This window comes from Apodemus sylvaticus, chromosome 7 (assembly GCF_947179515.1).
Source record: "Apodemus sylvaticus chromosome 7, mApoSyl1.1, whole genome shotgun sequence".
Classification (NCBI taxonomy): domain Eukaryota; kingdom Metazoa; phylum Chordata; class Mammalia; order Rodentia; family Muridae; genus Apodemus; species Apodemus sylvaticus.
In genome coordinates, this window is record NC_067478.1 from 66027107 (window position 1) to 66249677 (window position 222571).

At 43.8% G+C, this 222571-nt stretch overlaps 4 protein-coding genes across 10 annotated transcripts; 2 read left to right on the plus strand and 2 right to left on the minus strand.

Moving 5' to 3' along the window:
- The first annotated feature begins 18265 nt into the window (after positions 1 to 18265).
- On the plus strand, positions 18266 to 134037 carry Pias1 (protein inhibitor of activated STAT 1). Of its 4 annotated transcripts, none has more exons than XM_052188086.1 (14): positions 18266 to 18437; positions 57970 to 58414; positions 93135 to 93219; positions 93597 to 93644; positions 96425 to 96515; positions 97230 to 97364; positions 104015 to 104120; positions 113231 to 113304; positions 119196 to 119356; positions 122004 to 122134; positions 123121 to 123301; positions 126219 to 126361; positions 129172 to 129209; positions 131838 to 132370. In XM_052188086.1, the coding sequence occupies exons 2-14, from the start codon at positions 57973 to 57975 to the stop codon at positions 132129 to 132131; spliced, it is 1929 nt and encodes a 642-aa protein (XP_052044046.1). In that variant the 5' UTR covers positions 18266 to 18437; positions 57970 to 57972; the 3' UTR covers positions 132132 to 132370. The 4 variants fall into 4 exon arrangements, with proteins under 4 accessions (XP_052044046.1, XP_052044047.1, XP_052044048.1 ...); XM_052188087.1 differs by lacking the exon at positions 18266 to 18437 and adding an exon at positions 21089 to 21110; XM_052188088.1 differs by lacking the exons at positions 18266 to 18437; positions 131838 to 132370 and adding exons at positions 28966 to 29042; positions 132863 to 134037.
- A 5091-nt stretch (positions 134038 to 139128) lies between these two features.
- Positions 139129 to 151429, minus strand: Calml4 (calmodulin like 4). 3 transcript variants are annotated; one of them, XM_052188089.1, is made up of 6 exons: positions 151287 to 151429; positions 150742 to 150915; positions 150632 to 150662; positions 146317 to 146457; positions 143922 to 144110; positions 139129 to 139599 (listed from the first exon to the last, which is right to left on the minus strand). In XM_052188089.1, the coding sequence occupies exons 1-6, from the start codon at positions 151326 to 151328 to the stop codon at positions 139502 to 139504; spliced, it is 675 nt and encodes a 224-aa protein (XP_052044049.1). In that variant the 5' UTR covers positions 151329 to 151429; the 3' UTR covers positions 139129 to 139501. The 3 variants fall into 3 exon arrangements, with proteins under 3 accessions (XP_052044049.1, XP_052044051.1, XP_052044050.1); XM_052188091.1 differs by lacking the exon at positions 150632 to 150662 and having other exon boundaries at positions 151287 to 151385; XM_052188090.1 differs by lacking the exon at positions 150632 to 150662 and having other exon boundaries at positions 150742 to 151417.
- Positions 151430 to 156106: 4677 nt separating this feature from the next.
- Cln6 (CLN6 transmembrane ER protein) lies at positions 156107 to 170267 on the minus strand. 2 transcript variants are annotated; one of them, XR_007978790.1, is made up of 8 exons: positions 170042 to 170267; positions 164326 to 164440; positions 163006 to 163104; positions 161895 to 162083; positions 161317 to 161372; positions 159863 to 159985; positions 157297 to 157649; positions 156107 to 157233 (listed from the first exon to the last, which is right to left on the minus strand). XR_007978790.1 is itself a non-coding variant. In XM_052188092.1 (7 exons), exons 1-7 carry the CDS (start codon positions 170113 to 170115, stop codon positions 157379 to 157381), a joined length of 927 nt encoding a protein of 308 aa, XP_052044052.1. In that variant the 5' UTR covers positions 170116 to 170267; the 3' UTR covers positions 156107 to 157378. The 2 variants fall into 2 exon arrangements, 1 of the variants encoding a protein (XP_052044052.1); XM_052188092.1 differs by having other exon boundaries at positions 156107 to 157649.
- Positions 170268 to 197088: 26821 nt separating this feature from the next.
- On the plus strand, positions 197089 to 215944 carry Fem1b (fem-1 homolog B). The gene is made up of 2 exons (XM_052188093.1): positions 197089 to 197497; positions 210113 to 215944. The coding sequence occupies exons 1-2, from the start codon at positions 197250 to 197252 to the stop codon at positions 211746 to 211748; spliced, it is 1884 nt and encodes a 627-aa protein (XP_052044053.1). The 5' UTR covers positions 197089 to 197249; the 3' UTR covers positions 211749 to 215944.
- Positions 215945 to 222571: the final 6627 nt, after the last annotated feature.

Genomic DNA, 222571 nt, shown 5'->3' on the forward strand with positions numbered 1-222571 from the left:
GGATATACAACACATAGCAATAGAAACCATTAGCCCACAAAGCCTTTAAGGAGAGACCACTGCTTCTTGTGAACCCATGACAAGTCCTGAAGACAGCAATGGGAGAAGTAACATTATTTTTAAATTTATCTCACTTTATGTGTTTATTTTCTTTATTCATTAGGAGTGCCATAGATCAAACCCAGGGCTTCACAGATTCCAGGCAAGTGCTCTACCACTGAGCTATGTTCCCAATCCAAAGTGACAACTTTCTAAAGGGGTAGGGTAGAGTTAAATGTCAGCCTTGGCTCTCTTATCTACACAGTGAAAACATTGTTGTAGCATTGTTCTTGGTTTCTATCTTGACCTTTTCCCTCTCTGCTTTCAGTAGAACATCTCTGCTCTGCTCTCATTGGTTTATGTTGGGTGTCCATAGAAGATGCCACCTGAGGGGGACAAATGGCAGAAGTAAAAAGAGATTAAGAAAAAAAAAAGCCTATTGGGTTTCATACCTACCACCCCTCAGAATCCAAAAACTCTAGAATCCCATTTAACACCGTCCTGAGTTGTTTTCATTGTCTTTTAAAGAGAGTATCATATGATCTAGGGTTGGCCTCAGACTCACTAGGTATCCAAGGCTGCCCCTGAGCTCCTGATCCTCCTGCCCTCATCTCTCAAGTGCTAGGGTAACAGGTCAGCACACCAGGCATGTACAGAGCTTATAAAAACACTCAAGGATGCAAAACCACATTTCCTACTCATAAAATCACCAGCATGGGATAAGCATGTTGTTGCATGTGGGGTGGGAGGAAGATGAGCCTACACAGATGAAAGTCACTGCTAGCACGGTGGTGGATGATCAAACATTCGGACAGAGGACCTTGGAGGTTGTTTGGAGAAAATGCTGTCACAGTAAGTGGAAGGAGGCAGAGGAAACACTGGGGCAGAAGGAATGGTGTGAGCATCCTTATGGAGGCCTTATGAGGAGCAGAGAGAAGTGTGGTCCTGCTTATGCACATACAGGGGAGTAGCTACAGGAGGACAAGAGGGATGCTGAGGGAAGGACAAACTGAATTGACCAGAAGAGCACCCTCCAAACCCCGGCTCCTCTGAACACTGGGTTAATGAAAGAGTTTTCAAATATGTAACTAAAGGAACAATAGCTTGTTTAATCATTGGCCAGTATGCCTTCCTTCTATTATTTTGTAACTGTAGAGGGTCAAGTGAAGGACAAATGTATTGATAAGACAGCAGACAGGGCCTCACTGGAGTCTACAAATGCCAGTTAGTGCTCACTGGCTTTACCCAATTTGAGGGAAACTGGCCCAGGACTTTTACTTGCTCAGGCCAAGCCAGGGCTAGGACTCTCCTCTGGGCCTAGAGAACTGCTTTATGCTGCCCGCCCAGGCACCCAGCAGCAATAGGGCTTTCTGCTGACCTCTAAGGCTGGCTCCTCTAGGAGAAGGAAGTCATCCTGTCTTGTCACCAAGACAGCGAAGGGACATAGTGGGTCTGGAGTGATGGATTCCTGGGCAAGCAATGGCTCACACTCTCCCAGACTAAAGGTAGCCAAGAAATACTGGACCTCAAAATGAGTGTCAAAGACATATAAAAGGTGATCATGTCCTGTTGGGATTGGAGGAACTGAGTATCTCAGCGATAACCAACATGAATCCATATGTTCCGAATTTTAGATTCCATTTTTAAAATTACATTTATTTATTTATTTATTTATTTATTATATATAGTGACTACACATGTGTATGGCATGTGGAGGTTAAAGGTCAATTGTGGGAGTTAGTCTCTCCTTCTGCTATATAGGTCCCAGGAATCAAACTTAGATTGTCAGGCTTGGCAGCAAGAGTCTTTACCCACTGACCCATCTTGCTGGCCCATAGAACTTTTAACCTAGATTTCCTATATGATTCCAGTATCAAGCCACTCTCCTGGAAAATGCATGCTGGAAGTCAATCTATCTTGCCCTGCAGAGATAATGAGACTTGATATACTTTGTGTCTAAATACTGCGGAACAAATGCTTGTTGCTATGATGACTTAAGAGTGGGTGTAGAACATGATCAGACCTGCATTTGGAAAAGACCGCTTTGGTTGTTGAAGTAGGATGTGAGAGGAGAGGCTGACTTGGGGGAGACTGAACCAGACACCATTATGGTACTCTAGGAGGTGGAAAAGGACAGTAGATACCCAGACGTACAGTGGTCTGGGAGGCAGAATCAGCTGATCTTGGCAGACAATGGAAAACAACAACTGGTTGTGTGGTACAGGCCAGCAGAATATACTGAACAGATGGAGGCAGGAGGATTAAGAGTTCAAGGCCAGCTTGGGCTGAAACTTTGTAGCTCTGCTGCCAGGCAAAGTCAGAGAAACTCCAAGAGCCATACAGTTCTTGGTGAACTATCCAGCCCAATCACAGATCCAGGCATCCCAACGTGAGTCCCCCATGTTAGCACCCAAAGATCTGACTGTCTGGACTCATTCCTCCCTTTTATGAGGTGTGTTTGTGTCAGAGCTTTGGAGATAGACAATGAGGGATGCTTTTCTTTGCCTTTTTTTTTTTTTTTAATTTCAAAAAATAGGCAAGCCAGGCACAGTGGCATATGCTTTTAATCCCAGCACTCAGGAAGCAGAAGCAGGCAACTCTCTGTGAGTTCCAGGACATCCTGGTCTATAGAGAGAGTTCCAGAACTACATAGAGAAACCTTGTCTTGGAAAAGAAAAACAGGGCTGGCGAGATGGCTCAGTGGTCAAGAGCACTGACTGCCCTTCTGAAGGTCCCAAGTTCAAATCTCAGTAACCACATGGTGGCCCACAAGCATCCATAATGAGACCTGACTCCTTCTTCTGGTGTGTCTGAAGACAGCTACAATGTACTTACATATAATAATAAATAAATCGTATGAAAAAAAGAAAGACAGACAAACAGACAAAGGCACAGGAGAAATGGCTCACTGGTTAGGAGCCTTTGTTCTTGTTTGGTTCCCAGCATTCATATAAGGCAGCTCCAAATGGCCTGTAACTCAAGATCCAGACCCTCGATTCCCTCTTCTGGCCTCAAGCACCTACACACACATGATGCACACTATCCAGGCACATATACAGATACATTAAAAAAAAAAAATAGGGCTGGAGAGATGGCTCAGAGGTTAAGAGTACTGATTGCTCTTCCAGAGGTCCTGAGTTCGATTCCCAGCAACCACATGGTGGCTGACAACCATCTGTAATGGGATCAGATGCACTTTTCTAGTGTGTGTCTGAAGACAGATACGCCAGGGGGTGGCACACGCCTTTAATCCCAGCACTTGGGAGGCAGAGGCAGGCTGATTTCTGAGTTTGAGGCCAGCCTGGTCTACAGAGTGAGTTCCAGGACAGCCAGGGCTACACAGAGAAACCCTGTCTCGGAAAAAACAAAAACAAAAACAAACAAACAAACAAAAAAAAAACCACACACACACAATTTTTTTTGAGACAGGGTCTCTCTCTCTACGTAGTCCTGGAACTTGGCACATAGGCCAAGCTGCCCTAAACTCACAGAGACCTGTCTGCCTCTGCCTCCTGAGTGCTGAGAGTAAAAGAGCGTGATGCCACAGCCAGCTCTATTTTTTCCAAAAGGGAAAACAATAATAAATCTCGGGCACTGAAGATAGATCAGAGGGAGAACACCTGGCTTGCATCCACAGGGAGCTAATCTCCAGCGTCCACACTGCTGCTAATGACAAGAGTAAATGTTCAGAGGGAACATGAAAGGACTGCATAAAGACAGGTTTGTATCTTCAAAGTCCACTAGAAGGACTTCACAGTCCACTGGAAGGCTGTTTTTGTTTTCGGTTTGGTTTGGTTTGGTGTTTAGCTCTTTCTCCCACCCTGCCATGGTCCAGGCTATATCTCTTGCCAATCATGTCTGTGGTATCTAGCTTTGTGTTTTGTGAAGGTAGCCGAGGTGGAGAGCCACTGCACTAATAGTTTACAGTGGGTAAACAGAGGGAGGGATAGCATCAATAGCAGTAGGGAACAAACAGTTCTTTGTGGTTAGGGTGTGAAATCGGGAGAGGCTGGAGGAAGAGCAAGTTCAGGCAGAAACAATGAGTTCGGTTTGGAAGATGCTGGCTGTTCTGTAAGGGTCTGATGTCCTAGAGCTGATGGCTGAGAGTGGGAGCCCAGGGGCACTAAGAAGTGGGCATGGGGAAAAGCAGCTGCTCTTTGAGAGAGGAAATCTTTGGAACAGATGTCACAGGGAATGAAATGGCCAGTCTCTTCTTGTTGTGACAGGATGTTGTCATCTACAATGTTTATACTTGGGAACTCCACAATCAAAAAAAAAAAAAAATTCTCATGATGACTTATGTAAGTTGGTGATTTTCTGTTGGGGGGCACTCATACCTGTCCCAGGCTCCGTTCAGACTGTGTGTTAGAGGTTGGATGAGCCTGGATCTAAGCATTATAACAAAGAATTGGTGTTTCAAGAGCTAGCAACAGTGGAGGGTTAGATGAGAATGCTCTGTATCATCTATAATACAAACCCTGGATTTATATTTGAATTTGACTAGCAAACACTCATTTTAGTTGGTGGCATGCTATCACATATCAGTTTACCAAAGCAGATGGTGAGGTTTATAGGAATTTTGCCAGCAACAGTTTTTATTAAAATTAAATTATACAGGGCTGGCAAGATGGCTCAGCAAGGCAGACAACTCCCAGAACCCTCAGGATAGAAGGAGAGAATCAATTCTAACAGGTTGCCTTCTGATCTCTATACACAGACTATGGCATGTATACGTGCATAAATAAATGTAAAAAAAAAAGTGTGCAAAATTAAATATGCTAAATGTATTATATTTAAAATAATGGTAATAAGTACTTATCTATTATCTTGTCCCACTTGAGTGCTGGGGATTGAATTGACAGCCTTGGGCATGCCAACTACATACCTTAACATACTTCCTTTTTTCCTGAGTTCTAGCATTGCTGCCCAGAAACCATCACTTCCAAGTTCTTGAGTTCCTATGTCCTGAACACAAACTACTTACAGTGAAACTAGTATTTCTCACTGTGAGTTCAGAGTTACAGTCTGGGCTTGCTCACATACCCACTCTGGATTTAGCAAAAGATTTTTTTAAATATATAAATGCAGATTAGAGTCTTGAGAAGCAGAACAAAGAAAAGAAACCAGAAGGCTACATACCTTATTTTTATTTGTGCTTAGAGTTTAGTCATTATTCTACCAAAAAAAAACATTTTTAAGGGGCTGGAAATTTAGCTCAGTTGATAAGAGTGATGGTCTAGCTTGCCCAAAGACTTGGATTTGATCCTCAGGGAACAATAAATGGTGTGGTGGCTCATGTCTGTAATTTCTTGGGACATAAAGGCAGGAGGATCAGGAGTTCTGGGTTATCCCCAACTATGCAGGAAATTTGAAACCAGCTTAGACTACATGAAACTCTACCTCAAAATAATACTCTATGTGTATGTTATATTATATGTGTGTGTGGATATGCATGTGGCTATCTCTTGACACCAGTCTTCTAAAGCATTATGGGAGACCTTGGTGATCTGACTTTAGCATATAACAAAACTTGGATTACCACATATCTGTGTCATCTCTGCAAAGAGATGAAAGGCTCTTGGGGGTGTCAGGCAAACAAAATTCATTAGCCTTAAGTGGTGATCTGTAGTTTTTAATGGCCTATCTGCTTGTCATGTCAAGGTGAGATAGATCTAACCAAAGACTGTTTGCTGTGAATAACTGTGTCTCTTCTATCATTTTCCATAAGTATCTACAACAGATGCAGTTGGTTCAGAGTCTGGGTGACTTCTAAAGTCATTAATTTCTTGCTGGTGGGGCTGGAGAGATTGTTCAGTGGTTAAGAGCACTGACTGCTCTTCCAGAGGTTCTGAGTTCAGTTCCCAGCAATCACATGGGCTCACAACCATCTGTAATGGGATCCGATGCCCTCTTCTGGTGTGTCTGAAGACAGCTACAGTGTACTCATATAAATAAAATTAATAAATCTTTAACAAAAAAAAAAAAACATATTTCTCACTGGTCTGCCCAAGCTAAGAAGAGAGAGAGTTTAGGACACATCTATCGACTTGAGAAAGAGCTAGGAGTGATTTGAGGACTATTGACTATTTTCTATTAGGAGCTGTGAACAATTAAGGGCAGTGCTGTAGAGAATTCAGATTCCAGATGTTCTTGACCATCCCAAAGCTCTGACGTCAAGCCTCATAGACCATCCTTGATGTGCTTCTAAATGGAAAATCCTTTTGTAGTTCCTACCCCACTGTAGGAAACAGTGAAGCTAAGAAGAGAGAGAGTTTAGGACACATCTATCGACTTGAGAAACCCACTCATGGGTTTCAAGTCTCAATGGCCAGCATTAAGACTTTATACAGCATAAGCTGTGCCATGCTCCCCACCCACTCAGGAAATGTTTTAAGGTTGATCTTACCTATTACATGTTATTTGTTTATGTGTAGCTGTGCCTATATGTGAAGATGGCAGAAGACAGACAACTTGTGAAAGTTGGTGCTTTCCTTCCATCACGTAATCCCCAGGGATTGAATTCAAAATGCCAGGACTGGTGGCAAAGCCCTTATTCCTACTAAGTTATCTTAATGGCCTAGGAAATATTTTCTAAGAACTTTCTTAGGCACAAGGAAGGACTGTCAAAGGAACTATAAGACTTGTTCCTTGCTTAGGATCTAATTCCTGGAGGCTGGTGACTAGCTCTGTTTGACTTAAGTCAAATATATTACTAATTTTAGGAAAAAAATTGCTCTGAGGCCATTAAGGTCATAAGTGAACCTTTGATGAATCAAAAGGCATATTTGAAGCTTTTTTCATTTAGAAGATTTTCATATTTGGCGTCATAATATATACCTGTAATCCTTACATGGGGGAGGTTTAAACAGAAGGGCATCATAATTTCTACCAGCCTAAACGTATATCATGTGACTCTGGCTTCTAAAACCTAAACAAACCAACCAGATAGACAAATACAAGTATCCTTCTACATACAATAGGGTTAAGTCTTGATAAACCCATCATAAGTTGAAAACATGATGTCAAAAATATATTGCTGGCTGGGGGTGAAGGAAGAGGAGTTGGAAAGATGGCTCAGTAGTTAAGAGCACTGGCTCCTCTTCCAAAGGACATGGGTTCAATTCTCTGCACCCACATGGCAGCTCACAGCTGTCTGTGGCTCCAGTTCCAGGAGATCTGACACTGCCATACAGACATACATGCAGGCAAAACATCAATGCACATAAAGTAAAATATGCATTTAAGAGCGTGGAGACGTGGCTCAGAGGTTAAGAGTGTTTGTTGCTCTTCCAGAGAACCTATCTTCAATCTCAAGCATCCTCCAGATGGGTGGCAGCTTCAGGGGATCTGATGCCTTTTTTGGCCTCTGTGGGCTCCTGCACTCTAGTGCACAGTATCTACACACACACATACATAAATGAAAAAGAAATCCTCGTCTTTGTGTTTTCCTTGCTGAGAAGAGACCTCAGGACCAAGGCAATTCCTATAATGGACAACATTTAATTGGGGCTGGCTTACAGGTTCAGAGGTTCAATCCGTTATCTTCATGGCAGGAAGCACGGCAGTGTCCAGGCAGACATGATGCTAGAGAAGGAACCAAGAGTTCTACATCTTGATCCAAAGCCAGTCAGAAAAAGACTGACTTCCAGGCAGCTAAGAGGAGGGTCTCAAAACCCACCCCAACGTGTATATCCTTCCTCCCAATGAGGTCACACCTACTCCAGCAAGGCCATAGCTCCTAATAGTGCCACTCCTTGGTCCTAGCATATTCAAACCACTACAGTCTTAAAAGAGAAGCTTTTAACACACCCAGCCTACCAAGCATCATACTTAGCCTTATCCTTCTAAAATATGCTCAGAACATGTTAGCCTCCAGCTGGGCAAATCATTTAACACAAGGCTTATTTTTAAATGAGCATGTCTTATTTCTTATTAATTACTGTACTGAAAGTGAGAGATAAGGAACAGGCTGGATGGGTACATTTTGAACCACTATAAATTAAAAAAAAAAATTAAATCAAACCACAAAAACCTGTGAGGAGGTGGGTGGCTCCACTAGCAAAGCCTTGCCTTGCAAGTTGAAAACCTGAGTTTGAGTCCTAGAACCTATGTAAAAATGCCAGGAGGTAAAAGTATCCCTGAGATCTGCTGGTCTGACAGTCAAACATAATGAAATTCCTTGTCTCAGAGGTGAAAGCATTTGGGGAATGACATTTGAGGTTTTCCATTACCTACCACATACATGCATATACATGTACATAACCAATACGTGCACACACACACACACACACACACACACACACACACACATACAGAGTTTCTTCATTCCATGGGCTAGCTAATAATGCTAGCATCTTTAAATAATGCTTTTATTAATTCTTTGAGAATTATATACAATGCATTTGAAGCATATTCACTCCCAACCTCCTCCTATAACCACTCTTTCTACCCTCCCATCCCTTCCCATCCAAGTTTGAGATTATTTTCCTTCCTTCCCCCCTCCTCCTCCTGTTCTTCCTCCTCCTCCCTCCTCCTCCTTCTTCTCCTCCTCCTCCTCTTTCTCCTTCTCTCCTTCTTCCTCCTCCAGTTTCTGTTTCCTCGACTAATTAGGGAGTGTGCCTTGGTGTGTATCAGACATAGGAGTCACATAATTAAAGAAAATTGACTCCTCTTCCAGCAGCGAAGGAATACCAAGAGTCCCTCAGCCATCTTCTCCCTCTATTCTAGGATTTTGTCTGGCTTGAGTTGCATCAATCTTTGGCATGTTATCACGATCACTGTGAGTTCATATGTACAACTTCCCCCACATCGTGTCTGGGAAACACTGTTTCCTTAATGTTATTGACAGCCCATTACTTTTAGACTCTTTCCAGATTCTCTTCCACAAAGATCCCTGTGCCTGGGAGGGGCAGATGGGCATGTCCCATTGTATTAGTTAGGGTTCTCTAGAGTCATAGAATTTATGGGTAGTCTCTATATAGTAAGGGAATTTGTTGATGACTTACAGTCTGCAGTCCAACTCCCAACAATGGTCAGCAGCTATTGTGAATAGAAGTCCAAGGATCTAGCAGCTGGTCAGTCCCACAAGGCAAGCAGGCGAAGAAGAGAGAGTCTTCATTCTTCCAATGACCTTATGTAGGTCTCCATTACTACACCTGGATCTGGGACTTGCTTTGTCTCAGATGACTTTGATCTGGGATTCATAGCCACTATGGCAGATCCAGGTCAGAAACTTGTATCTCCCAGGGATCACAGGTGAGCCTTCCAATTCTGGATTGTAGTTCATTCCTGATACAGTCAAGCTGACAACCAGGAATAGCCACTACACCCATTTAGGGCTGAGCACTCTAGGGTCTCTCATTCTCAGCGTGTTGACCAGCTGAGGGTCTCTGTGTTGATAGCCACCTACAGCAAGGAGAAGTTTCTCTGATGAGAGTTGAGAGATGCTCTGATCTCTGGGTTGAAACATGGTCTCACTCTGTTGTACAGACTGGCCTTGAACTTGGGGTAGCTCCCTTGCCTCTGACTCCCAGAGTTCTAAGATTACAGATATAAGCTACACTGCCTGGCTGATTGAGGAAACTGAAAGTGGGGGGATGGGGTGCAGGGGGAGGGGGCTAAGCACTAGGAGATCTCAATGCTAATATAAACTGGTGTGATTACCTAGAGAAGGAATTTGTCACCTAGATGCTTAAGGTAGGGTGCGGTCGGAAGAGCTGGGTATGGCTGAACATGCCTTTGATCCCCTATACTCAAGAGGCAGAGACAGTTACATCTCTTCTAACTCCAGGCCAGCCTGGTTTACATTGGGAGTTCTAGGCCAGCCAGGGTAACATAGTAAGACCTGACCAGAGTAGAGTTGGAAAGGGAGGCAGAGAGGGAGGAAGGGGCCAAAGGAGGAAGGGAAAGAGACAGTGTGTGTGTGTGTGTGTGTGTGTGTGTGTGTGTGTGAGAGAGAGAGAGAGAGAGAGAGAGAGAGAGAGAGAGAGAGAGAGAGGAGAGAGACAGACAGAGACAGAGGGGAGAGAAAGAGAGAGAGAGAGAGAGAGAGAGAGAGAGAGAGAGAGAGAGAGAGAGAACAATATGAAAGTGGAAAGAACAAAGAGAGAGGTGGGACAAGGTGTTCCTGAGAAGGGGAGCCAGCAGAGCTCATCCTCCCAGAACTGACTGTCCTCTGTCCTCTAAGGCTCAGCAGGGCCTGGTGTGGTGGTTAAAGTGCTACTGTTCATATGCTTATTGATATTATTCCCGAATGCAGACATTTTCTGTACAGCACAATTCACATCATCGCTAATATCTTCTCTAAGACTTTTTAGGGATTTCTGAGGTAGAGAGGTATTGTGTCTCCAGCTCACAGAAGGGAGATCAGAAGCATTGTCATGTATGTGGCTCTGTGAAGCTGGAGGAGACCCGTGGAGTTAGAGCCCTGCTCATAAGAACAGAGCCCTGGGGGTGGGCTGGGGTGGGTGGAGAGATGGCTCAGCAGTTAAGAGCCATCTGCTGCTCTTCCAGAGGTCTTGAGTTTAATTCCCAGCAACCACATGGTGGCTCACAACCATCTGTAATGGGATCGATGCACACTCTTCTGGTGTGTGTCTGAAGACAGCTATGGTACACTCATATGCATAAAAATAAATTAATAATAATAATCATCATCATCATCATCACAGCCCCCACCCCCACCCCACCCCCAGTAAACTACATCTACTCAAGGGCTCAGGGTACAGCTTCATACTTTGGGAACCAAAGAATGCCATTTTCTACTTGAAAACTGGCAGAGCTCCCAAGGTCCAGAACTTCTGCAGTCCTGCAGAGACCTTGTTAGCAGCGGTGTGATCTTGGCCAGGTGGTTGCTGGGCCGCTGAGGCTCAGGGGTGCCCCATCCTGCAGACTTTACTCCAGTTGGCTCTGTTTCACCAGCGGAACTCCAGGGTCTCACCCCCTGGAGGACAGAACTGGAGGGTGACATGTTGTTGTGTTACTCCCGCAGCTACTGATCCCTGCCTGCATGATTCCTCCCAGCCCCGCAATGTTGTTACCGGCAATTGTATTATTATTACATCAGGAGATCAGGCCGTCTCTTCGAATATGTTGGTACTCAGCCTGGACCAGCCAGAAGCCACCCCTTCCTAGGGACTTTCCTTGCTGATCTGGGGTCCCTCAGGCCTCCCCCTACCTTTTGCCTTCACTAAGATGCTCTGTGTCTGCTATAAACACTATCTGTACCTGTAATAACTTCCGATCCTCTTCCAACCCCTTAATTTCCCTCCCAGCTCCTTGGCTTTGCTTGCTGCCTTCTGCGTTCTGCACTGTCCCAGACGTCCTATGATTATAGTCCTGAGCTAAGCTAACTGCCTGTTTGAAGGAGAGGAACAGAGAGAAGCCGAAGGAAAGGGCAGCCTACTAAAAATCTCAAAATGCAGAATCCCATTACACAAGTAAGCGGTGACCAAGGCTCTCAAAACTTAGAAGTGGGAGAGGAGTAGAGGGGCTGGACCTGAGTCACGTGAAGAACTGTGGATAATACCAACCCAACCGCAGTGTGTGTGAGAACCACAGGACAGAGTCTGAGGCAGCCCTGCGACCATGGGAGTTCAATCCTGGGTTTGTACAAATGAACATGTATGTAAACATAGGATAACTAAAATTACCGGAAAACCCAAAGGACATGAGGCCCACTGCTAGACACAGCCCTTAACCATGAGTGCTCACAAAGTATTTAAGAACAAATTAGTCTTGGGTCAATGACTTGCTTATGAATAGCAAGTTGTAGAATTAGAATTTAAATTCAAGTTTCTGGACCCTGAGTTCAGGGTGCTTCCTCATCCCTCCTGCTTGCTCTACCACCCCTGGAGTGAGAGGTTTTGTGCTACACCTCATTCAGTCTCTCATCAGCACTTTCGTCTTTCTTGGCCTTCTCAGCTAGAAGCAATCCACGAAGCTTGGATCTGGACCCGAGGCACATCAGAGCAAGTGGTATCTCTGAAGCCCTTCCATGGCCCAGCAATACAGTGACAAGCTGAAAAGTATTTTGTCTTGCTATTTGATTGACACTGTATTCTAGGGCACCATATCCGTGGGTTCAACTGAATTTTTTAGGATTTTTTTTTTTTCAGAGAGAGGATCTCACTACATAGCTCTGGGTGGTTTGGAACTTGCTATGTAGACCAAGCTGGCTTGGAATTCACTCAGGAGTCTGCTTCTACCTCCTGAGCAATGGGATTAAAGGGATGGGCCAACCTGGGGGGCTGAAGGTATTTCTTTGTTCTCTGATATATTACATCCCATTGCAGGTTCCCCTTCCTGCTCTCATCCCAGTGCCCCCTCAATCCCTCCATCCCCCACTTCCCAATCTACTTCTCCTCCACTTCCCTTCAGGAAAGGATAGAGCTCCCCGGGGTATCAACTAAACATGGCGTATCGTATCGAGTTGCAATAAGACTAGGCCCCTCCCTCATGTTAAGGCTGGATGAGGCAAAGGAAGAAAGAAAAGGGCCCTAAGAGCAGGCAAAAGACTCAGAGATCCTTGCTGACCCTGTTAGGATCCCACAGAAAACTAATTTTTTTTCATTATGTATATATGAGTCTGTGTGTCAGTATATACGCATGAGTGCAGGCTCCTACACAGGCCAGAAGAGGGTATAGGATCCCCTGCAAATTGTGAGTTGTCTTATGTGGGTGCAGGGAATTGAACTTGGGGCCTCTGCAAGAAGAGTGCATACTTTTGACTTGCTGAGCTATGGTTCCAGCTAAGTTTTGTTTCTGTTTTTTATAAAATTTGAAGACAATTATGTTGTAGTGACATGTACATACTTTGTCATTATTCCTTAGGAAATACAGTTTAACAGAGCATGTACACTGTGTTAGCATCATAGCCTATAGGAGGGCACACATAGGTGTAGATATGACACCGTGTATATGAGGTGTGTGAGAGTCCTGAAGTTTGGGTGTCTCTGTTGGGCTCTTAGAACAGCTTCTCCATGAATACTGAGAAAAAACAGAACTCCTAAAATCAGTTGAGGTAACCTCAAATTGTTTACCTCCTGTCCAATCACAGAGAGCCTCAGGATCATCTACTGCCAGGTGGGGGGCTGGGCGGCTGGGCATCTGCCTGATGTCTTTTTTCTGTGCATCTGCTTGGAGTCTTTGTTGTTATCTGGTTGGTTGGTCTTTGTTCTTCCTGCATACTGACGGTGACCCTCAAACCACTTGACTGGGACAGTCTGTTCACATTCATCAGCCTCTTCCTTTGATGAACTGATCAGTGCTTTCGAAACGGCTCCTGGCTTCAGTCTTGCTCCTGATAAACTGATGGCTCAGAACAAAGGCGCCTGCAGCTTGTCTGCACAGGAGCACTAGGCGTCCTTCTGCGCCCCGCCTAGGCCTGCTGCCTGAGCCCTGGGGCTAGTCTGACGGTGGGGTCATTTTCTCTAGCGCCATTCCCTTGGGCTCTTGGCCCTTCCCTCCCCATTAACCTGTAAGCCTACAGGTTCACCTCAGCTTGGGCAACACGGGGCACAACTGGCCTTTCCCCATCTAGACTTTAAGTTCACCTCTAAGAGAGTACAGACATAACTGATTATAATTTGTATCCCATCAACATCATCCCCACACCCAGCCCAGCCATTTCTTACTCTCTTGGTATTCTCTCATTCTTCATCAAGAAACAAATTTAAGAACTCCTAGATAGCAGCTGGAGAGGAGGCTCATCATGTAAAAGTACTTGCTGCTCTTGAGGAAGACTCAGATTCTGTTCCCAGCACCTCCAGTTCTAGGGGATCCGATGTCTTTAGACCTCCATAGGGAGCAGATATGTTTATCTTGATGGCAAAACACTCATACACATAAAATAAATCTGAAAATTAAAAAGAAGAAATCCTCAGATCAGGACTAATTTTTAAATTTTTATTTTTAAGGGTGTGTGCTTGTGCCCTATTACCTACAGAGTCCAGAAGAAGGCATGAACAAGCCCAGGGAGTTACAAGTAGTTCTGAGGCACCATGTAGGTACTGGGAACACAATTTATGTCCTCTGTAAGAGCAGCATGTTCTTACACATTGGACCTGCTCCCTAACCAGAACTGAGTATTTGAGATAGAGGTATAGTTCAGTGAGAGACCATTTTCTTAGCCCTGGGCCCCATCCCCAGCTCTGCAAAACAAAACAAAACAAAAAAAAGCAAAACCAAAAACAAAACCTAAGAATTAGAGAGAACATCCAAACTTAAAGATAAAAAATTCCTTTGAGCATGGTGGCATATACCTGTAATCTCAGCACTTAGGAGGATGGGTAGTTCAAAGTCATCCTTGGATACAGAGTGAGATTGGAGCTAGTCTTGGACAGACAAAATCCTGTCTCAAAAAAATTAGTAAATAGAGGAATGCTGGGATTATAGGTATACATTAATATGTCCAGCTGTTATGCAATATTTTAAACACACAGATAGAGCCGGGGGGGGGGGGGGTGGCGCACACCTTTAACTTAGGAGGCAGAGGCAGGTGGATTTCTGAGTTCGAAGCCAGACTGGTCTACAGAGTGAGTTCTAGGACAGCCAGGACTACACAGAGAAACCCTGTCTTGAAAAAAACAAAACAAAACAAAACAAAACACACAGATAGATTCATGTATAGCTCTTTGAATCCAGCATCCAGCCCAGTACACACACACACACACACACACACACACACACACACACACCACACTAGCTGGGCACATTCCTATATTTGGGAAGCTAAGAAGGATTGCCATGAGTTTAAGGCCAGGCTACATAGTGAGTTCTAGGCCAGCCTGGGTTAGAAAAAATATAATACACTTATTTATTATTTTATCTTATTATTGTGTGTGTATAGGGTTGCCCATGTTCTGCGGTGCATAAGTGGAAATCTAAAGTCCCATGAACCAATTTTTTTCTTCTGCTGTAAGGGAAGAATGGATGTGCACATGTGTTTTGGGCATGTTAAGGCCAGGGTGGTGTCAGACATCTTCTTCCGTTGCTTTCCATCTTCTCATTATTTTTAAAGGATTTATTTCTATTTTAAGTGCACACATGTGCACCAGTATGAGTTTTTGTGCATCATATGCATGCAGGAACTCTTTGAGGTGGTTATGATCCCCTGTGTGTGTTCCAGAAATCAAATCAGTGTCTTCCACAAGAGCAGTATCCACTCATAACAGTTTCTTTCCAGGCTCTTCCATCTTGCTTTTTAAGGTAGGTTCTGTCACTTAACCCAGAGCTGAACTAGGCTAGCTTACCAGGGTGCTGCAGGGAACTCCCTGTTTCTAGCCGCTGACACTGGATTACAGTTATACGCCATCTGGCCTTTTATGGGGTCTGGGATTAAACTCGTGTTCACATTTGCACAGCAGGCACTTTTCTGACTAAGCCATGTCCCCAAGTCCTGGGGCTCATGTCTTTGCAAAGTAAGTTTGTTGGAGATGACTGGGTATCTCCAGTCATCAATACCTCCAAAGGCGTTGCACATCTTTAGTCTGAGCAGCTGGGAGGCACAGGCAGGCAGATTTCTGTGAGCTCAAGGTCATCCTGGCCTACAGAGTAAGTTCTAGGACAGTCAAGGCTTTTACATAGAAAATCCCTGTTTGGGGAAGCAGGAAGAAGAATGTTTTAGTAGATCATCTTAATCAATTAAAATTGTTGTCAACCATGTGCCAGGCTTTGGGTCTCACTTCCCAGCTGGGCAAAGCAAACTCCAAAGCACAAACAGAACAAAAAGCAGAAAAATTGTCACACTTTCAGAAACAAAAGTCCAAGCTAATAATTTTACTAGTACCAGAATATTTGATGATATTGAAAGCACCCATAGAGAAATGCAGGATGAGCGACCTCCTGAGACACTAAGACATTCAACCTCCCCCAATTTTTTTTCCCAAAATGCCAGAGACCTCAGAACAACCATACCTTGGTAATCTTTAAAACTGTTTAAGTGTTTACTCTCAGCTTTTGAACTCCTTAGAAATGTAACTGGTCTGAGTTTAAAGAGTAGTGAGCACATTCCACACTCTTATTTAAACAAGCCACAGTGATTACACAGTTACCTTTCCTCCCACCCTCTCCAACCCTTAGTGATTTTATCACAATTTTATCTTAGGACCAAGCATCCTTACCTCTGAACTGTTCCTTATTGGAATGGACTTTCAAGGGTTGGAGGCCAGATCTTGAGGGTGCTATAGAGCCATAATGGCAATTCAGGCAGGTCTAGTGGAAGGTGCTAGTTGAACCTGGTATCACCTTAATCAAATGTCTACTCTACCTAGAGCAGAATGTTGTGGGAGGAGAGAAAGGGGGTCTTTAGGTAGAGTATTTGACTTGTCATTGCAGACAGTGTAGACAATGTTTCTGCAGTTGGGAACATCTTCATCATCATCAATGGAGTATAAGAGACATGGAGGTAAGGAGCAGAAGATTAGAATGTACTCTACATTAGAATGTAGAGTATTTGTTTTGTTGGGTATTCAATAAACAAACATAACACATAAAAGTACTTACTGTGGATTAGAACATGATGATATATACACATTCTCTCTCATTCACACTCAGAGACAGACAGACAGAAACACACACACACACACACACACACACCTATCTTAGTGTAAGACCTGAAACTTTAGAGGAAAACATAGGAAGAACACTAAGATATAGGCATAAGAGGGCAAGAACTTTCTGGAAGGGACTCCAATAGCACAGTAAATAGTGCTAGGGATTAATAAATGGGACTGTGTGAACTTAAGATGCTTCTGCACAGCAAAGGAAATAATCAGCAGAACAAAGAAACAAGCTACAGAATGGGGAGCACCTACATAGCAAGAGCATCTACATAGCAGATGGGATTAGTACCCAGAATATATGAAGAGCTACTAAGGTTATCCCCTAACCAACCTGTCTAATCAAGGCTGTTAAAACAAGAAATGCAAATGGTTATTAAACAGTTGAAAATAGTGTTCAACACTCTTTTCCAATTCTGAGACTATCTCACTGGGATTAGAAGAGCTACTGTAAGGAAAGCAAGGAACAGGAATAAGGAATAAGGAAAACCAATGGAGACCTCACAGGATGGGTGCACCAACTGTGGGAGCCAGTGTTGCTGCTCCTAAAATGACAGAACTACATCATGTTGTGGCCACCCAGCCCCTGAGTGTATGCTCCTGAAGGATTCTAAGCCTACCAAAGGTATTTGCACACTCATGTTTATTTGTACACAATAGCTAAGAAATGAAACCAGCCTAAATGCCCATCAGCAAAAGAACGGAGAAAGAAAATGTGGTGCATCGTACACACTGGAATTTTATTTAGGCATAAAGAAAAAAAATGAAACCATGGGATCTGTGGGAGATGGATGGAACTGGAAATCATTCTGTTAAGCAAAAGACAGAATGACAAAAAAAGGTGAATACGGCATGTTTTCTCTCATATAGAGAGCCTGATTTCAGTGTGTGTGTGTGTGTGTGTGTGTTTAGTATGTGTCTGGGGTGTGTGTCTGGAGTGTGGGGTCACTCAGTGGGTAAAATCACTAGTTGTGAAAGCAAGAAGACCTGAGTTCAAATCCCCGGAACCTATATAAAAGCTGACCATGGCCACAAAGGCTTGCAACCTTGGCATTGGATGACAGAGACAAATGGATCCCAGAAGCTTGCTGGCCAGTCTAGATGAAATAATGAAATCGAGAGCCAGTGAGAGACTCTAGCTCAAAAATAAGGTGGAGGGCTGTTGAGACGGCTCACTGGGTAAAGAAAGTTGCCACTAGACCTGGTGAGCTGAGTTTGATCCCTGAGATCCACAAGGTGAATAGAGAAGACCGATTCCCATGAGCTGTCCTCTGGCTTCCACACAATATAATTACAATATAAATTATTGTAATAAAATAAAATATATAAATGAAATAAAAAATGATAAAATCCAATGTCCTCCTTTGTTGTCTACATGTGCTTAAATGGGACATATACGATACATATACACATTCACTATACATTCGTACATATACCATATATTTATATACTTATAAATATACACACTATACACACATACTACAGATATACACACTATACATATACACAGTAATGAGCATAGTAAAAAAAAAAAAGGGCCTTTTAGATATGTAAAATTTGCTTAGTTCAGATCCCACTACACTCAAGGCTGCACCTGATAACTAGAACCCAGTGATAACCAGACACAGGACTAGAACTTGGCCACACCCACTTGGCAGTGCATAAGCAGATGAAGAGCAATACAGTGCTCTGCAGATCTTCAGGTCTTCTGGGGCCACTGGAGAGACATCACTTTGATCTGCCCTGGGACTGGAGGATCTTCTCTCAGATTCTGACCCTTGAATTGGAAACTACTATTAAGAGACTGAACCTGACCTCCAGCTTAGACACATCACACAGGTGAGCAGCCTTGGAGTCATAGGCTTAGGAACATAGTTTGAAATTTAGCCTGAGAACTTTGTGTGATAACCCTCAGTATAAGAAAGTATAATTTTTGCTATACCAACTACATGTACCTTTTTGTTCACAACACAGACATGCACACATACACACACCATGCACAATGAGACATCCAGATAATTTCATTCTTCTCCCTGTGGAAATCCAGTTTTCCTTTTTTTTTTTTTCTGGTGTTTTTCGAGACCGGGTTTCTCTGTATAGCCCTGGCTGTCCTGGAACTCACTCTGTAGACCAGGCTAGCCTTGAACTCAGAGATCCATCTGCCTCTGCCTCCCAAGTGCTGGGATTAAAGGCATGAGCCACCACCGCCAGGCCAGAAAATCCAGTTTTCCAAGCACCACTTTTGAAGAGACTGTCTTTCATCTAAGGTGTACTTTTGACACCTTTGCCAAAAAACTTAGGTGATTGTGGCTGTACAGCCTCATTTCTGAGTGCTGTAGTCAGTCGGTCTGTGTGTGCTGTTTTGGGCACACACAGCACTTTGCTGTTTTTGTCACTATGGCTCTGTAGTATAATGTGAGACCAGCCATTGCTCTTTTAGACTAGGGTTTAGGGGAAGATTAGGGAAGTATTTTAGCTCTTTGGGACCCTTTGTGCTTCCATGTGATTTTACGATTGTTTCACTAGTTATGAAAAATGTCGTTGGAGGTTTGATGGGGATTGTGTTGAATCTTTACGTGGATTTCCAGAATATAGTAACTTCATAGAATCAATCCAACAATCCAGGAGCATGAACAGTGTGGTGGCTATTCCTGGTCATCGCCTTGACTACATCTGGAATGAACTACAGTCCAGAATTGGAGGGCTCACCTGTGATCCAGATCTTGAGGCTGGAAAACACAAGCTTCTGACATGTAGATCTTGAGGCTTAGTATGACAGCGCCTGTGCTGCCATGGTACCAAGTATTGGGTGTAGGCCTGGGGGATGACAGAAAACACAGACACGGATCATTCAGTAAGGAGAATGCCAAAGCTTTACTGAGGAGCCAGCAATTTATACTTGAGGCTGGGTGAAAAACAATAGGAAAAAACAATCATAGCCATAGGTCAGGTACCTGGGAAGTCCTTACCACACAGGGCAGGAAAACAGGATGTTTTCACAGGATGAGCTGTGCAAGCAGCTCAGCTGGGGATGTTGAGCTAAGCACACCGGTGTCCAACATTAGTGGCTATGAAAAATTTAGGCCCAGGTAAGGTAGGACACGCCTCTAATCCCAGGAGACTAAGGTACAGAAATCTCTGAGTTCAAGGCCAGCCTGGGACAAAATAAGTCCCAAATCCAGGCTTGGTGGTAGACACCTTAATCTGGATCACACCTTCTGCTGGAAGCCTACATAAGGACATTGAAAGAAGGAAGATTCATTTTTCTTCGACTGCTTGCACTTACTTGCCAGCACATCTGTTGGAACCTACTTCTACAGAAAACCAGCTGAAACAACTGGCATTGTGGGACTGAGCAATTGCTAGATTCTTGGACTTCCCATCCACAGCTCCCTATTGTTGAGTTAGTTGGATTACAGACTGTAAATCATTACAATAAATTCCCTTAATATATAGAGACATTCCATGAGTTCTGTAACTCTAGAGAATCCTAATACCGATGGTTTTCCATCTTCTAGAGTCCTCCTCAACTTCTTCCTTCAGTGTCTTAAAGTTTACATTGTAGAATGTGTGTGTGTGTGTGTGTGTGTGTTGTCTAGAGATCATATTGAAGGTATCCTAGGCAAGCACTCTACTAATGAATAATAATCCATCCTTACCCTTATATTTTCCTTTCTATTACTTTTTTATCGATTTATTCAGTTCTTTTGCTTTAACATCTAATACGTACTTTGAGTAAAAGTCCTGCCCCAGGCTTGGACTGCTGAGCACAGGCTGAATACACAAGAAGCATTGTATGCCATCCACGTGCCTGGAGGGGAGGAGTGTTCACTCTGGTGGTGCTTCTGCTGGTCCACATTATATTTTGAGTTGATCCTAATGTTACTTACCTTTAAGACCAATTTGAATGACTTGTGACATGTCATATTCTACTCTGACCCCATCTAGAGCTAATGTATGGTCACAGTTACCCAGGACACAGGCCTGGGGATGTGAGAAGGGCAGCTCCCAGAGAGAAACTAGGGGTTGGTTGTCTTTGCAGGGGGAGTAAAAGCAGTGCAGGAGAAGCAAGCACCAACACCCATGCCAGCTTCCTCAGAGGCTCGCTTTTACGGTGGGTCAGCTTTTGCTGGCATTTGTTCATAGCTATGTTTATAGATAATGTTGGCCCTTTATACATATGTATGAGAGAGGCATTGGTGAGCTACCTGACGTGAGAGCTGAAAATTGAATTCAGGTCTTTTGCAAGAGCAATAAGCACTTTCAATAGCTAGGCCTTCTCTGGAGGCTCAGGAGTCATGGAAGAGAGGTCAGAATGTCAGAGCCAGAGGTTGGAGAAGACCCAAGTGACACTGTCCTCTGGATGCCACAGGACTGCTGTGCTCATGGACTCCAAGCAACTGTGGTTTCTGCCCATCTTCGTTATTGGTCTATTACTGGGAAAAGACACCATGATCAATGTAACTTAGAAAAGAAAGCATTGAATTGGTGGCTTGCTTGCAGTTTCAGCAGGTGAGTCCATGACTATCAGAGTGGAGAACATGGCAGCAGGCTGGAGCTCACGTCTGATCCACAAGGTGGAGGCAGAGACAGAGATTGTATCTGGTGTGGGCGTCCCTCCCCCAACACCAGTGACCTATCTCCTCCCACAAGGTCATACTTTCTAATCTCTCCCCCTACTCCCCTATCCCCCCATCCCCCCACCCCTGCAAACAGTTCCACCAACTACGGACTAGGAATTCAATACATGAACCTATGGGGGCCATTCTCATTCAAACTATCACACATACCCCCAATATATAATTTTAAATATGCTTCATTAATTCAGAAGTACATACCTGTTTACTTCCCCCAGTTCTCCCCCTAACTCCTTCCAGGCCTACCCCTGAACTGCAGCTCCCTTCCAACTTCAAGTTCTCTCACTCTTTCTCTTTAAAAAAAAACAAAAAACAAAACTCTGGAGTCCAGTTTGTGTGCCCATATACTCATGGGTGTGAGGTCACCTACTGCAGGATGGTCAACGTATCAGGGCCACACCCCTGAAAGAAAAACTGGTTCTCCCTCCCCCATCAGCCATCAACTGTCAATAGCTCCTCAGCCAGGGTGGGGCTCATGAACCCTTCCTCCAGGCTGGCATGTAGATTGGTTTCATCTTATGCAGGTCTTATGCTTGGAGTTCCAGAGTACTGTGTCCCTGTTGTACTTCACTCAGGCCTTCTCGAATCTCTGGCTACTACAATCTTTCTGTCTCTTCTTCCATGGTGCTCTCTGAGCCTTAGGAGAAGTAGGGTCTAATTGCTTTATAGATAGCATCTTTCATTGTATAAAATGTAAAATTTGTGGCTGGGGAATTGACTCAATAGCTAACCGTGCTTACTACTTGTGGTGGTTTGGATAGGAATGGCTCCCATGGTCTCATATATTTGAGTGCTTAGTCACCAGCGAGTGGCCCTATTTGAAAGGATTAGAAGGATTCAGAGGTATGGACTTGATGGAGGAAGCATGTCACTGTGGCTTTGAGGTTTCAAAAGCCCATGCCAAGCCCCAGAGACACCCCCCCACACACACACTCTCTGCCCGTGGATCAGGATGTGGTTCTCAGCTGCTGCCCTAGAATCTGCCTGCATGTCACCGTGCTTCCTGCTATGATGATAATGAACTAAACCACTGAAACAGTATGAGAGCTCCAATTAAATGCTTCCCCTTATAAGACTTGCTGTGGTCACTCGTGTCTTTATAACAGCAACAGAACAATGACTAAGACACTGATTTTGCAGAGGACCTGAATTTGATATTCAGCTCTCACATCTGGCAGCTCACAACCTAAAACCCTTGTTCCAGGAGGATTCAACACCTCTGGACCCAGTGGGGGACATGCACTTAGGTGTGCATACCCACATATAGGCACACATGCATACACTTAGTTAAACAATAAATAATCAGCCTGGCAGTGGTGGCACATGCCTGTAATCCCAGCACTCTGGGAGGCAGAGGCAGGCGGATTTCTGAGTTCAAGGCCAGCCTGGTCTCCAGAGTGAGTTCCAGGACAGCCAGGGCTACACAGAGAAACCCTGTCTCCAAAAAACCAAATCCAAAAAACCAAAATAAATAAATAAATAACCAAATAGCACATGCCTTTCTTTAATCCTAGTATTGAGGAAACAGAAGTAGATGATTCTCTCTCAGTTTGAGGTCTACATAGTGAGTTCTAGAACAGCCAGAACTATATAGTAAGACCCTGTCTCCAAACAATAACAAGCAAGGATAAAATAAAAATAAATCTAGTTAAAACAAACTAACAAACAAACAAACAAACCTGGGATGGAGAGATGGCTCAGTGGTTAAGAGCACTGGCTATTCATCCAGAGGTCCTGAGTTCAATTCCCAGCAACCATTGTGGCTCATAACCATATGTGATGGGATCTGATGCTACAGTATATTCATATAAATAAATAAATCTTTAAAAAAATTTTATCTATAGATTGATGCAACTTCTTTTGTTTTGTAGCGTGTTGATTTCTTTCCTGACTAATAATGTTTTTTTCCCAAAAGGGTTAATCATATGTGCACACAAACTATCTGCAGCTGGCAAAATCACACCCCTGCTAGAGCATGAGGCAAATCATAATCAGCTGCTGTGGACAATCGGAAGCAGCTCCATATCCCACACCTGGGATTAAAATGAAAACACAATCCCCCTCCCCCCCCCCCACACACAGCGTTTCTCTATGTAGCCCTAGCTGTCCTGGAACTCACTCTGTAGACTAGGCTGACCTCGAACTCAGAAATCCGCCTGCCTCTGCCTCCCAAGTGCTGGGATTACAGGCGTGGACCACCACCGCCTGGCTCACATTCTTACAATATGTGTTTTTCAAAAAAAACAAAATTCTCACAGTAATACTGGGAGTAGCTTGACCATAGACCTCAAAGCCTGTTCCCACTGTGACACACTTCCTCCAACAAGGCCATACCTACTCCAAAAAGGCCACATTTAATATTGCCACTTCCGGTGGGCCAAACATTCAAATACATTGACAACGCCTGTGCTGCCACGGTACCAAGTATTGGGTGTAGGCCTGGGGGATTGACAGAAGACACAGATATGGGTCATTCAGTAGGGAGAATGCCAAAGCTTTACTGATGGACCAGCAATATATACTAGAAGCCAGGGAAAACAACAGGGAAAAACAATTATAGCCATAGGTTAGGCACCAGGGAGGTCCCTACCACACTGGGCGGGAAAACAGGAATCAAATTAAGCCGCAGGATGTTCAACAGGATGTTCTGCAGGATATTTCCTGTGCAAACAGCTCAGCTGGGGGAGTTGAGCTAAGCTCACCGATGCCCAACAATACATGACTCTATGGGGGTCATACATATTCAAACCACCACAGGGAGTCTTTATTCTGTGCTATTGTGTTCTGGAGTAAATAGCTTATTTTAAAAAGTTTTTTATTGGCACATATGTGTGTGTGTGTGATAATAAGTTTCATACTTGTATATATTTTGATTGTATTCATCTCCCACCCATAGTGCTCTCTTTCATCTTCCTTGTACTCCTGCTAATCTTCTTTTTCCAAGCTACTTCTGCTTCCACTTTCATGTCTTTTAAAAATAATTATTTTCATGGTGCATCAATGAAATTAGTTAGGGTTCTTTACAAGAACAGTGCTGAGCACTTACTTACAGTAACATGGGCAACTTGCTGTGACTACACCCCTGAAGAAAATAACTTCTCTTCTCCAAGGAGCCATTAACTACCCATAGACCTTGGCTCACAAGGCCCTGCCCCCTCATCCTTATTGGAATGTTATTGGGCTCAGTGTTGTGTAGGCCTTCTGTAGGTAATTATGGCTGCTAAGAGGTCAGGAATGCCTCAGCCCTGTCCTGCCTGGAAGGCGATGTTCCATAGCACTCTACCGCTTGCCTGGGCTCTTAGCCTCACTGCCCTTCTTCTACAGTGGGTGACTTGCTTTTTTACTTTGCAGGATATTACAGTGAGGAGATTGCTGTGAAATTCAGATGAGAATTTGTGGTCAGATGTGATAGAGGGTACCTTTGAAAGGTAGATGGATCTTTGAGTTCCAGGCCAGTTAGGGTTATGTGGTAAGACCTTAGAGAGACAGACAGAGACACAGGGACAGAGAGATAGACAGAGAGACAGAGAGAGCCAATAGTCACTAATGGATGCTTCCTGACTTTGATACATGGCACCAGGTGTCTTGTGCTCTGTCACACCTAGAACGGCCCTTGCTGCTATGGCTTTCTAACCAATGTGGACCATACTCTCAAACTGGGACCCAGAGTAACTCTTGTTTCTGTAAAGTTGCTTTCCTCAGACAGTTTGCCATAGCATCTAGAAAAATAATTGATCTAGGGAATCTGGAAAAAGACTGGGAACATGATCTAGATCCTTGTGAGAGATGTGGGCTGGATCTCAGAATCCACTAAGCAGGCTGTGGGGCAGGAAGCTCAGCTTTCCAGGTCTCTGCCCTGTGACCCTATAGTTCAGCAAAGAGTCTGGAGGCTTTGCTCATTGAGCAGAACAAGTCCCTTAGTGCCTGTGGGGAGGTGGGTGTGTGTGGGTTGACTTCTCATCTACCCTCTCATCCCAAAACAGAAAGAAGACTACTTCTGTTGGGGGGGGGGTGGATTTATCAGGATTTTTATTTTAACTTCCTGGTGTTAAGACATTGTAATCAGTACTCAGGACATGGAGGCAGTAGGATCAGGAGTGCACAAACCAATAAAACAATAAGAACAAGGGCTTTAACTTAGGGTCAACCAGTGAGAAATGAGGGGTACATAGAGGAAAGAAGGGAGCAGGGCTTGTGTGTGTGTGTGTGTGTGTGTGTGTGCGCGCGCACAGAGCTTCCTTGGGCTTCACCTGAGGACTTCCATATGCTCACAACCCCAAACCTCTTTGGGGCCTTTGTGAAGAGTTGCATTTTTATGATCCATTTCTTCTCACTTAGGATCCCTTCTTTCCCCAGAGGCGGGGGCTAGGAAAGCTGAAATTATCTGTCCTCTAAGAATTTCTTTGGGGCCACTTACACACCTCAGCTGATAATGGCTCCTGATGCCAGGCCTAACAATCCTATGTTCAATCTTGGGATCCACATGGTAGAAAGTGAGAACCAACTCATACCTTAAAAGCTTCCAATACACACACACACACACACACACACACACACACACACACACACACTCACATACATATCACCCAAATGCAAATTTTTAAAAGACTTGGGGAATAAAATAAAATAATCTTTATGGACCCCCTATTGTGCTCTTGAGGCAGCTTGGCCTGAACCACCTGATCAACATTTTCAGCAGAAATAGGGAAGGACTCAATAGGAATAACAACAAGACAAAGCTATTAGGAAATTGCTGGGAGGTTTAGGTGTTTTGTGCCTGGAAGTAGGAGCAAAGGCTGAATTATGTTTTAAATGTTTAGTTTTGAATTGAGGCCTCCTGCAGAGCAAACTGGTTACAAATGTGTGTGGCTCAGGTTGCCTTTGAACCCCGGACTCCCTTGCCTCCACCTCCCAAGTGCTAGGACATCTGGGCCATCGCATCTGTTTGCTTGTTTGTAGACAGATTCTGGCTATATAGCTCAAGTTGTCCTAGAACTCACTATGTAGCCCAGGCTGGCCTTGAACTATTGAAACACTTCTTGCTTTGCCCACCCCACCCCAAAGTGTTGGGATCTTGTCTTTGTATTGCACACTAAGTGAGTGTAGTCTGAGATCTAGGATTACTGGCCTTCACTATCTAGGCCAGTTCCAAATATAGGGTTCAAGAAGACAGAAGCAGCTGGGGCAGGGGTGGGGTGGTGGTGGTGGTCAGGGAAGCCAGAGTCAGTCTGGACTCTGTCAGTCAGGTAGTCCTCCCAGTAGTCTGGAAGAGAGTGAAGCTCATGAGGACTGAACAAAATAGACTATCTTGGATATATTTCAATAGCTGGACTCATGGGCGCTCTGGACACTGGAAATAAATTAAAAGAGAGGGGTAAAAATGCTTCCCTGTCTTTCATTTTGAAAATACTGGATATACATATATACACACACTGGATAACAGTGAGACTCTTGGGAAAGGAGCAAGACTGGTGGTCAAGGATGAATGTGAGGTGACAAAGAGATGTGGAGTTGATACTAGGTAGCTAGGAATATTAGGGATCAACCTCCTTTTAATAATTAAGTAATTAATTAATTAAATTCGAGACAGGGCCTTACTTGTAGCCCTAGTTGACCTAGAACTTACTAGGTAGATTAGCCTGACCTCAATCTCCCAAGAGATCTGCCTGTGTCTGCCTGGAATGCTGGAATTAAAGGCCTGTACTACCACACACAGTTTCTTCTCTAAAGCAAAATAAATAAATTAACTAATAACAATAAATTAAATTATTTATTTTTGGATAGGATCTCATGTAGCTCAGGCTTGCCTGGAACTAGAACCTGGATCTTTCACCTCTCAACTACTGGGATTTTTATTCTTGTATCACCATTTCCACTTTTATGCATTGTCAGAGATCAAACACAGGGCTTCTTGTATGTTAGGCAGTTAAACAGTCTTCAAGTGGAGCTGAGTCCCTAGGCCTGCCTGGATTTGAATTTGGCGATGCAGTCTAGGCTGCAGATATTTGAAAATCATTATAGGCCAAAAGTCAAGAGTTGAAAGATAGCTCTGGGTGGTTGAATAAAGGTCACAGACGAAGCCTTAGCATCTCCTTCTTCCCTCTTAGATCTCCCCCCCCCCTCTTTCTTTTTTCCTTTCTTGTCCCCCTACCCCTACCCAAGGTCTGTTTGTGTAGCCTTGGCTGTCTTAGTTCTGTAGACCAGGCTAACCTCAAACTCACAAAGATCCACCTAGTCCATATAGCAAATTCCAGGGCTGCATAGTGAGACCCAAGAGAGAAAAGGGGTGGAGGGAGGGAAGGAGGTAGAGAGAAAAAGAGAGAGGGGTGGGGGCGGGGAGCTACCTAGTGAAGAGACAGGAATGGAATGTTGGGACAGTGACAGTAATGTGGAGGAAAGGTCAAGAACTCTGTTTCCAGAGAAAGCAAGCACAGCAACTGTTAGCAGTTCCCTCTAGCCAACTGTGGTAAGCCTTGAGAACTGAGAGTGGGCTTCGTAAAGGTGTAGATAAGAGATCAAGATAGGGCAGTTAGCTGCCTCAGGACAAGTCGAGAGGTAATGCGTGTACTTGTAGAAAAATGAAGTCCTGTTTCGAATTTATTCAGTGAAGAAAGCAGAGAAATAGAGTACCCACTGAAGGTAATTTTGGATCCAGAAAGTGTAAATTTAAGTAAGGAATTTTGGTATGTTTATATGCTGATGAAAATGATTCTGAGAGGAAAAGGGATTGGAGCTATAAAGATACTGGAGATGTGGGCATGTGGGAGTGAAGTAATCCAGGTCACTAGTCAGGACTTGGCCTTCTTGAATTCAGAGTAACCCAAATGTTAAGCGGATTTTGAGAGTAAAAAGTTGAACAGTTAAAAAAGGCTGGGGTTTTGAAGGAAGGAAGCTTTCAGTAGTAAGGAGTAGGTATGAAATAGTCTTTTTTCAAGTCTAAATATCAATGTAGTTGGAGAAAACCCTTCTGGGATTAAGCACACCTCCCCCTAATCCATTTTTCTCTTAGTGAGCCTGTTGATCTCAATACTGTTCATCACATCAGTAATTATATCTTTATTAGTTCACAGATCTGTACCCCATGAGTGACAGGCCAGGGATCGTCCCTAATTTCTAACTACCCAGGGTGACATGATGAATGGATGACTCCATAAATTTGTCTTAGCCACCCCTGTTAAATGCTGTTTAGGAAAGTCCCTTAGTACCTTTTCCCCTCAGAGCTTTTATTTCGGAAAAGATACCACGGGAATGTGTGTGTGTGTAAATTTTATTTATTTATTTATTTATTTATTTATTTATTTATTTATTTATTTATTTATTTATTTTTGGCCTTACTGCATCATCATGAGGATCTGCGTAAACCCAGAAACTCTTCATCAAAGCCGGGTACGGTACAGGTGCAGAACGCGTCTTGCTGATAGGGGACCGTTGTGGCTTCTGTCAACAGGGACTCAGAGGGCAGTGGAAGGACGAAACTGAGGCCAACACCACCCCAGATGTGGCCTCTTCCCTGGGCGCTCCTGGCCCGGCCCATGTGGGGGCGGGGAGGCCGAAGGGGTAGTAACTGTCAAATTCCCGCTTGGCGCCATTATTTAAATAGTACGTATGGGTCTCGCAGCTGTGCGTGCCCGGGGCGGGGCAGCGAGCTCCTGGAGTGGGGCGGAGGCCGTGGGCGGAGCGGGAAGGCTGAGGGGCGGGGCTGGGGCGGAGTCAAGTCCGCTAGAGGGGAGGGTCCAGCGCGGCCCCCGGCGAGCTTCACTGCGCTTGCGCTGACAGACGCAAGATGGCGGACAGTGCGGAACTAAAGGTAAAGCGCAGCTCGAATTCACTTCTAATATTCGGCCGCGGAGACGGCGCCGCTGGTGCCGGGGGGGATGGGTCGGACCCTGGGGGACCCGCTCGGGCCCGGCTCCACCCGGGTCTAGAGTTGTAGGCCGGAGAGGCGCTCCGGGCCTCAGTGGAGGGGGCCTGGCTGCGGCCGGCCGTGGGCCCCGGGTGCCTCGGGGGCGCTGACGGGTCGTCCCCGGCGTGTTATTGTTGTGGGCGCCTCTGGCGGGGGTGGCGGGGCGAAGAGAGAGTGAGTCGGGACGTGGCGGCAGCGGCGGTCCCCTGGGCCTGGGTGCCTTACCTTGCAGCCCGCCTCCCCGCCCTCCCCCCACGGGCAGCCAGGGGGTGGGGGGTGTAGGTTGCTCTTGGAAGAGGGGGATTGGGAAAACTGCCCCGCTGCCGCTTCCTCTTCCTCTTTCGCCGTCCCGGGCTCCTGTCAGGCGCTGCGCTCGGACCCCCGGGAACTTGGCTCCGGCCGCCCCGCCCCTCCGCGGCGCCCAGGCGCCCCCGCCCCGCTTGCCGCCGCTGCCCGCCTGTCAGTGGGTGCCCGGCCAGTGGGAATGCGCGGTCCTGAGGCGATCGGCTAGGGAATACGAGGGAGAAGCTCTTGGAAAGTTTAGCGAGCCCGGAGCCGGCGTTGGGGGTTCGGCTAAAGCGTTGCAGGGGGAGTCTGCCCGGGCGGGACGTTACTGTTTCTCTCTTGATTCCGGTGATTCCGGGCCACCGGGGTGTGTATGTGTGTGTGTGTGGGGGGGGGGGCAACCCATTGGAAGAGTGTGCATTTGGGAGCGGTGGTGAGGATGCAGCCACCACTCTCTCCACTCTTGCTGTCTCTGGTGTGGCGGATGAGAGCAGCCTTGGGGGTCTCTACACACACCATGATGGCGATGCTATAGCTGATGGAGGTGAATGGTTCGTGTTTATATCCCCCGTTGCCTTTTGTTTGTTAGGGACATCTTGCTGGCCATGTTGATTTAAACGAAATTCTCCTCCCACCCCCCCCCATCCCACCCCAACCTCCAATAAATAGAACGTTCCATCGTTCCTCTCAACTGTACCAATTACTCATGCCTCGCGAAATTAGATGAAAGGGTGCCCCCTTTTCCCCCGCTTTTTTTCCCACCCCAATCTTTACCTGATGATGGCTCCTTTACTGAAGCATATATACCACCACACAAGCAGTTGGGGGAGGGCTGGTGGAATCCTTATGATTGGATTGTGACAAATGGGGCTCTGCTTGAATAATTCTGGTTTAGTAGCAGACAGGCAGTTCTTAACTAACGCATATTATTTAGAGGCTCTCAACACGGTATTCCCTTCTCTGGCTTCTTGTGTGCGAACCAAACAGCTGGATATAGCGCAGCAGAGAACTAATATCTCTGTCAGAGTGGAGATTGGGCTATGCAATTATAAATCATCAGGGAGATTTAGAAATTCTTTTTATAATCAATAAAAATTATTTTTTCTCCATTATAATGAAATAACTTCTAGAACAAACAGACTATTATCTTTGTTTCTGGACACTTTTCTGTGTGTGTGTGTGTGTGTGTGTGTGTAAAAGCCTCACTGAAAGATCTTTTTTTTCCTGGTAACTTTGGAGTGTTAACATATCAAGATTTTTGTACAAGATTTGAGTATTTGTTCTTTTAAGTTTAACCCTCTTTTCTAAGACAAGGGTTCACTGTGTTGACTGAGGTTGGCCTGGAACTCACTGTGTAGACAGACCATACAGGCTTTGAACTTCAGCGATCCTCCAGCCTCCTTAGTGATGGATTAAAGGCATTCACCACCATACCCATCTTGGATAGTTTCTTTTATCCCAGTTTCAGACTATTGAAAGCCTCAGAAATTTGACATTTCGAGATAACCAACTTGCATAAAAACAAACAAAAAGCTAGAGCTCAAGTATGTGTGTTTTATGTAATTATTTACTGTCACTGTGTTACTGTCATCTTTTTTGGTTTTGTTTTTGATTTTGTTTTGAGGCAGGGTTACTCTCTGTAGCCCTGACTGTCCTGGAATTCACTTTATAGAACAGGCTGGCCTCAAACTCAAACCTCAGAGACCTGCCTGCCTCCTGCTTCCCAAGTGCTGGGATTAAAGACATGTGCCACCCCACCCTCCAATTTTCTTTGGGGTTGTTGCTGTCATCTTTGCTTCCTAATATTTTTTAGGAGTCCATTTGAAAAATATCTGACCAGGTTTTTTATGCATGGCCTGTATAGTAAGGCTTGAAGACCTTATGGGAAAAGTACCTGCAAAGAATAATGTTCTTTCTGTTTGAAAAGAGTGCCTTTGGGGCCAGGCCTTAAATCTCAGCCCTTGGCTGGCAGAGGCAGGCAGATTTCTTTTTGAGGGTCAGCTGGTCCACCCAGTGAGTTCCAGGATAGGCAGAGCTACTTAGTAAGATCATGTCTTGATAAAACAAACAAAAAGAAAAAGTGCCTTTGGGGATAGATGAGATTCCTGGTGTGAGTCTTATTAGGTAAAGTTACTCTTTATAAAATGAGCCAGTATCACACAGACACTGAACCCTTAATGGGAAATGGTATTTTTCTAAAACTGGTCTCCATTTTTTCACCCTCTCTAAAAGCTACTTGAGAGTTTCCAGAGGGCTTGTTTTCCACTCTTATGTTTCTGTTGTATAATTTTTCAGATTATAATAAGTGTTTTGACACATTGGTGTATCATCGTGTGTGCCTGAGACTTAGAGGAACTGTGATAGATTACTTAGCTGGTGATAGCTGTGTTAAAAGTTCTGTTAAGGCTTCATTGTGGTTAAATTTGCTGTTTTGGAGAGTAGGGGAGATGATAACAGAAATGCTTTTTTTTTTTTTTTTTGTGCAGTGAAGTTTGGAATATATTCCTTTCAGAAATATTTTCTTTAGGGTCTGCGTGTTTTTGTGAGTGATGTGTGAGAGATATTGATTATATATCCTAATAAAATAGGGGAAGTCTAAATAATTAGGGGGAACCCTAGGTTTTTTATTTTTATTTTTTATAAATATTTATTTATTTATTATATGTAAGTACACTGTTGCTGTCTTCAAACATTTTTTTTCCTTCTCACTCTGGCCCCGGTGGCTCAACAACAGAAGAGGGCATCACATCTTATTATGGATGGTTGTGAGCCATCGTGTGGTTGCTGGGATTTGAACTCACGACTTCAGAAGAGCAGTTGGCACTCTTAACCACTGAGCCATCTCTCCAGCCTGATGTTTTTATTTTTAAGTTTTAAATGAAAATACAGTATTCTAATGGGAACTGCTGAGGAAATACTAATTTTTTTCCTTATCCCAATTCACAGCCCACATTTGACTGTGCTGTGGATTGTATTTATAATTATTTTCCTAATGGCCCTTTTAGTGAATTCTTCTAAATCTATAGTGATTCTGCTAAGATCAGATGGGAAAAACAAATCCAAAGCCCCCATAGGGATAGTGTAAGCTTGAAGATATTGCCAATACAAAGCAGATTGAGTCATACATATCAAAATGAGTTCTCTGTGCACTTCTGCTTATGAAGAGTTGAATTTTTCATTAGGGGAATACCCACAAATGATTTCTGGGAGGCTGTGAAGGTGAAGGCACTTCATGCAGGGAGGGTGTGCAACCCAAGTGAGCTTGGTAGTGATAACCTAACTACTCTGATCTTTTTTTTTAAAGACAGTCTCTCTCTCTCTCTCTCTCTCTCTCTCTCTCTCTCTCTCTCTCTCTCTCTCTGTGATGAGCTCTGGCTGGCCTGAAACTTGCTATGTAGACCAGGCTGACCTCCAGCTCACAAAGATCTGAGATGGTTCAGCGGTTTAAGAGCACTGACTGCTCTTCTGAAGGTCCTGAGTTCAAATCCCAACAATCACATAGTGGCTCACAACCATCTGTAATGAGATCTGATGCCCTCTTCTGGTGTGTCTAAAGACAGCTACAGCGTACTTACATATACTAATAAGTAAATCTTTAAAATTTCTTTTTAAAAAGGGAAAAATACTTTATTTTTATTTTTTACACAGCTCCCTTGCCTTTAATCCTAGTAACTTAGAAGGTTAAGGTTTGAATAATGTGAGTTCTAGGCCAGCCTGGGCTTACATAGCAAGACTAGATCTATCTAGAAATAAACGAGGTTAAAACTAAAGGGGAAAAAAAAAAACCTCAGATGACAACAACAAAACACCCTAGAACCGTGGTTCTCAGCCTTCCTAATGCTTTAGTACACTTCCTTATGTTGGACTCCAACCATAAAGTTATTTTGTTGCTACTTCATAACTGTAATTTTACTACTTGTTATAAATTGTAATTTAAATATTTCATGTTTGGCATATCTGAAAAGCCACTCCTGTGAAAGGGTTTTCTACATCCAAAGGGGTCGATACTCACAGGTTAAGAACCTCTGGCCTATATGAAGAAGAAAACCCAATGAAAACAAAAATAAACACTTTTCTTTTAGAGTCAGGATTCACTTTGTAGTTCATGATGGCCTGGAGTTGAGAGCCTTTCTGCCTCAGTCTCCAGAATGCTGGGAGCTCAGTGTGAGCTACCATGCTCAGCTTCCAAAGTCATTATTTTTTTCTTAAGTGTCTTTTGCATCAAAACTCAAGTAAGTTATATTGCTATTTTAACTCCTAGAAGGAGCAGTAGCCGGGCAGTGGTGGCACACGCCAGTAATCCCAGCACTCTGGGAGGCAGAGGCAGGCGGATTTCTGAGTTTGAGGCCATCCTGGTCTACAGAGTGAGTTCCAGGATGGCCAGAGAAACCCTGTCTCGACAAAAAAAAACCAAATCCAAAAAAAAAAAAAAAAAAAAGGAGCAGTGGGAGGGAAGGGCTCATCACTTTCAAGGAGTAAATAATGGGATCCAATGAGCAGGGAAGCCTGCTTTTAAAGTATCTGCTGTGTAAGCGTATCAGTAAATTTTGTTGTCATATCTGTCTCTTTATTTTCAACAAATAACCACTTAGTTTTGATCTCTGTGGTGTAATTTGTCTGCTTTTACTTTACATAGAAGCAAGTAAATCTGACATTTTATTCATGGATTTGATTTTAATCTCTCTGACTTGCTTTTATGAAGTGCTGCATTTAGATGGCTTTTGTTTTATGCCACTTCTTGGGAACTGTATTCTAAAACAATTTGAAAAACACTTAAGTTTTTAAGTAGTTCATGTAATTGTTTTGAAATATTGCCGCCTTTCCCTTGCTGGTTTTCTCTGGGTGACTGCATTGTCTTTCTCTTCCAGGAGTGTCTCCTAATCCCCCTTTGATTGCAGTAGCTGATTAACCTTGGGTTTCTCCTGGTGAACTCCATCAGCATGTTGTTCCAGGGTTCATGCTGAGACTTTTGATTTCAGTGTAATTTGTATGCTTTCATGCTGGTAACTAGGGGTCAGAAAATAAAGTGGGCTGTGGTTGTAGTGGGATCTAGGAAGAAGTATCTGCCTCAGAAAGTGGGATTTTATAAGCTGTAGTGAACTAAAAACTGAACAAGAACTTAGTTCATTACTTCACAGAATTGATGGTACTGTTTTCGTAAGTGTTCAGCTCTATCACTAAGCATTTATTTTTTGGGATAGTGGTGTTGTGTAGTAAGGCTGGCCTTAAATTCACTGTGTAACTAATGACAATCTTGAACTCCTGACGTTGCTTCTATCTCTCAAGTGTTGGGATGATGGGCATAAAGCTACCATGCTTTACCACCACCACCACCACCACCACCATCATCGTCTTCTTCTTTGTCTCTTCCTCCTCCTCCTTTTCCTTCTTTTTATTTATTTTGTGAGTACACTGTAGCTGTCTTCAGATCTCATTACAGATGGTCATGAGCCACCATGTGGTTGCTGGGAATTGAACTCAGGACCTCTGGAAGAGCAGCCAGTGCTCTTAACCTGCTGAGCCATTTCTCCATCTCTATCTTCTTTTACTGTTTGAAGAATACTTGATATCTTAGTTTTGTAATGCTATTCAGTTTATAATGTATCACATAACATTTTCTTTGAAGTAGGGAAGAAATGAAAGAGGTAAGGAAGCCTAGAAAGGGTGACTTTGACCAACCACAATGGCAAGAATTTGTGTTTGAGTTTTTTTTTTCAAAAACTCGTCTCAGTAGGCCTCCCTAAAGATGCCGGAGCAGTCCTGGAATTGTTTAAGATGTCTAGCTCACAAAATATTGTAATGTTGCTAAGACATTCCCTTTAGTTCTGTGCCTGAGTATTTTGTGGGGACATTATGCATTTTCACTATACAGTCCTGGCTGGTCTGTATTTTACTATGTAGACCAAACTGGCCTTGAACTCACAAAAAAAACTTACTTCAGAGGGCTGGGATTAAGGTGAGTGCCAACATGCCTGGTTTTGCGAATCTCTCTTTAAAATTATTTGGAGTTTGTTAATTGGAATCCTACAAATTAATTTTCTTTCTTTTAATTTGTTTTTTTGAGATGGGATCTTTTATTTTATTTTTATTTTTTTCGGAGAGAGGATTTCTCTGTGCAGCCCTGGCTGTTCTGGAACTCACTCTGTAGACCAGGCTGGCCTCAAACTCAGAGATGCCCCCTGCCTCTGCCTTCTGAGTGCTGGGTTTAAAGGCATGCACCACTACTGCCCAGCTAGTTTTCTTTTTTTTTTCTTCCCTTTTTTTTTCTCTTTTAATTTTGAGGGTTTATTTTTATTTTATGCCTTAGAGTGTTTGCCTAAATGTATGTCTATGTATAATTTCCATGCAGTGTCCACAGGGGCCAGGAGAGGGCATTGAATCCCCTGGAATTGGAGTTACAGATTGTTGTCTCTGCCTTGTGGGTGCTAGGGATCAAACCCTGGCTTCTGAAGCAGCCAGCTTTTAGTTAGCCACTGAGTCATCTCTCCAAGCCCTCACCGGTTTGCTTTTTGAGACAGTCTCACTCGTACTAAGACTAACCTCCAACTAACTAAACATGGCAATTTTTGCAGTTACTATTTGGCTTGGAAAATTTTTTATAAAAAGAAGATAGAAAAATAGCACTTATAATTCTAGCTCTCAGAAATTCTATGGTTAACATCTGGGGATCTATATGTAGACTTTCAGTGACTATATATATATATATATATATATATATATATATATATATTATGTAGGTCTGGCTGGCCTGGAACTTGCTATGTAGATCAGACTGACCTCAGACTCCTAGAGATCTACCTGTTTTTACCTCCCCAGTTCTGGGATTAAAGTTGTACAACACCATGCCCTGCATGCATGCAGACAGACATACATATACATATACACACAAATATATATGCATATATATATATATATATATATACACACACATGTATATACACATACATACATACACACATACATGCCCAGTATACATACAGTATACATATATTAATAATGTCACATAATAGCCCAGGTTGTCTTTAAATTCCTTGTGTAATGTAGGATGTGAATTCCTCCTGATCCTCTTCTCCACCTCCCGACTTGGGGTTATAGGCATGTGTGTCATGCTAGGAATTGAACTCAAGAATGTTATAAGCAAGCAGTTTATCATCTGAACTTTATCCACAGCTGATACTTTTTGTAATCTGTTATTTTTGTGACAAGCCTTTCAAGTTTATAGATATAGATCCAGGTGCTTGCTTAGAATTTTATTGTTCTAGTAGCTAAACATTATACAATTGGTTCCCTTTGGGGAGGGGCCTGGTATTGAACCCTTCTTGTGATGTTCATGCTTTGGCAGATAGCCTTGTGTAAAGCTTTGCAAATGATTTTTAACACCTCAGACCTTAGAGCTGTGTAGAGAGCAGTGCAGCTGTTTTTCTGATTCAGGTGCTCTAGGTGGAGTAGTAGCTTTTAGCTTATTTCTTGTTTCACCTTCATTGTTCCTATTTCTTTTATGTGTCAGGTGAGATTACATTAATAAGGTATGAACTCCATGATGATATAGTGTGTTTAATTGATTTCAAGTATGTTTGATTTTGGAAATTATATTAAAGTAATCAAATATTGTGAGTTTTGTGCACTAGGTGCTTGTCAGTTTTAAATGGCATGTTGAAACTGTATTGAACATTAATATAAAGAAAGCGGAAATGAGAACAACTTTTTATTTTTTTAATGTGAAATCAGTGTTGCCATGGTTTTAAATTGGTAGGTAATGCTGTTTGGAGGAGCTAGTTATGGAAAGGTTACATAGACTGTGAAAATATTTTTCTATTTTAAGAAGAAACCTTTTTGGGTTATGGTAATTAATAAGTGCACATGTAAGTTAAGAATGCTTTTTTCTTTTCGAGGCTCTGTCATTGTGCAGTGCTAGCTAGTCTCAATCTCAGGGGTTTCTTTTCCTCAGCTTCCTGAATGCTGAGATTGCAGGTGTGTGCTATCACACCTGGAGAGAGCACTGCTGTGTCTGGAAAGTCGTGAGCCTTAGAAGGACCGAGTGATAAAGTTAAGCTGTGGAATAGATTGTGTTCTAAATTTGTTGTAAATTTGCTCATTAGTGTTCTTTCTGAGTAGGTGGCAGAAGTTTTTAAAGTACTTAGTTGTTTTGTCCTGCAAGTGTGGATGATCCAGAATTTATGCTTTGGCTTTACATAGTTACATAGTGACTCTCAGAAGACCCCTGGGGTGGGCCAAGGCACAGAGCCTTAGATTCTGTGTAGTCACAGCTGACTCTAAGGGCAGCCGCTACAGTGCACGGTGTGGCCCACTTGAGGCCTTACCTGGGTATAGCTCCCTCCTGCACAGCGCTAGCATGGTTGCCCTGTGCTTTGCTAATCCTCATGACCTAGGCTTCGGTCCTGTAGTAAGGCTTCTGAGCCCTCCGATTTTGGTTTCAGTAATCTCATGTGAAAAGGCAGAAAAGCCTTTCCCTCAGACTTTGGTGAAGAAACCACTTTTTATTTTTATTTTTATTTTTATTTTTTTTTTATTTTTTTATTTATTTTTTTTTTGTTGTTGTTGTTGTTGTTTTTCAAGACAGGGTTTCTCTGTGCAGTCCTGGCTGTCCTAGAACTCACTCTGTAGACCAGGCTGGCTTCGAACTCTCAGAAATCCGCCTGCCTCTGCCTCCCAAGTGCTGGGATTACAGGCATGCGCCATCAGGCCCGGCATTTTTATTTTTTCTTAAACCAAGAAAATGAAACAAGTGTGAACATTTTGAACAGGAACCAGTTCTGGACTGGTGCAAATGCTCCAGTATTTGCAAACATCACTTCCTTACCTTTTCTGCTGTTCTTGCTTTCAGTTTCTCTTTTTGGTTGCTATGTTAATTTCACATAAAGAGTTCCTTCACCTTGTGATATCTATCTATAAACACATTCAGTGGAGCTAGGCCTGGTGGTGCACACCTTTAATCCCAGCACTTGGGAGGCAGAGGCTTGCAGATCTCTGAGTTTGAGGCCAGCCTGGTCTACAGAACAAGTTCCAGAACAGCCAGAGTTATATAGAGAAACACTGTCTCACCCACCCTTTGCCATCCCCACCACCCCAAAAAAATCCCACAAAAAGTTCAGTAAACAAACAAAAAATAAAAAAACTTCAGTGGCTTTTTCCTTTAACAGTCAGTAGTCTTAGCCTGTTCTGTACTTGGGACTTTCTCCAGTTTGACTGCAGTCCATTTTGTGTTTGTTGTACTTTCTTGGCTGTAGCAGAAAGTCTGTGACTTGAAGAGCAGAGTTCCTTGTTTGCTCTGTTACTGACTAGTGTTCTGTCCTAGTAGATGCTCACTATCTTTCAGCTTAACCAATTGTGTTACTGTTTGTTCTTGTTGGAACCAGGCTGATGCACATGTCTGCTATGGCAGTCTAAATTGGAAGCATTTCTGGACAGTGTCGTGTTTTTAGTCTTTTCATGCTCGCTCTTTCTTTCTTTCTTTGGTTTTTGTTTTTGTTTATGTTTTTTGTTTTTTTTTTTGGATTTGGTTTTTTTCGAGACAGGGTTTCTCTGTATAGCCCTGACTGTCCTGGAACTCACTCTGTAGACCAGGCTGGCCTCCAACTCAGAAATCCGCCTGCCTCTGTCTTCCAGAGTGCTGGGTTTACAGGCGTACGCCAACACTGCCCGGCTCCATGCTGTTTCTTAGATTAACTTGCATAGTGGGTCCAGGATGATTATTATTATTATTTTTTTTGGATGTGGGCCATGTGTGTACCTGTTGGATATCTTGGAACTGGGGTGGTGGATGGTTGTTAAGCACCATGTTTAGCATTTGAGTTACTCATTGACTTCAGCCCTGACTACTGAAAAGGAAAACAAAAAGTTGTTAAGTACTTGTTTTGGTATCTTGAAACTGTGTTTTGCTCTGTATCCCAGGCTGCCTGTGAACTGATGGTAATCTTGCCTCAGTTTCCCACATACTGAGACTACAAAACTGGAGTGTTTGTTTGATACTTTGTTATGCTGTTGTTGAAAGTAATTATCACCCTCCCTCCCTCCTCTCTTCATTCTGAGATCAGATCCAGGGTCTTGTGCATGCTTAAGCACGTGTTCCACCATTGAGCTCTTTGTCTAGCTGTACCATATGTCATGGAACTAGTCCAGTATTAGTGTTGGGAGTGGATTTAAAGCTAGATGGGACAGGGCTGGGCAGTGGAGATGTGCATACCATTAATCCCTCTGGAGGCAGAGGCAGGAGGATCTCTTGAATTTAAGGTAGCCTGATCTACAGAGTGAGTTCCAGCATGACCAGAGTTATACACAGAGAAATTCTGTCTTGAAAAACAAAATAAAAAAGTAGATATGATGAATGTAACAGGTAAGGGTGTTGGTGTTGGCTTAAGGAGAAATGGACTGTGGCTTTATGAGGTTTCTGGTAGTGCACAACAAAGCACTTCTGCATTTGAGTTTCTGAATGTGAGCAAGTTTGTTTCTAGTTTCATGACACAGTGCTTAAAATAGAACTTAGCATGCTAACTTGTACTTATATGGTGAATTTAAGGTGTTTTCCTAAAAAAATTGTCACATGGGTCTTATTAAGGATCAGAAAAGTTTCAGAGTAAATATGTAGTATTTGCTTTTAAAATTTTAAAGTATCTCTCCAAGTCTTTTTTTTGTTTTATTTTTTCGAGACAGGGTTTCTCTGTGTAGCCCTGGCTGTCCTGGAACTCACTCTGTAGACCAAGCTGGCCTCAAGCTCAGAAATCCGCCTGCCTCTGCCTCCCAAGAGCAGGGATTAAAGGCGTGTGCAACCACTGCCTGACACTCTCCAAATCTTTTAAATTAACATGTACTTGCACATATGTATGGGGTAAATGTTTTTTCGGTATTTTGAAATCATTGTGGCTGGGATGGTGACTCCTTTGATCACCAGTACTCAGATGACTGTGGCAGCTGGAGGCCAGTCTGGTTTACATTTGTAGTAACTTTCAGACCAGCCAGGAGTACATAATGAGAATATGTACTTGAGAATAAATAGAGAGAGAGAGAGAGAGAGAGAGAGAGAGAGAGAGAGAGAGAGAGAGAGAGAGAGAGAAGACAAAATCATTGTTGTAGATTCCAGGCTTCTGCAAGTTACCCAAAAAAGGAATGAGGAGTTGTCAGACTTCTTGACACTAGGCCTGAAGGAAAAGGAGGGTTACTTTGGCTCCTGATTTCAGAGGTTTTAGCCCATGGTTGCTCTATTACTTTGGGCCTGTGGTGGAGCAAAAAACATCATGGTGGCAGGAGCTTTGGAGAGCCACCAGAGAGAGGAGGGGACCAGGGACAAGGCACCCTTCAAAAGCACTCCCTGGTGACTGACTTCCTCCATCAGGATTGCACTCTTAAGATTTCTTCCACTGGTTTCTAAAATAGTACTGTCACTGTGGACTGAGCTTCTGAACCACACGAGCCTGGGAGACACTCATATTCAAACCATGATGTTTCATGCTTAGAACTTGGATTATAGTGTGGTAGCTAGGATTTGTGTATTATATACAAAGTGTCTCACATTCTTCCATTCATTTATGTCTTTTGAATGTAAGGTAGTAGACTATTGGCTTGAGCATATACATGTTACTTAAGCAGAAAATGTATGTGTTTTATGAATATAAGTGCAGTGCATCAACTATTACCATCTCAGGGTTTTTTTCTCAGACTCCTGGTGTTTCCCTGGGTATCTCTAGGTCAAAACCATTTTTCTAGTACCAGTAGGACATTGTTTGGTATGCTGACAATTATAACATCAGTAGTGAATAAAGCCATTGTGATTTGCAAGATCCCTGCTGTGGTGTGACTGAATTATACCAGTGGTGTATTCTCCATCATCAGACTTTTGGAATTGTAATAGATATATGCTTTAAAAATAAAACAAACTGGACAAGTTATGTGGCTGGTAGTAGAGTGCTTGCCTAGTTTGCTTGAGGTCCTCAATATGATTATCGCGCGCGCGTGCACACACACACACACACACACACACACACACACACACACAGGCTTTCCCTCCCCCCTTTTCATTCTCTTAAGCAAGTAAGTGCACACACATGGTGTGGAAAGGCAGGAAGACTTGCTGGTTACATTTAATGCCCTTGATGAAGGAATAAAAGTTACTGATTTGTCACTGAGTTCATCTTCGCTTACCTTTCCAAGCATGTTGTTTGAAGTGCTTCTCCTGATAGCAGGCCTATCTGATTAGCTCAGAAAAGAGCTTTGTGCAGTTGTTGAACAGCAAACTAAACTAGCTGCCTTTCTAAGTAGAACACTATTTTTACTTGAAATAATTGCTTGGCAAAGTATGGTTATACAGAACGGGTGGTATTTGGCATACATTTTCTTGAAAATAAAGTGAGCCTGTCACTACAAGGAAAACAACTGACAGTATTCATTGCTAATGATAAAATTTAAGCTTTCAAGAGGAAATTGAATTTTGGAAAACTATTGCACTTGCCACTAAGAGTTTGACAGATTCCACACTTGACTCCTTTGATGCAGTTGGTGTGATATGAGTAAGTGAGCCATGCTGCAGATACTAGTGAGCTGCATTACTGTTTGAAGTGTGGAGCTTGGCGACTTCTCAGTTGTTTTGATATGAGATTTCATGTATCCTGGGCTGGTTTTGGACTGTGGATGTAGCTCAGCGTGACCCTCCTGCCTTTTTCAAGTGCTAGGATTTTAGGTGTGAAACCACCATGCTGGGTTGGAGAGATGGCTCAGTAGTTAAGAGCAATGACTGCTCTTTCAAAGATCCTGAGTTCAAATCCCAGCAACCACATGATGGCTCACAATCATTCTGACTCCCTCTTCTGGAGTGTCTGAAGACAGCTACAGTGTACTTATATAATAAATACAGTGTACTTATATAATAAATAAATAAATCTTAAAAAAAGAAAGAAAGAAACCACCATGCTCAGCTGAACTCAACTTTTTTTTTTAAAAAAATAACCAGTGCATGGTTTTATAAAGTCATGTATAAGTAAGAAGAGCAATTGGAATGGAGATTAGACCAATGAATTTTGTTGTTGAGTTAGGATTTCATGTAGTCCTAGCTGGTTTTAAATTTGGTTTTGTTGTTTTGAGAAAGGGTCTCAGGGATCCTAGGCTAGCCTCAAGTTCTCTGTGTACCTAAGATGACCTTGAATTTGTGATCTTTCTGTGTTCACTTTTAAGGTGCTAGGATTATAGATGTGTACCACACTGTTTGTTTTTTTTTTTTTTGTAGTGCTAGAAATCGAACTCAGGGCTTCCCAGGGTTTCATACTAGGCAAACACTCTACTAAATGGAGCTATAGTCCATGCACTGACCTTCAACCTCTTCTCTTCTTTGCACCTACCAAGTGCTGGTATTACAAATGTGTACCACCATGCTTTGAAATGACTTTGGTTTTTTGAGACAGTTTCTCTGTATAGCCCTGGCTGTCCTGGTTCTTGCCTTGTAGACCAGGTTGGCCTCAAACTCAAAGATCTATCTGCCTCTGTCTGCCATGTCCTGGGATTAAAGGTGTTCACTATCACACCTGACTTTCAAAATGACTTTTAATAAATAATGAATGTTGATTGTTAGGATTTCAGATCTTATATTAGAACAGTCTTTAAGAAATTGCTACTTAGGGACTGGAGAGATGGCTCAGAAGTTAGTAGCACTGGCTGTTCTTCCAGAAAACCTGGGTTTTATTCCCAGCTAAGCCATCTCTCAATTGTACTCATTACTGTTGTTATTGTTGCTGTTATTATATTATTAGTTTGTTTGCTTGTTTTGAAACAGAGTCTCACTATGTAGTCCTGGGACTTGCTGTGTAGTCCAGGCTGGCCTTGAAATCTGAGATAGGTCTACCCCGTATTGGGATTAAAAGCATGTCTCACTGCACTTGGCTCATTACAGTTTTGAATGATAAACTTAATTTTAAAAAATTGCTGGTTTTGGTGGTGTGTGAGTTCAAGACTAGCCTAAACTACATATACATAGTAAGACTCTTGTGTCAAACAAAGAAATATACAAATGAATGTAAGTCTGTGCTGTCACCTTGACAGAAGCCTAGAGACTTTTTAGAAGAGCAAACCTCAGATGAGAAATGCTATCACTAGGTTTGCTTGTAGAGACAAGCTGGAAGTGCATTTTCTTGATTGATGACTGATGTGAGAGGCCCCTGCTCACTGTGGGTGGTGCCAACCTTTCATCATGGGTACTATGGTACTATAAGAAATAAGCCAGTAAGCAGCACTCCCCCATAGTCTCTCCATCAGTTCCTACCGCCTGTTCATGCTTTGCTAAAGCTGACTTCATGGACTGTTACCGCAGGGTATACTACAATGACATAAGAAGCCCTTTCTTCCTGGAGTTGCTTTTTGGTCATGGTGTTTATCACAGCAATAGAGCCCCTAATTAACACAAGATCGAATGTTTTCTATTTTGATTTGTAATACAGTAGGTTTTTTTTTTCTTCTTTGTAGTCCTGGTTGTCCTGTAGAAGAGGTTGGGTTCAAACCTCTTCTATGACAGGCAAAGAGTTCTACCTTTGAGCTTCAGCTCCAACCCTAGTAACACAGTTTCGACAGATTCGACACAAAGGGGGATATAAAAACTGTGATAATGTAAATATTTTTTGAAAAAATGTGAGGAGTTATACTACAGGAGTTTCTAGTTTCAAATGAGACTGTCCCTTTTACACTATTTCTGACATTTTTTATAGTTTAAAAGACAAAAAACCGTTTTCTTATAGAAAAAGCATTCACTAACAAGTTAGCCAACCCATAGCTTTTAGTGATGTCCTGTGTCTCTGCAGACAGTGTGCTAAATGAGTGTGCTGGAAGTGCTGTGGACCGTACACGGTATGAGGAATATTTATGTTTTTGTAGTTTATTTTGTTTATTTTTTGAGGTTATGTCTCAACCCTGTATTGTGTTTTTTCAGTGTTTATGGATGAGAATTGTATGGACAAATAAATGAACAGTCTATGAGATGTGTTCTAACCCAATTGTAGCTAATAATTTCCTCTCTAGCAGAGTTTAGCTCTTACAAATATATCTGTGATTGATTTATAATTTACATGTTTGTTTTCTCTTTCTCCCTTTTGGGATGAAAGCCAAACAGCTGTACAATTGAATGCTTTTACATTTTTATCTACACTTTTTCCCCCATTCTTTGACAACTTCATATGATAATGTATATAATATACTCAGGACACACACACACATACACACACGTCTTCTGGTCACCCGATCTTCCCTATCCTCTGTCTGCACTAGGATTCTGGTCATCCCAGGCCATCTTTACCTCTCAGGATGGATGGGGTCTGAAGAACTGGCTTCTCCTTTCCTCCAGTGTTTTTGTAGGATTTTAAGACTGGAAGAAAACCAGATGAGGTGCATTTTAAGACTGGAAGAAAACCAGATGAGGTGCATTTCTGTAACCCTAGCACTTGAGTGGATGAGGCAAAAGGATTGCTGTAAGTTTGAGGTCAACATAGGTTCCATAGGGAGGCTAAGGCTAGCCTGGGAAAGACTGGAACAGAAACACTGCCCTAGAAGTCCTTCTAATGAGATTTCACAATATTGTAGCTTCTTAAAGGTAAAAGACCCCTTAGAGTTGTACAATGGCTGGAGTGATGATTCAGCTGTTAAGAACACTAGCTGCTCTTCTTGTAGAGGATCCAGGATTGATTCCCAGCACCCATATGGTGACTCCCAGGGGATCTGATAACTTCTTCTGACCTTCTTAGGCACACAGGTAGTGCACAGACACATGGGCAGACAAAATAACTACTTATAAAAATTAAATTTAAAAGGGGGAGGTTAGAGGCACTTTTGGAGATGGTTTGGTGCTAAAAAGTGCTTGCTATGCAAGCATTGGGGCCTGAGTCTAAGTCCCTAAAACCCAAGTTAAAAGCTGGATGTGGCCATGGGCCTATGACTCCTGTACTGTGGAGAGCAGTGGTATAAATAAAACCATTTCTTCGAGATTGAAATATTCCATCCTGTAGGAAAGCTCATTAATTAGGAAGGTAAACAATTCAAACAACTTCAGGAAGTCCATGAAACTCATATTCACTAGGGCCATCTCTATCAGAGTAAAGGCTGAGATTCCTTTTGAGACTAGCTGAACAGAGCTGCAAAGAAAATCAGACAAGCTGAGCTGCAAAGAAGACTCTGAGCCCCGAACAACTGCCTGGGAGAAACAAAAATCAGTTGAGATGCCTACAAGTTGTTTAGACCAACGTCACCTGGAAAAGACACACACTAACTTGTTGATCTTCCTGAAAGCTGTGCCATATACTACAGATTTCCCAATTTTTGTGTGCTGTCAATCATAAGGGGGTGGTCTTGGTGATGCAGCTGTTTTTTAATCATTTCTGCTCTTGTAGGTACAACCACTCACCCATACTTTACCATACCAGTAGGATTTACTAAGTTGAACTGTCCGTATTTTGGTCTGTCTTGAGATCTCTATCTGGATTAAATAGACGTGTGTGTTGTGTTTTCCCAAGGAAAGGTTTATCATACAAAGGCTGGAGACTAGAGGATCGCTAGGCCTTAATGGTTGGCATTCTAGCTCTAGATTCAGTGAGAGACCCTGTCTCAAGGGAACAAGACAGATCGGTAGAGCAGGGTACTCAGCAGCAGCATCTGGCCTCTGAGTACTGGTTATGTACATGATACACATGTACATATGCATATACCTCCCACATAATCACACGTATACCACACACGCATGCACGCGCGCGCACACACACACACAAAATACATAGTGCTTTGCATTTAACTGAACCATGAATAGAGAAAAGAACATGAAGTTAGTGTAATTAAAGACTGAATTGATTTTTTGATTTGATTTGATTTTGTATAACGAAATCCTGTTTGATGATGACATTTTCATGCATGTATAACATGTACTTTGTTTATATAACCCTCCCCGTCCTGCCTTTAGTTCTACTCTTCTCAGATACTCCCTTATACTCAAATCGCTGCACACTCTGGATTCACATTCAAAAGAAAAGGCATTTGGGTTTTGTTTTGTTTTGAGTTTGACTTAACATGGTGCTTTCCAGGTCCATCCATTTCTTGCTCATGCCATCATTTCTTCTTCTTTATGAGAGAATAAAACTTCATTGTGTGTATACACAACATTTTCTTTACCTCCTCATCCATGATTGGATGGCTAGGTGATCCAGTGCTGGCTGCTGTGACTAATGCCATAAACACAGCTGTGTACATACATACACCTCTGCCTTATGCTGACTTAATTTCCTTTGGGTATATGGATCCTGTAGTGGTTTAGTTGGGTGACATGGTAATATTGTTTTTAGGTTTCTTTTTGTTACTCCTGAACTTAGATAGTCTCAGGAATAATGCAGACTAATGGGAGCGGTGCTAACTAAGAATCCTTGATTCCAGTCTATTTTTTTAGAAAGTTAATTCTTGCTGTATGTAGCAACTTTTATAATAAAAATTTGTCTTGACTCTTCTGTACCCATTGTAAGGAAAAATAACATCTGGTTTTAATTAGCAGCATCACGTGCATATAAACAATGTCAGTGGTGAAGGATTGGGCAGTTCTTTTGGGTTAAATTCTGTTGCATATTCAGTGGTCAATTTATTCAGTACATTTTTTTTTTTTTTGGTAAGTAAACAACACCTCATCCTGAATTGGGTAGTGTTTTCTAAAATTGACTGAAAGTAACAAGTTCAGAGGGCCATGCTGAGCATTTGTTCTAGAAACAGATTTGCTTCTGATTCTCAGTTTAGTGAAATAGCTTACTTTTTATGCGAACATTTGTTTGCATATCTGAAGGAATGAGGTGTGTTTGTGTGTGAACTGTGGTGAGGACTCAGTGCTGGGAGGTTTATGGCAAATGCTTAGATTTTGGGATTCCTCTTCTCTTCTAGCCTCTTGCCTCCCTCATCATTGGCTTGTTTTGTTTTGTTTTATTTTTTAAATATCATTTATTTTTAAACTAGTGTTTGCTAAGGTACATTAACTACAATCTATTAATAGCAGAAGAAACTTGAATAACATTGACTTTCTTTTAGTTGTATGTTGTAAGTATCATTGTGTTGTCCAGGCTGGCCCCTGACTCTTGATTTTCCCTCCTCTGCTGTGATTATACATGTGATATTGTGTTATACCTGGCTGACCATTGAACTAGCATGAATGAGGGGGGATGGATTGTGTGAGTGCATGAGTGTGTGTGTGTGTTAGTATCATATGAATGTGGATGGGTAGGTGTGCTTGCCTATGTGGAGACTGGAAGTTGGTGTTGGGCATCTTCTCCTTACTTGTTAGATGGTCTCTCTGAAGCTGGAGCTTGCTATTTCAGCAGTATCAGCATGTTGCCTGGGTGGATCTTGAACTCCTGATTTCAAGTGGGCCTTCCCAGCCTCTACATTGTAACAGGTTAAATGTAGGACTTGGGATCTGACTTTGGAGTCTAAGTTCATACTCCTCTAGCTCTGTAAACTCAAGTAAATTCTCGTGTACTCTGAAGTAGTTCTGATACAGGCTCCTCAGGCTTTTCCTCCATCTGTGTTCTGGGATCCAGAATTTGAGAGACCTTGTGTAATTATAGAATAAGTTCTCTCTCTCTCTCTCTCTCTCTCTCTCTCTCTCTCTCTCTCTCTGTGTGTGTGTGTGTGTGTGTGTGTGTGAAAAGTTCATCTCTGTTTAGGCTTCTTAATATGTCTCCATGTATGTTTGTGCACTTCATGTCTGCCTGGTGTCCTTGGAGTCCAGAAGAGGGCATCAGATCCCCTGGAACTGTAGTCAGAGACAGCTGTGAGCCACCATGTAGGTACTTACATGGCAAATTGACCCCAGGGCATTGCTCTTTTTTTTTTTTTTTTAAGATTTATTTTTATATGAGCACACTGTAGCTGTCTTTAGACATACCAGAAGAGGGCGTCGGATCCCATTACAGATGGTTATGAGCCACCATGCAGTTGCTGGGAATTGAACTCAGAGGACCTCTGGAAGAGCAGTCAGTGCTCTTAACCACTAAGCCATCTCTCTAGCCCATGACAGTTCTGATTTTTCAAAGACCCACCTATAGCCTGAATACAGAACACAACTTTAGAGTTTTTCTTAGACGTCCCACTTCCTTTGTCACACTTCCTTCTTACCTTTCGTGCAGATAAACTGCTCCTGTTGGTGGGTATGACTTTAGCTAGAAGCCTTGTTGTTTAAGCTTACCCTACTAAAGGTTACTTCATTAACGTCCCAGGGCCTGCTTTGATAACATTCCTGAGCCACCCATATTCTTATCCCACTGCTTCCCTACTTTGTTATCTCATTGTTGTAGCTCCCCTTCAGTATTCCACCCTACCGTTCCTGAGTCCAGCCTGGGTGACACTGCCCTCTGTTTTGGCTAAGCTTTGTGCTAAGTAAGACCCTGGCGTTGGTTAGTGGTAAGGAGCTCTGGAGTCAGGAGGCTTGGGGGTCAGGCATCAGCATTTTACAGTCAGACCTCAAATTGAGTGTCAGTTTCCTTATACATAGGGTAGGAATTACTAGGAGTTTGTGTTGTGGGTTCAAATTTGTGCTAAGAAAAGAAATCATGTTTACTAGAAACGTATGTTGCAGGTACATTTAGACACTTAACATATATATATTACTACTATTATTAGTATTTTAAAGATTTATTAACTTTTATATGTATTGATACTCTGCTTACATGTCGGTGTGAAGGTCTCAGATCCTCTGGAACTGGAGTTACACATAGTTGTAAGCTCCCACATGGGGGCTGGGAATTGAACTTGGGTCCTCTGGAAGTGCAGCTAGTCTTCCCAACCACTGAGCCACCTCTCCAGCACAAAACTATAATTGAAAATGTTTCTAAAATTAAGATTGTACTGATTGTATGAACTATTCCCCAAGAGCTTAATATAGCAGTATAGAGTTTTGCCTTTATGGAACCTTTGAGAACTTGTATGTTATTCCCCTCTTCCTTGTTTTGTTTTGTTTTCTTTCTTTAAAGATTTTTGAGACAGTCTTGCTTTGTCTTGCTTTGTGGTCTAGGCTAGTTTTGAACTAGTAATCCTGTCCTAGTCTCTCAAGTGCTAGAATTATAGATGTGTGCCACTATTCCTGGCAATCCTGTGTGTGTGTGTGTGTGTGTGTGTGTGTGTGTGTGTGTAATTACCCATAGCCAGTGTGTGGAGGTTAGAGGACAACTATAGATACTTAGTGAGTTCCAGAGATTAAACAGGTAGTTAGGCTTGGCAGCAAGAGCTTTTATCCACTGGGTCATCTCAGCAGCAGTCCACAGTTTCCCCCCCACCCCCCTTTTAAAAGTGGAAGTGTACCTCCCAAATTATAATTTGATAGATTAGTGTCCAAATAGTATGCATGAATGCACGGGGATTAACATAGTATATCCCCGTGCTCATCTCTTGCTCCTTTCCAAGCTCCCTCTGTGTGTAGTAGGTGCCTGACCATCCATGGAAGAAGCGTTTGTAGCACATCTACATGCAGAGCAGCCTTCTCTTAAATAAGAACCATATTTTCTTGTCTCTGCACATGAAGTTGGTCAATGTGTTAGTGTTTTAAATTCTAGAATTTTAAATTAAATTAAACTAAACTTAATACTGTGTCCAAATTTTTAAAACAGTCTGACTGAGACTTGTTATTTTTAGTATTCTTGTTAACAAGAAGGAGCTTTTTGAAGCCTATAGCCATATGTGTCATGGAACGTGGTAGGACATAGATGGGATGACGCGTAAATCATCTATCAAAAGGGGAAACCATGGCAACCCTTTCACAATGTTAAGTTTATACACTGCTTGAAGGAAAATGGCATCTCTGTTTACATATAATCACAATATTTTGTCATCTTTTGAAAGCATAGTGTAATCAGTATGATGGGATGGAAGCTGAGAGATGAAGGTGCTAGCTGGAGGGCTGGTGCTGGAGATCACTTTCCAGTTGTCTTGTGTTGAGGAATAAATAACAGATGAGAGACGGGAGGGAGATAGATGATCATGGAAAGGGATGCCACCAACCTGATTTACTGCTTTGACTAGAAGCTGTCTGACTAGGTTTTCTGGTTGAACTAGGTGTTGTTGACAAATTGCTAATCTCCCAGTAGGTTATTAACTGTTTTTGTGATTTTATTTCTATCTTTATTCTTCTCCTTTCCTTGTTTGTTTGTTTGTTTGTTTGTTTTGAAAGACTATACCTCTTTGTAGCCAAGGCTACTCTGGAACTCATTCTGTAGTAGCCTAGTCTGGCCTTACACAGCAGTGATCCTGGCTCAGAGGCTTATAGACATGAGCTATTGTGCCCAGCTTATGAATGATCAGAAATGGTACAGAATTAAGAATTTAGTTTCATTGAATAATCTGACTTTAAAAATAAGGGATAAAGCCGGGCGGTGGTGGCGCACGCCTGTAATCCCAGCATTCTGGGAGGCAGAGGCAGGTGGATTTCTGAGTTCGAGGCCAGCCTGGTCTACAGAGTGAGTTCCAGGACAGCCAGGGCTATACAGAGAAACCCTGTCTGGAAAAAAACAAAACAAAAAAAAACCAGATAAAATATTTTTATTTTACTATTCTTTTATTAACATATCTAATTTGTTGGGGCTAGAGGGGGAAAGGGCTGGAACTCTCACTTTGATCCTAGGAGAACTGCACCTTACTTTGTAGACCAGACTGGGCTAGAACTCACTTTGTAGATTACAGACCTCCATCAGTCCTCCTATCTCTCCCTAGTGCTGGAGTAAAGGCATGAGTCACCATTCCTGGCTTTAATGTATATAATTATAGAACTTTAGATGTATAGAAAATAATGTTATATCTGAAATATGACATTATTAACTGTTTATTTTGTTGGTTAAGAATTCACTCTAGTTTATACTTGGTTATATAGTGATAAGACTCCCAATGCAGAGTCTGCTTTGTGCCTGACCTGAAACCACCACAGCAGGAAGAGAATGGGAATGATTGTGTTTAGCTGCAGAGCCATATTCTTGCTCACAGTGTGGATAATACTTTTTTTCCGTTTTAAGATTTACTTATTTAAATGAGTACATTGTAGTTGTCTTCAGACACACCAGAAGAGGGCATCAGACCCCATCACAGATGGTTGTGAACCACCATGTGGTTGCTGGGAATTGATCTCTGGCCCTTTGGAAGAGCAGTCAGTGCTCTTAATGGCTCTGAACATCTTTCTAGCACCCAACACAAGTTTTAATAAGGAAGGTCATAACTAATGAGAGTATAAAACTGGCACTTTCTATTTAATTGCCAAATGAACTCCTTCCCCTTGTGTAGTTGGGAATAGGTATGTGGTGTGTGTGTGTGTGTGTGTGTGTGTATACATATAAGTTTTATGTATCTACAAAGAAGTTTGAGGGTCTTTGGAATGACAGACATTCCATTCCTCACTGTAATCCCTGGGGACACTTAATCTTTGTGGGGGGAGGGGGACGGTGTGGTGGAAGCTTAGGACCTAAATGGCAGGCTGCGGAAAGAGGACAAAAAAACAAAGAAGGAAGACTTGTTAGGAACCCTGCAGGACATGCATCTCTAAATGTAAACACTTAACAGTTACTAGCCCAGGCAGAAACAAACTAAAAATTCATTGCCAAGGCATGATGCTGTAAAATTTGAGAACACCTAAAGAGAAAATTCAGCAAGCTTCCAGATGGAAGATATACAAGTAACCATGAAGGATTAGAGATGAATAGTACTGGGGTTGTTGTTTGTTTGAGATAGCATCTCCTGGAACACAGGCTGGCATCAAACACAGTTTAGCTGAAGATGATTTTGAACTTCTGATCCCTTTGCCTTTACCTCCCCAAGTACTGGGAGGTAGATAGCATAGCATCTATGTTTTTAAAAGATGTATTATATATCATGTGTATATGTGTTCTGCTTCCATGTATGTGTACCATGCCTCCTGCCCTCAGAGAACAGATGAGGGAGTCATATTCCCTAGAACTGGAGTTAAAGATGGTGGTTAACCACCATGTAAATGCTGGGAACAGAGCCTGGGCGCTGCACAAGAGCAGCAAGTACTTGAGCTGCTGAGCCTTCTCTTCAGTCCCTAGTCTAACCTCCATTGGAAATAGAAAATAAGGAAATGTCTTAAAAATTCTCCTTAAAATTTTCTCTCTAAATCTCTATATTGAACCAAACTTGAGGATTGAGTGTGAAGAAGTGTTGATTGTATAATGCAAGGAATAAAAATGACACCTCCCATGCCCCCCTTTCTCAGAAATCTACTGGAGAAAATAACCCATTAAGAGAAGCCAAGATAGGCTGGGCAGTGGTGGCACATGCCTGTAATCTCAGCACTCTGGGAGGCAGAGGCAGAGGTAGGCAGATTTCTGAGTTCGAGGCCAGCCTGGTCTACAGGGTGAATTCCAGGACAGCCAGGGCTATACAGAGAAACCCTGTCTCGACAAAACCAAATCCAAAAAACCAAAAAAAAAAAAAAAAAAAAAAAAAAAAGAGAGAGAGAGAGAGAGAGAGAAGTCAAGAAGACAAAATAGGAGGAACCAAGACAAGGAAAAGGGGGCTTAAACCAGAGTTCAATCCAATGACCCATGTTAGCTCACAGCCATCTATAACTCTATTTCCAATGACCTCTTTTGACCTCCAAGGGACCCGGCATGCATATGGTCCACATACATACATTGAAGCAAAACATTCATGCACATAAAATAAAATTTATAAATTTTTAAATTTTTTTAAAAAATTTTAAAAATAAGTCTTAAAAAATGTACATGTGGGACTGGAGGGAGCAGTGTCTTTAAAAAACTTGCTGTTCTTCCAGAGGACCTGTGTCTGGTTCCCAGCATCCACATCAGATGGCTTTTAACTGTCTCTGACTCCAGTTCTAGGGGAGCTGATGACCTCCCCCTCTGGCCCTTCTTGGACATCCACATGCAGGTGTACACCACATAAATAAAAACAAAATTTTTAAAAAGAATTTTAAAATTGTGTATATATCTGTCTGACTAGAAAGAAAACACTTTAGAAAGATCACAGAATACTCTTCTGTGCAGAATATACCCATTCTAACCATTTAATCCCCTAGGATTCCAGCAGCAGCAGAATGCTGGAATCCCCTAAGAGGTGATGATTTCTAACAGCCATGGTGGTTAATGTTATCCTTGGTTGTAAGTGTTCATTTGGCTGTAGTTTTAACAAATGAAGAAGTTTAAGCACATTGAAGATTAAAATATGTATCATTTCAACATCTCAGAAATATTTAAATGATTTGTTTTCCTGTGTGTTGTCAAGTCTTCTGCATCGTGAATTAATTCTCTGCAGACTTTCATTTGAGTGATGCTTCAGATGACTGGACCCTTCTTCAATTCTTTGAAATACTGTGCTTATTATTTATTGTCTCCTAAGAGTATGCAAAAGCTGTCCCAATAATAGCAAGGAACACCACCTCACCTTTCAGAATTGTGTAAAGTTGTCAGCTGCAATTAATGATAAATTGAGTCCACACACATCTTAGCCAAAACTTTTTTTTTTAAGTTCAAATGGTGAACTGGAAACTGAAGTAAACTATGTTCAGTTTTTAATTGATTCCCACCCTCAACTAAAAGACATGTGGTTTGTTTCTTCAAAATGTCTCTGCTATATTATATTTGAGGTAGAATTAGTTATGGGCATTCAACAGATTCTTTGTTTTCTGTGTAAAAACTGATGATACCCGTCTTGACAACATAACTATGATAATGAATCCTCTTCTTTTTAAGTCCAAACTAGGAACCTTGACTTGTTTGTAGCAGCTGACTTTTGCGTGTGTGTATGTAAGTATTATTTTAATGGTTGCTGTTGTTTGCTTTGCCTTTTTTGAGGTAGTCAAGATGTAATTGACAGCTGTCAGATTTATTTTGTCAATTAACTTTTTCTTTGATCCTTCAAGCAAGAGATTTTATTTTATGTAAATTAATCAGTGACAATGCATAGAAATACAATAATACATCTGTGCTACACTTAAATCTTATACTCACAATTAAGGACAAAAGTTAACGTCATTGAAATTTGTGGTAATTATTAAGTTGCTGTTTTTGTTTGTGGCTTAGAGAATAGAATTGAATTAAAAGGGAAGTTATTTCTCTCTAAAATTTCATGCTATTCTCCCCTCTCTACTTGTTGTAGAATACATTTTGCCTATGTGATGACACTAGTTAGTGTTAATTGACAGAATCTAGAACCACCTGGCAATGGGCCTCTGGACACCCCTGTTGGGTACTATCTCGATTTTGTTAATTACTGTGGGCAGTGCCATTCCCTGGCTGTTAATAGCAACTGTGAGTTCTGGATTTTATAAATGGAGAAAAGGGGCTGAGTAGCATGGATGCATTTATTGCTGTTTTCAGTTTAGAATGTGATGTGGTCAGCTTCTTTATGCTCCTCTCATCTTACTTCCCCACCATGGTGTACTTTAACCTTGAATTTTGAACCAATATAGTCCCCTTTCCCTTAAGTTGCTTTTGTCAGAGTATTTTATCATGAGGCTGGTGATGGTGGTAGGGAAGAACATTAAGACAGTGTGTTGTTTGAATGAGACTGTTCCCTATAGGCTTGGATGTTTGAATACTTAGTCACCAGTTGGATAGGTTTAGGATGTGTGGCCTTGCTGGAAAGAGCATATCACTGGAGGTGGCCTTTGAGAGTTGATACTCATTCCATTGCTCTCTCTGCTTCCTACTCACTGTTTGAGTTGTGAGCTCTTACCTGGTCCTGCTGCCTGCAGTCAGAAGTCCCTGCTAGGATGGATCCATATGGAACCATAAGTTTAAATAAACCTTTCTTCCTGTAAGTTGTCTTGGTCATGGTGATCACAACACCATGTGTTTATCACAGCAACACAAAAGTAAGACGAGCCAAGCCAGGTGGTGGCGGCGCATGCCTGTAATCCCGGCACTCTGGGAGGCAGAGTCAGGCGGATTTCTGAGTTCGAGGCCAGCCTGGTCTACAGAGTGAGTTCCAGAACAGCCAGGGTTATATAGAGAAACCCTGTCTCGAAGAAAAACAAAATCCAAAACAAACAAACAAAAAAAGTAAGAGGAGCCAATTCCCAATTCATTTTTAATTATTAATCCTTGATGTTTGATTTTGTTTCTTCAAAAACAAATTATCTTGAAATAAGGATCATTTCTATAGTAGATCAAGTTGGCCTTAAACTTAAGTTCCTTCTTTTTCAGCCTCCTAAGTACTAGGAGCACAGATGTCCAGCTTAAGATTTATAATATGTTTCTGGGAATGGACAGTTGGTTTGTGGTTAAGAGCACTTGTTGCTGCATTTCCAGAGGATCCAAGTTCTGTTCCCAGTGCCTTTTTTGGGCAGCTCATACTACTTATAATTCTTTCCTTGGGATCCAGTATCCTCTTCTGACCTCTGCACTCTCCTGCACACTTGTAGATACACTGATACAGACTTGCAGACACTCATATATTAGGAGGGTGATATGAGTATCATGACATCCATGTGGAGGTCAGAGGAAAACTTGTAGGAAGTAGTTTATTCATCGTGAGGATGCTGAGGACTGACAGGTCAGTACCTGTAACCACTCAGCCATGCTGGCTGTGTTCTCTTCTCCCTTCTCCTTCCCTTCCTCTCTTGACAGGGTCTCGCTGTATAGCCCTGGCTAGCCTCTTCTATGTATAGACCAGGTTGTCTCAAAGAGATCTGCCTTCTTCTGCCTCCTGAGTGGTGGGACTACAGATACGTTCCATCATGCCTGACAGTTCTTTTTCCAGTTATTTTATACCTTTCTTGGATGTTTTAGTGAGTAGGGAGAAGACTATTTATAGTCTCTGTTAATATCCAAAAGGAAAATACCTATATGAAGCTGGCTTTGAACTTAGATCCCCCTCTCTCAGCCTCCCACTTGCTGCTGTTTCAGTTGCTGGCCATTATGCTCAGCAGTTTGTTCCCAAAGTCTGGGTTGCACTTAGTATGCCTCTGTAGAGCACAAGAATTAGGGCATTGATTGGAATGGCTTACCATATGGACCACCCCCCACCCCACCCCACCCCCATTCCTTCTGGCATGCTTTTCTTGTTTATTCCTTCACTTTCTAAATAGTTGATTCTGGTTCTAGATGCAGAAGATAAAATGGTCACAGACCCTAATTCTAGAACAGTTATCAGCCCTGGAAAACCTCTGCCTAGGCAAGGAATTGCTATATGGATAGAAGAGGCAGTGCAGCAGGATAATTGTGAACATAAATACCCGAGAAATGGCTGGAAGAGATACACAGTAAAACAGTTCCAATCTGCTAGGACAAGCTGGTGGAGCTGGACCTGAAGGTGGGACCGCTGGAAGGACTGTTCATCTCTGACTGGCCATCTGTATTGCATCAGAGTACTTCAGTCATTGGTTACTTTTGGGGTCTGTTCTGCTACCTGAAAGGACCCTCTAGTGTAGCAGTTCTCAGTCTGTGTGTTGTGACCCCTTTGGGAGGAAAGGGGGAGTCAAATGAACTTTACACAAGGGTCATCTAAGACCATTGGAAAACAAGTATTCACATTATAGTTCATAACAGTAGCAAAATTACAGTTATGAAGTAGCAATGAAAGTGATTTTATGGTGTGTGTGAGGCTCAATACAATATTAGGAACTCTGTTAAAGGGTCACAACCAGTGAGAACCACTGGTTTGATGTGTTGGCCGAGAAAGGGTATTTATAATGAGTGGTATGGGAAGGTAGGGAGGCAGTGCAGCCACTGTGTGGTGTTAGTTGATATGAGGCCAAAAAATCCTGCAGGAATCGAGAAATCGAGGATTTAATGAATGTAAGCTTGCAGGGGTGTGTCCATCTTGGCATTTCCTGTCAGAGACAGGGCTTCCATAAGTAGCAATGTGGTCTTTGGTTCTCCTTTCCGGTGCTTTAAAATGGGAGGTTCCGATTAGATTTCCATGTTCTTAGAAGGGGGAAGTAGCAAACAGGGATAAAATAGATTGTGAGCACAGGATTAAAGAAAGTGAGTAGATTTCTGTTCTGTGGCTTCACATATTATGGTTGTACAGATGGAATTCATGATGGCTTAAATGAGAAGTGTAAGCTTTAGCATCTGATGAGACTGCCAGCTAGCTGTATATAAAGAAGCAAAGGCTAAGAGGTAAGTTACCCACAGGAAGATAGCACTGTTCCTAAAGTCCAGAGTTAGTATAGAGCAGTACTTGATAATGTGACTGGTTTTGAAGTGGGGAGTCTGGCTTTAATATACTTAACAGTTTTTCCCCAGAAGGGAGAAGACTCCTGAGGGGACGTTACTACTCTTTGCCATTCACAGTCTGTACTTCTGGAGAATTATTAAGTGCTCATTGATATCCCTGAGCAGTAGGCTAAAGCGAGATGTGGTCGTGCATACTGTAAGCTTGATCCTGGAAATACGTGAACGTATACAGATTCCTTTTAAAGTGTCTTTGCTATTAATTAGTTAAACTTTGTTTAAAATAAGATGATAATGAGCTGGCATTTAAGCAAACCATATGAAGAGGCTAAATACAAATTTTAAAATTGTAAATTATGGTTTCATATACTAATATTTTACATTTTACTTTTTTCTCTAAGCAAATGGTTATGAGCCTTAGAGTTTCTGAACTCCAAGTACTGTTGGGCTACGCTGGGAGGAACAAGCACGGACGCAAACACGAACTTCTTACCAAAGCCCTGCATTTGTTAAAGGCTGGCTGTAGTCCTGCTGTGCAAATGAAAATCAAAGAACTCTACAGGCGGCGCTTCCCTCAGAAAATTATGACGCCTGCGGACTTGTCTATCCCCAGCGTACACTCAAGTCCTATGCCAGCGGCTCTGTCTCCATCCACCATTCCACAGCTCACTTATGATGGTCACCCTGCATCGTCCCCACTACTCCCTGTTTCTCTTCTGGGACCTAAACATGAACTGGAACTCCCACATCTCACATCAGCACTGCACCCAGTCCACCCGGACATAAAGCTGCAAAAGCTACCATTCTATGACCTGCTGGACGAACTGATCAAACCCACCAGTCTAGGTAAGAGTGACGTGACGCCATTTGGTGATGCGTTTTTCTTAGACTTTGAGTTTGACACAGTTTATGTTTGATAGTAGTGTCAGGATGTTAATGAGAGCCAGGCAGAGGTGGCAGGCGCCTTTAATCCCAGCACTTGGGAGGCAGAGGCAGGCGGATTTCTAAGTTCAAGGCCAGCCTGGTCTACAGAGTGAGTCCCAGGACAGCCAGGGCTAAACAGAGAAACCCTGTCTCAAAAAAAAAAAAAAAAAAAAAAAAGTTAAAGAGAATCATTTGGGTTTAGATTAAGTCAAATATTTTAGAGCTCTTCTTAAGACAAAAGTAAAGAGGTGGTATAGTAACAATAAATACTAAGTTTGAAGCAAAGTTTCACTGTGCAAACTCTGGCTGACCTCCTGTATCTTTCAGTATATACCAGGCTGTCCTTTAACCCACAAAGATCCTCTTGCCTCTGCCTTGTGAGCCATTTGTCCTACCATACCTGGCTGCTAATTAATATACAGTAACCCTTAAGAATTAAAATTGAAAACAAATTACCACCAGTCTCTAAATTCTGTTCTTAATTTTCATTGGTAAAACAGACTGACTAGTTTGGATTACTTGAATGTGTAAATAGTTTTAATTATCATGAAAGGAAATTGAAGCTTTGATGTTGTGGTTAACTTTCAGCTGCTGTTTTTTAAGTGGAGACATGTGTTTTAAGCATACACACTTGACATACATGAATTTCTATTCATAGATAATATGAATGCTAGAAGTTCTGTTACTAAATTTCCCATCCTGAGATTTCCTTGTCAAGGTGTAGAGTTTAACATATTAACCACTTTTAATTGCTACGATGTCATTTTGCTTTATTAATGTGAAACAAAACTGACTTGTGATTTTTTTTTTTTTATGCCTTTGGTATAATATACTTTAACAGTGGACATTTTTGGTTGCTGCTTCTTAGAAATTGGTATTTGGCAAATTGTGGCTGCCACGCTACCTCCAGTGGTTTATTTTTGTGTGATATTTATATAAGAACTATGTTGGTGTTTGAGGGAGGGTCTCTCTGCTTTTGCTTCCTTGGTGCTAAGATTACATGTGGGAGCTACTGCCCCCAGCTCAGATTTTTTTTTTATTCCTAAAATATAAACAAAGCTAGTGTATATATAAATAACGGACCATGTGTGCCCCAGAGCCTAAAGTATTTCCTGTCTGCTTCTTATAGAAATGTTTCTTGATTCTTGTCATTAATATTAAACATTTCAGTTCGAGGAATTGCTGAGTATTAAGAAAAAGTTTTGAGTACTTTTGGAGAAGGTGGGGTTTTGTTTAGGTTGGGGTCTAATCTACCCCAGATTCTGATTTCCCAGTCTTAGCATGCTATATAATACTCAACATACTCAGTTCTAAACAAAAACTGGAGGGACATACACATCAAATGGAAGCAAACTGGGAGCCCAGAAATAAAGCCCGGCATCTGAGGGTTTGGTTTGACAACATGGCAAGACTGCTTCATAAGAGAAAGATCTCAACAATGGGGAGGAGGGTCAGCCGGGCATTCACAGACAATGGAATGGAGACAAATCTTTAAACTTTATACTGTCTATAAAACTTTATTCAAAATAAATGGAAAACTAAATTTATAAGTTAAAACTTTAGAAGAAAACAGGGAACTAATTAATCCTCATGACTTTGAACCTGACAATAGCTTCTTAAATGACATAAAAACTCAGGCAAAAGAAAAATAAAGTGAAATTCTAGTTTAAAAAATTAGCCTTTCGTATGTTAAACAAAGTACGTAATCAAAGGAATAAAAAGACAACCCACAGAATCATGACTCTTGTAAATGCATACTGACTGGGTAAGTGCAAATATCAAACATATGTAAAGTTCTAAAGCTGGGCACAACAGCCTCTACAACCACAGTCCTCGGTAGGCTGAGGTGGAGGAATGTAAAGTCAAGGCCAGTCTGCATTCCATAACAGGCATTGTCACAAAAAACAAATCAACAAACTGCTACAACTGTACTTTGTATGTATTAATGAGAGGGTGTCAGATCCCCTGGAACTGGAGTTACAGGCGATGGTTGTGAGCTTCCTTGTGGGTGTTGGGAATTGAACTGTAGGTCTTCTGGAAGACCAGCTAGTGAGTGCTCTTAACTGCTAAGCCATCTCTCCAAGCCCCAACCCCCCACTTTAGTCTTAAAATGACTGAAACAAGAAAGAATCTACCTATGTATATAAAGCTTGTATATGTTTGTTAAAAAATAAGTTTATATGTATATATAGTTAACCTGTGATATTTCTTGTTTTTCTTAGATGAATCTTGTACATAGATTGTGTGATTTCCTTTTATTTCTTCCATAATAAGCATCTGTTCTTGTCCAATTCATGTAGATCTCTACTATTTTAAATCACAGGCCTTATTTGTGTTTATATAAAGTTTATATCGATGCATATCATCTGAAGAATGACCATTACATCATCTGATTTGTGAAAGAAAAAGTTGATAGCTTGAATTTAATTGAGTCTAGCTTTTAAACTTTTTTCTAGTTTTAATAATTAGCTCTCATGCTGTCATTAGCATAAAGTTCAACTGCTGATGTAATTAGATGTTATTCAATATGTGTATCAATTTTATATGGAAAGTAGAAGTGTAAACTAGATGAGTATATTAGACAGCATGTATAAAGTTAAACTCACTTTGCTGAGGTGCTTTGCTCAGATGTATGCAGTAGTTTTTCATTCTGATATCTGTATTCATTATTTCCAGTTTCATATCTGTATAGGTATTGAAGCTTGATTTAGTTTACCATAGTTTACCCGAATGTCTTAGTGTTTTAATCCCAGCACTGGAAGGTAGAGTCAGCTGGTGGATCTCTGTCTACAGAGCAAGTTTCAGGACAACCAGGTCTACACAGAGAAAGCTTGTCTTGAAATTTTTCTTTTACTTATTTTTAATTTTTTATTAAGTGTTTGTGTCTGTGCATGCATGTGAGTGCAGGTGCCCAAAGAGGCTAGGTCCCCCATGGAGTTCCTCTTACAGGTGATTGTGAACTACTTGATATGGTTGCTGGTGAGTGGACTTCTGTCTTCTGGACAAGCAGGACATGCTCTTAACCACTGAGGCATCTTTCCAGCATGGGGTCTCTACCCTCCTCAACTCTAGTGCCTTTTTTTCCCTTAAAGACCAGAGTCTTGCTAGGTAACCCATGTAAGCCCTGTAGCTTGTCTTTATGTGATTCTTAGCTAAGAATTTTGTTGTTTAAGGCTGTGGTCCAGTCTGCCTTAGAATTCAACTCTGTAGCCTAGGCCTGGTTTGAGCTTGTGGCAAACCCTCCTGTCTAGTTTCTGGCTCCTGATTGCTTGTGAGTCTTCACACCCAGCCAAAAATTTGTCTTTATACTCTAGAAAAGTTAAAATTTAACCAGTGACTGTACTAGGACCTTGCTGGTAAGGGGCTTGTCACCAAGCCTGACAGTCTGACTTTGATCGTAGGGAGCCACATGGACAAGGAGAAAATGGACCCCCAAGAGTTGTGCTTTGACCTCCACACGTGTGTGCTACCCAATCCCATAAGTAAAAACATTTTTAAAAAATATCAACAGTGACTTTGTAACAGACCATGTGTGCCTGCATAGCCTAAAGTATTTACTGTCTGGCTCTTTTAGGATAAAGTTTGTAGATTCTTGTCATAAATCACTGGGTATTTCAGTTTTGTTGATTGGTGAAACTAGAGAACATATTTTGAGAAGTTTTAGATTTTATTTTGTTTTTTTGTTTTTGTTTTTTGTTTTTGTTTTTGTTTTTCTTTCTTTTAAAAGACAAGGTCTCATGAATCCTAGACTTAAAACTCCTTGTACATAGCCTGGGCTGTCCTCAGACTCGCAGCAATCGTCATGCCTCAGCCTCTTAACTCCACTACCAGCATGCAGCACGGCAGTCTGAAGGTACTTAGGGACTTTGGGAAATTTCCTTTCCTTTCCGTTTTTCCTTTCCTTTCCTTTCCTTTCCTTTCCTTTCCTTTCCTTTCCTTTCCTTTCCTTTCCTTTCCTTTCCTTTCCTTTCCTTTCCTTTCCTTTCCTTTCCTTTCCTTTCCTTTCCTTTCCTTTTCTTTCCTTTTCTTTCCTTTCCTTTCCTTTCCGTTTTTCCTTTCCGTTTTTCCTTTCCTTTTCTTCCCTCCCTTCCTTCCTTCCTTTTTTTTTTTTTTTTTTTTTTTTTTTTTTTTTTTTTTTGAGACAAGGTTTATATACTCTGGCTGACCAGACTGACTTCCACCTGCTTCTTCCTTCCAAATGCTGGGATTAAAAGTGTAAACCACCACATCTGGCTTTAGAACATTTTAAATTTATTCTTTGACAGTTTAGTACATGTAAACAATATATCTTGATCATGTTAATTTCTTCTTCCCACCACTGTAAAATGTCTGTAAGGACATTTTAATGTGTACTAGTGATGGATAAGCATATTTGATTTTCCTCTAAAGAGACATTAAGCAGATAGCTGCAAATTCAGCTTATTATGTAGATGCTGATGACCTCGAACTCTGGATTTTCCTCACCCTATCTCTCAGATATCACTAAGCTTTGAATCTTTTGTTTGTTTTTACAAAATAAACACTGTTTGCCCTGAAATTGTCACCCAGAAATGTTGTCTAGTGGTCTGATGAGCTTTGCTTAGGCAGGGCCTAGCAGTATTGTCAGCCGTGAGTTATGGTTGATGAGTCAGCAACATGTTATTAAATAGAATTCCCAGAGAGAAACACACAGTACACAAAACATTAACATTTAAAATGAGCTTATGTTCTGATTAGTTGAGATCAATTTTGAGAGCAGAGAGCCAAAGCCCCTTCCACTGGTACTAGACTAGTTCATTTCTTGAGTGACTCCACTGCTGCAAATAACCATATTTGACTACATGCGTAATTTGATTCAAATACCAACCACTGACTCCATTGTGTATGTTTTCACATAAAAATACAATAGTAATGTATCGCTGTTTTCAATTTCTCATTTCTATCATAGAATTAAAGGCAAACATTTTGATTCTGAATCAAAAGTAATCTGTGGAAGCTTGATTTAGTAAACATTTATTGCATGCAACTGCTTTAATGAATCTGAAAAGGATTTTTTGAGAAAGAATCTGAGTAACCATGAAAAATTTAGGATGATAGCCAGGCGGTGGTGGCGCACGCTTGTAATCCCAGCACTCTGGGAGGCAGAGGCAGGTGGATTTCTGAGTTCGAGGACAGCCAGGGCTATACAGAGAAACCCTGTCTCAAAAAAACCAAATCCAAAAAACAAAATTAGGATGAACAGAGTTGTAGGGTTGTGTTTTCTGGATTCATTCATTCTCATTCTCTCTCTCCTCTCCTCTCCTCCTCCTCCTCCTCCTCCTCCTCCTCCTCCTCCTCCTCCTCCTCCTCCTCCTCCTCCTCCTCCTCCTCCTCCTCCTCCTCCTCCTCCTCCTCTTCTTCTTCTTCTTCTTCTTCTTCTCTCTCTCTCTCTCTCTCTCTCTCTCTCTCTCTCTCTCTCTCTCTCTCTCTTTTGGTTTCTCAAGACGGGGTTTCTCTGTATAGCCCTTCCTTTCCTGGAACTCACTCTGTAGACCAGGTTGGCCTCGAACTCAGAAATCTACCTGCCTCTGCCTTTGCTTATTAGTGCTGGGATTAAAGGCATGTGCTGCCACTGCCTGGTTATTTTTCTGGATTCTTTACTTTAGTGTTAATAAAAGACAGTGTCTTACTTTGTAGCCCTGGTAGACCTTGAACATGCTGATCTCAAACTCACAAAAATCCACTTGGGATTAAAGGCATGTGCTATTGTACCTGGCAAAGACAATTTGTTTCAATTAAATTAAGTGGTTCTATTCATACAGAATTTGCTTTTCTAAATGATTTTTTTCCAGAAAAGCTCATTTGTTTTGATCTTAGAAAATCATGTATTTTGAGAAATTAAATAGCTTGCTTTTTTTTATGCAAACATTAAAATTAAGCCCCAAAAGAGCTTATAGTTGGTTAACTTATCACAGCTGTCACATGAGTTCAGAACGTGACAGTAAGTTCAGTTATTCTTTCCTCCTTGTATTTGGCTATAAGCATTGATCTGAGCACAATTTAAAAATACCCTATCTAGATGTTGTGATATGTGTTTATAATCCCAAACCTTCACAAACATACTACATAAAAACATTTGGCTTATGTCTTAGTTAAGGTTTCCATTTAAGTGAAGAGATATCTTGACCAAGGCAACTCTTATAAAGAACAATACTTAATTGGGGCTAGCTTACAGGTTCAGAGGTTCAGTCCATTATCATCAAGGCAGGAAGTGTGTAGCATCCAGGCATACACAGTTCTGGAGAAAGAGCTAAGAGTTCTACATCTCTAAAAACAACAACAAGAGTTCTACATCTTCTTCTGAAGGGAACCAGGAGAAGACTGTCTTCCAGGAAGCTAGGAGGAAGGTCTCAAAGTCCACCCCCCACATTGACATGCTTCCTCCAGCAATGGCATACCTCCTAATAGTGCCACTCCCTGGGCCAATCCTATTCAAACTACCATAGCTTACAACTGGAATTAATTAATCAATTGACAGAGTCTCCTTATGTAGTCCATACTTCTTGAAATTCGGCTCTTGCTTCTGCCTTATAAGTTCTGAAATCACGGGTTTATATCTGCAAGCCTAAGTTTCCTGCTACAGAAGTTCCTAAGATCCTAGCTGATGGGATGACTGATAAGACAGTTGTTAAATTGTACTTATATTGATACCAGTTCTTATGTAGCACAGTCTAGCCTCCCAAATTCCCTATAAGGTAGAGGTTAGCCTTGAGCTACTGATCCTCCTGCTTCCTTGGATTATGGGCATGCATTACTGTGCTCTATTTTATACAAACCCTCAAGACTTTATGCATTCTAGGCAAACACTCTGTCAACCGAGCTACATCTGCTCCATTATGGGCTTAAAGTCTTATTTAGAAGCTAGATTAGTGTCCCCTTTAAATTTTTCATTTTTGCTGGGTGACAGTGGTGCATGACTTTAATCTTAGCATTTGGGAGGCAGAGGCTGGGAGATATCTATGAATTTGAGCCCAGCCTGGTCTACAGAGTGAGTTCTAGGATAACCAAAGCTATACTCAGAAACCTCTCAAAAAAACCAGAAACAACAACAACAACATCATCATCATCATCATAATATAAATTAATTAAATATATAAGTAAACTAAGTTTTTTGTTGTTATCTTTGGGGCCCTGGGGACTGGAATAACAGGTGGTTGTGCCCCACCATGTGGGTGCTGGGAATCAAACCTGGGGGTCTATGCAAGAGCAGCCAGTACTCTTGACTGCTTGAGCCAGTACAAGTGCCCCCTTTCCTTTTCCCCCTCTTTATGTGGTATTAAGCCCAGGGCCCTCATGCATGTGAGGAAGGTAACTACCAATGAGTTGGGTCTGCAGCAGCCTTTTTCTTTTGAAAAGTAGTATTTTCAGCCGGGCGTGGTGGCGCATGCCTGTAATCCCAGCACTTGGGCGGCAGAGGCGGAGGATTTCTGAGTTCAAGGCCAGCCTGGTCTACAGAGTGAGTTCCAGGACTACACAGAGAAACCCTGTCTTGAAAAACCAAAAAAAAAAAAAAAGGTATTTTCATACAAATATTTGCAACAGTTTAAGACTTTTGAAGGTATATAAATCATTCATATAAAATCTTCTGGGGAAAAAAAAGAATCTTAGTCAGGCCTTGGTGGTACATACCTTTAATCCCAGCACTTGGGAGGCAGAGGTAGGTAGATCTCTTAGTTTGAGGCCAGCCTGACCTACAGAGTGTGTTCCTAGGCAGCCAGGGTTACACAGAGAAACCCTGTCTCAAACAAACAAAATTTCTTTGTGTTGGTTGTATAAAAGTATACATTCATATGTACACTTGGAGTTTGCCTTAGGGAAATGAAGGCAACAAATGATCTCCAACTCCTCAAGAGCTAAGATGAACCATCCTGTTGGGGATTGTGCCAGGCAGGAGAGGTTCCTGCTGTATCTTATGATGTCAGCTACTGGTGTTTCTGCCAAGGAATGCTGACATCGGATTATATTTGACAGGTTCCTTCTCATTTTGAATACTTGAGTTTTCCTTTTTCTACATGCCTAATAGCCAGTGCCTGGGGATCAAGCAGTGTATTTGTGGACATAGGCCCTGAGCAGCAATGGGAAGACCTTTGGGATGGGGGGTCATAAACACTCAGGCTCTGCCCAAGCTATGCTGGAAGCTGAGGGAGTGCAGAGTACTGCATCTCTAGGTTGGTTTCTTCACTAGAATCTTTGCTTCCTTGTTTGGTAGCACTGATCCTCAGGATAGAACTCCAAGGTTTACCTTGCACACCCATGCTCTGTCAATAATCTTTATCTGCTAACTCTGACTCTATGTTTAGTGGTATATATACAGTTGTCCTAAAGCCTGAGGCTGAGGCATTCAGTGTGCTTTAGTCACTGAATATCTACTTGACTGTTTGGGTGTAATCTTGGGAACTATAATAGACTTTCTTGGTTAGAAAGGAATTTTGACAGGCAGTAAAGTACTCCCTTATATAGTTGTAAATATGAAATAAAGCCTGTTAAAAGTGAGAGATCAGAGCTAAGGAGATGGCTCAGCAGTTAGAACACTGGCTACTCTTTCAGAGGAGTGGGGTTTGATTTCTGGTACCCATATGGCAGCTCACAGTTGTCTTTAACTTCAGACCCTGGAGATCTAATAGTCTCTTCTGGCCTTCACAGGCACCAGGTATATATGTAGCCAAAACACTCTTATATATAAAATGTAGATAAAAAAATCTTCACATATCTGTGTACATATGCTGTGTATACATGCTGTATATATGATGGTGCAAACTTGCAATTCTGATATTCAGGAGGCACAGGAGAACCAAGAATCTAAGGCTATTCTCGGCTATACAGTAAATTCAAATCCGTCTAGGCTATATGAGACTCTGGCTTATTAAACAAACAGACAGACTCAATCAGTGAATATATTAATTGTAATATTGAACTATTCTTGCATTTGTGGAGGAGGAACTCACATATTTCTTATGGAAAGCAAGTTAGCCTGGAAGTCAGCTTAATAACCTAATTAGGACCCAAACTCATCAATCCTGAAAACAAAGGAGTTAGGCATGAGTCACCAAAAATACCTCAGTTCAGTTGGATAACATTATTTCACAGTGTAGCCAAGGGAGCCTTGAACTCTTTCTTACACCTCCTTCCGTTCTTCTGAATGCCAGGATTACAGGTATAGCCCTCAAACCTGGCCTACAATTTATTCTTTTCCACCGATCTATTTGAGGTGTCATGTTGTGCTATGTAGTTTTGTTTTGCTTTCTTTAGACAGTAGCTATTGTAGACCCATCAGGCTTTGAAGTTGTTATGTGTTTGAGGATATTCTTGATGCTTCTGAGTACTGGGATTAAAAGAGTGCTCTAACAGCTAACTTCTATTAACATGGGATCATTACATGTAGTTTTTGTTATTAAAAAATATTTGGGAGCTGGAGAGATGGCTCAGTGGTTAAGAGCACTGACTGCTCTTCCAAAGGTCCTGAGTTCAATTCCCAGCAACCACATGGTGGCTCAGAACCATCTGTAATGAGATCCAACGCTCTCTTCTGGTGTGTCTGAAGACAGCTTCGGGTGTGTCTGAAGACAGCAACAGTGTGTGTATATATATATATATATATATATATATATATATATATATATATATATGTATAAAATATTTGATAATACACTTCTTTGGTACAAAAGCTGACTTTTTAAAATGTCTTGGTTTATGTTATGGTGTTTCATACACATTTTTCTGTTCCATTTTGACCCTCCATAAACTAGAAGGGTTGACCAGGAAGGTTCTCCAGATCCCAGTCTCCACCACCTGTGAGGCTTGTAGTTTCTTTTGCATTTTTTCAGAGACAGTTCCTACGTGTGAAAATGTTTGTCTTATTATTTTTTAATGACTATGTCACAATTGAGTGACTGGGTGATGGTTTTGTTTTTTATTTTGTTTTGTTTGTGATATTTTTTGTTGTCTGACTGAAAACTAGTTTCAGAAACTAGTGAAAACTAGTTTCTTGCAGTTTAAGACAGTATTACAGAGACTGTTTTGTGTTACCTGCCTCTGGATATATAACTAAACATAGCCAATATTTTATAAGACAATTCCTAGAAATAGACTATATATTAAAATCTTGATAGCAGTGTCTGAATTTCCTCTTAGAGAAAGGTTTATACGAATGTTTAATCCCGCTGACTATGTCACAGTTTTTCTCCTAGGCTCTCAGTGATGTCCTTGGATAAAATCTGTTCCTCATTCCTAATTATAGCTATAAATCTATAACCTTTGTAGCTTTAACTTGAATGGGTTATCATAAAGATGGAATTCTTTGCTTACATGATTGTTACTTCTTTTTCTTATGAATTGACTGTTAGATATTCTTTCCAATCGAGTTGTTAATTTTCTTCCCCCCTAAATTTAAAATTAAGAAGTTTAGGCACATGTAGCTTAGTGGGTAGAGTGCTTGCCTAGCATGCCTAAAGCCCAGGTTTAATCCCCAGGACAGCACAAAACAATATGGTAGCAGACATCTGTTGTCCCAGAACTTAGAGATAGAGGCAGGAGATCAGAAGTTCAAGGCCACCAAGGCTGTATTGCATCTGCCTCAAAAACAACAAAACAAGGCAAGACAGAAAGCAAGAAAAGTTGAGCTTTGGGTAATATAACCACAACTAATTTTAAAAATTTTTTTCATTCTCTTTTTCTTCTTGTGATAAATGGTACAAATATGCCGTTGTTATTACTAAGTGCTATTTTTTGGTGTGGTTGTATCACATTACCTTTTTTTTTTCCTCCCCGAGACAGGGTTTCTCTGTGTAGCCTGGGCTGTCCTGGAACTCACTCTGAAGACCAGGCTGGCCTCTAACTCAGAAATCCACCTGCCTCTGCCTCCCAAGAGCTGGGATTAAAGGTGTGTGCCACCACTGCCCGGCATCACATTACTTCTTGAGGCTAATTTGGAGTCTAGTTTTTGGAAAATCACAAATGGTGGCTAGTGTTAATATGAATGCTTGTCTTTTTCCAGATACACACCCACAAGTGCAACTTCTGGGTCATGTCTGTATGTATGTTTATACTTTGAGAAAATACTAGGCCATTTACTATATTGGCAGTGCTTTCCCAATGCTCTGGCAGACTGGAAACCAAGAATAATGACAATCCTGTGCTGTTGGGGGTACCTCTAGGTCTTTCCCCTGCTTGTCACTGAGATTTTTCTGTTAACAACTGTCTTAGTCAGGGTTTCTATTCCTGCACAAACATCATGACCAAGAAGCAAGTTGGGGAGGAAAGGATTTATCCAGCTTACACCTTCCACATTGCTGTTGATCACCAAAGGAAGTCAGGACTGGAACTCAAGCAGGTCAGGAAGCAGGAGCTGATGCAGAGGCCATGGAGGGATGTTCCTTACTGGCTTGCTTCCTCTGACTTACTGCGCTAGCTTTCTTATAAACCTAAGACTACCAGCCCAGGGATGGCACCACTTACAAGGGGACCTCCCACTTTGATCACCAATTGAGAAAATGCCTTACAGCTGGATCTCATGGAGGCATTTTCTCCCCTCAGTGTCCTTTCTCTGTGATAAGTCCAGCCTGTGTCAAGTTGACACAAAGCCAGCCAGTACAATAACCCTATGTATTCTGGGATACAAGGAAGCATGGTTTTTCCATGTGTATGCCTGTGTTCAAATTTGTTTTGTTTTGTTTTTTAGAAATTGTATCTTAAGCTAACTTACCAAATATCCTGTTTAAACGTTTAACCCCCATTATTTCCCTCTATCCTTGCCAGCACATTTAATTATTGCCATTATTTTTAAATTGAACATGTTTAAACAGATGTGATGTTCAATATCTTTCCATCTGTGTCCTTTGGGAAATGTCCATGCACATCTTTCATATTTTTAATTGGATGTTTTTCACTGTTGACTTTTGAGAACTTTGTGTGTGTGTGTGTGTGTGTGTGTGTGTGTGTGTGTGTGTGTGTGTGTATTTGTGTACTGTTTGCACTTTTTGTTTTGTGATTTGCACTTGTTGTTTCAAGCAGGGTTTCATTATATAGCACAGGCTTTATTCTTTCCTTTCTTGCAACTGTCTTAGTTTCTGGCATGTTATAGAGGTAGGTGCCACCACACCTGAGTGTGAGTTCCTTTATATTCCAGTCCTCAGAAAAAGAATTTTCAGATATTTGCTTCCAATTCGTTTCCCTTACTCCCGAATGATGGGAGGAGGAGGTGGGGAGATAACGGGATGTCTTTCAATAATCAGCTTTCAGGAGTTGATTCTCTCCTCTTGTGGTCACCAGTGATGAACTCTAGTCATAAGGCTTGCTCAGCGTTTTAATTCCTGTTACTATTGCTGTGATGAAACACTATGACCAGGGTAACTTAGAAAAGAAAGCATTTAATTGGGAGCTTACAGTTTCAGTGCTGGTCTGTGAACATTATAGCAGGATGCATGGTGGCGGGCAGGCAGGCAGGTGAATATTGTGCCAGAGCAGCAGCTGATAGCTGATAGCTTACACATGATCCCACATGATGCAGGTATGAATATATAGAGACTGGGTGTGGCTTAGGGTTTTGAAACTTCAGCCATGCCCCTGGCCCCCAACCCCTCCCCCATACCTTATCCAATAAGGCCATACTTCCTAATCCTTCCCATAGTTCTGCTGAGTAGGGACCAAGCATTTAAACTGAGTGAAGGCCATTCTCATTCATACTCAAAACAGTCATCAACTACTTTACCTGCTGAGCCATCTTGCTGATCCTCTCCTCGTTGTTTCTGCATCTTTGAGCAGTCTTTAGCAGGGTCTTGCTTTCTAGCCAGGCTGGCTCTGAACTTAGGGTTCCTTCTACTTCAACTTCCTAGGATTATAGGCAGCTGCTGCCATGTTTAGCTCTTACTTTACTTTTTTAGTGTGTGGAAGTATGTGTGTGTTACAACTGCATTTTTTTTCTTTTGGGTATTTTTTGAGATAGGGTTTCTCTGTATAGCCCTGGCTGTCCTGGAACTCACTCTGTAGACCAGGCTGACCTCGAACTCAGAAATCCGCCTGTCTCTGCCTCCCAAGTGTTGGGATTACAGGTGTGTGCCACCACTGCCTGACTCATTTTTTTCCTTATGGTTATATGATACTCTGTTGTATGAATTTATTCCCTTGTATTTTAGCTAATATGAATATTCAGGTACATGTTTTGGCCTGGATATTGTCTTTGTTAATTTTAATTTTATATTACTATGATAAGATACCATGACCAAGGCAACTTATAGGAAACAAAACCGATTTATTGGGGCTATGGTTTCAGAAGGCAGAGATAGAGGTCCTCGAAATTGTATGCGCCGCACCGCCCAACCCTTCCCCAAACAGCTCCACCAACTGGGGACTTAAGCCCGCATGCGTGAGATCATGGCGCTGAGTCTAGCACATGCGCATTCCATTTGTCTTCTGTGTGTCTCTAGCAGTGGAACTGCTGCTTTATATGGTAGCTCTGAGCGACATTTGAAGAACTGCTAAACTGTTCTCCAGAGCAGCTGTACCATTTTGCACTTCCACCAAAACTGTATGCATGTCCACATTACCTTCCATCCTCACCAACACTTGTTAGTGTCTCTCTCTCTTTTTTTTTTTTTTTTTTTAGTGGAATTGTCCTCATGGACAGAGCCACACATTTCTTTATTATAAATAGAAGACTGTAGCCTCTGAAAGTTTGCTTTTAAAACATAATCCACTTTTATGTTAACTCTATTATATTTAGTCTTTGTTAACTTTTTGTCATTTAGGACTTTCTCCTGATTTCTACGACATGAATTATTCTTTCTTTGCTTCTTTTTGATTTTTCTAGTACTTTGAAACTATTTAATAGTTCTGTTTGTTCAATTTTTGAGATAGTTTTATCAGGTAGCACCATTTAACCAAAGCTATTGATCAGCCCTTCCTTAGCCTCCTCAGTACTGGCATTGCAGGTGCCCTGGTATTGTTTATATTGTCATTTGTATATTTGTGCATAGTTCTCTTAGCCAGTATAGATAGAGAGCACTGAAAACATTATTGCAACTCAGGGTTATTCAGACTTATGTGTAATTACTTTTCAGATAATTTTTCACCTTATGGTCTAGGTGTAGATGACAGGACAGTGTTTAGAGAGGACATTTATTTAGCTCAATGCTTCTAGAACACAAACTGGACTTTTGACTGCTGCATGGACAGCCATGTTAGTCATTCTAGCACTTGGCTTTTTCTTCTACTATTGGTTTAGGATTTTGCCCCAGTTTTAATGTTACCACTAAAATGTATCCAGCTTCATTTCTGTCCAAAGACTACCCCATTCTGATCACTGCTTTGCTGGGCTCTTACTATCCTGTGTAGCTCAGGCTTGCTTTGTAGAATCAATCAGAAGGTAACCTTCACTTTTGGTTCCTGAGTGGTAGGTAGGTAAGTAGATTGATAGACAGACAAGAAGAGAATTTTCTCTTTACTTGGGTGCAAAACTGGCTCAGTCCAGATTTCAGGGGATGGTTTCCTTGGCATCTCTCCATTTGATTTTCTTGGGCATCCTTTTCCTGTTGCCCCCTCCCTGGTATAGTGTCCTCATTTTCTTACTGTCATTCCCCCTAGGCCTGAAGATAGAGCTCTTGTAAATGCTAAGAATGTTTCCTATATTCCTCCTGTTATTACCTATCAAATAGAAAGAATAAAAACAAAAGAAAACATCTGATCTATAGAGTATAGTGAGTCAAATTCCAAAGCCCATATATTGCCCAGCTGCTGGAAGTTTGTAGGACTGTCTACAGTTGCCATGGTGTTGTCTATTTAAGTAGATAAAGCAGGCTAAGGTCCTCTCCAACATTAGGGAACACTGCTCTTGCTGTGAATACATGTGAAGCTGACTGATGGCTGGAGCCACACTGTGTGAAACTTCTAAGACTAGCCTCAGTTGTCAGCACCTTGACATCTCACTAGAGAAGGCATGGACAGGAAGGACATCGAGGAAGCCATGCTCCCTTCTTCATCCTGCTTTTTTTTTTTTTTTTTTTTTTTAAATCTCAATAGTTCAATTTTCCCAAAGAAGACTTGGGAGCCAGATGCTGGGGTGAAAGCCTGTTAACTCAGAGAGGCACAGAAAGCACCCAGTTGAGCTTCCTCTACAGCTAACACCCCAAAATGAGCTTCTTTTTCCACACTGCCTCAGAACTTCTCAAACTGAATGCCCCTCCCTTCTACTTCCTGTGCATATTTCTGTCTATCCTTTTGACTCCCTTCTATTCTTTTTTTTTCCTATGTTCACTCCCTGCCAATCTGTGGCTTGCTCCTCCTCTTGAACGGTGGTTGACTTTATTTAATCCTGTTTACAATAAGCAGAATGAGCTTGGATTAAAGGTGTGTGCTGAGGCTGAGCCACACCACAACTAGAAACAGGTTCTTCCAGTTAATAACACAACCTTGGAGTTCACAGTGTGATCAGATATCCTCCAACACTACTACTCTTTGACAAGCAGAAGTCAGCAGTGCTTTTGCTTATTTGAAACCACATGGGAAAACAATTGAAGATAGACTCCTCAGGCTAAGGAGCCCACTTTTGCTCTAGCATCTCTTTGGGCCAGCTCTAGCAAATAACCTTTCTGATCACCTCTCTTCTGTGGAATGTGCTGGGTTTCTGCTTGGGGTAGGATTGTAACAGAGCAGCTGCTTTGCCTGTGATTTTGGGTCCTGTCTTGGTTGTCCATTCACTTCTGATTGTTTTCCTTTGGTCATTGCTTATACTGGTATAAATGGATGTCCTAGTTTGGGTTTTATTGGTGTGAAGAGGCACCATGACTACAGAAACTCTTTATTGAGTCTGGCTTACAGTTTCAGAGATGTAGCCCATTGTGGGAAGTAGGGCAACATCTAGACAGACATGGTACTAGAGAAAGAGCTTAGAGTTCTACATCTTGATCTGCAAGCAGCAGAAGCAGATTGTATACCACACTGGGCATAGCTTGAGCATATAAAACCTCAAGGCCTGACTCTGTAGTGACATACTTCCTCCAGCAAAGCCAACATACTTCAACAAGGCCATACCATCCAATAGTGCCACTCTCTATGGGCTAAGCATTCACATATATCAGGCTATAACTATTCAAACCACCACAATAGGCATGAACTTACTCATACTACTTACCTCAATGAGTTCTTAGTCCTCAGAGAGAATTTCATTGAAATATTATGTTTTCCTAAGATACAGATTTCAGAATTATAAACCAGTATTTACCCAATAGCCAGAATCTTTAGTTCATCAGTTGTGAATATAAAATCAGCAATAGGCAAATGTTAAATGTGTCATATATACATTTAATGTTCAGTTTTGAAAACACTTTGTGGGCCCATGAATTTAAGGTCCTTATACAGTATCTTTTCCTTTCACCTTGTTTAAGATGGAAGGATTGTATAGAATAGATATAATTTTTAAAAACTTTTTTAGTTTAGTGTGTGTTTGCCCATACATATGTGAAGGTTAGAGGACAACTTTGTGGAGTTGGTTTTCCCATTCTGTCTTTACATAGGGTCAGGTTGCTGGAATTATTCAGCAAGCACCTTTAGTTGCAGAACCAACTAACTGGCAGAGGCAGGTGGATGTCTTGAGTTCGAGGCCAGCCTGGTCTACAAAGTGAGTTCTGCTACACAGTGAAACTCTGTCTCCAAAAACGAATAAACAAACAAACAAACAAAATCATGTTCTTAATTAGAGAAACATGTTTAGGGAAAACAACAAGTCTAAAGCCAGGTGTAGCACACACCTGTAATACTAGACGTAGGAATACAACGTCAGGAAGCTGAGGTTGGAAGAATGGATGTTCAGGCTAGCCTGAGCAAGACCCTGTCTCAAAAATAAAATAGAAAGGCAGACTAGCTATATTACTCAGTGATAGAACCCTGTTTTGGCAAACTTGAAGCCCTCAGCTCAGTGCTTAATACCACAGAAAAATAAAACAAAGTAAAAAGGCAGAATTGCAATCTGCTGTACTGGCGTTTGTGTTCTTTGTGGGCAGGTGCTGTGGGCAGGTGCTGCACTACTGACTTGCAATCCCAAACCCTTCTTCCTGTCTACTTTCCAAACTTAAAAAAAAGTGTGTGTTTTTTTTTTCACTTGGCACAGGGTCTTTCTTTGTAACCCTGACTAGTCTGACACTCACCTTGTAGTCCGGGGCTGGCCTCCCTCATGTTTAAGGTGGGCTTCCTATCTTGTTCCCCAAGTGTGCACCTGCAGCAGGCCCCACCAGCTGCTATATTCTTACTTTAAATTTTTTTATTTATTTTTATATTTGTGTTTTTTACCTGTGTGTATGTCTATACACTGTTGTATATGCAGTGCCCATAGAGGCCAGAAAATGACATCAGATCCTCTGGGACTGTTGTTAGGGGTAGTTGTGAGCCACCATATGTGTCTTGGAAATTGAACCAAGTCATCTGTGCTCTTAGCCACCTAAGTGCTCTTAACCACTGAACCAACTTTCCAGCCCCTGTAAAGCTTTAAAAAAAAAAAAAAAAAAAAATTGGTTTTTTCCAGGGCTATACAGAGAAACCTTGTCTCAAAAAACAAAACAAAAGTTGGTTTTTATTTTATGTGTATCACCACTTGATTCCTTGTATAAATGTGTACTATATGTAGGCAGGCTTTATACACAGGCTAAAAGAGAGTTCTCTGATCCCCTGGAACTGGAGTCACAGGCAGTTGTGAGCTATTGTTTGGGTGCTGGTAATCAAAGGCCAGGCTTTTTTGTAAGAACAATAAGTGCTCTTAACCACTGAGTCATCTTTTCATCCCCCAACTACTATTTCTTATACAAGGTTTTTTGTAGAAGAAATGTATTAGATACCAGGCACAATGGCTATCAACTGTAATTCCAACACTTGGGAAGTAGCAGGAAGATGTTCAAAGACATCTTCTACTATGTAGGGAGTTTGAGGCTGTGGGCTACATGAGACCCTGTCTCAAAAAAAGAAAAATAAACAAAAACAAAAATAAAAACAACTACTAGAAATAATAGTTCCAAACTATTGGAACTAGTTAAAGCCTACCTGATAATTGCATGGGAATAAAAGCTAATTCTGGAGTTTATGTAACCAAAGAACAAAGGCCTTGAGCAGAGAGAAGGCACAGGCCACAGGCCCTTCTTTCCTTGCCCTTCCAGGTCTCCTGTGTGCTTCTGCCTCATTGTTTTCCTGGCTGTAGCAGCACTCCTGGTTTACTATCTGTACTTCTTACCTAGCCTCTGCAAGCTCATTCAGTCCAGTGTTTGTCCCCATCTCTCCCCTGCAGTGATCCTTAACCAGGTCTGGGAATCCAGACTTCAGCCTGTTCTCCTGCTGCAGCTCACTGCTTACCATTCATGTTGACACTATCCCTGAGGCTTTCCTCATAGTTTTTGCTGGACTCCAGGACATACATACTCTATTTTCCTCCCTTCTCCTTAGTCATTTCTTCGTAGACTCTTTTGTTCTTTCTTTCTGTTTATATTTTGTGATTTCATCTGATCTCAGCTTTAAGTGAGATTAAACATGAGCTCTAGAGCTTCTTTCAAGTATTTAATTTATGTCATGATTCAGTTGTATGTCTCAAATTTAACATGTCTGAAACTGAAAGAGTAGAAGTAACCCCTTCCCTTCTTCTTATTCCCTTCTTCCCTTCACGTGAATTCTAGCCCATCTTTTCCTCTCTCATTTAAGGACATCTTCATGGGTTTTTTGTAGTCTTTGGCTTTGAGCAAGCCCTCCCTTGTCTTGGTGTGCTGTATATGTATATAATCTGTAAGGTCTATGCCCAGTCTCTTTCATTGATTCAAAAATTATTGTTGTATTTGATTCTTTGGTCAGGTCCCAAGTTTTATTAGCCAGGCAATCCTCTTGGCTATACTTTAAGGTATATCTAGACTCTTAGCACGTCCCAGGACCTTTGCTGCTACTACCCTGATCTGAACTACTGGTCTCTTTCCTGGATCATTCCTCTTTTACCTGCTTTGCAATATTCTCAAATTTACAGTGAGAGCAATTTTTTAAAAATAAGCTAATTGTAGTATTCTTCTGTTTATGCACTTGTGGTTAGTCTTGAATCAATTTGATCAGCCAACTCAAGTCTTTATGAGCTGCTTCTCGGGTTTGTTTGATTTGTTCAGGAGAATGGGTCTCCCTGTGCAGTTCAATTAGCCTTGAACTCTTGATTTTCCTGCTTCAACTCTTCCAAGTAGCTAGGACTGCAGAGCTTATTTGTGTTACAATTAATGACAATTATTCCTTCTTGAATGTGGCTTTAATCACATTGGTGGTCTTGCTAAGAGCTGGCCATGAGTGTTTTCAAATTTGGAGTGCTCTTCCCATAGATATTTTACACAATTGCCTCCTTCATCTTCTTCTTGAGATATTAATACTTATGTAAAACATTTATACTGAACACACAACACATACAAAACAATGACTATCTTTTAACATCTCTGGCAATGTGTAGGTAAAGGGCTATGGGAGCAGTTGTTTTGCTTTGTTTACTTGTCACTAATGTATCCCAGTACCTAGCATAATAAGTTATATGTAGTAGATGCTTCATGGTTATTGAGTGAATATTTGTGCAGCAAATCTTTTGTGATTTCTATTCTCTGCCTTTCTTTCTTGGATGTTGATACCATTTTTAGGCTCTATGTGGTTCCCATAGTATCTGGAATCCTTACAGATTCGAAGCCAGCAAAAAAAGAAAACTCATATGTCCCAACATTTGCAGCAGAAATCCTGAGGTTACTATTGAATTTCGTTAACTACCAAGTCCAGCCCTTGACCAATCAGTAAAGGGCAGGAGAATGCTGCACTTTCTGGCTTAGCCTCTGATCAGGTATTTTAATTCTGAGTCTGGAGACAAAGCCACAAACAAAATGTCTGTTGCAATAACAGGCTACTGACAAGTTCCAAGAAATGTCTACTAGTGTGTGTACCAGTGTATAAAATGTGGTTTTGGATGCTGACCCCAGTGTGTGACTTGGATGCTAGTAGAAGCTCTTGAGTCTGCCCACTGGGCTTAGAAACCGAATGCCATTGTGATAATGTATGTACTCCATACATCTCCAAGCAGGAGGTAGTATGAAATACTAAACAGATTCCCAGAATTCCTTCGTCATGAGATCTTTTTTTCTTCTAAAACATTGTCAGGTATATTGTGATGTACTACACTTGTGAGAAATGTTTGTTTTTATGCCTGCTAAAATTAGTTAGGAAATTAGAGAAAGTTTTATAGAACAATAAAAATGAAAACAATTTCCAGATGTATACCTAGTTCAAAAAAAATTACACTCACAAAGAAGTCATTCAGATTTTGTGATGGACTAAAACTTTTATGGAGACTTTTTTTTTAATGCTGTTATAGTTAGTAACTAAATAAACCAAGGAGAGATTTTTGTAACAAATGACCCCATTCCTCGTTGTCAGCATGTCATACGAAGGGCAACTGGATACAATGTGTGGGTGGAGGAGTCTTGGCCAGAGAGCTATGGCTTTGCTGCTGTCACCAGTTTCTAGATGACCTCATGCCCTCGTCCCACTCCCAGCCACTGCTGGGCCTCTTCAGTGAGACTTTTGCTTTCAGTTTTTCTCACTGAGAAAATAGAACCAATCATAATCCCTTCTCTTCATGTGTATATATATATATTTACATTTAATTAACTGTGTGTGTGTGTGTCTGTCTGTCTGTCTGTGTCAGAGGACAACTCATGCATATTAATTCTGTACCTCCATCATGTGGGCTCTAGTGATTGAACGCTGGCCGTCAGGGGGCTGCAAGAGGCATTGATGAGCAGAAGCGCCTGCAGTCCCTGTGTATGTACTTATTCCCACCTGACTTGACTTCTGTCTGCGATGCTGTCTAGGCTTTCTCCTGGGATCTGAATGACCTCAGAACTGAGGTCAATTTCTGGACTTGAGGCTTAGATTCTGCTTACTTGCTTAGTTAAGGACATAACTTAGCAATTCTTCCATTCTATTGTATTATCTATCAGTTTTTCTCTCTTAGTTTCTTACCTTTCATGTATACTTTAATGCTAATTTTTTATTTAAAAAACAAACTTGGGCTGGAGAGATAAATCAGTCGTTAAGAGTACTGATTATGATCCAGGTCCAATTCCCAGTACCTGTCACATGTCAACTATAAGTGCATGAGACTGTAAGTGCAGTTGCAGGTGTGATCTGATGCCCTCTTCTTGCCTCCCCAAGCACTGAATGACATTCAGGCACAACACTCATGCACATTATAATAATAATCATTTTTTAAAAACAACTATTTTTCTTCTAATTTCCTTCTCACTATACACTCCATTTTCTTCTCCTTTGCTTTATATATATATATATGCCTGGAGTGTTTCAGTTCAGTCTTTTCTGATTTTTTTTCTTCCCTTTCTGTCTTGAAGTCTTTCCAAGTAGGTTTTCCTGTATCATGTGCTATAAAAACTGCTGTTAGCATGGTCACTAATGATCATTGTGGTAGCAAAAAAAAAAAAACAAGTGATTCCAAGTTTCGCAGAGTCAAAATGAATGGCCACCTCAGCCCTGTGGGTTGTTTGGTGTGATGGTAAGACAGGAATCATTGCCTCTTCCTCTCTAGTGTCAGAAAAGACATGTACAGCTCTTGGGTACCCTTTGGTTATGTCAACGGAAAGAGATGCACCATGTAGACCAGGCTGGCCTAGAATTCAGAGAGCTTCGCCTGCCTCTGTCTCTAGAGTGCTGGGACTAAAGGTGTGCACCACCATAACCCTGAGTTTTATTCTGTTTTGATTTTAAAACAAGTTCTCTATGTTGGCCAAACTGGCTTCAAACTCAAGATTCTCTTGTGTCTGTCTCCCAAGAGATCGGATTTCAGGACTGTGCCATCATACCCAGCTAAAATCGGTATTTTATTTCTTTGTTTTTAATTTAAAATTTTTAACCTTTATATTTTCATTTTATGTGTATCAGTGTTCTGCCTGCATGTATGTCTGTGACAGAGGACCAGTGTTCTTAACTGCTGACCCATCTTTCTACAATCAGTCTATTTCTGATAGCAGTTTGACAATCTGTATAAAAGCTTTACACATATACATATCTTGGGGTTTACAGTTTTATTATTTGTATGTAATGTATATATGTGAGGGCAGGAGTATGTCACTGTATGTGTATAGAGGTCAGAGGACAACTTTCTAAAGTTAGTGGAACTCAGGCTATAAGTAATTTTATCTGATGAGTCATCTTACCAACCTTGAAGAAAGAAATAGTGTCTCATGTAGCCCAGGCTGACCTCAAATTTGCTATGTAGCGGAGCATGACCTTGAACAAATCTTTATCCTTCTTTTTGCTGGCTTGGTACAGTGTTCTTTGCTTATATATTTATAAGCAAAGGCTTTTATATTAACAATGAGTTAATTAACTTTCTATAAAAGTGAGAAAGTTTACAGCAACTTCCTTATCATGTAGCTTGGTTCCTAGATGCCTGGCTCGGCTTGATAGCCAGGTGTGAGAGTTGCACAGGCCAGATAAGAATTTTTTTATTTGTTTAGCACTAGAGTTGCCTTGGAGCCTGGAGAGTCTATTCAGTGTATCTCTCAGGCCTAATCTGAGAAACAAGATCAAGTGTAAATAAATAGAGCAGGCAGAGTTGTGCTCTGGAGGAAAATGATGAAAAGTGTAAGCTAACTGAGGTGGGGTGACAGGGACCTGTAGTTAGGAAGGAGCGAAATGGATGCCTTTTGTACAGCATCAGTCCAGTAGTATCACACAATACAGCTGCAGCGTATTCTATTACTGAGTTCTATGGGAAAGAACGAAAGGGTGGAACTTTGTTCATGTGCCAAAGAATTGAGCTGCTTTTATTATCAAATACTTTCACAGCATTAGCAGTAGGATGCCAAGACTTTCCAGATAATATACAAAGTAATACATTAGTTTTGGGCAAGGCATACAAAATTATAGAAGCAGTCATATTCAACATGAAGTTTAAAATATAGAAGTTACAAGAAATATGATTTTAATGCTTGCTTTGATCTTTTAATGCATAAGTGTATTTGTTTCAATTTATATTGAATATTTTGGGCCTTTTTTTTTTTCACTTTTTTCCCCCTGAGACAGGGTATCTTTGTGTAGCCTTGGCTAGCCTAGAACCAGCTCTGTAGATTAGGCTGGCCTCCAGCTCAGAGAGATCTGCCTCCTGAGTGCTGAGATTAAAGACATGCCCCATCACCGACTGGAAAACTTAAAAGTTTTAAACCTAATCATTTCTATTTATATGGTTATTTTACGCATTTTAGTATTTTGCCTTCTTGTATGTCAGGGCACCATGTGCATGCCTATGGACCATGTGTAGTGCCTGTGGAGGTCAGAAGAGGGCCTTGGAACTGGGATCAGATCCCTTGGAACTGGAGTTCCAGGTGCTTGTAAACCACTATGTGGGTACTAGGAACCTAACCCAGGTCCCCTTGCAAGAGTAGCCTGTGCTTGTAATGGCTGGACAATCCCTAACCTTCATGTAATATTTTATAGCTCTGTTCTCATGTCATTAAATATTATATTATAGAAAATTTCCATTTTTAAAGTAAATGTAGTACTGGGACTGTGATCCAGTTGGTAGATTGCTTGCCTGTAGAAGAATCTCTCAATTCAATCCTGGTACTGCATAAAGCAGGGCTGGTGTTAGACACTTTTAATCTCAGCACTTAGGATGTAAAGGTAGAAGGACCAAAAGTTCAGTCTTCTACTACATCATGAGTTTTATTAAGGCCAGCTTGGGCTACCTGAGAACTTATCAAAAAAAGATAAGTAGCAGTTGATCAGAGCAATGGAAATGTGATAGTGAATCAGTATGTGTCTTCTGTTGGAGGAAACACACATTCCTGTCATCTTTCACTGCTGTTTTTAAGACAGTCTTGTTGTTTAGCCCTGGCTAACCTATACCATGCAGGCTATGACCATTTGATTAATCTTACTGCCTCAGCCTCCTGACTGGAAATTACGGACATGTACAACCGCAACCAGCCTGTAATTTGTTGTTTTAAAGATAGTTGGAAGAGTGATGAAGCTATATTGTTGCAGTTGTTTTTAAAGATTACATAGTTAATCAAATTTGGGATTGAGTAAACCAGAGTTCATTAAAGCCAGAGGGGTTGACATTTACAGATAGGCACTTTAGTTTCACTTCCCCCAAGACAGCAAGAAATATTCTGTAACAGAGATGATTATTTTTAGCTTTCCGTTCTGCAGTAAGGCAGAGTAGCAAAAGTGCAGCCATTAGCCGAGTTCTGTGTTCTGTGACAGGCCTCACAAGCCTTGCTTTTGTATGCCTAGGATTTCGCTTCCGGTGTTCTGAGTTTGTATACACAATGTGGTTCCTCTTTTTTCTTTCTGATTTAGTTCATCTTTTTGTGGAATGATTTGCAAAAGCTCTAAAGGGTGAACTTTCTCTAACCCCTTCTCTGTGTATTCTGTATGTCTAGGTCTTGTTTGTCTTTCCTAGAGATGGGCCTTGGGCAGCTTCTGCTTACTAAGGAAGGGTGTTGAAAAGTCATCTCCCTTAAGGGTCATAAGTACTCCCCGCAGACATCATCAGCCCTAACTGATGCACACCACCAGAATAGGAAACAGAAAATGACACAGAAGATGTGTTGGGAATTTTTGCATGACTTTTATTTACACTTGAGAGGCAAGAGCAAGTTATCTAACATTTCAGATCACTGAGTGGCTATTGAACTTACTGTGGGACATTTCTCCTATACCCCAAATAGCCAGTAAGTATCTAAATTCCTTTCTTTACAAAGTTTCAAACTATTGTGCATGATAGAACTTTAAGAGTTTGGAAGCCAGGCAGTGGTGGCACATGCCTTTAATCCCAGCACTTGGGAGGCAGAGGCAGGATGATTTCTGAGTTCCAGGACTGCCACAGCCTGGTCTACAGAGTGAGTTCCAGGACAACCAGGGCTATACAGAGAAACCTTGTCTCGAAAAACCAAATAAACAAACAAACAAACAAACGAATGAATTCAGAATTGATGACAGTTACTCAACACTGGTGAATTAGCTTCAAGCCGAGACTTTAATGTTATTTCCTATTTCATTTAGGAAAGCAAAGATCTCCTATTTGTGTATTGAAATCAATGTCTTTAATAAATCATTCTTTACCTAAACCTGTTATAGTCTGGCTTCTATATCTACATGCTATTATAGACTGTGACAAGTTTAGGCATGAATGATTTGTTAAATATATGAATAAATAAAAAGTTAAATAATGGACTCTGTTGTGATATTCTCACACATACATGCCCAGGTTGTTGGCTTGATGGTAAGTGCCTTTACTCACTGAGGCATTTTGGTGCCGGCCACTTTTTGACCTTTCATTTCTATTATAGTACTATCTTGAGATGTGGTTCGCATTTTCACAGATAAGACTGTTGAGCATCTTTAACAGATTTTGAGCTACCCATGTTCTTGATTTCAATATCGTCATACCTTTTTTGCTCAGTAACTTTTTTAGATAGCTTTATTTTATTTTATTTTATTTCATTTCATTTTATTTTATTTTGGCTAGTGGCTTCTATGTGCATTCTGGGTAAAAGTCTTTCAATGGATTTGTAAAATATTTTCTCCCATCCTGTGACTTTTGTTTTCATTTTTTAACAGGTTCCTTTAAGAGCCCAAGTTCTTAAGTTTTTAAAGTCCAATTCATTAGTGGTCTTGCCTCTTAAGTACTCACTTTGATTTTGCCATTTTTAAGTGAAATACTTAAGTTCAACTCTGTGATATTAGCAAATGTACTTGAATGTTATTCTCTATTTCATTTAGGAAATTAAGATTTCCTCTTTGTGTAGTAAAATCAGTGTCTTTAATAAATCATTCTTTACCTGTTATAGTCTGGCTTCTTTATTTCCATAGTAGATCTCCCCAACAGTAACTTTGTAACTGACTGAGGAAGAGGTATTTCCTTCCATACTGTTTTCTTCCCTGCTAAGTCTAGTAAATGCCTAGTTTACTTTGTATCTCTAAGAATTTGCCTAGTTTAGGCATCTTCTACAATAGAATCATACACTGTCTTTTTATATCCGGTTTATTTCACTGTGCATACTGATTTCCATTTTTGTCCACATTGTAGTGTCTATCAGAACTCCATTCCATTGCATTTTATGAAAAATAATAATCCATATCACATTTTCTCCATTCTTGTTCTGTTCACAGACAGGTTATTTCACCTTTGATTTGTAAATAAAGCTTTTATGAACATTTTATATATGCAAGTATCCTTTTGGTCCCCACACCCAGAAATAGAATTACTGATGTCTATGGCAATTTTGTGTCGCCAAACTATTCCATAGTGACTGTGTGGCAGCACACAAACACAGATTCCAGCTTCTCCATTTTCTTACACTGGATAATTTGTGGTGGTAATTTTTTTGTGGTTGTAATTTTTTTGTGGTTGTTGTTGAGTGTCATGTTTCTTTAGGAGAGACTGGTTTTGTTTTGTTTGATATAGCTGTCCTAATAGGTTAAAGGTTACCTCACTGAGATTTTGGTTGGCATTTCCTAAATGAATAACAACATTGAACATTAGACAATATTACTTGAGAAATGTCTGTTTTAGGACAATATTTTTTAGTTGGGTATTCTCTCTCTCTCTCTCTCTCTCTCTCTCTCTCTCTGTGTGTGTGTGTGTGTGTGTGTGTGTGTGTGTGTGTGTGTGTGTGTGTGTGTTAGGCAGTCGTCAATCTCAGGAGTTGTTTCTTGGAACTACCATATGCCTTGTTCTTTCAAATGGCTTTCAGTGGCCTGGAGCTCTCCAAGTAGACTAGACTGGCTATCCTGAGAGCCTCAGGAATCCTCCTGCATCCACCTTCCAGTGCTAGGTTTAAACAGAAACTCAAAAGCAAAATTCCTCATCTTTGCATGACTAGCACTTCACTGACAGAGTCAACTCCCTAGTCATTTAAATTGGGTTGTCATTTTGTAGCAGTTTGTTGATTTGTTTTTTGTGACAATGCCTGTTATGGAATGCAGACTGGCCTTGACTTTACATTCCTCCACCTCAGCCTACCGAGGACTGTGGTTGTAGAGGCTGTTGTGCCCAGCTTTAGAACTTTACATATGTTTGATATTTGCACTTACCCAGTCAGTATGCATTTACAAGAGTCATGATTCTGTGGGTTGTCTTTTTATTCCTTTGATTACGTACTTTGTTTAACATACGAAAGGCTAATTTTTTAAACTAGAATTTCACTTTATTTTTCTTTTGCCTGAGTTTTTATGTCATTTAAGAAGCTATTGTCAGGTTCAAAGTCATGAGGATTAATTAGTTCCCTGTTTTCTTCTAAAGTTTTAACTTATAAATTTAGTTTTCCATTTATTTTGAATAAAGTTTTATAGACAGTATAAAGTTTAAAGATTTGTCTCCATTCCATTGTCTGTGAATGCCCGGCTGACCCTCCTCCCCATTGTTGAGATCTTTCCCTTATGAAGCAGTCTTGCCATGTTGTCAAACCAAACCCTCAGATGCCGGGCTTTATTTCTGAGCTCCCAGTTTGCTTCCATTTGATGTGTATGTCCCTCCAGTTTTTGTTAGAACTGAGTATGTTGAGTATTATATAGCATGCTAAGACTGGGAAGTTGGGATTTTGTCAGAACTGCTTTTTTTGCTTGTTACTGAATACAGCTGTCTATTGGAACAGTGACATTTTCATAGTAGTTTGCAGTTATACTGAGCTTGGTCTGTGAAGTTAATATTCCATTATGTTTGTGTTTTTCCTATAGGCTGACAAAGATTTCCTGTAGGAATATTTTTTTAAAGAAGTCTCTTTTTTAAACAAAAAATTAGTTGGTTTGGGTTTTTTCAGCCTACTATTTGGCTCAGAATGGCCTTGAATTTATAATCCTCCTGCTTCCTACTGAGGGCCAGACTTTAGGCATTTGGCACTCCAGTTTATCCTTTTATTTTTATTTGTGTTTTTATATTTTAATGCATTTCTTATGTATAGATTATAACTGCCTCTTTTTAAACGGTGTCTGATAATATCTGCTAGTCTCATATCTCTTTAATTGGCTTGTCTGATGTTATTTATTTGGTATTTTTGTTTGATTTGTTTTTGTTTTTGTTTTTTTAAGACAGGATTTCTCTGTGTAGTTCTGGCTGTCCTGGAACTTACTCTGTAGACCAAGATGGCCTCAAACTCAAGAGACCTGCCTGCCTCTGCCTCCCAAGTGCTACATAGCCCTGGCTGGTCTGGGACTAACCATGTAGATTAGGCTAGCCTAATCTTACAGAACTCTGCCTGCCTTGCCTCATGAGTACGATTGTTTCTTAATCTACCCTCGTGGTGTTCATTTTTCTTTAGTTATTCACTGTTCTTCTCCTCCTCCTATTTTCCCTGCTAAAATGTGCTTTTTATGTCTCTTGTTCTCCCCCTCCCCCTTTAGTGGGATATGAGATATGTTGCTTTGTTGGGTATTCTGAACCTTGTCACATATCTTTCAATCATCACAGTATATCCTTTGGAAGCATTGGCAGTGGGTGTGGCTTCCATCCCTGCCCTTCTGGTCTTTACCTATTCATAAGTTCTACTTCCCTGTAGCTTTGAAACTTTGCCTTTTGCTGCTGTTTTAGAAGATGGTGATCTATTTACAGACACAGTGGTTCATTCTATTTCTTTGTTGTTCGCTTTTCTGGTACCCATTCTTTGTGAACATCCAGATTTTAGTCTGGTGTCATCTCTGCATACAGACTTCTTTTACTGTTTCTTTAAGCTTAAGGGTGGAGGTGAGTTCTTTTACCTCTTATATATTTCTGGTTTGACTTGGGTTTTTGTTGTGTTTGACTTACTGAGCTAAGAAGTCCCAGCTGATAGTTTTTGTTGTTTGTGTGTGTTGCTTATTTATTTATACTTTAAAATGCTTACCATGCTCCATTCTGGATTATACAAACCTAGACTGGCTGCCATCCGAGAGAACGCTCTTTTTGACTTGCTGACCCACCATGTCTTTTCTCGGCCTTCTTTTCATTTGATCACTTTTAAGACTGTCTTGCTGTCCTTGTGTTTTCTCAGTTCCTTGGTGACCGTTCCTCCAGCACTTTCTCTTCAGTCCTAATGAATATGGTTTGTTGAGCGCATAGTTTCTTTTTTTTTTTTTTTTTTTTTTTTTTTTGGATTTTTGGTTTTTTGGTTTTTTCAAGACAGGGTTTCTCTGTATAGCCCTGGCTATCCTGGAACTCACTCTGTAGACCAGGCTGGCCTCGAACTCAGAAATCCGCCTGCCTCTGCCTCCCAGAGTGCTGGGATTACAGGCGTGCGCCACCACTGCCTGGCAGTTTTTTGTTTTTTTTTTAAATTGTGTTTTCTGCTTTTCATCTCATTTCTTGTTGGTCGATCTGTCTTTTTTTCTTTATGATTTACTTTTATGGGGAATCTTATGGAAGAATTGAGGGAAGGATTGAGGGTCCCAAAGGGTATTAGGGACTCCATAGGAAGGAAGACCAATAGAGTCAACTAACCTCGACCCTTGGAGGCTCCCAGAGACTGAACCACCAACCAAAGAGTATACATGAGCTAGACTTAGGCCCCTTCCCCCATTATATGTAGCAGATGTGCAGCTTGTGTGTCCCCCAATAACTGGAGCAGGGGCTGTTCCTGACCCTGTCGCCTGCCTGCCTGCCTGTGGATCCTGTTCCCCTAACCAGGCAACCTTGTTTGGCATCAGAGGGAGAGTATCTGTCTAGTCCTGCAGTGACTTGATGTGCCAAGGTGGGTTGGTACCTTGGAGGGGGTACTTCCCCTTCTCAGAAAAAAAGGGGAATGGGGGGAGGAGCTGTGTAAGGGGGGACTGGAAGGAGGGGGGCTGTGATTGGAATGTAAAGTGAATAAAATAAGTAAATGGAAAAATTACTTTTAATTATGTGTAGGTGTATTTATCTGAAAGTGGGTATGTACATATAAGTGTAGGTACCTGCAGGGACAGAGGTGTCTGATGCTCTGGAGCTGAGTCACAGACATTGTAGTTGTGTGATGTGGGTGCTGGGAACCAAATTTAGGTCCTCTGGAAGAACAACAAGTGTTAACTGCTGAGCCGTCTCTCTAGCCCCTAGATTTGTGTTTCTTTATAACTTTCTTTACTTCAGTAGGAAGAAGCCATAGTGAACAACTGAGGAAGGAGTTTTACCTGGAGGCAAAGCTCCTTAGAGGACTGCACATAAGAGGATGAGCTCATATTTATAGGGCTTTGGGTGCCTCAGTGTGTAAGAGCACAAATTATAAGCATGAGTTTGAATCCCTAGTATTTGCAGAAAAAAAGCCAGGTGTTGCTAGACCTGCCTGTAACCCAGCAGAGGGGCTGGGGCCAAGTGGATCCCAGGATTTCTCTGGCCAACCAGCCTAGCTGAACTTGAGAACTTCAGGTTCAGTGAGAGCCTTGTCCCAAAATGAAGAGCAAATGCAAGAAGACATCTAACACTGTCTTTTGGGCTCCACATGGACACACACACACACACACACACACACATACACACACACACACACACACCAGCCTCCAAATATTCTAATCGTTTGGAATTCTGTCTAGATAACTGTGTCTTTGAGTTTTGTTCTGAAAAAAAGAATGAATATGGAGAAACCTAATGATGAGGTTCTTGAGCAAAGTAAACTCTAGGAATTAAAAGGAGCACTTTTTGCACTGTGTTAAAAGAACAGTGGAAACTGAGCACAGACATTCTTGTCTAAAACCCCAGCACTGGAGAAACTAAAAGAGGAAGATCCAAGTTTGGGTGCAGACTGAGTCTGCCTTCCCTCCCAAAGCAACCAATGAAAAATAGCTTAAAAAACAAACAACAACAACAAAAAACCAAACCAAAGTGACTTGGGTGTAAAGATCTAACATAGGATCCTTATATTAGCACACAAACCTGTAAAAGGTACATTTTTTTAAATTTTGTTTTTTTGAGGCAGGTTCTTTCTACATAGCACTGGCTATCCTAGAACTCACTATGTAGACCAGACCCAGAACTCAAGGATATCTGCCATCTCTGCCTCTCAAGTGCTGGGATTCAAGGTTTGAGCCACCATACTTTGGCTTGAAAGTTATTTAACAAACACCTGAAAGCAACTTGAAGTAACAGAAATTTAGCTTTTTAAGATCGTATACTAAAAGAAGTTTCAGATGTATAAAATAATTATATAGAGACAACAAAAGAATTTATGTACTAGTCTTAATTAGATTAATTAAGATGTACAAAGGAGATGATTAATAGAGTAAGTTACATAAAAATTTAACAGTCAACAGTTGTTGGTTAATAATTTTTGTGTATGTATATGTGGATACATGTTCATGTGTGAAGACACCCGTGTTGTATCACTCAGCAATGTCAATGGACAATCTCTGCTGTGAGTCCTTGCCTTCTACTTTGTTTGAGGCAGGATGGATTTCTCTTGTTTGCCTCTGCATGTTTTCCGAGCTAGCTGACCTTCCAGCTCCTGGAAGATTGTCCCAGCTCCACTTTCCCACCTCATCACAGGAATGCTGGGACTACAGACATGAGCCACCACATCTGGCTTTTGCAGAATTCTTGGGAATCTAGTGATGCCATTGGATTTGGTCAGCAAGCACTTAGAACTGCTGAGCCATCTCTCTGGCCCAACTTTAACTTTTATACCATCCAAAAAATGGAGTCAAAATGGGGAGGAATTTATCAGGCTTTAAGAAATATTTGTAGCAAATTTCTAAGGATTTTGATATTTTTGCATATGTAACTTTTATATAGATTTGTAAATAGGCACAGAATAAGATTAGACATTAACTAAATAAAAATTTACCAAAAACAAGCATAGAAAAAATTTAAATGTAAAGTAAACTACTAAGTAGTTACTGAGAGCCACATACTAAATTGGTTGCAACTCCTTTGCTGACCAGAACAAGGCAGTTACTAGGTGAATAAAGTGTTGTGAGCTGTTACATAAGGGAGAGAGGGAGAGAGGGAGGGAGGGAGGGAGGGAGGGAAGGAGAGAGAGAGGGAGAGGAGGGGAGGGGGGAGGGAGAGGCCCTCCACCTTATTTTTTTGAGTTTCTTATTGAGCCTGAAGCTCCCCTGTTCAGCTGCATATAAGCTGAAAGTCCCAAGGATCATTTTGTCTGTCTCAACCCTGGGATTGCAGATGTGGCCAACAGCCTGCTAACATGCCTGGCTTTTTACATAGGTGTTAGGAATCCAACCCAAAAGTCCTGCAAGCACCACACCCACTGAGCTATCTCTGCAGTCCATGAACATACCTTTTAACCATGAAATCATATAGCTCTGAGTTGACTGGGAAGTGGGACATATGTAGATCTGAGTTCTGGCTCTTGACTTGCTACATACACATATAAAACCTTTACAGCTTCGTCCTCACCAACTTCAGTGTCACTGTCTGAAAGGGCATTGTCAGCTGGGTTGGAGACACTAGATGGTAACTGTTAGTGTTCTAGTCATGGTCCATCTGTTGTATCAAAGAGTGACAGATGTCAGTGGGTGACATCAGAGGTTTGTTTCTCTATGTATTGCTGCCTTAGCTATGCCTCATGTTCTGTGCTCTGGAATGGATGGAGTGGAGAAGAAATGATGGAACTTAGAAGGCCGCTTCACCACATTGAGTGAAGGGTAATGTCGTTTGCACAGAGTTGAGCCAATGCACGGAGCTGACATTATTTTGAACAAATATGCTGTGAAAGAGTGTGTTTGGTTATGGTAGCCTTTTCAGTGTCACAGACTAGGGTGTGTCAAGAGAAATGGCTGATGGAGAGGGTAAAGGTGTCCATATTTTCTGATACTTAAAAAATGGCTACACTGAATAATAAGATTAGGCCTGTGCTTTATGGCACCAGTGGGTAGACTCTAGCATTGCAGCTCTTAAGTCATAGGACAGAGGAAGTTGGCCTTGCTGTTTTAGCCTGTATCTTGTCATTCTAAATCTGCACCCATCTGAAACTTCACAGTAGCCTAGTGAATAATGTGAATTTTTGTGTGGGGGAGATTATTTTAGCACTGTTGTAAGAGCAGAGCCAAAGATTTAAATTGGGCTAGGCCTGCTTGGCAAAAAGTCCCCATACAGGATACTCTGAGAAAGAAGCGAGCTGCTAAGGTTGCTGACAGAGGGCAGTGTTTGCCTTCCTGCATGCTCCTCCTTGTTGATTATTTATCTGATAATTGCCAGATTGTCACTGCACTTACAGTTGCGGTAACTTCTTCTGGTTAGCAACTGTTACTTGGTGATAGATTCTTTAAGAAAAAGCCTCTCCCCACACATGAAACAGAAATGCAAATCTAGCCTTTAAAAGATGTTGCTTCTACACTGAGATGTAATTTTAGACCTGTGCTCTTTTCCATTGCTGGTTGTGCAGATTTTTCGATGAGGCATGCTGTATTTGGGGTGGTTTATGTGTTTCTTGTAAGTAGAACAAACCCAGTTAAGCAAGAGATTGAAATTAGCCAACAGTTAGCTTCTCTGCAGTCTTAGCCCACAGCCAAGAATTATGTGGTGACAACTCTTAGTGATTCTTTGGTATAAAATTATCTTGGAAAAGTGCAGTTTTAATTTTTCTCCCTGAAAGACCCCATGTAGCTCAGGACAGTCTTAAACTCAGTACTTAGCTGGGAATACCCTTGCCCTTCAGAGCCTCCAGCTTCTGCTCTTGAGTACTGAGATTGCTCATGTGTGCCACCACATCCAGTTTATGTGGTAGAGGAGTTCACTAGGCAGCAACCTACCAATGGAGCAACATTCACAAGCCTGGTAGTTCTTAATTTACCCATTTATTCAATAAATAGTAGTTCAGAGCTTGACACTTAGACGTGTGTGTGTGTGTGTGTGTGTGTGTGTGTGTGTGTGCGCGCGCGTGTGTGCCTGCCCGCCTGCCTGCCTGTCTGTCTGTGTCTGCCTGAATGTCTCTCGGAATGTCTCTCAGAAAGCCAGTATACTTGTCAGATCTCAGCATTGTTGGGGAATCCCTTGTGCCACAATGATACATGCTTCTTATCTGCTTGCTGCCTTCCTTTTCCCTCCCCCTCCATCCTTTTTGTTCTTCATTCTTGTGTTTCGCTTATACATTGATGCTTTGAGGAGTGAACTCATCCAAGAATATAAAAAACAGTATATGGCATAAGACATGTATAAAACATGGATGGTGTTGAGGTGTGGTAGTGCACACCTGTAATCATAGCATTCAGGATCTAGGCACAGAAGAACTGTGTTTCGGGGTGACCTTTGCTACATAGCATCATGGCAAGACCCTTTCTCAAAACAAAGAAGTCTAGCATAAACAGAATGCTGTGAAACTTTAATTTGCTTTAAAAACTTAGCTCAGAAACTCTGTATATTTACATGAATATATAATTAAATTTTAAGTGAAATTAATATTGGTATGCTGTTATAAAAGTGCGCATATAATTAGACAACTTTTGGTTAGTCTTTGCTATATGTTCTCTGAATTTGAGTTCTAAAGTGCTATTTCTGGAATTAGGTTTCTCTGTACCTTTGTATTTGATATATCACATCTAGAAATTTGTTAATTCTTAGTGCTTTTGTTGTCTGGTCTATAGGATATGCTCCAGTTAATTAATGAGGTGATTCTAGCTATGTCTGTACTGATGAACAATGTTATTAAAATGTAACTCTTTTCTTCAGCTTCAGACAACAGCCAGCGCTTTCGGGAAACCTGTTTTGCATTTGCCTTGACACCACAACAGGTGCAGCAGATCAGCAGCTCCATGTAAGTCACCTTCAGTCTGACCTGCAGTTTGGTGTAAGCCCAGGACCTACTCTAGTAAATGTGTTCAACTTTCAGCAGCCCTACCCCGCCTTCCTTCTCCCTCCCTCCTTCCCCCCCTCACATTCTCCCTCTCCCTCTCTCTCTCTCCCTCCCTCCCCCTCTCTCTCTCCCTCCCTCCCCCTCTCTCTCCCTCCCCCCCTCTCTCTCCCTCCCCCCCTCTCTCTCCCTCTCTCTCACACACACATACACACCACACAAACACACACATACACGCTCACACGTGAATGGGCACTGTTGACATTTCTGATATTTAGGAAAAGAATGACATGTCTTCATGTATATATTCAAAAGTAATTTTTATTCTTATTCTATTTTAGGGATATTTCTGGGACCAAATGTGACTTCACAGTGCAGGTCCAATTAAGGTACAGTGTTGATTATAATATATATTCAATTTTTAAAATGCAATGTTCTTTAAAAATTAATTTTTAAAAAAAATCTCCACAAATGTATTTCAGATATTGAGTGAGCTATAGGAAGGGGACTCATCCTGAGAGACCCTGCTTGTTGACCATTTGGGTCTTCTCCACAGTGGTGCTCCTGGGGTAGCTGGGAAGCTGCAGCTAATAGTGTCTGTAAAGACACTTGAGAAGTATCAGCTTTTGGGTGGCTGTGGTAGCATGGGCCTTTGACCTACCCCAGGAGGATCCTTGTAAGTTCAGATGTGCCTTCTCTAGCAGAGGCAGACAGGACAGCACAGCAGTCTGCAGTCTCACACAAACACCAGATACTCCAACCCACCCCATCCTGTTTCACTTGTAATTTAATGTGCCCTAATTTCGAACCCACATGGAAGTTCTCAGAAATGTACAGAAGCATACCACTGCATGGTACGGCTTGCAGACACCACTTGTCAAATTTTGGTTTTAGGCTCTTCCATTGCTTCTGAGGGCATCTAAGAAGTTTTTTTTTTATCTTTTTCTTTTTTAAAAAAAAAATAAGGGTTTTTTAAAAATTATTACTTTTATTTTATGTGTATTGGTGTTTTGCCGGCTTGTGTCTGTGTGAGGGTGTCAGAAGCCCTGGAACTGAAGTTACAGACAGGTGAGCTGCATGTGGTGGGCCCTGGGAATTGAACCTGGGTCTGTTGTAATAGGAGCCAGTGTTCTTAACCACTGAGCTAGTTCTCCAGCTTTCTAGCTCAGTAAAGGTTAGTCAGTAGGAGAAGTTACATTTTTTTTTTTTTGTAGTAAGCCTTCATTTGATTTTAAAATAAATGTTTTTGTGAGTTTTTTTTTTTAAAAATAGTGTTCTATTTTCAGTAAAAGTACCGCAAAACTGTGATTATTCAACATCTTTGGTCCTTTAGTAGTGAAGTAACCCCTTGACTCTTTTGACAGACTTGGTCTTGGTCTTGCAGATTTTTGACCCTGAGATTGTTTTTAGTATAGATATTTCAGGGGCTGTATCAGAGCTACTGTATGCTCTGTCTTCCTCTTAGATTTGTAATGCATATGAGCCTATATGAAGCTCTGGAAAGATCTTTGATACAGAAGCTTTAATTGTTTTGATTCAGGTTTTTAAAAGTTGATTAAACTATGGAACCCATTTTGAAAGTTCATGAGATTTCCTCAATCTTAGACAAAAAAACCCTATAAGCCTCTAAGGAATCTTAAGAACAAGAAAAATAGTCTTCTCCGGGAAAGAACACACAGCTAGTTATCCGACATCAAGTGATCAGCCTCGAAGACATATGCATACAAGTAACATATGGATTGAGCATGTTGTATTTATATATTTAGAAACACACATACAATTGAGAGAGAGGGGCCATCTATTTAAAAGAGAGCAAGGAAAAGGTAGTGGTACCTAGGAGGGAATGGCAGGAGGACAGGGGAGACATGATGTCATTATAATTTCAAAAAATTAGGAGTTGAAAAAAAATCAGTTTTTAACACCTTCTAATAATATCTGAGGAAGTTACTTTTTCCTCAGAAGATAGTTACATCAGTTCTAAAATCATCGTGAACACTAGTACAGGTTAGTAGTTACAACTTCCTATCCAGATACTTGTTGGAGTTATTTACTGTTGACCTTAAGCAATTTAGCTGAAGCATAAGGAGTAAGGAGGCAAACTCACACCCTTGTTATAAATCCATACATAACCTTTCGGTTGGTTCATCAAGAGAGGATGTTGCTACATAGCCCTGCTGGCCTGGAACTCACAGAGATCCCCCTGCTTCTATTTTCTGGGTGCTAGGATTGAAGGTGTAGCCACTAAGCCCAGCCACATATAGTTTTGGACTGTCCCCCAAACCTAACTATGAATGGTTCATTTACTGATAACCTAGACAGCCAATTAGCACATGTTGTATATGTGATATATTTGATAAAAATGAGCAAGAACCCCGTGCGGCGATTTTACTGTGGCTATTTATAGTTTTGTAGGACTGCTTGAAGCTTGAAGAGTTGCCTGCATCTGAGCAGTGGGAGTGTGCGTCCACTGCACTGCACTCACTGCTTTAGAAACACGCAGTCTGAAGTTCTTGTTCTCACTCTACTCACTTACAGACACTGGAAAATAAAGTGTTATTCTTAATTCCTTATTACTTCCTGTCCCCAGCACATACTCAAAGTCTGTCTGATTGCACAGAAACAGAAAGAGTATGTGCAATCCCCCAGCAAGCATGTGTGGACCACAGTTTTATGCAGTTGTCACTTAAGATCTGAGCTTTGTGTTTGTTGTCCTGTGACTAGGAATGGCACCAGATGTGGTTGCTCTGTGTGTATGGAGTTTAATGGATGTCTAACATTTAAGTAGTAGTTTATACATATTTCATAGTAATGTGGAACACTATTATCTACATAAATTTTATGCATTTATAAGCTATCTAAATTCTTAATGTTTTTCAACATCTAGACTAACTGGTTTTTCTTCCAGTTTGTTTAAGATATCACTGATTTATGCACATGTGTGCACCAATGCACATGCATGCACACTCGATCTGTGTAGTTCAGACCTCTGTTCAATGGTCAACTTTGTTTTAAAAGCCTGTTTGCCTATGTTTATTCCTCATGTAAAATACACTGTTTTTATTGTTTGTTCTTTTTCTGTTTTAAATTGATCATCTTTCAAGTTATCTATCAAGTTAAAATGTTAGAGGTTATCTTTAATAAGAAATTAAACTCAATCTTTGCCATTTAGGTTTTGTTTATCAGAAACCAGTTGTCCACAAGAAGATCACTTCCCACCCAATCTTTGTGTAAAAGTGAATACAAAACCTTGCAGCCTTCCAGTAAGTTCTAAAAGCAATTTTTGAATTAGCATTTCCTATGTGGCTATTAGATAAGTCATCTTAGATATTTTTAATTATCATTTTTGGGGATTAAGGATGCTTGGTCAGTGATAGAGTGCTTGCTTAATAGTGAAAAGATGCTGAGTTTGGCTCTACTACCACAAGGATACATTTTATATGTGTCTGTATGTTATTATATGTGACTAGGTGAGGCGCCTACTTAGGTTAGCAGTTTTGATAGAGAAAATTGTAGCATTTCAAGTTACCCATAGTAGCATCAGTGTTACACTTTGTTTTGGGGATGCATATCCTCATAGTCACAGCTATGCTCCTGTGACTCTGAATGCCTATGGTAGAGCAGGGTTTGGGATGGGGAGGGAGTGGGAGCTGTGTGTGTTCCCCTCAGAAATGTTTCTTGTATACCTCTTTAAGACATCATGGACTCACTCTGATTGTTAAATTTAAGAGATTATTGAATTTCTATCACTGGTATTTTTCTCAGGCTTAAAATAAGGCTGGTAAGTTGTTTGGAGAGATTAGGTAACTAATTAATAGGGTTTGCTTCTTTACTTTTTAATGATATAATTTGTATTTTCTAGCCTGTACAAAGTAGGTTTTTTTGTTTGGTTGGTTATTTTGTTGTTTTTTGTTTGTTTGTTTTAAGAAATGGGAACAATTGTGGAATAGCAGAAATTAATTTTATTTTTTCCTTAGGGTTATCTTCCACCTACTAAAAACGGTGTGGAACCAAAGCGACCTAGCCGACCAATTAATATCACCTCACTTGTCCGATTGTCCACGACAGTACCAAATACCATTGTTGTTTCTTGGACTGCAGAAATTGGAAGAGTAAGTAAGCTTTTGTTTGTAGTTATTTTCCTATCATTAAAAAAGGGTTAATCACCATGGCTTACCTGAGCTTATATGTGAATTATACTATAAATGAGTCGAAAAGTATTTTTGCCCCACAGTGAATCTTTAGGTTGTTCCTACTGGATCATGTAGTCTCCATGACTTTTTATTCAGTAATTTATCATAAGGTTCTTCCTGTATCACTATATATTCTTTTGCATCATTTTAAATGACTATATCATATGGTGATAAGAGCATGCCACTATTCAGCCTGTTCTCTGATGTTGAATATAGTTTTGAATACTGTCCTGGCAGCTGTAGCTTTGCATAGATGAATGATGATTTTCTTATAGTAAATTCTCAGAAGTAGAGTTTTTGAGCCAAAGAGCAAGAAGGATTTTGAAAAATTTTGTGTGCATTGACAGATGGCTTTACCCAAAGATGTATAAATGTGTTCTCTGATTTATAGTGTTTATTTGCATGTGAACACTATTATCTTTTAAAAATTCTTTAGCATTAAGTAAATATTAGCATTTAGTACTCCTTTTGTTTTTGAGAAGAGTAGGCATATTTGGTATTTATAACCAAATATTATAAATTTTAAATTTGTACCTTTGTACCTTTTTATTTTCTTCTTTTCTTAGTTTTCTAACTAGGCTTAATATATTGAGAATTCGCCCTTTGTTACGTCTTACAAATATTTGTTTCCAGTTTGTGAGCTTTTCATAAATGTGATTATTTATATGTAGATTTAAAATTTCATAGTATCAACTACTAACCAGCTTTTTGCTTTGTAGTCTTTTCCCCTTCCCATAATGCTCAATCTTTCCATGCTTCCCAAGCTTGGTAATAGGTAGGCTACTAGACTAAGAAGAAAGTTCCTTGTTTATCTTTAAATATTTAGTGCATCTTGAATTCATGTTGTATGAGAATAGTTTTTCACTTGTTAGTCAACCCAGTTCTAATTATCACTAAGTAAATGGTAGTTATTGTTACATACATATTTTTTTTTTTATATTCTGCTCCTGTTTGTCAAGTTTCTCTATACTGTTTCTAAGTCTAGCATTCATTTTCTCGGATAATCTTTTAAATTTTTGTTTAAAATTTATTGTAGCTTTTTAGTGTTAACCCTACTATCCATAAATTAAAATATATTGACTATGTGTTATACACTATGTAATACTATTATAAGGAGAACAAATTTTTGTTTTCCAGTGGCCTGAGATCTGGGGTCTACATGCATACACACAAAGAAATGTCCATCTGTTTAAATGCTATAAGATTGAAGTGACTGGTGATCTTAGTGTAGTCAAGTACTTAGAAGAGGAAAGAGGTCAGGGAAGGGATTCACTGAGGAAGCAGTGACTGGGAGAAAGACAGGGAAACCCTCAGAGAGAGGAAATACATCAGCCCAGAGCCAGGGTGATCCTTGTCTTTCCCAAGCAACTGAAAGGACTTCACTGTGACCAAAGTATAGTTAGTGAAAACAGCATTAGGGACCTATGTGGAAAGTAAGACATGCCTCAGCCATGAAGGGCTTTGTAGGAAATGTAGGTAAGCATTTTCTCTTTATAGGCAGAGAGTTGACATGTTTCCATTTAGAGCAAGGTCATTCCTTAGAGTGATCAAGTAGTTGGGATAGTTGCCAAAGTCATACGGTAATCCCCTCTTAAGAGCCAGTTATTACAGAGCTTTAGCGTCGAGTGATTAGGAGCAACACCCATTGTCAGTGTCTTGCCTCCACATACACACACAAGTGAACTTACAGACATAGCTGGGCAGTGGTGGTGCACATCTGTAATCCCAGCACTTGGGAGGCAGAGGCAGGCAGATTTCTGAGTTTGAGGCCAGCCTGGTCTGCAGAGTGAGTTCCAGGACAGCCAGGGCTACACAAAGAAACCCTGTCTTGAAAAAACAAAAAACAAAAAAAACCAAAAACAAAAACAAACAAAAAGAACTTACAGACACATGATAACTGTTTGAATGGAGAGCACACAGGTGACATTAGCAGGAAGTATTCAGTTGTGATGGGCTGGAGGTAAGGGAGAGGGTTGTGAATTACAAGCCTGTCACTCGGGGAAGATGAGATGAAGGGGCTGACTATGAGCTTGACAGTTGTTTATCATAAAGTGAGACTCTGTAATGTGTCTAGCTGGTAACAGGACTCTTCTAGAGGAAGGAGGGGTAGTCAGCAGTGAATTGCATCCTTGAAGGAGCTCATAGTAGCTAGGAATGGCAGCTGCTTCAGTAGAACAGTAAAGTGATTAGAGGGACTAGAGAAGTAAGTTCGGATTTTTGTGATTTCTCTCACATCTGTCAGGTAGGAACTGAGTAAGAAAGAGAGAAGTTACAAAGAAGGACTTGGAGGTGAGTGTTGAAGGTATTAACATGGACTTGGTGAAGCTTCTCTTCACGTTATTTTGTCACATATGAACTGTGGAATTTCTTAACCATGTACCTTCATCACTCTGCCTCTAGGTCTTTCTCATACTCAGTAAAATTTCTTTAGAGTCACAGATGAATAGGGAGACTGGAGGATTTGTAATAGTAATATGTAGTGTTATCAGTCCCAGGAACCTCAGTTCTCCATTTGCTCACATTCTCCTTGATGCTCCTCAGTACCTGCACAGGTGAAGTCGTTGTCTTTGTGAGTCCTGCACCTCTAGTTCCTGTGTTTTATTATTCCTATTTCCAGTGTACCTTTTGTTCTCTTACATTTTCTAGGGTTATTTATTGTTGGCTTATTCAGAAGCTACTGGTTTGTGGATATTTCCTACTTAAGTTCATATCTTGGTTTTTGTTGTTGTTGTTGTTGTTGTTGTTCCTACTTAAGTTCATATATTGGTTGTTGGTGATGGTGATGATTTCTTAGTCTTTCCAGGAAGGTAATATATTTAGTTTGAGGTCGTCATTTAAACAAATAATAATATATACATATATGTCTTATTTATTCTTTTAGCTGTAACATTTTAAGCATAATATAGATACTAGTGAACATCCTTGATTCCTGTGTTAAGAAGAATACTACTACTATTATAATACTAAATATTAGAATGACCTGTTGGGGAGGGGCCTTATGTAGAACTCACAGAGATCCAGCTGCCTCTGCTTCCTGAGTACTGAGATTAAAAGCATATACCATCATGCCCAGCTCCGCTATTAGTTTAGAACTTAATTACATTAATGATATAGTAATAAGATTTCTTTTATAAATTTTTTTTATTAGAAATAGATTTTGAGAGCTAGGAATGTAATTCAGCTCAAAAATTTCTTACCTACCATGCATGAAGCTCATCTCCCCAGATCCCCAGCATTCCATAGGCATGGTGACACATGCCTCTTCTCCCAGGACTCAGAAAGTAGAAGTAGAAAGATCAGAAATGCAATGTCATCTTTGCATTTTTGCAATAAATAAAACATAACAAAAGGTGCTTTTGTTTTTTGTTTGGTTGGTATGTGAGGTGTGTATGTGTATAATGTCTTACCAAAGAAGTAGTAGGGAGAAGAGGGGAGGGACTATAATGATTTATATATAGCACTAGAGGAAGAAGAGACTTCTCTCCCACTGGGAGTCTTCCAGACAACAAGATGGAAGATCTGTATCCTAAATGCCTGTTTTGGTTTTGGTTTTGGTTTTTGAGACAGGGTTTTTCAGTGTAGTGCTGGGATTAAAGGCAAGTGCCACCACTGCCTGGCTCTAATTAGAGGCGTAGAAAGAGGGGACAGCTAGACAGATGGCTCAGCAGTAAAGAGCACTGACTCTTCTTCCAGAAGTCCTGAGTTCAGTTCCCAGCAACCACATCCTAGCTCACAACCATCTATAACGGGATCCAGATGCCCTCTTCTGGCATGTAGGTATAATGCAGATAAAGCACTCATTCATATATAACTTAAGTAAATCTTTTGTTGTTTTTTCGAGACAGGGTTTCTCTGTATAGCCCTGTCTGTCCTGGAACTCACTCTGTAGACCAGGCTGGCCTTGAACTCAGAAATCTGGCTGCCTCTGCCTCCCAAGTGCTGGGATTAAAGGCGTGCGCCACCACTGCCCTGCTAAATAAATCTTTAAAAGGTAGAAAGGAAATTATTTTTGTAAATCTCAGATGACTATAATTACATTATTTTAAAAATCGCTAGTTTAATTCAACTTGTAAGGATACTCTAAAGAGTTCCTGAAGAATGGCTCACTCTATTATAGATATATATATTATATCTCCTGGCCTGGTGGTGCAGGAATATAATTCCAGCTACTTAGAAGGTTGAGACAAAAGAATCTCAAAATTAAAACCAGCCCGATCAGTTCTAGACTAGCCTATGTAACTTAGTGAGATTCTGTCTAAAAGTACAAAGTAAAAAGAAGGCTGTAATTACCTAGTAGAAGGGTTGCCTAACTCACAGGAAGCCTTGTGAAGGAAGGCTTGACCTCTGGAAGAGGAGATGAAAAGGAGGAAGAGATAACTCTGTTCAAATAAAATAAGTAGACTCCATAGTTCTTGAAGGAGAGAAGCATATTGTAACTTCTTGTTCTACTCTGTGACATTGTATTTATCGTTTATTAAACTTTCACAATGGATGGAGAGATCATTTGGACACTACTGTAAAAGGGGGACAGAAGGACATTGTTTTGGTTATGGAGAAAGTGTCTTACAGACTTAAACAATTTTAAAAACTTTGGGAAAGTACAGACAAAATGAACAGATAGAGATGATATACAAATAGTTGGGCCTAAGTGGTAGGTACCCGAGGGCTGGCAGACACACTGACTAGCTGCTGTTGGTTTGGGGCTCTTGTATGCAGTGTCTCCTAGTGACAATGGTACAAGTGGGACTTCATTCCTAGCATTCCTGTAGCTTTTGTTTTCTTCTCTGGTTGTACGTTTCAACTAGAGCACACATACCGTTTCATTGAACTTGGTTTTGGGGTGTTTTTTTGTTTGTTTGTTTGTTTATTTGTATCTCATCATAAATACTAATAGAAAGTCCTGGGTGTAAGTCTATGTTTGAAGGTTGAAGCTGTCAGTCCAGAATCTCACAGTGTTGATTAGTATCTCTCCAGTTTCTTTTTGACCTGAAGGATTAGGCAAGCAAGGAGTGATGGTGAACAAGTTTGGGTTTTTTCCTAACAACAACAAAACAAAAAAACTTCTTATTACTTCTGTATTAGATTAGTAAGTTATGTGTTTTAAATGTAGGGATATTGTAAACGTGTTCCTCTTTAAACTACTGTGGAATGTACTAAATGAAAGTAAATTTGCTGTTTGCTATTCATTTTTTCCCCACCCAGAAAATACACACCATGTGAACCCAGGTTTCTAAACATGACAGGAAATGTAGCCTTTCAGAGGGTTCTGTAGGGTGCGCCCCTTTGTCACTAAGAGGCAGCTATGTTTTTAAACATGTAAAGCTAATGCTGGGAAGATATCTCAGTGGTAGAGTGAGTGGCTTCTTAATGTATGAGGCCCTTGCTTCAGACCTAACGCTGCAGGATGGTTGGGTGGTGGACGGACAAACGGACAGATGGATGGACGGATTGGAATGTTGATGGGACTAGGCTAGGATGTTCTAATGCCCTCTGATGCGTAGAAGACTTGGTGGAACTTCATGGTCCTTGCTCATTCAGTACTGCCTTCTGGTAGCCTTCCCCTTTCCTCTTGGTTTCTACTGCCTGTCATTCCAGCAGTCACATGATCATAAGCATAGTGTATAATCTGTGCCTCAGTTTCGTCAGCCCTTCAAAATAGAGCAGTACCTGTTTCTCCTCTATAGACCATAGTCTAAGCTGAAAGGAAATCTGTAGTCTATCTCAGGAGTGCATTGTAAACTGTTGCTGTAAGGAAAACTGTTTTTCTACTTCTTTTCAAGCGTCTTGATCTGTTTAATCCTGTCACATCACAACCAAAAAGATCCTTTAGACCATTCCCTCTCCTCCCTTCATAGTCCTGGCCTTTTTTTCCTCTTCCTCTTTCCCAGCCACGCACCCTTCACTCAGTGTGGCTTGCTAGCTGCCTCTCACAGCACCTTCTCAGGGAGTCCTTGTGGGTACTGGGTATCCAGCTTATCTTCAAGCCAGTACTTCTCTGTGCAGCCTTCTTTACTGTTTCACTGCTTGATGTCTGCATGGCCAGCTCAAGTGTCTTTAAGATCTAATGGCTTCCCAGGCATAGTGAAGCACCAAGTGAGTAGACTGGAAACCCATCTCCTTGGTAATGTTTAATAGCTACTATTATTTAGAGTATGTGTTAACTACTTACTACAGTTTATGATACCTTCAACATCTTAACGGCCCTAGTTTATATTTAGTTTTAATAGTTTTCTTTCATGTAAGAGCCTTAAATCTATTACCTTCAAGGACATGGTGCTGTCTAGCAGCGGTGCTGGGTTGGCATGTTCAGCTTGACACCAGAATGCTACAAGTTAGGGTAGTTTCTTTACTTTTCTACCTTAGTTTTTTCGGACACACACACACACACACACGTTTCTAACCACCTCAGTAGCCTATCAATCAGGATTTACTGAAACACCTAGGATAGTGCTTGACACACCGTAGGTACTACGACAAGTGTTAGTTTTCTTTTCCTGTCACTGTGGATTAAATAGATATGCTGTTTACTTAAATATGTGATTGGTTTACTACATCTTTTTTTTTTCCAGACCTATTCCATGGCAGTATATCTTGTAAAACAGTTGTCCTCAACAGTTCTTCTTCAGAGGTTACGAGCAAAGGGAATAAGGAATCCGGATCATTCTAGAGCTTTAAGTACGTATGATAAACTTACTTCATATATGTAGCTAAACTATCTTGTTAAGGCTAGAGTAGTGGTTTTTTTCTCAGTTCAAATTGTAGTGGGTTGGGGGGGGGGGGTGGTTTGGTTTGGTTTGGTTTGGTTTGGTTTGGTTTGGTTTGGTTTACCAGAGTCTGTTATAGAGGATTACAAACTCCAAGAACCTAGTATTGTGAGTTTGTAAATTAAGATCTAAGGGCAGTTTTAATATCTTTGCCATGAACTATATTTAATGATCTGTGTTTTACAGATCTTAATATTTACTTTGTAAGGTTACTTCTTGAACACAGTATTTTTTTACAGCCTCATAAAACCAATGTTTAAGGAATTTTAGGAGATGGAAAGGAAATCTTGGCATGAATTCCAAGAACATTATTTTGGTTTTCAAGAATATTTTAGATCCAGGAAAAATACACAGAATTATATTATGACTGTCCTCTTGCTTTTACCGAAGTAAAAAGTCACTGGAGTGGCAGAAATAAATATTACCTTGGACATATTTCTTCATTCCTTGGTGTCCTCTTATCCTTGTCTTGATAGATTTGTAACACGTGATTTTTAAAGAGTATTTTATGAGAATTTCATCTGATTCTTACAGAATCACACACACACATACACCTCCCCGTTGAATGTTTCATTTTGATGTGTTAAAATTGAAATGTAAGATCTAAAAGTAGACTTCCTTGCTTCAAGTTTTGAGCATCAGTGAATTCAGATGTGTGGAGGTTGGTGCTTAGGAGGCAGCACATCAAACTCAGGAACAGGATGACTAGCCTTGATTGTAGCTTAGGCCGGCTTCAGACTTGCTGTCCTGCTTCATGTGCTGGTGTTACAGACTGGACCACCACACCCTGCATGTGAAGCTCTTAAAATGACTTACTAATAGCAGCCCATTCTCAGACTTGTTAACATTCTGGTGGGAAGAATTAAGACACTAAGGCCAGATTCCTCACTGCTCCCTGCAGCACAGCTCCTATCCTTTCTCCACCTTGTTTCTGTAGCAGAGTGACCAAACTAGAAGATCCCACTAAGAAGAACACTGGAGATAGTTCACTGGAGGTTTTTTTTCTGTACTGAAAAGATCCTCTTTTGAAAATGCATAGTGGACATCTGTATCTCTAGCTACTTGGGGGCTGCGACAGGAGGATCATTTGAACCAAGAGTCAAAATTGGAGTTAAAATGAAAGCATCGTTTGTGCATCTAGGGGAATAAAGGCACCATAAGTCGGAGACAAGAAAGGGTCCTGACAGAGAAGAAGAGGTAGACATCTACCTGGAAGGAATGTGTAAGAGAGGCGTCCTTCTTTTCTCACAGCCTCGATGGAGTTATCCCTGACTGATAGTCTTTATTCTTGCCTTGCATTACTAGAGCTCAACTAATCAGAAAACATTATGGAATTGTGTGATAACTGTGGTGCAAAAGGCAAATACCACAGAAGAAGGCAGATGAAGCTTTTGGATTTAACAGCAAAGTAGGCTGTTTGAATAGGCTCTTGATTCTTCTATAATTGCAGCTAGAGTGCCCTGAAGGTTCTGTCAGAAGGGCCTGGACTGGAGTTTACCTTTAGGTACCAAGACTGCCTAACTGCAAAACTACACTCAGGAAGCAGAAGCAGAGGCAAGCAGATCTCTCTAAGTTTCAGGACAGCTAGGGCTACACAAAGAAAGTCTTCCTTGAAAAAACAAACCAAAAATAAATATATTGCAGTTGACTAAAAGCATTTACCTCTATATCACTTGTAAAGAAATAGCATTTCCAAAAATTATGTAATTAAAATACTATTTTAAAAGTTATGCAAAAATGAAACTTCTCAGGAATTTTTGAAGCTTGAATTTTGCTTATAATTATATTGGTTATAAGTCATTCTTAATCTTGTAAGGAAGGTCTACTGACAGTTTTGTTAGTCAAGTCCATGTGTGATAATGCTCTTATAATAAGTTTGTTAATATTTAGAATTCAGACTTTTCGTTGAAAAAAATACATTCTGTGCTCTGGAGAGATGGCTCAGCCAGTAAAAGCTCATATCCAAAATATCAAAAATGAAGTTCTGTATTTTCATTTAGGAAATTAAATGAAGAATCTAATATGTTCTAGGAATAACAGGACAGCATTATACAAGACCACACCTTCTCCTTATATCCCCAAAGTTTACAGTCTGATGGGAAAGACAGACCTAAGTTACTAGTGAGTTACAGTTCTGACATGTGCTTTGAGGAAGGAAAACGGGAACTCTGAAGAGATACCACAGGATTCTAGTCCTCTGTTCTGCCCTGGGATACAGAGGACAGTAATTGGAGTTGGGAGAAGAGAAGAAGTTGTTCTTAAGCCCCAGGATAGGAAGGGGATATGTCCAGGGAAAAGGCCAGAGAAACTAGAGTATAGAAAGGATGAGAGAGGCAGGGTAGGGTGGGGAGACTGCAAATTCATAGGTGCTGTAGAGGCCCATGAGGTAGAGATCCATCAAAGGGCTCTTCCACAGAGGAACGGCACTCTGAGGTTTGGCCGGTCTGATCATCAGCTAGAGGATGAGTAAGGAGAGGCAAGTCCAGTGCCTGGAAACAGTGAGGAGCCTCTCACATAGAAACAGCCAGTGTGTTGTTCTTGTGTGTAAGAAACAGGAGTGTGCGAGACAGAGTGTGTGTGTTGGTGTGTTGGTGTGGAAATCAAAGGACAGCTTTGGGGTCTATTCTTTCTTTCCACCTTTGCATGTGTTCCAGGGACTGAACTCAGGTCAAACAGGGCTATGCAGCGACTTACCCCGCTGAGTTGTGTTCTCAAGCACAGTATACTACATCAGTGCTATTTTCTGAAGGGGAAATGGTGTTTGAAAGGTGAGACTGTAAAGGAGCTGACTGCCCTCTCTGAAGTGTGCTGTTTGAGATGTGAGTGCACAGGAGACAATGCTCACATAGCACTACATGAGCTGGCCACCTCACTGTCTTCTACTCACATTTCTAGTGCCTCTTGTCTCCTCAGGTATTTCCTGACAGCTCTACTGATAAGTCTTTCTTATACTTTAAAAATCTGCTTCTTGCTGGGCATGGTACCATATACCTTAAATCCCAGCTCTTGGGGCAGAGGCAGGTAGATCTCTGTGAGTCAAGACCAGCCTGGTTTGCAAATTGAGTCCCAAGACAGCCAACCAAAATCCAAACCCCTCTGCTTCTTGTCTGTACGGTCTCTCAGCAAAGGCAGTCTGCTGCTCTGTGTACTACTTCTGCCACTCACGTTGTGTCTGAGCCCCATAGTTCCCCTCAGTGTGCTTAGGCAGTGACCACAGTACTGTTCTCACTGCTCTGGCTAAGGCATTTCTATCTCAGATGCACTGCTGCATTTGATCCCAACCTCTTTCTCCTTAAAGTGTCTCCCTCTTTTGACCTCACCCACCTTCCTTCTGTGGACAAGATCTTAGAAGCTTCCTAATGTTGGGCACGGTGACCTTTAATCCCAGCAAAGGGAGGCAGAGGTAGACTGAGTAGGAGACCAGCCAGGGCTAAGTAGTGAGACCCTAGGGGCTGGGGGCGAGGGGGTAGTATATTGTAAATGTTCCTTGGAATTCCATGCTGCCCTTCCTTCACATCCACCGTTTCTGCTTAAACTCATGCTAACCCCCAAATTCAAATCTTCATTCAAGTCTCTCCTCTAGCTTCAGATTCCATAAGCGGACTGTCTTGACCTAAACATTGTTCTGCTTATCAGAATCAAGAATTTAAGAATCCTCTAGATTTGCCAACTGACAACCTAAACATTCCTTAAATCTATCTTCTGTCATTACCCTCATTTAAATCCCTATATTTGTCTTTATCTTTAGTACCTCAGTCCTAAATGACATATTAAAGTATTTATTTCCTTTATTGGCTTTTGTTATCTCTTTCCTGGTAGCAGCCTAATTTGGTGCACACATCTAATCTTACTATCCTCTTTCATTCCCTGAACTCCTCACACCAGTGGAATAAGATCTCCAGCTTCATCAGAAGTGTCCATTACAAAAACCAGCCAGCATATTTTCTCCCTTCATCCCTCATCAGTGCTGGAGTGTTCTCTATGCCTCAAACCTGTTAGCTGCTTCTGTTGCCTTACCCCAGGGGTCCTTTGTTCCCAGACCCTGCAGGGTCCCTAGCCACGCATCAGTGTGGGTGGACCTCACTGAGCATCGCTCCTGCTGGTTCATCTCAGTTCTTGGAGCCCTCACTACCTCACACAGTACCTCGACACAGTAAACTCTCACATTTTGTTGTTATTATTCTAGCTTGTGACATCAAATTTGTAATCTTCTGCCACAGCTTCCCACATGTTAAGGGTGTAGGCCTGCTTCTACTCAGTGATTGGTGTTAACTGATAAAAAGAAATGTAGTAGAGTGGAAACCAGGCTTCAAGCCTTTGTCTCTGCCTACAGTGGAGTGTTAGGCTTAGTGTGCTTGGTTATTTTCAGCTTTAAAATTTTAAAGACTGAATTAAAGGATTCTAAAACTAATGAGGGAGAGAAATCACACAGCTATAACCCAGAACAGCACCATCTAGTGCAGTAGTCTACAACAACTTACAGCTGTGTGGTAGTCACCAGCAGTGTGACTGTTGAACATAAATGTGGCTAGTATAAGGCACTGAATTTCAAATTATCTATTTCAGTTTATTAAGTGCAGTCTCATGACTAACACTGATAGCTCATAGAACAGGGATTCAGTTCCCAGATAACTTTTATATCTAGCTAGCTATAACTTTAGTCACAGAGTAGTACCCACTGCGGCCCACAGTCCAGAGGACTGACAGTTCTCAGGGCACAGTTCTTAGGGGGCGGAGCTTTGCCTTTCCTGCCTCCTTATTAGCCCACTGTTTCAACAATATTGTTTTAAAGAAGTATTTTTCCTTCATTTAATTTCTTTGGTTTTTTGTCAAAAGCTGATTGACCATAGGTATGTATATCTATTTCTGTACACTTCTGTTGGCCATATTGTCCATTACTGCAGCTTCTTAGCAAGCCTTGAAAAGAGTTTCCTTGCTTTTTCTTTTTTAGAGTTATTTTGATTATTATAAGTTCCTTATAAAAATGGTGTTCTGGGAAGTTGATTGAATATTAGAAAGTTAATTTTATTTTCCACAAAAAGTAAACTGTAGATTATCTCCAAAGATGCAGAAGAGGCAGTTGGCTAAATTTCATATCTATTCCTGATAAAAACTCTCAGCAAAAATATTAATAGAACAAGAAAGGAACTGCCTCAATATTACAAAACATTTACAAAAACAAGCTTTAGTTAATATCGTAGTTAGTGGTAATCTTCTAAGACTATGAATAAAGTTCGAGTATAGTACCTAGCATTACCCTAGAGGTCCCAACCAGCACAAGGGAAAGATAAAGATGAGGGATGCAGAAACTACCATCTTTATTTGGAGATTATTTACATAGAAAAAAGTCCCAAGGTCTCACTAAGGAAACTGCTAGAACAAATACATGAGTCATGAGTTGGAAAATTTGTATATATATCTGAGTTGTATTTATTTTGAATGCTTTACTAGACGGTGTTGAAATTCAGACAGCTATGCATCCTTAGAGAGGTGGCACAAATGATGTGTAGAGTGTAGATGCTAAAAACCATGAGAAACCCAGCAGAAGACCTGTGTAGTCTGAGAAGCCATGCTGTAAGTACAGCAGAAGACTAAGTGTGACTGACTGTATGTCAGTTCCCTGTGTGCAGCTGGAGGTCACATCCAGCTGAGACCCTAAGAGGATCTTTGAAAGCGTCTTTACCAGGGCGCAGCTGAGCGCATAGCTCCATGGCCAGCACTGGCTGACTTAGCAGGCACACGGTTCAGTCCCTAGTTGCAGGATCTGCATTATTACATTAAGAATATAATAAAGTTAGTAGTTTTCTTCAGTTTAAAAATCAATTCCCAGACTTTTTAACCCATGTTCTAAGTAGCCCAGTTGGTACAAAATTATTTGTCAAGAAATGTGTTCTCTTCTATCGCTCCTTATAACAGCCTCTGGGAAGATTAGTAAGACTGGTTGTGTCAGCATTGGCCATGGTAGCTTAGTAAATGAGAATTCTATGTGACAGATGCCAGTACTGCACAAAGTGGTTCACACAGCCCTTTTTCTGAGATTCCAGTGTAGCAGATCAGCTAGCCATTCTCCCTCAGGAGCTGCTGGATGCTCCACCTGTTAACCATGGTCTTACTCTGCAGCCGTTGGAAGCAAAGATAACTAATATATTGCGGGAGAGATTGGAACCCTCAGTGCGGAGCAGCTGAGCTGCCTCACATATAAAAAATGTATTTTCATAAGAGTAGGATTGGGTCTGTTATAGCAAAGGAGATTTTTGTCTGTTTGCTTGTTGAAATAGAAATGCACAAATGTAATTTCCAAAACCTTATCTCCATGAGAGAAGGAACATGCAAATTATTTAAAGTAAGAATTTCTAGGATTGATTAAATATAATATTAGGTAGTTTAATACATTCTTCATTGGGTTAAACTCATTTAATCCAATGCTCTGAGATAACTATTATTCTCATTTACCAGGTTATGAAAAAAGTTACTAAAGTGACTTGATAAGTCAGAATTCTGATTTCGTGACTCAGGGAATTCTTCTCTTACTGCCTAGCCAATGTGACCATTGAGCTATGATTTCAAGGCCGATATTATGCTGTTGCTGCATTTAAGTACAAGTTTATCCAAAACTTAGACAGTTACTATTTCCATTACTGTGTAGGAGGGTGCTGCTGGGCCCATTGGTAAAGACATGCAGAATGGATGGTGTCTTACTCAGGATTCTTTAGAGCTAGTGAGAACCAGGAAGATAAAAATAGAAAGACTGGGAGGGAAAAAAATTATAGAGAACCTGGCTTACCTGTTTTTGGAGGCTGGGAAGTCCCACAGTGCCATCTGCAAGCAGGAGAAGCAGGAAAGCACGGCTGAGCACAAGGCCAAGGGCTCAGAGGAACCAACGCTGTAACTCCGAGCTGATGGCTGCAGAGCCCAGGCTGCTGAGGTGAATACTGAAACCCAAAGGCTGAGTTCCAGGATTCTTTCTATTCTGTCCTCCCCACTTGCCAGCTCCCTTACATGTTGAGGGCTGCTCTTCTGTCACCTAGTTCATGAACTCACATGCCAGTCTCTTCTCAGACATCCTCAGAGACACAGTTATTTGTTTTCTGGGGAGTGGGGAGTTGCGCTTTGTTATTGTTATTTGGGATTTTGTTTTGTCTTGTGACGGGGGTCTCATACTATAGCCCAGGCTATCCTGGAATTCACATATAGACCAGGGTGTTCAGGTCTTATAGCAATCCTCCTGGGATTACAAAGTCACTTTGCCCTGCTGATTAAGTTAGTATTCTTTCAAATTATTTTATAAGGAAGGATTAGCTAAAGTTGGATAAATAACTTCCTAATTTGTTGATATTATAACTATCCTATTTGTTGATATTATAGTGTGATGACTCTCTTTTCCAAATTAAAGTCCAGAGGTTTTATGGCTTTAGGGATATAAAAATCAGCCTAAGAATAAGAAATACATACAGACTTTAAAAACTTCAGATTTCCGGTCTACAAAATAACTTCTTAGTCTGGCATCAGAATCTGTGTGGAGCTTTTAAACCACCCATTCATGTCCATCTTCCCCAGTCTAATGTGATCAGTTACACAATAGAATGTTCTAGATGTAGCGCAGATGTGCTTCTATGTTGAGATCCCCTAATATAAGACAGCCCTTCAATAGACTGTCCAAAACTTGGGCCATCTAAAAATTCCAAACTACACGCTGTGATCACATACTTCATAAAGGCTGACTTCTTAGTTCTTCGAGTGGCAGTCACCACCTAGACATCTGCTTATCAGTTTGTGCTTCCTATGTTAGCATTGTGGTCATGATTATTGTGAGCCGCTCTACCAACTATGGGTAAAGACTTACAGCCACTCTACCTCAGTCCCTATTCCTAAGATTTCTAGAATATTTTTTTCTGGATATTTCCTGACTCAATGTTTCTGTTGGTTCCTGTCATCAGAGGTAACTGCTGCTGCAGGTTTACACATGTAGTCTTAGTCAGTGATCTAGTACTATGGAGAGACACCATGACTGAGGCAACTCTTATAAAAAGAATTATTTAATTGGGGGCTTCCTCCATTGTCATCATGGCTAGGAGCATGAAGGGCACATGTTGAAGCAGTACCTGAGAGCAAAATCCTGATCTATAGGCAAAGAAAGAGCAAGCGGGAGACTGGGCCTTGGCTTGGGTTTTTGAAACCTCAAAGCCCACCCCCAGTGACACACTTCCTCCCCTCCTAGTCCTTCTCAAATAGTGCCACTCCCAGGTGACCAAGCATTCAAATATATGAAGCTGTGGGGGCCATTCTTACTCAAATTGCCATACTTGGGAAGTATAAAGAATCTTTTATAGTAAACTGGAGGACAATAAAAAATAGCCATGAAAAGTAAAAATATTAGTACCTCCTTCTTTGAAAATTGTAGGAAATTGGAACTGAAAATATGTAGAGTATCTGGTGTGGCTTCTGGATTTCCTGTAAATAACATTAGTGGAAAGAGGCAGATTGACTTGCTAAAGACAGCACAGTGAGCCTACAGGTAAATGGCAAGATTCCATTACATGGTAAAGAATACTTGGGCTTTTTCTTTTATAATTTGAAAGTAGAGTTAGTATGTTTATAATGTTTTGTTCATTTTCTGGCTTTGTAAACTTACTTTTATCATGTGCTTTATTACTTTCCTTTAAAATAAAAGAATGCAAACATAATTTAAAAAAAAAAAAACAGTAGTATCTTAGAGTACTAACTAAAAAAGACCACCCAGCCCTGGAGCACACAAGCTGCTGTAGGGCCAGCTTCCTGTGGGCCGTGATGCAGTGCCAGGGCCTTTCAGGATCCTCAGCCAGCTACAGAGTGACGCCCTCCTCCACTTGCTTACCGTGAAGGGCAGAAGCCAAGTAACTACTCTTAGCTTTCCAGGCAGGTGATTGGAAGATAATTGTGTAGGTTGTTTAGGTTTTTAAGTTTTAAGCTTCTTTTTCAATGTTATATTAGTAATGTCTTTAATAAAGTTGTTCTACTTGTTTTCTCTCCAATGCATTTCAGTTAAAGAGAAGTTAACTGCAGATCCAGATAGTGAGATAGCTACTACCAGCCTACGGGTTTCGCTGCTGTGTCCAGTAAGTGTTTGCTAATGCTTGCTTTTGAGTATATATACACTTCTTTTTACTGAGTGTGAGACATTCTTGCTTACTTTAAGGCTCTCCCTGTTCTACACTATCAGAGTTTATCAGAATGGAAAGCCCCTTAAGCATAGGACTATGAGCTGACATTCTAAAGTGTGCCTTATTCATAGTGTGTATTATCTAAGTACTGCCTTCAATAAACAACTGTTTCTCAGGTTCCAGCTAGAAGAGCAGAGTAGGGAGTGCTGTGGTGTTTCCATACTCCACTAATTCAAACAGGACTTTTCTGGATAAAAGTTGAGCACAGTTATCCACATCACAATTTAACTATTTTGTTAACAGTAGCTATAAGAATCCACCATTTAAAACCTATGCCAGCTGGGCGTGACACATACCTTTAATCCTAGCATTTGTGGGCGGAGACAAGTGAATCTGAGTTGAGACTAGCCTGGTTTATCGAGCTCCAAGATGACTTTGTCTTCAAGAAAATTAAAAACAACGACAAACGCAAAGCAAAAAATGCCATTCCTAATACTACACACACACACACACACACACACACACACACACAGAGCACTAGGTCTGGAGACCCATGCCTATAGTTTCAACACTTAGATAGGGCTGAGTTAGACGGATTACCATAAATTCAAGGACAGCTAAATTACCATAACAACACCCTGTCTTAATTTAAAAAGAGGAGGAGGAGAAAGGAAATTCTGTTCTACCTGACTGAATTTCTTATGCCTATAGAATTAATTAACTTAATACTTATAAGCCAGAAAGGGAATGAAACAATTATTTGACCAAATGATTAAAACTATAAGCAAAAAAAATGTGTTGAAGTTCATTTCATACCTAATTTGTTGGTGGGCCCACCAAGATTAGGGATGGCAGTTGAATATTGCTTCATATGAAAGAAGTTGAAGATTAATAATAAACTGCTGACATTTTGGTTAATCAAATTAACTATATTCAAATGTATAAAAAAAGGAAAGGACACTTGTCTCCTGGTTTGCCTGGATTGTTCAGGAAGTTGTCATTGGAAGCTTTCAGCATCGATATGCTGCAAACCTAAGAGGGTGGTAATTTCTTGTTTTTTTAAGAAGCAACAAGTTTTGCAAATATTTAAATATTATTTATCCTTCATCATAGCCTAGTATTGCTTACTAAGCCTTAACTCATTGGTGTATGATTAGTTTATAACTCTGTCTTCTGCATGTTTCCTAAAGCTGAGGTCCTCTCTGCTCTTCACATACCCTTATGGCCATAGAAGACACAGTGCAGTTAGAAGCCACTGTGTCCTTTTGCCATGGCTGTGCTGTCTGTTCTGTGAATGACTTTCCTTCTGAGACCTCTTTGTAGCCTGTCTTCCTTAAGAAAAGTATTGTTACTATTATTAAAATTCTTTAATAACCAGATAAATGTTAAAGAATCATAAAATTGGTTCAAGATTAGGAAGGTAGAAGGTGAGGGGAAAAAAGCTTTAAATAAAATAATTTAAAATAACACATCCTATTCTTTTTCTCCAACTTGACTTAACCTACTCTCCCTTTCGTGGTTTCTTGCTCTTTCATTTCATTGTAAAACCCCAGTTGAGAAGATATGGTAAGACCACAGAAGATTCATTTCCCATTTAAATCACTAGAGAAGTCTTGTTTCTCTGCACTCCCATCTTAAAAGTGTTCACAGGTGCACTAACATGTGCTGTTGAGAACTCTGAGCCCTCGCAGGAACTGTGTTCATAGGAAGCAGCAGCCGTCACACGCTTGGCAGCAGCTTCAGTCAGGAGCTGTGCTCTTCTTCTGGGACTTGGGTGCTTTCCCCATGTTACTGGGACATAGGGATCACATTTTGCTTCTTACACGTCTTGATTTACTGAGCCAGCTTCTAATTTGATGTCCCCCTGTGCTCCTCTCCCATTAGTTCCAACAGTTTCAGCAGCTCATTGTAAATTAGCATCTGCTTTAAATTTTGGACTATAAAAAAGCTACTATATGTAATATATAATTACAATATGTCATGAGTTTCTATTTGGCTAAAGGGATAATTCCCCCTATAGTTATTCCAGAATAGCAAGGCCATATATTTTTAGGTATGTTTTTGCTCAAAAGTAAAATACAGTTGTGATAACTCATCTATATATCAAATTTATGGAATCATAAAAAGAGATTTGTTCTTTGAAATATGTAAATATGCTGTCTGACTGTGCATTTCTATTTCCCTTTTGTACTATGCAGAGCTCAGAATAAATGAGTTTCTGTTATTTGTGTGCCATTTAGCTAAAGGCAACAAAAATAATTAAAATGCTTTTTCTCTTTGAGGATTGTCTGTTCTAATTTATTAAGAACAGAGATGGAAATGTTGAAAAGTCTGATGTGAACTGTTCCACGGACCTGTAAACCCAAACATAGATAATTTAGAGTCGATAGAAGAGAGAAAATAAATTAGAAATTTATTTTATGAGTACTTATTAGTATGAAGAACCTAAAGATATTTTAAGTATCGATCATACTTTCTTATTATAAAGAAGTCCATGTTGTCATGACACTGTAGGCTTCTGCTGGTGTAAGCCGGCTTACAACCAGTTTCTTCTCATGCAGCATCATGAGCTGTAGCACGGCTGAGTAATGTCAGCCTCACTAGAAAACATGCTCAGGGTTTCTCTGTGTAGCCCTGGCTGTCCTGGAACTCACTCTGTATACCAGGCTAGCCTCGAACTCAGAAATCTGCTTGCCTCTGCCTCCCAAAGTTCTGGGATTACAGGCGTGCACTACCACCGCCTGGCTGAGAACTAACTTTGTAATCAAAAGAATAAACTGCTTAGAGCTTGCCTCTTCTGATATCATGTTAGAAATAATAGATGCCTGTTTGTCTGGTAGACACTTAAATCTAGTCATTGATTTTAAAATGAGAGACAGGAGGATTCTTCATATAAGTGTTACTTAATGATTCTTTGAGATGACATTTGTGGTGTACTAAAAGTCCATATATTTGAACATGAGCTTTTGGTTTCTTATGCCATTTATAACTGTCATTCCTATACTGTTTACTTGTCAGTTTGCTTTCAGACTATAGGTCACCTTGTCGGTGAAGCTCCCCACAAAGTCGTGGGATTGTTCTCTTGCCTCTGTGCAGAGGACTAACTGAACAGCTTTATGACATTCCTTACTGAACTTATATTCCATTCTTATGATTTGATTTCCATAAGCATATGAAAAAAGGCCAAAACCAAATTTATTCTGGCAACAGAAGATCCATTGCTTGTTTACCATTAGCTAAGCCATTTATTAATTCATCAACAGTTTCCAAGGTATGATCTAGTTGATGGTGCCAAATTAAATTTTTATTTATCCTTTTATTTTTATATACTTTTAGTGGTGGGCCATTAGCTTGTTTGTTTGAAACACATGACCATCTTGCCCAGACTGGTCTCAGTCTCACTATACAGACTGAGAATGATCTTGAACAGCTTCCCTTTCCAAGTGCTGGGATTCCAGAACCAGATATGTGAATCACAGTGCTAGAACTCGGAGCTTCTTGCATGTTAGGCAAATGTTCTACTGACTACATCTCAGCCTCAAATTCAGTTTTTATATCTTAAATTAGACTTTAACTGTGAAATGCAAATTTCTATTGGTTGCTTATTATTTCGTGAAGAAAGCATAGGTTGAGAGTCCCATGGGAGCGCAGTGCCAGCACATAAGCACCCAGCTGGAGAGCTGTGGGGCTCCCCCTGATGTTTCATGCAGACGGGAAGGAGGAGGATGTCAAAATCCAAGCAATAAGCCACGGACTTTATTTATACTTTGAAAGAGGTAGTTCTTAAAGACTTTCCTCTCACATGCCTTTATTCCTATAATCCCCAGTGTCTTCACATCTTTGAGACATAAAGAGTTTCTCTTAGGACTGCTAGCATGCACAGCTGACAGTCTATCAGTATACGAAACTATCTTCCTATGGTATAGTAAGTACTTTTTCAAAACTGGGGCCAAGGACATGAGTCTGACCTGTTTCCAGTAGGAGATACACAAAGAAATAAAACAGTATGATCTTGTTCAGGGTAGAGCTGCACACAGATAAGGGCATTCTCAGTTTACTCCTGGTCCTCCTCTCTGTGCTTTGGACATGATAAATGGTGTTCCTCCTGGCTTAAGTTGTTAGCATGTTCCGAGTCCTTTTAAAATTCTTTATCACTGCATCCAGTGAAAGTAGAGAGGAGATGGTGCTATTTGCTAGGTAGAAAAGGAGATCCAGAAGTACAGTAAATCATTGGAATCAGAATAATAATTTAGGGCCCATGACAGTTGGTGTCCTTGGTAGACAAAGAAATTACACGTTTCCCTGAAATTTTTATAAGCCAAGAACCTTTTCCTCATTTAACTCACAAACATATGGAAAGTCTTTTTCATGAACTTACCAAATAATATTATTATAGAGAGTGAGTAGCTTACATGCTCTATGGCCATTATGGACTTAGAAAACCCTGTAGCGGTGATGGAGATCATAATACAGTACTCCTCATGCAGGTCCCAGCAATATAGAAACCTTGGGCTCAAGCAACAAGCAGTGTAGGATTAAAGAGGACCTCCATATGTGGAGTAGAGTCAGCATAGTCAACAGTTATTGGGCAAGAAAAATGTCCCCAAATGTACTAGCGATGTCTGAGAGCCGGGGCTGTTGGCTGTGTGGTGATGCCCAGTGAGGAGAGAGATTCAGAGTACACATCTGTCTCCTCTTCAGAGCTGTGCCAGCCGTTATACCTCACATCATGGAGGAAATGGGAGATTTGGGCTTCATCCTGTGAACTGAGTATTCATTCAGAGATGAGGTTAGCATTCATACTGATCTCCATGTCTTCTTTTTTCTAAATCTCTAAGTAGATGGTTCTTAACTTTTTCAGGTCAAAGACTGATTTAAGAGAGAGTTACAAATACAGTTCAGAGGTAAAGTCATTGGCTAGCAACCGTGAGGCCCCAGGTTCAACACCCACACACATGTGCACACACAGGATGTGAGAGCACACTCACAGGGATTCAGACATTCCCAACAAGAAACTCACCGCAGTCTGTAGATGGTAGTAAATGGTTCTTATGGTAGACTATTCATAGTCACTGTGTGATACTGCAGTAGTTCACCCTTCAAATAGGTTTCTCAAAAGAATATGTTTTATTTTCTTCCATAGTAGTGAAACACACACATAGAGCCTGTTTTTATATTAAAATTTTTACTTTTTAAAAATTAAAATGTAAGTATAATATTTTCCCTTTCCCCTTTCCTTTTTCTAATCCCTCTGAAGTACCCTTTCCTTTGCTCACTCTCAAACTCACAGCCTCTTTTCTTTGTTTTTACACAGGCACACACACACACACACACACACACACACACACACGCATGTGTGCCAAATATATAAATATAATCTGCTCAGTCCATATGACTGTTACTTGTGTATATATATATAATTTCAGAGCTGGTCATTTGATACCTGATAACCAATTAGGATCATCCCCGGGAGAGACTGTTTGTTCTAATCTCAGCATCCTTCAGTTGTCTCTATATAATTCTTTGTCTAGGAGTGGCCCCCCCTACAGGATTTTCCTGTAGCGTGTCTGTTGGTATCATCCTTATTCAGGATGTTTTAGGTAGCAATACTGTTAGAGTATTGACAGCTTCTCTATTGTTCCTAGGACGTAGTCTAGGCAGATCCTGTGCTCCTCTGGCTCGACACTCTGTCTGCCCCTCTTCCATGATAGTAACTGAGCCTTAGGCACAGGGTCGTGGACATAACACACTTTTAATCATAGTACATGCATGTTTTACTGCGGGAAGTCATTGCAACCTGAGTTTGCAGCAGTACATACTAACATTGACTTCTGCCTTTCTTAAAGCTTGGAAAAATGCGACTGACAATCCCCTGTCGGGCGCTTACCTGTTCTCACCTTCAGTGTTTTGATGCAACTCTTTACATTCAAATGAATGAGAAAAAACCAACATGGGTTTGTCCTGTCTGTGATAAGAAGGCGCCATATGAACACCTTATTATTGACGGGTATGTATGTTAAGATCTCTGTTTTTCTACTATTCAAGTTTGTGATAAATCCTAGGGGTAATTTTTTCAAAGGTGTTTGTTTATAGAATTTTTATTATTCTAGAAATCAGTGAGTAATTAAAAGTGAGTAACTAGTATTGTAAATACTTTTCATCTTTTAGGGTTTTTAAAAAACATTTAGAGCCGGGCGGTGGTGGCGCACGCCTGTAATCCCAGCACTCTGGGAGGCAGAGGCAGGCGGATTTCTGAATTAGAGGCCAGCCTGGTCTACAAAGTGAGTTCCAGGACAGCCAGGGCTACACAGAGAAACCCTGTCTCAAAAAAACCAAATCCCCCCCAAAAAAAATAAATAAATAAATAAAAAATAAAAAATAAAAAAACATTTATTTGGGAACATACATTGTAAACACATGTCAGAAGATAGCATTGGAGAGTTGGTTCTTTTATTCTACCGTTTTGAGGATCAAACTTAGGATGTTAGGCTTGGTAGCAGGAACCTTTCCACCATCTTGGTGTCTCTTTCCTCTTTAAAACATTTTTTAACATTTATTTTCTTTATGGCTGTGTTTATTCTGTTTGTGAAAATACATGCTTTTTCCTTTTTTTTTCACTACCTTCTGTTTATTATTTTAAAGCAGTAGTTCTAAGCAGACTCTCTCTATATAGAGATAGATAGATAGATAGATAGATAGATAGATAGATAGACAGATAGACAGACAGACAGACAGACAGACAGACATTTGTGCATGTGCATTGAGTATATCTAAGACCTACAAAGTATATTGAGAGAATGCATGATCAGATTTTGAGATTCTGGCAATTCAAACTCATCCAAATAAATAAACAAACAAACAAATAGCTTTTGGTGCTGAACAAATGGCTTAGCAGTTAAGAGCTATACTGCTTTTGTAGGTTTACCCAAGTTCAGTTCCCAGCTCCAGTGTAAGATGCTCTTTTCTATACTCCATGTGCACATAGCGCCCCCCCCCACACTCACAAAAACAATTTAAACAATTTGTAAATAATACAGTTTCTTTTTACAGTTGGGATTTTTAGTAGAAGCTTGGCTTCTGTCCTGTCCACCAAGCCCTGCTGTCTACTGTTGGGGCTCCTGGCCAAGGACAGCCAGCTGATAGCAGTTCCCATTGTTGTGATACTTCTGTTTCTAGCCTTGTCTTTCCCCTTTTGTGTCTCGGTCTCTGTCCTCATCGTTGTGGCACAGTGAGTGACAGGCCTCCTTATTAGCCATTTGTCTGTTGGGTTTGACCTGTTGGTATTTGGCCGAGTCTGGCATTCCCCTTAGGGTTTTTGTTTGCCTTTTTGCCACTGAACAAGAAACAAGGAAATGCATTATGAAAAGGGAAAAATTCCTCCCTAATATTTCTAGTATTCTTCAGCAAAACACTCCAACAAGACAGTTTATTTATAGTATATGAGAAAACATAAGAGCCTTGAAGGCAATAATATAAGAAATTGAATGTATTTATCAATAGACTTAGAACCCAGAGCTTTAAAAATGTCGTCTCGGGTGAATATGAGTAAATAGTGTTTCCTGTTGGATTTTTCAGAAATGAAATGATAACCAACTTGTAAATTTAGATTAATAGTAATATTTTACCAGCTCTGTATAGTATGTGTCTTAGTTCTTTCTTTTCTTATAATACAGATCTCTCTTGCTCTTTCAAAAACAGAATACGAAATAAAAGACATTTTTAGTAAAACTTCTAGTTTAGTTTTTACATAAATTCTGATTATATGCTATTAATAACTTTTAGTCTTTGGTTTCATTTAATATTATGACTGAGTAATTTGGCCACAATGAATTTCTTGCATTCCCTATAAATACTCTTTTATTACCAATGTATTCTGTTTGGATTTAACTGTTGGTTAGATTTTTTTATATTATTTATTTATGAGCAATGATCTTATGAGCAATATGCAGTATAGAATGTAAAGTATAAAGAAAAAACTGAATATATATAAAATCACCTAAAGATAATTAGTGTGTGCTTTTATTCACACACAGAATCTTGTTTTGAGATGTTTTTAACCATCTCAGTTTTTGTTTTTTTTTTTAATGGTTTTTCTTTTTCTTTTTTTTTTTTTCCTCGAGACAGGGTTTCTCTGTATAGCCCTGGCTGTCCTGGAACTCACTCTGTAGATCAGGCTGGCCTTGAACTCAGAAATCCACCTGCCTCTGCCTCCCGAGTGCTGGGATTACAGGCGTGCGCCACCACCGCCTGGCTAACCATCTCAGTTTTTATGAACATTTTTCTGTATCTTTAAAACTCTTGGAGATGAGACAAAGTGCTTGCTGCCCAACAGCCTGAGTTGGTAGAGAACCAATTCATACATGTTGTCTTTAGACCTCCACATATGCACTGTGGCACCTACCCACCCATATAACACAAACTAAAGAAATATTTTTAAGTTGTCATTTCTTTCCAAGCTACATGACATCTTTATGTAAACGTTCTCCAGTTAGCATAACTGTTCCCTGTTTAGCACACGTGAGAGAAGGAATGCCGTTTGTCTGCTCTACTTCCCTGACTTCCATTAACTACTCACAAAACATAGATGATCTAAGTGTTCCAAGTTATGGTTCTCACGTCTCTCTCATTTAAAACATGTCCTATCGTCTGTCTAGGTTGTTTATGGAAATCCTAAAGTACTGCACAGACTGCGATGAAATACAGTTTAAGGAGGACGGCTCGTGGGCGCCAATGAGGTCGAAAAAGGAGGTGCAAGAAGTCAGCGCCTCCTACAACGGAGTGGACGGTGAGCGCTTCCACGGCCTGGGTGGCGCTGCTGTGCTACACCATGGTTCTTAATGTCGAGATGCAGGCTGTTGAAATACTGCGCAGTACAAATAGCTCAGTAATTCTTAGGTTGTTGGTTAAATGTCCACAAATAGCAGGATTCCTTTTAAATCAACTTTTTTGCCAGCCTTAAGATTTTTTGTGGTACTAGATTTCAAAGCAGTCTAAAGTCACTTTTAAAGTCATCATTTTGAAGTACCTACCTTTTTAAAAGTTTGAATACTTTTGATGCAAAGTAATGAACAGTGCTGTTTTTCTTCTTTTTTGTTGTTGTTGTTTTCATTTAGTTTTGTTTTGTTTTAGACTTTGGAGTCTCATTTTTTGAATTCACTTACCTCTGCCTCCTGAATGTAAGACCCAAGGTATGCAGCGCCACACTCCGCTGCTTTTTTCTTTAAATATTTATGTATATGTGTGGATAGATTTGACTTTTGGTGTTTTGTTAGGAAAGGACCAGTATTTTTGAAGTATTTTTGATGCTGTCTAGATAAACATATTTAACACACAATCCTGCTATAAAACAACTTGTATTCTAAAGTAGATAGAAAAGATACTTTTTTTTTTTTTTTTTTTTTTTTTTTTTTTTTTTGGTAAAACAGACCTCTCTATGTATGTAGCTGTAGCTGTCCTGTAACTCACTATCTAGACCAAGCTGGTCTTGAACTCAGAGAGAGAGATCTTTTCCTTTAGCCTCTGCCTCCAGAATTCTGGGATTAATAAAGACTTTATGATACATTTTGATTATTCTAATTAAAAATGATTTTTCAAAATAATTGATTAACAAACAATAAAAAAGCCATAGTTTTAGGTGCAGTGAAGCAGAGCTACCTCACTTCTTCACTCTGCCACCATAGTGTCGCTTCGTTAAACGGATGTGCTCATCAACAGGGACACTGAGAAGAGCATTGACACATTGGGTCTTGTGTTTTAATCATTCCCACACAGGATGCTTGAGCTCCACATTGGAGCATCAAGTAGCTTCCCACAACCAATCCTCAAACAAAAACAAGAAGGTCGAGGTAATTGACCTAACCATTGACAGTTCATCAGATGAAGAGGAGGAGGAACCCCCTGCCAAGAGGACCTGTCCTTCCCTGTCTCCTACATCACCACTAAGTAATAAAGGGTGAGTGCTGCCAGGACCTTTCCAAAACACTCATATGGACGTTCATCTGCAAAGCAGGGTAAAGGCTGCCAGGGAAACCATTGTGTTTGAGTACAAAATGTCGATAGACTTTTCCCAGGGATGTGACAGTTGTGATGAAGTAAAGTACTGTTCTCCAAGGGTTTGTATATAGGATTCATCATATCAAGAGATGTTTCTGGACCTGGAGAGATGGCTCAGCAATTAAGAGTACTTGGTGTTCTACCCTCAGTTCCCAGCACTCATGTGGTGGTACACAACTTCTGCTCCAGATGACACCATCTGGCTTTCAAGGGTGTACACATGAGGATCTCCAAGATTTTTTTTTTTTTTGCATTTAACCAGGTTTTTTGTTTTGTTGTTGTTGTTGATACTTGTTTGTTTTATTTGTATATAAATAAAATATAATTTGGATGTCAGAAAATAACCTTCAGGTATTGCTTCTCTCCCTCTACCATGTGTCAGACTTAGATTGCCAGACTTAATAGCAAGTGCCTTTACCCACTGAGCAATCTCACTAGCCCTCTTTTAACCAATTTTTGATAAATATTGTGAATAAAATTACTTTTGGATCAGGTGTAGTGGGATACACTTTTTAATCCCAGCATGTGGGGAAGGCAGAGGCAAATGGATCTCTGAGTTCCAAAACAACCTGATAAATATGAAACCCTATCTCAAAAAAAGAAAGAGGAGGGGGGGGCTCTTTCCCTTTCCCTATGTTCTCTCCTCATATTTGAGGTGCGGCTTTCCTTTCAGGGTCTTTTTACAGTCATTGCCCAGTTATAGTCTGGTAGCAGCCACCTTGTTGGGACTCCATACTACATGCGCGGTTGAGCCACTAGCCTCTCCCCAGTGGACTTCTTCAGTGTACACAGTACATTTCTTCTGTGAACTCTTGACTGCTCTGCCATTCTGCTGACCTTTGTGACCAGCCTAGACTTGGACAGAACAGTGCACAGCTATCTTAGCTCTTAGAAAACAGAGCAAGGCTGATCTTCTCTGAATGTGAGGAGGTCCATTGAAATGCCTCTGCCTGGGTCAAAAACCACAAAGGATTAGACTTCATTTTTGCCTGCTTGTAGGTACTAAAAATTGGAATGTATTTGCTGGGATTTGTAGCACATGTTCATAACCCAATCACTCATAAGGCTGTTTAGGGCCAGCCCGAACTAGATGACATCCTGTCCAATAATAATAGTAGTAGTAGGGGTGGGGTAGGGGTGATGACAATGATGATTTCAATGTAGTAAGTCTTCTGAAGAACCTAGAGACCCAGATGGAATGCTTAGGTGACACACATGAATCCTGTGACACATGAGGGACACAAAGTGACTTTGGTAAATCTGGATATCTGCAGGAGATCTTAGAAGCAGCCTCCCACAGAAATCAGGAGGCAGCTGTATTGGTATATTTTTGTGCCATAATTGCAAATTTAAGATACTTTCTTTTGAAAAAAAATGATACTTTCTAAAAGCAAGTGTATAAGTACTCTGGAGTTAATTGTATGGTTGTCAAAATAGTCATATGTGAACTCTGCAGTATTTTTACTATTTTTTTAATTGGGAAAACTTTGGAGTCTTTAAAAATCTAATATTTTTTCTTTGAATATTTATTATAGTTCTTCCCAAAATAGCTCTGTTTATTATGTTTGGAAAATTAGTTGCATTAACTATTTCCCTGAATTTGCCCATGATAAATTGAACCTGCAAATGCCAGAGCCTTCTCTGTGGATATGTAGATAAAGCCTGGATGTCTCCAGCATTTTTAAAAGAGTGGCTGCATCCGCAGAGCTGTGAGTGTTCACAGAAACAACCAGCCAGTAGCTGTAACACTAAGCCTAGCAGGTCATTTGCTGCTGTGCATTGTAATAAGGAAATATGCTTGAGAGCACTCACAAATAGAAGACAGGCAGCCATCCACAACTGGAAAGAGTCAGGCACTGTAGCACCTTGCTGAGCATTCCCTTCACCCAGAAGTTTCATTCTGTTTACTAGACTGGGGTGTTTGTGAAGGCTAGCAGTCAACTGCTTTCTCCTGTTAGAATCTCTTAAGCATAGACAAGGACACAGTTAAAGAAAATAGCATTTTCTAGAGGTTTATATTTACATTGATTGAGAGTATCCCATTCAGAAAGTATAGTGCATACTCATAATGAGGATTCTGTTCCTGGAAATTTAAGCTTGGTGTCATTTGAAGTGCTCTGTACTATTAAATGTGTACCCCCCACCTGCAAGTATATGACATGGAGTATTGGAAATAAAAGACAGGTATGGGGAGTACTGGCTATAAAAGCATGATGATTCCCTAGATTGCATGTAAGGCCAGCTAGAGTACCATGCATGTCTAAGTCAAGAAGGCAGACAGAGTCAGGAGAAGCCCTGAGACCCATAAGCCATCTGGCCCAGTGTATCCAAGATCAGTGTAGGGATATGCAGGGGAAGCTGTTCTCTGCCCTCCGCATGTATGCATGCTTGCTATAGCACCCATATCCTACACTAGTGTACAAACACACTGTGCATTCAGAGTGAAGATGCCTGTATTTCTCCCTTTCTCGTTACTTTTTGTCATAACTCTTTCAAAGTCTTTCTTTCTTCCTTTTTTCTTTTATTTTGTTTGTTTGTTTGTTTGTTTTTGGTTTGGTTTGGGCATTTTGAGACAGGGTTTCTCTGTGTAGCCCTGGCTGTCCCGGAACTCACTCTGCATGCCAGGCTGGCCTTGAACTCAGAAATCCGCCTGTCTCTGCCAAGCGCTGGGATTAAAGGCGTGTGCCACCACGCCCGGCTTTGTTTGGGTTTTTTTGTTACTGTTTTTTTAATTTTTTGTCAGAAAGAGTAGGGCTTATTGTGGGATACAGTTGCATTTGTTAAACTGTTATTTTCTGAACATTTCTTTTTCACAGCATTTTAAGTCTTCCTCATCAAGCGTCGCCTGTGTCCCGCACCCCAAGCCTTCCTGCTGTAGATACAAGTTACATCAACACCTCCCTCATCCAGGACTACAGGCACCCTTTCCACATGACGCCCATGCCTTATGACTTACAAGGTGAGTTCCTGCTCCTTCGCTGTGTCACACAGGCTGAGGAATGTCTTCACTCTTGAGTGGCTGCAGTCTGGGAATGGGTGCCTAGGGGAAAAGTGAGTAGAGAGAGAACATAGCTTTGGGTCTTCCTGACACCCCAGCCCTCACTGCTCTGGGAATGCCGGGCCAGTGATCTGGAGGTCTTGTGAGTTTCCCAGTATTCCATAGGCTGTAGGCATACTTCCTGTATGTGATAGAGTGAGTGTTGGGTTTTGTTCTTTGATTGTGACTGCATGTAACAGATAGATACTGTGTGTAGCTATATTTTATTACAAGAGATGGACTTGCCGGGTAGCCCTGGTTTTGACCTGGAGCTCTCCATATAATAGACCAGACTGGCCTCAAACATGCTGTCATCCTCCTGCCTCTGCCTTCTATAGTTAGGATAGTAGGCATGCACTGTATTGTGGAGGTGCTACGTGCCATAGCACACATGGAGGTCTGAGGGTCGCCTGCAGGAATTCAGTTTCCTTCCACCATGTTGGTTTAGGGAGCAAACTCTGTCATCAACTTTGGTGGCAAGAGCCACCAAGTTGGTGAAGGCACTGAGGCCTATAACATTTTTAATTTTTTTTTTTTTTTTTTTTTTTTTGAGACAGGGTTTCTCTGTGTAGTCCTGGCTGTCCTGGAATTCACTCTGTAGACCAGACTGGCCTCGAACTCAGAAATCCACCTGCCTCTGCCTCCCAAGTGCTGGGATTACAGGTGTGTGCCACCACGCCTGGCTAATTTTTTTTTTTTTTTTTTTTTTTTTTTTTTTTTGAGATAGTCTTTCTATGTGGTCCTGGTTGGCCTCAAAGTCATAGATATCCACCAGCCAGCATACACTGTCATACACAGACTCATCTTTTCTTTTAAAAGTTTGATATGTCAGTACATTCATTTGTATCTCAAAAAGAATTTTAGCTATAGATGTATCTTTATAACTTGCAGTGGCGTATGGACTAATTGTCCATAACTTTGCAGAGGCCGGGCACTCTGAGCAATTTTCTTGACAGCTCTACTTACCTATTTGCACACTTGCATCACTGTGCATGCATCCTGGAGGCCTCTCTTCTGCTGTGGATGGGAATGGTTGCCAGCTTTTGTACGCAAGGTTGGATGTCAGCATGAGGCCATTGGTTTTCTTGCTCTTTGTTATGTCAGTGCTGAGTAATGTTACCATTATGTAAGTTAGGAAGGGTCTGCTTGTAGCCAGGAAATAGGATCAGGCTTTTTGTGATGCCACCAGACACTTATTTTTAAAGACAAGGTCTCCTATATCTCAGATCCTACTGCCTCTTCCTCCTGAATATTAAGATTAAGAGTATGTGCCACCATGCCTAGCCATGCAGACACCTTTGAGTTTTAATCTGGACTAGATGACAGAAAGTGAATACTTTGACAAGGAGAATTAAAAGTTTTGCAACAGTTTGTGTGGCTCTTAAATTTTGACCTGTAAAGTCAACCCAAAAGTCATGAGAGACCCTAAGAGGCACTTGTGTGGAGTGAACTAGATGGAAAGGCTACTTAAGGGCTAGAGGTGCAGCTCCGTGTGTAGAATGGTTGCCAAGTGTGCATGGGTTTCATGATGATGGGTTTGAGTCCCAGTACCAGATTAACTAAACATGGTAGGAAGTATGTGCCTGTAATCCCAGCACTCAGAAAATGAAGACTTGGGCAGGAGAGATGGCTCAGTGGGTAAGAGCACTGACTGTTCTTCCAGAGATTCTGAGTTCATTTCCCAGCAACCACATGGTGGCTCACAACCATCTCTAACAGGATCTGATGTCTTCTTCTGGTGTGTCTGAAGACAGCTACAGTGTATTCATATAAATAAATATATAAAATTAAGAAAAAAAAAGTGAAGACTTGATTAAGAAGTTCCAAGTCAGCATAGTTTATGGCTAGTCTGCTCTACATGAGATTCCATCAGACAGGCAGATAGGTAGGTAGGTAGGTAGGTAGGTAGGTAGGTAGGTAGGTAGGTAGATAGATAGATAGATAGATAGATAGATAGATAGATAGATAGATAGATAGTTACAGAGATTAAATAAAAACAAGGTATTGTTTCCAAAACTTGGGCGTTGTCCTTCACAGTCTACAGGTGGAAGAGCATAGAGCCCCAGCTTGACTGCTTGGGGTTCAGGTTATTCTTTGTTTGTTTGTTTGGGTAGGTTTTGTTTGTGTTTGTTGTTGTTTGAGACAGTCTTTCTGGTTTATTTGAGACAGGGTTTCTCTGTGTAGCCCTGGCTGTCCTGGAACTCACTCTGTAGACCAGGCTGGCCTTGAACTCAGAAATCCGCTGCCTCTGCCTCCCAAGTGCTGGAACCAAAGGCAGGCGCCACCACCTTTGAGACTGTCTTTCATTTCCACCTTAGCAGGCCTGGAAGTTGCTGTGTGTAGACCAGGCTAGCCTCTAACTAAGAAATCTGTCGGCAGAGCAGTTGGTGGTGCACACCTATAATCCCAGCACTCTGGGAGGAGTTCAAGGCCAGCCTGGTCTACAGAGTGAGTTCCAGGATAGCCAGGGCTATACAGAGAAACCCTGTCTCGAAAAAAACAAAATCCATAAAACCAGGGGGGGTGGAGAGGGAAGGAGGGAGAGAGGAAGGAGAGGAGAAATCTGTCTCCTTCAAGTGCTAGAATTAAAGATGTGTGCCACCGTGGACCATCAGTTTAAATAGGAACCCAGAGGGCATGGGGTGTGAGACTAAAGTGCTGGATATTTAGAAAAGTTTGGTTTTTCTTTTTGTTGTTTTTTTTCCTGAGGTCATTTTTTTTTCTTTCCGCAGGATTAGATTTCTTTCCTTTCTTATCAGGAGACAATCAGGTATGTCAAATAATCTACTTCTTTAATTGTATATTAAAATACATAAAAGTATAATACATAGCCAGAAGAAAGAGTAAATTTCCTTAGGAGATAGAGTGCATGTGCTCAAAGTTGCTCTGTCTGAAAGAATTTAATAAAAGCATTATTCATCACCCTTCACCCTCAGTAAAGGGAAAAGGCAGTGAGGCGTGTGACGACGTGTGAGAGTGTCCTGGTGTCCAGACATCATAGCTGCTGTAGCCTGCTGCACTGCCAGTGGTATGCTTGATACGTCGAGTTGTGTGTGGTCTGTGAGCAGCAGAGGTCGATTGCCTCAGCTCAACAGTATGCTGTGCTTCCTCCTCCTGTGTATTGCGTCATCTTCTCCCATGCTTGATTCTAGCTCATATTGCTTTGTTCATCTCAGTCCCTAAATGTCCAAAATGAGTTGCTGAAAGGCTATACCTAATGACTTGGATACAAAATTAAAAGTGATGAAGGAGTATGGAAGGAAACAGTCAGTGATTCTTATCCACCAGTCAGGCTGTCCCATTGCACCAGAGCTACAGACTTGAAAAGCAAGAACAAAGTGGAAGAAGTCTCATCGGAAACAGTGAGGCAGACACAGATTGAGAAAGGCCTGCTTCAGCCATAGAAAAGTGGCTAAGGACATGGACTAAGGACCAGACACAAAAGCTCCTCCCTCTTCGGGACTGTAGCTGTCACTGTCAAACAGTGGCCCAGGCTGCTGTCCAGAACGCCCTCCTGGGTTTCATGCCAGCAAGCTGAAGCCCTGATTGAAGAGTAGTGAACCGTGTAAGAAGCTGTGCATCAGTGACAGTGCTCATGTGCGTCCTCTCGTGCCTGTGTCAGGGTGCTGGGCATGTTCCAACAGCATAACTGACCCAACCAGGAGGACTGAGTCAAGGAGATTTTTTTTTAGGGTTTCATACATGAGTATACTTTATATTATTTCCATCCATCTCTTTCCCTCCTTCAGCTCTTCCTATGGCCCTGTATATACCTTGTTAATTTTGTATTACTATTGCATACATGGCGTTGCTTGGTGTAACATAGCACGTGTTTGGAAGTCAAAGGTCAGCTATGTGGAGTCAGCCCTCTCCACCTCTGTATGCGCTCCACCCATTGAGCTCAAGTAGTTGGGCTACACAGCAAGCACCTTTATCTGCTGAGCCTCCATGCTGGCTCATCAAAGAGATTTAGTGGCCTTTGGAACCCACTGCCCGAGTTACTGTCCAAGCGACACTGCCACAGGAACACTGAGGAGTCCACAGACATCAGCCCCTCCAGATGCTTGAGAATACGGACATCAGGAAAGGGCATGTTTGTTTCACATGGTTCACACGTGCATCTCAGATGGAAGGGCCAAACCAAGCAAAGCACCACAGCGTGTTCTGAAGGTGGGCACCTGTTCAGCGTGCTCCCTGGTAGTCCTCAAGGATCCAGAAGCAGGCGTTGTCCCTGTCCTGAAAACCTTCCAGGAAAACAAGATGTGGCTAGTAGACTGATTCTAACCTCTGCCTGGCCTGTGTAGACCTAAGCAGGGAGCGGGGATGATGAATTTGTCTTTTTAGCAAAATATGTAACTATATCTCATAGGGTATAGACAGGAAGAAAGGAATTTTTTGCATAGCCATATGGTGTATCCATGTTTTAAGTGTTACTATAAAGAATAAAGTAGTCAGAAGCTAAAGATTTGTAGGCAGTTAATGGTTAATGGGGGAGACATTTTCTTCAGTGGTGTAGCCACTGGTAGGTTGTCTGTGCTCTGTAAGCAACACTGAATGAACTCCTTGGGACACATACATGTTCGAAGTAGACTGTTGGGAAAAAGGAGACCAGCTAGAGGGAGAGGGACAAGAGAAAGTAGTAGAAGCAGTTATGATTAAAAGACATATGCATGTGAAAGTGTTAGAACTCATTGTGCTTAATGAGTATGTTACAGATGTTTCAAAACAAAACTGTTATGCAACTGTGGTTAATTAAAGGTAGCTTTGGGATTTTTTTTTTTTTAATAAATGTAGAATGGCCTAAGCATAGAGTGCTGGTAAACCCACAGTAGTACATAAATCCATCCTCAGTCTTTACAGCCACTCAGCAGCGGTCCCTGACCCAGAGAGACTTGCAGCCCTACACCCCCGGCTCTGAGACTGCCCCATGCAGGTGGACATTGCTTGATTTTTACAGCAAGTTCTTCCTGCCCTTTCCAGCTCAGAGATGTTCATGTGCGCAGATACTGTGCCCAGCACCTACAGTGCTGAGAGCAGAAACAGGCTGCACTGAGCTGCAGCCAGGGCACTGGAGCAGCTGAACATCTGTGATACAGTTCTCAGGCTGAACTTGCCATTGGAAATGTGGGATGTATCCTTCCTACTGCTTCTGAACACCTCAGAAATAGAGGGCTAAGAACTGCATGCAATACAAACTAAAACGTACGCATGCACACACAATCTGAAATGTTATTCCAGTTTCAGACAGGAATGACTTTCATGCCAAAGCGCTCTCAGTAATAGTGACCAGTCATTTACTACAGAATGTATTGTCACTTGAGGAGCCTTGCTCTGCTGAGAAGAGTCCACAGAGGTGCATCTGATTGTAACAGAGTGTTTTGTCTCTGGTCCCTCCTAGCATTACAACACCTCCCTGCTTGCCGCAGCGGCAGCGGCGGTCTCAGATGACCAGGACCTCCTGCACTCCTCCCGGTTTTTCCCGTATACCTCCTCGCAGATGTTTCTCGATCAGCTAAGTGCAGGAGGGAGCACTTCTCTGCCAGCCACCAACGGAAGCAGTAGCGGCAGCAACAGCAGCCTTGTGTCTTCCAACAGTCTGAGGGAGAGCCATGGCCATGGTGTGGCCAGCAGGAGCAGCGCAGACACAGCGTCCATCTTTGGCATCATACCAGACATTATCTCGTTGGACTGACGCCCTCACCCTGCTGCTCCTACCCCATCCCAGATTAAATGACTTGGCAGAAGAGAACTCTATGCTCTGTTTTACCTTATCCTGTTTAGAAAAGTATACAAGCGTGGTTTTTTTCCTTTTTTTTTAGGGAAAAAAATTAAAAGAAATGTACAGAGAACAAAACTATATTTTCAGTTTTACTTTTGTATATAAATCTAAGACTGCCTGTCTGATAAAACACTTGTTTAAAAAAAAAAGAAAGAAAAGAAAAAGAAAAGAAAAAACAAGCACCCACAAACCTTCAGTTCATATTTTCTGGATTCTGAAGACTTTTCACCATTTGTCCTATGGTTTGGGTTTTATTTTACTTCAATGGCATTATCTTTCTTGCAATAACAGAAACAGTTGCATGTATGAGGTTTAAATTGTGGGCTTTGTTGTGGGGAAGGGGTTGGGATAGCTTTGATTTCCATGTTTTTAAAGACTTGGATTCTGTCTCTGTGTGTGTGCGCGTTTTCCCAGCCTTAAGTTATGAATCTCGTCTGTCTCAGTGCATCCCCTTTGTTTTCAGGACAGAGCTCGAGTGGGTGAGTGAGTGAGTGCGTGTGTGCGTGCGTGCCTGTGTGCACTGTTCTGTCGTCACTGTCCCCTCCTCCTCAGATTGCATTTGGTTAATATCAGTTCTTTGCCTCTTTCAAAATCCCTCAGAGGTCTTGAACGCTTGTGTGAGCATCTTTTTCAACTCTCCCCAGGTGCATGTTCTCCATCACAGATCCTCTGTGATCTACTGTCCACCCTCTACGAGTGTGTTTCCCAGAAGTGCTGAAGCAAAAGCTGCCTGGATAAGCAGTCTGTGGGCAAGCCCTGGAATGACAATACACTTTTGTTAATTCTAAATCTGAATTGCCAGTATTCTGTATGTAAGCCAAGGCTGTGAGCACCTGCATTTTGACAACAGGGTAACAAGTTTTTCTTGAGGATCTACATACCAAAATGGGATGTGAAAGAACCCTTGTAACCCCATGGGGTGTGGAATGCCTCTGCAGCTGGCAGAGGACTTTCTGTTCCACCAAAAGAAAAGAAGGAAGGAAAGAAGTCAGTTACCCTAAAGTTAAAGTACAGCCCAGCCCATATGTGGATCCATAGCAAAGCTATCTGAGAAACAGTTGAAACGCAAATACCACCTTAGTGATTTTGGTCTTCTGGCTCTGAGTATACTTCCTTTCTTGGCCATGTTCTTTTCTCCTTCACCTTTTAGTGGCAAATGTGACATAGAAAGCCCCCCCTACCTTTTTTTTTAATTCAAGGATCAACTGGTCTTACCTACTACTCTCAATAGCAGAATATGTAAATATATTGAAATTTGTTTCAGGAGTTGATTAAGGGTCAAAGGAAGTAAAAAGTGCTTCTTGTACTTGAGAGTCAGCAGAGAAGAATGCATGCTCCTTACTACAGTGGGAGCCAGATGGCAGTGGGGGAGGGGCACACCATCGCCAGGTCCTGCACTGGCTTTTTATGTTACACCTTTGTGTTCTCAAGAGTTGGGGAAGAACCATCTTTGTGTGTAGTAAACTTGTTTTAAGCCTTGTATTCATAACAGAAGGACTGATATCAATCCAGGTAGAAGAAGTCAAGATGTCTTCAGTTGTATGATAAAGCAAGTGGTTCACATGACAGTGCGGCATCTAAAAATAATACCTGTTTTATAGTGTCTCTCTGCTACTAAACTGTCAACTTGAATTTTTGAAAAAAGTTGGTGTTGATATGTATATGTGTGTGTGTATATATGTATTTATAAACAAGTGTGTGTGAGTAACATCATCGTCTTCCCCTACGCATGTGTGTGTTCCACACAGAAATGGCTGTTTTAGAGTCACAAAACAATTCGCAATAAAACAAGACATTTGTTGTCAGTTCAAACCAGAAATAGTTATGTTTTTAAATTCATCTGATGTTGTGAGTACACGTTCTGCCATCTCTCATTACTTTATTAATTTAGACTCGTTTCAGATACCATAATTTGTATCTAAATTGGGATTATAGTGGAAATCACTAAAATTTTGAGGTGTTTCTATTAACATAGCAATAGGAAACATTTTAACTGAGATAAAATGAATAGTTTTCTTTCTTCTTGGTTTGGTTTGGGTGCTTCTGGTTAGGTTTGCTTCTGGTTACTGTTGTTAGTAGTCTTAGGATATTGATCCATAGGTTTTTGTGTCTAATGCTGAATTACAAACTTAGAACAATCCAGTTTAAACCAGCTCTCTGCATTCTTCATGCCAGTTATAGAAGGGTCACTTTCCTTCTGTGCCTGCCTTGTACCAACCTAAGGGGAGAATGGATAATTGGAGAAATAGATGCCCTGTGGCTTTGGTCATGTCCCCATGGGAGAACAAATGGTTTGGTTGTCTGTGTATTTTAGTTCCTTCCACTTACTGAGGAGCTCACCTCTTCAGTGTTGGCTTTCTAAAATGTCGCACATGGTCAAGTTCAGTCAGAGACTTTCACAACTCTTAATAATTATTAGAGTCCCACACCACTTTATCTCCTGCATTTAAAAGAAAAAATTGCATGGTCACTTTGTCCTCTTTTGTTGTTGTTTTTCCTTAGCCCGCCCTCACTCCCCAGCCCTGCCAGCCTTGATTGATAGACTGTGGACAAATACTGTTCTCAGCATCTTTCATTCAGCAAGTTGCTAGGAGCCCCTTCCTTAGTCTCTGTTACTAACCTGTACACGTGTGCTCTGTACAGTACCGTGTGTTCTGTACAGTACCGTGTGTGTGCTCCTGTCTATAAGCACACATCATCGATAAAGTAGCCATTCAACCAGGAGGGTGGAGGTGGCTTTAACTTACTATGTGGGCATTACTGGACCCATTTTTTAATATGAAACTTAACCATGCATACTTTGTTGACCAATTCATTTTAAGTATTAAAGTTGTTCCATTGCTAATTTAGATGTTATACATCTACATTACTGACTTAAAGAAAATGTGGGTTTTTCGAAAACACTAAAGTTTTGAAAACTGTGGGTTCTTTTGGTGGTGGTAGTGATGGTGGTATATTTTTTGTTGCTTTTTGTTTTGTTCTTTTTTTGGCCAATTTTCCTTTGAGACAAGTCTGTGAAACCGAATGAAAATATATCCCAATTGTAAATGAATAATGGAGAAAGCACCTAGTTTTTAAAGCAATTTCAATTTTAAATACATGCAACTTTCAGAATCTTCAGGACTCTTAAAGCACATTTGAATTTATTTTGATAAGAATTTTGTTTTGTGGATATACATTGAATTCTGTTTGTTTGTTTGTTTGTTTTTTAATTAAATGCAAAGCGTAGATTTTAAGGAGGGAGGGAGAGTAGCCGGTGGTCCCAGAGCGTGCTGCTGCTGTTTTATTAACAAAGGGGAAGATGTATATAAATAGATAAAGGTTACCATAAATTCCATGAACTTAAATCTGTGATTCATTGCCTTAAAGACTTTCTCTCTTAGGATTTCCATACCGCATGCCAAACCAGTAAAATGGCTTTTAAAAATGTATAGTAGACCAATGTCAGTTTGTATAAAAGTACCAAGTGGAAATATTTATTACATGCATTGGAGAAAAGTTGTTTCCCTGTTGAATGTTACCTGTTTCTGTAGAGCTCTTTAGATGTAATAAAAGAGAAGCCTTCAGTTAATCTGTGTTCTGTAAAATGCTACTCCTGGGCCCACCAGGGAACAGTCCCGAGAAAAGTAATGGTGCTGCATGCTCTGGGGCCTGCCACCCAGATGTTCCAAAGCATGACAAGTAACTACTACCTTGCCGTCGTGCTTTGAGACCTTTCCTTATTAGTATACAGCTCACCTTAAATCCTAAAGGTACGAGTTGTCTTTCTGTCATGCAAACATCATACTTTATGGTGAGCAACTAGGTGCTAGGAACACTTGTCGTAATTTGAGGAATGCATAAGAGGGGACCCTGAGGCAGCAAAGCCATCCCTGATACAACTTTGTAAACCAGACTTCAGGAGGGTGAGCTCACCTTGCCACCCATGACTAGAGCAGTGGGTAGGGAAGAGCAGCCCAGGTCTGTGCAGACCGCCTGCTAGGCATGTACTCTTTTCAGGCTCTACTGGAGATTCCACTTAGCCAAATAAGATTCATAAAAGGTGCATTAAAACTACACTGGGGACAGTGATGGCGCACTCCTTTAGTCTCAGTACCTGGGAGAGTTCGAGGCCAGCCTGGTCTAGAAGAGTGAGTTCTAGGACAGCCAGGAATATACAGAGAACCCTGTCTCAAAAAAACAAAACAACAACAACAAAAGTAAATAAAATTGGATTTATTTGCTTAAAAAAATACACTGGAGGCTGGATGTTGTCGCTCTCACCTTTAATCCCACCTCTGAAGGGCAGAGACAGGTGGATATCTGAGATCAAAGCCAGCTTAGTGTGCAGAGCAAGTTCCAGGACAGCAAGGACTACACAGAGAAACCCTGTCTCAAAAAAAGCCAAGAAAAACAAAAACACAAACCCTACACTGGAAGGCTGGAAGTATTTGGCAGAATGCTTGCCTGGAACATTGTCAATCCCCAGTGTCAAATAAAAGATGCATAGTATAGACCTGTTACCTCAGCACTGGGGATGCATAGTATAGACCGGTCATCTCAGCACTGGGGATGCATAGTATAGACTGTCATCTCAGCACTGGGGATGCATAGTATAGACTGTCATCTCAGCACTGGGGATGCATAGTATAGACCTGTCATCTCAGCACTGGGGACGTATAGTATAGACCTGTCATCTCAGCTCTGGGGATGCATAGTATAGACCTGTCATCTCAGCACTGGGGATGCATAGTATAGACTGTCATCTCAGCACTGGGGACGCATAGTATAGACCTGTCATCTCAGCACTCGGGACGCATAGTATAGACTGTCATTTCAGCTCTGGGGATGCATAGTATAGACCTGTCATCTCAGCACTGGGGATGCATAGTATAGACTGGTCATCTCGGCTCTGGGGACGCATAGTATAGACCTGTCATCTCGGCACTGGGGATGCATAGTATAGACTGTCATCTCGGCACTGGGGATGCATAGTATACTGTCATCTCGGCTCTGGGGATGCATAGTATAGACCTGTCATCTCAGCACTGGGGATGCATAGTATAGACTGTCATCTCAGCACTGGGGATGCATAGTATAGACCTGTCATCTCAGCACTGGGGAGGTGGAGGCAAGGTGATCAAGGGCATCCTCCAGAAATTTGAGGTAAATTTGGGAATCATGAGATCCTGACTTTATTTTTAAAAAAAAAAAAAAGTCACTGTCAGACATCAGAACGGTAGACAGTACCTGTAGCCTAGGGCCCAGCCTCTTCCCAGCCTGCCCCCCACACAGCATCAGCATGGATCAGTCAGATCTCGAATTCTAGACTGGCGAGCAGATGTGATTCTAGCTATGGCTAGAGTCAGGTGCTGGGATCTGGAACCTTCCTGCTCAACAGGGAAATAAATATACAGCCGACTCTCTGGAGGACTCACTCCCCCAGGAGGACTCGAGTGGGAATTAAGAAGTTTTTGCTGCATTTGACCTATGCTTATTCCGGCTTCTTTCAGGCTCCCTGGAACAGCCCAGAAATTCTACATTTTTATCTTTGTGTTTCCCAGACTGGCTCTTGCATTGTATCTCATGTTGGCCTCAAACCAACATCCCCTTTGAAGGAATGTACCACTATTATTTAGCTTTTTGTGTTTGATTTTGTTTTGGGGTTTTTTTGTTTTTGTTTTTGTTTTTTTTTTTTTTTTTGGTTTTGTTTTTGTATTAAAGAAATTTCCCTGTGCTTATAATCAAGCTACTCAGGAACACATAGTATCTACTCCCAGGAAAATGAGGCTCTCCCTTGTCTTCCCTTCTGTTCAGTCTGAGCCATCCAGCTTATGAGGGATCTGAAGCAAGGCTGCCAGTGTGTAGCTCCCTGGAGTGTCTCCAGAGCCTAGCCCTCTGTAAGATGTGTGTGCCTCGTCTACTTTTCAAGAGACCCTGTGTCTTCATGTCTTTCTGCTGTCACATAAGGCACAAAGCCACAGGCAGTCCTGACACAAAAGAGGGAAGGTCTTCATGTTTAGAGCGCTGCACTACGCTGCGAGTGTTCCATGGGTATTCCTAGGTGTCCTGGCTAGGACACTGGTTCCCACTGTTGACTTCATGGCCTCTCAGATTCTGGCCATGACCTGGGAATCTCATTATTATGTTCATTCCAAGAGAGCAGCTGGAAGTCATGATCACTGCAGTCACTTGAGCAGACCATCCTAGCTCCTTTTACCTGACAGTGGCCCCAGGCCCAGCTTCAGCAAACTGCCCTGAGTGTCAGAAAGGCCTGCCTAACTCCGCAGGGCCACCCACTGCTTTGGTGTGGGATATGAAGCTTGACCTCCCCCTGCTCAGCTGACCCTCGCTCCTCTAATTTTGCTTCCACTTTATAACTCTTTATGAAAAAGCATCCTACACTTGGTCTGGCCAGTGAGAAGGAAATGAGGATTTATTAGTGGGATTGTAGAACTATAAGAAATGAGAACAAGTTGGGCGGTGGTGGCGCACGCCTTTAATCCCAGCACTTGGGAGGCAGAAGCAGGCGGATTTCTGAGTTCCAGGCCAGAACTCTACAAAGTGAGTTCCACGACAGCCAGGGCTACACAGAGAAACCCTGTCTAAAAAAAAAAAACAAACAAAAAGAAAGAGAAGAAAAAAGAAGAAAAATGAGAACAAAAGGTCAAACTCCAGAAAAGAAGTGGCTGTGTCTGTGTGTGTGCGCATGCACTATATGCCTGTTCTGTCTGTGCACACTGCTTGTTGCTGTATGCCTGTGCTCTGTAGCACGTGTGCAAGTATGTGCATGTGTGTGCACACTTGTTGCTTGTTCCCAGCCAACATCTTAGAAATGTCGAAGGTTGTTCTCACCCCAAAGCAGACTGGTCTTCTGGCAGACTGTTCTTTTAGAGAAACGCTACCATGGCAACACTGATTCCACATGCTCTCAAGTTGCCAACCATTTATTTTCAGTCATAATCTTCATCCCTATGAAGTCCAAAGGCTTTGAGAAGTACAGTGGGTGAGGGGGATGACATTGCAGAGCCAGCACTGGCGCACACCCCTGACTACAAATCATAGGCCCCTTCCATGCTGCAAAGGGCTAGACTAATTAATGTTAGTACCGAAATCAAGACAGACCTTATTACAGGTATCCAGTGCCGCGGCTCCATCGTTTATTGGTGCTTATGCCATGCAGTGGTTGTGCCACGGTTCTTACTGCTATGTTTGCCATCTCTAGACCTCCCTTACAAAAAGGAATCGTCTTGGTTTTCCGGCCCCAGAGGCTCTCATCCTCTGCTCCCTTGATCTCAGCTCCCTCAGTAGTCTCGCACAGGAAGGGTGATCCTCTGGATAAACGTGTCATATTTCACTTGGCCGTTTGGTTCGATGCCCACTTCCTTGAAAAGATCATCCACTGCAATAAATGACATACTGTTTCAGTTTGGATCTGCTGATGTTAGGGGTCTCCAGAAGTCTTCCCTGAGAGTCTGAGAGACTGTTCCCATGGACTGGGATGCAAATCAGAATGAGAGGATAACCTGCTTACAAGGACCCAGAACTTTTCCTTTCAACAGGGCCCAGGATATGAGCACAGAGTCCACTGGATCAGTCACTGAGGCTGCCTTTTTCTTGATTTTGATTTTGTAAACATCTTTGGGGAGGGGAGCTATTGTGTATACCACACATGTGGAAGTCAGAGGACAGCTTGTGGGAGTCAGTTCTCTCCTTCCACCATGTGGGTTCCAGAGATCAGCAGGCTTGGCAGACCTCTGTCTTTCAAGAAACCTTTAGTGTGGATGTTTTACCTGTGCAGCCCACCCTTGTAACCTCCCAGTCACACGGACATGGTCCATGGTTCCAAGTACAGCCACACTAATCCAGGCTCACACCTGCACCTCTCCTCCACAAAAGCCTACCTCTCCCCTTGGTGCCCCATCCAATAGAATACTGAGTGGCAAGTGGTCTGGTACTCTATAGTCTAGTCTACAAGCGGTCTGTTACTCTGTAGTATAATCCACAAGTGACTGTTACTCTAAAGTCTAGTCTACAAGTGGTCTGTTTCTATATAGTCTTAGACTACATGTGGTCTGTTATTCTATAGTCTAGTCTACAGTGTCTGTTACTCTGTCTCAGTACAAAAAGTGAGGGTGAGGAGAGCACATGGCCAATGTGCACCTTGGGTTGGATTTGTATCCCTAGCATTAATTTGAAAACTTCATCTTGTCAATACCTATGCAAAAAGTAAATCCAACTAACTGCAACTAAAGTTCAGAGCATCAAACTACATTGTTCAGGGGCTGGAAAGATGGCTTAGCAGTTAAGAGTACAAACTACTCTTAAGAGAACCCTAATTCCATTCCCAGTAGAAGTGGAGGTGGCTCACTACCTGCCTGTAACCTGTTCCAGTGGATCTGACGTCCACTATTTGCCCTCCGTGGGCACCTGTACATATGTGTACAAACACAAAATCTTTTTTTCTACCAGATTTTTTGTTTGTTTGTTTTGAGAGGGCAACACTGCCTAGAACATACTTTGTAGACTAGGCTGGCAGACTGGAACTCAGCAGAGATCAGCCTGCCTCTGACTGCCAAGTGCTCAGATTAAAGAAAGGCCTATGCCACCACACCTGCCAAATAAAATCTTCTTTAAAAAATTTTTTATTTATTATATGTAAGTACACTGTAACTATCTTCAGTCACTCCAGAAAAGGACATAAGATCTCATTACTGATGGTTATGAGCCACCATCTGGTTGCTGGGATTTGAACTGGGGCCTTCGGAAGAGTAGTCAGTGCTCTTAACTGCTGAGTCATCTCTCCAGCCCATAAATTCTTTTGAAAGTGGAATTGCTTTTAAAAGATACTGATTCAGCCATGTATAGTGGTGTGTTCAGCTTTAGTCCCAAAACTCTGTGTTTGAGGCTAGCTTGGTCTATAGTGAGATCCTGTAGATAGATAGATAGATAGATAGATAGATAGATAGGATATAGTTCTCTCTTTTTAAACCCAGAGGTGCTTTGAGCCTGAGGAAACAGATCTTTTTTTTTTTTTTTTTTTTTTTTTGGTATTTTTGGATTTGTTTTTTTTCGAGACAGGGTTTCTCTGTGTAGCCCTGGCTGTCCTGGAAATCACTCTATAGACCAGGCTGGCCTCGAACTCAGAAATCTGCCTGCCTCTGCCTCCCAGAGTGCTGGGATTACAGGTGTGCGCCACCACCGTCCGGCCAGATGCATCTTATTTCATGGAAAAGCTAACCTGCAGTCAGTCAGTGAATTGCCAGCCACAGAGAACAGGCCAAGTATCCACTCCAGCTGGAGACAGACCAGAAGGCAGCATGCCACAGCCCAATGCTGACCAGAAAGGGTCAACACTATAAGGCTGGGTGATAGCCGTGCCAGGTACTACGGGTGTCAAAGATGCTTCAGAATAGAACATTTCTTCCAAATCCCCAGAAGAAATGGTTCTCACTTGCGTGTACCTTGTATTCCACTGAAACCAGGAGGAAAACCAGTCTCTGTCAGCTCCTTCTCAATGTCCTTTGTTAGTTAACGTGAGTGAAGTCTGGGGCCTGAATATCACTGCAGACAGATGGCTAACCACCTCAGAGAGTACTCCACCAGCAGTGCCATGGCATCTGAAGCAAGGGCAGGCCAGTTTTCCCCTTCGCATGAAAAGCAGTTGCAGTAAATGCTTCCAGCTGGGAGAAACCGGGAGCTGAAGCTGCCTGCCAGGCACCAGTCTCAAAGGCTTTGCTCAGGGTCTTCATGAGTGCAGACGAGATCCGAGCACGCCGGTCCATAGAATGCTCGTTCTTGGCGGACCCCAGGAATACCTGTTAGAACCCATTCACAGCACACCCCAAAGGCTCCCTGCCTAAAGGAAGGGCCCGGATTCAACTGCCACCTGAAAAGTCTGCCTTCGTCAGTTAGTTGTAATCTGGCCAAAAGTTAATAATCAGTGGGAATTGGGCCTTTTCATCCCTCTGTGCCTAAGCTGAACCTCCATCTGACCCCACAAGTTTGCCAGACAACCTGAAAACCCTGGCTTTGGATACAAGCAATGCCGACTAGAGGCAGGCCAAAGTCTACACTTTTACCAGGACCAGGGCTTCCAGCAAGTGGCCCAAGCCTGTTCCTGGAGCTTTCTCACAAGGCCCAGGCCCTCATCCTGTTCTGAAGCAAGAATGTGGTAGGCAAGACCACCTCCTACTCTGTGGCCAGGACCTGTTTCTCTAGCTCCCCCTGGCAGGCTCCCACAGCCCAGGTTCCTAGGGCTGCTAGGGGCAGGGGCACAATGACTCTCACTCCGCTGGTGGCTGGATCAGAGCCAGCTGTGGCGAGACGATGACCCTGGGGTGAGGGGCTCCTGCTCGCTGCACTCCACCTCAGCTCTACTCAAGAGCCACTCAGCTGCCTCCTTTTATCAACTTGTGTTGTCAGTGTGTCCTGTGTCACAGCTTTTACTGTGTATGGCTTGTGCACACGTGTACACTAATTCGTTTGTGTGGAGGCTCACGTGCAGGTGCAGGAGGTGTGGGAACCCGAGGTGGACATCTGGAATCTTCCTTTCTGGCTCTCTAGTTTGAGGCAGAGTCTCTCTGAACCTAGAGGCCACGGTGTTTGGATTTAGTCTAGCCAGCTTGCCCCACCTCTGCCCCCCAAGTGAGTGCTGGAGTCTCAGGCAGTCACACACCTCCTCCTCCACACACCTCCTCCTGTCCACACACCTCCTCTGTCCACACACCTCCTCTGTCCACACACCTCCTCCCGTCCACACACCTCCTCCTGTCCACACACCTCCTCCTCCTCCACACACCTCCTCCTCCACACACCTCCCATCCACACACCTCCTCCTCCTCCACACACCTCCCATCCACACACCTCCTCCCATCCACACACCTCCTCCCATCCACACACCTCCTCCTCCACACACCTCCTCCGTCCACACACCACCTCCCATCCACACACCTCCTCCCGTCCACACACCTCCTCCGTCCACACACCTCCTCCACACACCACCTCCGTCCACACACCTCCTCCACACACCACCTCCGTCCACACACCTCCTCCTGTCCACACACCTCCTCCCATTCACACACCTCAGCCCACACACCTCCTCCTCCACACACCTCCTCCACACACCTCCTCCTCCACACACCTCCTCCCGTCCACACACCTCCTTCTCCACACACCACCTCCTGTCCAGCTTTTTTTTTTTTTTCATGGGTTCCAGGATCCAAACTCAAGTCCTCATGCTTGTGGGGCAAACTCTACCCATGAAGCCATCTCTGCAGACCGATCTTGGAGCTAGGTCTTTGACATTGTGACACAACATTATCACCTACAATGTTGACATTTGATAAACCACACCAGTCAAGTTCTAAAAACAAAACTGACAGCATTGCTAGCCATTCTGGGCCACACTGAGGTCGTCAGTGAGAGTTTTGATAACGTGAATCCTGGCAGATGCTCCAGCTGCTCACATGGAGTCAGCCTCACTGTTTCTGGGACTCCAAGTGGACTGTCTCCGAGCTGACCCTCCACCCTGGCCCACTTCCTCCCCTCCCCTCTGGGTCTGCCTTAAGCGCCAGTCCCGCACTCAGCCAACTTGAGATCTGTTCTCAAGCTTCTGGCCTGTTGGTCACCTTGCCGCCTGCTCAGCCTTGGGGAGGGCTACACAACACTGCCCTCACCGTTCCTAGCCCTACTCAGACGGCTCAGGGCCAGCCGGGCTCTTACCTTCCTTGTGAGAGAGCTTCTCTCCCAGTTTCATGAGTTTCGACCGCAGCTCGGACGCCATGATGTAACCTTTCTTTTCCTTGTCTGCCATCAGCATGGCCAGAAGGATTTCTTTCTTTGGGTCCTCTTGCTTGATTTGCATGTGCATAATGGTCAGGAAGGTGGAGAAATCCAACTCTCCGTTCTTGTCTAGGAAACCCCACACACAGTGAGCTGGAGGGAAGGTTCTTAGGGAAGCCAGCTCCAGGGCTACCTAGTTCTCAAGGCAGTAGTATCATGGTAGGAGGGACAAAGCTCCTCCTCCTGGGCCATTCACTAGACAGAAAGTCTCCATTTCCTCCTCCCAGCAATCCACAGGAGCCACGTGGAATATGGTCTTAACAGAACCTAGAATCTTGGTGAAAGGTTTGTGGGGCACACCCACGGGGGTTCGTTCACCTTGACTATGTTAATTGATGTGACAGGCACATCCATTTTGGGTTACACTGATGGCTATTTCTAGGCCACTGCCTGTGCATTGAGCCAATGTAAGCCAGATTAGATGATATAAAAGGCAGGTTTGTTGGGAAGTTGCTCTCAGGTGAGTTCACTGGCCCCAAGGATTGAGGCCAGGGGAGTCGCCAAGGGGAGAGTCAGGGGAGGGGAAAGAGAAAGAAAGGGTGCTCCTGCTGAGAGAGGAGAAGAGGAGGGAGGGAGAGACCAAAATGTCTGGATTATATAGGGAGGAGCCTCTGGGGGAAGGGCAGCCCAGCTCTTGGGCTGGACAGTTCAGGGTTGGGGGCAGGGTATGCCAGGTAGGGACTAAGGGATGCTGGGAGAACCTGGAGACCAGGTCTGCTTTGGTGTGTAAAGGGGCCTTGTACTGGGTCCAAAACTAAACAGGCACCATTCCTTAGGATAGGGGATCCCCAGCTGTATCAAAGTAGAGGAACCTTAGCATTCAGCTAACACACATGCATTGCGGCTGCCGTCTGGCCATGTGATCAGGTGCTTCAAGCTGGGATGGACTAAAATAAAACCTTCTCTTCTTCATGGTATTTTATCATAGCAGTGGGGGGTGGGTTGCAGGGGGAAGACACAACTAAGACATCATGATTAGTAATCCTTCCTCCAGTCTTGCTGGCTAAGGAGACAGTAACAGTACTGAATCACGGCACAGGACCAGACGGGGCCTCCTCCTCTGCTCTCCCACACTTCCATAATGGAGGGAACCTGGTCCAGGTCAGTGTGTCCAATCTCCTCCTGGCAGGCACCCGATCCACCAAAGATGTCTGCAACGCAAGCCCTGGCCTCTGCCTTGCCCCTCCACTACCTTCCTTCCCGTGGCCTTCAGGCTCCACCCTCCTCCAACCTGACCAGAACCCTCAACAAACAAATGGGGATGCCCCTGACTGCTTCTTCCTTTCTAAGGGTAAGAGAAGCTAATGTGGCTCCTGCCCTTCAGAGCAGGACGTGGAGAGCTCAGGTTTCTGCCCTCTGGGCTCTGGCCTGTAGGAGGAGATGCTCACAGTAACCCTTGCAGATCAAGAGAACCCATCTGAGAGATGAGGCTGCTGAAGTCCAGGGGCTGAGGGGTGGACTGGGCTTCAGATCAAGTGCTCTTTCCAAAGCCACCCCTTTCTCCGGGCTTGTTTCCACCCCCTAGCTCCCATCCCCCAGTCCCCAGGCCCCAGTTTATACACCCTGATAGACATTACCCCTGAATTTTTAATTCCTAAAAATAAACACAATTTAGTTTTGATTATAAAAGTCCTGTATATTCCAATCAAATAAGAAATAAAGTCCCCCTTAATGACAGCAGCAGAGAGAGCTGCTTGGTAATACCTGGGCTCAGTTTCCTTCCAGTTTGGCAGCCTTGTTACAGTTTCTAGGTCAGCCAATGAAATCAGAAGGATTGAGTCCTGATCTTGAGTCTTCCATAGGTCCAGAGCCCTGGCACCTCCTGGCTCTGGGATGTGTCTTTCTTTAGGACATGGTTGGATAAGGCTCACACAACTGGGCTGTTTTTACTAAACACTTGCCAAATCCCCTGCCTAAAGCTGTGCCCCCATAAATATGGGATCTGGGTATGGTGATACACATCTGTGAGCCCAGCATTCGGGAGGTGAAGGCAGGAGGTTCAGGAACTCAGTGTCACCCTGGGCTAGCACAAGATGAGTTCAGGACCAGCCTGGGCTACATGGGCTATCGCAAATAAAATCAGGGAGAAAAAAACCACTCTGACAGTGTTAGCATGCTTTCTTGGGGGCTGTGACAGACTTGGTGGGACATGAGACCCTGTGGGACGAAACACAGTATGCATGGCCAGCTAGCTTCCTCTACAGTTCGGACTAGTGAGGCACACTACTCTGAGCTTTCTCGGCCAGCCCCCCTGACCCCCAGACCGCCCACTCACCTATCCCATGAGTCTGCAGGTGCCGCTGCACTTCCCCAGGCGTGGGGCTGGCCCCCAGGCACCTCATGGACACCAGAAGATCTGTGGCCTTAATCTTCCCTCTTTGCTGCTTGTCATACAGGGAGAAGCACTCCTTGTACTCTGGACAGAGTTGGGAGAGGAAGTCAGTAGCAGGCAGTCACCCCACCCCCTGCCCTTCCTTCTCTTCCATCCCTCTCCCCTCCCCCACCCCATGTTGGGGATGAACTGGGACCTCGCACGTGTTGTGCAGGCACCCGGACATTGAACTCCCCAACCTCCCTATTCTCTTTCCCTTCTTTTGCCCCACCAGATCTCCAAAACTCCCTAGAGACAGAATCTGATAATGTGTGCTTGTAATCCCAGCACTTAGGAGGCAAAGGCAGGGGGATCAGGATTCCAAGGTTAGCCTCCCCTATGTAGTAGTTAAAGGTTAGCCTAGGCTATCCGAGACACTGTCTCAAAAAACAAAACAAACAAAGAGGGCCAGCAAGGTGGCTCAGTGGGTGACAGTGCTTGCCACCAAGGCTGAATTTGATCCCCAGGACCCACTAGTATGAGAAAAAGCAACTCTTGCAAGTTGTCTTCTGACATCCACAGTATGTGTACACACTCACTACACAAATAAATAAATGCCGTACAGAACTAACAAGTCAAATAGAACTCAGAGAAAGATGAACTTTTTGTTTGTTTGTTTTTTGTTTTTTGAGACAGGGTTTCTCTGTATAGCCTTGGCTGTCCTGGAACTCACTCTGTAGACCAGGCTGGCCTCAAACTCAGAAATCCGCCTGCCTCTGCCTCCCAAGTGCTGGGATTACAGGCGTGCGCCACCACCGCCCGGCTGAGAAAGAACTAATCATTGAGGATTGAATTGTGTTATTTTTATTTATTTGTATGCGCCTGACTCTGAGTGAATGCCACAGGTATGTAGGCAGAAGATGCCAGAAGGGAGGGTGCCCTGGAGCTGCAGTTCCAGGGAGCGGTAGCCTCCCCACAGAGGTCTGGAAGGGCAGCACAAGCTCTTCACTGCTCCAGCCCCCAGGGACTAACGTTCAGCATGAGCGCATACCAACCATATATCAAATTCTACATGGACTATCGTAGACTCAAAAAGAATGTTTATCTGAAATTCAAATTCCACAGGGTATCCTGTGGTTCATCCAGAATGTCCCCTCCTTTCCTTCTCTATCCCTTAAGATGCCACTCAAAAGTTGGTAGGGCTGCCCGACTCCCGGGGACCTTTGTAACATTCATAAGACTGTCTCACCTCTGTCTGCAGAACCCCTCTAGGAGGCAAATGGTGGACAATGGTTCTCTGATGCTCTCCAGGGCGGAGGTTTATTTTTGTTAGAGCTGAAGGTGTCTACTTCACATCACTTATCTAAGTTCTGGCTCTGTCAGGTCCTGGTCCCTACATGGAACTGCTAGGAAGGGTGCCTGGGGCCTCAGCAGAGCGGGCCCATGGCGGCCTCAGCAGAGTGGGGCCTATGGCTCTTTATGCTGCCCCTTTTTCCCTGTGCTGGAGCCTCCTCCTCCTCTTCCTCCTCCTCATTCTCATCCTGCTGCTGCTCCTCCTCATTCTCATCCTCCTGCTGCTGCAGAGTCACAGCAGAGCCTGTCTCTGTCCCCCTCTCTCCCCTGAGGGGCCCCTGGAGGCAAAGCCAAGCCACCTGTGAGCTTGGGTAAGATCCCAGCTCCGCAGATGGAGATTCCGTGGGGGTGGGGGGTGGGGGGTGGCTGGCGTAATCCCCTAATCCCTTCCATCTTCCAAAGGAGGAGCTGAAGCCTGGGGGTTGGGAGGCAGGATCTGGGCTGTCCAGCCAAGCACACTGCATTCCCCTGTATTGGTAACTGGGGCCTAGGGGAAGGATTCAATGGAGACCAGCCTCAGAGCAAGCTGACCTGTGTGTTCTCTTCCAGTGTCAACAGAGCCATCTTTTCTTTCTTTTCTTAAACATTTTAATACATTTTATTTTATTTAAGGATTTATTTTATGTATATAAGTACACTGTAGCTGAGCCATCTTTCCAGCCCATATTTTATTTTTTAGTGTATTTATGTGTGGGAGTCGGAGGCTATCTAGTGGGGGAGTTGGTCCGTTGGTCCTTTCCTCCATGTAGCAGGCTTCGGGGAACTCAAGGCTTGGGGCACAGAACCATCTCTCCAGACCCAATCATCTTTTCAAACCTGCAGAGCCAGATTCCCTGGAGCTGGAATTCCTGGTGGCTGTTGAGTCACCCAGTGTGGCTGCTGGGACCCTATCTCCCTCCCCATCTCAGGCGCTCTTAACTGCTGAGCCATCTCTCCAGCTGCCGCCTCCCATCCCCTCCCCCTTCGCCATCTGCCTTCTAGACCAAGCTCTGGTCCTTTACAACCCTGGGATCCCTGCCAGTGTCACCAGAAGCCACCTCTGGGGCCTGCTAGGTGCTGTCTTGCACCACAGGGCTTTGTTGGCCCTCAATACCTGCAGTCTTTTCTCACTGTGCTAGAACAAAATACCTGGAATGCCGGGAGCCCCTGGCTCCCTTGAGGACCCTGCTCCTTCAGTCCCCTTCACACACACACACACACACACACACACACACACACACACACTCCAGTCCTCTCAGTGTGGCCCCGCCCCTCTTTCACTGTTTTCCATTCTGTCTTTCACTCTCCTCGACTGTGACCCCAAGAATGGGGTGGGTACCTCCAGGCTCACTGCTCAACTTTTAACACCTGGCATAGGGCTGGCACAGGGCAGGGTTGACACAGAGAAAGAACTCTGGCTGAAGTAAAGAGTAAGTGAGGTAACACATCAGGTGACATCATTGTCCCTCTTCTCAGACAAGAAAGCTGAGACTCAAAGCTGACTGGCCGGGCAGCTTCCAAAGCCCCATTCCTCTCCGTCCCCAGCCAGGCTTCCAACCCCCAAACATTAATGGCCATCTTCTTGGTGTTAGACACTGGGATACAAAGAGAATTCGCCTTTTTCCTTTCTAGTTGTTTCAGAAGCCATAGGAAAAACAACAGGCAGTGAGTCTGTTGTCCAGGCAGAGTGGGGATGCGGAGACTTCTGAGGCTGAGGTGGCCTCTAGCTTAGGTCCCCCTTCAAAGACTTTTTCAAAGACATTTTCCATGATGTGCACATGCACGAATACAGGTCCCCAGGAGGCCAAAGGTTTCAGATGCCCTGGAACGTGGAGTTACAGGTGGTTGTGAGCAGTCCTTATATATCTGCTGGGAACCAAACTTAGGTCTTCTGCAAGAGCACTACAAATTCTTACATAGTGCATCATCTTGACAGCCCCCAGCCCCTAACTCTGGGCTGGGCTCTGGGCTGCAAAGTCTCCTCACTGAACCCTCTGGTCTTGGCTTGGTTTGAGGAATAGGGAGTTGAGGATTCTAAGAGAAGGACCTATAGACACACATCCCTGTCACCGCCCTCTCCTACACCAAGCTCTGGTCATTTACATCTCTGGGACTGATCCTTGCTGGGGTCACCAGAAGCCACCCCCTATGGCCTGCTGAACGGTGACCTGCATCAGAGCTCCGTGTCCCTGTGTACCTGCAGTTCTGGTTCACTGACACGGTGTCTTGTCAGCAGCAATGAGAAGGGGGTTACCAGGGCTGTTTCCGTCCCATGTTGGGGCACAGCCTCAGGGGAAAGATAGTTACCTTGTAAAGGCCCTGGGCTGTGCTCTGGCCTCTCTGCCAGGAACTCAGCCACCAGACCCCTGGCCAGGTGTTGGCCAGGCTCTGTGTAACCTAACTCTGCCTTTCTGGTCTTGGGGAAACAGAACTCTGCTCTGTGGGGAGCCCGAGAACAAGATGCCCCCATTGAACTAGGCAAGAGGTACCAGCCGAGCCCATAGTTTTACAGAGACTAAGGTCCCCAAAGAATATCCTGCCCCAGGGTGTAACCCTGGGTTCTGTTGCCTGTCTGCGCTGACCGCAAAGGCCCACCCCCTCACCTCTGGTTCAGTTAATATGTTAGTGGTCTTTCTCCGTTACCAGCCTCCCACCCAGACCCCCTTCCAGGCTCTCCTGAGCACGAGCAAGCTCACTTTCATGACCCAGCTCGAAGTCACAGTGACACATAACAAGCCCCCAAGTCAGCTAGTCCATCTTCAGGGCCGCCCCCAAACAGACAACCAGCTGCCCCACAGCGCCTGCCCCCCCTTCCCCGAGCCTGTGGGTGGGCCAGCTGTCCACCCCTCAGGCCTTCCTTCCTACCAACAAAACCCAGCAAAGCAAATTGCCTAACGAGACACACATTTTGTGGAGAGTTACTAATTAAAGAACAAACCCAACCTACCATTAATTTGGTCCTGGGAAAGGAACTTGGCCTGCAGCAGAAAAGAACAGTCAAGAGGGGGCTTCCGCTGGGGCCCTTCCCACCTACTTCCGGCACGGCCCCTCACTCACCATCCTCAGGCACCCCTTGCTCCTGGAACTGTGTTTGGTTCTCTCTACTCCAGCTTGGAGTCGAAAGTCCACTAGGCTGGGTGGAGGCCTGGTAATAAATCCTCTGCTGCCATGGAGACTGGGCCCTATGCCAGGAGAGTCCGATTTCCCTGAACAGTGGATGCCCACACCATCCTGAGAAGGGTGATCGTGAGGAAACCATTACAGACTCTCCTGGAGGTCCCTGCCCCTGGAGGCTGAGGCTCTGCAGCGACTGGACAATTTGGGTGACCGTTCCTGGGAGCCTAGCTTCTGAAAAGGGGCCTCTGGGTGGGGCTGACCCTGTCCGGGTCTGAGTCTGTCTTGGGACCCTTTTCTCTTTCCCAAGGCCCAGCTGGGCTCCTTGCTGGAGCCAGATAGCGCACCCACACTGTCTCTCCAGAAGAGGCTGTCCACAGGAGCCGCGCTCAGAGACACTTCACACACAGCCTGGCAGATGCACTGCGTCTGGGGACACACTGAGGACGATCCGAATCGTTGTCTCCCGTATGCCTTGGTTTCCTCACCAGATACATTACGGGCTGCTGGGAGAATCCAAAGACCAACATGCTGCCAATTCTGCTTCCTAGGGGCTGGGGATGGCGTTGGGTGCTGGAGCTGAGTCTTAAGCTAGCTGCTCAGGGGCCTTGGAGTTTGGCCTGACTTTCCCAGGCAGGAAGTTCCTCTCACTTCCTCGGCGCTCCCTTTTCCGTATTATAAACTGCTGACGCTGAATTTCTCAGCCCTCTGTGCCTCTCCCTCTCCCCTGAGAGACAGGAAAAAGGGGTGGATCCCAGAACTGCTACTGGGCCCGCCCTGGGCATGACTCTGACTGGGTTCTCAGACTGGTCTCCAAGTCTCCTTTCCCTCATCCACTATACCTACCCCTCCTCCATACCTAGCCCCCTACCATATCTTGCCTCCCAACCACACCTACCCTCCCAGTCATACCTTCATCCCCATCGTACCTACCCCCACAAAGTGGCTGCTTTGCCTGCTAGGTGCTAAATCCAGGACAGTCCAATTTTCAGTCATTGTGTGTGGTCACACAGGCTGTGCACTACACAGGGAGCTAATGGGGCTTGCCAAAGGCTGCAGGTGCCAGAGGGAGAGGTGAGGTCTCCTGTTAACCCTCCCCCTGGTCCTGACCTCCCCATGTGGAATGCTTTCTTTTCCTGAGCCACCTCTTCTGAGCTGCTTTAGACTTGAGAATCTTGAGGTTCAGACCCTACTTTGCGGGTAGGGGGCTAGGTATGGAGGAGGGGTAGGTATAGTTGGGTGCTAGGTTTGGTGGGGGGTGGGTATGGTGGGGGTAGGGAAGACTGGAGGTGCAGCTTAGTGGTCATGGTGGGTAAGGGAGGTAGGCAGTACTTTTTGACAGGTGGGCACAGAGCTGAAGCTCCCAAATACCCTACCTTTGTGAAGGGCTCAGAGGCAGGTGAGGCATTTTTTTGGGTGTTAGTAACTGGGTGCTGGGGTCAGCCATGTGCCCCTAAGGGCATCCTGACACCTGTCAACTCGCCCTTCTTTTGTTGTTTGCTTTTGTTTCCATTGGTGTGTGTGTGTGTGTGTGTGTGTGACTGTCCTAAATCATTTATTGGTATAGATTTTATGAACATTATATCATCACTAATGGAGCTGGAGAGTTCTCCACTCTCTCCAACCGTGTGTGAGAACTCGGCTTCCCTTTCAGAGACCACAACCCCTGTGGCCAGCAGATGGCAGCCCAGGCATCTCTTGGTGCCTATGGACTGATTCAGTGATTCACTGGGTGTCAGGATTTGTCCTGGTAACTTATGGAGTAGTGGATCTATGAGGAGAACCTCAAAGAATCTGTGTGAAGCTTTGAGCCCAGTAAGAATTCAGGATGCCCAGACTCTGCAATGGAGCCCAGATCTCTCCACAAAATACTGAAGACCAGGCCATCTTTAGCTGGTTAACCCCCTGGTGACCAGGTTTACTCTAAGTTGCACTCTGAGGAACTGGGTGTTTGCAGCCTCTGCTGTGAGCATGAAGTCCTGCGTCTCATGTAGTTTTGTTTAGCCTCGTGAAGCTGTTTGCTTTACCTGGCCAGGTGGAGTGCGCCCTGGAGGAAGCATCATGTCAGTTGTCAGATCTCTTTGTCCTCTACAGCAGTGGTCCTCAAGCTTCCTAATGCTGCAGCCCTCTAATACAGTTCCTCATGCTGTGGTGACCCACCCATAAAATTATTTTCATTGCTTTTTCATAACCATAATTTTGCTACTGTAGTGGATCTGTAATGTGAATATCTGATATGCAGGATATCTGATCTCTGTGAAAGGCCCAGAGGGGTCACAGTGCACAATTGAGGACCGCTGCTCTGTAGTCTGTACTTGTACGTGCACACCTTGGCTTGCCTGATGGCTGCCACCAGACAGAAAAGTTTTTTTGTTTTTTGTTTTTGTTTTTGTTGTTTTTTTTCAAGACAGGGTTTCTCTGTGTAGCCCTGGCTGTCCTGGAACTCACTCTGTAGACCAGGCTGGCCTCGAACTCAGAAATCCACCTGCCTCTGCCTCCCAGAGTGCTGGGATTACAGGTGTGTGCCACCACTGCCCAGCAGAAAAGTATTTTTAAAAATACACTTTTAATTATGTGTATATTTGCATGGCTGTGCGTATGCAAATGTGACCATGCACGGGTGTCAGATCCCCTGAAGGTGGAGTTCTAGGCAGTTGTGAGCCACCTCATGCAGATGCTGGGAACCAAATTCAGGTGGTCTGCAAACACAGTAAACGCTCATCAAGTCTTCTCTCCAGCACCCGTTAGTGTAGTGTTGAGACAGGATCCTGTGTGGCTCAGGGTGCCCTCAAACTCACTGTATAATTGAAGGCGGCTCTGAACTCTTAATCCTCCTGCCTCTGCCTCCCAAAGACACATCAGATGTCTGCAGCCGCACTCAGGTCCCTCTATTTGTGGGTGACAAAGGGGTTGTCTCACGCTGTTTCAGCTGGTTAAACACCAGCTCCAAGGCTGTGGCTGCAAGTGGGCTTATGATATGAGCCTACCAGGCTGGGCAGCACGCGCAGGCGTGACCCTCCACGTGGAATGCATCAGGAAACCCCCTCCGACACCCTTGGGGCTGAGTATTCATTTTATACTTGAAGCTTGGTCCTCCCGGCTGGGCGCCAGCCCCTCCCCTCAACTTCACCCACTTCTGCAGACTCCCCTCACTTCTTTAGCACTCTCTGGACTACAATCCCTCCCGTGGAAGGGGCTTTAGGCAAGGGACTCCTCTTCTCCACCCAAGGCTACTTTGTCTATAAGGGTGCCAACCAGAGCCCCAGAAGAGCCCCCGGGGAATATCTTAGGTTATGTGGGGGTGGGGCTCAGGATACAGTTCAGTTTAGTACATTTGCCTAGCAGGCAAGCTCCGGTTTCGGCCCACAGCACCGCATAACCCAGACATATTGTGCACACTTGTAAGTCCAGTAAGAGAATGAAGGCAGGAGGATCAGAAGTTCAAAGTCAGCCTGGACTGCAGGATGGTAAGTTCCTGGCCCCAGCCCTGGCCCCTAAATCCTGCTCTCAGTCAAAGCGATGCTCTTCCTCCTGCTGCTTTCTTACGGAACTGTGTTCCTAGCCAAGCGCTGCCTCTCACAGAGGTGGGACGAGACAGGACAAGGAAGATTCAGCCAGGAAAGTGAAAGTGAGTCTTGGCAAGCATCCATGCACCTGCTGGATAACGTGTGGAGGGCAGGAAGTGGGTCTCAGACTTGGCTCTCACCACTTCCCTCCTATCTATCCTTTTGTTTCGGGGCTCTCCTGGGCTACGAGTGTCCCTGGAAGCCATGTCTACCTAGAGCCTAAGGGACTTCATCTGGAAGCAGGGTCCATGCACATAGGTGAGGTGAAGTCATACAGAGCAGCTAGGGTAGGTACTAACTCAAGGAGAGCAACACCACATAGGGAGGGCCGTGATTAATGGGCTCACGGCCCAGAACACCAAGGATGACCAAGGGCATACCACAGGCTGGGAGAGAGACATCCTCTAGAGCCCATGAGAGCACAGCCTTGTCAGCACCTCACCCTCAGAACTGAACAGATAGACACCCACTGCCCTCAGCCATCCCGTTCATGCCCCAATACAGCTACCTGCCTTGAAGGTCATGTGGACTGCACATGCCCTAGGACCTCAAGGACCCCACAAGGCACAGTAGCTCGGAGAGGCATCAAGAAGCCCCGTTGCTCCGTTTCCAGAAGAAGCTGTAGCTGCAGTCTGGGGCCACACTGAGTAGCCAGGCCCTTGAGTGTTCCCTGAAGGGCCCACCCCCAGTCTCTGATTAGTTCTGGTTTCCCCTACAACCTGTTGTACTCTGGGAACCAATGTTCTAGAAGCTTGATGGTAGAAATCCAGGGAGATGAAGCCAAGCTCCACCCAGACAGCTTTCCAGGGTGACATTCCTAGTTGACTGTCCAAGAGGCACACAGTGGCCCAAGGTTCCAGGAACTCGCTGCTTCTAAATATTTGCTTTGGTGAGTATTTTAAAATGTTTTCTTAGGGCTAAAATGGTTCAGTCACTAAAGTACTTGCCTTGCAAGCACGAGTTCTACCCCCAGAACCTACATAGAAAAGGTTGGGTGTAGTGGTCCCTGTGTTTATAATCTAGGCCTACGGAAGTGGAGACAGCTGGATCGATCCCTGGAGCCCACTGGCCAGTGAACCTAGCTTAATGAGCAGGTTCCATGACAATTAAAGATAAGGTGACCAGTGTTCCTAAAGGACACCTGAGGTTGTCCTCTGACCTACGCTGCCACACTCCATCCTTCCCACTGTTTTCTTACTATAGGCTCCCCAAAATGTATAGTCTTTGGGCCCCACAAAGCAGACCTGTCCCTACTTAGGAGATAGCTGTGTAGACCTGATGCTAGCTAGTCCTGCAATGTCAGTGTCCTGGAGGCAGGCAGGGAATGTGCTGGGTGGCTGAGGGGACAGACACATGGGGGCGCTGCTCCCCACTGTGCCTTCAGACAGTGTTATCCAAGTCATTGTCTGGGGAGGTGTGGCCAGGCTGCCAAGAGCCCAGGCTCTAAGAGCTTAGTCAACTTGCTGAAGGCTCTGGGACAACTGAAGGACAGGACAACTGTGGTTCTCTTCACTGGCATAGGTTCCTCTAAGGAACACAGTATTGATTGGGGGGTGGAGCGGCAGAGAGTTCCCTCAGGTCTGCCCTCAAAGAAAGCCTCACATCCTAGGACCCCAGACCAACAAGTCTCTCCCTCAGTCCAGAACTCCCACCTGTGCCCCTCCCCTCACAAGACATACACACATACACACACACACACACACACACACACTCCCAAAGCTAGAAACATCCACACACCAGGGTGGGCTTCAAAACAGCCTTTATTCAGGCCTCTCACCCCTGTCACCTCCCCCACCCATGGCATGGTCTAGCCCATAGAAAAACCACAAGGGAAAACTGAGGCGCAGTCCCTGAGAGCAGCAGAAGAGAGGCAGGGCCATGCATAGTGTCCCCAAGACTCACAGCACAGGCCAGTCAGTGCTGACTGCCGAGTGAGGTGGTGGGCTCACCTATATCACATCAAGAGACCTAAATCTGAGGCCTGGGAGGAGGCGGGCTGGGGAGAGGCAGGAGCCGCCATGCTGGGAACAAAGGCACCAGGCAGGTGGTGAGGGGTTCAGGCTGAGATGCATGAGACTGACTTGTAATGCCTCAGACCCTTACAACGGGTCTGAGGAGATCTATAAAACAAGGGCTCAGAACCCAGGCCAGCTTAGAGCTTAGCTGAAAGTGACCAGGGGGCGGGGCCTCTGGCTACCTGGAGCTGGGGTTCTCACAGTATGTGAGTGGGGTGTGAGGTTAGACAAGAGGCTGCGAGAGACACACCCGTGCTGGGCTGAGGGTCTGGGACACAGTAGGTAAAAGAACCACTCTTTCTTGCTGCTGCTGCTGCTGCTGCTGCTGCTGCTGCTGCTGCCCCAAGGGAATCAGTAGCTACCCAGTCCCCAGAGCCACTTGGACCCATGGGACCCTGCAGAGCAGTTGGAGCCCAGAGATGGAATTGCTCTGTTTAAAGCAAAAAAGAAGTTGTGACCCACGGGCAGGCAGCTTCAGGTGAGCCAGGGGCCAGTCAGGTAGCAGTCTCCTGCCTCTGTCCTCACAGCCCTCACCTGCATGTCACCAGAAGACATCTCCATAAGGCCAGCCCAGTCCTGAGAGAGATAGGGGTGTTATTCAGGCACCTCGAATAGTAGTGAGCTACAGGGGAGGCCAGGGGCCAGGATCTTAGCCTCCATGTACGTCCCCAAACCAAATTCCACCTTAAGTCCAAATGGGGACAAAAGAAAAAAACAAAAACAAAAACAAACCCAGATCCTGACCAGAACAGTTGACCTCTCAACAACCCACTCTGCCCATCCCTGCCCCCAATGCACTAGTTCACACTACCACAGTGCATGTAATGTATGCATACATGTACAGATACCATGACCTGTGCATAGTTCACATTACCACAGTGCATGTAATGTATGCATACATGTACAGATACCATGACCTGTGCACAGTTCACATTACCACAGTGCATGTAATGTATGCGCACATGTACAGATACCATGGCCCGTTGCCCCCAGTAGGCCTCACTGTTGACTGCTAACATGCAGTGTGTAGAAGGCCCAGGGCTCAGGAACATAGATGACACCAGGGTACTTCCTTCTGAGTACAGGGTCATTCCACAGCCAAGCAACCCACAGAGCCACTAGTGAGAGGGTGAGCGCGAAGGAATAGAAGAGGAAGAGGCCGTTGCTGTCCAGGAAGAGGCGCCTGCGTTTCTGGTGCAAGACGAGAGCCAGCATGGCAAAGAAGGTGAAGATGAAGAGGATGAAGATCTGGCCCTCGGTGACCAGGTACCTGGAGAGAGAACAGGGGTGGAGGTGACGTGAGTGCCATGGCAACAGCATCCCTGGCATCCTTCTGGGCCAGGTCCTAGGCTGCCCTCCCAGCCAATCAGAACATCTCACCTAGTGAGTGGACGGACCTGGTGTGCCCAGAGGCATCATACTGCTCTGACTTTAAGTGGTTTAATAATGCTCTGCTGGATAGCTAGGTGACAGGGTACATGACTTTAACCCAACACTGGGGAGGCAGAGGCAGGCGGATCATTGTGAGTTCGAGGACAGCCTGATCTATAGAATGAGTTCTAGGGCAGCCAGATCTATATTCAGAGCTGCAAATATGTTTCAGAATAATAATAAAGATAATAATACTCAGATAGGCATGGTGGCTCATAGGTTTACACCGTGCCCAGGAGGCAGAGGCAGACAGGTAGGTCTCTGGCTGCTACACAGCAACTTCCAAGGCTATGGATTGAGAATCACAGGATATCTGGGCTTTGGTTTCTGGCCTTTCTTTCTTTCTTTCTTTTCTTCCTTCCTTCCTTTGTTAAAGATTTATTTATTTTATATATGTGAATACACTGTCACTGTCTTCAGACACACCACAAGAGGGCATCAGAACCCATTACAGATGGTTGTGAGCCACCATGTGGTTGCTGGGAATTGAACTCAGGACTCTGGAAGAGCAGTCAGTGCTCTTAAATGCTGAGCCATCTCTCCAGACCCTTGGTTCGTGGCTTTTCTGACCACATTAGGACACTTCCACATGACAAAAACTGGCTCTGGAGGAGCAAGAGAATGCATTCTTTGCAGAGAACAACATGCAACACATGGTCTCGGTTCTCATACTCCCTGGGGCCTCATCTCCTGCCAGCTTGGTTTCTGGAGACATTTGAATTCGGGGATGCCATCCCAATACATAGAGGCTATTGTCATTACTGTCCCCTTGGAGGCTGGACCACTGTCATCTCCTAGAGTTGTTGCAAACTTGAGTAGAGAGCTCTCAGAGGCACTTGGAGGCTTCTACAGGGTTACCTACCTGTCTGCCTCTAGGGCATCCTGATGCCCACCTGCTCACTTGAGGGGACGTCGTGCAACACCTTTGAATGACAACTTCAAGGCTGTTTTCTCTCGTGTGAGGGTAACATAAAGATCCCCAACTCTGAGGTGTCTGACAGGGTTGTATGGATCTCTTCCTGGGGAAGGCATTTTATTCAGTGCCTGGTGCACTGTAATGGATCTGCCGGTGTCGCTCTAACATGTCAAGGAAGACTGGCAGTGAGCATGCCCAGGCCGAGCCTCTTTCTCTCTGGCATTAATGTCACTATCTCTAATCCCACTCTCAAGGAGAACATAGATTAGCTCTAGTGAGCCTGCTTGTAGGCTGGACAGGCCTTGGAAGGGGCTAGCTCTGACCCAGGAAGAAAGGGCCTTTTTCATGTGGAAGGGGTTTCCCACCTAAAGAGAACCCAGTTCTGCTGGGTCCTTCCTATAATCCCAGTCCTCTGTGTGGGAGAAAGACCTATCTCCAAGGACGAAATGATGGGAAGATAAGGGTCTGGCTGAGGCCTGAGAGGGGGTCTAGCATGGGGACCTCAGAACAAAGGAACAGGAGAAGGAACTAGGCAGGGAAGTCCCCCTGGTCTGTCATCTGGCACCAGGGGGCTTTTCTCTCCCCGCTAGATCCCCACATCTCCTGAGATGGGGAAGGCCAGTATAACTCCTGTTTCAGAGGGGTAAACTGAGGCTTAGAAGGATTCACAGGACACGGAGCTAGAGGTAGACTCCTGGCCTCAAGGTGACTTTGACATGCTGGGAGGTAGGGCCCAGAGGAAAGGGACAGCCTCACCATCTCTGTCTACTTAGTGCTGAGTATCCTGGGAACAGAGATGCCACTTCAAGGCACAGTCCTCACTCAACCCAGGAAGAAGCAGAGGCCTGGGGAAGGCAAGTCTTATGTGGAGGCACACTGCAGGTCTGTGGTCAAGTGTGACCTTTCTCTCTCTCTCTCTTTCTCTCTCTCTCTCTAAGACAGGGTCCATGTAGTCCAACATGGCCTCAAACTTTTATATCCAATGCTAACCTTGAACTCCCAATCCTCCTGTCTCTACCTCCCAAATGCTAGGATTACAGGAGTGGGCCATCACACCCAACGCTGTTTATGTGTGGGTTTTACTGCGGTGGCTCATGCAGTGCCTGTGCCCTTCCCCCACCCCAATGTCCACTCACCAGTAATACAGACCACTGGGCGCCACCAGGAGCAGGGCGGGCCCTGGCATGCGGCTCTCGGCCTTGGAGGGAGTAAAACAGCCACTGAAGTACATGAAGAGGATGAGGAAGAAGGGAATGTACCTGCGACAGAGAGGCAACAGCTTGACAGGCCTGGCCAGGAGCCGTCCCCACCACCTCTCCCCTGGTCCCTCGCATCGTCACACAGCATGTCACTGAGTTGGCATGTCATGCACACTGCTCTACATCCAGCTTGTTCTGCCTTGGAGTCAAGGTAGGAGGAACAGAAACTAAAAGGTGACTTTCATGTAAAGAAGAGTCCCAGGCTCCTGTGACAGAACTGAGGTGAAGGGGTGGGCGCCACGGCCTCCATCTCCTGCCGGGCTTCTTTCTCTGGACTTGGTGTCTGCCCTGTCCTTCATACCACATGGAGACGGGGGGAAGAGGGGCTCTGTCTAGTCCATGTGCCTCAAATACCAGTGCCACACTAGCCTTGAAATTGGGCTACCCGGCAGGGCTGAGGTCAGAGAGAACCCAGTGCTGAGGGAGCCCAAGGAGAGCTGTGGGCCCCCCCACTCACCCTCAGACCACAGGCCCTACCTCATCCACACCACACACACACACACACACACACACACACACACAGAGGCATGCACACAACTTCCAACAGAAAGATTCATCCGTCAAGGTCAGGAGGAGCTGGCAAGAGAGGCCTGCTCAGAGGTCCCCTCGGACCTTCTGAACCAAGAGGATGAAGATCTATAATCTCAGACAGACCCACAGACACCAGTGCTGGGCATGCGTGGAGGAAGCGCCTCAGAGTGCTAGCCCATCACCTCCCAGCTAACAAGTCTTCTCACCTCTTCCCTCTGGCTTTAGTTCATCTTGTGTAGGATGAAGGGCGACAGAAGATGACCTCTCTTTATTTGAGCCCTGAGTCTCTGATTCTGATTTATGACTGAGATTTTCCTGAGTGGCAGTAGTGGCGGTAGCAGGGAGATTCCCCGGGAGTTCTAACATGGGGAACACAAACTGTACCACCTGTACCACCCAGACCTGGCCTGCTGGCTCTTCTCAGCTTTCTACATCCACAACTGTCTCCCGCTCACTGACCCACAACCATCTGTATTTGTTTATCAGGGCTACAGTCCAGCTTCCCCAGCCCCAGGCTCAGGCATGACGAATGAGGACAAACATCTGCTTGCTGCCCTCTAGTGGCCACTATAGAAACCACAGGTAGGAAGGAGGCATTAGGAGGCCCCCTGAAGACTAAGGAAAGCTGGGTCTTCCTAGCATGCTGACCAGGGTCCCACTCATAACACCTTCGCTGAGAGGAGAATACCATCCCAGATGCTCCCCTCAGTGCTGGAGGCCTGGGATCCCGGGAGCCTTGTCCACTATCTCTTGGTGCCTGAACCCTGGATGGAATACAGAGCCATCAGCCGGTCACTCACCACATGCAGTGGCCCAGGTACTCGTCATAGTAGTACAGCAGCTCGAAGGAGTCGATCTGAGAAGGCACAGTGGCAAAGTGAGGGGGGCTGGGACCCTGGGCCCACCCACTCCTGCCCCTTTCAACGCCCCCCAACACACACATTCTCATTCCCTCCCTAGGGTTCCAGAGGGGCCCTGCAGAGCCAGTTACTGTGCTGGATGGTTTTTGTTTGTTTGAGACAGGGTCTGGCTATATAAACCAGGCTGGTCTCGAACTTGTAGCAGTCCCCTTCTCTTTGTCTCCTGAGTGTTGGGGCTATAGACATGCACTTCACAGCCAGTCAGGCCCTGTGTCCCTTTGCAATTAGGAGCACGCTAGTTTGGGTGGAGGTAGACAACAGTCACCTCACTTAGGTGCATGCTGGTAATCCTAGCACTCCAGGAGGCAGAGACAGGAGGGACAGGACTTCAAGACTTCCACAATTTGTGGTTAGCCTTGGCTATAGGAGGCATGATGACCAGCAAGGGGACCTCTTTAGCCTCAAAGCACAGAGGCCCAGGCTGCAGCTGTGGTAGAGTGACAGGGAGGCCGCCTCACCAGAGTCTCCGGCTTGAGCCTCTTGATGATGGGGTTCTCCCTGACGGACAGGTGGTGCTGGTACCCACTGAAGAGCAGGCGATGGTTGACTGAGTCACCCACCAGGTGGATGCTGGCTCCCATGATGAACGTGATGATACTGACGTAGATTATAGACCGTGGCAGCGTCCGCGGGGACCGCTCAATAAGCTGAAGTGAAGAATGAGGTCCATGGCATGCCCCTGCCTCAACTACAATGTGTGATAACCTCTGCCTTCCTTCCTCAGAAAAATGAGATAAAAAACCCCTCTGGAAGATGGGGTTCCTTAGTATGGCAGCCTAGCTCCAGATCAAGGTAGGCTGTAAACCCAGCAGGCTCTGCGAACACACACTTCCTCTCCAGGAACCTGGGGCTGAGGAGTTAGAGGCGGTGCCAGAGCTTCAAGGCAGGACCTGACCAGGCCTGGCCCTTCCACTACCTCAGTGTGTCCTGTGTGCGCCTTGGGTGGGCTAGCATGATGCACAGATCTGATTTTCGAGTGACAGCCCCAACAAACAGAAAATGTCAGGGTCTCACGAAAGTGTCACGAAATAAGCATGGGCGTTCTAAAGCCACAGAGACCGGGTCTTGAGGCTGTGCTTCTCCCACTTTTAGAGATTTGAAATGTCTTTCATTTTTAATTTATTTTAAGATGTATCTATTTTATGTATATGAATACACTATAGCTGTCTTCAGATACCCCAGAAGAGGGCATCAGACCCCATTCCAGATGGTTGAGAGCCACCATGTGGTTGCTGGGAATTGAACCCAAGACTTTTGGAAGAGCAGTCAGCACTCTTAACCGATGAGCCATCTCTCCAGCTCTCATTTTTAAATTTTTAAAGAAACATTTACCTATTTCTTGTGTGTATTTATGTAGGCACACATGTAAAGATCAAAGGGCAATCTGTGGGAGTTGTTTCTCTTTTCTGTCATGTGGGGATGAAATTCAGGTTGTCAGGCTTGGCAACAAATACCTGACCCACTGAACCAGCTTACAAGAGCATGAAATGTGTATGTTGTGTGTGTGTGTGTGAGAGAGAGAGAGAGACAGAGACAGAGAGACAGGGAGGAAGACGGGCCAGTCTGTACCTTTAGCAGAAGGAAGGGCGTGATGACGTTGTAGGCCATGTGAAAGTAGTCTCCGACACTCGGCTTGTTGAGAGGAAACCACTGGATCGGGAATACCAACTGGGGAAGAGAGCGTGCACTCACAGGAAGGCCCACAGATCCCTGGGCACCAGCCCCCGACAGACACTGAGCGCTTCCTGTGTTCTCTTGGGACCCCTTAAGCAGCCCCAGGCCAAAAGGACTCCCAGAGATAAGTGGACTTCCCAGTCATGCACTATGTGCGCGATCCAGGGCCTGTTGTAGGCCCTCCACATGACAGCACCTTTTTTTTTCTCCAATTTTTATTTTTTACAGTTTTATATTTTATTTAATCTTTTATCTAAGGACAAAACACATTAAAATCTAAAATTCTTCCTAATTTGAAAACCTTTCTTTTTCCTTCAGCCTTTTTTTAAACCAAAAATACGCTCTCACAGTCGCATTTGTTTAATTCCACTGACTGCGTTAAGCGTCAAAGGCCTGCTGAACCTTTCGCTGTACAGATCTGTGTAGGTCTTTCATTCCTTGATTAGGTTTATTTCAGGGCATTTTGTTTTGTTTTTCAGGCTACTGTGAATGGGACTGTCTTTCTGATTTCTTTCTCAGTCTAGATCTGTCTGGTATAGAGGAAGGTTACAGATTTGGGTGTGTTAATTTTGTCACCTGTCACTTTGCTGCAAGTGCTTCACAGCTGGGCTTGTTTTGTCTGAAGACAGGTCTCTCTTACATGTAGTTCAGACAGGCCATCAAAGCACATGTTTAGTGTGGAAGGTCAAACTTCATTAGCAGAAGCAGCAATTTGCATATATTGCTATAGAGATATATTTTAATGTAAAGCAATCAAAGTACAGAATATAGGGTATAGAACAATTTGGTTAGAAAAAAAAATAAAAGAAATTTCTGTATATGTTTACATAGCCAGATAAAGGAATGGAAGGGTATGCCCCAGCCCCTCAGAGACGGGAGGGGGATGGGACCAGGAGGGTCTAACACTTCCTTATTTTGGGACTTCTACTCCCACTACTTGGAAGTGACTTTAATTATTACAAATTTGGTCAGTTATAATATGCAAAACCAGCTAACGGGCCTCCCCTCCAGAGGCTGTCTAGCTCAATGATTTTGTTAGACCTGGCCTGTCTACTTCAAGGTGGGCTACAGGGAACACAGGATGACGACTGGGCCCCACCCAGGCTCTCACCTGCCTGGCTGGCCAGTCACACGGCTGCAGAATATAAAAGCCTCTGGGTTCCCTACAAGAAGTGACATCTGTGAGGCCACTCAGCAGGACTCAGCCGCACTTACCATGGCAATGGGGCGGCCAAAGTCCAGAACCCAGTTCTGCAGTGTGAAGTAGAACCAGAGGTCAAAGTGGAAGGGGGCTGTGCGGTCTTTGTCCTCGGCCTTCACGGAGCCATGCCTGGTGAGAAATGAGAGACTAGGCCTAGGAAAGACAGAGGTCTGGGCAGAACATGCATGCTATCTAGATGGGACAGTAGGTTTCAGGTGCCCAGATACCCTGTGACTCAGGAAGTCACTGTCAAGCCTCCATTACAGAATGACAGCAGGAACAAAGCAAGACATGAAAGACGAATAGAGAGGGCTGGAGAGATGGCTCAACGGATAAGAACACTGACTCCTCTTCCAGAGGTCCTGAGTTCAATTCCCAGCAACCACATGTTGGTTCACAACCATCTGTAATGGGATCTGATGCCCTCTTCTGGTGTGTCTGAAGACAGCGACAGTATACTCACATATATAATATAAATAAATAAGTCTTTAAAAACAAAAGAAAAGCTGGGCGGTGGTGGTGCAGTCGGGCAGTGGTGGCGCATGCCTGTAATAGCACTCTGGGAGGAAGAGACAGGCGGATTTCTGAGTTCGAGGCCAGCCTGGCCTACAGAGGACAGCCAGGGCTACACAGAGAAACCCTGTCTCAAAAAAAAAAAAAAAAAAAAAGGAAAAAAAGAAATGGGAGACATCAAGTACGATGACAGGCGCCTGTGCCAAGCACCCAGCAGCCTCCAGGCACCATGGTCGGTCGGTGTCTCATTGCCTGAGCGCTTTCGTGTCTTTACGTGCACATGGGTGCCTGGAGTTACAAGGGGCTGCCTGACATGGGTGCTAGGAACTGAACGCTGGTCCTCTGCAGCACTCAGCAGTGCGCACTTAAAACCACTGAGCCACCTCTCCAGTCCCAAGTTGACGGGTGCACAGAAACTCTGAGAGTTGACTGTTACCTCGTTTATAAATGGAGGGAAAAGCATCTAATAGACCACGTGTCTGGACCTAAATCAATAGGCTTCAGGGTTTATTCTTCTAATCTCCATCCCACAGTGTGTCCATGGTGACAGTCACAGAACAGTGGGGACTCCTCAACTACAGATGTGCTTGGGGAGGCTGGACTGTTATCTTCCTTACCAGGACACATCAGAGCCTGGGAAAGACGCCAGCAAGGACTCAGTGGTGTGGGAAACACGAGGTGAGGTAAGTCCCACCGGACATCACGAGCCTGTGCCCTCTCAAAGCACTTGGTCCCCTGCTGCTCACAGATGCACTCAAGTTCACAGGCTTCTCTTCCTATGGGAGGGCTTCTCTGAGAAAGCATCTCCAAACCACACCAGCCCTACAGGGAGCAGCATTCCTCAGTAACTCAAGCCGCCATGACAGCATGAGGCGGTGTTGTGCTCTTCCAACTAGCCCTCGGAAGGGGAGTTTTTTTTTTAAATACTTACTAATCCCAGCACTTGGGAGGCAGAGGCAGGTGGATTTCTGAGTTCGAGGCCAGCCTGGTCTACAGAGTGAGTTCCAGGACAGCCAGGGCTACACAGAGAAACCCTGTCTCGAAAAACCAAAAAAAAAGAAAGAAAAAGAAAAGGATTTACTTATTATTATAAGCGAGTACACTGTAGCTGCACCAGAAGAGAGCATTCGATCTCCTTGCAGATGGTTGTGAGCTACCATGTGATTGCTGGGATTTGAACTCAGGACCTCCGGAAGAGCAGTCAATGCTCTTAACCACTGAGCCATCTCTCCAGCCCAGGAGGGGAGCTTTTTAAAAATAAATTTTTTAAATGGATATTTGGGTGTATGAGCACGCACGTCTACCATGGCATGCATATGGAGGGTAAAAGGCTTTGTTCAAGGCTGCTCTCTTTCCCACTGAAGATGAAAATCAGATCCTCGGGCTTAGGGGGTACCTTAACCCACAGAGCCGTGTCAGCGGCCCCCAAGGAGAGATCAGCAGGCTCCCCAACTCTCCAGCATCCCCATCTGTCTCTTACTTACCCAGAGACAAACACTGGAAACTCCTAGGATGAAGGGGACAGTCTCACTATCCTGTGTGAATGGTCAGAACAGACATGGGTGGTGTGGATCCCTGCCTGATCTCCAGAGATCAGCTCTGTCCAGTTGGTATCCCTCCCCTACAGGCATGTGGTCCTCTGTCCTATATTTGCTGAGCTCAGCTAATTAGCTCCCACTAATCCCAAAGATAAACAGAGGGACCAAGCCACCCAGAACCAGGGAGGCAGGCCTCTGGGGGTCCGTGGTCCTGTAAAAGGCAGATAGAGAAGGCTTTCCGAAGTCAGCATAGCCTTCTGTCCCCCCCTAGTGCCCCACCATACTCATCACCAACACACTCATCATTACAAGAAGCTAAGACCCCAGGCAGAGGCGTCGGAGGCAGGGGTGTTCCCTACTGCTTTTAGAGATGCCGAGGCTCTGAGGTCAGAATTCAGCCACTGTCGCCCGCCCACACCCACGCAGCTGCTGTGACTACTTTTATTACCTCTTTCCCAATTCTTGCTTCTTCCCCAAGAGGTAGTGTTAGCCACAGGGAGAGCTTGGTGAACTGGGGAAAGCGTGCCTTGTGGTGCTGGCTCTCTAGGATGTAAGCCCCAAGGCTGCCTGGGATGAAGGTTCCACCCTCCATAGACAGCCAAGAGAAAATGAAGTGGCCTCAAAGAATGGGTGTGCGTGCGCACACGCACATGCATCCACACTCGGGAAGAGTGTTCATGTGTCACACGCCAGGCTGCCTCAGGACATATGTGCTGGCACCTTTTGCTGGGGTTGATTGTGGTGGTGGTGCTGAGTTCACACTAACTGCACCGAAATGCGGGAGTTCTGTATAGCACAGAACTCAAGCCCGAGTCTCTGTGCTCTTAACATCTTACTAGTCCGATTACTGATTACTGTAATAAACCGGCTGGCATTTGAGGTCAATCTAGAAAAGGATTCGTGTAGCCAGGAACAATATCAGAACTTACAAAAAAGAAGGGTGCTTTAAGGCGGGGACTGGCACTTTTAACCAGGAAGAAAAGCTACTTGAGAGCAGGAGGAAAGGCCTGGGGGAGAAGGCACTGCAGAAATCCCAGGCCTATCAGGGACAGAGCTGGCCAGGCCTAAGACAGGGCAGACAGTCAGGTTAACTATGCAGACTGCTGGGAGTTCTGTGACAGCACCCCAGGACAGTCCCTGTCTGTCCTTCCTCTTTATCATTTTCAGAACAGGCCTCAAACAAGTCGGGAGTGGTGAAGAGTTTGCCGGGAGGGGGAGGGGGTCCTCTGTGTTTCATTCTGAAGCCCCCAACTCAGACAGAGCTGGGATGCTTGGTATAAAGAATAAAGGGGCCAGGAGGTGTTACGTACCCCTAATCCCCGCACTCAAGAGGCAGAAGCACGGGGATCTCTGAGTTCCTAGCAAGCTTGGTTTATAGACTGAGTTCTACGACAGTCTGGACTCCACAGAGAAACCCTATCTAGAGAGAGAGAGAGAGAGAGAGAGAGAGAGAGAGAGAGAGAGAGAGAGAGAGAATAAAGGGGTTTTGAAAGTGCACACATGGGGAAATGGGGGCACTTGGCGCACGCCTCTAGAAATTACACAAGAGGCTCCTCACACTAAAGGCTCCTTAACAATCTCTCCCTCTATCCCAGGAAGCACTTCAGTAAACGGGAAACCCTGACTGACATCAGTGCAGCCTAGCTTAGAGGGCAGGTAGGGAAAGAGGGAGCAGCCAGGCAGAAGGGGGGCCGTGAGCTCGGGAGTCGGGACTCACACACATGGCTGTTCAGAATCCCGCTCCACACACTGTCTCTCCGTGTGTGCTTGCCCTGTGTGATTTCCTCAGCCTGATAAAAGCCTTCCTTTACCAGCAACACACAGACAAAAGACAGGCAGACATCTGAAACGTTTTCTTCTGTGGGGCTTTGACAGTGATGGCAGATCACACAGGGGACAGAGCCACCTTCCCTCAACACCCAAGGTCCTGTCTGGAAGATGAGCAACCTCGAGCTTGTCCCAAGTTCCTGACTCCAAACTTGCCAGCCTCAGCCCCCAGGTCATGCCGGTCCTAGGTCCCTGTCAGGAGAGACAGGCAGACTGAAGGATAGTGGTGAAAGCCAATGCCAGGTAACCTGAGGCCAGCCCGGCCTTTGCTCCTGCTCCCCTCCTCAGCCTCCCAGTCTCCCACATGGGGGACACTGACACCGCCACAGCTGGGAAGCCAGGGCCACACAGCAGCATCTGCAAGCCTGGGAGGCCAGCCGGAAGGCGAAGGCTGGTCTAGAAGCTCTGTGAGGAGTGGAGGGCTCCAGCTCCTGATAACCAATGAGATGCCTGACATAGGAGACCCAGACATTTCAATAAAAATGAAGATGTGCAGACAAACAACACTGAGGAAAAAAAGAAAACGTCACAGACGGCGGCTGTGGTGTTGCTCACCTTACAGCACGCAGGAGGCAGTCTGGAGGATCTGAGTTCGAGGCCAGCCTGGTCTACAGATGGAGTTCCAGGACAGCCAGGGCTACACAATAGAGACCCTGTCTAAACACAACAGAAAACCAAAGACAGCCTAAATAATGTAAACACTGTAACATCAATGCACAGCTAACAGGTAGAAAACAACCGTGACAGCCAGAAATGTGGGAAGAGAATTTTGACCCCCTTAGTGGCGTGGGCAGCTTGCCAAATGCTGAACTTGTGGAAGGTGTTGGGGTGTTATACAGCCTGAGCCTCAGTCTGACCAGGCTCCCTACCGCACACTGGGCCTACTTCCTTATCAGTCAGATGATGAAGTAATTCTTAGGAGAGTAAAGGGAAAAGAAGCTGCTCTAATGTGCCTAAGGGCAAATCCGCCATGATTGTGTGTGTGTGTGTATGCCTGAGCACGTGTGTGTGTGTGTGTGTGTGTGTGTGTAAACTAAGATGTCTACCATGTTACTAAGCCCCCAGAGCTCATAGGATGACCACCAGATAGAAATGTCACTAGAAGCCGCACAGCACAAACTCAGAGAATTGCTCCCGAGTCAAAGCACCAACAGCCCACGTGTTCTTCCGAACTATGCAAAGGCTGGCCTCAGCCCGGCCTCCCCAAACTTTCCCCACCATCCCAGACCACACCAGGGACTTCCTAAAATTTACCTGATGCACACACGTGCTCAAAACTCTTTGGCTCTTTGGTACCACACTGAACTACATGCCCTAGAAACCTGCCTCTGCCTCCTGAGTGATGGGGTTAAAAGCATAGTGTCTGTCCTCTGCTCAACTCCTCCAGAAAGCCCTCCAGGACTGCTGTCAGCTGCTTTGGCTCCGACTTGCCTGTTTGCCATCTGGCACTTGACAGGTGCTTAATCAATACGTGTGACATTCACTTATGGTCAGTGAAGGGAGGAGGACTGGAGGAAAAGATGAAAGGGCGGGCTGTGCCTCTGGCTCTGCCCTGTCGGGCCAGATAAGCCCCAGACATCTCCCCTCTGAGGGAAGGGTCCCTCACTCAGTTGGGGAACGTGCGCTTCCCGCTGTCCCGGGTAACGGCCCCCTTTTCCTGCGCGCCGAGCCTCCTGATTCAGAGCAGAGTCAGTCTTGCCCGGAGCAGGAGGTTCCTGAAAACTTGGAAGTGGCGCGGGGACTCAGCCGAGCTGGCCGGGGTGACCTCCGAGTGCCTAACCCCTGAGGTTCCCCCAACCCTGGCGAGGTCGCTCAAACTCTCGCGGCCTCCCTGTCCCCGCTCCGCGCGCACCTGGCCTGCACGAACGCGACACCGGGGCCGCCCGCCGCTCCCGGGAGCTGCCGCCTCCGCGCCGCCGCCTCCATGGCCGCCACACTCGGCCTCGCCTTCCGGGAGGAGAGACGGCTGCGCCGGCCGCGCGGAGCCTCGGCGCCCAGCGCGGGGAAGGCTGGGCGGGAGGCGAGCGCGCGGCCCCGGGGCGGGAGAGAGGGAAGCGAGCGCGGGGCCCCTGGGCGGGCGGAAGGGAAGGGGGAGGAGCAGGAGGCTGGAGGGGAGGAGCAGGAGGCTGGAGGGGAGGAGGGAGGGAGAGAGGGAGGAGAGGGAGGGGAGGAGGGAGGGGAGAAACCGCAGGAAAGAGCAGGGTTGGGTGGGGGGGAGATCTGGTGAAGGGAGGCGGATGGGGAGGGGCTTAGGGAGGGACGGGAGAGGAGGATGGTGAGGGATGGGGTGGGTGTGGAGAGGAGGAAGGAGAAGTGGGGAGGGACTGAAGGAGGAAGGAGGGAGAAGGGAAGAGGAATGTGGGGAGGGGAAGAGGTGAGAGAAAGCTGGAGGGCGATCTCTGCTTGAGAAGGAGGGGCCTAACTTATGTCCCAGAGGTCTCGGGTCTGAGCTGGATCTGTACAGGGCTGAGGATGCTTGGCGCCTGGGTGGTTGTTTTTGTTTGTTTGATTGTTTGTGTTTCTTTCCTGGGTCCTCTGCATTTCTGCAGGCAGGAAGCCTTGCCTAGCCCGGCTGAGGGTACTGGACAGAGCTGAACCCGGACGAGAATGACCAAGCTGTGAGGTCATCAGAAGGCCTGGGGTCTTTCAAGTCCTTCAAACTGTGCTGGGATCCCTCCTTCCTTCCTCGGATTAAAGACTGCTTGATAAACTATCAACAGTGTTTTGATGGGTGAAGAGTATAGAGAATTCTCTCCTAGTTGGGGGACAATGAGGTGATCCAGAATCCAGTCCTGGCTTTGTCGGTCCGGCTGGGCTTGGGGAAAGACACACAACCCTTCCTCATTCAGACATGTTCACGACGTCCTGAGTTCTGTGCAGGACCCAATGAGCCCTGTTCAAAAGTGCTCCTGTTTGTAGCCAATGATAGTGGTGGAGAAAGTTCTGAGGGTTGTGTGGACAAAGAGACAGTAAGGCCAAACAGGCCTCACAGGAAAGATAGCTGACAGGGAAGTGTGAACTGGAGGCGGGAAAGAGTTCCAGGCAGTGGGAGCAGCCAGAATTCCCTACATACTCCCACACCCCTGTCCAGAGACCGACAGGCCTGACTGGAGGAGTGGAAAGTTGTGGGAGAACCACGCTGCTCAGGGAAATGAGTGACAGGCTGAGATGGGGGAGGGACAGGATTAGGTTGGACCCCCTCCATCCCTGAGAACCTCAGGAAGCAGCTCAGGAAGGGCGCTGGCAGGAGACTGGCATATGTGTGCATTTCAGGCACAGGCATTCACAGGTGGGTGAGAAGAGGCAGAAGCGGAGATGGAGGCGGTGCGGCGTGTAGGGTACCAGGTTCTAATGAGGGTCCTGGACTGTAACAGTAATGGTGGGTGGGGGTGACATTCGCAGTGGTGTGGGAGCTATCTTCGTTGGATGCATGGCTATAAGAGGAGAGTTTAGATGTGGCCCAGTTCTGCGTCTAAGGGGGTGGAGCAATAAGACGTCATCTTTGGACTCACGAAGCTTGGGTTGGGTCAGGATACTGTTGGACCTATGGTCTGAAGCTCAGACATGTCTGTAGGAGCCTGGCAGATAGACCGAGTCTTAGGAACACAGACGGCATCCACAACCCAAGGAGACAACTGTCCCTGTGAGAAAAGAAAACAAAAGCCAAACAGGAGAAGCATCTGCAAGGCACACTATCTGAGGACCAGTGTAGCAGCGGCTCAGATAAATTGCTCAGCCCCTCCCAGACTCAGTTTACTCATCTGTAACAGAGGGAACGTGATTTCATCTATAGCTTTGAGAGTATGGTGGGCAAAGAAATGCATGAGCCTCTTGTAGACTGTCTGGCTCTGTTGGGCTGGTTTTGTTGGAGTGTGTGTGTGTGTTCATGCGTGCGCTCATGTGTGCATGTGGTGTGTGTGTGAGTGTGTGAATGTGTGATCTTGGAGATTGTGCACACCTACAGGCAGGTGCGTGTGGGAGCCAGAGGTCTTCACTGGGTGTCTTCCTCGGTTGTTTCTCTTATTTTTGGAGACAGGGTGTCTCACTGGGCCTGGAGCTTATCAGTTTGGCTAGACAGGCTGTCCCGTGAGCATCCGGGATCTACCTGCCATTGTTCCCCAGCAGTGGGTTACAAATGTGCCGCATACACCTGGCTTTTCAAGCGAAGGCTGGGGGTCCAACCTGGGGTCTTCATGCTTGTGCAGTACCACTCTGCCCACTGAGTGCCCACTCCCAGCCTGTTCTGAGGGCCCCTGCTATGCTACAGGGGAGTTGAACTCTGATTTTTTTTATTATTATTTTTATTATTCTTATGAAAGTTATTCTTCCCTGCTTTGGTCAGACCTGCCTGGACTACTTGACCATGAGAGGCTGGGGTTGTCTGCCTCAAAATCATTCTCTCCAGCCCAGAGGCCACACCTAAATTGTTGCTATGGTAGCTACTAAAGGCTACATTTGTTTCAATGCATTTTTTTATTTTTCTTTATCTTATTTCCTTCCTTTTTCTTTTCTTTTTTAAGATTTATTTATTGTTATATGTAAGTACACTGTAGCTGTCTTCAGACACACCAGAAGAGGGCATCAGATCTTATTACAGATAGTTGTGAGCCACCATGTGGTTGCTGGGATTTGAACTCAGGACCTTTGGAAGAGCAGTCAGTGCTCTTAACCACTGAGCCATCTCTCCAGCCCCTTCTTTTTTCTCTTTTCTTTTTTCTTTTTTTTAAATAGCATCTTATGTAAACCAGTATAGCCTCAAGCTTACCATATAGCTAAGGATGACCTTAAACTTTTTAAAAAAGATTTATTTATTTTATTTATGTGAATACACTGTAGCTGTCTTCAGACACAGCAGAAGTGGGCATCAGATCCCATTACAGATGGTTGTGAGCCACCATGTGGTTGCTGAGAATTGAACTCAGGACCTCTGCAAGAGCAGTTGGTGCTCTTAACCACTGAACCATCTCTCCAGTCCTGGACCTTAAACTTTTGATGTCTTTGTCTCCACCCTGAATGCTATTTATTGAATTTTGCTCAGTTTCAAGACTCTCTGAAGCTAGGCAACTCTATCCCCAGCCCTCCTTCCGTGACTTTTTTCCTTTTATCTCTTTTATCTTGCCTATGTCATAACTGGAACAAGTGATGTCCTGATTTGGGAGCAAAAACACCAGCGGCCTGAGCTGAAGTAATGTTCAAGGTCAGCCAATGGCAGCACCCAAACCAGGTCCTCGGCTTAATTCGCAGGAATCTGATCAGTGGATTGATGCTGCTGTGGCTTCCCGCTCTGACCTGATCTCTCCCCCTCTGTGGCTTTGCAATGCTGCTAGGCTGCAAAGGGAGGGGCTGAGAAACCCAGATGTGATCATGAAGTTAATAGCCCTTGGGTGGGCTTCCAGCCATCAGAGAATGAGGCTGTATAGAGGGGGGGAGCCTGTGACCCATTTAATCCTCCAATTACTTAAATACCAACAAATCAGCCTTCAGGCAGAAGTACCAGCTGCTGCCTAGGGGAGAGGATCCAAGCAGCTGGGGCAGGCTTTCCTGGATGGACACAGCCCGAATTCCAGGGTCTGATGGTGTCACAGGCCTGTTCTTTCCCATCCTGTCAGCTCCCTTGAAGAACATTGTCTCCTTTAGCTCTTAAATTCCATGGAAGTATGCTGTGGAAGGTAAAGTGAGTGCCAGCTCCTGGGCACCGAGGGGCATGCTGGGCGGCGAGGGGCATGCATTTTCAGGACCTCGTTTGTGATTTTATGGGGACATGATTCCTGCACACCAAGGCCTCAATTATCAATGTCCAGCAATTGAATGATTTGTAGAGGAGCCCTAAAAGGTTATCCAGGGCAGAGCTAGGCCTCTCTCTCTCTCTCTCTCTCTCTCTCTCTCTCTCTCTCTCTCTCTCTCTCTCTCTCTCTGCTTTGTTTTCCTACACAGGGTTTCTCTAGCTAGGCTGTCCTGAAAGTCAAGATCAGGCTGTAGGTCCCTCTGTAGACCAGGCTGGCCTCAAACTCACAGAGATCTATCCGCTAGTCTCTACCTCCTGAGTGCTGGGATTAAAGGCATGTGTTGGTTTCTGCACAAAAGATCTTGTTTGCTCATTGCGTGCGCGCGCACCACACAGGCCGCGGGGATGCGGTGGAGACGTGGGCCGCAATGAGATACACCAGGCCAAACAGTTCCATGTGGGACTTTATTTAAGATGGGGAAGGGGTAGTGGGCGGGAAGGAAGAAGAGAAAGAGAAAAGGATAAAGAGGAAAAGAGGGGGGGAGAAGTGCTGCCTGGTTATATACCGGTGGTGCCGTAATTACAGGTAAAGGTAGGCTATGGAATTCTGGGTAAACGGCAGCTGTTGCCTTGGCAACAGACCTATACATCGTCTTAATTGTCGCTTGTATGACGTCACAAGCCTCGCAGGTCTCGGTACCTACAGCATGCACCATCTCTTCCCAGCTCAAGTGTTCAAGATTGTACATCACTTGAGTTGGTTTAGGTAGTTTGGAAAACAGTTAAACTTTTCTTAGAAAGTTAAATATGAGTCAGCACATGACCCAGCCAGCCCGTCTCTAGGTGTTTATCTAGCATCTGTTCACAGGAAGACTTGCGCCTGACGGGTTCCTGGCAACCTTATTGTAATAATTCTAAACTAAAACCAAGAACATGCACAGTTGCATGGATTACACTTGCTGTGGAGCATTCTAGTAACGGAGCCTATTCCCTCTTAGGAGCTCAGAGCCCCTGGCACAGGTACGAGTACAGGTGAATATCAAAAGTGTCAACATCAAGAGAAAAGACCCAAACAGAAAATCCTGAGCCATTCTATGACATTTAGGAAAAGGCGAGACTGGTTGTTGGGGGTTTGTCTAAGCTCCACCCCACACCTACCTGGCAATAGCCAGGTATGCCCCGCCCCAGAGATCTGGCCCACTATAAGAAGGGCTACTTGCTCCTCCTCTCCCTCTTTGCTCTCCGCTCTCCCACCTACTCTCACCTCTCTGCCCCTGGGGTTCTTCCCCCCCTCCACGTGGTCATGGCCGGCCTCCACTCTCTCTATTCTCTCTCTCTCTCTCTCTCTCTCTCTCTCTCTCTACCTCTCTCTCTCTACCACTAACTCCCATCCCCTATTCTGAATAAACTCTATTCTATACCATGTCTGTGTGTGTGTGGTCCCTCAGGGGCAGAGGTGCCCAGGCAAGGGCCCGCCTGGCCACACTCACCTAACCCCCTATACTCCCCCCTTTAAGCCTCATCATCCTGCTGCCAAAAGTCCTCCAATGGTGCTCAAAGTCCTTCACTGGTGGCAGATGCTGTGGCATGGGACCGTAAAGTACCACGGAGCGGAGGGAGGAGGAGTTCAAGGTTATCCTTGGCTATTGAAGTTTGCAGCAAAACAAAACAACCTAAAACAAATAAATACTGACTGCAGTCGACATTGGACAGGACTAAGAAACTGCCCTCAAATAAAAGGCTAACTCAGCCTGGCAGTGGTGGCGCACGCCTTCAATCCCAACACTCCGGAGGCAAAGGCAGGCTGATCTCTGTAAGTTTGAGGCCAGCCTGGGCTACAGGGTGAGTTTTAGAACAGCCAGGGCTATACAGAGAAAACCTGTCTCAGCAACACCCCCCCCCCCCAAAAAAAAAACCAAAGCAAAATAAAAACAAAATCCTGAGATGCACCATCTTACAGGAAGCAAGAAAGAGTGATTACTTCCAAGCTTTGGGCGGCTCAGTAAGAGACACATAGTAAGTGTGAGGCTACGTCACTATCTGTCACTATAGCAACGTCGTCACTATCTGTCACTATAGCATCGTCAGCCTGCTGGAAAGCCAGCTCCTTTGTCCTCGAGGTTCTTCAAGCCTGAAGTTTAAGAGGAAAGCTCTTCACAGAGTTGTTCACTTCCATTCCCGTCTCTCATGCTCCTCTGCATCTCCTGATCTTCCTGGGATGGGCTTCAGTGCCAAAAACAGAATAAGGCCAAACCAATCTATGCATAATGCATGGATAACCTAGGAATTAGCTTTCCTCCCAACGCAGGTAACCCTCCTGGTTAGACATTAAATTAACTATTCATTGCCTCGGATACAAGATCCTTTACCAAACAATAAGCAAGTTGCATTCTTAATGGGCCCTGCTGGCAAAACTGCTTCCTTCTGGCCAGCTAGACAATAAACCAGAGGCAGTTCTCGGGTACCTGTCAGTCAGTAAGCATCTCTTGAGCTGCATCAGAATGAAGCAGCAGGGACCAATCGCTCTGCCTTCCTTTCTTCCTCTTCTGAGTCCTGCTTGTGTGGAGTCCAAGGTCTACGGCAGGCCACCTCCCTGCATCCCTCCTGCGGTTACTGCGTGAGCCAGTGTCTCTTACTGAACCTGACTCTGTCTAGGCTGGCCTGCCAAGGAGTGTCAAGGATTCTCCTCGACCCCAGCGCTGGCCTTACAGGCCTGTGCTGCCACACCTGGATTTCACGTGGGTTCTGGAGATCAGAATGCAGCTTCCCCATGCTCATGTGAAAGGTACTTTAACGACTGAGCCATCTCCCAAGGGCCCCTCCCCTTCCTGCTTTGCTCTTGTTTTCAAACAAGGTCTTACTATATAGCCTCGGCTACCTTGAGGCTTGCTACATTGACCAGGCTGGCCTTGAATTGAACGGATGGACATCTGCCTGCCTCTACCTCCCGAGTGCTACAACTAGAGGTGTGTACCACCTCTCTTTGAGAGATATTCTTGTCTTAGGATCATTCTTTTTTTTTTTTTTTTTTTTAAGTTTTTCAAGACAGGGTTTCTCTGTATAGCCCTGGCTGTCCTGGAACTCACTCTGTAGACCAGGCTGGCCTCGAACTCAGGAATCCGCCCAACTCTGCCTCCCAAGTGCTGGGATTAAAGGTAAGAGATACTCTTACATGTCTCCTCAGACTTACTCTGTAGCCAGGATGACCTTGAGTCCTGATCCTCCTGAGAGGATCCTCTGGAGTTCAGGGATTACAGATTTATAAATCCACACCCAGCTTCCCTGAATTTTTTTCCTCTGTGTGTATACTAGGGATGGGACCCAGGGCCCAGACTCTGTGTAACTCTGGATAGCCTGGAACTCTCTCTATTGATCCTGAAATGTATTAAGATCCACCTGCCTCTGCCTCCTAAGCACTGGGATTAAAGGTGTGTGGCTATGGTAGTATTTTTATTTTAAGCTTTTAAACATTCTATATGAATTATTTTGCCTACGTGTGTGATGCCCGTAGAAGCCAGAAGAGGGCACTAAATCCCCTGGAACTAGATCTTAAAACAGTTGTGAGACACCATGTGGATGCTAGAAACTCAACACAGGTCATCCACAAGAGGGACAGGGCTCTCAACCACTGAGCTAGTACCCCAGCTCTTATGGCAGTATTTTAAAAGCAACCCCATAAACCCTGCCCCCATGCCCCACATGTATATGCATGTGTCTGTGTGCGTGTGTACTCTCGTGCGTGTGTGTGAGAGTGTGTCTCTGTGTGTTTGTGTCTGTGTGTCTGTTTGTGTCTGTGTGTCTGTTTGTGTCTGTGTGTATGTATGTATGTGTGTATGTATGTGTGTACTAGGGATGGGACCCAGGGCCTTATGAATGCTAACTAAGGCTTCTACCACTGATCTATACCCCTAGCTGTAATATCTTTAATACAATTTAAAAGTAATGGGTGAACAGAAGTTAGCAGTGGATATTTAATTAGAAATGTTTTTGCACACTTTTTCAAAGTGCTGGGAGAGAACTCTAATGGCTCTATCCTCTTTATGAGAACTGAGGTGGGATTTTCTGAGATTTTAAGTCTAGGTTGGAGTGGCCTGGAACTAACTCACTGTGCGGCCCACCCAGCCGTGAGTTCTGAGCTCTGCCAGCCCAGCTTGGCCTCACAAGTGCTGGGTTAAAGGTTTTCGCCACCATGCTTGGCTCCAAAATAATGGTCCTGCCACTGCCTCTGGGCTGCGGCCGGTACTCTGCCTTTTTTTAAAAAAAAAAATATATCAGAGTTGTACTCTCTCTGGATAGGTCTACAGTAAGGGTCGGGGTGTTTTTACACAACATACTTCAGGATTTGTGGGTCACACCCTGATGGGTTTCACACTAAAATAAATATTTGCACATATGTAATGGGATGTTTTGAAGATGGGACTCAAGTCTGAACACAAAATTCAGTTGTATTTCACATATTTATTTACACAAGCTGAATTGTACATGGTATGTGGGTGCACCTGTATTTTGTTATAACACTTGTACGCGAAGTCAGGGCTGAATTTTCCATTAGCAGCATCACATCAGAGCTTAAAGCTTTTCACATTTTACAGAGTCTCTGGATCCAGATAGTCAGGTTAGGATGCTCCACTGCAGTATTTTTTTTTTCTGAAATCTGTAGCTTCCATTGGAAACTCAAAGACTTCTTGGTGTAACCACAAATTCCTTCCTTCCCTCCTCCCTCCCTCCTCCTTTATTCTCTCTCTCTCTCTCTCTCTCTCTCTCTTTCTCTCTCTCTCTCCCTCCCTCTTTTTCTCCCTTCTTTCTCTCTGAGAGAAAATGTAGTTGTGTAGCCCAGGTGACCTGAGCTCATCGTCTTCCTGCCTCAGAACCACAAATACTCTGCCGTGCAGCACTAAGCCAGTTAGCGCTGCCTGTGCGGCTCAGTCAGTAAGGTGCCTGTCACACAGGAATGAGGATCTGACTCCTGCTCTCGCCCCTTCCCCCCTCTCTCTCCACGTGCTCATAGCCGGCCTCTGCTCTCTCTCCTTCTCTCTGCCTTTCTCTGCCTCTGCTACCCTCTCCACTCCCCTCCCCATGCCCTGAATAAACTCTCTTCTATACTATTAAAAAAACAAAACAAAGAATGAGGATCTGAGTTTGACAACTCCAATCCAGGTTAAAACAAACCAAAACCAGGAGCACACAATTATTCCAGCACTGTGGGAGGTGGGGGTGGGGCGGGGCAAAGAGAGGAGGACCTCTGGGGTTTGGCGGCCAGATTCCATTCACACAGATAAGGTCTCCTGGGGCTGTGACAGAGGGAAATACCAGTGTTGACCTATGGCCTCTAGTCACATGCACCAGCACAGACCCATGCGTGTACACACAAGAAACCAACACGTATTAGCTAGAGGAGTGAGGAGAGGCTGGGAGTAGTGTGCTTTTAGTGCGAGGCTCTGGTTTTGATCCTCGCACAGTAAGAGAGAAAACCTAGGATTGTGAAGAATTTCGATTGTTTCATGTAACAACTGGCCCTGGAAATGGAGACAATAGGGTTTTTTTATGTTGCTGTTGTAAGGGTCCATGATCCCCCAAAGAATGACACCCGGGACTCAGACAGTATGTAAATGCGAAGTGTTTTATTCTGCAGAAGTCCAGCATGCTGGGGTCTCCCATTACCAAGACACTGAGACTCCCAAGTGAGCTTGCAGGCCTGATTTAAAGCACATGAGGTGACCTCTCTGTTAATCTGTTAGGTCCATCTCTGCGGACATTCCATTCCCGGGGTGTGGGGGCTGGGAACTTGCTAGGGGAGGTCTGGAAACTGCTGACCCATTGTCCTTGCCTCAGGCCAGGTGGCGGGGCAGCTTCTGAGGCCAGGGATTGCCTAGAATGGCCCAGTTCAGGGAAACAGATTGAGGCCTAGTCTCCTTAACTGCCAATTTGAAGTCTGTCATGGAATCAGCCTAGCCTTCTCACTGTGTGTGCAGAGGAAGGACTGAGTTGGAGGCCAGCCCGAGTTATAGTATGAGCCCTTGTCCCAAAAAACATGAACAAAAGTACATTACCACCGCTAAAATAAAATAAATAAATAAAATCAAGGATCTGAGGCAGGAGAGACAGGAAAGGGAAATGTCCACGCAAGTTCCTGCAGTGGCAGTGACAAAGTAAGGAAAGGACTGTAGGTCCCATTCCTAAGTCTCTGCCCAGAGAGAAGCCCGAAACTACATTTCCCAGAATCCTTGAGCACGTGAGCGGTCAGCCCCTGGGACTGCACGGGGAAGTTCTCCCGAGAGGCTTGTCACGTGAGTGGAAGGGAGCGGACGGCTTGCACAGAGGTGCTGCAGGCGCGTGCACAGGCCGAAGGGCGTTCCCTGCAGCTTCCTGGTGTGTTTCCGAGGCCAGCCTGCGGGGGCGCTGAAGCCTGGGCGCATGCGCGGAGCGGCTCCGAAGCACTTAATCGTGTTGCCATGGTTTCAGTGCAGGCCTGAGACTGGCATACTTGGGTGCCACTTATTGGAGCTGCGGTTCAAGCTGCCTTGTGCCCTCAGCCTTCCTGAATTGTATAAACCCCATCTTCTCTGTACTCAGTACTTAAAGACCTCTTTTTTTTTTTTTTTTTGGCTTGTAACTCCAAACTCACTTTTCAGTATCGGCTCTGTGATTGATGATAGGCCAACCGATTGCGAACGTGACTCAGGTCACGTTCGACAGGGGACCACCCTGAAAGCCTCTCCGGGAGGGAGTGGCTTTCTGTTGGCTCTGTTACCTTTAGAGACACAGTAAGACAGGGAAGGAAGATACAGCGACAGGTCACATATTTCTCCTTAAGTTAGGTCTCTGAGCCTTGGTTTGTGTTTTGGAGGCAAGGTCACACCATGTTAACTCTGACTGACCTAGTTAGTACTTGCTGTGTAGCCCAGGCTGGCCCAGAATCCACAGAGATTTCCCCCCTTTGCTTCCCGAGTGCTGAAATTAAGGCCGCGTGCTATCACGCGTCTCCAACTGTTTATTTGATGCTGCGTCTATTCTTTACATACATCAATTAATTATCAGCTTTTAATAGGAGCATGTAGTGTCTCCTTTTCATCGCTATGTGGCGTTTCGTGTGTTGGGTAAAGTAAATCCTGGTTAGGAAAGGCTGTGGAAAACAGAAACATATCTAAAATAGCACGAGCTTTGGTAGTGTTCTACTTTCCTATAAGTACGTATAAAATAGGGTATTGTTTTTTTAAACGTACCGTGTGTGTGTGTGTGCGCGCGCGCGCGCGTGTCTTTGATGAAGCCAGCTCCGGGGATTCAACATTCTTCTCAAACACACACACACACACACAGGAGGGCGGGGATTGTCTGCCTTTATCCACAGAACCATCTCTCCAGACCCAATCCATCTTTTCAAACCTGCAGAGCCAGATTCCCTGGAGCTGGAATTCCTGGTGGCTGTTGAGTCACCCAGTGTGGCTGCTGGGACCCTATCTCCCTCCCCATCTCAGGCGCTCTTAACTGCTGAGCCATCTCTCCAGCTGCCGCCTCCCATCCCCTCCCCCTCTGCCATCTGCCTTCTAGACCAAGCTCTGGTCCTTTACGACCCTGGGATCCCTGCCGGTGTCACCAGAAGCCACCTCTGGGGCCTGCTAGGTGCTGTCTTGCACCACAGGACTTTGTTGGCCCTCAGTGCCTGCAGTCTTTTCTCACTGTGCTAGAACAAAATACCTGGAATGCCGGGAGCCCCTGGCTCCCTTGAGGACCCTGCTCCTTCAGTCCCCTTCACACACACACACACACACACACACACACACACACACACACACACACACTGCCAGAGCGAAATGTAGGTGCTGGGAAATGAACTCGGGTTCTGATGGGTGCTGAGAACCTGAGGTCATCTGCAAGAGCAGCCAGTGCTCCTCCCGGACAAGCTGAGCCATCTCTTCAAGTCACCGGACTAGGCTTTTTTTTTTTTTTTTAATTGTTTGAACTAGGGAGGGAGGAAAGAATGGCGGGAGAGACAGAGAAAGATCCTTTCCTCGTCTGTATTTTAACTGGACTTTTGTCATGAATTAGCACATCATATGGGTGGCTTGTTTCTGGACTTTCTAGTCTCTGTTCTACCACCCTGTGCGAAACTCGATTTTAATGGCAGTGGCTTTCCTAACCCACCCTGAAGAATGCTCTTTACTCCCCTCCCGCCCCCACCCACCCGCGGTATTCTGGTCCCCGTAAACCCCACTGGGCCAAACATTCCTACAGAAAGGTTTGTACGGGGACTTCGGACCAGGAATGCTTTGAATCAGCAGGGAGATGGGGAGATTAACATCTCTGCAGCAACGAGCCTTCCAGCTGGTGGGTGGTCCTTTATTAGAAGAATCTCTCTCTCCCTTCTGGACTCCTTCCCCTCCTCTTTTGAGACAAGGTCTCATATATTCTAGGCTTGTCTCTTGTGTTTTATAAAAAAAAGAAAAGGAAGGAATATGTTTGTAGGAGGCACGGTGTGGTGTGGGGAAAGGGGGTGCCTCTGCGGGCCCATGCTGAGGCGCCATTTCCCCTGAGGGACCAGCCTCACGGTGGTATAGCATAGGATAGAGTTTATTCAGGACGTGGGGAGGGGAGTTGAGAAGGCAGCAGAGGCTGAGAGAGGCAGAGGGGGTGGGGGGAGGCTGGCCAAGAGCACGTGGAGAGAGTGGGGGAGGGGACTGGGGAGAGAGGGGGGAGGGGAATGGGGAGAGAGGAGGAACAGAGCAAGAGCAAGAGTGGGCAAGCAGCCCCTGTTTCTGTAAGTCACACCTGGCTGTTGCCAGGTAACTGTAGGGGCGGAGCCTAGACGAAATGCTGACAGTATCTTGGTTTCTTCTCTGTTGCTGTGACAAACCCACGAGACCAGGGCAACTTATGAACGGAAGGGTTTAACTGGCTTATGGTTCCAAAAGAGTCTGTCCTGGTCGGGAGGCACCGCAGCAGGCAAGCACAGCGCCTGGAGCAGCAAGCTGAGAGCGCACACCTGAACCGGAACAGGGAGTAGACAGAGCCACGGAAATACAAATGCACTGGGAGTCTTTAATCGCGCGTGCCCCAACCCACGCGACACATCTCCTCCATCAAGGCCAGAGTTCCTAAACCTCCCCAAACGCGGGCCTTTGCTCTTGTTCTTTTCTCTCAGAAAATTTCTCTCCATTAGCCATCATTCTATAATATTTAGATTTTTACAAAGTTTATAGCTAGCTGGGCATTGGTAGCACATGCCTTTAATCTTAGCACTCAAGCGGCAGAGGCGGGCAGATCTCTGTGAGTTTAGGGCCAGCCTGATCTACACTATGAGTGGACAGCTTGGGAGGGCTACAGGGAAACCCTGTCTCAAGGGGGAAAAGGTTTATAGCTAACATTGTGGGATTTTCAGAGTAGGTGTGTGTGTGTGTGTTGCAAACAGTATTTGTTCTTTAGTTTCACCTTCTGTAGGTTTTGTTACCAGTGTGTGTAGGGGGGAGGGGAGATGTAGCAAGCCCACTGTCTGGCACACAGCTGGCTCCCCCAGAGGATGTTTGCTTCCTGGTAGCCATCTTTACATCAGGCCCCACCCACTTTAAGCACTAAAATAGGTGATCAGATTTTGCTTAGTTAACAGGTTTTCTTGGTGTTCTTTGGAAGACTTGTACAAGAGTCCTATAAACACTATCAACTTGTATGAGCTAAAAATAAAATAAATATTTTTACAAGCTTTTAACCGAAACATATCCTTTGCTTTAATTCAGAATGTCAGGGAAAAAAAACCCCAATAACTTTGTCATCAGTAAAGATCTCAGGTATTTCCAGTGCATGTGTTGGTTAACAACTGGATTCACAGCTTATGGATGGCGCCATCAGAAGAACATGGGCCTGAAAATTCCTCCTCAGCCAGCGGTGTACCTCCTGCCTCTGTTATAAGCATAAACAATCCTGTTGCACGACAACAGTTTGAAGGGCACAGTGTGCATCTAGGCGTGGTGGTACATGCTGCCCTGCCAGCCCCGGAGGGCTGAGTGAGGCAGCGAGACCACCAGCTGAAGGTTAGCTCAGGATACCTCAAAGTCAGACTCTATCTTAAAAGATAGAGTCTTTTAACAACAGCAAATCCAGGGCTCAGGGAATAGAGGCATTTGCCACCAAGTCTGATGCCTGAGTTTGATTCCTGAGTCCCACACCTTATAGGTCTCCTCTGACTTCCAAACATGTGTTGTGACAGGCATGCATGCAGACGTTTGTGTGAACACACACACACTAGTGTGCACACACATACACACACACACACACACACCATGCAATAAAAATCTCTTTAAAAAGGAAAATAAAAGATAGAAGCAAAGCATGGTGGTCTGCACCTTTAAGCCCACCACTTGTGAGGCAAAAGCAGGCAAATCTTTGTGAGTTTGAGGCTAGCCTGGTCTACACAGTGAGATCTAGGACACTGTGTAGTGAGGCCCTGACTCAAAATAAATTAATGAATAAAATAAAATAAAAACAAAAACCTAGCCAGGCGGTGGTGGCGCACGCCTGTAATCCCAGCACTCTGGGAGACAGAGGCAGGTGGATTTCTGTGTTCGAGGCCAGCCTGGTCTACCGAGTGAGTTCCAGGACAGCCAGGGCTATACAGAGTAACCCTGTCTCAAAAAAAACCAAATCCAAAAAACAAACAAACAAACACACAAATAAATAAATAAACAAAACAACAACAAAAAACCCTCTAATATCAGCACATACAGTGACTTACAGCATGCATTGCTTGTCTATGATAAGAAGCTATGTGATGGTTTGTCACTTGGCTGTACTACCCACCTACCATCATTTGAGTATAAGGTCCTTTCTGCTTGTAAGCCTACTGTGAACAGTGTGCAGCCATGTATACAGAAACCACCTATGGCACATGCGTGATACACTCTTCGAAGTCACCTAGTGACACACCCCTCAAAACAACCCTTGAAGCGGGTTGTAATGCCTGACTCTCAAAGCGCTGCTGGGGCCAGCCACTCTGGAGCCTCTGCAGCATGGGCACAGGACAGGGCAGACGCTCAGGCTCTCCCTTGCCAGTGTCACAGACAATACAGAAGGAAAGGACGGTTCCAGACCAGCGGCGAGAGAGAGCAAGGGCGGCAGCTAGAGTTATCTGCTGTGGGTTTGTGCTGCTCCTGATTCTCACAGGCAGCTGGACCGTCAGGTTACAGGAACGCAGAGAGAAGTGTCATAATAGAAAAACTAAAGGCCCAGGTACCAGCACTGTTTTTAAAAAAATATTATTTACTTAGTTTTGATACAAAGTCTCATTGTATAGCCCTGGCTGGCCTGGAGTTCACTGTGCAGATCAGGCTTGCTAGGAACTCACACAGATCCACCTGTCTCTGCCTCTTGAATGCTGGGATGAAAGCAGTGTGCCCTTACCTTTATTTAATATTTGTAGCTCTGAGTCTAGCCTTTAACTGCTGAGCCATCTCTGTTTTGATTATGTGTATTAGCCGCGGCAGTGTTTGTGAATGTGAGTGCAGTGCCCTCAGCAGCCAGAAGAGGGCGTTGAGCCACTTAGAGATGAGTTACCAGTGGTTGTGAGCTTCCTGGTGTCTGCTGGGAACAGAACCCAGGGCCTCTACAGGAGCAGTGTCTTTGGGTTTCTCTTGCTGTGACAAAGACCAGGATCAAAAACAAATTGGAGAGGAAAGGGCTTAGGCTTCCCAATGGCAGTCCATTACTGAGGAAGCTAAGACAGAAGTAAAGAAGTGAAGAGACTTGGAGAAAGGAACTGACGTAGACCATAGAGAAACGCTGCGCCCCCTGGCTTGCTCCGGTTTGCTCCGGCTAGCGCCTCATGGCTTGCTCAGCATGGCTGTCCTGGAACTCACTCAGCCTCAAACTCAGAAATCTGCCTGCCTCTGCCTCCCAAGTACTGGGATTAAAGGCACGAGTCACCACCGCCTGGCTAGCATGTTTTCTTACACAGCCCAGGCAGGTGCCCACCTGCCCAGGGAGGGCACCACCCACAGTGGTTAGCCAAATGTTTTGTAGTTTCCTCATCTGGAGCAAGAGGCATGCATCTAACTCACTGAATCAGTGTCTCAAAACAGAGAGGTGCTGTTGATAAATTTCTTTCACTGGGGGACACATAAGCAACATGGACCCCTGTCGCTAAGGACCCAATGACAAATGAGATACCATGCCACCAAAGTATACTCTGGTGAGCCGATGAGTTTGGGAGGCTTCCTTATCGAAAGCACAGTAAGGGATTATTTAATAGGAGTGTGGGTGCTCCAACTCCCCAAAAGCCTGTACTGGAAACTTTTTTACCCATCAAGGATGATAGCTTTTCCACAGACACATAGATGGACAGTCCTCCTCAACACCACTGCCTGCCCCCAGACCCCCACACTGAATCTTCCTAGTCTATAAAATCTAGCTCATGCCAGAGGACACATGCAATTAGGGAAGAATTACATATGACAGGTGGTATGGTATCTGGATAAACTGTCAACAAGCCCAGCTGGGGTGATCCTTTGCAAGCCAGCACAGACAGCTGAATTCCCGGAGATGACAGTTGTTTGGCTTCAAGGATGTCACATGCAACAGGTGTGTTCTCACCCTCTGTGGCCAGGAGACTGAGTATGTCTTTTGGGTAATAATCCATCTGTGAGCACATTAGTTCCCCACTTATTCACAGGGAATGTGTTCCAAGACAAGAACACAGCTTCAAACAGTACCAAGGCCCAGATAGTCTATAATTCATGTCTATAATTCATCCCTATAAAACTTAATTTAAAATTAGACACAGTGGGCTGGAAATGTGGCCCAGTGGTTAGAGAACTCATTGCTCTTTTGGAGGACTGAGTTTGATTTTCAACACCCACACGATGAATCACAGCCATCTGTCACTCCAGTTCCAGGGAATCTTGTACCTTCTTCTGACACCCTCAAATACAAGGCACATATGTGGTGCACATACATACATACATACATGCAGAAAAAACATATACATAAAATAAATACATCTACAAGTTTTAAAAATTATGCACAGAAAGAGACTGGCAATAACAATAAAATTGAATAACTGTAATGATAAACTGCAATCAAAAATGTGAGTGCGGTCTCTCTTGAAAGAATCAAATGCCCGGCATGATGATGCACACTTTTAATCCCAGCACTTGGGAGGCAGAGGCAGGCAGCGCTCTGTGAGTTTGAGGCTAGCCTGGTCTACATAGTTCCAGGAGAGCAGGGCTCTAACATATAGAAATCATGCTTCAAAACAAAACAAACAAACAAACAAACAAAAATAACAACATAAGACTAAAGAAAGAAAAAAGAAAGGAAAAAGAAAGAAACAAAGGAAGAAAGAGAAAAGAATCAACACCATGGGGAGTGAAATGATAGCAAATAAAAACCACAGATAAAAAGGACTATTAGTAGCCGGGCGGTGGTAGCGCAAGCCTGTAATCCCAGCACTCTGGGAGGCAGAGGCAGGTGGATTTCTGAGTTCGAGGCCAGCCTGGTCTACAGAGTGAGTTCCAGGACATCCAGGGCTACACAGAGAAACCCTGTCTCGGAAAAAAAAAAAAAAAAAAAAAAAAAAAAGAACTATTAGTAGCTGCTTGGTAGGCTGAGACAGGAGGATCACTTGAGCTCAGGAGTTTGAGGTTGGCCTGGGTTGCACAGTGACATTCTGTCATTGGAGGGAAAACTAACAAAAACACTAAACAATTTGATCTGGTAAATGAATCACTAGGATTGTATTACTGAGATATAACCAAATGAGGACAATGTAAAGAAATGGCTGGAAAGGTGGCTCACAGCAGAAGGCCCCGGGGCACTGGGGGATGCACGTGGTGCACCTGTGTACAGGCAAAACACTCATGCATAGCACTAAATGTACAATGTCAACGGGGCTGGAGAGATGGCTCAGCAGTTAAGAGCACTGACTGCTCTTCTAGAGGTCCTGAGTTCAAATCCCAGCAACCACATGGTAGCTTATAAGCATCTATAATGGGAGCCAGTGCTCTCTTCTGGTGTAGCTACAGTGTACTCATATACATTAAATAAATAAATAAATCTTTTTAAAAAAAAACTGTCAATAAAAAATTATGTTCCTGGGTGGAGGTACCTAGCTTGGACAGGTGTTGGGTTTGATCTTCACCAGGCATACCTGTCATGGTGAGACAGTCTGTTAACTCCAGTGTTGGAGAGGTGGGTGTTGGTACTGCAACCTCTGAAACCTGTGACATCAAATAGATGACAATTCGACACCTGTTGCCAAGACAATAACCACCATATTCCCAGAATCCATTGGGCTCACCTTATCTGTGACCATGTCACCATCCGTGTATTTATAAGAGGAGTGCCACCTTTGCCCTTTCCCCTCTCAATAAACCTCACGTGGAATTGTTTGGCCTGGTGTGGTCCTTCTGAAGCCTGCGACGTTCAAGATCATAACAGTGGGGAACTCAGCTAGCCTGGGATAGCACACTGTTTTGTTTTGTTTTTTTAAAGAAAAGAAAAGAAAAGAAAAGCCAGGCGGTGGTGGCACACGCCTGTAATCCCAGCACTTGGGAGGCAGAGGCAGGCAGAGTTTTGAGTTCGAGGCCAACCTGGTCTACAGAGTTCCAGGACAACCAGGGCTACACAGAGAAACCCTGTCTCAAAAAACCAAAAGAAAAGAAAGAAAGAAAGAAAGAAAGAAAGAAAGAAAGAAAGAAAGAAAGAAAGAAAGAAGGAAGTGTGGTTTCCTTGCCTCTGGTGGCTGCTATGAAATACCCTGAGAAAGCTATTTAGAGAAGGAAGGATTTATATTTAGCTCAGAATTCCAGGTTACAGTCCACCATTGCAGGGAAGTCACAGCAAGTGAAGCAGGGGATCACAGCTGCAGAGACAGAGAGGATGCATGCAGTGCCCCCCAGAAAAGGTGCTGCTGACGCCCAGGTGGGCCTGCCCAGAGACAGGCCCACAGGACAGTGAGTTTTGTTGACAAAACTAGCCATTGTAGCTCCTGGTTTTTTTGTTTGTCTTTTTTTGTTTGTTTGTTTGGTTTGGTTTGGTTTGGTTTTTTCGAGACAGGGTTTCTCTGTGCAGCCCTGGCTGTCCTGGAACTCACTCTGTAGACCAGGCTGGCCTCGAACTCAGAAATCTGCCTGCCTCTGCCTCCCAGAGTGCTGGAATTACAGGCGTGCGCCACCATCGCCCAGCTTGTTTGTCTTTAAAGATTTATTTATCTATTATATGTAAGTACCCTGTAGCTGTCTTCAGACACACCATAAGAGGGAGTCAGATCTCATTACAGATGGTTGTGAGCTACCACATGGATTTAAACTCAGGACCTCTGGAAGAGCAGTCAGTACTCTTAACTGCTGAGCCATCTCTCCAGCCTGCTCCTGTTTTGTTTAATGCAGTACATATGTATACAAGTTTAGAAAAAAGAAAATAAAAGGGGCCTCGTTGACAACTTATAGAGACTCTTCCTGCTTCTGGTAGGATTCCATATACACGCTTGGAATTTACAAAAAAAAATTGTATTTGAACATTTTCTTCAGTATTTCTCAACAAGCACATTCTCAGTATTTCTCAACAAGCACATGCTGTTTTGTAAGAGAAAAGCACAAACTTTTTTCTAAAACATTCATCTATCTGTGTGAGCCAGCGTGTGTGGTGTTTGTCACCTATGCGGAAGTCAGAGGAAAAATTGTGGGAGTTGGTTCTGGATCCTTCCACCACATGGATCCTGACTGAAGTTGTTAGACTTGACAACAAGGGCCTTTGCCACCTTTGCTGCCACACCAGCCTGAGAAGCAAATGATCTTTAAAAAGCGATTGGGAATCACAGCTTATTGTTTTACAAAGCAGATTTTAACGTGCAGTGCCATTAACATTTTCCCACTTGGTTGGATTCCTGTTGAAGTCCATGAGACTGACTCCCTGAAAGATGAATTAATTGGTTGAGGGAAGCCACTCTCCTTTTCTTGCTTGCCTGGCTCTACCGCCGCTGCCTTGCTGCCCAGCACCTGTGGGCCCCAGCCAGCTCTTATGCAGGTTTGTTTTTGCTGTTTTGAACTCTGGGTTTGCCTTCCAGTTCCTCCTCCTGCTGATAAGAGTCTGTCTGGTCTTGTCTGCTGGATGAATCACGCCTCAGAAATGGAACAAGCCTGACGGCCAGAGCCCGTTTCTGTTGATGAGCTGGGGCCCAGTTCCAAGGGTGACATTAATGTGCATGCTAAGGATTTTGCTGTAGGTTACAGGCAGGTGTGGGTGCTGCTCTGGTTCTAGGCTTTTTGGGGCCTATGAATGCTAAAGCAATGTGGCCAAACACCAGTGAGCAAAAGCCTGCTTCTCCTCTGGGGAGATTTCAGGGGTCCTATGGTCCTCCCACCCCAGCGGTCTCTATGCAGGCCTTCCCAGATCTCCACACTGGAGAAGTTTCCCTGCGTACAGGAAGGTCTGAAAGGCTGAATGCAGAATTCTGTTAAAGCATGCATGAATCTTATGGTGCCCAGTGTACCCTTGTACGAGGACAAGATCTGGGGCCAACTGGGCTGGGGTCTGGATCCCAGCTTGACCTCAGCTTGAGAGCACTATTTGGTGTTACTGAGCACAGGGTTCATTTATAAATGATAACAGTCACTTACACATGCCAAGCCTAGGCCAGAAACCATCTCTCCCTACTCTTATACGGGCTCACCCAGTCCACAAAACCACAGGTGGCTATGGTGATCATCATCTCTGTCTTACAGATGTGGAAACTGAGGCATAGAGTGGTTAATTTGTTTCAAGATCACAGGAAGTATGGCTAGAGTCCAAGTGTGCTCTCTCTCTCTCTCTCTCTCTCTCTCTCTCTCTCTTTCTCTCTCTCCCCTTCCCCCACCAAGATAGGGTCTTGCTATGTTGTCCAAGCTAGTTGAAGCTCTTCACTTTCTCGCCCACCTTAGCCTCCTGAGTGCTGGGAGTGCAGGCCTGCATCACCATGCCTAGTGAGCCAGTGTTTTTAATGACGGTTTGGGGAGTGTTATTATGGGACACATAACAACGTGACTATGGTTTATTAGCTCACTCAATGCCAGGCACTATTCTAAATGCTACTTAGACGGTTCCTCATTTGCCCTTCCCACTGCCTGGCTGAGGCAGGGGCTATTGTTATAGGCTAACATCGATCTGGCAGGGCGGTCGACTACACACAGGGCCTTGTGTGAAGGGCTGGGTCTTTTGAGATTGTTACAGCATAAGGAGTGAAAACGTTTCCTTAAATAACTGATTCATGGCAGAATCGTAGCTGGGTAGAGTTGGAAGAGAGCCTAGAGGTCATGTGGTTTAATCTCATTTTCAAGGATGACAAGAACTGACTTGCCCTGGTTATTCCCACAGGGTTTGGGGGGAAAGGCTCATTGAGATAAGGAAGACAGCAGGGTTTACCTGGCTCAGCCACCCTCGTTTTATCGACAGGGAGCCTGAGAAGTCCAAACAGCAGTTTGCCTGACGTCACTCACGCAGCTAGTGATGGGCCTGAGGTTTCAGCACAGTGGATCTGAACGTGTGATTCTGCCCGTGCCAGTCGGGCTCTGGAGGGCAGTCAGGAGGGCTGAGATGAAGAAGTTGTACTAGGTGGGTGTGTAAGTGCTCTTAAGATAGCGAGGTGCTGTGCAGACACAAGCTTTGATTAGAAAGGGGTTCGGGGTTCAAGAAGGTGTGTGACACTCAGGGACATTTTCTGAAGATCTCTAGCAGGAGACAAGTGCTTGGGTCTAGGCCTGCATTTCTGGGGTAGCAATGAGGACAGCCTGGTGTGTGTGTGTGTGTGTGGGGGGGGGGGGGGGTTGAGGCTTCCTTGAGCCCTTCTCAGGTAGTATAAAATTACAGATAAGCTAACTTGGCCAGGTGAAAAGGTCCAGACCGCAGGAAGGCCCCAGGCACCTAGACTGAGAACTGGCTGGACCAGGCAAGAGGAGCAGGTAAGGGAAGATTAGGGAGGAACTGGAGTCAGACGCACTCAGACTTTCTATCACTTTCTAGTGAAGAGGTCAGAGCCAAGCTGCCCTCTAGCTTCTGCCTGAGTCCCTCAGTGCCAGGGTGCCAACAATAGTCCACACTTAAGCAGCTTGTGTAAACTGAACTGGCCTGCGTGAAGTGGTTACTATGACCCCTGGCTTGGAGTTGGAGCCACATTCAGTGAGAGCCACCTCCTATGGTCACTGTCATCATCAAAATCCCGAACACCTGGCTGGGGCTACTGTCAGGGAAGGGGAAGGGCAGTTGATTACAGCAGCCTTACTGCTCCAGTCTGGTTCCCTGAGTGGACTGTGGCAGGGCTGAACAGAGCCACAGGCTGCCATCTTTCCATGCTTCAGTGTGACCCATGATTAGATCTGGTTTTCAGGGAAACACCAGGACCGGGAAACAGAGGAAGAAGAGGCTGATGGGGGGCTGGAGAGGTGGCTCAGCAGTTAAGAGCACTGACTGCTCTTCCAGAGGTTCCGAGTTCAAGTCCTAGCAACCGCACGGTGGCTCACAACCATCTGTAATGGGATCTGATGTCCTCTTCTGCTGTGTCTAAAGAGAGCAATGGTGTACTCATATACATAAAATAAATAAATCTTTAGGAAAAAAAAAAGAGGCTGATGGGCTGCCCATCCTGTGAACCTGGCTCCCCAGTCTGCTCAGCAATCATTTATTTTAGCCAGGCGGTGGTGGTACACGCCTTTAATCCTAGCACTTGGGAGGCAGAGGCAGGCGGATTTCTGAGTTCAAGCCCAGCCTGGTCTACAGAGTGAGTTCCAGGACAGCCAAGGCTACACAGAGAAACCCTGTCTCAAAAAAGCCCAAAAAAAAAAAATCATTTATTTTAAGTGCTAACATTTTCCTTCTGTAACTTTGCTGGGGTCTCTGAATAGTCTCTCTTTCTCAACAGAGTCAGTTCGGACTAGCCTCACACTCACACTCATGGTAATTCTCCTGCCTCAGCTTTCTCAGTGCTGGGTTCATAGGCATAAGTTGCCATGCTTAGCTCTGAGCCCTTCTGAATGAACCGCTGTCCACCCACTTCCAGCCCTGTACGTGGTGGGTGTTACGCTTAGAGACAGACACACAGTCTGGACATTCCCGAGAGCACAGCAGACAGATGCATGCCAGAGCCAGAGGAGAGAAGAGTGTAATACCGACAGATGCCCTTCCAGGCCGGACTTGGCCAGGGGGCCTGCAAGTCCTCCCCCCACAATCCGGAAAGGAATGTGCTCAACTTATTGCATAAGTGAAACTTGCCTGGAGTCACATTCAGCTTACAGATATGGGAATCCAATGGAGATCTGGTCAACAGCAGAGTCAGCTCTTCCTTGGCACCAATAGAGGACCGTAGGATTAAAATGGGTATCTTTACTGGTGTTTGAAAACGATATAAGATCTTTCTACAAAAACCCGGGGAACCCTGTTGCTTCAGAGCGTTTGGGCTGGGACAACCTAGTATGGAAAGAGGACTGTCTTTCCATGGAAGGCAGCAATACTGCCTGCAGGCCTCACTCTCTAGAAAGCAAAGGGCCGGGAAAGGCCAGCCACCCTGCCTTTTTGTTCAGGGAGACAGCTTCAGCTCACCACCACTAGCCAACCCACAAGGATGAAACTGCTTGTACCATTTGTGGTTTTAGGCTTTCTTGTCTAGGGAGAGGCTAAGAGGGCAAAAGCACGAGGAACCATTTCTGGACTCTGGCCTTTAGATATGCAGCCTTCTCCTGTTTACTCATCCCTTCCAGATTTGCACAGCCTGACCACAGAAATGTTACCCTCCAAGGCCAGGTAAATAGAGGCAACCAAATAGTCTCCAGTAGCGGATGACTATTGAGCAACCCAGAGCCCAGAGCCCAGTTCTAAGTACTGTTTAAGTGATTCAGGACTCTTGACCCGGGGCTGAGAGTAGAGGTCTTTTCCTAGTAGGGGAGGAGACCATGCTGCAGTTCCTGAGAGCCCCTCTCTTCGATTACTCCCGGTCTTGTTACACTTACTGAACTGATTTGGGCAGGGGAGGAAGAGGAAGAGGAAGTCTTACTCAGAGCGATGGGAATGAGACAGGAGGCAAACTCTTAAATTATTTTCTTCACCTAATCAGGTGAGAAAAGAATGTTAGGATGCGGCAGGGTCAAAGGGCTGAGAAGGGCCTTACTTAGGAGGCAGGCATACTTCCACGGCAGCCAGCTTGCAGCCAGGTTGTGAGTCTGAGAGAAGGATGGAGGGAGGGAGAAAGAGAAGAGAGGACAACTTTGTGCTCTAGAGTCACAGAAGGAAGTTCAGGGACACAGTGCTAAGGCCCCTTTTCTAGCATGTTTTTCTGTTGCCATGATAATCACTACGACCAAAAGCAACTTGAGGAGGCAAGGGTTTGTCTGGCCAACACGTCCAGGTCCATCAGTGATGGACAGCAAGGCAAGATCTCAAGGAAGGAACCTGGAGGCAAGTCCTGAACTGACTGGCTTGCTACCCAGGCCTCACTCAGCTTGCTTTTTTTTATACCATCTAGGACCACCTGCCCAGGGTTGGTATGTCTCCAATGGACTGAGCCCCCACCCCCATCAACAATCAAGAAAATGCCTTACAGACTTCCCTACCGACAATCTGATGGAGGTATTTTATTTCAGCTGACTTTCTGCCTTCCCAGAAGACTCTAGCTTGTGTCAAGTTGACAAGAAACAAAGAAACAAACAAAAACACAAGACAGAAAAAACAAGCCCCTAAATCTCCCAAAACAATCCCCCCCAAACCCTCACAACTGGCCAGCATAGCCTATCAAAAACTTGATTTTCTTTCTTTTTTTTTTTTGGTTTTTTGGATTTTTTTTTTTTTTTTCTGAGACAGGGTTTCTCTGTGTAGCCCTGGCTGTCCTGTAACTCACTCTCTAGACCAGGCTGGCCTTGAACTCAGAAATCTGCCTGCCTCTGCCTCCCAGAGTGCTGGGATTACAGGCATGTGCCACCACCGCCCAGCTAAAACTTTATTTTCTTACAACCTGATGTCCCAGCATAAAACAGGCCAGCTTTCCCTCCTACTAGTTATTCCAGAGAAGTTAGGGATTTAAGAGATGGCTCAGTGGTTACTTTTCCAGAGGATCCAGGCTCAATTCTCTGAGACCACATGCTGGCCCACAACCATCTTTAATAGGACTTGATTATTTCTTTTGAAGGCATGCAGGTATTCATGCAGACACAGAACTCATATACACAAAATACATAAATAAATATTAAAAAGGAAATATTTTTAATTAATTAATTAATTTACTATATGTGAGTACACTGTAGCTGTCTTCAGACACTCCATCCAGAAGAGGGAGTCAGATCTCATTCTGGATGGTTGTGAGCCACCATGTGGTTGCTGGGATTTGAACTCAGGACCTTTGGAAGAGCAGTCGGTGCTCTTAACCACTCCACTGAGCCATCTCTCCAGCCCAAAAAGGAAATCTTATCTTCAGTTCTTACTTCCAAGACTATTTTTTAAAATATTGTAAACCTGCCCCCAGACATTTGCATAGGGATCTGGAAATAGGTAGCATTGTGCTGTAGGAGAGAATCTAAGAGTGGTCTGATCCTCCATTATCTGTAATCACAGCTTCTCCTAAGTGGTCTTTGTACTTCTATGCTTCCTGGGCTATGTTCTCCACACATTAGGCAGCATACACGTGATCTTTAAAAAGAAAAAAGTGCCCTCCTGTCACTTTCCTATTTAAAATTCCCTAAATGCCATCACAGAGTAAACTGAACCGTTTGCATAGGTCACTGGGCCACATGACTTGCATCCTGCTGACTTAATCCTTTAGAACTCTTCCTACAGTCAGCAGCCACACTGCTTTCTGCTCTAAGCTCACCATCTGTCTTCTGCTCATGATCTTTGTACTATTTCCTTTACCCAGCCTCTGTTCTGGGCACCTGTTATGGAGGTCTTCTCAGACCACCCAGATGAAGTCTCCTAGTCCACACCCATAGCCCTGTTTCATAGTAAATGGTAATGATCTGAATCCAACAACTCTACATTATTTTATAATAATAAACTCATCATTTATTTGTCTGCTTCCTCCACACAACTACACAAGTGCCAGGAGAGAAAGGCCTGGCCTATATGAAGAAATCTCTGATGCTAACCAAAGCCTGGTACGTGAATGGCTTATAGTATTCTTTGGATAAATGCTTTTTTCAAATCCTAACAATTCTGTGACGTAAGTGAGACAACGGAGGTACTGCAGGGTCAGGACTAGAGACTAGTTCCATCTGGCTATGACTGCTGCCTCTTAGCTTTTTATTTTACACACTTAATCCCCTTTCCTGGGAGGTCTGGTCGGGCTTTCAGTTATTTCTCAGTGCAGCGGCTCACGCCCTTCCAAATTTCGGAGGCTCATATAGCCCTTATTCAAAAGTGCATCTTTTGGGTGCTCTTACCCCTTTCCCTGTGTCCCCCCCGCCCCCGCCCCGCGCCCCCGCGAGTGAATCACTGGTAGACAGTATCACACACTACTAATCATAAAACTGGATGTGCTTTCTAGCCTGTAGATTCAGTAGCCTTCTCTCCGCCCCCAGTCTTGACTAAGCATCCTAGGGTCCTGTGGGGGCGAGATGGCTCCTTGCATCAAGGGCACTAGGGACTTTCAAACCCGGATCAGGCTCGGCTAACTGCGCACAGCGGAACCTTTCTTTAGGTTAGCCTCGTTTGCTCGTCGGACGGTTTAGGAGGCAATACTATTTAAGCGTCCCTCCCACTCCCGCCTTCCCTCCCTCCCTTCGGCTCCGTCTGCGGCTGCTGCTGTCCTCCCGCCCTAAGTTCCGGTGCTGGTGCTGCCGGAGCGTTCCGCGAACATCCACGCGCGGCTCGCGGTAGCTCTGCTCGCCACCGGACACTTTCGATCGCCGGTAGGCGAGTGCCCGCGGTTTTCCTGCGGCGAGGATCGAAGCGGAGGCCGTTCCAGACCCTCCAGCCCGGCGCGGGGCAGGCGTGTCCATCGCTCGCCATCCGGGGCGCGCGCGGGTCTCTCGAGACCCCAGCGGCGACCCGTAGCTCGGGCGCGCGCCTGTCGCAGCCCGCAGGAAGGAGGCGGCCTGAGGCCCGGGGCGGCGGCCGCCATGGAGATCCCCTCGGCCCAGGGCCGGTGCCTGGGGCCTCGGGGGCGGCCCTGATCGTCCTTCTCCCCGCCCGGGCCCGGTCACAGTTGTGCCTCCGGCGGCGCTCGGCCATCTCTGTGTCTCCGCCCTCGCTGGGTCGCGCTGCTGCCTGGGCGCGGCAGCGGCGCCCTGTTGAATGGGCTGTGAGGGCCCGGGTCTGAAGTGCTGGTGGACGCGGCCTCCGGGGGCGCAAGGCAGCAGCAGCGGTGGCGACCAAACGGGTGTTGGAGTTGGCGGCGGCCATGGAGGGCCTGGCTGGTTATGTGTACAAGGCGGCCAGCGAGGGCAAGGTGCTCACTCTGGCTGCCTTGCTCCTTAACCGGTCAGAGAGCGATATCCGCTACCTGCTGGGCTATGTCAGTCAGCAGGGAGGACAGCGCTCCACACCCCTCATCATCGCAGCCCGCAATGGGCACGCCAAGGTGGTGCGCTTGCTGTTAGAACACTACCGTGTGCAGACCCAGCAGACTGGCACCGTCCGCTTCGACGGGTAGGTACCTCCCAACTCCAGCCTCCCTCCGACGCGCGCGGACCTCCCAAGCCCTGGGTCCTCTCATCCTTAACCCTGTTTTCTTGTGTGGACTCAGTTCTTTTTCATACCCCCTCACCCGCATTGATCCCACCTCATCTCCCAAGGCTGTTTTGCGGTCCTATCGACTCCCACCTTATCCCCCCCTGTAGGTGGTAGCCACACCCTGGGTCTTGCGAGCAATGGTCTTCTCCATTAGTCAGCGAACCCGCAGGGTCGGAGTGGTGGATGCCTGGCTAGATTTTTATATCTTTATATAGCCGCACTGGAGTGATAACCTAGATCGGAAATGAACGAAATCAACAATTAAAATTGAGGACCTTTTGATGCTTCATTTAGTCTCCACTTATCCCTTGTGCCCACGATCCCCCGTAGTCGATCGAGCCTCAAGCAAATCGCTGGGGCTGTTAACATAAGCCCCTAAAATTTCGTCACGCAGTCCGGCATCTCTAGACACCATTCTGACTCTCCCACATTGGTGGCCAATGTTTTTGGCTGTACAGGTGGCTCTGGGCCTGGCGTAGAATTTACGCCATTGCTAAATTACATGTTATAGGGTAATACAGTGGGAAGGCTTCACAAACACTTAATATCGTTCAAAAATTACTATTCTAATAATTATTTTCATTTGAGGTTAATTGTACATATTTTTTAGGGGCGGGGGAAGATAACAGTCGTCACGATTGACGTTACCTTTTTTTTTTTTCTCGTGCTGAACGATGGCGGAATGATCCGGCCTAATACAGCTGTATTCAGATTTTGCTTTATTTACACTGGTTTTCGTTGACCTGCAAATAAGCTATTACTAGTTTAGCATTTTCTTTTGCAGTAGATGGGCTCTAAGTATAGAAATTTGCAATTTAGTTTTGGTTAGTAAAAACTACCTGACCAAAAAAAGCCTGTTTGAAAGCATATTCTCTCTCTCTCTCTCTCTCTCTCTCTCTCTCTCTCTCTCTCCTCTTTCTCTCTCTCTCTCTTTCTCTCTCTCTCTCTTTCTCTCTCTCTCTCTCTCTCACACACTCTCTCTCTCTCTCACTCTCTGTCTCTGTCTCTCTGTCTCTGTCTCTCTCTGTCTCTCTCTCTCTGCTACTTCTGGTTTTCAAAACCAGGTCTTACTGTATAGCCCAGGCTAGCCTGGAATCCTCCAGCCTCTTGCTTCAGCTTCCTAAACATTATAGGTGTGATCTTTAAGCATCTTTTTTTTAAAAAGATGAGTAGGGCAATGTTAAATTTTGGTTGCTTTTTTCCCTCAAACTATAAAAAAGGTTTTGAGTCAGTTTTAAATGAGAGGAAAATGATTTGGACTGTTATATTGTAAAGAGATGCCAGCCCTGGGTCAAAGCTTATCTTTGGTGCTACTGTAGATAGTAGAGGGTAGTACTGAGCTAAGATGGCAACCGATTCAAGTTGTTATTCCTCTTTGGCTTTTGTGTCCTGGAAATTTCCAGCATCTCACGAGCTTAACTGCACCTGAGGCAGGATGGCCCCGCTCTATAAACACTCCTATCTTTGAAGGTAGGAATGAGTCCTGTAGCAGGATGGCCCCACTCTGTAAACAGTCCTATCTTTGAAGTTAGCACTGAGTCCCTATGAGAGAGGCTGTTGCTGTGGAGCTTGTTGAGATCTGGGTGGATAAGAGGACCTGTCAGGAAGAAATCAGTTTCCTCAGGATTTAGAAAGGCTCTGGTCTTTGCTGTCTTAGACCACAGACCAGGAAGCTATCTTGAAGTGATAATGACAAGAACCTGATGCCAGGTGTGCTGACGCAGGCCAGTAGTCCCAACACTGGGAGGTAGGGAATTATGTAAACTGAGATCAACTTGGTATATAAAGGTTCCAGGCCAGGGCAGTGCAGCTTAGACCCTGTTTCAGAACAAACAAATACACCTCCCCCTAGCTCCTGACATGACTGGAAATGCAGTTTTGAGCCTGTGTACATGAATATCTTGTTCACCATTCTGCACAAACTAGTGAGATTAAGGAATTCTTTTTTTTTTTTTTTTTTTTTTTTTTTTTGGTTTTTGGTTTTTTTGGATTTGGTTTCTCTGCATAGTCCTGGCTGTCCTGGAACTTACTCTGTAGACCAGGCTGGCCTTGAACTCAGAAATCCGCCTGCCTCTGCCTCCCAGAGTGCTGGGATTATTACAGGCGTGCGCTGCCACTACCTGGCTGTGCTAAGTTTTTGATAGGGGTCTATATTCAGAGACAAATGAGACGGTGTTCCATTGTAGAGGCTGACAGTTTGCTGAGAGGGGAGGTAGGGGAGAACCAAACATTAGTAATCACAGAGAATCTGCTGTTTAGGCTTGTAAGAGTCCTTGAGGCTGCTGAGAGAGAACAGAGGAAGAGGAAGCCCTCAGCTTTGTGGTGGTGGAAAATCAAGGCTTTACAAAGGAGGTAGTGTTTGAGCTGGATCCGTGTAGTTGATAAACCATCGAGCTGTATAACCTCTTAGGAACCCAAGTAGATTGATTTATAGCATAGGCTCTAGACAGTGGCTCTTAACCTGTGGTTTGAGATCTCTTTCCCAGGGGTCCCATTCCAGATATCCTGTTATGATTCATAACAGCAAAATTACAATTAGGAAGTAGGAACAAAAATAATTTTATGGGGTTCATGACAATACAAGGAACTAAATAAAGGGTTGCAACATCAGGAAGGTTGAGAACAACTACCCCTCTAGAGCAAAGGGACAACCACCTAGGATACGTCTCGTCAATCGTTTGAGTCCATGTTCACTGTTTTTGGAATACTATTTGAGATTATTTTGCTTATGGCTCAGCATGTGAACAGCAGAGGTGACAGAGGTAAGTAGAGAAGATCTCCATGAGGGAATGAAAAAGAACTTTCAGCTGCTGATGGATGGGAAGCAGCCAAAGATGCTGCAGAAAGGGAACAGAAGCCATCCTGTAGCTGTGGGATAATGGTGCGGCCCTGGATCCCGAGGCCTGACTCCTTTCTTTGTGCTAGTTTGGGAACCACTTGTTGTTGAGCAGGTTTGCTGACATGGGTGGGGAGAGCTTGGTGGGAAAATGCTGAAGTCTTTTGTTGAGCTCTCTGATTTTCAAAGCCAGTGTTAGGATGCGCACTTGATGAATGTCCAATGAGAGGAAAGGCAGGAGCTCCGTTGGTCTTGAGAATGATTTCTAGGACTTTAGCTAAGACACTGATCATGCACATCTAATGAGTTTTCATTTTCATTCCCAGTGCTTGAAACAGAAACAGAAACAGGTATTTCAATTTCAAGCAGAACCAGGAAATGAAAGCTAGAAACCCTTCAACTGTAAAAACTCCACACCTCATGGATGCCTTTGTTCTTGAAGAGATTGGATTGATCAGATTATTGTTTATTAAAAAATATATATGTGTAAAATACATATATATATTACAGAATTTGCATTGCAATTTTTGGATTACGACTAGAAAGATCAGTTTTTAAAAAATGATTTATTTGTTTTATATGAACGCACTTTATATGAGCTGTCTTCAGACACACCAGAAGAGGGTGTCAGATCCCATTACAGATGGTTGTGAGCTACCACGTGGCTTCTGGGAATTGAACTCAGGACCTCTGGAAGAACAGTCAGTGCTCTTAACCACTGAGCCATCTCTCCAGTCCCCCAAAATCAAACAGGTTTATTTACTTTATGTTCTATTCATCTTGTTTTTGTGTAGGCCTTTATCATTTTTGTTGTTGAGCTGTATGTGCAGGTGCCTATTCCCACCTCCCAGTTTTGCTGTAGCAGTTGCAAGGGCTGGGATTACACATGTGAGCCATTGAATCTTGCTTTTTTAATTGTGGGGGTTTTTGTTGTTGTTGTTGTTTTGTTTTTTTCGAGACAGGGTTTCTCTGTATAGCCCTGGCTGTGCTGGAACTCACTCTGTAGACCAGACTGGCTTCGAACTCAGAAATCCGCCTGCCTCTGCCTCCCAGAGTGCTGGGATTACAGGCATGTGCCACCACTGCCCGGCTGCTTTTTTAATTGTTAATAGTTATTTAATAACTAAAGTTATTTTAAAATGTGGGTTCCAGGTCTTGAACTCAATTGAGAGGATCATCAAATGCTTTTACTGGCTGAGCCTTCTCACAGCTCTGAGATCATTGCTCTACTGTGCTTCTCTCATGAGAGCTTAATAAATGGTACAGTGACTTTATTACATCTTTATATTCTGTTTTCAAAAATTGGTATTGCTGTGTGCTGGTGGTACAAGTGTTTAATCTTAGCACATAGAAGGCAGAGGCAGGCAGATCTCTGAATTCAAGGCCAGCCTGGTCTGCTGATGAGGAGTTCCAGGACAGCCAGGGCTACACACAGAGAAACCCTATCTTGAAAAACAAAAACAAAAACCAAACAAACAAAGGAATCAAACAAAAAATCCCAACCAAACCCCCCAAAATTGGTATTTTTGTTTTAGGGCTATGTGGATTATACACACATGTGCATATATGTTTGAGTGTGCACCCCTCTACACATACTTTTTTTGTGAGAAAATATCTGAGTTTTTTTTTTTTAAGATTTATTTATTTATTATATGTGAGTACACAGTAGCTGTTTTCAGATACTCCAGAAGAGGGAGTCAGATCTTATTACGGATGGTTGTGAGCCACCATGTGGTTGCTGAGATTTGAACTCAGGACCTTTGGAAGAGTAGTCAGTGCTCTTAACCATTGAGCCATCTCTCCAGCCCAATATCTGAGTTTTAGTTGCCTCTATAAGGACATACATATATACATACATGCATACCATACACACATGTACATACAAAACAACAAACAAAAGAGTAGGTAGTTAGAACTGTTCTATAGTTATTATCACATTTCTATATGAATAAAGGAAAAATGAAAAACACCAGACTATTTTGGGAAGATGGTAAAGTGAACGAGTACTTTTCGTTATAAAAAGTGAAGGGCATGCCAGGCAGTGGTGGCGCACACCTTTAATCCCAGCACTTGGGAGGCAGAGGCAGGTGGATTTCTGAGTTTGAGACTAGCCTTGTCTACAGAGTGAGTTCCAGGACAGAGAAACCCTGTCTCAACTCCTGTCTCCCCCCCCCCCCCCCCAAAAAAAAGTGAAGGGCTAGCTAGATGGGTGGATCAGTGGGGAAGGGTGCTTACTACCAGGCCTGAGGACTGAGTCTACTCCTTGGCAAGCACTAGGTGGAAGGAGAGAACCAATTGTTAAGCTGTTCTCTGATTTCCACATTTCATGTCATGATGTATGGGTGTGCATGTAAACAATAATTAAAATATGATAATAATGCTGGGCCTGCTGGGCTATGCCTTCAACCTGAGGACTCTGGATGTAGAGGCAGGAGGATCTCAGAGTTTAAGGCCAATCTGGTATACATGGTGAGTTCTAGGACAGTCAGAGCTACCTAATGAGACCCTGTCTCACAAAATAAAACAAAAGATATTATTACCAGTATTACTATTATTATTACTATTATTGGTTTTTCAAGACAAGAATTTTTCTGTGTAGCCCTAGCTGTCTTAGAATTTGCTCTGTAGATCATGCTGGCCTTGAACTTAAAGGATCCTCTTGCCAATGTCTTTCTAGGGCTGGGATTAAAGATATGCATCACTACCTTAATAATATTTACCAAAAAAATCCTATGAAGTGAATATGGACCTGAAATTTGATTTTTTTTTTTTTACCTTCTCATGGATTATGGGAAATTTGAGGTCAGAAAAATATTCTAATTGCTGTTTTTGTCTCATTTCCTTCCCTCATGTTTAAAAGACGGGGCCAGAGAAGAGCTTATACTATTCCTCAGAACCTCAGTGGGGTCCCAGAATCTACATGAAGTGGCAGATCCACTTGTAACTCAGCTCTAAGGGACCAGACATCTTTTCTGGCCTCTATGGATACCTGTACTTGGATACAGTAAACACACCCCCCATACCTCCATGCCCTCCCCACTTACAAGCAAATACAATGTAATAAGACAAATACATAGTTAAGAGATGTTGGTATTAACATGCTTAGTTACAATGTGTCCTTGAGCTGGCTTGGGAGCAGTTGCTTTTTAGTGAGTGTGTATGATGAATAAGTTGTTAGTGCTAGAGATTAAACCTAGGGTCTTATTACATATGTTCTGGAAATACTCCATAGCTGATTAGGCCTTATGAATTGGTTTTAAAAATACAAAATTGAGCCGGGCGGTGGTGGCGCACGCCTGTAATCCCAGCACTCTGGGAGGCAGAGGCAGGCGGATTTCTGAGTTCGAGGCCAGCCTGGTCTACAGAGTGAATTACAGGACAGCCAGGGCTACACAGAGAAACCCTGTCTCAAAAAAAACAAATCCAAAAAACAAAGAAACAAACAAACAAAAAATACAAAATTGCTTCCAGGCCAGCCAGCCTGGTCTACAGAGTGAGTTCCAGAACAGCCAGAACTATACAGAAATTCTGTCTCGAAAAAGAAGCAAAAAAGCAAAAAAAAAAACCCCAACAAAATTGCCATATGCTAGGAATACAAATATAAGCTATTTAAATATCAAGAAGTGTTACATTAAAATAGGTTCTTTACATATATTGGTTTTACAGTAGCAATTCAAATATTACCTTTTTTTTTTCTTTCTCAAGACAGAGTTTCTCTGTGTAGCCCTGGCTGTCCTGGAACTCACTCTGTAGACCAGGCTGGCCTCGAACTCAGAAATCTGCCTGCCTCTGCCTCCTAAGTGCTGGGATTAAAAGTGTGTGCCACCACCGCCCGGCTAAAATATTACCTTTTCTCAGGTAATATTTTCCAGGCCAGACAGTGGCTACTTAGTGAGATCCTGTCTCAAAATGAAATGAAACAAAATCTTTCTTTTTATGTTTATCTTTTTAGGGAAGAAGGTTAATACTGGCTTATGATGGAGTGAAGGCTAGCCTCACCCTTATGATCTTCCTGTCTCAGATTCCCTTGTAGGCACGCGCCACCATACCCAACTTAAAATATCACTCTTATTTTCATTTGTTTTAATCAGGACCAGGCATGATGGTGCATGCTTGTAAACCCAGTACTTGAGAGGGTGAGGCAGGAGGATTGCCAGTTTAAGGCCAGCCTGAGCTATACAGTGATTTCTAGGCTAGCCTACTGTAGAAAAGTCACCCACCAAAAGAAAAAAAGGAGTGGAGGAGTCAGTGGAATGTTAGCTAAGCAATAGCTTCGTGGCTGGGCGGCGGTGGTGGTGCACGCCTGTAATCCTAGCACTCTGGGAGGCAGAGGCAGGCGGATTTCTGAGTTCAAGGCCAGCCTGGTCTACAGAGTGAGTTCCAGGACAGCCAGGGCTACACAGAGAAACCCTGTCTCGGAAAAACCAAATCCAAAAAAAAAAAAAAAAACCAAAACCAAAAACAAAAAAACAAGCAATAGCTTCGTGATTGCCGCCACTTCCCAGTTGTCTAACCAAAATTCATACTAGTTCAAATTAGTATATTTAAACTTTTACTTCACATACAGAGTTCAATGAAAAGTTTTTTCCTTGTCACAACATACCTTTTGTATTACTGTTATAAAATAATTAGTCTCTAGTAGTAAACCAAAGGTATAATGTACAGGACTTCTGCACTGAAAATTACAAAGTATCTTTGAGATAAACAAGGTAACAAACTAAACAGAAAGACTCCAAGTTTATGGTTTAGACATCTCAGTACCTCAGAGTGTAACTATTCTAACCAAAGGGATCTCTGTACATTTGCTGTTATCCAAATCACACTCCCAGCAGGCATGTGCACATATGTGAAAACTGGCAGGCTGACTCTAAAAGTGTATGGGAACATAACTAAGATAATTCTTAAGAGAAAATAAGAAACTACCATAATTAAATGTGACATTGGTGCAAGGATAAAATAATGTATCAAGAGAACATTCCAGAACTAAACTCACTCATGGAGTTGCTGGCTAATGAAAAAGGCTCCAGTGGGACTGGGGATGTAGTTCAGCGACAGAATGCCTGCCTAGGGAGCATGACACCCCGGGTTCAAGTCCCCAGCACCAGGGCAGGAAAGAAAATCTCCATGGAAATTCATGCAGGAGGCATACTTTTTAAATAAATAGTGCTGGAGCAAAAAACTGGTATGGGAGAAATCAGTCTCTGTTCTTACCTCATATGATGTACAACATTTTAAACTATTAGGGCCTGGAAACTTAAACTATGAGGGCTCAGTAGTTAGGAGTATTTACTGTTCATCCAGAGGACCCAGGTGATTAGGGGCTAGAAAGGACTCCATACTGAGACTGTGTCTCAAACAAAACTAAAACAAAAAAGACTATTTAGAATACTGAGGGAAAGACCATCCAGAGACTGCCCCACCTAGGGATCCATCCCATATACAGTTTCAAAACCCAGACACTATTGTGGATGCCAACAACTGTTTGCTGACAGGAGCCTGATATAGCTGTCACCTGGGAGGCTCTGCCAGTGAATGATAAATACAGAGGGGGACACTCTCAGCCAACCATTGAACTGAGCACAGAGTCCCCAATGAAGTAGCCAAGAACCTTAGGAGCTGAAGGGGTTTGCAGCACCATAGGAGGAACAACAATATGAGCCACCTAATACCCATGGAGGGACCCATGGCTCCAGCTGCATATGTAGCAGAGGATGGCCTTGTTGGACATCAAAGGGAGGAGAGGCCCTTGGTCCTGAGAAGGCTTGATGCCCAGTATAGGGGAATGTCAGGACAGGGAAGTGGGCATGGGTGGATTTTTAGTAGTGGGAGGAGCGATGGGTTAAGGGATTTTTGAGGTGGTGGTGGGGAACCAGGAAAGAGGACAACATTTGAAATGTAAATAAAGAATATATCTAATTTTTTTTTAAAAAAAAGAATACCTTATTCATAAAAGCCAATACCTGAAAACAACCAAAATGTCCAATAAGGATAGTGGGTAAGGAAGCTGTAGAATACTCATACAACATACTACATAGCAGTCAAAAAGAAACTGCTGATAAACCCAACTACACAGACGATTCAGTGACATATGAAGCCACATATGAAGGAGTATGCTGCAGGGTTCTAGTATTAGGAAATTTACATCACAGGCAAATGATCTAGGGAAGGAACTGACTGGGAAGAGGCTCAAGGAGAACATATAGGGTTATCAGAATATTTTATACCTAGATCAGAAAATGAGTCTATAGATGTATTCTCAAGATTCGTGGCTGATGAGATGGCTCAATAGATAAAGGCATCTGCTGCCAAGTTCATAGTAGGAGAGAGAATTGACTCCTACAAATTGCCCTCTGACTTCCATCTGCATGCTGTAGTAAATTAATGTAATACAATAAATGCACATTTAAATTTAAAAATATTTGTGCATTTTACTGGGTAACTCCAACTAAGCTATAGACTTGAAGAGGTATAGCTTACTTTAGGAAAAATATGATCAAATTGTTGATAACAAAATATTTCAATATCTCTAGTACTATATATATTCTATACTATATTCCAGTACTATATATAACTACTTCATGTGCAGTATAACTCAATCTTCACAATAACCTGCCAGTAGCCCTATGTGGTAGATAAATAACTGTTACCATGTCTTTCTTGCAGATATGTAACTAATAGATTTATATAGCACCAAACACACCAGAAGGCCTTTGAATATCATAAAAAGTATCACTTGCAAGGAAACAATACATCAATATTTGTTTCAGTTTCAAAAGGACTTTTCCAGACTGGTTTTAACACATTGTGTCAAAAACAAATACAGGGCCAGTGGAATGGCTCAGTCAATAAAGATCACTGTGGCCAGACCTGATCATCTAGGTTCCATTCCTGGGACCATATGGTGGAAATAGAGAACCAACTCTCTCAACTTTTTCTCTCTCCCCCTCCCCTTCCCCCTCCCCTCTCTCAGTTCCACCTGCCTCTGCCTCCTGATTGCTGGGACAAAGGTGTGCACCATTACTTCTGACTAATACATTTTTTTTAAACAAAAAAGGGATAGAGGGTATTGATTTGTGATGTTAACTGGGGCTAATTTATGCTTTAATAAAGTCTGAGTTATTTGTACTGCTGTAACAAATATCTAAGACTGGTTCTTACAGTGGAAATTTATTTCCCATATCATGTAGGCTGGGACATTGAGGTGAAGGGAAGTTTGGTTGTCTGGCAAGGGCTGCGGTCTGCAGTGAAGAATGCCGTCCTTCTTGGTAAGAGGCAGATGAGCAGAGCGGCCTGTCGAGGCCAAGGGCTGAGCCTCTTTCATAAGAGCTGTAATTTCAAGGAGTCAGGGAGGTGCCCCGTCTGCAGTGCTAACACCTGACTTTTGGAGAGGCATTATGGGAGTTGTACTTTCTTACTTTGTGGGGGCTGTAATTTGATCTGTGTCACAACATAAGGTTGCGTGTGGAAGCTCATTAATAGATTTTCCGTGTGCTTAATTGTCCTAGTAAATAGTTATTTGGTCATCACTCTGTCCTAATATTTGTCAGGTGTACTTACTGGTTCCAACACAGTAATTCTAAATATCTTTAGCAAAACGTCGTCGTCGTTGTCTCTCTCTTTTTTTTTTTTTTTTTTTTTTTAGGTTCCATGAAACCATTATCAGGATTAAAATTAGGAAAAGGAGACTGGGGAAAAGTGGGAAAGGATGGACTTGTCAGAAGAGCCTAATGCAGAGTAACATTACACTGTTACCTGCCTGTAGCAGTGGCTCAGTGTCCACAGTGTCCAGCCAGGGAGTTGCCTGGGTAGTTTCTCGAATGCTAGTTGTTTCCTGCTGTTCATGCCAGGTAATGATTTGCTTCAGGAATATATACTGTCACACAATATACAAACATGTTTTCATTTGGGATTCAGCATGCTAAAACACATTTCTATACAGCATTTATATTTACATGGTGAGCATATTTGCTTAGTAACTCTCCATATGCATCCTGCCATCCAGTACATTTCCCAAAGGAAAGCAATATGCAGCTGTCTATATTGTGTGGACATAATGTTGTATACTGTGTAAAGATTCAAATTCTGATTCTGTTAGCCCCTATATCTGGTTGTAATCCTTATTCTAAGTATGTCCTGCCTCAATGTTGTGTAAGCATTGCTCTGCATTTATTCTCTGATTTGTTGATAAAAAGCTGATCAGCCAGTGATTGAACAGGGGAGAGAATAGGGCAGGACTTCCTCCCAGCCAGGGGATGATGGGTACAGGATAGAGAGGAAGTGGATTACCCATGGGGGAGAGGGGAGGGGAGGCAGGGGGGAAGTCCAGGAGACACCTTGAGAAAACAGCTCTGTGCAGAGAAAGCCATACAATGCAAGTATCTGGGGATTTTGGCTGTGAGGTAGCCAGATTAGCTTAGAGGATTAAAATAGAGTAATATTGCTCAGGTGTTGAGGCTTTTTTTGTTTTGTTTTGTTTTTTTAACAGGGTTTCTCTGTATAGCCCTGGCTGTCCAGACCAGGCTGGCCTAGAACTCAGAAATCCGCCTGCCTCTGCCTCCCAAGTACTGGGATTAAAGGCGTGCGCCACCACTGCCCTGCTCAGTTTTTGAGGCTTTAAAGCACGTTAAACAAATATAATAATCCAGTCTCAGTTATGTGGGAGCTAGCTAGTTTGAGAAAACTAATAACATATTAAAAAGCCACTAACAACACTGTATGACCCACTCTTGGTCAATACACTGTATGTTCATTCTTGTTGTAGTTTTAAAGGTTGATCTCAACCTTCCTGGTGCTGCAACCCTTTAATACGGTTCTTCATGTTGTGGTGACTCCCAACTATAAAATTACTTTCATTGCTACTTCATTTTGCTACTGTTATGAATTGTAATGTAAATATTTTTGGAGGAAGGGGTTGCCAAGGGTTGTGACCCACAGATGAGAACTGCCATCTTAGGGCCACAGTCTCACGCTTCTTGCTAAAGCAGAATCTTAACAGAAATAAGGTAGGAACTGGAGCTGGTTCTCTAAATGGGAAAACTGAATTTGGAGGGGTCCTTGGTCTACCAAGAAGCAGGTCATGCTGTGCAGTAGAGTCAGCACCTTTGGTAAAAAGACCATACAGACCTCCAGACATCCCTCTGCATTTGCTTGCTTTGATTTTCCTGGTTTTAAAGCTGTGTGTGCCTGGTGTTGGTCCTTCCCTTCCTTCTTGAGACAGATTCCTTTGTTTAGATGCTGAGTACACCTGACCCGCCGGCCCATTAGCTTCAGGGATTCTCCTGTTTTCACCCCATAGTAGTAGTCTCCCATCCTATAGTAGTGACACTGAAATAATAGACACTTACCTTTCTTGTCACTAAGTGTGTTCTGGAGATTTGAACTCAGACCCTTGTGCTTACAGAGCAAGTACTTTCCCCACTGAGCCAATCTTCTTGGCCTTTTTTCTGTGTTTCTGAAGTGTATCGTTGCCAGTAGAGAGTATTCTTCAGATTAAAAAAAAATGAGTTTAGGAATAACAGCAATAATTTTATTGATCCCACACTAGTAAAGTGCTTTGCTCAAATTACGTGTTTTTATTTTTACCCTAACTGATACTTTATTAAGGTTTGGGAAAGTGGAATTTTGTTTAGTCCCTGTGAATGCGTGTAAAGGCCTGTGAGCCCAGTGTCTGACTGACTGTTCTTTCTGTTGTGTAGGTATGTCATTGATGGTGCCACTGCTCTTTGGTGTGCTGCGGGAGCCGGACATTTTGAAGTTGTTAAACTTCTAGTCAGCCATGGAGCCAACGTAAACCACACCACAGTCACTAACTCAACTCCATTGCGGGCAGCATGCTTTGATGGCAGACTGGACATTGTGAAGTATTTGGTTGAAAATAATGCCAATATCAGCATCGCCAACAAGTATGACAACACCTGCCTAATGATCGCAGCATATAAGGGGCACACTGATGTGGTCAGATACCTCTTAGAACAACGTGCTGATCCTAATGCTAAAGCACACTGTGGGGCCACAGCATTGCACTTCGCAGCCGAAGCTGGTCACATTGACATAGTGAAAGAACTGATAAAATGGCGAGCTGCGATAGTGGTGAATGGCCATGGGATGACACCATTGAAGGTAGCTGCAGAAAGCTGTAAAGCTGATGTCGTTGAACTGTTGCTCTCTCATGCTGATTGTGACCGCAGAAGTCGGATCGAAGCCTTGGAGCTCTTGGGTGCCTCCTTTGCAAATGACCGTGAGAACTATGACATCATGAAGACCTACCACTACTTATATTTAGCTATGTTGGAGAGGTTTCAGGATGGTGACAACATTCTTGAAAAAGAGGTTCTCCCACCCATCCATGCTTATGGGAACAGAACTGAGTGTAGGAACCCACAGGAATTGGAGGCTATTCGGCAAGACAGAGATGCTCTTCACATGGAGGGCCTTATAGTGCGGGAACGGATCTTAGGTGCTGACAACATCGATGTTTCCCATCCCATCATTTACAGAGGGGCTGTCTATGCTGATAACATGGAGTTCGAGCAGTGCATCAAATTGTGGCTTCACGCGCTACACCTGAGGCAGAAAGGTAATCGGAATACCCACAAGGATCTGCTTCGGTTCGCTCAAGTCTTCTCACAGATGATACACCTCAATGAAGCTGTGAAGGCCCCAGACATAGAATGTGTTTTGAGATGCAGTGTCTTGGAAATAGAGCAGAGCATGAACAGAGTTAAAAATATCTCCGATGCTGATGTCCACAGTGCCATGGATAACTATGAGTGTAATCTCTATACCTTTCTGTACCTTGTGTGCATCTCCACCAAGACACAGTGTAGTGAAGAAGACCAGTGCAGAATTAACAAGCAGATCTACAACCTGATTCACCTGGACCCCAGAACGCGGGAAGGTTTCACCTTGCTACACCTGGCTGTCAACTCCAACACACCAGTCGATGACTTCCACACCAACGATGTCTGCAGCTTTCCCAACGCACTGGTCACAAAGCTTCTGCTGGACTGTGGCGCTGAGGTAAATGCCGTGGACAATGAGGGGAACAGTGCCCTCCACATTATCGTCCAGTACAACAGGCCCATCAGTGATTTTCTGACCCTGCACTCCATCATCATCAGCCTCGTGGAGGCCGGAGCTCACACCGACATGACAAACAAGCAGAATAAAACTCCGCTAGACAGAAGTACAACTGGGGTGTCGGAAATCCTGCTTAAGACCCAGATGAAGATGAGCCTCAAGTGCCTGGCTGCCCGAGCGGTTCGGGCTAATGACATTAACTACCAGGACCAGATCCCCCGGACTCTTGAAGAGTTTGTTGGATTTCATTAAGTGACTGGATGTGTAAAATCGTTTAATGTGGTGCTAAAAAGTAAAGGACTTTAATCACAGACAGTAGAATTCTGTGTTTGTAAATTCTCCTTTTCTTTTCACTATCCTTTCAGCCCATCGTCCTTGGTTCCGTGTGCCTCTTTTCTCATGTGGTATTGAGTTCAGCACACTAAACAGAGCGGCGCTGTTCAGGTGTAACTGGAAGGTGTTTGGACATTTGTTTGTTGTTTTTTTTTTTTTTTTTAAGAGAATGAATGTAAGATTTTTGTGTAATAGGGGCATTGTGATTTAAAATCGATGTTTTAAACAGCTGCCTACAAAAGTATTTCTGTTAAGCTGATGTCATCTGTGCAGCAGTTTTGAGGATTTCATGAAGAAAATGAACTAAAAAGGAACACTGGGAGCAATGGGAGATGCTCAAGCCCTGCGTGGATGGTTCTCACTCACGTCACTGTGTGTGTGCAGTGATACAGCACATTTTACATCAGGAGGACTTGAAACACTTAGCTACTGATTAATAATCTGAAAATTATGTTCAGTTATTGTTGGAAAGTTGAATTCCTGAAAATGATTGCATTCTGCTGGGTAGTGTCTTTTTAACTGGTGATCTTAGCCCAGCCTGGCGGACATTGCTAGACTCTACCGTAGGCTTGGACTCTTCTGGTCTCTGCTGTAATGATGGATCTAAATTGCATTTATGTGTTTGATTGGGCTCACAGACCTAAATAAGGAGCACGCTGTATTATGAAACATTGTCACAGTGTAGCTAGACATTGTACCTCATCCTTTCCAAGCCCTTTCCTTGTGTGTTGTATCTTTAAAGATTGGAAACTGACTTTTCAGAGGGCATTTGTGTCTCCCTAATTAGGTGTATGATGAAAAGGAATGAGGACACACTTGTGATGTTTTCACTTAGTCCATTGTAAGATGTAGGAAAACCAGGAGTAGGATATAGGAAATGAAGTATTTGATGAGGAAAATGATTCTCAGTGCCACACAAAAGGTGTATCTCAGAGCTGTAGACTTTTCTATCACAGAATGTGGTACTGAGGTCTTTGGTTTTTTGCTTTTTTTTTTTTTTTTTTTAAATCAGCAACATTTCAACTCTCGTATTCTGTGATTTTTCTCTTATGCATCACAGAAATTCAAGTTGAAGGAACACCAGCTTCTACTGATGCTGAGGATGAGAATGAAAGTGAAACTAGTTGTTCCTGTAATTTTCTCTAGTGCCAAATGAATGCCTGAGCTACCCTTAGTGCATGGTACCATACATGGAGACCCACAGCTTCTTGTTTTCCTTTAGTGAAAAGCGTTGTCATGATACAACATCAGATATAAACTTTAAACAACCTGTAAGAATTCACAAATATTTTACCTGTGGATATTCCTTTTAAATAGGAGAATGGTTGCAGTTGGAGCAGTGCAAAGTGACCAAGCCAAAATCAGCACCTAGGGCCTTAGACAGAGATACCCCACAACATGAAATACCAGGAGAGGACAGGAAAGGAGACTTACAGTTTGTTGCGCCAAGGGTGCAAGAAGTAGTTGCTGTAGTTGTGCTGTGTGTGTGTCCTTGCGTTAGTTTTTTTCTAACTTGAGAGTTTAGTTGGAGGGCTTTTCTGATGGCTAAAGGGAGGTGTTTGAATGCCCTGATTTGGGAACTTCTGATATAGACCCTCTTGGTGTGACTTAAGGAGATACTGATTCACCTTGCTCTGGCAGCTCTCAGTGGCCTGGAAGAGATGGCATACTGCACAAGGTAAGCCAGCCTGCCTCTTCTCAGGGCAGGGCAGGGCAGGGCAGGGCAGGCCTTTCCTTTTTTGACACTAAGGCCTGGTGAGGACCGTGAGGAATAGCTGGGAAACTTCGTATTCAGTTGGTTCCATTTTTTAATGTATATGATTTTTAAGTACCCCAACTGAAAGTATCTATCAGATAATGCTGCATGTTTTAAAAACATTTTTCCTCTTTCACTACCCAGGACCAACACTGTTCTAAGACATTATTTATATATGAGGATAGTAATAATATGCATATTCAGATGTAGAATTTAAGGACAGCTTTTGAAGGAGGGAAGACAGCTGAGCAGGGTGGAGTGAACAGAACGGTGCTGGTGGTAAACTAGCTAGATTTGTGTAGTTGTGTGGTTGCACATTGTGCACTCTTGCTGAGGGTCTAATTCTGTCTGTACCATCACTCCAGATTTGCATTGTGGAACACCTGTATAAAACCATTATAGGAAAAAGTCCTCATGCCTGGTTTTTCCATTATTTGTTTTTGGTAGAATTCTTTGAAAATATGATCAGCCAAATGTTTCATGAACTTTTGTTTTTAAAGAAAAATAGGTGTGAAAGGTGGTAGCATTGTAGCTAGCTCACTAGGCTGTCTTCTGTTGCAGCCATGTCTGTCATTTGATGTTTGTTATTGGTAGAATCATGCTTTGAATTGTAACTCTTTCTTGATAGTGTTAGTGATTTCCCCCAGAACATGTCACTTGTGTAAATTGTCACATAAATTTGCATGAGCCAGGAGTGCAGGAGGGTGCTTTTCACTTTTCATGCAGTTAGGAATTGACTTCAGTGACTGACCCCAGTCTGGGACAGCAAACCTGTCCTCTTGTTGCAAGGGTAGCTGACATTGTGGCTTTTTACAGTCCACTCTTGATTGTTCTCACAGCCCAACCACCTGGAGGTTTGCACTGTGGGAACTTTAAACATGCAAACCAAAACTTGGCCCATTTGCCAAGCTTTGGTTTTGCTAGTTTCTGAGAGGGGTTTTGATTTCATTAAACTAATAGTTGCTAAATGGTGATTATGAGGACTTAGGCATGATAGTATTGTTTGACATAAACTGTGGTTGGGGATTAACACCTCCCAAAAGACAACATTGTTTTGAACAAACATTTTTGAAAATTCCAGTCATAGAGAGGAGTTCTTTGTTGTAATTGAGGCATAGTTAAGATGAGGTTGCTTTGGATAATTCAAGCAGCAGAATGTCCATGTTCTTGGAATATGGAAGCCAAAGGGCTTGTGCTATCTGTTCTCTGCTGGTTGAGAAGCAGCCAGTGGCTGAACTTGAGTAGGTGAGTTAAAGTATCTGTGCCTCATGACAGTTGTAAAAATCCGAAGTGTACTTTATCAGCTACCCTTCTCATTACTTACTGAACAGAAATAGGGAAGAGTAAAACCCTCAACTCTGCCTTTGGCTCTGTGAACTGATTTCAGTTCAGATTCTAAGCTGTGCTCACTCCTACTTTGGAAAGTGCGCAGCTCCATTCTAGACATCATCTGGCAGCCCTCTCTATGTACTTACGCTGAGGGGCTTTCTTGAAGTTTCTGACAGACCTGCCAGAAATGGGCCAGGCATATAGCAGTCCCTTTCTCAAGCCTGGGATCTGGAACAAATAGTGACAGTGCTGATTCACTGACATTACAAATGTAAAGTAAATGTCTTTAGTCTTAGGTTTGTGAGTGTACCTTTGTGTTAATGTGTAGGGAGGGGACAGTGGTTTGATGGTTATGGGGAGTGTATCATTGATGTATCTGCAGGGGTGAATACTGCTAAACTACAGCTTTACAGCTTTCCTTTAGGGGTGAATCATGGGATGAGTAGCCTCATCAGAAAAATGAAGGCATGAAGATGCAGGCCTGCTAGCTGAGGACACAGGCAGGCTTTGCACCTATTTCCTATCAGGTATTGTAAAATGTGTGCATGGATTTTTTTTGTTGTTGCTCAGTAATCGGTAGAGAAGAGATGAGGGGACCTCTCCCCGCAAGCTTTCTTAACCAGTCTTTTCAGAGGTACATAGCTGGGGAGTAAAATCTGGCCTTAACCTACTGGCAGGACCCTGTCCTTTGTAACGTTCACTGCACCCTGCCGTCCTCGGTGCACAGGAGCTACATTAGTTGTAGTCTAGTAATTCACCGTGCTTTACTGCGAGCCAGTGATGTCATTCTATTGTGCACTCTTGTCAAGCCATTTATGTGACTTTAATAAGCTTAGTAACTTTGCTGACTGCACCGGGGCCTATCAGTGACTTATATATTGCATGATGTCTTCTACTTGAGTTTGACATGTAGAATCACCTTTGATTTCATGGCAATTGACAGTCCAATGGCTCAGCTAATTTGAAACTAACAACTTTGCTGTGTAAAAGGAAAAATGGTGTTGTGTTCAGTAAATGTTTGAAAAAAGTATCTTGAAGTTTGTGTCTTTATTGTTTAATGTGAGATCTTTTGTTGAGTTCCTTTTAAAAGGGTTGTTGAAGTTATATGTGTGTGGGGTGGAATCCTATATTAAAAGCTCAAATAGTAAAGTCAAGCTCTTCCCATGTCCATTTGGACTCTGTAGAGACAAAATCATAAACTGTCTTTTAGTAGCTTCCCATACGTTTTCTGTGTGTGTATCATTTATTTTCACTTGAAAAATGCAGATTAACTTCATGTTTATTATTTAATGTGTCAAGCATGTTTTCATTCCATATATGTGTATTTAAAAATATACAGCTTCATAGCATGTCTATGGGTGGTCTTAAAGTCTGTTCACCCAGATTTTTATTGGGTATTTAGGTGTTCAGCTTTCTAAGTAGTGTGGTAGTGAACCCTCGCCCACATGATTTACAGCTGCTTATGCTCATTGCTAGCCTTGGCTCTTCTGCTTTAAGTGTCTGTGTTTGCAGTCCTGGCACATGGTTGAGGTGCCCTGTCTTCCCTGCCCCGCTGTTGACAGGACCCAGCTCTTAGCTCATTTATTTTTCACCAGGGTGATTAGTGAAGCATGGCTTTGTTCGGTTTTCATGTGTGCTCCTTTAACACTGAGTCCTCGTGATTGAGCTGTGGCTACTGTCCGCATCATTAGAAATTCTGTGACAGTTTAAAAGGAATTTCTTCTCAGTTATTTTTTTGAGAAAGTTACATCAGAGCTTTACATTTAAGAAGTACATTTGAGTGTTCCTGTATGTGTTGGAGGGTGGGTGGGGGGTGGGTCAGAGGGCAACTTTCAGAAGTCAGTTCATCTGTGCCATGTGAGAGCTGAGGTTGGGTCATCAGGCTTGGGGGCGTGTCCTTACCCACCGAGCGAGCGATATATTACTGGTCCAGGACTTACATTTTTATGTTGTCAGATTTACCTTTTTTTTTTTTTTTTTTTTTAGTGAATTCTGGGGTTCATAACCTCCCTGTCAGGCTGTCTTCATTCCAAGATCAGATGTCTTTTTTTTTTTTTTTTAAGATTTATTTATTATTACATGTAAGTACACTGTAGCTGTCTTCAGACACTCAGGAAGAGGCATCAGATCTCATTATGGATGGTTGTGAGCCACCATGTGGTTGCTGGGATTTGAATTCAGGACCTTTGGAAGAGCAATCAGTGCTCTTAACCACTGAGCCATCTCACCAGCCCCAGGTGTCTTTTTAATGTGTAGCTTTTTTCTGTTTGAAATTCACATTTTTTTTTTATGACTTTTCTTTCCTCCTTTCTCCTTTAGTTTAAGTTTTTAAAAGAGACTAACTTTAAATTCTTATGTATACGTGTGTGCCTGTGTGAATCACATAGAGGTGCCCAGAGAGGCCAGCAGAAGGTGTCAAATCCTCTGGGCCTGGAGTTACTAGATGGATTGTGAGCCATTTAGTGTGGGTGCTGGGAACCAAATCCAGGTTTTCTGCAAGACCATTCAATAGCTGAGCTATTTCTCCAGTTCCCTGGTTTAAAATTTGACCTACCAGGAATAACAGAAGTATTCAGCTAAGCAAAGAAATATTTTCCATAGATTTGAGTTAAAAAGTAAATTCCTGCAAAGCAGTAGGGTCTTTTCCTCTGTGCTTGTGCTGATCTGGAAAAACAAGCAGCTCTGAGGACTGACCTATTCCTACTGTGGCTGTGTGGGAGGTACTTCTGCACAAGCCTTGGGCTTTGTAAATTAGGACAATAATACCTAACTTGCACTGGAATGATCCAATGAGACAGTGAAAAATGTCTGGCAAATAAATGCCAGTGCTTTTAGATAGGCTACGATCTCCACCTCTGTGTGTGTGAGGGATAAGCAGCCTTTTCATTGTTTCTGCACATGAATGTTGGTGTCATTTTGTGTATTAAAACATTAAGCCTTTTCACATTTATTTATTGAGTGTAGAATCAGGATGTCTCAGTTTAGAGCACTTGTTGCTTCTGCAGAGCATCTGAGTTTGGTTCCTAGCACCCACAATGGTGGCTCATAAGCTTTGTCTTCACGTGACCCAAGCCTGGCTTCCGAGGACAGCAGGCATGTATGTGGTACACTTACAAACATGCAGACAAAATCAATAAAATACATCTTAAAAATTGTGTGTAGCACCAAGTCAGCGGATTCATTTAGAAAGACAGGTTTGTAATTCTAAGCTTCTCCACAACTCTGTAGCAGAGTCTCAGGAAGACCTGGTTGGTCTTAAACTCAGTGTGACTGGGGATGACCTTGGGCTGTTAGGCCTACCTGTACCTTCTAAGTGCTGGATGGTAGGTGCATGCTACTGTAACATCTGGTCAGTTCGTGTGATACTATGAATCAAATCCAAATCCTTGTGCATGGTAGGCAAGCACTGGACAGCACATTCCCAGCCCTGTTCTTTTTTTTTTTTAATATGTATTTTAAATTATGTGTATGTATGTGGGTATGTTTACATTAGTGCATGTGTCCATGGAATCCAGAACAGTGCCAACTCCTCTGGAGCTGGAGATGCAGGTGACTGTGAAGCAAACTCCAGTTCTTTCCAAGTGCAGCAAGCTTTAGAGCCATCTCTTTGATGTTCTTGTCTGCATTTGAAATGGGACTTTCTTATAGAGCTCAGGCTAGCCTAGAACTCTCCATCCTCCTGTCTCTGTCTTCTGAGGACTGGGTTTATAGATGCATATCACCATACCTGGCACAATTCTGAGTCCTCCCCTACCCTCCAAAAGAAAGATACATCCCTTTAGTTAAGTCATAAAATGTCTTTATATCTAGAATTTTTAAAAACTGCAGGACTGGGTATTGAACCCATGGTCTCAGGCTTGTAGGCAGGGTTACCATTGAGCTATATTTCCAGCCTTCTTTTTACTTTTTATTTGAGATAGTTTTAATAGGTCAGAAAGGCAGTGAATTTAGGATCCTCCTGCCTTAGCCTCTAGAGTAGCTGGAATAGGTCTGTGCCATTAGGTACAGTTTCTAATTCTTTCAATTTCTTCTCCTCTTCTTCCTCTTCTTCTCTTCCTTCTCTATGTTTCTCAGGAATAATAAATATATTGCATTTATTATAATTTTATACACACTTCTTAGATTTGGGGTGGCCATCCTAGCCTATAGATCTGAAAAGACCTCTTAGTGCACCCCTTTCATTTTTGTAAAAAGTAATTCATGTGTATTGTGTTTTGCCAGTATGTATATCTGTGTGAGGGTGCCACAGGTTGCGAGTTGCTGTGTGGGTGCTGGGAACTGGGTCCTTTGGAAGAGAAGGAAGTGTGCTTATTAACTGCTGAGCCATTTCTCCAGCCCCAGAAACCCTTTGATTTTATAATTGAGGACTTAATCCCAGAAGTGACTTTTCATCCCTGGTCACAAAGACTGTCAGGGTTGGAAGTGGGCTCTGTCCACTGCCCCATGGTGCTGTGCTCCTCTGAGACCAGGGATGCTTCTTGATACCTTGCTGTGAGCTTTTAGCTGTTGTGCCTCGCCATGGGGCTGAAGAATCCAGGTAGCTTTGAGACTTGAGAGCATGCTTTTCTTTGTTTCAGGTAACATCTTTGTACTGATGTGACAGAACTAGGGTCAACTGCAGTACCTACTCTAGGGGACCACATTGTGACACAAAACCCAGGTCACACTGTCTCACCTGGGGACAGGGTTAGACAGAGTTGGATCCCTCCAGTCTGTCTGTTAAAACTGTGTGCTCATGAGAGCAGATGGGATTTTCTCCTTTATCAATTAGGAGGGCTTAACTACAGATTGTACCTTGTGAGAGAGAGACCTGGCTATCCCTTGTCTGATAGTTGAAATTGGCAGTGACTCATCATGCCAGGAAAGAGGCTTGATGAAGCCAACTGTTCCTGTCACACACTGGCATCTTGGGCCTTGAAGCCAGAGGGACTGACTCAACCCTAGTGTCTTAGTCTTGAATATCAAGTGTCAGTGATAGCAGCAGCAGTCTGTGAAGGGCTTGGGGGAGGGGGAGGGCTCTGCCTTCTCAGCAGTGCCCATGTGTGGTCCCACTCTGCTGTTTCTCTGCATGTGTGTGTCCCTCCCAAGGACAACCACCTTTCTTAACACAAGTCATACCCACTGTGTGCACCACAAGGACAGCTCCTGGGGCTTTTATAGACTATTGTGTCCCCAGGTTAGGCTTGGATAAAGCTGACGAGCCATGAAGCCACACTGTGTAGGAAACAGACACCAACAATGGAAACAAAAGCTGATGGCTCTACCCGGAGCTGTGAAAGCTCAGAATCACCTCACAGAAGCTTGGACCCGTGAGGCCCAGGATGGCACTCTACATCTTACTGAGGCCACTCTGGGACCATACTTGAAGCTCAGCCCAGAAAACCTGCCCTATGAGGCATGAGACACACTTTGCCCTCTGAGCCAACAGGCCTCACCGGCTAGTGCCAGGAAGAAGCTTTCCTGACAGGCTTCCTTCTTTCAGCTCACAGCAACTGCAACTGAGACGATATATGATACCCACTCCCCAGAACATTACAAAAGTCTCCCAAATCTACCCAGGGCTGAACCTCTACTTACTAGTCTTCTCTGAGGATTTCCCCATCATGACAAGGGAGTGTTCTCAGGGCATACACACATCAAGCCCACACTGGCAAATCTTACCCCTCCCTCTGCTTCTCAGCTACTTGTAGCTGTTTCCTCTACTAGGTAGCAAGAAGAGACCTCAGAAATCCTGACGGCTATGAAGCAATCTATACACACACACACACACACACACACCATGGCCCTGGTAATTAATTTGGTGTAGAAGCCAATCAATACTTGATTTTACTACAGACTTATCCAATGACCATAGGAACTCAACACATGTTATTAGAGTATTGTTCAGATTGGACATGTAATGTGCTTCCTTCAAAGTACCATTTTTAGGTTTTATTATTTCCTGTTAACGTCATTTTTTATGTATATTGTGGTGCTGGGGATTGAAGAATTCAACTCAGAGCCTTGTATGTGCTTGTTAAGTACCTCTGGGCCACATGACCAATATTTCAAAATGTTTTTTTGAGATGGTCTCAGTGTGTTGCTTAGGTTGGCCTTGAACTTGAGGCCTCAGCCACCTTAGTGCTGGGAGCACAGTTGTGTACCCCCTCTGACTGCAAATAATAATGAACTATGAGCTAGAGGCCAGGCAGTGGTGGCGCACGCCTTTAATCCCAGCACCTGGGAGGCAGATACAGGTGGATTTCTGAGTTCGAGGCCAGCCTGGTCTACAGAGTGATGAGTTCCAGGACAGCCAGGGCTACAGAGAAAACCTGTCTCGAAAAACTAAAAAAAAAAAAAAAAAAAAAAAAAAAAAAAAAAAAAAGCAGCCAGCTAGAATACAGTTTTTAACTCCCACCTGTAAGCTACCTTGTTGGTTTGGTTTTTTGTTTTTATTTGTTTTTCTTTTGAGACAGGGTCTCACTACATAACTCTGGCTGTCTTGAAACTCACAATGTAGACCAGGCTGGCCTTGCACTCAGAGAGATCCACTTTCCTCTGCCTCTGGAGTGCTGGAATCAAAGGTGTGCGCCACTATGCCTGGCTTCAGTGTTTCTTTTTTTGAGGCAGGGTTTTATGTAGCCCAGGCTGGTTTTAAACTCACCTTCCTTTAGTCTCTGGTCTCCTTGGCTTGCTATGTAAATGAGGGTGAGCTTGATCTCCTGCCTTCAGCTAGGATACTAGGTGTTTGCCTCCATGTGGCTCTAGGTTGCATTTGGAGCAACCGTCTCCAACGGTGGTTGCCATGGGAGCCTGCTGCTCGTCTCCCTTACACTCACAGCAAACATGCCCAGCTTCTTTCAATGTCACTGGGGCTCTCAGGACCTTGGAGTGAGATCTATCACAAACTCAACCCTGAAGACTTGCAGTGAGTAACCACGAGGCCCTCCAGATTAGGCTGGGGTGGGTGAATTTGGCCAACCTTGGTCATGAAGCAGTTCTCAGTATTCATCCCAGAAAGCCGCCCATGTGGGCTGAGCTTCCCCCATCCCCTGCTTTGCTGTCTGCCAGGTCCACTTGGTTGGAGCTCAGCTCAGCACAAGCCCCCACAGAGGCTTTGATAGACACATGATGCCCTGGTCCCTCCCTGAGCTCTCCATGAGAACCGGTGTGTGTGTGTGTGTGTGTGTGTGTGTGTGTGTGTGTGTGTCCACGGCCCCGCCTCCGAGATGGCACCTGGCTCCCTGCGGCACAGGCACTCTTGCAGCCAGTCTTCGACATTTCTACTTAGAAATAAACAGATCCAGAAAGGTGGAACTAAAAAAAGGAGAGGGTATGAAGGCTCACAGCCAAGGAGGTACAAGTGGGCCTGATTCATCCACCTTTTGGCCATTTAGTTGGTCTGGGGGTGGGCAGGAGACATGGCAGGATGGGAGGCCAGAGGTTGCACCTAGTGCAGTTTAGCATCAGAAGCACAAGTGTCACTTTCCAAAAATATGCCAACCTGTCAATGTCAGGCCCTCTGAAGCAGCACTCCCTCGAGAGTTGACAGTGTGGGAGAGAAGGCTTGTTGAGTCAAGTCTTTTGAGGGTGGTTCAATCTTTTTTTACCAGTGACCACAGGGCAACCACTGATACTCTGTTAGAGGGAAGTGGGCTTCTGAGCTCAGGGCTTAGTT

Bases quoted from the DNA above. Each gene is read 5' to 3' on its own strand.
- Pias1 (XM_052188085.1), top strand. From the start codon at position 29,019: ATGGCGGACAGTGCGGAACTAAAG. The intron at 113,305-119,195 runs GTAAGTGTTTGC...CCTTTCTTAAAG, and splicing joins GGGTTTCGCTGCTGTGTCCA to CTTGGAAAAATGCGACTGAC. The intron at 126,362-129,171 runs GTGAGTTCCTGC...TTCTTTCCGCAG, and splicing joins CATGCCTTATGACTTACAAG to GATTAGATTTCTTTCCTTTC.
- Calml4 (XM_052188089.1), bottom strand. From the start codon at position 151,328: ATGTTGGTCTTTGGATTCTCCCAGCAGCCCGTAATGTATCTG. The intron at 150,663-150,741 runs GTGAGTGAGGGG...TTTCTGCTGCAG, and splicing joins GCAAGGGGTGCCTGAGGATG to GCCAAGTTCCTTTCCCAGGA. The intron at 144,111-146,316 runs GTGAGTGGGCGG...GGGGTTTCCTAG, and splicing joins CCTGCAGACTCATGGGATAG to ACAAGAACGGAGAGTTGGAT.
- Cln6 (XM_052188092.1), bottom strand. From the start codon at position 170,115: ATGGAGGCGGCGGCGCGGAGGCGGCAGCTCCCGGGAGCGGCGGGCGGC. The intron at 164,441-170,041 runs GTGCGCGCGGAG...ATTTCTCACCAG, and splicing joins GTCGCGTTCGTGCAGGCCAG to GCATGGCTCCGTGAAGGCCG. The intron at 159,986-161,316 runs GTGAGTGACCGG...TCTCTGTCGCAG, and splicing joins TACCTGGGCCACTGCATGTG to GTACATTCCCTTCTTCCTCA.
- Fem1b (XM_052188093.1), top strand. From the start codon at position 197,250: ATGGAGGGCCTGGCTGGTTATGTGTACAAGGCGGCCAGCGAGGGCAAG. The intron at 197,498-210,112 runs GTAGGTACCTCC...TCTGTTGTGTAG, and splicing joins GGCACCGTCCGCTTCGACGG to GTATGTCATTGATGGTGCCA.